Below are 216,598 nucleotides of genomic sequence, written 5' to 3'. Positions count from 1 at the left end.
TGTGATGTCATCAACTAATAACATAAAATTTGCCTCTAAAATCAATTTCTATCAACAAATATGTATAGGCAAATGCCAATCTCTAAATACGATATGTAACTGATTTAAGCTTACTTGCTCCTGTATTTAAAAAACCATTAACCTCAATTGAGTCTACGCTTTGAAACATTTTCAGCTTTTACAACCGTCTTCCTGCCTTTTTAAAAACGTCTACCATAGGTTCTGGTCGGTGTTTGGGACCTATTGATCCTACCAGCACCGTTTCCTACAATCACTCCAGGTGGAGTTTTGTGTAGTCTGTTCTTTAGTAGTAGCTTCTACTGCTACCAATCTTCAAGCAAAATTTTTGATCTACTACACAATCTAGCTTCTGTTATATCTCTTCCTGCTTTTCTTAATAATTTCGTCAATTGTGTTTGTTTTAATACATTCTTTGACGTATTTTGACGTATTTGATCGATGACAGGGGCAAGCCCATAATCTCTATCCATTGCTTCCCTTTTTCTTACTTAGCCAGTTCATCTGCCTCTATATTTTCTTTATATCACTGTTATTTGGGAACCACGGAACCATTGTAGACCGCTAGGTACTTTAAGAAGCCCTTTTCAAAAACTTATCACCTTCCTGACTTCTTTAAAGCAATGTATTTAATTGCAGTATAGGATATTAAGTTTATTATCTTGAGGGTTTATGTAAAATGGTACAGTTTTCGAGATAAATTTTACTGATCTTATAGTCCTCCAAATTCTTCTCCATGTTCTACACCCTTTGCTGTCAGTCCATTAACACACCGCACTCAAGTGCTAGTTCGTTTAGGATTTCTCCCAGTGCTGCTTCCGTTGAATTATCTAAAGCTACTAGCCTTGATACTATTAAAAAAAACTCGTGTTACTTAACTATGTCTTTTAAATAAATTAATATAAAATAAAAAGTAATTTTATGGAAAGTATTTTTCATTGTAAAGAAAATTAATAGTTACATTGATTTCATTACTACTCAAAATTTAATTAATTAATAATTATTATTATAATAAAAATACTTTATTAAATGGATAAAAGATTTCTGTTTTGATAAATTAACTTACATTTGTTAAACTTGACACTGAATCCCTTGATTTATAATATTCATTTTTTATTTTTTCAGTATTAAATTCTATTATATGCTAGATATAATTAGAGTTTGGTATTGTCCAGAAAAAATAATTTGATTCAACTTCATTGATTGAATCTGAACTAACTGAGCAGATAAATATCGGCTATCGATTCCAATTCATAATCGCAATAAAAATGCTATTCATCAAGTAGCAGACGCACGCTACTTTCAACAATAACATGAATTTCAGAAACAGATTTCAATTTATACCTACTATTTATTGCACTTGTTGTCTTGACATTCAAGTTTTTGCTCAAAGAAATAATATTTAAAAAAAAATTTAATATGTTTCCCAAAATGTTATTTTCATAAAATAGTGGCAAAAAATTAGTGAAAAAATTGAAATTGAAATTTTTCTATTAATATTAGGAAAGTGGAAATTTTGATTAATAGTAAAAAAAATCTATTAACCAACTATTTATCTTTTCCCTGATCAATTTTTCTGCAAAACAAATACTCGAAGAAATATCTACAATAAATGACTTTATGAGTTTGTATAACATTAAAAAAATATTTTCTCCAATGCGGGACATTGATTGAGTACCTCTTAGATAGAAAACGTTTATACGTTTATTTAACTTCTAGGCTGTTCTAATATAATTACTAATACTGAAGTGTTTTGGGTAAGTTTGGAAAGTTATTTTCATCATCTGGAGAGTTGAAACTGACGACTTACATATTCAATTTAGGTATCTCGAATTTTCTTCATAAATATTTTTGCGGAGCTTTACATTTTACTTAGTATTGAAAAATATGGCAATGGTTACTTACCTTAACTGCTCAATGCTCATTAAGCTCAAATGTATGTTATTCAATAAAAATTTGCATTAATGCGGTCTGCTGACTATGGATACCACATTGGTTCAATATATTTGAGCTAAATCGTACGTGTGTGTTAAAAATAACGCTAGGTAATTACCTTTTTATCCCATACATAAAATTATAATTAAATAAATAATAACGAAATATATCTTACGTACTTGAAATTTAAAAGTTCATGTATCGTATGATTGAAAGTGATTTTAATATAATTTTACTCACATTTGAAGAAAAAAATTCTTTCTATTCGTCTTCTCTTGTAATAATTAGAAAGTTTTTTTTAAAAATAACATAATTTTTTGAAAATTGAATGTTTGATGGTAAATTAAACGATTCATATGTACAATAATAACCACTATTTAATATTATTTTCTGCAATCAATGGTAATTTTTTTAATAGTTCAGGTGATTTCCGTTAGTGGCTGGTACTTTTACATAAATTCCATTTTCTTTTCTTTTTTGTATGCAGATTATAATCTCTAATCATTTAAGCAGATAATAATCTAAACAAATTATGATATGTAAAGGTAATAATTGTTTTCGAGTGAATACTCATCTTTTGATTAATCACTACTGCCAATCACTCATGGATATTGTATAACTGTAGTAAAAATGGATTTAGCCATTTAATAAGCCGGAGTTGCGTGGAATTTAATTGTCAGAGGCAAATATGAGTTCATGCGCGAAAAGTAAATTTAGCATACGCAATTGACAAATTATCTGTCACATGAAAACCACGCAGAATGGGAAATCTCTTCCACAGGATGGTATTCTAAATGTTATTTTTAAAGTTATGGCTTGGTACACATCACAAATAGCGGATCGGACTAATTTTATTTTATCACTTCAGATGAAGACACGAATAGAAAAGTGAAGTTGGTTTTTAAAATACTTTACAAGTTGCAAGATATGAACGTTTAAAATTCCTAATTAACACAAAGGAAGATACCCACTAGTGACGTCATACGTGGGTATCTCCATTGAGACTACAATCATATAAAACTTTGTTTTGCTAAAAGTTGATAAGCAACCTTTGAATGCAATTTTTTAATCAATTTTAATTTTACTTTTTTTAATCAATTTTAATTTTACTTTCAAATTTTGTCATGGTATCTAATTTTACATTTTTATGAGTAATATGGCCAATTCGGATTATCACCATATTATCACATCAGGATTATAACTTAATGTTTGGAAAAAAGTTTCATTGAGAAAATTTTCTTAAACAAAATATGCTCAAAATCAGAGATATTTGAATATCAGGTTGGATTTATAACTGATAAAAGACTGAACAACAGTATAAATAAAAAAATAAAAGTTTGGTAACTTTTATAGGAAACTTTTTTTTCAAAAATCCATGAGGTTATGTCTCATTGCGTTCGGATTTTTCAAAATTCGATGCGGTTATGTCACAATATGTTCAGTTTTTTTAAAAGTCGATGAGGTTATGATGTAATATGTTAGATATATGTGCTTTTTTTTAAATAAACATAATAAAGAGACCTTGATTTGATTAATCAATTTCTACGATTTATATATTTCACTAGCAATTTTCGTTTAATTATATTTATTTAGATTCTAATGATTTTTAGTTAATTTCAAAGATTTTTGGAGTTTTTTTTTCATATCGCTGCTGTTACCCGAAGAAAGTGAAAACAAAACTACTGCCTTCAAATGATTAGTAATAAAAGCTTTAACGAACTTAACATAAGAAATTTTTTAGAGAAAGCTACTAAGAAAAAGAAACGATAATTCAATTATTGAAAATAATATTTAAAAAAACAATATAAATATTAAAACCACAAAAAACAACAATAATCAAAAGAAATTATTAAAAAATAATTTCAGTTTGTAATATAAAATTAATAAAAGTTATTAAAAAAATAAAGAAATAAACAATTTAATACATAAATTGAGTGAAATAATTTCGATTTATTGTTGATAATAATTTTTTTGTATTTATTTATTAATTTATAAATTATATGAACGATGTATGCTTTATAGCTGTGTGGTTTTGCATTCACCTAATTCCTCTTATATTATTATAATTTCTTTCAATATTTCCACTTTCGACTAAAAAATATTACAATTTTACAATCACAAACAACGTATACTTAAGAGTACGTATACATACACTTAAGCATGAACGTATTTACCTTCAAAGAGTCATTATCAAGTTCATTGTTTTCACCATCAAAGTAAAGAGTTTTAATATCACTCTCTCCTTCATATCATGGTGTAGAGTGTAAGAATGCACTCCGAAAACTTTAAAACAGTCTTTAAATTGAAAATGAATTGATTCAATCACAGTGTTTAAAATCTTTAAAATGTATAATTTTAATTTTAATATTAAATTCAGCTTTAAATTTGTAAATTTAAATGTTTAAAACAGTTTAATTGTTGAATTTAAATTTTGTGAAATATATTTATTTTATATTGATAAGAATTAAAACTACTTTAAATTAAAGTAAATCAATGAAAAAGTAATTATTGTTAAATTAATTATTAAACATTTAATTCATGTTAAATTTTAATAATTTCAACAATTTAAAATTTGTTAAATTTTAGTGTATTCAATAATTCTAATTTTAATTTACTTTAATATTAAATTTCGAAATCATATTAATACTGATTTGAAATTAATGAAATTTAATTCAAGCTTTTGAATGATTGAACACTTGATGGATTTTGTGAAATATGTTTTGAATTAAATTATTCATTAACATGTAATCATAATAACATATAATTGGGTTAATATTAGAAAAACCAAACTCTTATTGACTAATTAGTATTTAAAATTTTTTTGTGTTCATTTATTTTAATTAATTAATTTCAATAAGATAATCAAATGATTTAAAAATTTCTAAATAATTAGTATAAAATCTTAGAAATGCAATGTTTTTGATTTAATTGTTATGGATTTTTTAAATATTTATTTTTAAAAATTGTGAAATATAAATTTAATATAATTTGATTTAAATGTGTTTTTTTCAAAAATATGTAGTGAATTAATTTGAAACAAGAATTAAATAGTGTTTATGAAAAAAAAATTTGTAATAATTTATTTGTGTTTAATTTTTTAAAACAAATATATGTTAATATAATTTAATAAATAAAATAATTTTATATAATTGTTGTTATTATATTTATTTATTAAATAATAAAATAAAATTATGTACAATGACGTTTACTTTTCAACAAGGAATGTATATGTATTTTATAATGTTTACATGCGTATCACTTACAACAATTTTCACGCAAGGTAAATAGATATTTATTTTATATTTCTTTATTTATTTATATAAATAATTTTAAATAAGTATTTAAGTATTTGTTTATAAATTTATTTTATTCTCTTTATTTACTTTTCCTTTAAAATTACGAATTATTATTTTTACAAAAACGGTTATTTTTAATGATATTTTATAAGTTAGCGGACACATGACACCTAAATCTCGATATTGATCAAACCTTCCAATTTTGCACTTTTCTTTTCTACCATTTTCATGTGTAGCTTTGCAGTAATGATTCCTTCCTATTTTATAGTTTTATCGCAGTATGAATGTTATCACTTCATTTGCAGGATTGTCGAAAAAAATTTCTAAGATATTTTTAATTTTTGGAGTATTTTTTGGATATATAAATGGGATTAAATTCAACGCTTTGTCCACATACTTACTTTATTGTTTTATATTATTACAAGCTAAAAACCTAAACAACTAACAAGTACAGGAGCTGCGTTAGCGAAATCCCTCAGAGATGGAAAAAACACATTTTTCTAAAAATCGATTATTGCATTTTTAATTTTTCAAATTTCTATTTCGAAAACTAAGTGTCTAGAAAAAATCACAATGATACTTTTTTTGCTTAAAACTGATAAAAAAAATACAAAAATATTTTTTCTTTTGAAAAAAATTAAAGTTTTGTACTTTGCGCAGCTAGGAGCTAGAAAGGGAAGGGTTTTTGAGGGTTTAGCCCAGGAGAACTTTTAACCAGTTTGGTCAAAACTACTTTTAATACATAGTTTTCAAAGTAGTCCTTTAAACATAAATTTATGACTCCAGAACGTATACTGCACTGTTTGACCTCATTGTCCGCACTCTCTCTACTAGTGTCCCATTCCCAAAAAGACTCTATTTAGATTCTGTTATCAAAAGCTGAAGACAGCAGATTTCGAGCAAGCCCAAAATCGCTATTAATATTTTCATGAGAAACAACTTAAATTAAATATTTCATATTACACTCTAAGTTTTGCTCTCAGTAACAAAAATTTTCACTTTATAATAAATATGTATCAAATATGATCTAAATATTAAATTTTTTTTATGGTAATCATTTTCACCGTCACTCAGTCATGCATTGTTCTAGTGACCTTCTGACAATGTCACCATATTAATAATAAATTGTTCCAATTCCGTTTATAGTATGTATATGATATTACTTATTGAATTAAATTGTTTATTTATGATATTTATACTCATATTTTGTATTGGGTGGACTACAAAAAACGGTTTGATAAATCCAAGGAGAACAAACAAAAATGGCATTTACATTTTTATTCTATTTCTTATTAATTTAAACTATTATATCACAGCCTTAATATATAGAGTTTTTCAATACGATGTTACGAGGAAAATGGGTGAAACATATATTTTAAGAACATAGTTAAAATATGCGTCTTACTTATTTAGGCGGTAACATTTTTTTGGGCAGTCCCATTTGAGTAATAAAATAGTTTTGGACAAAATGTCTCTCATTTACATAGTAACATCTTCTTGAACAATTTTCTATTTCGAAAACTATCATTCTATAATATATTTTAAATTTGAATTTTAAATATTAAGTTTTGAATTAACTTGATGAGTAATACTCTATAGGGGATGCCCGCTATTTTCATGTTTATCATTGCCCTTTAAGGTAATAAGCGTATTGACTTATTTTCGGATTCGTCTTATTTTTGTACATGGATCCTTTTAATTAACATGAAAAAATGTTTTTATTAAAAAAACCGTCTTTTTAGAAATTGAAAGCCGTTTTGACTGTGGATTTCATTGCTCGTCACAAAGCACAAATCATCTTTCACATTATTATTATTTAGTAAAAATTGATTGGACTTAAATATGGTTTTGAAAAACTTATAACTAAAAGAAAAAATGTCACTCAAAATTATGTGGAATATACACAAAGGGGGGAATATTCCAAATAACAATTCAACGTGGATGTTCACAAGCTAAATTTGATTAGAGCAAACACAACTAACAAAATAATATTCGATTTTAACGTTAAGATAACGTAAAAAAATGTTAACCATACTTAAACAACTCAGCTGATTTTTTCATTGAATTAAAAATCAAAAGATACCTACTTAATTATACATTTTATGTGCTGTACTTTTTATAGTATAGTAGTGCGTATGGATTACATTGTAGATCGTATACAAACATTTCTGTTAAATATTATGTATCTATGGCCGTTGCAAACTATAGTTATTTTTTCTATCGCTATATAGAGTCTTTCTTAGTATTAAAATAGGTATAAAAATTGTTGGACTTAATTTTATAGTTAACTGGATGCCCTGGTGAACTTCATTTCACCTACAGTTTATTTAATTATAACTATTAATCAACTTTACTTCCATCTCCTTGTTAACAGGATGCCCCTCGACTTGGCTGAGGCCTTCACCTGTGAATCTCGCTGCGCTTTCATATAGCTGTAATAATACCTCAATACTATTCCAATAGCTGTTTTCAATAGCACAATTTCATGAGTTTTAACTTTTATATGCGGAACCATAATTTTTTAGAAAACTGAACCGAATTGTGAATCTAAACCATTCTCAAATCCACTAGAACTCATAAAAAAATTTAATCAAAATCGGTCCAGTCGTTAATGGGGAGAAACAGTTCAGTGACATACATTACGCACAGAAGAATATATATTATATATTATTTTATACTCTAGCAAGTTTTTTTCTGTCCTATCCCTTTTCAAGCTTATTATGTCTAGCTTTGACAAAAATATACTCACAGCCTAAAAATGAACCGCTTAGGAAAAGACACGCTAGACAAATAATTAGACCGAAAAAATATCATAAATTTGAAATTAAGTTTATTAAGCAATCATGTAAGCTTTTACAGAGATGCTCTCCTAATACTCGAGACATATAATTCTCAAAATATCATTAGGCAAACATGTTAGTTTTTACAGGTACTCTCCTAATATTAATTTAAGAGCTTTTGATTTTTTTCACCACTTTTGTACAAAATTTGTCGTTTGTTCTTTTTAGCCACGGGTACAGGGTAACACCAATTACGGTAACTACGGGAGCGGAAGTCCGCATGAGTCGAGCTGGTATAAAGACTATTTTAATGATATATAACACCCAATCCGATAAAAAATGATAACTTTAATATGGCAGAAGTGGTTTTCAGTGCCCTGATTGGTCCTTGTAGTCCCGTGTAGTGCCAATATCCTCATTCACAATAAACTTGAAATTTTCTACTACGAATCCACATTTTCAACCCCAACTCTTATAAAATGCAAAATTTAAGAAATATCTTTATACATATGTATTTGGTCTACATGGCTTTTGGAGATCAGCGCCTATGTCGACATTTACTTGAAATCATGATAAAACATTTAACTTTTTGATTAGACCTTCAGACTGACCTCTAAAGCCGATATAAACTTTGGACGTAGATACGTTTAGTATTTTCTTAAACAAGCGGCAGCGACAAAAATTGAAAATTTCACTTTTTTTTATAAGAAAAACTTTTAAGAAGTTGGTAAAAAAAGAAATGAAGTCAAGGTAATTTCTTTTAAATTTAATTATCATTCTCACATAAATAAAAGAATCTGTCTTTAGTAAAACATTAAGACAAAAAAAAATGTATTTGATTTTTAAGATTTATTTATTACACATTCATTAAATTATCTGAAAATATCTATACATGTATATCTACATAAATAATAAATTGATGAAAGAAAGGTTATTTAGATCAAATCAAAGTAATAATATCTACCTAATACTAAAAAATGTAAGTTTATTTATTTTTTCTCAGTATGCTACAGAGTATTTACAAACGGAAAGTGAAATTCCACATTCCACAAAGTAATAATAAATTATTATACATTATTACTATATACGACTAATATTTTATTTAACTTTTTTTAAACATTTTTATTATATTTTTTCTATTTAATTTACTCGTGATTTAAAATTTTTTTATATAAAATGATAAAAGATTAAATAAAAAAAATTTATATTTACAAGAACTATGTATACCTATTGATTTGATTTGTGTAAATTGTAGGAAAATGTATTTAAAGTCATTAGAATCCTTTTCAATGAGTTTTATTTGAGTCACTTAAATTCACGTTACATCATCATATGGATCGAATAACCACAATCGCTGTTTAGGGAAGCAATAAAATATTAATGTTAAGCTCTTGCTTTAAATAACTGGTAAGCGTTAATTTATAATCGATAAATTTTTAATCGAAATTAAACTAATAAAAATAAAGTCAATCACCATGACTTTGAGTTCATTGGAAAGCTAATTTTATACCATTTTTGTTTAAATATTTCGACGTTTTGATCGAGCAGTTAAGGGTATATGACAGTTATAATACAGTTAATTTTGGGCTTCAATTTGTCTTTATTAGTGTGGTTTATCGTCCTAATCTTCCGGCTTAACACATTTCCCAATAGAAATTAATCCAAAGGTGTGAGATGCGTAGGTGTATTTACGGTGGGATAAAAAACTTATTATTTAAACTAATTTAAAAATTATTAAATACGTTAAATTTATTTTTCAAAATTCGCATCTTAAAGTAAGAGGGAGTGTTCAGTTTAAAACTGGTCCCCTCGATATCCATTTAGGCCACTATTTGTATAAATTCAAGTGTCCAATTGATATAAAAGATACTGTTTGAATCAATCTAACCATACAGGTATATAAATTTTAGAGACTTTTGGGATCCAAAATCTATTAATAATTTATACCTACTTATAAAAAAACGGTTTTTTTGTCATATGGTAAAAGAAAACTAACAAAAGCTTCCTTCGAGTAATAAATATTTGCTTTCAAAAAAATTGAAAACCGACATGTTGGTATAGCGATAAATGTAGAAAGCCTTCTTTATTTTCTATTATTATTCAAATTTTTAGAATTAAAAACTGGGAAATTTTTTAAAATTAACCTAGACCTTGGTTGGTTCAATACTTTCGAATACATTCAAAATCATTTATTTTGTATAAATATTAAAAACAAAAAAATGTTAAACGTGCAAAAATTCTGATTGACATTTGGGTGTACGAAACACATATCATAAAGACATTTTAATTATACATAAGTTTAGCACGTTTTTACAGTATGGTTTAAAAAAATTAACACCCAGATTAGTATTATTTTCAATCGTTTTGGTCATTGAGATACCAGAACAGTGCTTTTACAGCTTTTTAGTTCAAATTACGTATATAATCAATGATTATTATAGATTATTACTTCACAAAAGGTGACCTCTTAACAGGCCGAGCTACATAAAAATTGAAAGGAAATCGGGGTGTAAACGGAGGTCGATTAAAAACATTTTTGACAGTCGTTATTATATTTGCTACTGGCTTATTTTCAACTTAATTGAAAACAACACACATTACGAGTATGAGTGCTTTTGCAACCACTTAATTAAAAACAATAACATGTTCGATACTTGTCTAAAACTTATTAGCTTTAGGCCCAAAAATTTTTCGAAATACCCATCGACGTATATGTCAGAGTCAAACATTTTTCAGAAATTAATCTGATGAAAAATCTGGTAAAAATCGTTCACCTAAACTTTTAAGTAAAAAAAAAAATTAATTAGTTATTTTCATTTAATTTCAGCTCTCTTACTGAAGCCGTTAAACTTCGAACAAAGTTCTGGTCTGATCTTTTACTTTACTAGCATTTAGTAGACATCTGTATTCCATTTTAGGGTACTCCAGATGCCCTAGTTGTAACTCGGCAGCAAAAGCTCGACAAATATAATCAACTTGCTGCTGAGTTATCTTCGAAAGGTTATTGGGTCTCATTGGATGCTTTTGTCGTTGATTCGCTCGGGTCTTGACTACCTCAGATATCTCCAAAATATATATAACCAGGCAGAGACAGTACCATGATCAGCCTCTGTAACCCGCACACAGGTATTGGATGGCCCGAACATCTAAGCCTGTGTGTGTGCTGTGTGTTTTAATTTATTGTTTCTATAAATAATCCGATATTATATTTTTCTTTTACTATTTTAACGTTTTATATAATATTTTATATTTTGTCACTACACTTTGTTCGCTTAGCTTTGTAAAAACATTTATATTTTAAAATTTGTATGTTTTAAATATTACCAAAATAAACGCTTTTTATCTTTAATTTGATGATCACACTAGATAAGCCATCACGAGATTTATAAGAGTTTCGGATCGATTCCAAGAATAATCGATAATTTGCAATATCGTCTCGTTCTTGCAACGGTAGGTTTCGTGTCTTTTCGGTCCTGTTTCGATCTTTCTCAAAGAGCAAACTAATATAAAGATTAGCAAAATTTTAATTCGTATTATTGCAACGGAAGTTTGGTTTGGTTTCAACATCGCGTCGAAAACTTTTTGAACTCCTTTTTACTTATTACGTATTTACGTAGATTCTAAGGTGTTTCATCCAGATTTTGTATACACCACTTTGTAGCTTCAAACAAATATTTAAAAAAATTATGATCAGACTATACACATTATGAGATTATTTTTATTTATAAATTATTTCTACATAGAAAGTTATTACTTATACGAAAAAAAAAATTACTTCAGAGAATAATTTGTACTTCAACAACAAAAATTGAACATTTTTTGTATGAAAATATTTGGTTGTTAAAATTCATGTCTATAGGTCAAATTATAAGTTGGAATTCTCAAAACAGCGAGAGTACATTTTTTTAAGAAAACTAATCAATTTTGTATGCATTTTAAAACATTCTTTGTTAATTCTTCTAAAAAAATATTTCTATTTATAAAAATTTCAAGTATAGTATGGGTGCTAGATGCTAATAAAATATTACGTTATTACAATCAGCGGTATACGGAGGTTTTCGAAAGATTTTTTAGTATTATCGGTCAAACTTCGCACATAGTAAATTATTACCAGGTCGATATTGATTTAAGCCAGGAATAAGAGTTTTTAACACCCTGATCGTTATATAATGAGCAAAATTAGACTGGTCTTGCTGTCTTGGTCTTGAATTTGCAAATTTTTCAGACCAAGACCAATACTGTTATAATTTCAGAATTACTGTTGTAATTTCAGACCAAGATCCTATTTATACGAATTAAAATCAAGACCAAGACCTAACTCTACAAGATTAAGACTTATTTGCACGAGATCAAGACTTTTACCAAACTTTTTATTGATGTTACCAAACTTTTTGTCAATCAATGAATCCTCTAGCGAATTTTTCGATGTTATTTTTTATTATACCTGAGTAAATTTTTATTTCGCATTTTATGTCAAAACAGAGAAATAAAGAAAAAACGGATATCATTTACCCATTTTGATGGTATTCTGCTGTCCGCAGTATTATCCACACATTGTTATTTTTTACTATTGTTCTAAATATTTTTGTCGTTTACAAACCGAACAAACAAGACAATCTTGAAAAGGCGTTAAATTTTGTTCATAAAGGCAAAGTTAACAACCAGTTTTCAAACATAGGTCATTTAGACATTTCTTATAGAAATGTATAGTGTTTATCGGTTCCAGTCGACTTTCTACTTAATGCATATTATAAATTAAATATTCTTGTTTCCTTTATTAAAGTTTACACTGAAAATAGGTTTTAATAATTGAAAAGGACATAATGAAATCAGAAAAAAAGAAATTATTCAAAACACTGAATAAACAAATTATTTACACAAAGCAAGTAGGTCGTGTTCAAAAGTGTAGTCGACAGAAAAACCCATCTTTGCACCTCTGTGATTCAGCTTTTGCTTAAATTGTTTTTATGTAAGACCTGAAAATAATTTTAAAAATTTGCAACAAATAGATTTGGGTCCAAAACAAAAATTCATAAACAAGTTAAAATAGTCTTAAGTATATACCACAATAAAAAATTTTCTTCAGAGCAATTATGCATCGAAGTCGGCGATAGCCATATCCTTACGTAAAAATCGATTCATTGGCATTGACTTCAAAGCTTAATTGCTCACACGGTAGTTATTGAAAGGAGTATTTAATTTAAAATAATTTTTTATGTATTTTTTTGTAATCTTAGGTTCTCTTTTTGCAAAATATTTTTGTTTTGTACTATTTATTTTTAGTGAGTTTAGAATGTATCTTCGTACGTAATAAACAAAGTCATTTACACGAATTAGTCCATATCATATAATTATTCTGTCTATAATTAGAGCCTATAATTATTCTCTATTTTAATAAAAAATATGTTTTATTTTTCAGAATGTGGTCGATCAATGCGGAGATCAAGACAACCACGATGGTATGACAACTTTTATGATGATTCCGCAAATGCAGTTGGAAGTGGAAGAATTATTAGTGGGCGACAAAGTGTTAAAGGTGCATGGCCTTGGCAGGTTATTATTATCAAACTTAGTCGAAATGTTTTCAAATTTTTGTGGTGTTTATAAAAACTAGTACATGCAACATTACTTTTATTCAAAATAATGTTCATCCCTGGACATCCCCCTAACAGTTGAAAAATATTTTTGAAAAGTTTAACATCAAAATTTTGATTTTAATTTAAACCTTAAATTAGTTGTAGTCAGAGGACTCAACCTTCTTTCTCATATATTTTGAAGCGTCCGAGCCACAACTTTTAAGACTCAAAATCTTAATCATTTTTTCGCATTTCTGATTGATTCTGATGGTATTATTTGGAAATATCTTTCTGAGAAATATATCTAGTTCATAAAAAAAGCTATTTGTAAGTTATAATATTTTTAAATGAATATAGACACACTAAAATAATGTTATTCGCCAAGATGTTGGCTTTATTCCAAATGCAATTTTATACTAATTGTGACATAATTTTGGGATTATGGTACTATGTCTGACTGGAATGGAGTGTTATTTAATTTTCGATTTGTTATTGAGAAGCTGCGTAGCAATAACACGACAAATAACACTTCCAAATGGTCTTATACGTTTTGTTTATGGCATTAGTATAGCGACTTTACTTATTTATCAAGAAAATATACAAAAAAATGTGAGATAAATTGACAAATGTTGCAATTTTTCACAATTTTGAAGCTATAGCCTATTTATGGTGCATTGGCAAAACATAGCGAGTACTATGATCTATCATCTGGATATTCGACTCTTACTAGAAACAGTCTTGTGCTAGATCGTTTTCGTACTATTCACAATATTTGTTTTATCCGAACTCCTCGTGGCACCTATATGTCCCATATACCCGAATGCGCAGTACAACTAACGCTCTCGTTTAACTTTTACGCAGGGGTCTTTTGATTTTTTGAATTTACTTTTTTTATTTTACACTTTTTAGTTAGGGCCTTAAGTGACACTCCCATGATTAAGATAAATCGATTAACGTAAGAATTATGAAATTCGGCCCACGTGTTTAGGCTCTAGAACGCCAAAAAGGAGTAAGCATTTGTAGGCTGGCAAAGGCATTACTCTCCTATCCGTCGCGCAGCCTGGAAATAAAAACAATAAATTTAAAATAACACGTTAATTCAAGATTTAAAATACTTACCCACATCTCCAATAAAACCAAAAACTTGACGATTCACATTATTTCTAAGAAATTAATTTCTTTTGAAACAAATGAAATCTACAAAGTTTAAAAACCCCCGATAAATTTTTCGGTTACGGAACCCTAAACTCCCACTTCAAACATATATAAGAACACTTTCTATTAAATTACCTTTTTCCTTCAAGTATTTTGAAGATCGTTGCCACTTTTTTAAATTTTTTCAAGTACGGAAACCTAAACTCGTAGCTAAGAAGCTCCGATAAATTACCAAAAAAATTAAAATTAGTTCATCCGTTTAGGCGCTACGATGCCACAGACAGACACACGCACATAGCGGTCAAACTTATAACACCCTTTTTTTTAGTTCGGGGGTTAAAAAGATTCCTTAATTAATATGTACGATCGTTTCAAGTGCATGAACTGATTTTTTAAATACCACTTTGTATTACGTTACGTTGATTTGTTTCTTAATTATTTTTTAATTTCCAATTTTAGGTATCCTTAGAATTGTTGCATCCAAAATTTGGATATATTGGCCATTGGTGTGGTGGTGTATTAATTTCAAGTGAATGGATTTTAACGGCGGCACATTGCATCCATAAGTATGAATCCGTAAATCGTTTAAGAAAAAAGACTTATAACTACAATTTTCAAAACTGAAATTGATCATCTTTGTTTTAATATAGTGATGTTTTTAATTTACCAATACCCTATTTATGGACCGCTGTTTTGGGTGATTGGGATCGTGAAATTGAAGAGAATACTGAATTACGTGTACCAATTGATAATATAATTATCCATGATTTGTTTCATAATTATCAACATGATATTGGTAAGATCGAAAATTTATAAGCCAAATAAAATATGGTGAATGAAATTTTATTTTATAAATCAATGAATTGCATTGGACTGTGCTTGTTTTATGAAATTGAAATGAATTGTGGTAGTCGCATTTTGCGCCTAGTCCAAGGATTTACTTATAGTGTGCACTCAGTACGATTTTGTTTGCAGTTCTAGAGATTACACAAAAATCCAAGTTATGATATTTGTCGACCTAACTGGTGAATTAATATGTTTTTAATAGTTAGAAAATGATTCTTAACGTAACGAAATAAAGTAGCCAAAATTCCAAGAGTGATTTAACCTTATATAGCAAAGTAAAAAGTAAAAAAGAATGACGTTCGAACTCTCTTACCTTGAATACAGATTTTTATATTTATACAAGCAAATACCGACTCGGTAGCCGAGCGAGTTAAAACTCACTTGCTTTAACTACTGGCTGGGAGGTTGCGGGTTTCGTATCCAAACAGCGGCAGTGTGAACAAAAATAGTTAATAGGGTAGTAAATTGATCACACAGTCGTCTCCACATCATAAATTAATTGTATAATCGGATTTATATAGTAGTTTAAGAAATAAATAACGGTTAAAAATAATGATGCAAGTGGCCTCTGTTATAGACGTGGTCTGAGAAACGGAGGTTAAACCCCATTAATATTATAATTATATTTAGACAAGAAACAATACAAAAATTAGACGTAACTGCTTGCTTTCCAAAATGTTATGTTACCCCCGGTACTATTCATAGTTGATACTTGTCAATTTCTCGCTTTGTAATGCATCTGTTTTTACTTCACGGTCTTTTAAATTTGAATGCAGAAACAGATGCAGATGCAAGTGTAATTGTTTGCATCGACTAGTCACGATTTAAGACAGTGAAAGTATTTATTGTAAGGCAATAATTGTTTTTTCAAGTTCATTATTCGTCATCTGGTATCACAATTTTTGCATATTAATACCAAGAAATTGAAAGGTCCACGCCCTTTGATTGCTTGCAAAATTCAAAATAATTAATATCTACAGCATTTTACTTTATCTGTTTTAGCATACAAAAACAATTTTTCAATTTTATAGCTATATGTTTTAAAATTAACAAAAAATATGTTTGAAAATTTAAAATACAGAGAGTGTGGGAAAAAAATAGAAGAGAATATTCAGTCCACACTTACCTAAAGAAAAATTCGCTTCATGTACTATAATCACCATTCTATTCAAAACGAAAAATTTTTGTTGAAAGTGTCTCTATCCTCTTGTAGAGATTATAGTGCATACCAAAACAATTTGTCGATTATTAAAACAGGGACAGAACATTTGTAATTTTTAAATGAAATAATCCTTTTAATTTTTGCTAAATCTGGTCGGAGTGTTTTATTTTATTTTTTTAGCAATGATGCGGCTGTCACGTCCAGCTAATATAAGCGGAAAAAGTCGCATACGCAGTGTATGTTTACCACCTCGTCGACCAATTTTTGATGCATCTACAAAATGTGTTGCAACTGGATGGGGTCGCACTACACCCACAGGAGATTTAGTGCCACGTTTGCAAGAAGCTGTTATACCAATACATAGTAATAAATTGTGTCGAGAAAAATACGGAAATTCTGTTACAATTCGAAGTGGACATTTATGTGCTGGACAATTAGATGGCTCTACGGGTACTTGTATTGTATGTAATCCAAATTAATTTGGGTTTTCTTAATATTTTCTGGATGCAGAAATCTTGTAGCACTTTCTTCTTAACCATGTTTACTTAAGAAGCTTAAAACTAACTTGTTCTAGACTTTTTGCTATTTCTATTTTGCCTGCATTGAAAATTCACAGTAACATTGGTTTGTGACCGAATTTATCGCCTGTCCTGTATTACCCACTTTAAACCTAATAATACTGGCGCTTGTTATTTTTGGATCAGAAATGTAAAAGTGTTTTTTTAAAAAAAATGGCTGCTCCAGAAAGTTTACTGGAAAATATGTAGCATAAAATTTTTTCAATAATTTTTAGGGAGACTCTGGAGGACCTCTACAATGTAGCTTTGGTGATGGTCGATGGCAGTTAATGGGTATCACATCATTTGGATCTGGGTGTGCTCAGCCAGGATTTCCCGATATTTATACACGATTATCGCATTATTTACCATGGATAAGATCTAAAATGCGAGAGAAAAGTTAACTATTTATTTATAATTCTATCGACCAGAATTGTACCTACGTCATCGTGCATGTTGGTCTCACGCAAAGTCATTGTTAATTATGCTACTTTATGCTACAATGTATATATTATTAATTACATTATTAACTTAATTATTAAATATACAAATACGCCAATGTGTGAGACAAGGAATCTAGCACCAAATAAGGACAAACATATTTTATTTATGCTTTCTGTGATTTATGTAAATAACGTTCAAAAAACATGGTTACCATTTTTAGTATTTGTATTTTTTTTTTTTTAAATAATATTCTATCATATTAAGTATTGCCTGAATTTTTATTTAAAAGCCTTATTATTCTATGTCGGACTCTATGGGAATGAAGAAGAATTTCGCAATGAATTATTTTTATGGTTCAGCCAGAAAATTTGTTTGTATTTAATAGCTTCACTTTTTATTGAAAATGGCGATATGGACAGTAAAGTTTCTTCATTAAATCACTCATTTTAATTCAAAACCCAAATGTGAACAATTTGAAGAAAAAAAAATTCAAATCGATCATCGCATTTAATTAACAGCTCCAAAGATTATTTCAAACTTAGAATCAATTGTGCCACTCGTTCATCAAATGAAACTCGTTCCACGACTTTTCTAGGTCGACTTTTCACCAACATTATCAAAATTAATTTAAATGACATTTTTTCTTTTTGAATAGGGTTGTTGAACAGAGAAACTAAATAAGGTAGTCGAGAATCATTCTGGATATTATTGTTTATAATGATCAAAGCATGCGATTTTTTTTCTATTAAAGTTCTATTAAAGTCCAAAACTTTGAAAAATGTTAAAATTGACATCGCCATTTTGGGTCTAAATAGATTAAATCTTTTGATATGACCTTATTATCTTCACCCTTGTCCAATCTATCTAGAAATATGGCTACAGAGATATGAGGACGAATTTTGGAATATGTTATGAATAATATTTTTCTTACATATTTTAAAGTGCTTTGTTTCATTACATATTTCAAAAGCCAGAGATATGAATTTTATAGTCAGATCCAGAAATTATGGATTTTTGAATAAACTTGAGGAGGTTTCTTTTAAACAACAAAAATCAAGATTTATTTTTCTTATTGCTTTTATTTAAAAAAATAAATACATATTTCAATCAACCATTATCGATAAAATTGTTTAATTTTATAGAAGATATCCCCTCCCCACAAACAATTCACAAAAGTAAAAATCATTAAATCATAAAATATCATTTATAATTATTTCACTATTCAGTCTTAATATAATTCACTAACTAAATGATTTAACGTTCTTAATTATAATAAAAATTTAATTAACATGAAATTGTTGATTGATTTTAAGCAATATAGGCAACTTATAATACGTATCAATACAGAAGTTGCTTATAAAGATTCATGAATAGCCAACGAGACAAGTCAGAATAAATAAGACGCGATTCTAACGGTCTATCAAAAACACAATACAGTGGACCAGCAATAATTCGACAAACGTTTTGCTAGACGGATTATCGAATTTATCGGACTATAGAGCACTGCCACAGACCACATTTTGATCGGAATTTTTTGAAAAAGATTAACTTGTAATCCAGTAAATTACGTATCAAAGTAATTTAAAACTAATTTGTGTACAACTAACTCTACAAATCAAGCTAGCAAACTTGCAGCAAAATATTGTTAAACAAAAGTTGTACAATTACAGTAATTAGTTGTAGAAATGTATAATTACACCGAAGAAAAGATTTTATATAAAGATCTAGTCTAATCAATTTGCGTAGATATCTATACTTTTTTTTAAATATTTTTCAGCAATAACATAAAATTTTGTGACACAGTTTGCATTAGAGCTTTAGCAGTTTGTGCCCAAATGTATTTCAGTGTGACAAAAGTTTTGAAGAATTTTTGCTACACTTTGACTACAATTTTAATGACAAATCAAAATTTAAATCGCCAGACAGTTACAAATTCAGCACCATCACTTGTTTCACGTAATAAAAATAAGTTTATAAGTAATATTAAACTATTCATTCCTCCCTTAAATTTAAAATTTAAGGCATTCTGATGAGCGCTTGACAGTAGTCTCATACATTTTGTATTAGAGCCTAGACATTGCGAGTATCCAAACATAGCAATCGTCTGGCACCAAGCCTGTTGACTGGAACTAGAAAATTTTTGCCTTGTACTGTCATGGTCTGGCAACATTTATTGATCAAATTGCTGGTAGAGTGCTAGTAATAGTTTAAGTGGCAAGATTTAATTTGTTAAGCATCATATATATTACATCATATATATACTCCACCAGTGTCATGGGTTATATTTTACATAAAAAAAATTTTTAATTTAAAACTATCCACAGAGAATTTATAAAAAAAAAATTAATGGAATGTCATGGAATGGATTTATTTGAGCATTAAAAGTAATTGCAAATTTGTTTAAAAATCGAGCCTTAGGTATACTGTTATAAAACTTAATTGAAAATAAATGGGAATTTCATATTTGTGAAATTTCGATCACTATATTGCCTCCTGTTCATCCAAAACAACTGTCATTTTACATAATGGCTTTATTTTTTGTACTTTTGTCAAAATCATAACTGTCTACAGGATGTCCTCAAAATCGGTTTTGTAAATCAAACCAAAATTATAACAGCCTTTTTGGGAAAACTGACCTCCATTCAATTTACTTCTGGTGGAATAGCCTTCTTACAGGTTACAACTCCATTAAAATTATTATTCAGGATGGTAAGCTACATTTAAAATTAATTTCTTTTTCTGTGTTACCTCTAATCTTAAGGGCCTGTCAGTTATTTTAGTAATGCCTGAATATCTAATTTATACACCGTTACTTAAACAATATTCATTCAGTGTCATGAGAACTGAACTTACTTAAGTTCTTTAAAAAACTCTTGCTCTATTTTTTAAACAAATTTATTCTTAATCGCAGAATATACTAATCTGCTTTTGTACTAATAACGGAGGTATTCCGACTATTTTCGCATTTTAAATTAAACTTATATTTGGAAATACGTCAAAACTTCTCCGCCCTTTACTTATTTGTATTGAAAAAACAGTAGTGTTCCTAAATTCGAACTAAACAATATTCAGTTAAAACCTTACAAATTACGTAACTATAAGTTAAAAATATGGAACTAATCTTTTTAACTAACCATTTTATCATATCTTTAAGAAACACTTTCTAAATATATTATTTTAAATTATCACAGCGCTATTTTCATTTCTTTCACAATCACGCACTCACAATTTGAAAAAAAAGTATTTTTAAGTATTCATTACTCAACAGTTCGATTCACGATCAAAATATGCACATTTTGATTGTATTGGAATTATTTTCACTGGGGAATAATCAATATGCAACGTTGAATGCGTTGGTGATGAAATTTTTCTACCTGCAGGTTTCTCGGGATGTGTTGTAATTTCCGGAATCCAAATTGATCTAATTACTGCAGTAATGATGAACGATAATCCAATAATACCCAACAATATTGCGAATGTGAGCTCAATGTATGGTGAAATTTCGATGAATTTTATTACGAGTACCATCCAATGAGGAATTTCTTCAATTGACTGCAATTAAATGACATTTTTGTAGATTATATGTTTAAAAACTATTATTTTTATTCCTCCTTTTAAAAAACTAAATTTTCCAACAAAAAAAAAAGCTTTTTAGATGTGGTTGTGACTTTTTTATGACGCACTTGACAGTAGAAAAAAAAAAGGGAAACATAATTGTCTTGTACAAGGTAGCCCTAGTTATAACAGCAATACCTCATCAAATAGCAGATAATGTTAAAATAATGATACTTTCTCAATATACGTATAGTAGGGAAAGCATCCTTTTCTAGATACAAAACATTCAAATTTTTTACCCTCACAAAAAAGATTTTTTGAGAATATACCGTCTGCTCAGAAAAATTGGAAATTTGACGTATGAGGTAGGGTCCTTTATATTATAAAAATCATCGGTATAAAGATATAGGTATGCCATTACCTTGCTTAGAGAAAAAAAAAACTTGAGCCACTGTTTTATTAAAATTAAATTATGATATGCAATCAATGATCCATGCTTGGGACATTGTGTGTAAATTTCCAAGAATATCCGAAGCAAGAATAATTTCAGACTCAACTTTCACTATAATATCCTAATTTTTATAAATTTCAACAACTTGCATCTAAAAAATGACGCTTTCCTGATAATAAGTGTATTGAAAAATTATCATTATTTTAACGTTATCTACCATTTGATGAAGTCTTACGATTATGACTTGGATCATCCTGTATATGAAAAAAAAAAAGATTTATGTGCAGAAATTACACTCCCACGTTTATCATTTTATCACAAGATTCAACGAGGATTAGTCCGATCGATCTTAAAGATAGTGGGTAAAGTCTCATACAAAATTAGAGTATAGTGTTAGATCAATTAAAAAATCCGCAGGGTGTAAGGACTCTTGAGGAATTTTCAATCTTTTCATTAGTGAAAGTGGTAATATAAATTTAACTTACCAATTGCATCCAAAAAACAGGCAAGACAATATTATTATACGGCCTTGTTTTTGCATTATATTTAGTATCTCTGACAACCAAATTGGTTTGTACACGTGACTTGGCCCATAATGGTATTCCTAATTGCTAAAAAAAATTTTTGTAAGTTGTAGTGGCATAAGCAAATTTGTTAAATATGTTGAAAATTACCGGATGTAAAATGATAGAGATGTCATGATCTTCCTTGTTGGGATGTAGTCCTTCGATTCTTTCGAAAAGTTTTGGATCTGAGTTATAAAAATGTGGTTGACTATTTGCTGATGGTATTCCTAGAAAAAAGCAAATACAAACATGTAAATTAGTATTCCACATTGATTTCCTTGTTTAATCAAACTTACCATAATAACAGGGAGTAATATCACTTAAACCACGTGGCAAACATCGGCCATGTCTACAGTAGCATTCGTTATCATGATTATTTATTGGAGTATCAAATGCATCTTCACGCATTTTAAAGAAGTATGCTTGTAATCCATCTGGGGACTTGCCTTCGCGATCAAAAACAATTGGTAGTGTTCGACAAAATGCTTTACGATATACTCGAAATACTGTGTCATGTGTTATTGGTTTTGGAAATATAACACCATCATACACGCCTTCAATCATGTTACATCGAGTGTTTCTGCAAGAGAAAATTTGTTTGGTTCAGAATTTCATTGAGTCGTTTTAACTTCTGTTACAATTGGGGTGTTTGCTAACAGCTATGAAAGCTAGCTATTGAAGGATAGGCTATTGAAGGATCAGGTGTGCGCTGGCGAACATAACTTTATAAACATAGCTTCCAAATTAATCCAATTTTAATTGTAGAAAGTCTTACGGTTGGTTAATAAAATAGATATTTAAAAAATAAATACTTACGCTGGATGTTTTGTGATCTGTGAAGTGTCGTTAACTTCAACATAGCCCCAATGTGATAGTCCAGGAGATCCATTCCATAATTGTATGCCATAATTTCGATTACGCTCAACATCTGTTAATAATGGATTCTTCGATGGCTTTATCGACGCATCTAGGTTTATAGTAACAATATTTTTGCCATCGTCAAACATCTAAGAAAAAATGGAGTCTTTGTTAGTTTTGTTGTTGCAAGTATTTCATCTTAATTTAAGATACTGATTTTTTTGTTTTAACTTGTTATAAAAAGGTATGGACATTTATAGTCCCAAGTTCTAAAGAAATAAAAATTAAATTATGTATATTTCACAAAAAAAAAAGCCAACAAATTTAATAACTTCCCAGTCTCTGGGGAAGTTATTGTAAGGGAAGTTTTAAATAATTATAAAAATATATTACTTACACGATCGAGAATACCCAATTTTTCAAAGTTAATCCAACTTGGTAGAACATTACTTGCCAATTTAATTAAGGGATCATCATAGCCCCACAAATATTCATGCACTGTTAAATTTAACATTGGCTGGGAATTTAAAAACGTTGTTAATTGGTTCACGGCTAAGTTTAGAAACATTGATGAACGATCTAAAGCTGATAAAATCCCCTAAAAATATTAAAAGATTTTAATTAAAAAGGAATATCACTGAGTATAAATTAGCCTAAAACAATTTTTGTTTAAATATCCTTTATCATAAGGTACCGTTTACAAACAAATCAATCGATAACTTATTGGCCATAAAATGGATATATTTTTGTACAAATTTCATAAATCAGAGGATTTTTGTACAATTTAGTCAATAAAACTGGTTAAAAACGTTCCTACATATTCTTATATTTATAAAATAAATCTACATACCAATAACGGAAGATTTGGGACATTAATCACTATATCTTCTGGGTTACCAATTGACAAGTGTGGTAGAAATTCGAGTTTCCGTGATGGTTCATATGATAGTGTTCCATTTTCATAAAAATGTGGATCCATATTTGTTAAAAATTCTCTGTAATTTAAAAAAATAATTAATTATTTTCCGTTTAAAACTTAGAACCGGATATAATTATAACAAGTTTTTTTTATATTTCAGCTGGATTGAATTTTCTAATTGAGCCATCAAACGTTTTATGTATTTTTTAATTAGAAATCAGAAAATAAAATATATAAAAATGTTTCTTTCTTTTTGTACAATATTTTTCACACAAAAAGAATTATTTTTCTAGAATCGTTGCGATTGTAGTATCATAATAAATATGTATCAAATTATATTTGGAACAAAAAATTTTCTAGTGATTAAATATTTTATACATATACTGTGTCCAAAAAATAAGGGGACATTTTAATTTAAACTGCGCGTGTTTGTTGTGCATTATGAATTCCTCCCGGCCAAAGAGTCAACAAGGAATATTATTTGAACGTTATGCTATCCGCTAAAAAGGCTGGAATTGTGGAAAAACAATTCATGGTTTTTACACCACGATAATGCACCATCCCATACTGCACTCATAATTCGTGATCATTTCATCAAAAACTCAACCCATATCTTTCCGCAACCACCGTGTTCACATGATCGGACGACGTGCGTCTTCTGGTTGTTCAGCAAGCTCACCGTTTTGATACGATAGAGGAGATTCAAGCCGCAGCGAAGACGGAACTGAAGGCAATCATGGAAAGTGACTACAACCAGTGTTTCGAAGATTGGAAAATCCGTTGGCATAAGTGCATTGTATTGGGAGGGGATTACTTTGAAGGGGATGAAATTGATTTGGAAGAAAAAATAAAGAATAAATACAATGTCATCTTATAATTTGGGCACAGTAGTGAATTAAAATTTTATAACCGTGTAATGCTTGTAGTTTCAAAAACTCGTATTTAATAAATGTTTCATACTTGTTGAAATAAAAATTTCTAAAATTCAAAAATTTTATTGTTATTTGTAAAGTCAATAGTTTTGTTTTCAAGCCATGAAGTGTGTGATTTTATCAAAATCGATGATTACCGCGTTTTTCTCTATTTTAATGACAATCATCTTTGAAAATTGACTTTGGAACCTAAATATATGTAAGAGTTTTGATGTCTTTGATCTACATCGCATACGCCAAGTAACGTGGCGTCTAGACTATTTTCTATTTTCCATTGCATAAATTACAATCAAATAACAATAACAAAAAATAAATAAATATAATAATAATTTACTGTCTAATAAATATCATCCTCTTTGCAACTATTTATGGAATTTAATTATCATAATTGAATCAATAATATTTCATTCCTACATTATTTTAATATTATCTGATTAAACATAAATTTAATAATTTTTTATTGCATACTTGTTCAGTGTAAAAAAGTTAATTAAGTTACTTAAATTAATTAATTCAGATAAATAAAACATCCATATGTTTCATCGTTTTTTTCACTATGACAAACAATTATTCAGACAAAAAAATTGTTATCGCGTTGAAATATATTTGGTTTTGTAATAATAATATTTAATAAGGCATTTATATTAATTTACAAAGCCATTCTAAACGAAATCATGTGTTGGGAAATGATATCTCAGAATCGTAAAATATACCTACCATTGTTACCGAAACTTTTGTTTCGGTTATATCCAAGGGAAAAGTCGGCGTTTCAACGGAAATATACGTTTTGAGGGTCCCTGATTCCAAAAAAGTGGTTTATAAAAAATGTTGCGTCCGTCGATATGTCGGTATTTCGGTATTTCTGTAACCAAGCTGAAGCCTTCAATTTTCAACCGATTTTTCTCAAACTCGGTACATAGGTTCAGTTTGGTCATAATTCCAGACAATTTTTTCATTTTTTCCCTAGGCCTTTTTTCAAGGGTATTTCTCTCTAGACCAAAACAGGATTTTTTGGGTTTTCTCAAAAACGGCTCTAACGATTTCGATTAATTTCTAGGATTGGTATAAGCCACATATCCGGGAAAATTCGAGAAAGCCCACACCCTAGGGAAAACCTTTCCAAATATAGGAATATATGATTTTCTAGGGAGAGGCTGAGGGGACAGCAGTGAAACTTCGTATCAGGGTTTATATCAACAAGGTCCTAGGTTTGATATAACTCACCTCTGGGATCCCTTCCCCTGGAACCGTGGAACTGGAGGGGATGAAATCGTCAAAAGTGGTCAAATAAACCCTACCCAAAATTGATCAAATATTATTAAAAAAATCTTTTTAAGTAACTTTTGTAACTTGGTAATCTCTGCTTAACCTCACCCTTACCAAACTACATCCTTCTAAATATTATATTAAATAAAATAAATTCCCGTATGATTCCAAATATACCGCTATGCTTGTATCATTATTCAAATTGTTCACATAATCAAATAAATCATATTCTTTTCTTTTCTTGGTTTTTAAATAATTCTTACAATTGGCTGCTTTCAATAAAAATATTACAAGAATAATATATCAATTATATAATATAATAAAGTCTTGTCCGATGTTTCGGACCGTTTATTTTTTTTGCTTCCAAATACTTTATTTTTTTCTATTCAAACAAAAAAAAGTTGGCAAACTAAAAGCTGACAAAAAACTGTGTCAGTCAAAACTCTTATTATCAGACTTTTTGATAGTTTAACATTATTAATTTGAAAAAAAAAAAAACTAAATAAAATTATTTGTTATTTTTAAATGATTTTTTTGCTCAAACAATTTTCTTAAGTTTGTATTTTGTATTTGATTGAAACAATCACTTTCTATAATCGTTTAAAATGCCGGAATTAAAAGATGAGTTTTAATGTTAAAATATTTGTTTACAAATAAAAATTTTTCTGTTATCTACAATATAAATTAACATGAATGAAATAATAATATTCTTAAATGATTCATATAACATGTTTATGAATAAATTAAGTAATAATTATTGTAATGGATAAGAAATCATCATGTAATTCCTGGCAATGACTTTATGCATGTCAATCAATTTGATTTATAAAAGGATATTTAAAATTACATTTTATTTATGTACTTATTTATAACATAAATTTCATGCGAATGCGAAAAAAATAATATTTGTTGAGACGACCTTTCAATATTAAAAATAAGTGTTTTAGTATGTAATTTTAATTTTAGAAAAAAAATAAAGGTTTTTTTATTTAATTACAAATATAAGGTTAAATATTTTTATATCGGTTATGTGGAATAAAATTTGTCGCATGTGAAATATTCCCCAATGAAAAACGTGAAAGTTTTTTTAATAAATCTATTCGTTGTGTGCATAGTCATGGTAGGGACAATAAAATCGATTCCAGCGCTTCCAGTGAAAAATTTTGGCGATAAAGTAGGCTGTTATGACTAATTTGCAGTTCTTTACATGTTAATCTTATAGAAAATGTCAAATTAAAATTATTGAAAAACACTAATTAATTAAACTTAATGCATTTAAAATTCTGAAAATAAGAAATCAAATTGCACAAATATTATTTTTCAAAGGTAAATTATCATAATTATTTATTTAAATTTGTGAGACAATAAAATTAAATTTTCAATGTAAGTCATAAATGCAATCCATACAATTATATATGCATCCATACAATTATATAATTAAAGTAGTGTATCGTTACTATGGAAACGACTCCTATAAAGCTCACGCACGGTGCGAATACAGAGAAATAAAATACTTAATGTAATATAATTAATTAAAAAAGAGATCTATTAACGGGTAAAAATATAAATATTTTCAGACTAAAATAAGTTTTTTTTCAAAGCCGGCAATAAAAAATTATTTCACATACTTTTCGTAATTTCTCATTAAATAAAGAGATCAGTACACATAATAGTACAAGAATTATAGTCTGATATTTAAATTTTTCATAAAAAAATTTTTCGTTTGCCCTGAAAGTTTGTTCTGCTTTTTACCATTCTACTGAATACTTTGGTATATTTTTGCTATTGAATAATTTAGTATAAAAATAGTCTATTACAGTTTATTATGATTTGAAATATTTCTAAAATCATGACTATTAGAAATATTGTGAAATACGATATATTGAACTTAAGGTTGTTGGTTAAAGACATGATTATACAATTACCCTTAAAATTTGAATCTGAACCGTCTAGAATCCGAAATAAATTTAATTAAAAGTTCGATATTTAACATGTATGGTATACACTCTTTATACTTTTGCATCAATTATTAATTTATAAAAATCAAACTAACGGTCAGATATTTTCAAAAACTAACAGTCTATTAATTGATTTGTTTCGATTCTAAAAAAAATAAAAAAGAATTTTTGACTGTCAAGTTATTTTTTAAAAATGGTTTAAAGTTCAACAATTTATAAGCAAGTATACATAGTAGCGAGTCAGACAGAAGAGGGTTTGATTGGTGTTGTATACGTACACATGAATGTTATATGTGTAACGTCTCCACGAGTACAGTCTTGAAACATCGATCATTCTTAAACAGGAGCTTTCCAGTGCAAAGCAACCTACGGTTTCGTAGAAAGTGATAGGCGGTGGTGAAAAATTTTAATATCTGATCTGAAAGTACAAGCAAGTACAAAATTTCGTATGAGATGACTTAAACTCGATTATGGACATAATCGAATAAATTTCAGGAAATTTTGGTATGCTTCTGAATAAAATTATCTTTAAGGTTTTTAAGAGAAAAATGAATAGTTTACATCAAATTGAATTTTTCTAAAGTAATTCATAAGACGAATACGCACTAAAATATCGTCAATACAAATAGTATTAAGCATTTAGATAAAATAAAAAAGTTGTACTTAATGAGAAAAAGATTATTTTGAATTCATTAACTACGGAAAGACTTCAAAAATAAAATATACCAAATACTTAATACAAAATTTTTTAGAGTATGGAAAAAAATTAAGTTAAAAAAATCATAATAAAAATTATCACAATAAAAAAAATGAAATGATTCGTTGCTGCCTAATACGTATCGAACGTCTAATTTGATAAACTATGATGTACTTAACATTATTTTTATATGAACCCAAAACAAAAAGTATGGTTTATCAATGATAAATGACCTACTGCAGACAATGATAATGATTTAAGTACAATACTCATGTCAATGTACTTTTAGCTACGACATTATTTAAAAAAAATTTAATTATTATTATTCAGTTTTTATATATAAAAAAGTGTCCTATTTTTATTATTTTTAACTTGTCCTAATTAATAAAAATTTTATTAATTTTTTTTTTTAGACTTTTATCGTTGATCATAAATTCAAGAAAAAATAATAACATTTTCAAAATTTATTCAAAATTTTATTTTGGTAAGAAGCAATTTCCAAATATTCCATTGTGCAACTGATCTTTGAATCTTAATCAAATTAAAAATAGCTCAGACTGTGTGCGAAAAAATAACAATCAGTAATGAGTTCCACTATGAAAATCTCATAGTTGAAAAGAATAAGCATGTTTGAAGTCTCTTTGGTGTACCTTAAAGTTTATCTATAGAATAACAGCTTCTTATACCAAACGAAGTCTGGTTTAATAAAATCTTTATCTTTTTCATTGTTATGGAAAGGACGTTAATATAAGTGGAAGCGCAGGTCAGTGTATTGTAAATATCTATTTAAGAACTATTTGAATGTTTTCTGCGCTTCCACCATAATTATGCTATTAGAATTGCGTACGTATAATAATATACTTTTCCATTGTTATTGTAGGGACGTTGATTTAAGTGGAAGCGCAGTTCAGTGTATTATAAATATCTTTTTATGGCCTATTTGAATATTTTGTGATCTCCATGATTATGCTATTAGAATTGCGAATAATAATATATTATATAGCGGAACTACGTTCAATATTAGTTATGATGGCCGAATATACATTTATGTTAGGATAACATTGCCTGGCCATTTTTATGTTTTGTAAAATTTCCTACTGGGGTTATGATTAAGAATGGAATTTTGATTAACAAAAGGTGCAAAAAATTAATGTGTTATTATACTCAAGTTTTAGACAAACGAAAATTTTAACATTATCACTACGAAAGATAATTCCAACAACTTTTTTCTAAAAATTAGGCCCATTTTCATAACCCATCGAGGTTTTAGACTGCTTTAATGTTTTACCTACTTGTAAGTTTTGTGCTGCAATCAATTTTCTAATGGAAAGAAAGTTCTTGTAAACTACTTTTATTAACTAATACAAACATGTAACTTTTTTACTTTAAAAAAGATATTTTAGTTTATTCAAAAAGATTTATAGTTTTTTTCCTATAGTTGTCCGTTTCCGATATTAACGTGGTTAAATGTTTGAAAAAATGCTAAATCAGCACTACCTATAATTTTTAAAGTGAAGTGTTAGTCACAAACAAGTCAAATATTAAAAACAGTTTCTTCCCAGAAAATTCATAACTTAGTTACTAGGGAACCATCCCTAGTAAATTATTTACATGCTAGAATTTAAATCATCGGAAATAAATTGTTATAAAATAATAGAAACAGTTCAATTTGTATGACATCTACATAAATGTTATTTTGAAGAAATTTCATTATGATGTATAAATTTTTACTAGCTGGAAATTTTAATCTTTTAAGTAATTAATTTTGTTCATACTTTTGCTGTATAGTTTAAAGGTTTTAATGCTAATCATCATTAGACAGTCGTTAAGATGATTCGAGAGATTTGCTCATACAGATAATCTGGCACACGAAATTGAAAATTATAAACAACCTGAAAGAAAGCTTTTGCATTCACTCTAAAAATCGAAATCTTAAATTTTATGACATGCTATTCTTATCCATTTAAAAAAATATTTAAGTATGTTTAGTATGTTTATATAAATTACTCGGTCATTTATGATGGTGACATTACAGATTTCTGTAAAAATAGTCAATATAATATATTTCACGGCCATCTACTCTGATATACTCAATGAATAATTACTATTATACATTTAAAAAAAAATAGAAAACCATACATATATTTTACTTGTGTAAAACAATCCTTACCATTATTATATTTCGAGTGTTATAGAAAGCGGATAAGCGAGAGCAATCTTTATCAATCTTTACTTTTAAACCCAGCGAAGCGGGTGGGTATCACTCTAGTTGTATTATAAATTTAGAAACAAACAAATGTTTGAACATTAGTTATATTATTAACATAATATCTGGTCTTGTCATATTATTTTACCAGAAGAAGAGACTCTAATATCGAATGGAAGTTGTATTTTACACTTATAACGGATTTTCATTTGTCTCAATCAATACAAAAACAATGTGTACTAAAGCAGAAAGTTATGAGTCTGCACTCTACTCGTCGTAGCCATTGGTTTTAATTTATTAAATAGTTGCACTTTTAAAGGTTCACAAATTTTGATAAATATTCATTATAACCGAATGCGTTTTTGTTGAGATGAGAGTAATTTTTAATCATTAACAAAATAATCAATTATGTGTCATACCAAAATAAATATAATTGAAAGACAAAGCTATCAAATATTAGATAATAATAGTAGATTTAAAATGCAAAATAAAGGGTTTTGTTATTATTTTTAAGACAATTACAAAACTTTTATCGGTTTGACCCTAAACATATTCTATATTTATACAAAGCAGTCGTTTTGCAATTACACCAAAAAAAAAATTAATTACATAAAAGATAAAGATTTTCAATTAGTCAAAAACTTATCTATATATAGTAAATTTCTAGAAAATATCATTTTTTATAATATAGACTTAAAATTGGTGTCGTAATACCCAGATACAACTTTGTGATTTTTATAAATTTTATTACATTATTTTATTCATTAGAAATACGTAGTTACATAAAAAATCGAATACAAAGTATGCCATCAACAAATTTTATTTAAATTTATTTATTATTACTAGCCCATTTAATTAATTTTTTTCTTTTAACAGAAACTTTTTTAGAGCAACTTTTTGTGCACAAAATAATTATTTTGCTACTTTACCCTGATACGTTTTAAATTATAAAATAAAATTTTCTGAGCAGTCATTCTATAATCTAAATAAGTAACTGTCAAATAATAGATACATATACATGTATTCAAAAAAATTCACAAGTAGGGTTTTTTTGCAACCAAATAAATTAAATAAACTTAAATTTTGATAGAAAATCTACTGAACATGTTTTTTCTATTATTTTACCTAGAAATGAGAAAGTTATTTAGTGTTACAAATAAAATGTAAAATTAGATATTAGGTCTAGTAAATAAAAATATAAATAAAATCTCTAAATACCCGACTAAAGATTACCGAAGGGTTGGCGCGAGTGTTAACGGGTTAAATTATTTATTTTTTGAATTTTATTTTAGCTAGCTAAAAAAGTTAAGTAAAAAAGTTCTTTATTTTTTTAAATATATTATTTATATTATGGAATGTTATCTGCGCTTCCACCATCAACATTTTTTTTAAATTAATCGTTAATCCTGAAGATCTTGTTCTGTATAGTTAGACAAACTTATTAAATTATGGTATTCTCATCGGTCTTTGATAAGTGTACGAAGTTTCAATTCAATCTGACGTTTTGAAGTGGATGAAAATCACGTACAGAGATTTCGTTACATAGAAACACACCAAGCTAATAAAAGCATGTTAAAAAAATAGAAATACTTATCATAAACTAAGAACACAGCATTTCCCATACAGTTATTTATCAATGAACACAGTAATTTATTGAATCAAAAAGTTATTCTTCTCTTAAACAATCCAGCACCAAATTTTGTTTGATATTCGGAGCGTATATCTTATAGCGTAATAAGTAGTAGAATTTGGCGTATACCTTAAAATTCAACGAAATGAGAGAGAACCCGATATCTTAGCAAGAGAAAAATTGTTTTGTAGTTGAAATAATTTATTTAAAATTATTATTAATTCAATTATCTTTAGTTTATTATTTTAATTCTTATCAATAATTAATTACTTTTTTTGTTAATTTCCGAAATGTTTCTAATTATAATAAACAAAATTATGTTTATGTTTTTGAAGCTAGTTCACTAGGCTAAAGACATTTGTTTGACTGTTTAATCATTTTTTTAAAGCTTGATTAATAAATAATTATCTCAGTAGGAAAAACATTATTTGTTCAAAAAAAATAATAATAATAATTTATTATAAAAATTTTAAATATAATATATACCTGATTCATAAATTATTTTTTATAGCAATTTAATCAGTTGATAAGTTTTTTTCGAATTTTTAAATTCAATTTATTAATACAGATAATAACGTAGTTTTAAATATTAAAGAAATTAAGAAAAATTTGCTATTCGTTGTGTGCGTAGTCATGGTAGGGACAATAAAATCGATACTAGTGCTTCCAGTGAAAAATTTTGGCGATAAAGACGCTGTTATGACTAATTTGCAATTCTTTATATGTTATTGTTATAGAAAATGTCAAATTAAAATTTTTGAAAAACACTAATTAATTAAACTTTATGCATTAAAAATTGTGAAAATAAGAAATCAAATTGCACAAATATTATTTTTCAAATGTAAATTATCATAATTATTTATTTAATTTGTGAGACAATAATATTAAATTTTCAATGTAAGTCATAAATACAATCCATACAATTATATATGCATCCATACAATTCTATAATTAAAGTAGCGTATCGTTACCATGGAAACGCCTCCAATAAAACTCACGCACGGTGCGAATTAAAAGCTTTTGTTGTATTAAAAAAAAATAAAAAATCAGTATTATGTTGAAATTTTAATTTGAGCCCAAACTGTTTTAAACGTATACCGTCGTATAAAACTTAGGAGAAAAAGCATTTTTAAAATTTAATTTAATATTTCTTTTACTTTCTACGTCAAACTAATGTATTCTCTATCTCCTCGGAAAGCACTGAAAGTTTAAAATATAAAATTTATGCTAAAATAAAGATCAACTGGCAAGCAAGAAACCGAGTTACTATTAAGCAAAAACCAATTTTTTATTATACTCCCTTACTATGTTTACTTTTTTTGATACGAAATTTTTTTTTAAATTTTTATCGTTACCCCGAGTGTGCTTACAAAGTTTCAGCTCGATAGGATCAAGGAAAAAGTTCATCGATTCCGATCCTACCTAATAGATGTTCAAAATGAGCATTTGTGTGTCTGTACCGTCTCTAAAGTGGTCGCAATTTAATTTCGATTTAAATAAAATTTGGTCAAGAAGGGCTTAGGTATTTGAAAGGTCATTTTCGTTAATGATAAAGATGGGCAAATAACAAGGGGTGAAGCGTACAAAGTACAAAATTTTGCATTTTAAAAAAATATTTATTTTTATTTTTTTTAATCAGTTTTTAGCAAAAAAGTACTCTGTGATTGTAATCTTTCTTCCAGACGGTTTTCGAAAAAAAATTCTTTAAAAATTAAAAACGTTATATTCGATTTTACGAAAAATGTATTTTTTTTTTTATTACTGAGGGATTTTTTATTACTTTTTTCTTATTCGCTAAGCTAACGCAGGTTCTGATTTATGAATTTTTGTTCTTAATTTAATAATACATAGAATAAAAAAATTTTATTACTATTGTAAATTTCCTAAACACCTCCTTTCTGTCCAAAATAAACAGTAAACGTTTAAATTCTTTCAGGCAAATGTATTTATAAAATTCGTTTCCCGTTTGAATAAATAATTAAAATCTTAATCGACTACCTACTAGAATTAATATTTAATAACCGGTTGAAGATTATTAATGCGCGAAACAAATTTTATTTAAAATATTATTTATTCAAATTTTTTTATAATTGTTTTGAATTAGTTTTTAATTACAGAAAAAAATTATGCGTAAAGAAAAATTAAATTTTATTAATTATGGCCGATATATATTTAAATTGGTGGTGTTAACGCTACGTAACGTTGGCACCTCCATGAAAGAGTTCTGAGAATAGTTTTAAATTTGTTGTTTAAAAATGAATTGTACCTGTAAAGGTACCGAAAATTGGCTTTGGAAATTAGTGGGGTTAACTTAACATTACATTAGCACTACCATGACAAGGAAGGAGTTTTAATGAAAGTTCTGACTGCCAGAGGAGTTTTAGGTGCTAGTGTAACGTTTCGTTGGCACTCCCATAAAAGTTACAAGAGTACTGATGAGTTCAGAATTCCTAAGTAGTAAATGAAGAGTTCATGATAGTTTTTAATAATAGTTCCGGTCATTGAAACATCGAAAATTGACTTTGAAAATTTTCGATGTTAGTTATCAAGGCATTTATATTAAATTTGATTAATTATATGGAAGGGCAATTATATTAAATGGAATTGTGTAATGAAATTAAGGTAAGTTTTATTATTATTGTTCTGAGAAATTGCCAATACCGTCTATACAGAAATTTTATTGGGATGATTACAATAATCAAACATTGTAACAAACTCTTGAAACTTTTTGAAGATGGTGCCAACGTAACGTTACGTTAGCACCATTAATTAATATAGAAATACGTTTGCACCGTTAGCAGCATAATTAATATAGAAAAAAAAGTTATTTTTCGCAATCTCAAGACCGGAACTATTGTTACAAACTATTAAGAGCTCTTCATTTTCCGCTAGGAAATTCAGAGATCTCATCAGCATTGCTAGAACTTTTCATGGCAGTGCCAACGTAACGCACCACCAATTTTCAACGACTCTTTTTGGTGTCTTAATAGCGAGGATTTTTTTTTTAACTATCAAGAATTCTTTGTTTTCATAGATTTCTCCAAAACTATTGGTTGGTTTGGATTTCTTCAAAAAAAAAAACTATTTAACGTTAAAACCTTAATTAATTATTAAAAAGAAAACAAAAAACCTGTTTTGCCCGACAAATTAAGAATGTATGAGCACGGTAGTAGCGACACAATATTTAACAAAATATATTTTTTCAATTTTGATGGTGACTTATGTTAAAATTTGACAATATAAGACGCAAAGTAAGAATAAAATTGTTCGATATCTGGAGTAATTTTCAAAATATCAAACATTGAAAATTTTGTTTAATTATTTAGCTTTCGATATTTCGAAACCCAAGGCAGATATCGAAAAATTTTGTTATTATTTTTAGCATACATTCATGAAGTTCTAACAAAATTCACCATTAAAGTTAAAATTAGGGTAAAAATAAATTTACCCACAATTCTAAACTTGCCTTTGCGCTCGTACTACCTTAAAAGATCGAACCACTTAAAGTAAGCTGCGTGTTTTAAAAAAATACTCAAGGTTAGCATCTATAAGTTGAATTTGGTTTAGCTTAAAAAAAATATATCGTTTATAGATTTAAAAAAAATGGGAAAAACTGGCTTCGAGGTATTTTAAATTATATTTTAATCAACATGCTATCCATGTTTTTCATACAATGTTTCATACAAAAAAATAGGAGTTTTTTTATTTAAGTATATTAATTTGTTTATAAATAAATTTTATTTAAACACTAACTTTCCTCCGAAACTTCATATCCGACCTCAGTTGTCAAATTACCAAGTGAAAGAGTATCCAAAACTCTCCCATCAAAGTACTAAACTGAATTTCCATCGAAATTTCAAAGGAAAAAATGTCTATGTTATAAAACATGAATATTAATAACCAACAAACCAAAAAAATTACTTATATAATAATACATCCTTTTCCGTTTAAATAATAATTCATATTTGAATCGACTACATTTTTAGAATTCATATTTAATAACTGGTTAGAGATTATTAAACAACGAAACAAATTGAATCTTAAAAAAATTGTTTATAATTTTTTTTTTTATAATAGTTTTGATTAAAGTTTTTAATTACAATTAATTAATTATGGCCGATATAGAAGAGTTTAACCCAAATGTCAAAAGCTACTGATTTAAAAAAAAAAAAATTATTTTGAATAATATAAATTTAACTACAGATAATGATTTATAATAATTAAAAAAAATTTTATTTCTACTAAAGTTTTTTTTTTAATTTTAATATATAAGCATTTGTTTATAAGCAGAGTGGTCTAGAAACGTTTATAAATAAAAACGTAGAGGACTTTTAAAATATATTTTAATAAACAATCTATCTATCCAAATTTTTCATACAATATTTAACACACACAAAAATATGATCTTTTTTATTTATGTATATTAATTTGATTATTAATTAATTTTTGTTAATAACAGCTGTCCTCCAAGACCTCGTGCCCGAGCTCAGTTGTCAAGTTACCAAATTAAAAAGTATTCAAAACTATCTCATCAAAGTACTGCACTGAAATTCCATCGAATTTCAAATCGAAAAAGGCCTGTGTTATAAAACTTAAATTTTGCAAATTAATTACGTAAATAATATGATACGTGCTTTTTAGAATATGTATTTTTCAATTCATTTTGTTTATTGTTTATTTTGAGATAAGCAAAAGCACGAACGTAGATTGACTAACACAATAATGATATATAAATATTTGACCCATGAGCTTTTTATACTAATTTTTACTGACGTAAAGAAATAATATTCGACTTTTGCAAATACATTTTGGAGAAAGATGTTTTAGAGAAACAAGATTATCTAAAATATTCAAAACTGTGCTACAAGAGATCAAAACTTTTTTCTGTAAATCTGTATGTACCGAGAAAATAAGATAAACCTAATATTTCCTACACAATGCCTGATCGGCTTGTCGGGAATATCTTCGATCGTATTGGCCAACTAAGACTGATTGTAAACAACTAAGTATGCTGTGTACAAACATCGAGACGGATAATATATGTCAATTTTTGATCAGACTACAGGGTTTCAAAACAGAATTTCTCAAATATCGAATATCTTTGAGTCACGGTATGATTCAATAAGTATACTAGACTAGGAAATAATATTTTTAAAAGAGCAGGTCACATTGGTATAATTAATAAATAAAATTTGGCAGATTTAAAATTTAAAAATTTGGCCAAGACGCGTAGCTTATCGGTGAGTTGTAATATTTTTTACTCAGACATTAAGAGGTGTCTACATTCAAGGTGTCTACAATAATTTTGTAACATGGGTATACCGTAACATGTTTAACAGCTCTTGGAGTATTTATAGTATGACGTTAATACGCCAATAGCTGTAATCCACTCCAAATATTACCTTGCTACATTAAGGTCTGTAACATATACACTTTTACGTACTATTATTGAAATTACTCAAGAAAATTCTTGACCGTTATACTTTTATGTATATTTTACGAGCACGGCGATTACAATTAAATTGATAGGTCAAAAAATAAAAACTAAAACTATGTGGTATGCGGTATTTACAATTAAATTGGTAGGTCAAAAAATAAAAATTAAAATTAATACCTTTAATTACCAAAGGACGTATATGGATGTGTTATATAAACCTTGACCACGTTTTTATAAAATGACTAATTCAGAAATTTTCAAAGTTCAAGTAATAAAAAAGTGTTTAATTGTTTCAATTTTTTACATGCAAATCGATTGCAAAACTCCCAATATTTATGAATCAAAATAAAAAATAAATTTACGAAAATAATATATTATTAAAATGCAATAATTTTATTTTAGTTTTATGATTAAAACTATTGCAAAATTTAATCTTGCTCATTTAACCTTGATTCTTATTAATTAATAATCAATTTACTTACTGGTAAACAAATGGACCAATTTCTTCCACTTTTAGTTTATGTTCTTCACCGCGTTCAAACGCTTCGTGATTTGTAAAGTTGAATATATAAACAGTTAAATATACCGTATATGGTGGCTCTCTCCATAAATCGAAACTTAAGGATCCATTACGTAATTTCATTTTCTGAAATTAAGTAAAATATCGATTAAAGGTTTGATGATTATGTCAACAGCTAATGAAATACAGATTTTCAATTTATTAATAAAGTTGACGGTAATAGTGAAAATAACAAGATATACTTATTTGATAAAAATTTTGGGAACACTTACCGCATCTATAATTAATTTCAGTGGATGATAGTAGAAAGTTAAAAAAGATAGAGAAAGAATAATGCCACCAAAGAATCCATTTAATAATTTCCCTGGAAAAAAGAAAATATATATTTAAAGAATTTTATAAGAAGTAATGATACACTCAAAGGCAAAGAAGGTTGTGTTCTTTAATTGATAGTAAAATAGTAACTACTCAATTGAACTTATGAAGACGAACGAAAAAACTTTTTATTAAATTTCGACCTGATGCTTACTTTCCAGTGTTGGCAGCATGATTTGATCGAAAGTTATGTAAGTATGTCTGCAAAGCTACATTTTAACCCCCGAACTAAAAAAAGGGGTGTTATAATTTTGACCGCTATATGTGTGTGTCTGTGTGTTTGTATGTCTGTGGCATCGTAGCGCCTGAATGGATGAACCGATTTTAATTTTTTTAGTTTCATATGAACGATAATTTAAATGGGAGTCTTTTTAGCTACGTTTCAAGTGCAAGCTTCTGTACCCGAAAAAAACTAAGAAATTTGGCGATGATATTCAAAATTGATTTAGTTTGAAAAAGGCATGACATATAAATAATTACCATGGAAATGAATGGTCAAATAAGCCTGGTTCAATTCATTTCGAAAAGTGAAATGGTATAATAATTATAGTACAAGATCCGAATTAAGGTCGACCTTCACCCATCTGTTTACCGAATGAAAGTTATTTTTTATGAAATGTAAAATATTTACAAATATCCCTGTTGTGGGTTGCCCTAAAAAATATGGTCCAGACAACTTTTAATAAAATATCAAAACTTGGAAAGCTTGTAAATTTTATTTTTTGACTGATATTTTGTGGACAATCATATACCACCGTATTTGCAATAAAATTATCTTTATTTATATATGTGAGGAAATGAATTAACAGATGAACGTAATTACTATTCACAACTTGTATAAATGCGAAAATAGTGAACGAAAAGAGGCAGACAGCATAGCTGCTGCATATTCTTTATGGCTTTTACTTTCGAGTAGATCAAAATTCGTTAGATATGAAAGTCAGTGAAAAATTTCTAAAAATTTTACTCTTGATATTTTCACTAAAAGTAGTCTGGACCACTTTTTTTTAGGCAACCCATTGCAGGGATATTTGTTAACATTTTATATTTCATAAAAAATAACTTTCATCCGGTTAGCAGATCGGTGAAGGTCGATCCTAATTGGGATCTTAGACTATTAGGTAATTTAAAACAATAATTCAAAAGAACAAAGTCAACTCAAATATTTCAATTTCAATTAAAATATTTCAAAAAATTTTTGCCTATATGTATCCTCTTCTTCTCATCTGATGTCCTTGACCATCACTTTTATATTAATTTAAGAAGGAGTGTTATAAGTTTAAAGTGTTAATATGTGCGTCTGTGTGTTTCTCAGTGGCATCGTAGCGCCTAAACGGATGAATCGATTTTAATTTTTTTGGTTTCGTTGGAAAGGTAATTAAACGGAAGTGTTCTTAGCAATGTTGCAAGTGTAAGTTTTGGTTTCCATACTCCAGAAATTTGTTGGGACTTTTTAAATTTTGTAAATTTCACTTGCTAACTCAAAATTATATTGTTATTTTGTCATTGATCTACTATAAATTATTATTCTTGTATATATATTATAGTTTTAATGATTTTTAAGCTAGTTTTTATTTAATAAAGACATAATAATTAAAGTAAAAATATAATTGGAGTAAAAATAATATACATTTATTTTTTAAACCATTTGTATTTTTTGTTTTCAAATGTAATATTATTATATTTAATTATTATTATTCCTTTTTTGTTTAGCTCCAATACAAATTACTTTAGAAAAACTCTTAATAATTACATGAAAATAAGTTTTTTACGTGACTGAACGTAAGTAATTAAAGCAGGAGTTTTTAATCTAAAATTGGTATTTACCGAAATAAAAAACCTTCTCGAAACACTGTACAGGAAGTATATCAATACATACCTAGTAGAATATATTTATTTATAAAGCTCAGTATTTTTTAAACTTTAGGTAGTACGCGCACCAAAGAAATTTTAGATTTAGAGTTGTTATAGCTTCATAAATGTAACACGTGTATTTTCAACATACGCCTTATCACAGAGGCCATCCATATCATTATTTGTTATTAAATTGTCTTTATTTATTAAATTACATTCATATTTACAATTACATTAATGATGTGGGTGAAATCGGTTACTTCGTTCTTATCCAAGCGACGACAATGTGATTAATTCTACAGCTTCCATTAATTATAATTGTTCACATTGCCGCTGCCTGGATTCGAACCCAAAACCTAAGTCTAAGTGGGCAATAGGGTCTTGATTCTTTAATATAAATATTTTTTTTATCTATCTATGAAAACATCATCCATCTACCGTTTTATCAAAAAAACAATGTTAAATATGCCTATTTTTGAAGTCATTTGTTTATTTAAATAATCTGGCAACCCCTCCTAAAGAATTTATTTTAGCTTAGTACAAATTCACATAAAAAAAATCAGGCATTTTATTTAAAATTACCTTGGTGCTTGTACACCCTTAAATCTTTAAACTAATTAAAATCAGAATGCAAAATAAATATTCGCTCACTATTAACCATGAATGTAATAAAATCAATAACATCGATGAATAAATTATAAATTTGGATAATCATTTTTTTTTTTAAATCAATAATTATATATGCAGCAGTCAGTCCAATCACTCAAAAACATTACACAACATATTAATTTTTGTTAAATAATAAAATATTATATACTTAATCTTGTTTTCTTTATGTTGGTCAAGGTTACACAACATAAAACATTCTGATAGGTCTTTTTGATTATATGTTTATGTCCCGGTCAATAACCAGCCAAATATGATATCTTTAAAAAACAGATAAATATTAAAAATGCTTTGAAATATTCACATTACTTCCATATAACGCAGAATGAATGATATTAGACATGTTAAGAAATTTCGTTAAATAATTAATTAATTGATGACTTGCTATATTACCCATTTCAATAAGTACGAAAAGCTTAAATTACTATTAATATAGTCTTGGTTCCCGTTAGATTATGTTTAGAGGTAACATACAGCCGAGGCAACTAAAAGTTATAGTCATGTTTAAAAACTTTTTATAATATTACGGCACTTAATACATTACAGTCTGCTTCAAATCCAGTAGTTCTGATTTTTCGCAGACTTGTTGATGATGTTGGCTCAATAAATGATCTGGATATTGAGGCAAAATTCGAAATTTATTTCGAAATACTCTCGAGATATCATTGATAACTAACACTATCTTTGATAATATTTATATTTGTGGCTAGTGTTGAGTTTTATTTATCATCTAATAACAAAATTAGTTCTTAATTACACGATTATTGATGGTACAAGCAAAATTTCTTGGCACTACCTTGCAAAAGTTCAAGGCGATGTGTCTAAAGAAAGATACCTCTTAGTCTTGTTTTTAGTAATAATAACTTTTCTAAATCTGCTTAAGGCGTATTCAACGATATAAGAAAAATGTGACTTTAGTGGTCTTAGAAGAAAAATCGAGAAGATTTAAGATACTTGTTTAACTGATAAAAATCACATATTATTCATTACTCAAACATTTTGTTAAAATATGGTACCCCTGTGTGAAGTGAACCTAATTGCCTTTATAACAAGTGAAAACAAACAATTGACTGAGTTAATTGTTGAAATACTATATATAGACAGTGTTGATTACTCTGTCACATTACACATACATACATGTCACACATATATAACTGATATTCCCATATAATACATATAATACAATTTGGGCATAATTTGAGCTCTCAGGGGTAAACAGTGATGTTTAAGAAAAAATGTTTCAAGCAAAAGTTGTTTATTTTTTTAACATTTTTTACATTTAAACTTTTGTTCTATCTCTATCGGCTTACAAGATGGGTCATACGGACCCAAAACTCAATTGACCTATGTTGCTCATTTACGAACTCGACCTCACTTTTTACGTTCTTAGCACGCTATAAAAATTTCAGCTTGATATCTCGTTTCGTTTTTAAGTTATCGTGATGACAGACGACAGACAGACAGATAACCGGAAATGGACTTATTAGATGATTTTACGAACACCTATACCAAAATTTTATTGATAGCATCAATATTTTTAAGCGTTACAAACTCGGGACTAAACTAAGTATACCTTGAAATATTTCATATAATAACTACGCGTCATGATCTTTATAAATATATAGAGGTATCTAATAATATTTTATTAAAAAATAAAAATGCATTCCAATATTATGCATGTACATTCATTTCAATAAAAATTAACCGTTATTAGAACAACGTTATTTTTCTGTAAAAAAAAAACATGTCTATATTGCGTAATCCCTAATCTATCTCTTGATGTAACCACAATCATTTTGAAACCAAACATTGTTGAATATTTTTTATATCTACATAAGATATAATTTAAAATATTTATAATTTTATTTAAATTATCTACAATTTCGTTTAATTAATCAAAATTGTTTTGGTCTATAGCCTTCAAAATTGGGAAAAAATTGTTTTTTTAATATTAAATACTATCAGTTACCCGCCTGATTTACTGGGTTATTTTGGATAAAGTAAGATAATAAAGTGTAACTTTGCCTTATGTATTTTTTAATATTCTAATTCTATTTACAAGTCACAGTTTGCTAGTCTTATTTTCCTGTATTCAAGCCTTCGACCTCAAAGCTCAATCTCAATTTATAAAGCCTTTGGTAGCAAAGCTCAACCTCCTCGCAATAGATATATGCATTTAGTTTGTCGGCGTTTGATACTCCTTCTCTTCAAAAAGTTGAAAAAAGTTTTATATTTGCCTGTTTACTTAAGTTAGTACGAGCGCCAAGGTAAGTTTAGACTTGTGGTTGAAATTATTTGTATCTTATTTTCAATTTTTATCGAACCACAGTTCACATAGTCAGTATAAAAGTCATATGCAGGCTCAAATCTTAAAATAATACGTTAAAGTAGTATTATAGTAGGACTATACCATTACAAGAGTGGGCTTTTTATTATTAAAGTAAAATCAAATGAAAACAAACAATTGACTGATTAATTTTCGGTAAAAAAATGTTGCGTACCAACATTTATATTTATTTCACAAAAAAAAAAATACAGTTGATATATTGAAATAATTTTTTATTTCGACACATTTACAAAATATATCTATACTTTTAAAAATCAGTATATTTGAGATTTTACCAGAGAACCAGAATACATTTCCTCCCTGGTAAAAACCCAAATATAGTTTATATATGCGTTTTTATAAACATGTTTTTATCATTGCACAAAAATCATCCACCCTTGCACCAGTATACATAATAAATTAATGATGCACAATTTTTTAAATTATTTAATGCATAATTTATTGGGTTGGTTTTTTCTATACATACCAAAAACAAGATTATTTTGGGTTTTTACACTTCGTGTAAAATCTTACTTTTATCAAAAGAAGCATTTGAATGAAATTTCTGAAATATTTTAAAAAAATCAATATGCAAGAGATTTCTTGATATTTTCCGTAATACGTAGTTCTCAGTGCTTAGAAAATTGCCATTTGCATCACGTGTTATTGAAGATTGGCAAAATGATTTTTCATTTATTGTATGAACTATTTCTGTTAGAATAACAAAAAACGGATAGCTTGTGAAGCTATCAAAAATTCTCCGTGAAAAATTACGCACCGCTATAGCTACCAAAATTATTTTAAACAATACAAAGTTTAAACGATAATGCAATCAGTAAATTTTTTGGAAGTAAGCCGGCGAACTATTATTTTAAGATTTATTACTACAGTTTCCCGAGTAGTATCTTTTATTGTAGTATCTTAAATTGAAATTTATGTATGGCAAGTTTGATAAGCCGCAATAATACAGACATATCATTTTTTCTTTGTTTACTAAATTTCCCTTAGACCAATGCCTTCGACAGGCTAATATGATTTATCTGTGTAAAATAATTAAATTCACATTTTCCGAGAATTGAATTCATTTGACAATTCTACTCAACAACACTCATTCCAATTTAACCTAGGAACTGATTTTAGCTACTGTTTATGAAAAGGTCGGTCATATTCACTACAATGTCATCAGCTTATTGTCATATGATGTATTTTATCTTACTATTAATTAAAAATGACTTTTAATTTACAAAAAATATCTTGAAGCTAATTTCAATAACATAATTTTATATATAACTTCAACTGCAATAGCCTACATTTAATGTCATACATATTCTGTATTTGATGTCAATATTCTGAATTGTACATTAGACTCGGGAAAATCAATAACAAAAAAGTCAGAGTATTCAGACAGGTATAATTTAAAAAGAACATTTTTAGGAAATATATTAACCCAAGGGCTATTAGAATTAATAGCCATATTGCAATACTAGGAGAAGTCAAGAAATTTCAAGTCGCTACCTCAATTAGAAGTATAATTAAAATTCAAATGAAAGCGTAAAAGGTCTGGCTGGATTCATGCATCGAAGGGTTAAAAAACCGCCTTTTTAGAACGGCGTCACTATGAGGCTCTTTTATGTAAATTATGTCATTCTTTTAACGGACAACTTTTAGAAAGGTTGTCTAAAAATCGAAAAGCTAATATTTTGAGCAATTTAAATAGAGAATAGTATTAGTCTCCTTATAGTCTTCACTTAACTTCCCTTGTCACAATTTAATGAGTTTAAATTCTTTGGTTAATGTACCATTCTACAATTGAAAATTTTTTAAAATCGGTCAAGTAGTGCAATTTTGACCCCGTTTTTCACCCTTTTTGAGGTAAAATTTTGGGAATCTTATCCGATACCTATGTCATAGGTACATAGAACACACCTTCCAAGTTTCAGGTCTCTACGATCAGCGGTTTAGGATATGCACTGATCCGTCAGTCAATCAGTCATTCAGGACAAAGCATTTTATAAGTAAAGATGAAGTGACCATTTACATTCTTTGATAAAAGTTATATTTTTATTTACCTTCAAAATGTCATGAACTTTGCATATTAAAATTGTAAATTAGAGTTGATATTACAAATTTAGCAAAAATTTAATTGATTTTAATATTTCATAACTTATGGACTTTAAGTCTGATTAACATAACATGTCAAAGAAGGTTTTTACGAGATTGATTAATATTGTTTTAATGGGAATTATAAAACTTGACATTGAATTTTTTTTAAATATTAAGCCTAGCTTGGATAAATTGCTTATTGAATTAAGGTCAATTATTTTTTTTAATTAACCTTTAAATAAAAAAAATTAAATATCCGTAAACACCTAAAAACAATACTCCGAATAAAAGTCACGTGTAGTGGTTCGTAAATTTTTATACGGAATACTTTAGAGTACTTCCTCTTACAATTCTAATGGAAAATTATAATTATAATTTTCTTTTTAGTCCAAGAACCTATCGTTATGAGCTCGAATATCAATTTACTTTATACTTTTAATAAGCTTAAAATGATATACAACCTTTGCCATTGAAAAAATTCCAAAAGTATGAAAAGCAGAAGGTTTTAGAGTACAGAGCCGTCTTTAACCTATAAGAAGGCCTAAGAACTTTATTATGATACATGTTAATATAGTATTCAGATGTCGAATTTGAAATTAGGGGCCCTGGGCTAATGGAATGTAGTACGACAATGAACACAATGGGGTATTCTACTATATTTGAAAAAGTACTTCAAAATGTTGATTTTGCGAATAAAAAGCCACCAAAAATTTATTTCGGAAAAATACACACGCTTTCTTGCCAAAAACTTAAATTAAATTTTAAACCTTTTTTAAACTGTTAAAAACACGGGCATCCAATTTGGTGACGTAATATCGGTATCATCATACGAAATAATACAGATAAGTTTGACAGATATATTCACAGAAAACTAATCATAATAAATATAAATATTTATTATCTATTGATATATTATACCCAGCTGGCTACACTGAACTAACCGATGGTCTATGGTTTATACCGCCCGCGTTTTGGGTCACGTGATATACAGTTTAAAAATTACGATTTTTAATTTTAATATTATAAAAGAAAAATGTGCTTTTATGAGTCGAAATCAGAATATTTAAGTATATTTTACATAAATTTTAACTTTTTTCAAATTTCATAATTTATTTTTCACTACCGAAAGTACCCCATTGAAACGGAAGCTTTTCTAGCAGAATTAACAGGATTGCTACAGGGTTAACAGGTTTGCTTTTAAAGACACGCCAAAATGAAACATAATTTCTTTACCTTCTAAAGCTACCGTATACACCACTTCACATAAACGTATGCAATAAATATGTAAATTGAAGCTATTAAGCTATATTTTGTGTAAAAAAAAGTAAAAATATTAATTGTATTATTACAAAACATAGTTTAATTATATTTAATATTAGTTATAGGTATAATAAAACTGTGAAACATGGAGACATTATGTGTGAGATATAGATAGGTAATTAACATTAAAAAGAGTGGCTAATGTCCTAAGTAGATTGATACTATTAGAGAGTTCTTGTTGCAAAATATATAGAATTTGTTTTATGAATGATTAATAATAATTGACGACTGATTGCAACAGAAAATAAGTGCATATAAAAAAAAATTATATTTTACTGCTGCTTGCTTACATATCTGCCATACTCATACAAAACCATAAAGGTTGTTCAACTAGAATTACTATTTTTATGCCACACCATATTTATAACACGTGATTTTCACACAAGATCACACGTGAATTACATAGTTATTTAACCGTACTGTCAATTTTATAAACTATATCTATACAAATGTTCAATAGAATTTATCTTTTTAATGTTAAAAAGATGTTTGTGTTAGTCTTCTTTTACAAATGGGTTTTTGGTCGTTAGAACTAACCGCAATCCTTCGATGAAAAATATAAAATACCGAAAATAAACTAAAAGTACTTATGACACTAAAAATCTCCAAAGTCAAAATTCAAACAAACTGGAATTGTATCCACAATTTGAAGTATATCAAGGTAATTCATCCCATAATAGGTACTATTTAGTCAAATTTTGGAAAACATGTGGGACAATAACAGTTTGTACGCTCTTTAGCTATAAATTTTACTTTAAAAATTTTAATACCGTTTTTGAGCAATTTCGTATTGAATACAAGCTTAGATTTGTTTCAAAGTCGAAAAACCCAAACATGACAAAATCAATCCACATCAAGCTTATGGTAAATCAAGGTTTAATTAAAAATTTAAAAATTCTTAAAATTATTAAATCCACTTTTGGAAACAAATCATAAATTCTTAGTTGATGAAAGTTGAAACTATTTTTTTAAAAAGAAAAATTCCCATTCTATTATTCATATTATAACTGAAGAATTAAAATTGGTTTTAGTATTTATCTTAACCCAGGATCAATCAAAGACTTTCACCTTTGAAAACCGCTTTTAAAGCACACAACTAACAAATATCAGCAAATTCTATTTTTGTATTAATAGAATGAGTTGCACTTTAATATTATTAGGCTCAATAAAAACCAGAAGTGTTCCGTTTACAGGATTTGTTCCAATTATTGGGATTTTATCCACAAATTATTTAGAAATAAAATAAAGTATTTCAAAAACAGTATTTAAATGTATGTATTTAAGAGACTGTACAGACAACATTAAGCTCGTGTTATTATAATGATATTGTGTTTTTAGAATCATCACAATGAATTATTAAATGTATATACAAAAAAAAAATATCAGTTTTGAGTGCTTGGTGGAGAACAGTATGGAAAATGTTCCGATTACACTCTGATTATCGAGTGATATCGGAACGTCCGGTATTCCTGATTATAATAATAAAACGAATATTGTCTGAACACGTGACTAAAGTACAGTGATTACAAAAACGGCGGCGATTTATAACGGCATTAATTCTCTTAAGGTAGAGTACTGAACAGTGCCCACAGTACATATCGAAACATAATCTATATCGAATAATGGTGGAAGCGCTATTTTCGAACATATTACATTAGCATTAGCGTCAGTCTACTCTGCGTCTCTACCACTTTCGTATGTAACGTCAATTACAAAACAAATACTATAATATACGTCAATTACAAAGAAAATACTAAATAAAACGTCAATTACAAAAAACTACTTTTTATTTTGATGATCTTTAACCTTTCTAATTTTCTTTTCATATTAATTACAAGAAAATTATAGTAATAACGAGTTGATCAGATTATTCTCATTTCAAAATATATTTTATTTTTTTAGGAATTTTTGCCCGATTAAAGGTTCAAGAATTAAAAAAGAAAGAATTGTATATATTTTTTGTGAAAATCGTTCTGTTGAAATTGATAATAGCTAGAAAATACGAATCAAAGATTTAAACGATTTAAATAAGAAATTAACACATTGTATAAACTTCTTATTTTACATGTAAGGTTTTTGAACTTAAAACACGTTTAATAAAATAATTTTTACCTTTAATTTTCATTTTTTTTAGAAAAAATACTACCTAGTTATTATTTAACAGAGTAAAATTCATAATTAAAAATGAAAATAATTGGTGTCAACACAGCTATGACGACGTTTTTCCATTAAAAGTGCTTATGTACTGCGCCATACAAATTAATCAAAGGTTTCAAAGGTGTACTCACATCCGATCTAGTGTTTTTGTTAAAAGATTATAAAAAATTTAATTTCCTGATTTAACTTCCAATTCAATTTAAGGTTATTCAATTTCCATAGAGCATACGCACAATTAGTTAAAATATACATGACGAAATTATTCAAATTTTTATAAAAAAAAAAAGATCAAACATCTGAATTTTTTTTATTAATTATTAGTCTAGTCAATAAAGATTCTGAATTTCGAAATTTCTTACAATTATTTAGTATATTTAAACAAACATTTATTTTGAAACACGGGTTCCAATTATTTGCTTAGAATTATCTGGTTAATTTGCCAATAGATTTCATTTGCCGATTATCATAGTTCTACTGTAGGCTACTAGCTGTCGTATTGCAAAAAAAATTTTCCCAATAAATACAATTAAGGATTTTGAACTAATAGTATAAAAGCCTTAAAAAAGCTATTTGAAACTAAACTTTGGAATTTGAAATAAATCTTTTGTCCTTAAATATGTCTCGTTTTTCTTTTGACCGGGAAGATAAAATTTTGTAGACACCCACAAATAAAAGAAATCCGCCAAGCTATCAAGCATCATACATTATAATGTATGTTACTGTAGGACCTGTTGATTTTTTATACCTTCAAAAAAAGCTCTAATCAATATGCAATAATTTGAAAAATTTATGAAAGGTGGCATATTTAAATACTCAATTTACGCTGGATAGGGAATAGAAATGCTATATAAATTTGGAAATAACCCCAATAAATAGTGGAATTTTCCGTTTCTTATAATTCAAAACTAGAAATTTGAAGGTGAGGAAAGGGTTCTGTCTAAAATTATCTACAGCAAACTGAAAAAATAACGGATTCAAAAAAGTTGGTTTAACTATTACCTACTTTTGATTTAATAAGTATAAGAAATATTTTTCATTAGATTTCAAGCCCTCTCAAAGATTTATATAGCCTTCATTAATTATTAGACTTGACCGAGAAATTTTAACGATTATCTGACGTCAATAAAATCATAAATTTCACGGTAATTTCTAATATTTTTTTAAACTGTACTTTAATAATTTTTTATTAAATATAAGACCAATAAATAAATTAATGTTTAAATTTTTGATAAAAATTAGCATAAATTAAATAAAATACCCTACAGCAAACACGATCCATTTGCGTCATCAATTGCTACCAAATGCAAAATGTAAGTATGTCAGAATTTTGTATCACTAATATTTGTCCCCGAAATAAATAATGTAATTAAAATATACCTAATAATGTTTGTAGTGTTTTAAATGAATAATTATTTTTCCCGGAAATATAAAAAAAAAAAAAAAACAAATTATTGTTTACATTCGCACCTATCTATGATGTAGCAAGTGTCAACAATGCCTTGACATTTGACAGAGAATTTAGATGGAATATTTTATGCAAACTTATATGGGCAAAATTAAAAATTAAATATAATTTATGCGATCTAAAATATTATTTTTTACAGAAATATATCGCTGGTATGTTTAATTAATCAAAAATGTACAGTACATGAACTAACGAGAAGTACTCGACATCATTTCTTGTTACATTGGTTTTACACATCAACTATCTCAAGGAAAAATGTTAGTCAAGTAAAAATCTTCGCTCAATTAGCTCAGTTGGTTAAGGCGTAACCAATTCCGCCCGCGGTATGCTTAGGGTAGCGGGTTCGATTCCCGCCGTCGCAACAAAATTAATTTAATTAATAGTTGTGATGGGTTGGTGTAGTGCATGGTATATGCATGAAGGAGGTGCACTCAGCCTCTGAAATAGAGGAGCTGATAAATGAAATTATCAGCGGAAAGGTGGTAAAACACATATATGGTATGATAATGGGCTCTATAGCCTAAGTATGTCCTTCGTGGACAGCCACTATAACCTTACCTAACCTAACCTAAAAATCTTCAGCTATATTAAAGATTCTGTAAACTAACCGGTTTACTATTTTGTAAGAAAAAAATAAACATAAAAGAACGAGAGGTGTTGTGAGACACCCAGTAGGAACTATGGGCTTTACACTAGAAAGGTATATAGATTTCTCTAAAGATGGTTCAAACGTTCCAGGAATTATAAAAGTGGGTCCTAGCATCCTGTCGTCAAATTCTCTTCGATGAAACCGAAAAAATATATTATGTTTAGTCATTTATAAGAACCCCAGAACCTTTTTTAACTATATATAAGCAACAAGTAATTATGATACGTGGCAACAGGAATTGAGTTTAACGTATGCTATATGTATCGGATTATGAAAGTTTTCTCTCATTGAGTCTCGTCTTGTTTCTATAATTTTTCAAAGTAAAAAAAAAGCAAAAATGATAATTAAAAGTGACTGAAAATAAAATCGGAATAATGACTGGCCGATTGATCTCTCATAAATGTGATTTTTATTGAAACAATAAAGAAAAAGGAAAAATACCACCAAAAATGATCCACTGTTTTCAACCGGACCAAAAGAGAAGTGCTATAAATCTAGCCGCTATGTGTGTCTGCTTGTCTGTGTCATCGTAAAGAAAGCAACGATATTGATTTCTATGTTTGAAAGATAATTTAATGAAGAGTGTTCTAAGCTATTTTGCAAGTGCTATTTTAGGGTTCCGTAACCAAAACATTTGTCGCGGGTTAATTAAATTTTGTAAAATCACTTGTGTGATTGTATATATTACAGTCAAAAAATTTAAAAATTTAGCAATATTGACAAAAATAAAACTAACGCATGTCTCACTTAACTTATAGTCGAAAACTATAGCATCTATAATTGAAAGATTGAAAATGAACACATTGTACAATGTAGTGAGCCTATAAATTATTTCAATGTACGATGCTCTTTTCATATAATGTTTAATTTATTTCATTATTCCCGAATTTATTAATTAAAATCTGTTTTTTTAATGATACAACACCCTAACAAAATAATTTAATTACAGAAATAGATATTTTGTTTTGAAATGTATTTTTTATTGAAAATTGTATAACAATTTGCATTTAGGGTATAATTTACAATATTTAATACTTTAAATGAAAAATTATTAATTTTTTTACCTTGATCTGATTTGATTAATTAGATCAAGTATTTACAATGGTGACCAAAATCAATATAATGTCACATAGAAATAGATCCATACGTGATTCAAAAATTCGCAAGAAAAACAAGGTGAAATTGCAAATAATTTGAATTAATTATAATGTACACACTCGTAGGACTATAATTAAAATTTGTTCATTAAATCATGCAAAAAAATTACAGAATTGGTAAATATAATTTATTGGCGAATTATTTTAATAATAATTGAGACCAAAATTCTATCTTTATTCATAAATATTAACATAATAAATACAAAACACTTAGTTTGTAGTTTGTCAAAAAGTGAAATAATAAATAATTTATATAGTTTAATAAAAAAAATATATACTACTAAAATATACATAGTTTGATAAAAAAATTTGAAATATCAATTGAATTTTAAACATTTTTTTAAATAAACAAGAATTTTGTGTTTTATTTTTCCAAGCCAACAAAAAAGTTCGAGTTATTCTAGCTTGTAATTTGAGCAACATGCATTAATTTTTTCGGATAGGAGCAATTTGTAGTGACAAAGTCATCAAATTAGTTGGTAACGACAGTTCTCTTAGAGGATAATTATTCTAAACAGAAAACTTGTACCTACTGCTTATAACGACTCTCGAATACACCGAGAAGGTGCAACAGGTCCCTACAATGATCTAATACCCGGTTTTGACTGTGCCTACCTTATAAACAAAATGTAATCATTTTTAAAGTATTAAAAATTTAATTAAAAAATCCGATAATAGTTATACCATTTTACGTAATAGCTTTAAAAATAGGCTATACTTCTTTGGCTGTTATTTGGTGTGTGCAGTTTCAAACTTCGAAATATATATTATAATATAGGAATATTAAAATATTGAAATATTTTTGACTATTCAACTTAGGGTACTGTACTATTTTCTCACCTTATTTTCAGTTAAATTTGTAACACTAATGAAATGTCAAAAGTTAAGGAATACAAGAATATTCCCAAAATTCCTGAATTTTACACTAGGTACATGTATAGATACATACCTAATATGATAAAGAAATATTAATTTTATGTGATTTATCACATTTTAACTTTCTGACACGGGTAAGAAAAACTAACATTACGGTATTATTCTAAAACTTATTAAAATGATGGATTTATTATTAGCCGTTGGAATTTAGATCAAAAAGAATACTTTTAATAGAAATCAAATCAAAACTAAATTAAAAAGCACCTTTAATTCATTTCTTTCTTATAGTAATGAAAAATAATTATGTTTCTAAGATTTTTTGGTGCGATTATAAAAAATTAAATTTATTATCTAATATTTGTAAACTTACCGAAACAAGATTAAATTGCGATTTTTATTATATCAATTAATTTTGTTTCATTTTTTTTTTTTTACATACTAAAATATCTAAACTAATGCGAGTAAAATTGTGGAAAGAAAACTTAAAATAAAGGTACCTAATATGCACTATTTCTTAAAAATAAAAAAACCAATTTAAAATATGGTTCAAAAATTACTTACGTGGATTTTGTTGCTGATACAGAACCATGATAAATACTCTTATATTTCTTCTTTTATCTTGAAATTCAATGAAGCCGAAGTAATCAGAATTCAGTTCAATAACACAACAAACAAATTATTAAATGACCACTGTATTAATAATATAATAATAATGATAATAATAATAATAATTGTCAAAAGAAATAAAAATATTGGTTTCAAGAGATTTACAAAATAAATATTTTATATAAATGGTATCATATATGAAATGAATGGACGAAGAAAGATTAAAAGTGAATTATAATAAAGATGGAAAATAATTCCAAAAAGGTCGCGTAACCTTTTGTTCAAGTAAATATATTTTGTTTAAGTAAATATACATATTAACAATTATTTTAAGTATGATTTGATAAATATACAAATTAATTTCTTTTTCATCATTTTATAAAAAATTATTAATTAATTTCAATTGACTTTTATAACAACTTGAAACACGTAATTTTTAATATTTGTTTTTTTTTTTTTAATTTTTCTACATAATTCCAGAACCAATTTCTGTAAATAAAATAAATAATATTTTTAAAAAAATTTTGAAATGGCTAATGACTACAGAAACCCTGACAAAATATCACAGCAAAATTATTCTACTTAAAAATATTAACAAAAATTTTTTTTATTAAATAACTTGTCATAAATAGATTATTAAACCTTTTGTAATTTAACAAAAACAATGTATAAAAAACGAAAAAATTGAAATCATCCAATGCTTTTTAAATTAGTCCTAAAATTACTACTACGTCTTGGCCTTAAATTTTTAGCTAACAATTTACATGTTGTAAAATTATCACAGCGCAAGTAAATAGCATTTAAGAATATTTTTTTATTGTCAATTTATATCGAATTAAATTACAATTAATTTTTTAGAGCATATATATTTTTCCCGCCACTTCCATCAAATTGTAAGCTTTTTCAGTTTTACAAGTAAAATATTAGTGCAGTCGTAGTCCTTAGTTGGGTTTTTGGCAGGCAACAGAATACAGGTTTTTTTGATTGTTTTAACATAGTCAATTATTTTGTAATAAGAATAAGAATAAAAGCAGGTATACAATAATTTTAAGCTGGCGGAGCAACTAAAAATTTGCAGGATATTTTGAAAGGATTTTGTAATCATGGTAGGTACTACATATAGTTGAAAATTTCAAAAAAGGCAGCGACCAAGCCTACATATTAATTGTAAAAGTTTTGCTTCTTAAAATTTTATATATATTCTTAAGAAATAATAATCAAAAGTATAAAACATAAGTCACAAAACAAAGTCGACATAAAAAATTTTAAAATAAGATTTGATCATTTTAGTTTGTGAATCAATTCTTTTAGTTTTCAGTATATAACATATTTTTTTTTATGTTACACTTTCAGATTAAAAAAGTTCAATAATTAATTTTCGAGATATGTGTATATAAATAAATTTTTTTTTTTAATTAAAATTAATTCCTTACTAATTAATTATTTATCAACTTTTTTCTTCATATTTTATAAATAAATAAAAAAAAAATTATTGTGTGAATTTTAATGAACTAAAAACTTCAATCAATGTAAAATATTCTCTCTGGTTAAATATCCAAAGACGAAAATGTATTATCCAAAATCTCAAAACAAGTAGCAATTTCTTCTGGAAGTTTACTCTGATACCCTTCGTTCATGAGATATCGACTTATGAATTTATAGAGCCATTGGATTATTAATATTTTAAAAAATTTATTAAGTTGATTTAAACACTAAATATTAATATTCTTCACTTAATCAATTAATTTTCTTTACCTTAAAGTAAAGTAATAAGAAAAACCATATTACTTAGTAAGTATTATATCTAAGCTTTCTTTAATTTAACAATCCGATATGTTTGGAACGAAGCGTTTCAGAGAAAATTTTTCAATAAAAATTGTTGCTTGTTTAAGATTGATTTAACACACCTTGTATAAGTGATATAATATCTACATCTGAACAATAAAATTGTACAATCAACCTAGTTAATTATATGTCAGAACATTTCTTATATCAGGTTTCCTTATTTTATAACTATTCTAAAAATTTACAAAGTAAAAAATTGTTAAAAATTCATTTAAAAAATAAAATAGCTCAAAGTTTTTTTAAAATAATTATTGTCACTGTGGTCGTAAAAGAGGGACGAAGATTAATTATGGCAATAATGGTTTTACAGCCGTTTAAAAAACTTATTTGGGGAATCACTAAAAGCAGGTTCAAGTTCAGACAAATAAATATGATATATCCTGTCCTATTTTATAAACCAAAATTTATTAAGAATGACATTTTTCTTTTCATTTATTGTGATTTCACTAAGATAAATTGATAAGGATCTTTTTTGCAATCAAAGAATTTCCTAATAAAGAGCGAGTAACGCGTATAAATTTTTTCCATACCAAAATTAAAACTCTTTAAAATTGATTGATTGAAATTAATTCATTAGTCTCTGTGACTATGGAAGATTTTTTAAGAAAAAGCGGTACCAAAAACATAACAATCTCACGTGGAAATTAAAAAAAAAATCAAGGTAAAATTATCAATAAATCTTCCATACTTATGATAAAAATCTTTCAAATTTCATTAAAATTCATACAACAAGTCGAATAAATTTTAATCATTTATCAAGTATTCGCCAATAAAACAATAAAACTCACTTTATTTAAAAAAAAAATTGTATTCCAAAATTTGAACAATCGATAATAGTGTTTGTTTTTAAATATATCACTTCACTTTAAAATTTATTTACGTCCCGATTATAAAATTTTGAAAATGTCTTTAAATATTAAGTACATTTGTATTTTAAATAAAAGCAAATTTAATATCACATTTAGTGGGGATTCCTGTATTTTTAATAAATAACTAAACGTAGATATTATTTACATTGATTGAGGGGAAATATTTAAGTTTAGTGGGGAGAATTGTTGTGAATGACTTAAGTCTAATCATATATTTATTCTCTTAAAAACAATTTACCTTTTTTTTATCTGCTAATTAAATGAATAATTTTATTTATTTTCTTTTACATAGTGTTCGTAGAAAAAGTTCGTATCTGTTCGTTGATACGAAGCCGGTTATTAATTTAAAAATCATTTTTAAATTCATAACATTAAGGTTTAACCTTTTTATATAACAGTTAAAAGTATAATATCAACCTTAAATTTTTCTATGTCATGAAAAAATAATTTAATTTTAATTGAAATAAAAATAAATAAGACTTTAAAACATTATTTACGCGAGGGCTATCTGCGCTTCAGATAATATAAAAATTTTATTTTCTCTGTAAGGGAAACAATTTTATGTTTTTCTTTTAATAATTGTAAATCATAGAAATGATACAAATTTAAGCCTTTCTGAATTTCGATCCCTTTCTAGTGAAAAACGTAAAAAAACTTTTTTTGTAACGAAAGATTTTCTTACAATTAATATTATGAATACATCGTTTTAATAAAATATTATTTCATTTTATGTTTCGAAAATTTTTAATTTTTTTGTGGTATTTCTTTGTGTGCGTAGTCATGGTAGGGACAATAAAATCGATACCAGCGCTTCCAGTAAAAAATTTTAATAAATAAATAATCATAATTATTTATTTAAATTTGTGAGACAATAATATTAAATTTTCAATGTAAGTTATAAATGCAATCCATACAATTATATATGCATCCATATAAGTCTATAATTAAAGTAATGTATCATTACCATGGAAACGCCTCCTATGAAACTCACGCACGGTGCGAATACCTATGTAGAAAATTTACATTTTTATTTTATCAGAGCTAATGTATAGCTTGATTAACCCAATAGGGCATATCAAATAAATAAATAAATTATATTAAAATTTTCATTTATATCAGACATCTTTTATTGAGTTTTTAAAATCCAAAAAACACCCTTTTTTTGGAAAAGAAAGTCGAAAATCCACGTTCAAACATCAATTTCGAAGCAACGTTACACACCTCCATTTGATTAGCGAAATTACATGCACATAGAACATACGTAATTTATCATAATTTTAATTACACTAGACCTACTAGTTCGCCTGCTGTAATTTACTATTCCTGTTATTTCTTTCTAACATAGAAATTGTAGGTAAGGTGCATGGAAAATACCTCTTCAAGAGATACAAATAATGCTACTTTTATTTTTCTACTACAAAATATATGTACTGTAAATTTTTCTACATAAATAATTCTGCTTCACAAGAAATCTAAATTTTTTTTTCTGCTCCAAAATAATACTACATTTAATAATTTCGCCTTTAAAAAAATTCTAATATAAAAGATTTGAGCAAAACGAATATGATTTTTTTCTTCATTTTAGGGTTATCTCTTCAATTTCCTTAAATTTTCACGGGGCACATAAAGTGATGATAATTAGAATAAAAACAATCAAACAATTGAAATAGATAGAGGTAGAAATCTTGAAGAGTATAAATTCTTAGAGATCTTTTAAAGGCGAAATTACTAAAAGTAGAAATATTTTGGAGTAAAAAATATTAAAGTAGGTTTTTTGTTGATTAGAATTATTTAAAAGTATTTTTTTATTTAAATTATCTATAATTCTTAAGTAGAAATAAATCTATATTAAAGAAGAGATATGTTAAAATAGAAAAATATAAGTCATATTTACGTTAAAAAAAAAAAAAACTATTTTCCATACCGCGCCGGATTCAACTAAGTGACATAAACAATAGAATTTAGCATTATGTCGCTCGATATTGAGAGCACTTAAAGTAGGCTCCAAAACAAAAAAATTAGAAATTTAATAACTTTATAATTTGAATTTATTTGTAAGCAGATAAAAATATTCAAAAATAATCCTAAATAATTAGTTAAATTCCAGAAAGAATTATAAATTTTTACAGCTAATAAATTTTTATTTATAAAATTAAAATTTGTAAAATTTATGGTAGCTACCTTATGGTAAGCAAAAATTAAGAAAGATTTATGGACATTAATTTTAGCTACTCAGCTACACTTTTTAGAAATTAATAATAAATTTATGTGTAAAAGTTATAAAAATTAATAATAACTCTATTTATAATAAAAATAGGTATCGTACAACATTATAAACAAAAATTATGAGCTACTATAAAAAATATGTTATCAGTACTTTTGATCGAAAATGAATGAAGTTCAATCGTAACTTAAATGCTACAGTCAATACAATAATAATAGGTATTCGGCTTAAAGAAATCTTTTCAAGTTTAAAGAAAAAATTTTCTTTTGGCTTTTTTCACAAAAACTTATGAAATTTTTTTGTTTTTTTAATATTTAAGTATTAATTTAATTATTATTTAGTCTCCTTACGTATTTTGACAAAATACGACAAAGGTACAACTAATAATAATAATAGCAAGCGAAAACAAACAATTGACTGAGTTAATTGTTGAAATACCCTGCATAGAAAGTGTTGAATATTATTGCTTTCATTATTTTTTTATAAATTGGAAGATTTTAAAAAAACCCACTTAATTACGGCAGCATTTCAGATAACCTTTATTTGGTTTCGAAAATTTTTAAAAGTATTTTCTAGAATTTTTTTTGTTTTTCAAGAATGTTTCACAAGCCCACTACTTGAAGCTACCTACAAATTTTTAACTCTCTACCATTTATAGTTTTGGAGAAAATGCACACCAAAGTTTTGTCTTATTTTGCGCCCTCACAGATAAACAGTGACGTTTACGAAAAAATGTTTTGAGCAAAAGTATTTTTTTTATATGGAACGATTTTTCACATTTAAACTTTTTTTCTGCCTCTAACGGACCCAAGATCCAATTTACTGATCACGTTCTTAAAAATTAATTGATATCTCATTTCGATTTTGAGTTATCGTGTCCACAGACAGATGGACAGACGGACGGACAACCCAGAAATGGACTAATAAGGAGATTTTATGTACACTTATACCTTAATTTTGTTCGTATCATCAATATTTTTAAGTGTTACAAAGTTGGATCTAAACTTAGTATACCTTGCTATATGTATATGTATAACATATATACAGGGTATAATAATACAACTTGTATTTGACTAATAATAAAGACTTTATACTTATTTGAAACGATTTCTATTATATTTTGATTCGAAAATGCTATTTCATACTGGACTAATCTGATTACATAACAAGGGCATCCCGCATCAGAAGAAGTTCTTTCAAACTATTTTGTATAAACACTTTCAATTACATAACTGTAAGCAGTATTGAAAGTTATAAATGATAGTTTGTTAAAACTAACGGTTTTTTATCTAATCACGATTAATATAATGCAATAACATGTGTTTTAATAATCTTATTTCAATATCGAGTCTTTTGAAGTCACTGTTCAAATAATTATTTTTTAGTATAAGATACTTGCACAAAATACACATAAATTGGTCGGATTATGAGAATTTTTCTCACAATCCGCATTAAGAAGTTACAAGGTACAAATGTTCACGCCCTGCTTTACCGACAAAATTTTCAAAGAAATAGCAATTTTCTTTGTATCGAGTTTCCCAAAAAACGTCTTGTTATACCATATATATGAAATATACCAAGTTATACTAAATTTAGTCCTAAGTTTGGAACGCTATGAACTAAATTTGAGTATAGGTGCTCATAAAATCACCTAATTAGTCCATTTCCGGTTGTCTGCCTGTCTGTCGTCTGCCCGTCTGTCACCACGATAACTCAAAAACGAAAAAAGGTATCAAGCTGAAATAGCGTGCTTAGGACGATAAAAGTGAGGTCGAGCTCGTAAATGAGCAACGTAGGGCAATTGAGTCTTGGGTCCGTAGAACCCATCTTGTAAACCGTTACAGATAGAACAAAAGTTTAAATAAACAAAAGTTTAAATATAAAATGTTCTTTATAAAAAAGTAAACAACTTCTGTTTGAAACATTTTTTTGTAAAGATTACTGTTTGCCCGTGAGAGCGCAAATTATGCGTAAATTGTATAGTATGTATTATACGGGAATATAAAATATATATGTGAGGCATGTATGTATGTGTAATGTGACAGAGTAATCAACACTGTCTATACATGGTATTTCAACAGTTAACCTAGTCAATTGTTTGTTTTCACTTGTTTTATGTTAAGTTTGTGCATGACACATTTAATGATGTTTGAATAGTAAATGTATGTATGCAAATGCTAATATTAATGAATACCTTTGCCAATCGTCACCATGGCTCTCCACTTGTAATGATTTTATAGGAGAACAATAAAACTATTAATTTTACACTTTTCTTTAAATAAATATACAATACTGCCACCAAAGAAAAACAAAAATTTTAAGGTGACACATTTTAATTAAATGTTTGTTTTATTGTTCTCTTTTAAAATCACTGCAAATGGAAATATGTGGTTTACTTATTAAGGTGACGTTTGTAAACAAAAGCGATACGAGCATCTCTTTTGATGTAAATATTTTATAGTACGATTTGAGCTGCTAAGGTTAAAAACATATTTCATGTTACTTTATTAGTACAATAAACAAACCTGGAATTTTTTGTTTCTTATCCGTCCCCTTTCGGAGGTCTAAAAGATTCTCAAAATGAAAAAGACCATTTTATTGCAAATTAATACTTTTATGGACGCTCAACGGGGTTCTTGAGGTCACTGATCTCGAATTTTCAGTCAAAATGTATAATTTGTTACCCCCAGCCCCTCTTTTAATTACATAAATAGATCCCCGAAATAAAAAATAAAATTTTTTTTTAAATTGAAGCCTATTTAAGTTTGTAAGGGAGTTATTAAAGTTGCTGGTCTTGAATTTATGAGCCCTCTTTAAGCTTACATAAGTAAACCTCCAATAAAATTAAGATTTAATTAAATTTGTTTGCAAATTAAGACTTTTAAAGGTGTGTAAAGGGCTCAATTTGAGGAAGGCTATAAGGAAAAAAGTAATGTAAAGGAGAGTGTTCTCGGCTATTTTTCATGTGCAAGTTTAGGGTTCCTTACTCGAAACATTTGCATGTTTTTTTTTTAAATTTTGTTTTGATTTGTTATATCTATCTTTTTTAAAAACAGTTTTAACTTTAGTCAGTAAAGATCATTTTACATGTCTGAGTTAATGTTTGTGGAATAGGATAATATTTAGATGAAAACAACGTAATTCAGACAACCAAAGTGAATCAGTGTCTTTACGATTACTTTTGGTGTAGAGAAATTAAAATAAAGCATTTTCAAATCAGCCATACAAGTTTTAAAAGTTTAATTAATTCGAACAAATTTTCATAAATATTACAAAATTATTTATTATTTTTATGAATCAATTTTTGGAAATTATGAAATATGTATTCATTCATCTTTTAATATTTTAATTATTGATGTCATCAAATTAATTATTTTTTTTATATATATCTTACTATGATCAAATGACGTATTGTAACTTCATGTAGACACTGAAAGATAGAAAAAATGTGATATGTAAAAAAATAACTGTTTGCTAGTACCTAAAAAGTATATAAGATAGAACATAGAATGTACCTGCCTTGAATGATTTTATAATTTCTCAGCAAATATTGATTTTACTCTACAAAATTTGTAATGAAATGAGACAATTTTATTAGAATGCAGGTAGTCTGAAGATTGGTTGTCAATGTGGTTTAGTTTCCAAATAAAAGTTTCCCGCCAATCAAATAATGAAATTACGCCATTGAAAAATGTGTAAAGAACCGTCATAAATATAACGTTAAGAGAGCAAAAGTTTCATAAACGCAACGTGATGTACCTTGATTGTCCTTGAGTCTGACAACCATACCATTGATGCATTCGTACATTGATGTTACATGGAAATATGTGTCTACTAAATTTTACAATTACATTCTTGTTTTTTATGGGGTTCCAACTAACTATAGAAAACGAAGTACAACTGAAAAAAACAATCTTATTCACCTGAATCGTAAGAAATTCCAGATGAATCTATTATTAGTAGCCGAGAGTAGTGAATATCTGTAAGAAAAGCTTGTAGGATTTTCAATGCTTCGGATACAATTGGAGACAGTGATCCCAGATGTACTTAGGTGTGACCTATGATACATAATCATATTGAACCAGATATCCCACATCGTGTACCATGAGTAACACGTTTTTGGTGATAGTTATTTAATTTAAGTTAAAAAAATACATAACGTATAGGGATAATTGTTCTGTAATTCTATAAGGCGAGATTATTTTTTACAGTTATATATTTAAAAATTGCTTTTAAAAACATATAAATATACATATCCCTAGAATGAACTATTACTCACATTTAAAAAAAAACCATTTATCATTCATTATTGGGTAACTAGCTCATTTAAAGAAGCGTTTTTTACTCAATATTCCTAACGAGGAATAAACGGCAATTTATTGGAATATATTCCACTGTAACTATTTCTGTTGTTTTTCGAAATTTAAATTAAATTTTAATATTGTTATTATATAACTTTTAAGTTTAACATATTCATGCCTGCCAAGGGGTGGGGAGGGAGAACGGTTACAAGATCGAATTCAGGATACAGGGTTTGCACACCAGAGTCACCCGTTTCCTTGATAGAAATAAATCACAAGGTAACTACTTTAAAGAAGATTCACTGATTTGTGTTCGTGTAGTCAGTACGTCTGTCACTCTACGCAGAGTCCGTAGATCCACCTTTCTTCCGATTCGAGGATTTGTTTCTCTTTCAGAAATTATAGTAGAGCCGCGCTCCGTTCCTGCAACATAATGATGTAGATCCTGTTAACGAAAATATCATAAAATCGAACTTTAAAGGACCTCACTTGAAGACAGCCTAATCCGCTCTCCATATACGAAAGGTGTCTATGATGACAGCTTTCTGCATAAAAGAGCTAAGTTGTTGAAGATGTAACCTACAAACCGAAATTTGAGAAAGATTCACCTCGAGTGTTGGATGAATTCCTCCGATAATGAGGCAACCGATAATGAGAATAACCATTTTGGCCGAATTATTATTCTTATATTGTATAAAACGATATTGGCTCGCCGCGCTGGTATGCCGTTTTTTGCCAAAATATTTACACTTGCAATTGACAAATGCCTTAATTTTTAAATAAAAGATTTACTCAGGTAAGAATAATAAAAAGAGTGTAAGTTTTCTTAGTAATTTATTTGAATGAAGTTTTATAGCATCCAGTTAAAAATTCATAGTCTAGCGAAATATTATCAGAATTTAATACACATTTCCTCTTTCACTATACTTGCTCAAATTTTTTAAATTTATGTTAGTATTAATTTTGTTAAAATTTCCATGTGTTAAATTTCAGGCCATGGTACCTTTCTATTGTTAGTAGTTTGCTTTTGTTCACTCTAATTGCCGAGCCACATTCTCATAATTTTCTAGTCCGATCAGTGTACTTCTACTCTTATTATTTCTACATAATTTGATAGGTATGTAGATATAATTACTACTGTTTTGCAGGAAAGATTTTTAATAACAATTTAGCTACAGATAAGTTCAAGGTGATATATTAATAGATGTATAAATAATTTTTATGAAACATTATTGTCATTATAAAAGGAACAATTATCTATTTCCTAATCTTTACACGTGACGATAAATAAATATAGTTACATAAGTAAACTAATTTTAATTCCTTAATAAAATAATACCATTGACTTATGAAGTTTTAAATACAGCATCAAATGTCTAGTTTAAAAAAAAAAAAAACCAAACCTTAGGAGAAAATTTTCTTCCTTAGGTATGTAAATATACTGTTGTACCGCCTTATATAATTAAAAATTTTGACACCACTATTCTTATTTCTGGGATAGGTACAATGATATATTCCAGCTATTAACAAATATCCTTAAAATAACGAATGTGCCCAAAGAAGATTGCCTCTTTACATATATTATCGGATCGTCCTAGACCTTACGTTTACCCTGTGGCAGAATAAGAAATTTTGCACCCTTATAATGGTTTCAAAAATTATTGCTTTATTAGTTCTTAAGTTTTAAGTTCTCTATTTCTTAGAACCTGTAAAATCGCGTTAGTTCTTCGGAGCAGCTCTCCGGCGTGAGCTACCGTTGTTAAATAAGAAATTCTAAATCACCAGAATACAATGTTGCGAGCATACTTATATATTAAACTTCTTCAGTGTTCAAATTGATCAAATGCTTGAAAACGAAAATTTAACTGTAAAACTTGCTTTAAATTCAGGTCTCTTTCGAAGTTTAACCACAAGCATGCCTTCCTTATTCCTTATATTCGGCAGATTTTTCTTCTGTGAGCTTCGTCTTCCGTATTCTCTCTATACTATTTAAATATTGAGAGTTTCCAAGACAAAATCTGTTGTTAAATTTTAATTAAATTTGCCTTTTCTGCAGAAATTATATGAACTGACCTATCATACATTTGAATAACTATACAAATACATTATCAACGAACTGTAATTTTTTACATTCTTAGTTACAAAATTAATTTTATGATTGTTTAAAAACTTCCACGCACGTGTTTCTATTTGTACTCTGGTGCCTAAAGGCACGCTTTATAGATAATCTGCCTCGCAGTTCTTCTTTTGTAGTTATCATCCTCGTAGTTCTTTAAAAATTGCGTTATTAAAAAATAACGGAAAATGAGCTTTTAAAAATACTATTGTAAAATTTGTATGAATAATCAAAACAAATTGATTGATTTGATAGATTTCGCCTATTAAATATAGATATTTTAATGTTTAATTTATTTCGCCTCGGGCAATTAAATATAGATATTAAACGTTAAACAACAATAAAAAAAAAAGCTGATATCCGATGAAATAACATATATTATAATCTAGTGTTTGTCTCAAAAAATATTTGTCATTTATCTACTCTCGCAAGAACTGAATAGTGTTTCTATTTTGTCTCGTATAGTCCCAGGAAAAAACTAGAATTAATAATCATTTAATTTTAATTTATGTATTTATTTAAACGAAACATTTATCAAAATTCTTAAATTGTCTAGATACAGATAAAATTTTGTGGTAAAAGTCTTTTTACCATCGAAAAATTTTTACCTTTTATCATTTTTAGGTGCAAATTATATCTCTTGGCTATTATTATAATCGTAAAACAATTTAATTTCTTTGAAGGACTTTTGGTCGATGCCCTTTTACGAATGTTTAAAGAATTAAAATTTTATTTATTGTTTTATATTATTTTTAATGTCATTTTTACTGTTAAAATTCTTCACTTTTATTGTAAAATCATTTATGGTCGCCAATTGAATGGATGCCTTTAGCTGTATTCATCATTTTTATTAATTTTTGTAACGAGTGATTGTTTAAGTTACAATTTTACAGCTTTTGTTTTTAGATATCTTTTCGGGTATATAAGTAACGTGGCGATTATAGCGATTTAAGCTGGGCATCAATATATCAGTCGCGACAATTCCCCCTCTAGATTATTTCCCCCTTCTGAAATTTTTCTGATTTTAAATAATATATAAAAATAAACATTCTGAAAAAAAAATCGAAATTGGAGCTATTATTGAGGACTTCCTAAGGTGTATCTCCTCCACTGCACATGTGAATTAATAATCTGAAGTTGCTTTTTTCACTTGGTTGGCTTTATTTTCTTATAAAGGCGACTGTCTGATAAAAGACGTTTCTATTATTAATGATAGGTTTTGTGTTTACAAAGTAGATACCTAATGATTCGAAATAAAAGGTATAATTAATTATTTGGTAATTATAGGAAAAGTAATTCGTAATCATTGGGAAAATAATTTTCCTATATTTTAATATTTATTGGAAAAATAATCAGGTGATTTAAATGAAACTTACTTTTCGTATCAATAAAATAAATTTTATATATTATTGATTTTATCTGCTAATATTCTACGTAATACGTGTTTTTTAATTAAGTTTTTTAGAGCTAAAAGTGTAAAATTAATGGTATATGAATATTGTGTATGATTTAAAAAAAAATGAAGGCTACGTTTTCAAAGGCTTGTATTACTAGATTTGTTTAATTTTTGATTTTGAATTTCTTAGAAAAATTTATCGAATAGCACCTGTTCACAAGACACCTGTGTTGTTTATGATTTTTTGTTGAATAGGTGAACGATGTCATTAAAATTATATTGATAAATTAATTAATGTTAAATTCATAAAATTTGCGGAAATACAATGAAAGATTTAATTTTATTCGTAATTTTTTATGCAAATTTTTCTCAACAATAAAAGTAAAATGAAATATAACATTGTAACAATGGTACATGACAAGAACAATAAAAAAATTTATTTTAACATTCACGAAATAAAAAAAGTTATAGTAAAATAAAAACTGAAAAGAAAAAAACAAGTCCAGCAGTTTACATAGCGACTTAAACAGTTGGGACCCATTATTGCGAATATTTGAACCGAAGCAGGTTTTAATGTGTCCCGACTATCAAAGTCGCTATGTAAACTGCTAGACTAGTATTTTTCTTTTCAGTTTTTATTTAACTTTTTTTCAGTTTTTTTGATTTTTAAAATTTTATTTTTTTTATTTTCACTCTTTTTACGATTTTCAAATACCAATTCAAGTATACCCCACTTACCATACATAGTTTGTCGACTTTCATTTTCAGAATATATATGTATGTTTGGTCCTTTGGGACCAAACGCGTTAACCAATTTTAATGATCATTACGTTAATCAATTTGTCTATTTAAGTTATTCAATGATACCCCTTTGGCATAGTTGTCATAATTCAATATGGCGTCTGATGGTCGCTATATATCGATTAACGTCTGAATCATCAAAATCGGCCAACGCTTTTGGTCTCTACCACATTACCACTCCTTTGCGTTGCTCAGTCGGGTAAAAAAGTGCCTGTCTGAGCGAGGTCTGGTCCTCGATCGTTGCGTACTGCACAACTTTTGTTTTCATTTAATTGAAAGTGATTGTTAGACAACCTTATGAGCAGTACAAAATACACAACGACCGATGACTAGACCCCGTACAGATAGGCGCTGCAAATTCAGCTTCGGGAGCTTAGTTCGGCATTGGAGTTTCACGTACTTATGTCATGAATTATTTCACACAAAACCAATTTACAATCTTGATTGCCAAATATATTTACAACCAACATATTTAACAATAATTCAACAACTATTATCTGCATTGCGACTGTAATATCCACCGTTCACATTCACTGCCCGTAGAGAACTCTCCATCGACTGACTTGTTATTTTACAGTACCCGTAACCACACTTTTACATGTAAGCCATTTCCATAGAAACCATGTTTCTATTTTAGATATTTGCACAGTTATAATTTTAACATAACATCTTTTCGTTGTTTCATTTATTGTATTAATAATGTATTAGCAATATAGACGAACGAAAATAAAATTTTTAGTCGGAATGGTTCGTATAGATTTTTTGGTAAGTAGAAATATTTCCTTTTGTTATCCAAAACCGAAAATCTATCGATGAACCAGTACGAATTGCCACTTTTGTCCTTGATGATGACTTTGATGGTTTTGACCCTTTTTGACGGCTTTGGACTTATAACTCGCAACAATATTCACGGTAGCAAAATTTGTTGCAGGCAAAAATTATAGATTGTAATTTTTTCATAGCGTAAAACCTAGTCTTTCGTTATTAATTTTATATATTACTGACTTTATCTGCTAATATTCTGAGTTTTACTAATTTCGCTTTAAGATTTTTTACAGTTAAAAGTGTAAAATTAGTAGTCGGTATATATGGATATTCCGCAAGATTTTTAATTAATGAAGGCCAAGTTTTTAAAAGCTTGTATTACCAGATTTGTTAAATTTTTTATTTCTTAGAAAAATTATCCAAGTGAATAGCACACTGTTCAAGACAGATGTGCCGTTTATAACAAATATTAAGGTGTAAGTTATTTGTTTAATTCTAAAATGTTTGTTCCTAATAAAGTTGATCTGTTAAATTTGAGCGAAAACTAATCAGTTTTTCGTCTGATATACTCACCTATTAGCTTTATATTTTATCACTTAAATATTTAATTTTCATAAAATAGTCAATGGGAAAATTGAATTGTCTTCACTAGATTTTAACAGGTTGAGTTAGTATAAGTTTAAAAATCAAAACGGAGCTAAAATATTTTGTACAAATTGCCTGAATTGCATAGCATACCTGAGATATATATGCACATATGTACCACCGCGAGCATGCATGAGATTTGAAATGAACTTTTTAACTTTTTTTATTATATTTACAGAAAAGAAGAAAAATTTTACCATAATTTCAAAAAGCTGTATATCTGCGAAAAATTATCGAATTTCGTATCACAATAGCTCGCGTTTCCAAACTTTTACTATCTTGTTTTGGAATCTATTGCTCAAATTTTTATCATCACTTGCCACTTTACACGGACCGTTGAAAATATGAGAAATGTTGTCCCTATAAATTTTATATGAAATTTAGAAGCATAAAAGTGTCGCCCTATTAGCTCAGTTGGTTAAGGCGTAACCAAATCCGTCCGCGGTATGCATAGAGTAGCGGGTTCGATTCTCGCCGTCGCATCAAAATTAATTTAATAAATGGTTGTGATGGGCTGGTGTAGTGCATGGTATATGCATGAAGGAGGTGCACTCAGCCTCTGAAATAGAGGAGCTGATAAATGAAATTATCAGCGGAAAGGTGGTAAAACACATATATGGTATCACAATGGGCTCTATAGCCTAAGTGTGTCCTTCTTGGACAGCCAATATAACTTAACCTAACCTAACCTTAGAAGCGTACCAAAATTTGAAAATTTAATTTACAACAAATTTGACAAAACCATTCAAAAGCTTGTTTATTTATCTTTAAAATGAGATTTAAAAAATATCCTCTATCTTATGAAATAATCATCGCACTAAATTTTTTTTTAAATCATTCGAAAACTTAAAGTTCAGTTTTTTGATGTTTTAAAACCAAAATTTGGATAGTGATTTACAGGTTTTTACAAAATAATATGCCAGGGCTTAAAAGAAAGCAGTTTATAAAGTTTTCAAATGAAATTACAAAAATTTCAGTGCGATGATAATTTCAAAAGATACAGGATTTTAAATCTTGAAGCGCCAATTTTATTTGAAAAGCGAATATCTTGAAAAAGTTTTCGAGTGGTCGTAACAAGTTGTTGTATAATAATTTCTAAAATTTTTAAAATAATTCTAAACTTGTATAAAAATTAGAGATAACATTTCTCATACTTTCAACTCTCCGTGCAAAGTGGCAAGGGTAATAAAAATTTTCTAGCAATAGATTCCAAAACTAGAAAGTACAAGTTTGCGAACAAGCTATTGCGATTCGAAATTCGATGGTTTTTCGCAGATATCTGTTTGAAATTATGATAAAATTTTGCGTTAAAAAAATTTTCCTTTAATACTTTGGTTCTGTATATTTATATTTACAGATTTGGGAATAACCTAATTGTTTTATTTATTATATTTAAATTAGTTTTTATTCAAGTCATAAAACGCACTTATTCGTTGTGTGCGTAGTCATGGTAACGACAATAAAATCGATGCCAGCGCTTCCAGTGAAAAATTTTGGCGATAAAGGACGCTGTTATAACTAATTTGCAGTTCTTCACATGTTGATGTTATAGAAAATGTCAAATTAAAATGATTGAAAAACACTAGTTAATTAAACTTAATGCAATAAAAATTGTGAAAATAAGAAATCAAATTGCACAAATATTGTTTATCAAATGTAAATTATCATAATTATTTATTTAAATTGGTCATTACTGCAATCCATACAATTATATATGCATCCATACAATTCTATAATTAAAGTAGTGTATCGTTGTCATGGAAACGAAACTCGCGCAAGGTGCAAATAATATGCATACTTCTTGCATGTCAAACTGAAGAAAATACCAACACTGAAAAATGACTCACATATACAGAGTATTTCTCTTTCTTTTTTTTTTTTTGCAACTCTTCCTTCGCATAACATCCATGGAACAGTTTTCGCCAATCAATTTTTTTTCTTTGAAAACTTAAAATTATTTAAATATAGCACAATCCAGGAAAGAAAAATGTTCCCAAATATTGTACTTTGTTTCATAGATTTACGTAAATGTCGCCCCTTAAGTAAAAACATAAACATGCGATCATTATTTAAAATATTATTGCAAATAAAAAGGTTAAATGAGTTTTTTTTATATAAAATTAACGATTGCGTTTTCTTACAAGAAAAAAATTTGCAGATACTTACGGCAAAACACGTGATGGAAATCAATCCATGGTCATTATTTTCTGAAAAAAATAGTTAATAATGACATCAATACAAAATATCGCAAATGTACTATTTACTAAACCTGCAGTAAAGCGACTAATTACATCTTTTTTTCTACTCAGAAAACAATACAAATATATTAAAAAAATTATAATTTCTCACTACAAATTATTAAAATTTTTAAGGATACAGTTCCATAAAATCGTTTATGTATGAATTTTTATCATATCGGAATTATACTTAGCTCTTCATGTGCATGCGAGCCTTATGGTTCACATCATCAACTTAGAGGCTAAATACTCGTTTTGTATAAATTATACAACTTGATAAAATTTAATATTCGTAAATATTAAGCTTACAGCAAAAATGGTCAGAGGATAAATTATTGTTTAGTTGATTTTCCACAACTTTACTTATGATGAAAATTTTCAGTTTCCTAATAATTACAGAAAAATTTCACGTTTTATTTTTTCCTTTTTCGAAATTTCGCATATGAATCAATGCTATTTTGCGATAGGTACAAAATTGACTAGATGTGCCAGGGTTTTTCCTGCGTGAATATTTTTTATAAATTTATTATTATACTCGGTGTTCTGTTATTGACTGCAGATCGTGGGCCTACAGAATAAGCTCATAAAGACGATGGAAAAAGTTATTTACACATTTTGGATCTGAGCCCTAATTTGGGCGCTACAGGTATGACAAAAATTGATAAATTTGTTCATTCACTGAATATCATTCGATAACCAGCAGCCAATGATAATCAGTAGATATTAGTAAATTTCATTTAATAATATTCAACTTAAGAAGGGATATCAAGTGATTTCATTCGATTATATTATTTTGAAAAACATTTTAAAAAATTATTTAATTAGTTTTTGTCAAATCCCTACTTTTTGTATATTTATTATATTTTTATATTTGCAAGAAAACATTAAGATTTTTAGTAAAAAAACAAATTACGTCACAAAAGGCGTGTCTTTAATTTAACGTAAACAAACAAAATTATTGAAACTTAAAATGCAACTAGTAAAAAACAAATTTATTTTTAGTTTTAATAATTTTGTTTATTTACGTTATATTAAAGACATGCCTTTTGTGACGTAATTTGTTTTTTTGTATAAAGACAATAAAATTTTACGCTTATCGCGGAATTACTTTTATTTTTTTATAATTTGTTCGCTTTGAGTTCTACTTTCAAAATATCTCGGTGTCACGGCTCAAAACCTGACAAAAATATCTGACACACCAGAAAATCCTGGCAGAATTATTTTTTGCCAGGATTTGTAGTCATTTCGCATTTAGATCACTCCTTCACACTATGATAAAACACATCCTCTGTTTAAGTATTGTTTTAAATAACTTTTCTTCTTTTCTTTTCACAGCTTATTCAGAAAGCGAAAGTTCTACAGTCAATTATTGAACACCCTGTATGCGTATAAGAACAAATAATACTGATAAACAAAATTTTAAAAAATCTCACGTAACAACAAAAAACAACACATTTTCTAATTGTAGTCCATTTCCTGTCGACATAACTAATGATAATAATTTTGTTTTATAACTTAATATTAAAATTAATGTACGAAAAATAAGAAAACGAAGATGAACCTTGAGAAAATTACTTCAAAAAAATTAATTTGACAATTTTTGTTTATGCACATGGGCAGCCACGAGTTATAAATGGAAAGCATATGGGGAATTGATTTACCTCAATAAACATGAAAATATAGGTAGTCAGGCAAATGAAATAAGCTATACTTTAAAAAATTTAAATGCTGTTTTCGAGATATTAAAGGAAAAATTAAAAATTTTTGTAGTTAAACTCTCTTACAATTGAACATCAAAGGTGATACGCAGTGGACATATTAGGCCATAAGCTTACATATGAAATTTGAGTAAACTTGCTCGTATCGTAAGGCTGAAAATCATAGAAATCTGGAAGCACACATACCTACCAACGACTAAACATTATATTTTTGGATTCAGTAGATCTTGAAACGAAAATTCATCATCAAATTTTTGGGTGAAAAACGGGCCCTCTACATTACTACTTTGATGAATCAAAATCATCAGCCCATAATAAATCGAAATTTTCAAGAGTATTTTGATTTGCCTGATTTATGATTTATAAAGATAAGTTTGGTTATACAGAAAGAAGTGTTAACTGCGGAGCGAGTATCAAAATTATGAGTTTTTCGATTATTCTTTTTTGTCTGTCGTAAACATTAATAGATAGTTATTGTCAATATAAAGGGTGAATACAAATGACAGAAAGGTTGCAAAAGCCGAAAGGATTTAAAAATGAGAATATATTTTACTCTATTGAAAATTTCTCTTTAATGTATACGGCACATAAAAAACAATTAGTGAAAAACACGAAATTAGAAAACCTACATTTCAATGAATTCGACACAAGAATATAAATCATTAACAGATTATCAAAAAGTAAAAACTTAGCAGTAGGGGACTTTTTTGTAATCAGATAGACATGGTTGGAGATCGAAGACCATACTTGATTGAAGAACTTGAATCAGTATCTGACACCGATAATTGAAACTATGTTATCTTTCGATGCTCACACAGTTATTAGTTTCTAAACTTGGGTGCCTGTATCTTTGTTTCCAAACTTAAATCTGCCAGATTCGAACCAATAATCCTCCGATTGTTATTTCTTATGTGGGAAATCGTTTAACATTAAACCCAATTTTAATATAAATAAGAAACATAATTTTATCTCAACTCAATAATAATCATATAAATATGAAATTAATATAATTTATGTCACCATAATATTCTAAGCATATCTCAAAACTAATAAAAAACATTGCATATACACATAGTTCAAGATTAAAATAATTATTTTAATAGTTTATTTCGATATTGTACGTTGATCTTGAATGAAATACATTTACATTTTTAACCGACTTCAAACAAAAACGGAGGAGGTTATCAATTCGACTGTATTTTTTTTTTTTTTTTTTTTTTTTTTTATGTTTGTTACCGCAGAACTTTTGACTGGGTGAACCGATTTTGATGATTCTTTATCTGTTTGAAAGCTGGTGCTTTCCGTTTGGTCCCATTTCATTTTGGTCTAGTTCTGACAGCGGCATCTATGAGAAAATCATAAAAGTATTAAATTTGCATTCATTATGCACGACAAGAGGACGAATAACTCAATATCACTTCGGTGATTCTTTTTTTAGTGAAAAATTAGTTAGTGTACTTCAGATTCACTAAAAATCCAAAAATAAAAAAACTTTTAACAAAAAGAAAACCGACTTCAAAAGAAAAATTTTTCCAAAACAAATTAAAATGCACTAAAAAGTAAACAAATAATGATAATATAATGGAGTTAAAATTATTGTTATTTTTGGAGTCGGTGGCAGCCAAGGAAACAACAATGACAGAACAGTTTGCTACATTAGCTTGACTGCCATCGACTCCAAAAATAACAATAATTTTAACTCCATTATATTATCATTATTTGTTTACTTTTTAGTGCATTTTAATTTGTTTTGGAAAAATTTTTCTTTTGAAGTCGGTTTTCTTTTTGTTAAAAGTTTTTTTATGTTATTATTAATGCAAGTAATTTATAACAAAATAATAAAACATGATGATTATTAAACAATAATATTTTATATTTTACTAGCTGTTACCCGTTTGTTGCGCACATGATTCCAATTTTCTCAAAATAAATATAAAGAACTATAGATTCTATATCTAATTCTCAGTAAAAAAATAACCCTTTATCCCACTACCCCCTACTTAATTCCTAAGAAAGACTTGGGTTCGGTTTCAACCTTCGTCCTCAAATCTATCTTTCACTATAAAGTATACGGATTTAGATTTCTACGATCTTCCTCACAAAATTTAGAATCTTTTTTTTAATTTTCAATACTTCTTTTATCCCATTTCATTACTTTTGGGTTTGATTTTCAGAAAACAAAGTAGTCAGATGTTTTTTTTTAAGGATTCATCCAAATTTTATCAAAATTGATTCAGCCGTTTAGATGTGTAAGTCAAGCAGACAGACGAAATATGTTTCGCATTCAAATATTAGTAAGGATGTTTCAATGTTCAATATGTAATGTACAATGTATGGTATTCAATTTTTAAAATCCATAATGAGATTTTTGCATGCAATTTTACAAATAATGAAGTGAAACATAATTGTTTTTTAGGTTTGGTAATAAGATTGCTTATGTAATAACTGATTTTGATATCTCAATTTCTCCCTTCTGGAAAGAAAGGAAGGAAGCTGAAAAATATTCAAAGCCAAAAATTTCTGTCCCCCTATGAGCCAATATCTGGGTGAACCCATGAGCGGAGAGGATTAATAAATGAATTTTAAGAGTCGGCACCTACAACGAAGTTTGTTGAAACTTTATCTATACCACCTTGTACGAATCACCGCTGTTTTTTACCGACCTAATGTTGAAATTTTTAGGTAGTTTTTTATCGATGCATTTACTATTTCCATATTTCATATGAGTATTTCACTGAGTACTTGGGGTCAAGCCACTATGGGCCCTCTATGGTATGCAATGGCTTACTGCTTTATTTTACAAAAAGCTTCGATATTTGTTGTTTCCGCTTCATTTTATGAAAAATGACTAAACTCCATTAAAGATATTGTAAGGAGTAATAGTTGAAAACGGGAAATTGGAAAACTAATTGCATGTATAAGTTAGGTTAGCTGACGAAAGAGTTGTCTCACATCTCTTTCGTCTTCCAAAATTTTGGCAATTATGCAAAATGGAAAACAAGTAATTGTTTTCATGTTTTAGACATTCTTATACCTAATTTTTGGTCCAAAACTGATATATATACAATGTTAACCCCAGATATTTTTCTTCTAAGGTGTCCATTTTTGAAAAGGTATACACAAATTTACCGCTCTTTGGAGGGGGACATGCATTAGGATTCTGGATACCAGGGTTTTTATAAATGAAAAATTCAACTTAAATCAATTGGGTCAACTTAATTTTTTTTTATGGAAATATGGATTTTTTTAGCATACTCATTTTTCTTGAACAAAATAACAATTTCAAAATTTTCTTATATTTTTTTATAGTACTATCAAATTTTACTTTTAGGATACTAATACTAATGTCGGGAATGTAATTCCCCCTCCAAATGATAAAACTTTTATAGAAACATTTTTTAACACTCCTTGGAAGAAAGATACCTGTATTAAAATGTATCATCCTGTATATTTCTGCCCACCTCGAATTAGAAGCGACAAAATGGGACATGTGTATCAATGATTTTTACCTTACGGTCTATAAAGGTAAGTTTGATAATAAATTAGATTTTATCAAAAAACTGCAATTTTTAAAATGTAGGGCAATAGGTGATAATCTATTATTTGATTAACAGAAATACAAAGGAATCATCAATTGTATACTTCATCAATTGCCCAAAGAATGGCATTGCCCACCCATGCTAGAAAAATGAACTGTTAAACAAAAATTATAGTTTTCATGGGTACAATGCCAAGCTTCTTGCACATTGTATTGTTCGCAAGTTTTGTTTTGGTAAAACTATGAAAAACGCAGTAAATAAGAATCAAATTTTTTAAATAAATGTTTCAACTTTTATAGTCAATGTCTCGATTTATATTTATGTTAACAAATTGATATTTTCAGAAAATCAAGAAAATTAGAGATCAAAAGTTTTATCTCTCAAAAAATTGTTTTTCCAACCCCATTGAACGTATTATAGAGGGTGCAGATTGGCTGCTCACCCTTTAAAAAATCTGTACTTACGAAAATTTCAATAACTATCATTAAAAAGTAAATACCTACCTACCAAAATGTTAATATACATCCCTAGTGTTTTAAGTATTAAATACGAAATTAGTTTAAAACAAGGACTGATATTTTTAAGATTAATTTTCACATGCTAACAACGGTTAAAGTTTATTGGTCGAAAGTTTATTTGTAGGATTAAAAGGCTCCGTGTAGTTGAAAGCGAAAAGAACAGACTAATTTTCAAAAGTTCTATTTTTTAACAAATTTTGCATAAAATTTACGTAATAATTAAAGAAAATATTACTAGTATTCTATATTTTAAGAATTCTTCCTTAAAAATGATCACAATAATCAAAATTTTATACAGAATCCTATGTTTGTTTCTGCTGATTTTTCAACATGTTGCATTTAATACTCAATAATTTATTTATATAATCACAAGTCTATAATAAGTATATTATAATCATATTTATTGTAATATTAAAACACAATTATTATTTTTTAAATTATGTTTTATTTTTAAATTATAAATCGATAAATCGAAGTTTTTTTATTACTGTTACTTTATTACAGAATATTTTTTATAATTATTTCATTATTATTCAATTGGGTTATTCAACCAACTTATCCAGTAAGTACGTACATATCTCTTAGATAAATCTTGAAGTTATTCCGATACTAATGGCTGGTGAAAATAACACCATTGATGAAGAAATTGAAAAGATTTAGTGTTTCAGGCCCGTAACCAGAGACCTAGTGTTTTGTATTGTTTTGAATCTAAAATATTATAGGTACTTGGAAAATTGGCGGATACAATTAAAACAGGCTTATTTTAAAACATAATTTCTGTTGTAACTTAAGCTTAGAGTTCTTTTCAAATACCTCACAAGACATAATTTTTTGTTTCTGCAGATTCGAAATAGCAATTAAATAATCGGTTTTTACGAAAGCAAAGCGTAAAAATTTGTTGATAAAACATAATTGAGTTTTCTGTAAAAAAAAAAAAAACAAAACAAAACAAAACAAAATGTATTTCTATCTCCAAACCCTAAAAGTCGTTTAGATATACTTAGTAATTGTGTGGCCTCAGACGCTAGTTTTTTCTTAAAAACTAAAATTAAAAGGCTGATTGAATCATTTTTGTCTGTATACTCTAAGTTTCACGTTTTATTATGATATATTGTGATACATACAATGCATGGCCTTGAACTTTCTAAGCTAATGACCCCTGCCGATTAAATTTCCTTATTAGAAATTAATTAATAAATGGCAATAAATTATAGGTATGATTATTTATTTATTTATTCATTTCCATGTTAAAATTTTTTTATATCGAGAAAAAAGCTAATTCTTCATCTAAAATTTTAAATAATTTATTCATAATACAAAATTCGAAGAGGAACAATAAAAAAATATTTTTGTGTATGTAAGAAACTAGACATTACTTATTTATCTCACAAAAACCTATTCGACCTTAACCCAAAAGAATTGCGTTATTCTTGAAAAAAATTGACACCCAAAATTTTCATATAATCCTCCTTCATTCCTTAATAACCATATGATGTCTCAAATAATTTTCGTTGAGTCTTTAATGAATAGGTACTACCTACTATCGACAATTTTTTCAGATTTCCATATTACATGGCTTAAGAATTAGAAATGGATGCACAATTTTTGCGTCTTTTGAAGCTTCACTTCTAACAATATTCATTTGAATAGAAAAGTTATTTGAAACTTCTATAAATAACTATTCTAAAATAACTTTTCACGATATAAAAACGATATACTTCTTATCAAAATTGAATTACATACTTAAATGGCGAAATTATAAGGGTTCGTAAAGAAACTACTATTCATTTTAAAAGGGACCATGTTCTTGAGCTCTTATTTTGTATTTCTATAAAATATGATAATCCCAAAGATATTGTAATAGTACATAATCCATATCTTATTTATGCACAAATTTTCACGAAATTGAATATTCAGCTTTTGAAAACAGGTAGCTGTATATAGATAGCTATCGGATGATAGATATCCATCTGTTTTTGCTTGTAAATATTATAGACAAAGGATATATTTGAATGAATATCTAGCAACTCTTACAGCTTATGCCAAACCACCCAGTAGGTATACAAATCTGCGTCTAGATGTCAGCACATATGACTGGAAAAATAGTTTCAATTCAATAACATTTTTATGTATTTTATAATATATGCTACCGATATGTATTGCCTATTGCATATCCTTGAATAAAGTTACAATAAGTAGGATTCAGTTTCAAAAAATGTTTTAAAAATAGAGTTTAAAGCATGGTTGCGAGAAGGTAGTTTTTAGTACTTAGTATGTTTGCAGGAATTTTTGACAGAAGATTCTGTCATGCTCTTAGATTATAGCCTTATTTTATTAAACATAAAAAGCAAGTTCTTTTTAAAAAATCATTGTATACTTGAATTCGACTGAATACTTTGTATACTTGAAACTCAATAAATATGTGTATTCCTCTCAACTAGGTCAGGTTTCATTTCTAATCTAGCCAATGAACTCGAGCTAAATTTGTAGTCGTTTTTTGAATATGAGAGCTGCAATAAATAAATTACAACAAATAAAAACATCATAATCTGATTTGATTTGATTAATTTATTAGTTCTGGCTATAAATACTATGGTCAAAAAAATCTTAAAGTTTGCTTTCAGTCACTTCTAATTAGCGTATTGATTGGAAACTGAAATATGTGTAGTTCGGATGATAATATAAAATTATGGTAAGCGCATCCCCGACATCATAACAGAAATTAAAAAATAAAGTAGGTTTAATTAAAAATTATACTTTTAAACTAAAATAACTTGCTTTTATTGAAATATGATCTAAGAAGTAAGCATCACTTAACGTCTTGACAAAGGCCCACCAAACGGAAAGTACCCATGTACGTTTAGCAACTTTCGTTGCACAATACTGAAGGTATGTTATTGTGTGCAAACGGTTTATGTCATACAAATAACAGAACCGTTTAATATTCAACAAAATTAAACAGTAATGATGTGTAGTGAATCAAGAAAAACTAATTTTTCTATTTTTCTCAGAGGTTGCGTCAATGCTTTTTAGAGCAATATATTTGAAGAGTTTTTCAAGGCCTACGTTTGAATGCAGAAAATACAACTTTCTCTTTTTTCATTAATTTTTCGATTTTAAATTAAGCCAAAGATTGTTGGTTTTATAATAATATGTTTGTTGCTTTCGTTCTACCTATTACGACTTAACAGATAAAAAAATCACTAATTTTTAAATTTATATAATTCAATGTGGCTTTTTGAGCACTGTATAAAGCCTTAGTTTTGCTTCATGAAAATTGTAAAATTTGTACTATGGTACAAATTACTATTACCGACTATTTTTTTCATTTTCCGCTTGAAAAAAATTGATAAACCATTACCCCTAATGTTATCCATATATATTCCTAAGTTTTGATGCCCACATCGAATTTTTTTAAATCAACTGAACCCTCTATGTTCATAAAATGCAAACCATAATCCACCACAAAGACTAAACATTTTATTATCTAAAATAATTTTGTGTTATCTATTTTACAGGTATTTAAGATTAGAGAAATATTTTTTCGCATTGTGAAATGTAAATAATATTTAATTCTGCACTGAAAAATTTATTTTGAATTAAAATAAAACTAAAACATAAAAGATTTCAAAAACCATAACCTCACATTTACATACTCATCCTATGATTCTTCTTTAATAATTCTATAGAAGTACAATACACTTTGCATTTAATAAAGAATTAGTAATGATAAATACTCAGGATTATCAAGTACTGCTAATTAAAGCAATTTAAATATTATCAATAAAATTAATTTTAAATAGATTATTGAATAGTAGGAGGAAAAAAATTATCAAATATCCAGTTGGTATTTTGATATTAATTCTGTGTTTTGTTTTCATTCCACCACAAATTGCGTGACGTAGTCAGGAAACTTCACAGTGTTGACATTGAAATATGAATTAATTTACCGGGGTTTCATATTTTCATATTATAAGCTCACATTTTCCTAATAAAAAATAGTAAAAATGGAGAAAAATCATTTGCTATACGAAAATTTAAAAATTTTGATGAACTTGGGATCGGACGATGAAAGGTAAATATTACGCAATAATTTAATTTAATTACATTTTTTTTTCTAAGTATAATGTGTTTGATTCTTTTAAATATTTTTAAGAAAAATTTTTTGAATTTTTCTATTTAAATTTTGTGTGACGCGACCTTTGGCCTGTGTAAATTTTTATAAAATTTTTTATATCTGAGTGGAGTGGATAATTCTTTGTAATCTATATTTTCACACTAGTATTGAAAAAAGTTGTACCTATATTATAACACTTATTGTTGTTTGGTTTAACATGTGATAAAAGTGTGCTAAAAATTATGGAATATATTCTAGGAAAATATTGGAAAAGGTAATTTTTATTTTATTTTATTTGTACTAAAAACAAAGTGTTAAAAAATTTTTTCGTGCAGTTGAAGTGTTAAAAAAATACTAAAGCAAACTTAGTAACAATTAAGTGCGTTTTTTTTTAAAATGTAAATGAAGTGTTTTTAAACAAACTTATTTATAATATAATTAGTGATGAAAAGTGGAAAATTATGTTATAAAAATTAAAATTTTAAGGTCAATTTTCTCATAGAAACTAAATTATAAATTTTTTGTCTGTAGTGTATGTAGTTTTTTAATTTTTCATGAGTGATTATATAACGTCTTTAGGTTTAAAACCCGGATTAAAACAATGTGTCAAACTTTAGTTTATTTTTTAAATTTATTTTCTATAAAATTCTATTTGTGCGACTGACTTGCATATTTTTGTAATCATTTTTTTTAAAGTGATAAATTTTATATGTCATGTGCAAATTTTTTTAAATATAAGCATAAAAAAGAGGAAGTGTGATTATTTAGAGAAAGTTTTTTATGTTTTAAATTATTTTTATTATTTGGGAAATTTACAATTATTTAACTTAAATAATAATAAGCGTAGTAACATGATTAACCGAACTGTTGAGAGGTCAATGATATCTTTGTATACTTAGTTACGTACATGCATACCTACCATACCTACATGCCTTAAAATTATTTTATCAATGTCAGCCAGCAACCACTAAATGTAGTTAGTAATTATTTTCCAACATAACATCATAGTCATTATGTAATTCCGCAAACAATAATAATGCAGACCCTTCCAGAGTTATTAGGATTTCCATTTAATTCTTGCTTTAATTAATTGGAAATAGATAGTAAAGTGATACATCTGCTAGAATATCTAAGCTTTTCTTAAAACAATAATACCCAAATAAATTATTGCATCTTGAATGATGTTCAAACGGTAAACTTTGCTATGAAGCTAGGTCCCTTATAAAAAACTTTATTGCATTTTGCCTCTTTAGAAATCCGAAATAAGAAATAAATAGAGTCCTCATAGAAGTCTATAGGTTAAAGCTTTATATCATTTAGATTGCGCCCTTAGAATTTAAGTGGATTAAGAAGTATCAGTCAACTCTTGTAGCTCAGTTGGTTAAGGCGTAACCAATTCCTGCGGTATGCCTAGGATAGCGGGTTCGGTTCTCGCCATCACAACAAAAATTAATTTAATTAATAGTTGCTATGCGCTGGTGTAGTTCATGGAATATGCATGAAGAAGGTGCACTCAGGCTCTGAAAATAATTGAGGAGCTGATAAATGAAATTATAAAAAAAAGGTGGTAAAACACATATGGTATCACAATGGGCTCTATAGCTTAAGTGTGTCCTTCGTGGACAGCCAATATAACCTAACCTAAACTAACCTAAGAATTATCAGTTGCACCGCTTGAGAACAAGGAAGCCACTTAATGGGACTACATCCATGACTGAATGATACCAGAGAAGTACGAGATATTCTTGCCATTGAAATTAAGCAATAAAGATAAGTTGAATTGCATAAATATTTCTAAAATACCTGGTTAATTCGCAACAAGATTGGCCTAACTGATCACTGATCAGTAATTTCTTAATTCATGGAATACTTACCTCGATTTTAGATGACGTTCATAACCTTTGACAATTTTATTTGTAGCTAGTTACCTTTGTGTCAATGGTAAAGCGATAAGCCAATTTATTCGCTCGGATTTATTTATATAAGTTTTTGTATTTTATTTTATAATTTTGTATGCAGTTTTTTTGGTGAAGACTGTGAGAAGACTTTTGCTTAAAAATAATATTTTCCAGAAGCTTTCGTTACTAAACTGATTACGTAAATAAGAACGGCGGTGCATTAAAAAATCAAGTACCTATTTCTTTTGCCAGGTAGGGAATCCTAAACACTAACTGACGGATGCTGATAGCAATTTAATTAATATTAAACATATGAAATCGATTAACAACTATTTTTCTAGATGCGTGTAGTTAATTTTTTAAACACATTAAATGTATAGAGCTTTTATGTTTAAAGTTTGATGTTTATAAAAGCTTCACGTAAAATGCAATAAATAGATTGACCTTCATCTTACAGTTGATTGACTTCAATAAACATGTTGTTCTCAGTAATGCATGCGAACGGAATATGAGCTTTATCATATAAGAGAGAATGTAAAAAATTTATATAAATAAAAGCCAATACATTATTAGCTTTATTATTAGGTATAAAGCTACTGTAAATTTTTTAGAATTAGTTGCAACAAGTCAAAAATTTGTGTGGACGTATTCCTTCTGCATCCAGCAAATTTTATAATTGCCCCCTAACTTAAAATAGGTACTCTAGTACTCTATTAAAGAAATAATCGACTATCCATTACTGTCGATGTTTTTGTGACACTCTACAAGGTCCGAAAATTTCAAATTTCTGGGTGCCGAACTACGGATGCGTTACTTGTTTAGTAACGGACAGTAGTCAATAGAAAATGTAAAATAAAAACAAGTGAAAACAAACAATTGACTGAGTTAATTGTTGAAATATCATGTATAGACTGTGTTGATTACTCTGTCACATTACACATACATACATGTCACACATATATAACTGATATTTCCATACAATACATACTATATAATTTGCGCTCTCACGGGTAAACAGTGATGTTTACGAGAAAATGTTTCAAACGAAAGTTATTTATTTTTTTATAAGGACCATTTTTTATATTTAAACTTTTGTTCTATCTCTAACGGTTTACAAGATGGGTTATACGGATCTAAGACTCAATTGGCCTATGTTGCCCATTTACGAACTCGACCTCATTTTTATGTCCTGAGCACGCTGTAAAAATTTCAGCTTGACATCATTTTTCGTTTTTGAGTTATCGTGCTGACAGACACATGGATAGACAACCGAAAATGGACTAATTGGGTGATATTATAAACACATTTTGTTCATAGCATCAATATTTTTAAGCGTTACAAACTTGGGACTAAACTTAATATACTATGATATATTTCGTATGTACCTGGTATAACAATTCTGAATTTTTCATAAAAATTCTTCATTGCGATATATGTTTTGAGATTGCAGTCTCTTCTTCATGGCAAAATTATGAATACTGAAAATTATAATTTTTAATTATAAATTAGACCTATACGTATAACAAACATTTTGTTGCATTCAAAAATCAAATATTCGGTAAATAAATTAATTGCAAAGTCAAAAATAGTTACAGAAAATAAAAAATGTTACAAAAAGCTTACATAATTATACAAAAATAATTTTAATACAATAACTATAAAATTAAAATGATTAAAATATAACCAATATTATACAAATATGTGTATATAGACAAAACTAATCCCAACCACACATTATGCCGACAAATTAATTATTGAAAAAAAAAAATAAGAAACCGGGAACTTCGAAAATTCAGTTGGTCGGATTTAATTAAATTCGGAATTAATTTTAAACGACCAACTGGATTTTCAAAATTTTCCATTGTTTAATCTCTTTGCTAATCGATAATTTGAGACTGTAATCTCGAAAAAATTGTCGCAAATAAATAACTTGACCGAAAAATTCAAAAACATTTGTTATTTTATATTTAAAATGGATTTGTGTCAAGTATCGACCCAATAGTATTGGAGATTCTATTATGTATGCAAGAAATTAGACATTCATCAATATTAAGCTGGTGGGCAGCTCTCTCAATCTCCCTTTCCCAGTGCAGTTAGACTACCTAAGGACTATCACACAAATGTTAATAACAAATAAATGTACGCTATCTTTATGCCTATTATTCATTATTGATCCATATTGAATAAAGTTATTAGTGCTTTAATAGTAAAATTATGAAAGTTAAAAGTTTTTATACCCTTGAAAAAATCGATTTATTTATCAACAAAATTATTTTGATAAAATCTAACTTAAATAAAACTTAAAGGAATTAACGCTGAATGAGACCTTCGGTTAAAGCTTGAGTCTTAGATTTTGGACCAAGCCTTGGTATTTTGCTTTTGTCCAAGCTTGCTTTATTAATACGAGTAAAATAAATAAAGTTTCGTCCCAAGTTTGTAACGCTTAAAAATATTGATGCTACGAAAAAAATTTTGTATTAATTAGGTGTTCATAGAATCACCTAATTAATCCATTTCCGGTTGTCCGTCCGTCCATCTGTGGACACGATAACTCAAAAACGAAAAAATATATCGAGCTGATATTTTTACAGCGTACTCAGGACGTAAAAAGTGAGGTCAAGTTCGTAAATGAGCATCATAGGTCAATTGGGTCTTGGGTCCGTAGGACCCATCTTGTAAACCGTTAGAGATAGAACAAAAGTTTAAATGTAAAAAATGTCCCTTATAAAAAAATAAAAGCTTTTGTTTGAAACATTTTTTTGTAAACATCACTGTTTACCCACGAGGGCGTTAATTAGGTGCAAATTTTATAGTATGTATTAATATATAGGAATATCAGTTGTGTGTGTGTCTATTTAAAAGTGAATATCTTTTGTTATTTACGTGACGTCAAAAAAACAAACGATTGCGCATCAACAGTCTATACATGGTATTTCAACAATTAACTCAGTCAATTGTTTGTTTTCACTTGTTTGGTAATACAAATTTGTCATATTTAAGTGGTTCTAGAACTAAAAAGAAAATTAAAAGGAAAAAATAGTTTCAGTCATAATCCTATTTGATTGCTTGGAGGACAATCGAATAAATATTCATAATCTTACAAAGACCCGGGCGCAGTTCTTCCAAGGCATCATACAAACCTTACTCAATAGGGTATTAACGTTAGTCAAAAATAAATCATGAAATTTGAAAAAAGTTAAAATTTATGTAAAAATATACTTAAATATTCTGATTTCGAGTCATAAAAGCACATTTTTCTTTTAAAATATTAAAATTAAAAATCGTAATTTTTAAACTGTATATCACGTGACCTAAAACGCGGGTAAGCCCTGCTGTGATGTCATAGCGGTATGAGTCATAGACCATCAGTTAGTTCAGTGTAGACAGCTGGGTATAATATATCTATAGATAATAAGTATTTATATTTATTATAATCAGGTGTCTATGAATATATCTGTCAAACTTATTTGTGTTATTTCGTATAGTGATACCCATATTACGTCATCAAATTGGATGCCCGCGTTTTTGACTTTAAAAAAGGTTTAAAATTTAATTTAAGTTTTTGGCAAGAAAGCGTGTGTATTTTTCCAATATAAATTTTTGGTGGCTTTTTTTTAGCAAAATCAACATTTTGAAGTACTTTTTCAAAAATAGTGGAATTGTAATAAATTCCTGGTAAAAAAATAATTATCAAAAAAAAAAGAAAAAAACGAAAACTTTCCTGTCATTAAATGCCCAAATGTTTTGGTAAAAAAATTACTATTTTAGCTATTTAAAAAAAAATTATTTCACATTTACAAGTTTAAAAAAATGTACTCACTATGTTATGTCAATGAAAAGTAAAACCCAACGTTAAAATAGCGGCGTTTTTATATACGGGTGAGGCTGCCTCTTTGCCTGTGGTAGTTTTTACGCATACCCATGGAATATGAAATATCTTAGTCATTGAATACTTATTTTTTATACCATGTATATATGAAATATACATAGTATATTAAGTTTAGTCCCAAGCTTGTAACGCTTAAAAATATTGATGCTACGAAAAAATTTTTGGTATAGATGTTCATAGAATCACTTAATTAATCCATTTCCGGTTGTCTGCCCGTCTGTCTGTCAACACAATTACTCAAAAACAAAAAGAGATAATCAAGCTGAAATTTTTATAGCGTACTCAGGACGTAAAAAGTGAGGTCGAGTTCGTAAATGAGAAATATAGGTCAATTGGGTCTTAGGTCGGTAGGACCCATCTTGTAAACCGTTAGAGATAGAATAAAAGTTTAAATGTAAAAAATGTTCCTTATAAAAAATTAAACAACTTTTGTTCTAAACATTTTTTGTAAGCATCACTGTTTACCCACGAGGGCGCTAATTAGGTGCAAAATATATAGCATGTTTTAGCAAATGGGAATATCAGCTATGTGTGTGTGGCTATTTAAAAGTGGATATCTTTTTTTATTTATGTGACGTCAAAAAACAAACAATTGCGTCATCAACACTGTCTATACATGGTATTTCAACAATTAACTCAGTCAATTGTTTGTTTTCACTTGTTTTAAATGTGGGTTATCATAAGGATCCGAGTCAAAACCCGTGCTACTACCTAACGGAAAGTTTTAGAAGGTAGTATATTTAATAAATAGGTTTGTCTACTTAGATTTAGGTTGCGGGTTCGAATCCAGGCAATGGCAGTCTGATCAATTATAATTAAGGAGGCCGTAGATTGAAAACACCGTCGTCGCTTGGATAAGAACAAAGTAACCGACTCCACCCACATCTTAAATTTAATTGTATTCGGATGTAGTTTAAATAAATAAATATTAAAAATAATGAGGTGGGTGGCCTCTGTTATCGTATATGTCTGAAGAACGGAAATTAAACCCCATTATTATTATTACTATCTTTAGTATAATTTTGCATACATTCCGCATTCATTGCGCAATATAGAGTTCCAAAATGGCCTAAAGGTCTTTAACTATTAGCACAAAAATTGTGAGAAACATTGCAGCAAAAGTACATTTAATATGGATCTTATAGAAATGTTAATAATTTTTCCTAATCTAGGATAATATTTTTTTCTTTACAAATAATAACTTGAAATTCACGTGGTGTATCCACGTGTTTTCTGCAATATCTCTTATACATTAATGAACTAAAGATTATTCATGTATTCATTAATTCATAAAAGAGTATCATACAATTCATTCAAAGCATTTATGAGCGTAGTTTAATAATATGGGAAAGGTGCAGAACATAGACTCAAAATTTACATTTATATTACTCTAATAAAGAGGTAATCGATTATCCATTACTGTCAATTTTTTTGTGACGGTTCGAAATTTTAAAAATTTCATGTTTCTGGGTGCCGGATTGCGGATACGTTACTTTGTTTAGTAACGGACAATAGTCGATAGAAAATGTAAAATAAAAACAAGTGAAAACAAACAATTGACTGAATCAATTGTTGAAATACCGTGTATAGACAATGTTGATGACGCAATCGTTTGTTTTTTGACGTCATGTAAGTAAATAATAATATCCACCCTTAGATAGCCACACATTCATTACTGATATTCCCATATAATACATACTTTAAAATTTGCACCTAATTTGCGCCATGGTGGGTAAACAGTGATGTTTACAAAGAAAAAAGTTTCAAACAAAAGGTGTTTTTTTATAAGGGATCAAAGACTCAAAATTTACATTTATGTGTTTTTTAAAGAATTTTTTTTAAATATCAGAATAAAAATTGTTTCTCTTTATAGCAACTATCGATAAAACCGTGTGAACCATGACACAAGATATGTGTTCCATGGTACAATATCATAATATATATACCAAGAGCTACTCTTTAATGTACATGGAATCACCTCCCACCGATTGTGTTTGAGGGACAGTCATAATTGACATAACGGCAAATCTGGGGGTGCTACATTCAACATGTACACCCTATAGAACATTGAAAATTGCTAGTTTTTCTTACAGGCTTCCTCTGCTCTAAGCGACTAGTAACAGGTTTAATGGATATTTTTATTAATTTGGGGTAAATGATCCTTCCTCTTTCCCTTTTTTTATTTCGTTAAGCCAAACAAAGTAAACTCCATGAATCCATGAGACAATACGTTGCTTAACTCGGGGTATATCACGGTGCTTCTTTTCAAAATTTACCTTCTCTAGATTTTAAGTTATATTTAAAACTGTAATATGGCATAAAAAACTGCAAATAAGTGGTTAATTAGCTGGAATTTGATCTGGACCACAAAAACAACTTAAGTTGTTCACAGCGTTAACTTGTAAATAAATGAATAATTAAAAGATAAATTCTTAACTTTGAAACAATAAAAAAATTGATTTTTTCTGTATTTGAAAACAAACTCACATGGATAAAGATTCTATGCGTTGCTTGCCTTCTAGTAAGTAAACTTTGATTTCATATAACTGCTACCTAATAGGTAGCATTTGTTAAGAAATTATAGAATAAACCAAGGTCACTAAAAAACAATTTGTTCTTGGTACTACATCTTACCCTATCATCTGGCTGTTGTTAAGTGTGTTTTAGCCTAGTCCATACTCTCGGGCTTATATTACCTTGTAGACAAAATGATTGACAACAAATAGTTTAGAAATTAAAAATAACTTCAAAAATTTTAATATTGAATAATTAACATTCTTCAATAGAAATTTTATTACTTGTAAAATAAATGAAAAACAAAATATTAATTTATATTTTGTTTTCATCTCTTTTTTAACGTAATTATATTTTTATTGTTCCTCCTAAATGTATTTTTAAGGTACAGATGAGCAACAAAAGTTCAAAAAAGAAAAACACAGTATGACAAGGGACAATTTTTAACGAAATTACATTACCAAAATTAAATTCATTCAAATTATTAACCCGAAATTAAACACTTTTATACCATGTATATATGAAATATACATAGTATTATAAGTTTAGTCCCAAGTTTGTAACGCCTAAAAATATTGATGCTACAAAAAAAAAATTGGTATAGGTGTTCATAAAATCACCTAATTAATCCATTTCCGGTTGTCCGTCCGTCCGGCTGTCCGTCCGGCTGTCCGGCCGTCCGTCCGTCCGTCTGTGGTCACGATTACTCAAAAACGAAAAGAGATATCAAGCTGAAATTTTTACAGCGTGCTTAGGACGTAAAAAGTGAGGTCAAGTTCGTAAATGAGCAACATGGGTCAATTGGGTCATGGGTCCATAGTACCCATCTTGTAAACCGTTAGAGATAGAATAAAAGTTTAAATGTAAAAAATGTTCCTTACAAAAAAATAAACAACTTTTGTTTGAAACATTTTTTTGTAAACATCACTGTTTACCCACGAGGGCGTTAATTAGATACAAATTTTATAGTATGTATTAATATAGGAATATCAAAGTGAATATCTTTTGTTATTTACATGACGTCAAAAAAAACAAACGATTGCGCATCAACACTTGCGCATTATATGAGAATATCAGTTAAATATATCAGATATGTATGTATGTGAAATGTGACAGAGTTATCAACACTGCCTATACATGGTATTTCAACAATTAACTCAGTCAATTGTTTGTTTTCACTTGTTTATTATTCAAGTTTGAGCTGAACTATGTCACATTTTAAACCAACATCTTCCAAGTAGATTGAATACGGTAGTTGCCTATTGTTGATTTCGCCATATTACCCATAAAAATGAAAAACTAGACTTGATACCATAACAAAATTTGAAAATGAAATTAAAATTGAATAACAAACGAAGAAGTTATTTAAGCATTCAAAGATTGTTGCCCATCTCCTAGTAGCAAAACAAAGTTTTATATGTAATCTCTATTGTGATACCCTGCAATAACAACACTAAACTATACATCTTCCTCTTTGTTTAAATATAATTTTTAAACGTTCATATTTTGCATACAGATTTTTAAAAGTTAATTTCACGTTTATACCCCTTCAGTGTCAAATATAATAGAAATGGAATATTTTAGTTATCGGTTCATACAAATTACCCGTTCCTTGTAAGTTACAATAACGACAAGGCAATCAAAATATAGAATGAACAGATTCAGTTTTTTATCCTAAAACAAACGTGTGCAATAGTAAAAGTCCGGCCGATGAAAAATTTTTATAATTTATAATTTTTTATCAAATTTTGAGAAATAGTATTTTGTTGAATCTCAACATGAACATGTTATAACATTATGTATAAATTGAGATTCATAAATAAAATTCCAAAGGAAATAAAAGATACATTATATTTTTTTTGTCAAATCACAGTAATAATTAGTGTTTTATCATTAGTATAATTATTTGAAGGCTATGCGAGTTTGCTAAATAATATTGCAAACAATTATGTGAATAATTTTATATTAATAAAATTTATATTATTTACTTTTCACATAATTAATTTTTTATTGATTTAAGAAGAAAGAGTTGTGTTTATTTCGACATTCGTTACAGTATTAATTAATTAATTCTTGGAATTAATTCTAATTGATTAAGGAAAAACGGCGTCAGTAATAGAAGAAGTGCTTAGACATTAACAAAAATTCAGTTACAAATAAGATTATAAAAACAAATTACGTCTGAAATATCGTCTACGTTGATGATAATAATTATAAGTAATACCTACTAATACTTCTTTCAATCTTTTTGATAATACAAAATTTATATAGGACATGTCAAACGTATTTGTTAGTGACTAAGAAGTGAAATTTTCAGAATAAAACTCTACCTGCATTTAGATCTACACGGTAAGAATTGCATGGCGTTTACTACAATGCTGATATGGTATAGAGACAGAAACTATAGTATCTATGCTAGCATAAGTAATATTACAGTATTAAATAGGGTTATCCACCAAAAGTAGTACTAGGCTATATTGGTAGCTTAATGTTAAAAACCATAACTATATTATATTAGGCATATAACACTATTCAAAGTACTGAGGCTGCAACGGCAAAACACTTTTACAATACCGTCCCTAAGAAAACATCCAAAATTATTTTTAAATTTAACAGACTAATTGTAAACAGTTGGAGTTTGTGGTTTTGATTTTTCCACTCCCATCTCGATGGAACCTGATATTCTATACACCTGAGTTCCTATAAAAGGGGTTTGCACTATTTTAGAAAGTTGAAACGTTCAGCAAACCTTTTTATACCATGTATATATGTAATACATATCAAGGTATACTAAGTTTAGTCCCAAGTTTGTAACGCTTAAAAATATTGATGCTACGTACAAAATTTTGGTATAGGTGTTTATAAAATCACCTAATTAGCCCATTTTCGGTTGTCCGCCCGTCTGTGAACACGATAACTCAAAAACGAAAAAAATATCAAGCTCAAATTTTTACAGCGTACTCAGGACATAAAAAGCGAGGTCTGTAGGGACCCATTTTGTAAACCGTTAGAGATAGAACAAAAGTTTAAATGTAAAAAATGTTCTTTATAAAAAAATTAACAACTCTTATTTGAAACAACACTTTCTATACATGGTATTTCAACAATTAACTCAGTCAATTGTTTTTTTCCACTTGTTTAGTATATAATCAATTAATTTTAGTAAGAATTGTTAAGGAGGAAACTAAAAACTAATAAAACTTTTAAATAATTTTTAAAATTGTCTGCCTGCTTCAGTTTTAACTTAAAGAGTTCCGAAAAATGCTTAGCACCACTTTAAAATCTTGATATGCTCAGAAAACTTTAACCTCCACGCGAGTAACCTTAATTCCGAGATACAAAAAAAGTATTAGACAATACTTTGGCGTACTGGAAAACACTTTAAATACATAGTTTCGAATACAGAAATTTTATTACCATGAAAAAAACATTTATACAATTATTTTGAATACAAAAATATAAAAATTAGCTCCTGATGAGGTAACACATATTGACTGATTTGTACAAAATGCCTTTAAACAAAACGTAAAAAAAATACCGTAAAAAACATTCCCAAATATACATCTATATTTTACACAAAATTTTTGTTATCATGGATTAACGAATATGTTACAAGCCGTTTCGCAAATACCTACACAAACAATAATCTTCCCATACCTTCCACCAAAAAACAAAATCTAACATGTATACAGTAAATAGGTATTGGTTTAACACTTAAAAATACCGCATAATATTTCTATGGATTTTATGATTATGACAAGGTCTAGAGTAATATATATTTTTTAGAATTTTCACTCACGAATTATTTCAAAAAAAAGCAATTTTTTAATCAGAATATATACATATTACATATTTTGTTGGAATGGAAAATTCCCCCTATATGTATTATATAGTGTGTCCAAGTAAATCGTCACCATTTGAAAAATTTTTTTACTATTTGTTTCATGAAAAAAAGTTATTTCTGATAAAAAGTTTTGCATGGCCAAAAAGGCAAAACAAAATAATTAGATGTCAATTTCTTGCATTCGTATACGATTCGTATCTTGCTTGTCGAAAAATGATAATTTTTCTTAAGGATTAAAGTACCTTTATTTCTACAATCGACAATCTTGATTAAGAAAAGTTGATTTTGTTATTTTTAAAAACTCTTCTGTGTACTAGAAATTGATTATTTATGCGTCTATTTCCAATTTTAACACGTCAATCGGCATACATATATTGTTGTTATTTATTGTTATGGTAAATGGATAATATTGGATATCTGACTGAGGATCAACTGTTCTAAATAAATTCTGTCGAAAGTGTAAAAAATAAAGATACTTTACTCTTTACAAATTTTACATTTTTCGACAATGTAGAACTTTTTTTCATAAAAAAATAATAAACAAATTTTCCATATGGTACCGACTTAATTGAAAACACTATATATAGATTGCATTAGACACGCAACAAGATTTAATATTTTGTGACAAAACGGGCATGCATTGTGGATACCTATTGATAAATAAAGCTTTATTCGTTTAATCGTATTACTAGTGTTTGACGATTGTGACCAGTAACAAATAAATACAATTTTTTCATAAAAATGTAAGATTATAAAATATTTTTAATATTTAATGCACTACTCCTTTTTTAATTTTCAATTTTTGTATATTACACGATTTTTTTTCAAGAATGGATTATACGAAGGTCGTATAATCAATTCATACATTTTGTAATGGTTACATGTCTGCGTAATAGAGATTTTAAATATAGCTTTAAGTCTGATACAGCAAACAAAACAAAGTTTTAATTTTTTAGGTGTTAAAAACGGTCTTGCTTTATGAAGCAAGCCTATACAATGTTTTATCAAACAAAGGCTTTATTTTATTGAGATTTTTTAATATGACTAACTTTTTGAATTGAAATTTAAAACATAAAAAAAAGTTTTTATGTAGGTGTTTGTACAAAAAGTTCAATCAAATTGTATGAAAATTTTGTTTCGACTAACAAAACTTTTTTGTGTTTTACTAGATTGATGTAGGTATGGTCTTACAAAAATTAGAACAGTTTTCTCTAGAAATAATAGAATATTGTCATTATTTCGTAATTGAAAAGGTCGATTTTTCAAATAAATTGTTTTGAATAATTGTTCATTCGCGGAAGCTCTTTCCAAACCGTTCATTTTTCGAAAATCTCCTCTTCAAGGACATAGAGCTATTGTTTTATACCATTGATGGAATTTCGTAAAATTTCTTCAAATTTCTCTAGCACAATACAAAATTTCATATTTAAAAATATTATCTCAAATTGTTATTAAAAAATAAAGATATTTATTTAATTTACATTTACAATACAACTTTCAAAGAGGAACATACACACAACTAAAGGCGGCTCTTGAGCTACGGCTTAGGTACTTTTTATGAAAAATGGGCGTTTTTAAAAGCGAATATAGAAAAATTATGAATATTTCGACAAAAATTTCTTGTCTAGAATTTATTAATTTACCGATTTTTAAACATATCCTAAAATAGAAGGGTTTTAAAACAGACAAAAAGCATGCAATCCTGATCTTTGATCTGTGTTGCATACGTTCAACGCCGTAGAAAACTAATATTAAGGTATTAAGCTAATAAGTTAATGTACTTAGGTACAATGGTTCTTAAGAACAATGTACTTAGGTAATGTACTCTGGTACCTAAGTACACTAAATTATTAGTTAAATACCTTAATATTAGTTTTCTACGGCCTTGAAGGTATGCGCCACAGATCAAAGATCAGGATTACGTGCTAGTTTGTGTGTTTTAAAACTTTTTTAATATACCTGGGTACATTAAATTACGTATCAGACTCTCATGTGCTCGAATATACAATCAGATTTTTTTTTGTTCGAAATAATCAGCCAAGACATAATTGAGCATTAAAGAAAAAAACATGCTTTATTAAATTTATAAAATTATCATAACAATGCATTAAATCACATGAGCTGATACTTTGGTTTTCTTTCTAGATGTTGTAGGAGTAGATAAATCGAACAAATCTGAAGGTGTCTAGTTTTCATTTTCTATTTTTTGAGCATTAAAAACACTTTTGCTCAAACTAACAAAACAAAACAATACGAAAATGACGAAAAACTGGCAAGATAAACGTTAAGTTTTGTATGCATGCTTTCTGTGTTGCGCATGCGTGGCACTCATTTGACATTGGCAATTTCATTCTGAAATGTAGTTTGTATACGGATGTTTACATTTTACACAGACTTCATGTATGGCTCCGAATCCAGCGGACTTAAAAACAGTATTTTGTATATTTTTATTTACAGAACAGTAAAGAGTTTAACAAACGAAAAAAAGTATAATTCTGTTTTTAACAATATGGTTGAGAATCCTAGATGGCCACTTATAGGATTACAAATTGATAAAGCTATAAATATGTTTGCAAATGATATACATACAGACATGTATATAAACTTTAATATTTTGTACGTAAACCAATATTTTGTAGTAATTAACACATTCGAAATCACAAAAGTTTTTATTAAAATTAGATCGCTATAGCAAGGATTTTCTGTATTCTTATATTAAATTCTCTTTGTAATTTATTTATACTACCAGTTTAACAGGCATTTATTTTTCATACTATGGCATTACTTAAAGATGTAAAGCTGGACATTATTTGGAATTGTTTGAAATAACTTAAAATTTATGCTAACGTAGGCCTTTGGTAGTCCATTAACCCTGAGTAATGGTTATTGAGATAAGGACCCAACAAATTTTTCATTGCATAGCATAGTTTAAAATTGATGAATATACGTTCATTTTTTCCGTTTTCTTGTCAGAAAATAACTCAAGAATACGAAACCCAACAAAAGATATTCGCTTGATCGGAATCTGGAAAAAAAAACTTTTTCATTATCCAAAACCGTGAAAATATGAATTTTTAAGGTATCACACTACAGCTATTGGTTTTGTCATGTGCTTATGATTTTATTGCAATTGAAAAAAGCAAATAATCATAATTTTTGAGATACAGTTAAAAAATTCCAGACCTCGTACTTTTAAAAAAATAATGGGTTTTAACCTTCGTTTCTCAGGCATGCGTCTATAACAAAGGCCACCCACGTCATTATTTTTAAAATATTTATTTATTTAAACTACATTGGAATACATATAATTAAATTTTTATGATGTGGGTCGGCTACTTTGTTTTTATCCAAGCGGCAACAGTGGGCAACAGTGTGATCAATTTACCACCCCATTAGTTATTACATAATTGATCAGACTGTCGCTGCCTGAATTCGAATCTGCAACCTCCCGGTCTAAGTAATCGGTTAAAGGCCACTTAGCTGGTTAGTACTTAAAAAACGTGGTACCTTTTCTCAGTATTGTTGGGGTTAAGGTATTTATAACTCTAAAAATGTACGTTAACTTTATAACTATTACCTAAATTATTCGAAATCCTACCCATTTAATTTATATAGTAAATAAATAATTAGCTTGCCATCTAGGTTGAGTGTAAACATTTCTGGTCGTAATAAAATATATTTTATGCCATTTAGAGATGTAGACTAATTGTTTGTACTTTGAGTAATAGTACTAGCCATGAAGGTATTGTAATTGTTAAAAACGTTCACAATAATTAGAATTGATTTATACTATTTATTAATCGAATGAGTGATGTGAAATATTACGTGTTATTTGTTGATTAGTGTTATTAAATTGTGTTTTAGAAAAATTAAAAAAAGGTATAATCTATGTCAAAATTATTATGTTACAACATCGATCGAAATTTTTCATTAACAAAACAGGTGTTTCTTCCTTTCCTGTGCGAAGCAAACGTAATAAAAAAAGGTATTCATATTCATTTTGATTATTCTTGAATGTATTCTGACCTGTTTAGGTGACACGTATGTAGGTACACGTGAGTATCTCGCATAAGTAACTCAAAAACGATTAGTAGTTTCTTGAACTTTGCAATTTTGAATGTAGGTATGTATAAGATAACAAACGTTACAAAGTCTAAAATCGTTTCACAAATTTGTATACTTCCGGTTTTCATGTCAAAGATATCAAAATCGCAAAATTTGTAAGAAAAATACATTTCCGTTCTCCGTATTAATAAATATTATACAGTTTGAAGGTCAAATGAACGCCAACTTCCTTCTTTTTTTTTTTTTAAATAGGTACAAACCAATTTTTTTAAGCAACTTTTTTAACTTTGTTAAAAATATTTTAGTCCTTTTTAATGAAAAAACTTAAACAAATTCAGAATATTTGAAATAATTTTTTAAAGATTTTTACAAAGAACAAAATTATTAGTATTCTCTTAACAAATTCTAAAAAAAAAAAAAAAAAATCAAAAAAATGAACAATGACAAAGCGAATCTGCTAAAAAAATTCAGGTTTCCATTTAAAAATACCTAATAGAAGTTGACCTTCATTAGGCATATAATGCTGCTAAATAATGTGGCTTTTAAAAAGTGCTTTGCTCAATTATAGTGGATGCCTATGTGTTTAAAATATATATTTTTTAATAGGTTTCCCCGTAATTTACGGTGCGCCCAAGTAGGTATTTGTCAATTTTCACACAAGTCACAACACATAACAAACCTAAACAAAAGCGAGTAAATATATTATTTAAAAAATTTGCAAAAATTGTGTTATCATCTCCTAAAATAAATACTTAGAATCATTTTCATAGAAGACTTGCTTATATTCGTTGTGTATTTTGTAATTGTAATATTTCTGGCCGCACCTTTATATGAACGAAAAAAAACCTGAATAAGCACCAATAACTTAATTGTTACTAGCTGCAAACAGTTTATACAGATTTAACCATTCTGTGGAAAAATGCCGAAAAAGAAATATCACATATCAAACTTTAAAAAAATTACACTTTCATTGGGTATAAATATTTTTAGTAAAATGTTGTTCTTTTTTGTTTTAGCAAAACTTTTGATAATTTGTCAGTGAAGTCTTCGGAAGTAGGTGGCAGTGCAACCAGTTTAGATAGTTTTCCGTCACCATTAGCCGAAGATACAGTTGATTGTTTTGATAAATTTGGTTCAACACCACCACGTACAAGAATATCACGTCGCCAAAGAGAACGTAGACAAAAAGATAAAGAACATTTTCAGTAAGTGTATATTTGAGATTTTACAAATATTTTTTAAATTTCTTTTGTAAAATTTGATAAGCAAAGAAAATTGCATGAAGACATACATGATATCATCAGTTAAATCTAACTTAATCTGTTAAAAGGAAGAGATTTGGGAATTAACGAATAACCTTTAATGAAAAAAGTTTACCAGAAGCTTTTTTATTTTTTCAAAAGTTTCAACTCTAGAAGATTAAAAATATATTTATAAAAAAAATATTTTGTACTCTCAATAACGTACAAGTTTGTTATGAAATGGGTAGTTTTATAATATTTTATTGAAATTATTCACAACCGTATCAATTATAAGGGCTATGAATTAAAAGATTTTAATTAAAGTAATTAAAATTCTAATTTACTCAAAAATTGAGGAAAAATTTTCTAAAATCAGATAGAATTATTAGGCATTCTGGATAAGAAATGGAAATGATTAAAATCCAAACGACATAAATTTCCATGCTAAAAGCCATAATATTTGAATATACAATACAATAATGTAATTGGAGATATAATCCTGATATCAAATGGGCCATATTACCCATAAAAATGTGAAACTAAACTTGATGAAGTTCGAAGCAATCAAAGATTGCATTCAAAGATTTCCCATCTCCTTTTAGCAAAGTTTTATATGCAATCTCTATATATCATTACCAACGTATTGCATACTAGCAAAGATTTTTAAAAACCAACTTCACTTTTCTGTACGTCCATTGAAGAATTCTTCACTTGAAGTGCAAACAAAATTTAACCCGATCCCCAATTAGTAGCGCTTTGTAGGTATTTCAAGATACACATCTTCAAACCTAAAACCCTAGTTGACCTATTAAACTCGGTTTGAAAATAAAATTTGAAAATGAATAAATTCTGATTCTTAATACACTTTTGATACTCATAAGAGAATCATAACAAGTGAAAATAAACAATTGCCTGAGTTAATTGTTGAAATACCTTGTAAAGTGTTGATGACGCAATCATTTGTTTTTTGACGTCATGTAAGTAAAAAAACATATCCACTCTTAGATAGTCACACATTCATAAATGATATTTCCATAGAATACACACTCACTATAAAATTTGCACCTAATTTCCCTCGTGGGTAAACAGTGATGATTACAAAAAAATGTTTCAAACAAAAGTTGTTTATGTTTTTATAAGGAACATTATTTATATTTAAACTTTTACTCTATCTCTAATAGTTTACAAGATGGGTCCTACTGACCCAAGACGCAATTGACCTATGTTGCTCATTGACGAACTTGATCACATTTTTTATGTCCTGAATAAACTATAAAAATTTCAGCTTCATATTTTTTAACGTTTTTGAGTTATCGTGTGCACAGGTGGACAGACGGATACACAGACAACCGGAAATGGACTAAATAAGTGATTTTATGAACACCTATACCAAAATTTTGTTCGCAGCATCAATATTTTTAAGCGTTACAAACTTGGGACTAAACTTAATATACCTTGAAATATTTCATATGCTATAAAAACATTTTATACTATTGATTGGAACAGCACAAAAATTTTATTTTTAGTTTATCCAATTCATTTTCTGTAATCTCTTTTTTCAATTTCGAATGCGTTAGGCCCTTAAGTGCGATAATTACATTGAAAATAAATTAAATTTAACCTTGAGTGTGGAGCTTACATATCGCTAATTTTTTACACCCTTGAATATAATGTTGATACAACAACATGCCTATCAGTGTACGGCGCCTGACAAGTATCATTTATATTTCTGATAACGAAATCTACATGTTAAAATAACAATTCCACAAAAATGTATGAATCATCTCTACAAAATTTGATTACAGTTATACTATTAATTCCTATTATTTTATTTACACTGTCTAAAATAACAATTAAATAAATTTTTTGGCTAATTGCAAATTTAAATTTAGAAACTTTATATTTTTTCTACACTTTTAAATTTTGTATAGAAAAACCGGACAAGTGAGAAGCCGACTTACACAAAGAGAGTTCTACGTGCAAGCATTGCAATTACATAAGGGTAGTCATTCATTAATTACATAAGCATAATTTTGACGGTTTTTGACCCCTCCTCCCCCACATAAGCATACATATGATTTATCGAAACTTCCCCCTCCGCCATCGTTTGTAAGATTCAACCTCATTTTGCCGAATAATAAAACGTTGTTTGAAAAGGATCAGTTACACTAAAACTCTCAGTTTGACATAAATTAAAGATTTTTATTCTTTAGCACAGAGGCTATAGTTCGCGATGTACATACATTATTTCTAATATTTTTCAACTCATAAAATCTTATGTAAGAATGGGTTTAACGCCTTCGCCCTTCCCCACACAAAAGCAAGAGAATGGATTTTTAAACCCCCCCCCTCTCTCCTCCAAAATGCTTACGTAATTAATGAATGGCCCCTAACATGCCGTATACATATATAATTTATATAATACATACTATACAATTTACGCCTAATTTGCGCCCTCACGGGTAAACAGTGGTGTTTACGAAAAAATGTTTCAAACAAAAGTTGTTTATTTTTTGATAAGGAACATTTTTTACTTTTAAACTTTTGTTCTACCTCTAACGGTTTATAAGATGGGTCCTACGGACCCATAGGTCAAGACCCAATTGACCTATGTTGCTCATTTACGAACTCAGCCTCACTTTTTACGTCCTGAGTACGCTGTAAAACTTTCAGCTTGATATCTTTTTTCGTTTTTGAGTTATCGTGCCCACAGATGGACGGACGGATGGACAACCGAAAATGGACTAATTAGGTGATTTTATGAACACCTATACCAAAACTTAGAACTAAACTTAGTATACCTTGCATATTACATATATATGCATGGTATAAAAAGGCTTATTATTTCAAGTCTGTCCGAAATTATATGTCAAATATTTTATCAATTTTACTATTTCGGTTTTACTTAAAAGTTTTTCTTAAAAGTCCCCAGTTTATAAAAATACACAAAATGAAACTTGGCGTGGCCTAAAAACTTAAAGTTTTTTAAACCGAATTAGATCGAATACGGAATATTATTTCTGATCTTGAGGCTGCTATAGAAACCAATAAAAAATACACCAATAAGATGTTGAAATAAATAAGGGCAATTATTTAATTTAAAAAAATACGGTAATTTCATCACTAAATTGTTAGCCGTATTTTAGAGAAAATTTCTTTTTCTTTTAAGTTGCTGTCTGTGGGACACACATAAGCTAAAATTGCCCATAGGCACATTTTGATAAAAACTTTTTTTTAAATATTTCAACTCCTCAATTATTTTGAGCCACAAGTGGTCAATCAATTGATATAAAATTAAAAAATTTTAAATAACCACACTTTCTTAAGAGAAATATTCAATAAGATGAATTTTATAGCTTTCTTTTCAATTCGCAAATACGTCATTTTGAAAATTTATCGAAAAAAGATACTCTACACGTGGAGGTGTAAAATTCGCGAGCTATTTGTGAAGAAACATTCGCACTGAAATTATATTAAGAAAAGTAAATATTAAACGGATTACATACTCACATAAACATGAAATATTTTTGTAAGGATGTTGTGTATTTATTTACAAAATATTAAATATCCTCTCCTTTCTTCATATCAGAAAAATATTCGACAGATAATTATTATCTAAACAAAATATAGTTTTTCAAAGTCGAACCATTTCTTTAATGGTAAATTATAGTTCAAAGCACTATCCAAATCTTCTTTGAACCCTTTTTTCTATTACTTTAATTTATAGAACTCCTTGAACCTTATTTGAAGTAATTTCAAATAATAAATCAAAACAGTATTTTTGGTTACTATTCATATTCTGTAAAATTAAAATCATCCTATTATTATTTCTTACGTATCTTGATCCCTATAACAAGACGTGGTCGTAGACCAATAAGTTTCTGATTCAATAAGTCTTTGTATTCATTGACGAATTATACCTAGTAAAATTTACAGTAAGGGCTTCGTTTTTTGAATACAGTATCTTAGCAAATAAAGTAAATAATAAAAGATTATAAGACTTTTTTATTACTATTTATAACATCTAAACCTAAACAAATTGAGGCACCAATTAGTATATTATATATAAAATGTGTATGCTACACTGCAGGCATGGGCAAATGTGACTCAGAGAAGTCCCTCGGACTCCTCACTTAAAATACGAGTAAGACAGTGACAACCTAAAATACGAGTAAGACAGAGAGACAACATTTTTTTTCTACCTATCTCATTACTATTAGAGAAACAGAGATAGGTAGAAGATTCATATACCCGACTCGCTTCCTCCTCTATGAGCAATGCGAACTTGGATAAAGACACACAATAGAGTTTATGACATTCAATAAAGTTATAACAATGATGATTTCGACTTAAAACTCGCCCCTGCCTGTGCTACAACCTATACCTACACTCCTACAGTGATTACTGAACGTGTCTATAAATCGGAAGTTGTAAATACAAAAAAAATTGCAATCATGCATTTTTAATCTTGACTTATAATTAAAAAAATATTTGGGAAATAAAAGAATTGAAAATATGAAAGAAAAAAAAAGGCTTATACAAGTTAAGAAGGTATTTACAAAAAAAAAAATTGATTTTTTATTGAAGATTGCTATTTAATTATTGGTATTTTCATTTTTTCCCCGATAATTTTTCTTAATATGGCAATTACTACAACCATGAAAGTTTCTTGTCTTTATTAATACATAAATATTAAACAAGATTAACGAGATCTTTAATGATTAGTTATTTAATTTCTGCGATTTTCAATCCAGACTAATAACTAGGTATCTAGGTAAAATGTTAGAAAATCTTAAATTTTTATTTTATACATATTTAGGACTGAAAAGTTATCAAAATTAAATTTATTTTATAATCAGCTTTGTCATGTTCATCATAAATTTTGAATTTTAGTATTATTTATTTCAACTGATGTTAGAAAAAAAAATTTATATATAGATTAAGAAGAGTTAAACACTATGGAAAATTAAATGCAAAAAAGCTTAAGCACTCGTAATTTGACGTTGAGGATTCAAAACTCAATCAAAAGTTAGAGTTTTTTGTTTCACGATTATCTTTTAAGGCTGTTGTCTCTCTATGAGCATAGTGTCAGAAAATTCTATTTTTCTATTTAGGATATTATAAGACAATTACCATAAAAATTTTAAGCTGATTGACTGAAAATTGTCTCTAACTCGAGATAATTTTAATTAAAGTTCAGATAATTAACATGGAGAGCATAGGAGAGATTGTGTTTTCATCAAGTTTTTTAATTCTAGAAATAAAAACTAGATTTTAACATTCGTTTGAAACTTCCTTGTATCTATTACAGGTTTGCCGATTTTTATAATCCCCCGATTTCGAAAGCTATTGAAAAAGGACAATCATAAGACCCCATATATTTTTACATAACTTAATTATCGCGAAGCATGCGGTAAAAAAATCTAATTTTTTTTCTATGGATATATTTAAGTATAATCTTTCGAATAAAATATAAAAATGTATTAAGGTAGTCACGCAAACAAAATCTTAAGAAATCTTCATAACTTGGAATATAATTTAAAGCGGAATGAACACGCTGTTAAAATCATAGAATATTATATCTTGAGAACGCGAGAAATCTGCTAGCCTCTAAGTGGATGCGATATGATGAATGATAGAGAAGACTGTCAGTGAGTTACCCTGTGATTATAAATGTGAAAGTAAGGATGTTTGTCTGTTTGTTTGTAGCTCATACAATAATGTAGCTCATACATCAGAATAACACATAAGCTATAATTTAAAAGATATATTTTTAAAAAAAATTTTTTAATTTAATCTTAACATTTTACTACTCCATTTATGGTCATCATTTTGAACCATAAATTAAAGATTTCTGTAAGAATTTAAAATAGTAAATGTCCAACCATTCATGGCCATCTTTTCTGATATAAGTACTCAAAGATTTATTACTATTCTACACTTTAAAAAATTGAAAACTATATATTTTAGCTGTGTAAAGCAATCCCTTCGAGTGTTATGAAAGGGGGATAAGTGAGATTAAAAGAGATGGAGGCTATAATCCGGTTTTTTTTTACTTTTAAGTCCAGTGAAGCGGACTAGTATTAAGCTAGTATGTACATATATACTTGTAAGATGTATAAGTAAGTATAAGCATATGTATTAGACAAGGACACAGGAGAACTTACTGGAAGTCTTCTCTCTCGATTCGGTTATCGCCTCCACTTACAGGCTAGCGTTCTCTATCTTCACATCTCTATAATTAAAATTCGAAGACAACTTATTGTAAACATAACAAAATTTTTAATTTTTCCAATAAATATTTTAAGTCATTTAAAAAAAAAAACATATATTTAGAGAATATAATGGGTATTCATTCCAAGTATATATGTGAGGCAGTATATGTATACATACATTAACAGTAAAATAATTTTTTTTATAACCTGTGTGTGTATATAGCATGGGTAATAAGCCAATAATTTTTGGACTGCTGAGATAGAACTACCTTAAACTTGCGAGATTGTTAATTTGTAAGTATATGATGACATTTTCAGTCATTTAATAAATGTAACAAACAATGTTATTGGGAAGCCATTAGAAAACCATACTGCATTCTAATTAATTAAACCACATAGTATATTATATTTTATATACAATTAGTAAGGCATATTGTATTGACGTCAATAATAATTGTCAATACATATATTGTTTTTATGTAATGGATATAGAAATTAAATTATTTTATTTTCATCAAACTATATCAATTACATTATTGAGTACACACAACAACATTTAATTATTAAAATTATTTTATAAATCAATTACTTATTAAATGCTTTTAAATGGTAGATGGCGTGTACTATTTTGAAATACCAAATAATAATTACTACTAATTAGTTCATTATTAATAAGTATATCAAACGTATAGGCAATTGTTTCACATTACTGATCTAAATATTGCCTTATGAAATGTTTTTATACCATGCATATATATAATATGCAAGGTACCTATACTAAGTTTAGTCCCAAGCTTGTTGTTTGTAACACTTAAAAATATTAAAGCTATGAACAAAATTTTGGTATAGGTGTTTATAAAATAACCTAACTAATCCATTTTCGATTGTCTGTCCGTCTGTCTGTCAACACGATAACTCATAAACGAAAAAAGATATCAAGCTGAAATTTTTACAGCTTACTCAGGATGTAAAAAGTGAGATCGAGTTCATCTTGTAGACTGTAAAGATAGAACTAAAGATTAAATGCAAAAAATATTCCTTATAAAAAAATAACCAACTTTTGTTTGAAACACTTTTTCGTAAACCGATCTGTTTACTCGTGAGGGCACAAATTAGGCGTAAATTGTATAGTACGTATAATATGGGGATATCAGTTATGTATGTGTGACATGTATGTATGTGTAATGTGATAGAGTAATCAACACTGTCTATGCATGGTATTTCAACAATTAATTCAGTCAATTGTTTGTTTTAACTTGTTTATTTTCAATTTTTTTTAAACAAAACACTTAATAAGACCTTTTCATTTAAAAAAATGATTAATATTGTTTTGGGCAATATGTCAAAAGAGAAGAATCCCTGCAGAATTATTTGCCTAAATCTCCTTCTTTTTAATTCTATTTGGTGATTGGTTTTTTCCCCACATTATAATTATTTTGCTTTTAGTTTAAGAGTCACGAAAAAATTATTTTCAAGACGACTAGATTTATGGATATTTCCTTTTTATTGAAATCAGACAGTAATGAAGTGCGCCTGGCACCTGGAAACGGTTGCATTCACATTTTATACCTTCTTTTATTTTTTATATATTTTTAGAAAAATATAGATTATAATTGGCAGGTAGTTTTGCCATTGCTTAAATCCCGTCAGTTTTATTTGAAGGAATTAGGCTTTTACTGGTGCGCATCCGTCATAAGTTAACGCAACTGCGCTGAGGTTCAAGACGTACTTCATTCGGATCAAAGTTCAATAAAGAAAGAGATCCGAAAATTGGTAGTCTCAAAGTAAACTCTAGAAAACGTTCCCAGAATTTGTATTTTTTCATTGAAACTAAAAATACTAACTAAAAGATACATACATACGTTATCTATAATTAAATTATTTTTTTATCAACTGAGATTAGTGAAATTATCTTGAAAAAACTGAACTGAAGTTTGTCTTGGTTTATTATGACGACTTAATAATCAAGTCTCAAAATAGTGAAAACATCAACAATAAGTTAAACATATAGAAAAATCCTAGCAATAAGGTACATGAGTAAGCAGGAGGGAATATAGTTATTATTTTTTTCAAAAGTAGCATATCAATTGAAAAGTACGATCTTTATCGGTATAATGAAAGACTTTTTAGTGATTTGTAGTGTCAAAATATTAACTTGTCATTTTTGTTTTAAATGTTTATTGTGAACTCGTCTCAAAATTTACGAATTTAACCGAGTTTCAACGATATTTATTGTTTTGATATCAGTTTATTCGTCATTACAATTAAATTAAAACCTTTTTAATTTTGTTAAAAGAATTGTCAACAAAGAAAGCTACGATAATTTAATTAATTAAATATCGTAATTAAAATGAAATATTAGTGATAGTTTAAACAGTCGGTATATTACCCTGCCGGCATAGAGCTATAATTCTGGAAATAACAATCAGAAAGTTTTTTTCGTTTTAAAACTGAAAAAATTGATCTTTGATTTTTTTAAAGAGAAGAAATCATTGAATTCTTTAATATTATTAACCGTAAAATATATGCTTTTAGGATATACAAATTAACTTACAATTTTTATATCCTAATAACATAACAATGAACTTCCACAAATTAGAGCGCGCAACCATAAATCAAAAACTTCTTTAAAGTGTAGAAACCTTTGAAACCTCGTCATTTTATCACGAAAAGTGAATATTTGAAATTGAAAAAGTCGCAATTTTATTCCAATAAAAGTAAAAGTAAGCATACTATAATATTTTCCAAGAACTATTATCAAAAATATTTTTAACTTTCATTTATATTTATTGCTATTTATTGATAATTGGTAAAAAAAATTGATTAACCACTTCACATGGAACTAATAAAAAACTATTCGTTTGTTTTTAGATCAGAACGAAATAGTAAACGTTGCCGGTGTCCTTTTTCAAGACGTAGTACAATTGACGCCATGGTTGCAAACACAACAGAAACTTTGAGTGATGTTGAAAGCACGAAAAATTCCACAGGTATGCAAACAGATTTCATTTTTCAAACAATAACAATGTAAACAATTTATTTTTTCCGATTTCCTTATTCAGTTTCATATTTCATAAAATACATCTCATAATGGCCAAAGAAGGGTCAAAATTTACGCGTAAAACATTGTTATCTGTTCTCTCCAAACTTAAATACCACTATAATTTTTATTTTTAATAGAATCTACCTATCTATCAGTTTCACTTAGATATTTCGATTGAAAAATAAACTTTGCAACAATATAAAAAAAAAAAATTCTCAAATTAGTCAAAAAGAGAATTTGATGTTCATCATAAAAAATGAAATACTTATACCTACCGTTTTGAAATTCGGGAATCATTATAAATTCGTCTATGCAAGAAGTCATAGAAGAGATCATATTTGGAAATAATTTTCTAAACGAGCATAGCAACCAATTTTTCGGTATCGGAAGTTAATAAAAATTGTTGTTTTGACCCACCCTAACCAAAATATGTGCAATTTACGACAAAATGATTATTTCGAGTTTAATCCGGCATCAAATTGACTCCAATTTGTCAACGCATCGAATACTACTTTGGATACAAAGAATATTTGAGCACTGAATTCTAATTTTAATCACTGAATCGCTTTCTTTTTACCTACTAGTTGGAATACTTTTTAATTTAAATGTTTAGTTGTAGAAAACACGACACCAAAAAGAATGGATAAACGATCCATGAAATTGCTACGTGATTCAGAACGAGATTTTAAATTACATATGGGAACACCATCAGCGATTTCAACACGAACAGAAACAACAGCTGAGGATCGAGCCAACAGTATGCCAGCAGTTTTATCGCCACCAATAAAAATACCCACATTAGTAAGTATAAAAATAAAAAGAGAACAGTGTTTATAACCCAAATAAGAAAATTTTTCGGATTGGAAACACATCATATATTTACTTTATAATACTGAATATCTCGAACAAAAGAGAATCCCTAAAAATAGTCCGTTTGGAGATAAACGAATCATTTTTGATTGATTTATAATCCAAATAATACCTTGTGATGAATTACGCATCACAATGAAATTGGAAATTAAACGTAAGAAAGGTTTTAGAAATATGGAATATCAAATTTATTGTAGTGTTTTGTTTAAACAAAAAAACGTGGACATTGTAGCTACAAGTAATAAATTTTTAACAATTAAGCAATTAAAAATTGAGGCTTTAGAATCAAGCAAGTGTAATTATTCTTCAGAACTTTGTAAAAGATGTTCAAAGATGACTTTAAGATTTTGAAAAGCTCAAAAATTTAATTAATTTGCATTAATTTTCAACTTTGAAAATAACCTTTCTGAGTCCTTTTTATAAAATTACCCAAACAACCTCGGATAACTTTATTTGAAGGAGGGATACACAATAATTGGACCAATAGGGTTTCTGGGAACCTTCGGAATATTAATCTATTAGCTTGCCTGAACAAGAATCAATTGATCAAATGCAGTTCTCGAATTTTGCACACTCAATTCCATCTTTCGCCTGCCTCCATATCAAGTAAATTTGGGGTTAATACCCTATATTGTTTGACCAAAAAGAATCATTTTTTCATTGAAAATTTGACTCTAGAAAAATCATACAATTCTGTAATGAAATGAGTTTCCACTTTTTTTAAATCCAGAACTTTTTATTTTGCGAAACGAATCGAATGCAGTAGGTTTCATTCAAATTGATTCAAAGTACACGAGATAAAATGCTTCATTTACCTAACTAAAATTTTGAATGCAGTTTGAATTAAGTTATTATTTTTTTATCCATTTTCTATATTTTATTAACTGGTAGTAAAAAACAGATTACAGATTATAGAGTGTCGTTATGAGGTTAATGGGCAGCCTCAATCGCTTAAAGAATGAAGTATGCTACATTATGTGTTAGAACTTAATGGCGAGTATCCCATGTTTTCCCATTGGCACCGCCGTATTGTTTCTCACCAAAAATTTGCTCGACTAACAGAATGAATCGCGCATCTTTTGGTAAAACATAGCAAAAATATATAATAATAAAAGTTACAATAATAATAACTATAATACTTTCGCCCCTTTTATAGTACTAATCTGATATAGAATAAATTTTTTAAGAAAATAATTATTTTTAATACAATTAGCATTTTTATAGTATTTAAAATAAATAATAATTTTAAAGGCGGGTACAAGATTTCTGTTGAAGAGAAAATAAACCAAATTACTCAAAAAACCATTAGTGCCTTTTACCCAAATCTAAAAAAAAATAGAAAATAGATTGCCATCTTTTTATCATTGATGAATTATTTTTTCGCGTGAAATGATGGATTTAGATTGCTAGTATGCTCTTCAAACGTGAATGAATAAATAATAAAATTACTTTTTCTTTCAGATTGAAACATGCAATCGATTTATGTGTTTAACGTCACGACCAGTCAATTCACGTTTTAAGAAAAAAATTGAAGGTTTACGAACTGAATATAAAAAACCTGAAATTACATGTAAAGTTGATGATACAGAAGATATTCCCGAAGATCGTGTCGAATTTAACAAAAAAATTTCAAAAAGTGTTCGTTTAGGATGCACTGAACATAAATTACAAAGACAGGTAAGAATATAAAATTTAAATTTGTATCCTTCCTGATGAAATGACGCAGAACCTAGAAACAAAGGAAAACACATTTTTATTAACCGAATCACAAGCTATGAGCTACGTTCCGCCAAAGTTTCTATATTTCTTCAAATACCTACTTATGATAAACTTGTTCAGCCAAGTCAGGCATCAAATCGCAAAATATAAAATGAATATTACGCGTAAAATTACTATGAAAACAAAACAGGAATTAAACGGAGAATAGAGAACAGTTTTTTCAAATTTTTATGATTTATCTGGAATTTTCATTAATAACTTTTTTGGGTACCTAGGGCTTATGGTTGCGATGATATGAAGGCGAAAAGTAAATTTTATTATATTCGGAATGCTAAAATTAGTTTGCAATCTTGTCATATCATGTTGAATGTTAAATACATGGTATGTTAAACCATGCACTGGCCCAATAATTCAGTCAATAAAAATTGTGATCGTTTTTTTTTTATGTAGAGAAAATAAAACCAATCCTTTTCAAATGTCTACAACCATTATCCTTACCAAAAATAGTACTATTTTTAGTCAAAGTGAGATTTGGAATAAAAATTTGGTAAAATGCAATGATTGTAATAAATTCAGACCAACTAGATTTTTCTGCTTTTTAGTTTGTTTTACTGCGAGCGAAATTTTTTCAGGCTAATATATATATCTTATTGCACTGTTGGACATTTTGTTGTTATCACAACTTCTGACAATACCTTATTCGCACAAGCGAGTTGTAGCCAAATGAAAATAAGTTTTTTTTATTCGAAATAATTCTTACAGGCTTGGCTGTAGGTGGATATGGTACCGTTTGATATCGACAAACGAAAGCCGAACGGGACAGTTTCTTAGAATTGCCATACTTTTCTTTGGTGGGTACTCAAAAGGACCCTTTTGAAGTTTTTGGGCATAGCCTGCGGCTTCAAAAAGCTTCGTCATCCATTTACTACCCTTAAAAAATTCAGACCATAAAATTTTCTTTCGATCGGTTTTTGATCTGTCTCAATATCTCAATAATTGACCAAGGTATCTTTGTGTCACAAAAAACGCTCGATTTACGTAAAGCATATATGCAAATCTGTGCTTAAAATCACTTTTTTTCGTCAAAAAATAAGATTTCCTAGATTTCTTCATTTTCAGGGTCAAAAACTCATTTTAAACTCATATGCTGTCAGGAAGATATTTTATATTTAAGCACAGAAAATGAACTGTATAAGTCCATCCTCTTGTAAATTTTTTTAGCTTTGAATGTAAGTCTTTTTATAAAACACTGTTAATAAAATATCCATAAAATGATGATTTTTGCAATTAGTTTGATTTGATTTTGGACTATTATGACACCTAGTTTTGCATCTTCCCTTGAGAATTTTCTCATGCATTATGGTATCGAAAAATTTGGATATTTTGTATAAATCACATAAGTCTTACAGTATTGAAATTTTTGATTCAGCACTGTTATAACTTCAAATGCGCGCCTTCCTGCAATTTTTGCTCATAGAAAATTTTGATACAGAACATATTTTTTGATCTTTGGAGCTCAGAGATTACTCGATCGGTTTTCGTTTCTAATGACATCATTTTCATCTACAGACAAACCTGTATTAATTATTTCGACAAACACTTAAATATTTCTTTATTTTATTCGGCTACAGGTACTCGAACGAGTAGATACAGCGATTTCCTCGACCGAATGCACGTATCTTAACTCGATCGAGTGAGTACCTTCTTGCGGTATAGACAAGGCAGAAGTCTCCAGTACAAAAATTTTTCACAATTCGCCCTAAAGCTTACTCAGACTGACGTCAAACATCAATAATAAAATCTGAAATAGAAAACAAGAAATTGTATTGTCTTTCAAATTTAAACTATGAATATCTTGGTTATTAAGTTTGTTCTATTTGCATCATTCCGTTGGAATTCGTATCTTGTTGGAACAATAGATGCGTTCAGTGCAATAAAATTTGGCCGGTTATTGCATTGTGCAATGAATGAGTTTAATGGAACTCTAGTATGATTCGCTAGAATCATAATTCACGTTCAAACGTTAACTTTGACAAATAAAAATCTTATCTGTAATAAAGAATAAACTGAGTCGAAATTCATTGTAATTGACAAATTACTACTACCGAATTTTGATCCCACAACCTTTAATTGTAAATAGAACTCAAAAGAAATTGGGATAATTGATACTACAAAAATGAATCGAGCGTTTTAAATTAAATTTGAGTTATTATTATTATTAGGAAAGTATCAATCAAAATCAAATATGGCAAAATGAAGTACAAGATTTAATATGGTTGGAATTACAAGCATTCCATGCAGACAGGACCTTATGCGAGGAAGATTGTTATTTATGCACAGAACGAACCAAAGTTGGAAAGTTATTGGAAAGTATTATGAATTACAAGTAAGTGGAAAAAAATTACCTATTTAACTTTTATATATTTCTAATATTTTAAAAGCCAACATTTTTTTGTTGGATTTACATTATTATAGTAATAACCTTTTCTCTCTTATATCACCATTTTAGTACATAATTCGTAGAATATTATGCAAAATTATTTTTATGTAATATTTGTAGAGGTAATTTTAGTTTTTTCTTAGGTTATATTTTAGTAGAAGTAGGTTATGAATTATGACAAGAATATTCCTGCATAGTCGCATATTATTGTTCTTTTCTAATATGTTTGACGTATATGTTAACATCTTTGTTTACTGCATGTATCATTTAGACTACTTAAACGGTTGATAAAGACAACTGTATACGTTGAGTGAGATAAATTGTGATATAATAAAATATCAGTTATTCACGTAAGTTAAAAAGAAACAAATATATTACAGAAGCGTGTCTTTTTCTAGTAAAAACCAAATTTATTGTAAGTTCGCGCTAGTAAAATGTTGAATCTGTTAGTATAAAAGCTAAGAAAACAGCAAACAAATCATACTTACCTGGCGTAGGGGTTACCGTGATCAACAAGGCGGTTCCCCCAGGGCGAGGCTTTTCCATTGCACTACGGTTAGGCTGACCCTTGCGATTATCCCTAATGTGGATAACTCGGGCGCGTAATTTTTGGTAGTCGGGACTGCGTTCGCGCTATCCCGGTCCTTAATTGAATCACAAAGTTTTTTTCATTTAACATTTACTTCATGAGATATTTGAGTGGATTGAAAAGTGGATTGAAATGCAATTCTTATCAGATAATTGAAGCTTTGATCTTAATTCAATTTTTAATTATTATTAAATTATCACGTTAAATGATGATGCGCATCTTAAAACAATTACAATAGATTACTGTGTTCTACTATAATTGCTGCTTCTAGCTAGCTAAACCGGAGAAGTTTTTTCATTTTTTTGTTCTTTTTATACGCTTTTTGAAAGCTATGAGTTATCAATAGACCACGAAAATTAAGTTTTATCCGTGCCCAAAATATTGCGTTAATAAAAATAGAGTTTTTCGATTTTTTTCTTTTGAAAGCAAATAGTGGAATATCCGCTTATTTAGGGTATGGTTCAAAAATGTTTGTCCTTTTTATAAATTCATCCCATTTTTCATCACTTGAAACTTTCTGGCATTTTAAACGGCCCCCCAAAATTCAAGTAAAAAGAATAATTTAATCTTCGATCTATTTAAAAAGTTCATGTTATTTATAATTTTTGAACAAGAATTACGTATGATGAAAACCTATTGTATTTTTTCGAAATTTTAAACAAATAATGCTATTATTGAATCTTCGTTTTAATAATCTACAAAGTGGAAAATTTTCTGTGTTGTGCCGATGAAGATTTCGCAGAAACTTCACTTGTTTTTAACAATTCACAATTAAAATTTGACCGAAAAGTGGTATACGTTAATCAAAAATTGAGTATTAATGAATTTCAAAATGGTCGTGTTCTTATTGTAATGGAAATAATTTTAAAAAAGAAAACTTGTTTCTTCTTACCCAAACAGTAATGGCATTACTGTGTAAATCTTATAACGACGCTTTTTACGAAAAGTACCTCACTATGAGTTCTCCTTTACCTACAAATGTAGTACATTTATTTATACTCTATGCCATGAAAATCTCAACATTTAAATGTGTTATTATATGCCAGTCAAATCCTACTTTAAAATCGAAAAGTGCGATGTAAAGCTACATACCACATTTTGCAACCAAAAAAAAGTTATGCTTCCTGCTTAATAAGTGAAAAACCGCAAAATTTTAGAACTTTTTTCAGTTTTGCAGTGCAATTCAAAAACGGTGAGCTTTTTGACATTAATTGCCATTATCATTTTGAAAGTATACTAAATTTGGAACAATTTAAGACGATCAACAGTTCCGTATGTCTAATAGTTTTTGATATATGATGCTTGGAAAACTTCAGAAATACTAAAATTTTGATTTTTGCCTATGCTAAACCGTTAGAGATAGAACAAAAGTTTAAAGGTAAAAAATATTCCTTATATCAAAATAAACAACTTTTGTTCAAAAAAATTTTTCGTAAACATCATTGTTTTCTCGTGCAGGGGCAAATTAGGGCAAAACTTTGGTGTCCATTTTCTCCAAAAATATAAAACATGGAGGGATGAAAATTTGTAGGTAGCTTCACCTTGCGAGCCTTATGAAAAAAATCCAAAAAGTTTTCTTGCAAATATTTACAAAATTTTCGACACCTGGTACAAATGGAACCGATTAGCGTTATAAAGCTGCTTTTGACCCCCTGTAGACCATGGGCTCAGCTACATGACCATTATATGATTGAATTCGAAAGCTCTTCGAGGCAAATTAATGAATCCCCGTGCGATTTTTATTAGGTTATGAAAAGAAAAAGCAACTTAAAATCGATAATGAAAATTTATTTATCATTTAATTTGTCATTAGGATTATTTTATATCACTTCAAAATATCACAAATAACAAAATTTTTTATAAATTATAAATAATTAATATAATTACAAAATATTCTAATAAATTAGGAACTATTTTTATACGTTTAAAAATAAAATTACTATAGAATGGCGTCTTTTTCAATTAAAAGTAAATTAAAAATATTTATTATAATAATTTATCGAATTATTTCTTAAACGAAATATTCATGAATTCCAGAGAATTTAAATATAAAATTTTATATCTTTAAATAAATACGTTTCAATAACGAAACTAATAAAAGTTAAAATTATAAAAAAAATTTTTTATAGGTATATCACAATTGATGAGTTTTAAAAAGAAGCTTAATTTTCTATTGAAAATTGTACTCTGTTGTTTATGGCAATTTCATTAATTTTCTTCGATTGATTTTACCGGTTGGAGTATATGGCAATTTTTCCATGAAAACAATACCTCCGTGAAGTTGTTTAAATGGTGATAAATGTCCTGAAAATAAAAGGAAAAAATTAATATTTTGTCTAAAAAATATTGCTAAAATTTGAATGGAAAAATTATGCGTATACGAAAAAAAGATGTTTGTTTAATTTATCTTATCCTTCAATTAAAATATTTTTAGCTCATAACTTTTAATCTAACCTTTAAGAGTCTCGAGAGGTAAGTCAACCTCTCGAGACATTTGCTTCCGTTTAGAGTAGTCTTACGCCAAACTCTATGTAATAAACAAAGTGACTATGGCTATTAATTTTATATAACAAAAAATTAAAAATACATACCTTCTAAATATTTCTTAATGCGAGTTTCAGAAATAGTCGAATTGACATCACGTACGATAAAAGCTTTTGCGCGTGCTCCATCTAATTTATTGCGTACACCAATCACACATGCTTCTTTAATTTCAAAATGTCCCAATAACACATTTTCAATTTCAAAAGGCATTACTTCGCAATTTTTATATGAAAATTTATCTGATAATGATCCTTCGATAAATAAACATTGATCTGCATCAAAATATCCAATATCCCCAGTATGATACCATCCGTCTTTATCAAGGGCTTCACAGGTAGATAATTGATCTTCATAATATCCAGACATTATCCTCTTACCACGTATGTATAATTCGCCAGGTTGATTTGGTCCTAAAGCACGTCCAGTTTCGGGATCAATGATTTTCATTTCCGTGTCTGGATCCGGTACTCCAACTGAATATTTCTTTGTAGTCGGTGTAGTTATAATTCCTGTAGTTTCCACACTTCCGTAACCCACTAATAAAACCGCGGTGTTAAATAAACTTTCGGTTAATTTATAATGGACATCACTTAATTTACTTCCATAAGTGATAACAACTTTGCATCGTTCCAAGTTGTAATCATTAATTTTGGAATAATTAACAATTTTTGATAGTTGGATAGTGGATAATACCAATACTAAATCACCTTTCCAATCATTAATAATTTTTGCTATAACATTTGGATCAAATTCTGGTGCAAGTATTCCTATATTTCCATGATCAAAGCATGCGAGCATTGACTTAATTCCAGTTATCGAAAACATTGTTGATGTACTTAACATTGATAAATTACTCCAATCAGTATCCCAATGTGATTGTAAATGATGTAAAATATTTCCATGGGTGATCATCACACCTCGTGGTAAATCTTTGGTGCCATTTGTGGGTACAATAAATGCAACGTGATTACAAGGATCCATACAATCGAATGGTGTAATATCATCACCAGTTTCGCAATGTAAATTTAAGAATCCTTCTAAAGATTGATGAATTTTACTATCGCCAAAAATGATTAAATCAACTGATAATTTTAATTCGGCTAATGATTTCCGGATTATTTCAATTGATGGGTAGTCACAGAAAATGATTTTTGGTTTGGTGATTGCCAATAAATGTTTGAAATCAGCTGTAACAAATCAAAATAAACTAATTAGTTTTATTGCATACTTTAGGAACTTTATTAATAGCCTTCATATTCATACATAGAGCCTTTGTTTTTCCAATTACTAAAATATAGCACATTTTTTGGTACTCCGATTAAAAAATGGAATGGAAAACATATTTAAGCAAATAGAAAGTAATTTGTAACATTTTTTAAGGATGATGAATGATTTTTTTTGTGGGTGTTGTATGAAAAGGCGCACTAAATTCAAGGCCTTATTTTTCAAATACTTACGTCTACATAATGATGAATGTAAGGGAGAAACGACAGCACCAACATACATAGCCGCTAACATTGGTAAACAAACATCAAGGTTATTGTTGCTGCAAATAGATATAACATCTCCATGTCCAATGCCAATATTACGTAAACCTTTTGCCAATTTTAAACTGAGCAATTTGATATCTTGAAAAGTTGTAAAATCTCCGGTAATTGGGTCAATCTGTAACAACCAGAAACAAAAAATTAATAAAATTTAACAACAAAAGTCCACAAAATTAAAAAAAAAAAAAAAAAAAACTATTATTTTCCGATATACACAATAGATATACAACTTTATTAAGTTATGTTATATTAATTTTTAGGATGCAGTATAATTTTTCTGAAAGTTGTTTAAAAAAACTGTTATTTTTGATTAAAACAATTTTTGGAAATGTTGAATTATGCTGAAATAGTTGCAACATCGAAATCATTATATCAAATTTTCTTAAGCGATAATGATCTTTTAGAGAACAAGTTGTAAATTATAACACGAAACCCTTACTGTGCAAGTTAAAATCATACTTGATTGACTTTTTTTGTCATGTAATATTGAGTAAGGTCGCACGTAGACATTCAAATTAATAATTCAAAAATAATTTCCAGTTCCGTTTTTTTTATTATAGTTCGTGATTTATTAATTTTTTTTTTTTCACTTTATTATTTCTTTTTTTTTTTACTAAGAGACAAGTTGTTATTATTGTTATTATGTCTACGTGCTAAAATCTTAAAATACTTGTTGCTATGCATCATTTATCTGCTAATTATTTACAATAATTTATTACACTAGTGATTAATTAGCACGTCTCAGTCTGTTTTCTTTATGAATACATCAGTGGTAGGTCTTTCATCTCATTATTATTGAATTACTCGGTGTATTTTCATTTCAAAATCGAAGAGAATTGATAATATAAATTCTATTTCTTTATACTTTAGAAGCGTTGATTACTTTGTTTCAAACGAGTGGATATCAAATTCAACTAAAGAAGGTTTTAGGGAAACGAAATTATATGCATTATTAGTGAGCTTTATTAAGAAATATTTTTTTGGACTTAAAAATATATAACAATCAGTTTCAGAATTATTAAACCACTTATGTCTTTGATTTTTTGCTCTATGGTTTCATTAATACAATCTTCGATTGGTCTTATTTCTCTTTAAGTATTTAAAATGAATTTTGCACTCTTTGTTTTATAAAACCAATAATTGGGTCGACCAATGATCTTATGAACTTTGTGCTCACTTATGCTAATAAAAAAAAATTATATTTTTTAATTAAAATATCGCCTACTTCTCATGTGCAAAGACCGCGTGAAAACAAGATTAGAATAACAATTGGTTTCTACACGTGATGTAAATAGTACACCCAACTATTATTTATAATAAGATAAATGTTGACTATATTGTATTTTGTTTATATACAATGAATATCGAAAATTGTGAAGGTCGGAGGGAATCACATCATTAGTGGTGTATGCTTTAGTTATAGGATCAATTTTAAAATATTTAGCGGAAATTTATTTAAAAAACATTAAAAAGAGTACATTTTAACGTCAAACGTAAAATTAAAAATTAAAGGTATTTAACATTATAACATGAAAAAAATCTGAAAAAATTTTTTTTTTGAATGATATACAATACGATAAAATTCTATAAGAAGAGGATTAAAAAAATAATCTTTCAATTTATACGAAATTCTTTGCACCAGAATGTGACCTATAAACTCTTGCCAAGTTGGCATTTCAAACATGTTGTACAAAGACAAACACCTATTATTCATATATGTTTAAAAAAAACATTAATTTATATTCATATTTAATTTTTTTCTAAATGAAAAAATAACTTTACAATTAAATTTTATTAAGAAGTCACGTGGATTCTTCAGGGACATTATTCTATCTAAGAAGAATTCATATATTTATTTTGTATAACAGGTTGTAATTTACATCTTAATCAATTAATTATAATTTTATTGTTATAACACAATAATAGTGTTCTGTTCTCGCAGTGTCTGCCACGTGAATCTGAACTAAAAGTGCCTCAAATGTATGTACCTAATACAAAAAGTAATTGTTATTGCTTTTGTGAACAGTTGAAGAGAAGAGGAACAAATTTTTATTTTAATAGGCGTTTCGCCAACTGTATTTTAACATCTTCAGCAATTCAATAAAATATAAAATTCTTAATAGTCTTTTTCGTACAAGCATGATACCATAAAAGTGTGATTAATATTTTCACGAACTTTATTTGCGAGGACAATCTGTATACGTAAAATTTCGGTGATGTTCCCGTCAAACAAAATGCGATATTCTAAAAAAAACTCAACCTCAGAAACTCAATTTTGATGGTGTGAAAGTAAGTTTTATTGGAGCTAGTATAATAATTAACCAAAAATAATAACATTAAAACTACTAGTTAATTGTATAAACTTTTTCAAATTTTTAGATATGATAGTTTAAGTCATTCCAAAAAAAAGTTCTCATAGTCACAAGTCATGAAAATGACAGGATTTCATGTTATAGCTAAATTAAAGTTGGAAAATGTACTCATTTGTATAATATATGCATATGTGTGTATAGGCAAATACATATACAGATATGTATAACTGCATGCATACGTATGTTTTTTAATGTAAGGGTGTTGTTTTTTAATTCTTCTTTTTTTGAAGAATATGTTACGAAATTCATATAAAAAGCTGTGTTAAATGTTCAGTGGATCAATAATATGAAGTGTTAAGATCAATATTTTCAGCTACATATACGTATATGGTTTTTGACAATTAAATTACAACAATTTTTTAATACAAATTAGTACATTTTCCAACTTTAATTTAGCGATAACTTGAAATTTCATGACTTGTGACCATGGGAACTTTTATTTAGAATAACTCAAACTATCATTTTCCAAAATTTGACCGAAATGCAGATTACATCTAATTTGTGCGAGGTCCTTTATTCATTAACTATTGAAATTGAGTTTTTTACAGATGATTTCTTTTGAGATATGTGTACCTAAATTTTATAATCTTTAAAACTATTAATACCTACCGATTTAAATTAAATTTGTGCACAATGGGTATATTGGCTAGAGGACTAAATTCTCAATCTTGGTTCTTTTTGAGTTTCGAGGAACTTTTTGGGATATGATTTTTGAAATCTTTATGTTTTGAAACGAATGTTATATGCCGTAAATGAAAAAAAATTGTCACTAGTTATTTTCCAATTTAAAATACCATAATATTAATTGAGAATGACCTTGCTCAACTTCCAAAATAGTAAACAAAGTCGTTTAAAGGTTCACACCACAAAAATGATTTGTTTTTGTTGTTGTTAAATAATCATTCAAACACGAAACGCAGTTTTTTATTAATGAAAATATTACTATTATTATTTAATCATAACAAAAAAATAACCTTGTTTCAATTAATCCTGCTGTTTGTTTATTACATGAAAAATGTTATTTATCAAAATTCATAACTAGAAAAACAAATCAATCGCGTCCAATATATGTATAGTACATGTGTGTTATATGTTTTGATTGTAATAATAATGAAGGTCAAATCGCGTTTTAAAACTAGTAAACACGAGTTACAAAACAAACTTAGTTATCACAAAATATGTAAATATTTAATTGACTTGGCTCTCTAAACAAGTCATAGTAATTTATGAAGAAAATCGGAAATTCAATATTATAGGATGCGAATTTTAATCATACTTTTTTTAGTGAATTTGTTGGAAGAAAATGTATACCTACAGGTCTACATGTAATACAATGGTCTTGTTCAAAATATCAATGTTAACTGTTGAAAAATATACGCTTTTTGGGACGGTCGTAAAAAGTCGACGTGTATTTGTTATTTTGAACAAGCCTATTTGTAACACGCTTTTATTAGCTTCATACGTATGTTAGTATGTAACAGAAACTTTGAACATGATTTTGATCCCCCTTCAATTTCGGATTAACTCGAAAATTGATACTTTTATCAAGGATTGATGACAATACAATAATTTAATAAGTTTATTTGATTATCCTGACCAGGATTTTCAGATCTGAAAATATTTACATTTACTTGCGCTCCCACCATATTTATACTGAATTTTTGATAAATAAATAAGAGTTTAAATAACTAAAAAACGCAAAATAAATAATAGTTCAAAAAAAACCTAAAAAACACGCATTTGTAACTATCTGAACTTAAAGGTAGAAAATTTATTTAAATTCAAAAAAATCATTTTATCGTAAAGAAGCGTGGGGTGCTAAATTTCAATTATTGTAAATATTTTATATTCAGATATTGGTAAAAGTAAGGTCGTCATTATAAAATATCTTAAAATTTTTTTGAATTTAAAGAAATTATTTTCTACCTTTAAGTTCAGCTAGTTACAAAAACGTGTTTTTTAATTTTTTTGAACTATTATTTATTTTGTGTATTTTTTTAATTTAAAGAACTAATTTTTTACCTTTTATTGTAGCTAGTTTCAAAAGCGTTTTTCTAGTTTTTGAATCTATTTTTTTTTTAAATCGAATCTAGATAATCGAAAGATCAAGATGCTGGAAATTTTTGCTCTTATCTTATACTTCTTTGATGTGTTTTTTTTTTAAATGTCAAGTTTATTTACATGAAAAATTTGCCCGGAAAAAAGTGTAGGAATTACGCAAGATTAAATTATATACGTGAATGGAATTAATTTTTTTATTAAAAAAAATGTTTTATGAATAAATTCAAATAACAAATACTGATCTTTTTCAAATAAATAAAAGAATAAAAATTGATAACGATATTAAAAAATAAATAAATCGATAACAAAACATGTAAAACCAATAAAATTGTTTAAAAAAATAAACTTGGAATGTAACATAAATTATCCTAAAAATTTCGTTCCTCAAATCAACTGTGAAAATGGTTGGAATTGGAATTAACAAGATACTTTATCAAAGTTGACTGACGACTTTTTGACCTTCAAAAAGCGAGGCGCCATGCAAGGCAAAATATGTACGCAGAAGATACTGATATTTAGTTAACCGTCTTATCATTATTAAATGAAATTGAATCAAATCAATCGGAATCTACTGAGATGTATCTTGACCTTAGAGATATTATTTTCGAGATCAAGTCAAGACATACGGTTAGTATTGAATTCAAAGAGGAAATAAATCATATTCACTGACTCATCAAAATAGAGTTAAAACTATTGACGCAGAAAAGGAGAAATTTTAAAATACTATTTCAGTTTTTCATTGAAATTTCAAAAACCAGTTTATTTTGACTAATCTCACTCAGTATAAAAAATTTGTAGATAAATATATTCTTTAAAAATAGCCAACTATCAAGTTTGTTTTGCTTTTACAAAAACCGATAAACTTGGAGGTGTGTTTTGAATTAGCATAAATTAATATGTAATAAGATTATTGATTTTGTTTTTTTTTATTAATTTTTGAAATAAAAAAAAAAAAAAACAAAAAAAAAAAAAACAAAGATGAAACATTAATTTTCTAAAGCAATAAATAAAAAATAATTAAACATGACATATTAATGTTTCCGGTTCTAAAAATAAATTGTCGGAAATAAACAAGGTAATTTGAATATTCTCTTATATAGAAACCTGTCCCATAGATTTCATTTCCTAATATGTATTTTGGAAAATTTTTGTAATGATAATTGACTTTTACTTTATATTTTAAGTGATTTTCTTTGAGAGTTTAATAACCGAAAGGGCTAAGGGTTATAAAAATAATTCAAATTAATGATTTTAGAAAACAATACTTCATTCAAAAATATACTTATGCAAAATTATGTTAAATAAATGGTTTGACTAATTGTATACTGTCTCCTATTTTTCATTATTATTACAGGTATTAAAAATTTTTAATTAACTTGAATAATGAGCCGAAGTTTTAAAAAATAATTATGAATCATTCTCAAGGTTCTCTTTATGGAAAAATTGAAAAAAATTTAATTTTACACTTTTGCCGGTTCGTCGCTTTGTCCGTATTTAATAGGTATTTGTTTTCAATCGTATCAAATGTATTTGTATTTTAATGTGTCCGTGTCCAAAAGCTCAACTTTTCGATGAAAATTGTATTAACACTAGTGCATTAGTTTTACCACATAATAAGCCTAAGTCTGTTAGGCTTACAAAATTTCAAAGAAACGTTTTGAGACATAATAATAGGTACTTTGTGGATATAGTCCTAACTTCAACGCGACATTGACCTCAGAGTATATTCCTTAAGTGAAGATTACAATTGTCTTAAAAATATAAGCAGTTCCTATATTATTCCTTAGTCCATAAACTATTTGATGGTATAACGATAAATAAAAAAAAGGTCTGTACATTGTACCAACAAAGTTAGTTTAAGGTTCGAATTCCAGCTATGCGTTAATGTTTTTTATTTATTATTATTATTACACTCATTAAAAAAAAAAAAAAAAAAAAAAAAAAAAACTTTACAATCTGTTAAACATTCATTTAACCGTATAATGGACTCGTAAAATACTCAAACTAGAAAAAAAAAGAAATAAAACGATATATACCTGTGCAATTTGTTGTCCATGTGAGTTTAAACGTTCAAAAATATATGAACCAACACTACGATTTTGAACATATTGTAATTTTGGGCCACATACAATATTTTGTGTTACTGCAGAATTATTTTCAATATTGTTTTTATTTTCACTATTTAAACTGTTTATACTATTGTTATTATAATAAGCCGGTATTGTTGCCATGTTGGCTAAATATGCAGCTATGCGTTCTTACAATCAAATTTAAAACAAATAATTCATGTAAAATTTTAAAACACTAGTTGTATATCTTTATTTTCAAATGTTGCTATTAAAAAAAAACTTTTGTAAACTACTTAACTACTTTTCAAAAAAGTAGGTTTGAAATAAAAATATAAATTTTTATTAGCTAAATAAGTGTAGCTGTATATTATATGAACTCAACGAGTATATTTTAACATATGAATTGTTTTCTGTTTATTACATGTGTATTTATTATATGTGGATTCGCGCGCCACGATTGCTTATCGGTTTTTATTTCGTGTATGTTCGTATCATTTTGTTTTTTTCTTATTTTAATCGTTTATTGACTTAATTAGTATAGAAAATTGTTTGTGTTTTGTATTTGCTCGATTAAGTGCGTGGCGTTATTACTTAAGGCTCTGAATTATTTTACAAAAGTTTTTTCCCTAATCCTACACGATCTCTAAGCCGCATAAATAGATTTCAAAAAAAACAAATTACATAAATTACATTTTTGAAATTTTTAAAATCGTTTTAGTTATTTCCCCCTTAGCTAGTTAGCTCCTTACTTGTACAATTAGAAATCTATTTACCGAAGGAGCTTTAAATCTACTTGAAAGTTTCATATAAGTAGTATTTGTGAGGTTTCAATTATCCAAAAGACTGCATTTTCATCTCTCATTTTTCGACAACCAAAATCGTGAGAAATATTGCAAAAGAGAAACTACATAAATATCGCGTTATTAACAGGCTTCTACTTAGGGGTAATTTTTTGGGGCATGATTAAAAAGACAATACTATGTTACAGGAAAGTCTTAAAACTTTATTAAAGTAGACAGTTTTTCTTTTCTAAGGAAGTTATTGATAAAACTTTTTGATAGTTCTTTTTAATTCGGTTTATAACTACTAGTACACTTTCCTTGACTGTGAGGAAATAAAATGAAATCGCAGGGAATATTAAAGAAAACATATATAAGTTAATCTTAACATTTCTTCCTCGCGTTTCCACCATTTCAGGGTTCAGATTTTGTAAAATAATGAACTTATTTAAATAAGAATATAAAGAACTGAAGAAACCGAAGTTGATGTAATGTTTCAAACTATCTCTCCCTTACTAAATACAAGAAATAAAACACAATACTTTTCGTTTTCGTTTTTACAAATAACAACTATTTGTTAATATTATACTAGATTATGGATGATTCATTGAATTTATCCTCACTGACTGGTTACATATTTTCAAAAAAGTCAAGGGTTCAAACGCCTCTTAATTACATTCTGTGGATTAATGAACTTAAAACAATGTCAAAGTATATCAATATACTGCCAAAAATTTCGATGGCAATTTATTAAAGCTGATTTATGTAACTAAGTGCATATTGTTTGACTTTTGAACTATGTTAGGTTTTCCTCCTCTCAACCATTATAACTCAAAAATTACACAATTTTTTGTAAAAATTTATGAATGTGTTAGCGTGAAATACAGAAACAATAGACGAAATTTTTATTCGTCACAATTTTTTAATAATAAAATGATGACTAAACTATGCATAATTAAGTTTTTAAGACGTGTTGTTTTAATTAACCGGCAGAACAAAGTGTGTGACTTTTTATTACAAATGATTAAAATTTTTTAATTAATTTACGTAAATTTGCACCTACATAAAACTATGCGTTTTGCAAATGATATCAAATGATAAATTGCGAATTAATCATCGCTTTTTACGTCATTAATAATTATCTATTTAACTTTATCATATAGTCACTTTTTGTGACGTTTTTTAGCGAATTTCCGAAGAAAATGGAGCTATTTCTTTGTTCTAATGATGGAAATTTGAAAAAATCAATCCCACTTAATAGAGGTCAAAAATGTCCATAGTTTTTATACATATTTATATATAACTAGCTGTTACCCGCCCGCTTTGCGTGGCGTAAAATATATCCGCTTTGCTGGGCAACATCCCCACTTGCACCCCTCCCTCCACATTCCCTTGCGTTGGATAACAGTTTTGTAATGTACACGTCATGCTCTTTTATTTGATACCCCACTTAGGTATATTTGTAAATATTCGATATTTCCTTCCCACTTTCTCGCTACACCTTTCTACCCTCCGAAGGTTAAAAAAATTTCTAAATGTAATTTAAAACATTCTGACAAAGTTTTGAACTATTAAAAGCCATAATTGAAAAATATGAATTTTTTATTCATGAACACCCCCGCAACCCCCCTTGTGGGTAAAATCCGTTCTTAGCTGACCTCTACTTGGCAAAAGGAATATTCCTGCCAAATTTCAAGTCTCTAGGTCTTATAGTTCCAGAGATATCGTGATGAGTGACTATCTATCTATATATATCTATAGAAAGTCTCCTATGTATTTATAGATATGTATCTATACATTTATGTGTCTGTATCCTCCTCTAGCGATCGCAATTTAAGTCCTATTTGAATAACATTTGATATCAAGACGATTTTTGGTATTTGAAAGTTCAAGCTCGTTAATGAGAAAAATCGACATATAAGAGAGGTTGGGGGTGTGTAAGGTACAAATTTTTTTCAATAAAAATAATATTTTTTGTATGTTTTGATCAGTTTTAGGCAAAAAATTACTCTTCTAATTTTTTCTCTAGACGCTTAGTTTTCGCAAATGTATAGTAGAAAGAAATATGATTATAAAAACTTTATTAAATCTCATAATGCGCTAAATTTTCCTATCCATTGAATTCTTAATTAGGCTCCAATTTCAACTTTTTAGATTTTTCCACCCACCAGTCATCTAAACGTAATCATAACAAAACTTTAACTCTGAACAAATCAATGACTTAATTAAAGGTGTGAGCAAGTAGGTACGGTGAATGTTATTTTTTTTTTCGCGGTAAATGATAGTTCAGAATCCCTTGATCACAATAAACAAAATTTTGCGACCTCTTGCGGGTCAAAATTGTGAATTACTTCATTTTAATATTGTGATTTTTAACACAGTACTGGAAGAACTCAAAATAATATTCATTGTACAAAAATTAATCGGTGATTGAGCTTTAAAAAAGTTTTCATCATGAAGAAAATTTATCACAGATTCTGTTTATGCAAGAAAATTCCAAAAAAACATAAAAAACTAGTCAAATTGAGGTATAAATTTTCTACGATATCTACGAATCTTTTACGATATTTTTCAAGCATTAAAAAACATTTACGTGATACAAATATTATTTTTATTCATAACATTAATTTTATTCATAAGTTAGCTTTAAATTCAATGAATATAAATTAGTTGCTAACTTAACTAGTCATGTGACGGCCGGACTACTTAATTATGAAAGTCTTTTTTGCTATTGTAATCAGCGTTACTTAATAGCACGTTTTTGGTCAATTCTGCAAAGACCTTAAGAATTGACATACTGTATCCTATTATTTACTAATTCTAAAATAAATGACTGCATCTTTCAAGTAAATACTTTCCGTAATTGTTTAAATTACGATTATGCATTTATATAAAATTTATTTTCTTTAATTAAATGATTAGGTACTTGTTTATTTTTTCTGTATTTGTTTTTCTTAACAATTTTTCACGCATCTAAACTTACATAATATAAGTATTAATTACTAAGTGTAAATATTTTCTAGATACTTTGAAACTTTTAATACTTTTTTAAATATCTATTTTTAAAATAATAAATGTTAAAGTGTCTATATTTTTGAGTTTTACTATAGTACAATAGGCCATAACTTGCCTCTTTTTAAAATACCTTTACATAATTTATATTATATTGTAGTATATCATGGCTTTAAGAATAAAAGCTTTTGCTTGCTATAAAACTTGTGGGGGCGCTTCCAGTAACCCTGAAATTAAAATTGTGTATTTCACTAGCTTAGACAATAAAAGAAATACATTGCACACTAGTAGTAAAGCTACACGTTGTATCAGAATTTTTTCAGGTACCTATTGGCGGCAAATTCCTAAATTCGGCACTGCTTTCATGTATTCATTTATATTATTTGTTTTGTACTAAACCATATGGAATTTTGGGAAAACCTATAACTCGAGAACGAATTTCAATAAAAATAAAATTCAATGATAATTTTTGAAAACCTTATTTATCTTTATTCAAGCGAGATAAGTACTTTAGTATTTGGTATTTTCTGAAAGGTAATTATTGATTTTATACCGCAAATCCGAACTCAAACGTAAATATTTTATAGGTTTACGTTTAGGGATGTGTAATACAATGCTATAATACCAATAACAAAATGCTATTCCGCGAAGTTTTTTTTTAAATAATGAAATTGATTTTTTCCACAATTAAACCTAATTCTTATTGAAATTTCGATTAAAAATACTTAATAAACTATTTTTTTTTTTTTTTTTTTTTTTTTTTTTTTTTTGGTTTTTTTTATACTGTATGTTTAACTAATAATGTCATATATACAGTGTGAGAAGGTTAAATCACATGTTGGTTATATATAAACTATTTTTATTTTTGAATGACCATAAATTAGAATTTTTTTTAAATTATTGTTGTATTATGAAATTTTTGTTTTTAAATATTTATATTTCAGCCTATCAATAAAAAACCATATAGTTAACGACCATTTAATCTTAAAAATTGAAATGATTATAGATGGCATTGAAGCTTAAAATTGAAAAAAAATTTCCTATGTAGTATGCCAAATTTATGCAGCCTTGATGAGATTATTTTTTAGGATTGTATATAAAATAATTTTGATAGATAATAAAAATCTTGATTGGATTAATTTTTAAGGAAATTGTCTTCATCGAAAATATTAAAGTCTTAATTTTTTATCTCGTAGATACGATTTATATATAATCTTTTTAAACTCAATTACCAGGAAATAATTTCAACGGGCCGTAAAATAATATTTATTTAATATAAGGACTATGAAATGCAAAATATTATGGATTCCCTCCTAAAAATCCCAACTGTATATTTTAATTTTAGTTGAAGGAATATTTGAAGATTTTTGTAAAAATTTCTTTCGCGTTTGTACAATGGATGAATTAAACATTACATATGCAGGGTGTTTTTAAGTTGACATATGCTTGAAACTTGAAAAATATGTTTTATCGATAAAAATGCTTAAAGCAAAAAATGAGCCAAGCTTTTAGGCTCAATGAAAAGCTCACTCTATTCCATATTTGGTAATAGATAGATATCTAAACACTTTAAATTAGGAAGTTGTTATTTATTAAAAAGGTGACAATTTTTTGTTCGAAACATTTTTTCCGAAAACCGTACAGCTAAGGCACTGAAAACTTTTACCCAAAAAAAGTCATTTTCATATGTATTCTGCGGAATCTAGTCACTGTACGAAAAAAAATTTCCAGGAAAAGTGGTTTGTTTTTCTATAAAGACCATTTTTGCTTAAGGTAGTACTATCGGTAATAGACTTTGCATTCAGAATTTAATGAAACTTGGCATAGTTGTGGATTATTATATCATAATTAACCAGTTAAATTTTTAGGGACCTTCAGAGAACAGAAAAAAAAATATTTTAAAAATATTTTAACGTTGATCCTTATGGGAAATCACAGATTTTATTTTATTTCACAAAAATGGACGTTCAGATTTTCAGTTCTCTGAACGCCCCTAAAAATTTAACTGGTTAATTATGATATAATATTGGACAAGTATGCCAAGTTTCAATAAATTCTGAATGCAAAGTCTATTACCGATAGTACTACCTTAAATTGAATGAAGAAATGCGCAAAAAGCAATGATATGTAGTTTCTTCTAGGGTCTTAGTGAGTATTTTTGTTATCAATTATTGTCTTAACTATTTGGTTTACAAATCGATGTTACAAACAAAAAATGTTTGCGTTTTATAAAAGCAAGAGTTTTTATCAAAATCATTTAACTTTTGAATTTTAATTAAAATTATGACATATCTACTAATAAAATTACGGAACAAAAATTACATTAAAGTAAGAGATAGAAGAAATTTTAAGGTTAAAGAGATTTTCCTTTTTTAAATCGAAAGTTATACAATATTGAAATTATTATCGCTTTATTCACCAAACATAAAAAAAATTGTTATTTAACAAATTATAAGCAGGTTACCGGTAAAATTTTTACATTATCAGTGATTTATCCCAATTCGGTCATCACGGTACACCCTATAAAAGTCTAAATAATTAATAGAATGGCATTTTATTATTCAGAAGCGGAAATGACCTAGAAAATTAAATTTTCAGTGATTATACTAGATTAAGAACATTTTGGGTGATGAAATTTTTTGTTTAATACCTTTTTTAAATTTTTATTACAAATGTCCGTGATATTTGATGATAATTATAATCTCTTGTTCGGTAAAGAAGCATAAAATAATGCATAGAAGTCTTAACCCAACTTAGATAGTCAAAAAAGGAACATTGGGTTTTTAAATTTTCTTTATATTTTATCGATGTCAAATTACAAATATTACAAATTCAATTTTCAAATCGATAAAAAGATAAGAAGTAAATAAAACTCTACTTTGGAAGTTTAGTTTCATATGTATAGAAGCCAAATGAAACATGCAACGGTTTTGGAAATTTCTTTTGAATTCCGTCAAGTTTCTGAAACTATAAATTTTTGTAGTTCTCGAAGGATAGATCCAAACCACACGCAGGCTTAAGAATTTGTATTTTTTTAAATTTGGAAGTCCAAGTTCAACCTAATCACAATAATGCAACTTTCATTCAGCAATTCACATTTTCACTAATTTTATTGTTAAAATGTCTAAATAATAAGAATTTGGGGAAAGTCCTTTGCACCCCACCCTCCCTCTTGTGTTGTTTTATAGAATATTTTCGAATGGGTCTTTTAGAAAAAATATTTTTGAATAGGTTTATTAAAATAGAATAGAAGCTTGTCAGCGACTTGACTTATCAAGGATTACTAAGATATAAATTTCAACGAGGTTTACCTAAAACATATTTTTTATAGTGATCTGTATTCATCAACTTGATTCTTTGTTCATCTAAAATATAGGAAAATTTAATAGACTGAAGTTTTTGTATTTTTAATAATTTTTCCTTATTTGAATGATATTTAGGTATTATAATCCCGTAGAAAAAGTTTTCCAAAATCTTTATCGAAACTTTCGCAACATGAGCCAATATTAAATCCAAATATCCGGATTGATAATATTATGACCTCTGGTTTTTACATAATTATAATCAAAATTATTTTATCTCTTTTTTATAATTTATGTATTTTGGATTTAAATATAAATTAAAAATAAAAATTTTTCTTAGCAATACTTGAATATCAAATTTTGAAATCGGGTGTTATATACTTCACTTCAAGCATTACGTTGAATACCTCTAAGATCCCTCTGAGACCTACCTGAATTTTTAGATAAAATATTTTTAATTACTCATGCCTATAATTATTTATATTTTTTAAATTATCTCTAAAGGTAATTTAATTAATCCACACCAATAAACAAATTTTGTTTTTCAAAATAATTTTAAATTTTATAATATGTAATTTGTCAAATTATCAAAAATTCAAAGGTCTACAAGTCAGCTAGAATTTAGATTTTTATCAGTTTTGACAATAGCATTTGAAACGTAAGGAACCTTCTTAAAGTAGATGTTTTGTTTAAGACTTTAAGACTTAAAGCTGATTCTTTAAGGCTGATTCGGGCTTGAAAATGTTCCAAACACTTTAAATTTAAGGGAGAATGCCTGGAATAAGGCTGTTTAACTGGCAAGAAAAATTTAATGCCAACAGACACTAAAGGAAAAAGTCATCAAAGACTGACTTTTTTTTTAATCAAAGAATGATAGTCGTTGTTTACTGTCTTACATGTCCAGTACGTTTTGCTCTCATTCAAGAAATAACAAGTCTGCATGCAGATTCTACGGCATTGGGCCAAGCTCCGAAATCAAGACTGGCTCAGTCTCGTTTTAACATCGAATGATAACATCGTACCAAGCTTGGGTGTCAGATATTGATAAAAGCCTGGTTTTGGATTTCCTCCCAAGCCTGCGAGCAATAAAAAATTAAATTTCGCGTATTTTATGGTGTCATGTTCAATTTATATCTTAATTAAACCCTTTGATAATCTGATTCTAAGAATATCTGCGTTAATATAATAAAGGGGTTCAGTTAATAAACCTTTGCTCTCAGGTTATTTCTCTCTACTACCATTACAACAAAAAACATAATTATATGAGTTAACACCAAACTTGACCAATACGTGGGGAATTGATTAATTGCCCTTAATCGAGACTTAAGCTGGAACTGGCAAACCAATGTTAGACGATTCCATCGCCAAGGTGTCTTATACTTGGGTAGGAGCTAATTTAGCTCCTCTATCGTAGAAGATGGACTCTAAATGTCCTGCATGGCGGGCATCTTAAAGCAACCGCACTGATTTGATACCACTATATTCAAAAATAAGTTATATTAATGACTAGCTTTCTACATAGCAACAGCATTTTAATTATAAATATATAATAATTAAATAATTCCATTATCAAGAAGTATAATTTCTTCATTTTATGATAATAAAGTATAATGTCAGTTCTGGAACATTCTTGCATAGTAATGACAGTAATTTCTTATCAATTTTCTGTAAAACGCGCGGATATTGTTACAATACAGTAAATAGAAATAAATATGGGCGACAAAGTTTTATTATGAATAATATTACATATTTTTAATTCTAATTGTAAGTAAATAAATAATTATTTTAATAATTCATTTATATTTAGGATTCCGTTTCTCTAATTAGACCTCTTGCAAACAAAAGTAAAGACACCGTGTGGGCACTTCAGCTACATCTCCTTTAGTTAGCCGTGCCTGGGCTACTGAAAATCTAATCATACTCATTTTTAGGATTGCGTATCCGAAAAGTACACAATGGGACCTTGTAACTTAGACTTTCCTGCCAGTTCCTCCGCCTATCGGCCTGTCAGCAATCTGTATCTCTTAAACCGCAATAGTTAGACATCTGATATTTTGACATAGTGTGAAAAAAAAATTCGATCATGCTGGTTTTAAGCCCAATCGATCATGCTGGTATTATAGGGCCCAATCCGAAAATCAATGAATTAAACCGGTCAAGTGCGAGTTGAACACGCACATGATGCGTTCTGTACCATCGCACAAGATATAACACTATGTACTTTTTAAATATTTTGTAAAAGAAGCAGAAGAGACGCTATAGCAATATGTAAAAATTATATAGTACTAGCGGCCCCGACGGACGTTGTCCCGTAAAAACGTAACTCCAATTCATGAATACCTATACTACGTTTAGCCTGTCCGCTAAACCCATCCCGCTAAACCCCAATTTAACTCCTATTTATTGGAGTGGCCTGACCTTCGACCTTTGGCCTGACCTTTGATAGTAGAGCTCGCTGCGCTCGCATATGGCTCTAATAAATGCCTATTGACAATACCTGAATACTATTAAAAATACATAGTACACATAGTATACATAATGTGATATGATTTATATGCGCTCCCACCATTTAATGAAATTTCATTTTTTTGGTACGGAGCCCTCAAAAACAGTTGTACTGGACCAAATTGTAAATCTAAACCATTCTCCAATCCCCTTGAACTCACACAAAAAATTTCATCGAAATCGGTCCAGCCGTCTAGGAGGAGTTCAGTCACATACACACGCACACAAGAAATATATATATTAAGATTATATCTTGTACGATGGTACAGAACAGAGTCATACCTGCCAGAAGTGGATAATTATAGAGTTCGTCTTTTCGGCCTTTTAATTTTCGCGCATCAATAAGTTGAAAAATAATTTAATACCTAACGCAATTTGGCAACCCTATTAAAAATAAATTTAAATTGCAACTTTTTTCACACTTTTTTATTTTATTCTTCAAAAATGTACTCATACATGTACTCTCTAAATATCTGAAAATGACGTTTTATATTATTATCACGTGTAAAAAATTAGTTTATTCACATTAAAATTTGGTTGTTTTATTTATTTCTGAATCATATACAGGCTGTTTCAGGAAGAATAGTAAATATTTTAAATACGTATTCAGGGGCGCAAAATAAGCGTAGAAGTTTCTATCAACACGGGTCATATTTATAAGACCATGTTTATAGAAACGTTTGTGTTTACTGTGCGTCTCAGAATGCTTATAAGTACCATAAAGGTAAACATAGCTTCACATAAAAAACAACCCTGTATTTCTGTAACGCTTGAGAATAGAAAACGTATTTATAGGAACTTTAATATTTATGAGTGTTTATTTTCTTGGGAAGGAAGGGCACAAATAAAGTGAAAAAGATCCAATTGTGGTCGATACGTTGTCAAAAAAAAAAATTTTAAATTAAAATACACCTTGCCAAGTGCCTTTCCTTCCCAAGAAGACAAGCACTCATTAACTTTCAAGGACAGAGACAACGTTATACTTTAATATTTATTTTAAGACCCAGAATATGTAAGTAAAATATTAAACTATTCCTTCTGAAACACAATGTCTAATCTTTCTAACAATAAACGTTTTATTTTGATAAGACATTCAAAACAATTTCGTCTATTGTCAATTAAAGTGATTATGAAAAATTTTATATTTTGTAATAGCACAATAATTAATCTACTTAAAGTGTTTTTATCAGAGACGAAATTTTATTATTGCGTTTTTTTTTTAACTTTAAAATTTAAATTAATTTTTATTTGCTGTAGGTTTGTGGGTGTGTTTTTCATAAAATGAATAATATTTCTACTTTGATTAATTCATTTAATTAATTTATCGTATAAACTTTTTTTACACTAGGTACTTATTGATATTGCATAAACATTATGATAACTTTGTGTAAAGTTTTAGGTGCAAACTGTCAAATTAAAAAAAATTTCAGAAATTTTTCATAAATCTATGTTATCTGAATTAGGTACTTCAACTATATTAAATAAAAAACCTTTTATTAAAAGAAATAAATCTTCAAAATTATTTGCCGTCCCTTAATTTTATCCTGACACTTTTAAAAGCCATTTCAAGCGTCCATGCTCACAGTTTTTTAGCATTTCATTGACAAACGGTTAAGATTTTGCAACTTTAACCTATAGGTATGTAAAAAATGAAATACTTTCTCAAATTTGCATAAAAAAATTGTATATATTTTGATCTTAATTGAAAACCGAACTCTCCAAATTTCGTATGTTCGCCGGCATTCCTACTTATTAATTTTGAAAAAAGTTATCTCGTTGTAGGTTTTTAATTATTAAGGGTTTTTTTTTTAACTTTAGACAGCAAATTATAAAAAACGATATGCAACTCTTTTTTGTTGAACTTTAAGAAAATTATAAAAAAGTAAAAGTATATCTAACGTATATATCTACCTCTAGAACTGTTTGGTTCTTATAAAAATGGTGAATGCTATATAATATTGAAACTTCTGTTTTCATGTCACATCCTAATCCTGATTTAAACTACATATTTTTTAACATGATTAATTTTAGAAGAATAGAGTGTGGATTAAGAGCCAGGAAAAATATCGTTAAATTTACTAAAGCTGATAATTTGAGATTTGGTTATAGTAGTTGTGTACACACACATACTGCGGTCAGTCATCGAACGATAAAACAGGGGGTCAGATATATGCTATCGAAAAGTTTTACGTGGTACTAAAATGAATTTACTAAAGCTGAAAATTGTTATACATATTGTATATTGCATATAGATAACAGTTATGACAGTCAGTCAGTTAAACGTTAGAACAGGACTGGTCAGCCCTTATTTATGAGCAATAAATAATTATGATTGATTTATGATTTTCGTGATGTTTAAATGAATCAATCTACAAATTTTTGACGTTCTATCTTTTTTACTTTTGAAGAAAATGGTCAAGTTTTTCCCTCAGTTTGCACCCTTACGGGAAAACCATGATGTTTATATAAAAATGTAAACAAAATGATCAAACAAATGTTGTTTATTTTTACATAAGGAACATTTTTTACATTTAAACTTTTTTTAATTTGTTACGGTTTAAGAGATAGATCCTACGGATTCTTGGTCCAATTTACCTTTATTGATCGTTTACGAACTCAAAGTAACTTTTTATGTCCTAAACATGCTATAATAATTTCAGCCTCTTTTCGTTTTTAAGTTATAAATGGACTAATTAGATGATTTTATAAACACCTTCTAGTGGCTAAAAATTTTTGTTTGTAGCAACTTGTAGCAACTGTGTTATCATCTTGAGATTAAAATGTAATATTTATTAATTATTATAGGTCTATATATTTTTTGTTAAATTTATCGAGGGTGGAATGATTTTGCAAAAAAAAAAATTTCCAGAAGAGTGTCACAATTTATTTTGAATTTCATGTGAAATTTTAAGTCTTATATAATAATTATACAATTTTATTATTCATAGTTTTATTATGTTGACTGAAATTTATTAAAAAATTTTGAAAAGCACTGAACAAAATCACAATATGAATGAAAAATAAAATGATCGTCGATGGTCGTCTGAGGTAAATTATAGAATATGAGTTGTATATCTCTTAGAGACTTAGATTATTATCAAAAGTTCAATGGTTCAATTCTTGATGGTAAAAAAGTCTATGAGATAAAAGTCCAATTCTTTTCTATTTTAATTGAAAATTCTGAAAAATTTATTAAAATTTGTAATTATAAACACGGCAATTCACGTCATTCTAGTAATAAATTACTACAATTTTTATATTATTTATTATTTAATTAAAATAAAGCCAACGGACCATGATTTGACATATTTTTTGTGACTTAAAACTATAAATAGAATTGATACAAAATAATCTTCCGATCTTTAAAAAGGTATGAATATTAATTGCTTCATAAAAAAATTTAAATAAAAACTTCAAGGCTTTTGGTTTAATATGCCTTTAATTAAGTATAGCGTATCAAAATATTACATACTATTTAGTTGCGCTGAAAATAATTTTCTTAACGCAATGCTAAACATTCTCTTTAACATGGCAAGCAAGATTATAACGTGGAAATATCACTTTTGGGGACACTGACCACGAATCCAAGTATTTTGAATTTTCTCATTTTTTGAGATAATGCAGCGGTTAGTGCTGGTCTCTGCATGCGACTAAATTAATCCAGAAAAAGAAGACTTTTTAAAATCAGTGCTTTTCCACCACTTTTTCAGATTGTACAATATGTTCCAACTACAATATAACTAAATCTTTTATCTATGGTTCCAACTTATTTACTGGATTGTTTTACCATGTATATATATATGAAATATATATTGTACTAAGTTTAGTCTCAAGTTTGTAACGCTTAAAAATATTGATGCTACGAACAAAATTTTGGTACAGGTGTTCATGGAATCATCTAATTAGTCCATTTTCGGTTGTCCGTCCGTCTGTGAACTCGACAACTCAAAAACGAAAAAAGATATCAAGTTGAAATTTTTACAGCGCACTCAGGACGTAAAAATTGAGGTCGAGTTCGTAAATGAGCAGCATAGGTCAATTGGGTCTTAGTCCCGTAGGACCCGTCTTCTAAACTGTTAGAGATAGAACAAAAGTTTGAATGTAAAAAAATGTTCCTTATAAAAAAATAAACAACTTTTGTTTGGAATATTTTTTTTTAAGCATCGCAGTTTACTCACGATGACACACATTAGATGCAAATTTTATAGTAGGTATGTATTAATATGGGATTATCAGTTATGTATGTGTGACATGTATAGGTATATGTATAATGTGATGGAGTAATTAACACTGCCTATACATGGTATTTCAACAATTAACTCAGTCAATTATTTGTTTTCACTTGTTTTGTTATAAAATTACTAATAGATCTTGTAATTTTGAAATTTACGTAGTTCAGTTTGTAATCTAAAATGAAAATGTTATGAAAAACAATGACCTAGAATAATCAATGAAAATAATATTATTTTGGTTTAATTACAAAAGTTGTGTAATATTTTGTGGGTGAAGTTATAAAACTGTTTTGTAGAACTGATGTTTGTTATTATTTGATAAAAGAAAAATTTACCTTGAATTTAAAATATTCCATAAAATCATGTGCTTCGTAACGCTATAATGCAATTTTTTTTTTCAACTGAATTTAATTTAATATATTTCTGTAAAAAATAGAACATTGGTATTCAAACTATTAAAAAAATAATAATTTTGCTTCTTTTATGACTGACTATATTAAGGTCACCGATGTATGTAGGGATCAGCAGTGTCATAAAAAAGTTAAAGTTATACGTAGGGTTTGACAAAATTAGTTATTTATGCACACAATATATATTCATATACTAAAGAAGGGAAATTTAGAATTTATATATTAATCTGAACTACCGTAGGGTTGAGATAATTTTCTAATAGGTTAATTAGAATAGGGTAGAAATAAATTTTCGACGTTTTCTGTTTAGTGTAATAATAAAGAGGGGAACCGCAAGTGGATCCCTAGCACCAAGACCAAGAGTCCTCTGTGCCCTCCTTGAGAACGATCTGCCACCCGAAGACTAGGTGTCTTCGGTAGGAAGCGCTATTAAAATCAGATGAAGCTAAAGGATTCTGTCTAGACCAGACGCCACACAGAAAGCTCACAGCTTCTCCGTCGGGATCGCTCCCAGAATAGATGGATCCAAAGTTTCGGACCCGAACATTCTGAATCTAACGCCCTGCAGATTACTGCAGGTGCAAATAACATGTATGGAGGTTTCGTCATTCTCCATAAAGGCTCTACAAGTGGGATCATTAGAGATCCCCTTATTGTGACGATGATAGTTCAATCGTCAGTGTCCTGTCAAGAGGCCCACCACCCTTCTCAACTGTGCTCTAGTAAGTTTCAGGCAAGCACAGTCGAATGGCCCAGATGTGGTTATACACAGTTTTTCCTGTCGCATTCCCTGCGCAAAGTCTCAGTAATCAAAATGGGCTTTTCTGTATAGTGTATATGCGTGTATATGCGTGTCTATGGGCTGCCGAACTAATATAAATACCCACAATAGATTCTGGTTGTTCGATATTATATCACGTCTTTATAATAGCTTGAATATACGTTACTTTAATTTGTAAAAAATTGAAAAAAAGTTCAAAAAGTTTTTTGGACACTGCTCATATATCTATCACAAACAGAAAATTCAATGATGAAAGAAAAGCCATTTCTAGCTTTCCCCGATTTAATTAGCCTACAATCCTCTTATTGACATTTTATTTACTGGACTAAATGGTCAAATTTTTCATGAGGATTCCAATTATCGATACAGTGGCTTGCTTGTGAAAAAGAATTAAAAACATTACTAACCCATGAAAAGCCTAGTTCAGACTCAGTAAATAAAATAAAGACCAAAAACTAAAACCTCGACGACGAGAACATCTTACTTTAAAAAGTATAAAACAAGAAAATATTATCATTTTAAATTGTTATTATAAGTGAAATCATTATTAAGGTGGGGGCCTCTTAGACTTAAAAGTTTTCCAGAGAATGGTCCACCGAGTGTAATGATGATTTTACTTATAATAACAATTTCAGATGATAGTATTTTCTTCGGAGTCGTCGGGGTTTTAGCTTTTGAACTACATTTTCAAAGAATAACACACATTAAATTGGAAATAGGTTAGTTATTAACTTAAAAATATTTTAATTAAATGTATATATATATATATATATACTGGTCAAACACATAACCCTCGGGTTAAAAATGATCATTCATAAAAACTTTCCAAAATGAACTATTTTTTCGATTACTAGGAAAAAGGCTCGTTGTTATCTAAACAAAAGTTATATTATATTCCTACGTGACTTTCCCAATCAACATGATTATTTAAATGAGTTTATTTTTATAAATAGTCGTTTTTAAATTGTGATAATTTTTTTATAATGAATATTTTTCATTAATATTATTTTAATTCATTTTGAATAGTATTAATTAATTAAAATAAAATTATTAATAATGCTAAATATGGCACGTACAACCTCACACAAGCAAGCTGTATAACGAGTGAAGTCAATTTCTATGATAATTCATTGCATTCTCAGCTTGAATGAATGAATTATTTTACAATAATTTGTTGGTAATGATTAGTACAGTACCTACAGATAAAACTGATAGATAAGGTATGCGTGTAAATTTTTATGATTCATGTTTTAAGAGTTTTAATCTTTGATGTAATTAACCATGAAAAAAAAAATTATACTAGGAAATATTGTAAATTTTTTTTGGAAATGAATAAATTTAAACATTTTGATATCATGTTATTTTTTTGAAATAATTGTAGGGCGAATTTTGATTTTTCTGTGTTTTTTATACCATGTGTATGAAATATACCAAGGTATACTAAGTTTAGCCCCAAGTTTGTAACGCTTAAAAATATTGATACTATGAACAAAATTTTGATATATAGGTGTTCATAAAATCACCTAATTAGTCCATTTCCGGTTGTCTGTCTGTCTGTCGTCTGTCTGTTATTACGATTACTCAAAAACGAAAAGAGATATCAAGCTGTAATTTTTATAGCGTGCTTAGGGCGTAAAAAGTGTTAACCGTTAGATATAGAAAAAAATTTAAGTGTTTCTTAGAAAAAAATAAACAACTTTTGTTTGAAACATTTTTTCCTAAACATCACTGTGAAAGCGCAAATTATATAGCAAGTATTATATGGGAATATCAGTTATGTATGTGTGACATGTATGTATGTGTAATGTAACAGAGTAATCAACACTGTCTATACATGGTATTTCAACAATTAACTCAATCAATTGTTTGTTTTCACTTGTTTTTGTTTGTATTTCTAACGAATTTTATCAGGTTTTTGTAGGAATGTTAATTTTGTTTACAATAAGTATTGTGATTCGGAAAAATTTTCATAATCTCGTTACTAATACAATTTTTTTAATGGTTTAATAAACATTACTTTTCATACTGTATTACTTAGAACTCTAACATATTGGCAGACAAGCGCACCGCGAACTTGTCCGGCAATGTGTGGTAAGCCAAGATTTACCACACCTAACTGTAATGTTTTTTGCAGATATAAATAAAAATTTAATTACACTTTAAATGGCACTATCTGTCCAATATGTTTGTACGAAGCATTGTTGTTTACTATAGTGTTTATTATACCGTGTGTGTTTGAAGCATCTAGGGATAGAATTATGTCTGTAGTATGACTGAATACAGAATACATTCATTAAGTAATGCATCTAAAAGAGAGGTATTATATACATGCATTGGATTACTTGGAAGACAATAAACAGAATACAAACACGTATTTCCAAAAGCATTCACATACTAGTAATGATTGAACGTTATCAAAGCACTTAATAATATTTGTATGCAACAAATCTCCCACTCTCTGCAAGCATACAACAGCTTGTCCTATCGTATCTGTTTATCATATCTGTAGTCTTACTCTTTTAGATGCATTACTAAACGAATGTATTCTGTATTCAGTCATACTACAGACATAATTCTATCCCAAGATGCTTCAAACACACACGGTATACATTCATAGTGGTAGTATCTATTTTTAAACTGACTAGTAACGTATGATAGAGCATTGTTATATTATTTTATTATGCAATAAGTTAAACTGACGAGTTGGTCAGATGGGTTTGTAGACCGTTTAGCCAATGTGTGGGCAACTCTAACAATTTGGCGACTAGTTGGACTCGCGGTCCATCAAGTGAGTAGTATACTTTTCATATGATGTCTTGTTATGGCCGCCTTCGGAGCACAAAGATGATTAAAATTTAAATAGAATAATTTTTTTATACGAGCTACTACTTATGAAAACATTCTTAATGAATTCAAAATTTTATATAATTTATTTATCGAAACGCTAATACTTGTTCTTAAAAAACGAATTTGCACTTGCTTTGACCCCGAAACCTACTTACAAAACATCTAATATCGGGATTGCATTTCCCTCTTCAAATGGCGAAAAATGTCATACTCCAAAAATAAGTCACTCTGTATAAGTTATTTTATATAATAATATAATACTCTTATATTATGTTCTTAAAATACACGTCCCGTTGTAGAAAAGAAGTGGTAACATCTTTTTGGACAACGTGTCGTTCCCATTTAAGTAGTAATATCTTACTGAATAACCATGTATAATAAAAAACAAAAAATTGAAATCTGTTGAAATATTCAGAAAAGAAACAGAAAATATTGCGAAATTTACTTTCGTGTAACAGTTTAATGTCTATTATATATTTAACATACAATGTATGTTACACATGGAATTATTATATAATGCAAAAAAATAAGTAAAATATAATTGTTCGTTATTCATTATTCATTACCTGTAAGGTACTTTCTTAAATTGAAAAGTATCAAGAGCTGATTGAAATGAAAGTATATACAAACTAAGTTAATCATTTTATTTAATACAAATTTTTTTCAAAAACTGAATGTGTCCAATTACGTTCGATATTGTCGAATTAATATTTAGATTATTACTTATTTAGTTCTCTAATTGCCGTACAACCTTAAGGTTTTAGCTATACCGTGGTTGAAAACCTCCTACTTTTTTTAGTACATACGGGGTTTTGGCTTAGATCAGAAAGTTTTAATTGAAAACCTTCTTTTGAAATCCATTACCACATGAAAAGTATCAAAAAATTGAGTTCAACTAAGTAAATTCATGTAACAAATCTATGGGATTATAACACATACAAAAATAATCGAAACATATACCTACAGAGTAATATTTTTAAAGTTTCCACTTTTGTTTCGAATGTTCGATGGAAAAACGTGGAGGAATACATTATTTAATTCAAAAAGGGTTCATCGTTGTTTGAAGATTTTTTGTCCTGAAGAAGTTGTGTCCTCATTTTTCGATTTTAAAAGGCTTAAAACTGTAAAAAAATTGTATAGGAAAAAAGTTTTTAGACAAAAGTTGTTTTTCATTAAAAAATAATTATTTTGAGAATTTGCTGATTAAAAATTTTTTGGTGGAAACTTAACCTAAAAACACGTGATAAAACAAATTCGACACTGTTTGACGCCAGGTATAAAAAACTAAATATTATATCTTCAAGCCCCTTAAACATTACCTAATACGCGTTTTTCTATTTTTTTATTTTTCACCCTGTTCTCGCACTGTAAAGGTGAAAACTTTAAAAAAAATCACCTGTCTAATTGCTATAGAGTATAGACTTATGAGTATAATATAACTTACTTACTTATGGACCTATCGATCCTTTGATCTCTCGATGAATAATCAGAATCAAAGAATTTTTCTTTCTTTGATTCTGATTGTTCGTCGCTCATCTTCATAAGATATGTCTAGACATTTTATAAACTGTAAATTTTCCCACATTATTGTGCAGTAAGAGTTAAACTACAAAATAGCCAAACCTTCTGCAGGTGTTGTAGGCCTTGTATTCATGTTACAAGTGTTCAGTTCACAGAACTTACTGTAACGGAAAGATTTAATATTTAAAATGAAGGTTATTAAATAATTGTATATTGTACAGAAAAATTGATACAAAATATTAAACAACTTTTGTATTTAAATAAATAATTGTTTCTGTGGAATAAATCAAATATTTAATGTTTGTACTATACCATGGTAGTAAAATTTTTTCGATTAAATAATGAAGGTTAAACAAATTTTATGCATTTGGAAATTTTTATACAATTTATCTTTTATTTTGCTTAGGCATCTAATTGACTTTCCTGGTAATATTTTAATATACATAGAATTCTGAAAATTTTTATCTCATTTACAAAAAAAATCTTCGAATTAACTTTTCATAAACACGATCATAGATATATTTATTTGGTATTGACGGCAGAATTACCTTATATTTCTTTAATCTCATATTGTCAACTTCCGTTATACAGATATACACAGAAGCGTAACTTACAACATAATTACAATTGAAAAATGTGAAATTTGAGCTGTTAGATTTTTTTTCAATGTTTTTTCAATGTAAGTGGCAACTTAGTGATAAATGCTGAAGGCAATTCTAATATCTCATAAAATAGGCTTGAAGGGTACAAATATTGTGCCTTTAATTGGTAAGGAGCATTAATTGTTTGGCGTTTAGTAAAATTAAATTTACTCATCTAACTTTACTTATATAAGCTATAAAATTATATGTAATAAATAGATAATCCAAATTTTGATAAGACCATCGGTGTAAAGTAATTTTTGGCTCGTAACTTAATCGAGTACGTATCTAATTGTAGAATTTTCAAAGAGAGATTCGATTTTCGAATCAAAAAGATATTAAAACTACTTTGTTTATATTCTTTCCTTTTACCTTTGTACAACAAAGGTGATAGAAAACCCCACAATATTAGATAGGAAAATGGCTTTCTGTGAAACTCTTTCTAACCCACTCTAAAATGATCTCTGGATCATTCTGATCAAAAGCTCTCACGGCCACAAAACTTTTTTACGAATATTTTTCGAGATTCGAGCGAACAAAGCTACACACATATTATATTTTTTGTACCTATACCTACGACTAAAAAAAAGGGTTTAGGTGAAACTTATTCAAACCTCCCCAAAATGTTCTTCGGACCTTTCTGATCCAAAGCTCTCACGACTACAAAATTTTAAACGAGTAGTTTTCGAGCTGCGAACTATCAAAGCAACACATACATTATAGTTATATAGCCCGCCCGTGGGAGCTTTCATCTGAATGATGTGAAGAACATTTTGGGGGCTCGAAGAACATTTGGGAGGATGGGGGGTCCTTACTTTTGAAATATTCAAATTCATTTCATTTGATATGCACTATTCTTATTTGTCCAAGCCCAATACAATGTGGCAAGACACGATTATGAGACGCAAGTTAATATTTTGTAAAAGCGTGCTGTGTGTCGTATGAGTGACGTTATTTAATTATATCTCACAAACAACATAATATTTGTAGAACAACACATCACATTTATTTGCGATATGTTTTTTAAATTTTTAAAATTATTTACATTCTTTAAAAAGGATATGTGTCATAGATATATTTATTAAACAAAAAAGATAGAGAGGTGTCGTGGGCACCCGGTAGGAACTTTATTCCTTTCGTACTTTGGTACATTATAAATGTGGCGCTTACTTTTGTTATTTACAAGATATTTTTCTGAAAATTTAAGGTATCAATTTTAGAAGTGAAATACTTGTTTGATTCTTTAAAGAATTCAATTTTATAGCTACTTTTAGTTTTTAATGCATGAAATAATTGTAGCAATAGTTTAGAAAAGACATACTTCTGATTCAGTAGTCAACCCAATAAGTGAGTACATTACGTTTGGTTTTATTAGGATATTTATTATGACATAACATAAAAATTGCATTGTACTTACTTTAAATTATCTCTGTTTTCTTTAACTTCTGATAACTTTCTCAACTCAATTTTTTAAAGCATAAAATTTGATAAAAAATACAAATTGATAGTTATAAAAATTTTTTGGGCATTTTCTTAAATTTCATGGCAATCTGAATCGATAGAAAAAGTTTTAGTTTCCTAGGTAACTTAGATGTCGGTTTTTGGTGTCTGTTGCAGTTTTTTTGGTTCTAAATCCCAATCAGAAAACAAATATCGTGTGATAAGAAACATTGTACCAATAAGATATTTTCAAAACTACTCGTTTAGTCCGAAGAATTGAATCTTGCAAATTTTTCTATGTACACTCACTGTCAGAAAAAGTGCCACAGTTAAAACATTCTAAGCGTACGCATCATATGTTATGTTATATAATAGTAACACTTAGAATGTTTTAAAACGAGCATTTTTTGTGACATTGAGTATACTGTTTAATCTTAAATTTTTGAATTGCGATTAAGGTAGTTCTATCTCAACAGTCCAGTCAAAACTATACGTATATACGTAGGTTATAAAACAAGTTTTTTAATGTCACTCTATACATACTGTCTCACACATATACTAGAAATGAATACGTATATATACTTGGATGAATACACAATCCCCTCCATTTAAAATAATCCACTAAATGTAATATTTAATTTAATATTTTATGGAAACTAAATGGTGAATAATTTCTTCTTTTTGTTTTTTTTAAATATTCGAAATATAATATTCTTTCAAATAGTTTTTTGTCAAAAAAGGTAAGTTCTCTTCACTGGAAAAAAATTTAAAAGATTGCCATTTTCGCACGTTTCTCCCATCGTACGTGTGTTTTTCATTTTTAATTACCGTTGGCCTTGGTAAATTGTCTTCAAATTTTAACAGCGTGGGCATTAGGGTTTTAGGAATTTACTTGCATGACCCAACTACCTTAATTAAAAAATTCTTTTAATATTTGATTTTAAATTACCTACGCATACAAAATAAATATTTTCAAAGATAATAAATAATCTATAGCAAAGTGTTTGACAATTTTAAATACAATTTTTATTGCCATGCTGTATTTTAATATCTGATATCTGCAACAAATTAAAAATAAACTTATTTTTATAATCTTTAATCTAACATTGAATACTCTCGCTGCATATCGCTTGCTTATCTTAAGTATATATAAAATATATGTTCCAGTCATTAAATGTAGACTTCATTTTATTACGTCTAAGTTAAGGTGGTCATTGCCAAAATAGCAATTGTTTTCTGGCGCCATAAACTCAACATTCAATAAAATTTTTAATATAATAAATTTTGGCATAAGGGAATGTGTGCAGTAAGAAATTCGAACCTCGATTTAAAATAGATATGAAATGTTTTCACCTCACTATTTTTATACTTTATTTCAACTGCAATTATGCAAAAATTAAATAAATGTCAAGTTTTATAAAGCCCACAACTACGGCGAACAAATAAACGAACTGTTTCTTAAAAATATAGAATAATCTCATCAAGTTTTGTTTAAAAAAAAAATTACTACAATATATTATAATTACTAGATTTTAACGTAGGTCATTCTTAACTCCTATCAACGGTACAATACCTATAACCTCATTTATTTAAAGAACTCAATTTCACAACGCTAAGGCTCTGTGTCATTCAATTTTTTAAATAATGAAACTAAACCATCTTATATTTGATTGAATACTACTTTAATTGGGAAGAAAATAATGAAACCAAACCCTCTTATATTTTATTTATCACTACTTTATTTGAGAAGAAAGAACGTTCCCCGAATAGATGAAATCTATATTAATAGGAATGGCTTGTTAACCATTTTGATTTTAAAAAAAATTCCCACCCTTTACATGATATAAAGATTATTAACTGCATCTCGGTTTTTGTTGAGATATGCATAAAAGCCGATGTACAAAGCAGTACATTAAACATATTTATTTGCAACCAGTCAAGAGTATGAGAGAGACAGGGCACGCCTTTCCGTTTATTTACATAAAAATGATAAATTATGGGCTGTTATATTTAATTTAAATAATGAAGTGGGTGATCTCTGTTAGAATCGAATAACTGAAAAAAATATAAATTTCTTGCAAGTAAATGACATTAATTATATCGGAAAGATTCATAAAAATGAATAATTCCTATATATTATAAATGTGAAAGTAAGTATTTTTGTTTGTTTGCTTGTTTGTTACGCTTTCATGCAAAAATTATCCAATGGTCTTTAATAAAACTGTACAGCAATATAGCTCATACATCAGAATAACACATGAGCTATAATTTATAAAGGTATATTTAAAAAAATTAAAAATATTAAGCCCAGTGAAGCGGGCGGGTATCAAGCTAGTATGAAATAAAATCTAGTTACAGATTTGCTTATTTGGTCGAGGCTTATTATATTTTATAAATTTCGCTTATTAGTTAATATTAACTCCTTGAACACAACCTTAAGTTTCATTGATTTCATTAACAAATGCTTTAAAATTGATTGACATTTTCATTAAAAAAATTGATTTAGATATTTGTTTTTCTTAATCTAATTTGCGTCACTAGACGATTGATTTTAGTTTTTACAATCAATTGAACTTTGTTAACCTATTTTAATAATAAATTAACTATCAATTTACTATTAAATATAGTTTTTTTTTTTAAATTTAATTTAGGAATTTGTTTTTAAGTGCATTTTAATATCAATATGGATCCGTTTCGCTCTAGTGATAATTTTTTTTACTGTTTATTTTATCGTCATAATAAAAGTTCAAAAGGTGAAAGGAATGTTTAGAGAAATTTTGTACAAGTCATATTTTGTGCAATATTTTACGTCCTTAGATTGTATTTTGGAACTTAGATTTAGGAAAAATGTTGATTTATTATTAGTTTTTTTAGTAATTAAATAATTAAATTATCCCAGAAGCAGCAACAGGTATGAAAGTATGGTCATTGATCATGACTGACGGCCAGAATGTTATTGTTCTTGATTTATATCGTAAATCAGTCAATATATGATGTAATAAATTTTTCAAACTTTCTGTGTATGTGAGCCTGTTTAGAGCAATGCAGACCGATTTCTATGCGTTTTTTTTTGTTTAAAACTTTATTTTCAAATCAGCGAAAATGCATGGTAGTGCAAAGAACATATCTTATAATAATGAACATACATACCTATGTAAATTTTACATTAGAAGAAATATTTTCTCTTTTAAGCTAATCTTTTTTTCGAAAAGGTTCTCAGCTGTGTTGGATAAAATCTATCTAGAAAGTTTGCAAGACTTTTATGTTTTGCAAATTTCATTTCTTTCACATTATATATTTTTGGCGGACATAGTAATTTTAATTATGCGAACTTTTTTTTTAGATATTTCAAACATGTGACTTTCCAAAAATTTAAAGAATGCAATTCTATTTGAGTTCTAGTCATATTGAAATTTCAAAAAAAAATTTTAAACAAGCAAAATGTAAGAAGCTTTTAGTATTTCATACGTTTTAGTATTATCTTCGAGGTGACCTAAACAAAATATTTTCTTGCTTTAGTTTATTATTACTAAATGAATACAACAAATTTTAAATGATCCCTAGTCTTAAACATTTTGTTTTAGAAAATTAATTATGTGGATTTATATTAATCGATTTTATGAAAAATTAATTTCTCACAATTGTTTCCAAAAATATAATTTTTGTTGGGTTATCCAATCAAATCACTAAAATTTTACTATAAAAAATAGCATTTATTTAATTCATTTTTTATTGGAAAAAACTTTTGAAGCATTTATTTTTTCTCGTTATTTCCAAAGTAGTTTGACTTGAGAGGATTGTTTATCACCTTCTGAATTTTTATGAAAATTCTTTGAAATCTCATAAATATCATGTTTTTAGTTACACAAAATACAAGAAGAAAAAACATCAATGTATTTATTTTTGGACAAGGTTTATTACAGAATTAATCAGGTATTTTAGGATTCCGTTGTCTACACAGAATTGATTCTTCTACTATGTTAAGATTGAAAGTTTTTTTTACATACGATTTATGCCAAATACATTTTTACTCTGACACTCATCATCTACACAATTGCAGACTTATGGCCTATTGTGTTCCACTACCTAGCAACCTCTCTTAAATCTTCGCATTATTTCTAGCAAAGCTCATTATTTTTTCGATTACTATCTAACTGCGGTTAACTGCCTAACCCACTGTAGTTTTCTTTTGTGATCCATTTAAAATTGATCGTGACGGCACAGTTTTCTGTAACGATAATATATTGTCTTTTTCTGACTGATATCGCCCTTCAGCTACATAATTCTAGTTTTCTGTACTATCATTATAGTGTCTTTTTCTTACTGCTATCAGGTTTCAATCACATGTTTCTAACAATGACACTATCGTCTCGAGCCAGTCATATTTCTCCTTGTGTGCAAAACTGTAGCTAAGATAAAATTTTGAGACACTCTATTTATTATAAAAACTATTAACTGAATTTCAATCACTGTGTCGATACTTCAAACCTTTTAGTTTTACAACTACCTAACACGTAGATAAATATATTTTACGAAACCCTTAGCGTTTTATTCTTTATTCAATTCTTGTTTTAATCGTTTAATCTTTTTTTATAATTAAAAAATATGACAAATAAAAAATAAAAATAAAATTCTACTTTTGTTGTGTTTGATATGCGTGAAATTCTTAATATGAAAAGAAACAAGATGACCTTCTGAAAATGTCTGACTCTGACTACTTAAACAATAGTGGAGAGGATTAATTCCAGTTTATAAATTGTATGGATATATTTAGTAATATCCTCTGGTGTTCTATCAATTTTATTTATATAAATACTTTTACTTATTTAATGTTTATTCACACGACAGCACCCGTGAAAACTATTCCATTTTCTTAACGCAAATGTAGTAGACCGTGGGACAGAAAGGGTGCTTTGTTAAATGATTAGTACATACTTGAAACTTCGTGTGTGGCTTATTTTTGACAAGTCTACCAAACTTCTCTCTGCGATTTTTTTCGAAAGAGCAGCGTTTTAAAATGAGAATGATAACGGCATATTTAAGCAATCGGTCTGAAAAATGCGGCGTAGAATTTGTCGGACACTATGACCACTTGATAAAATGAATAATTGTTAAACAATTAAGTATGGCTTGTTCGAGGTGGTAGCCAAGCTTATCGGTGCAGTATTTTTGTCAACCAAAATATTTTATTGTATACTAATTATTAATATTATCAAGTGGTCTTAGTGTCCCACAAATTTTCTGCTGTGTTTTATCAGACCGATAGCTTAAATATGACGTTATAATATTCATTTGAAAACGCAGCACTTTCGAAAAAAATCGTAGAGTTTGGTAGCCACGCCAAAAGGAAGCTACTCACAAAGTTTCAAGTATGTATTAATCATTCAAAGCACGGTCTATAATATATAAATGATTTCCATCACATAAAGTACAAAAACTATGAAATTAGACAAGTAAATGTATATAGACATTTTTCTTCTATCCTAGTTGTCGTCTCTTTTGCGAACATTGGCAAGCTTATCCTTTTATAAGCTTAAGATCTATAGTCCTTTAATTTTCTAACAAAATCTAATTATGAGAAAACGTATTCTCTGCTTTCTTGCAACCCTTCAAACGGCTACAGTATCAAAGTTAGTGTTATTCCAATTTTAAAGTTTTTCCGTTGTAATTAACAGTTTGAGAATAAATAATTTGATCTACATTCAGCTTCAATTCTGAAATATATATATATATATATAATACTGTATATTACTTACGCTAACATGGATAATACAGTATCTGCCTCTATATATACCTTACCAGCAATGCAGTAAACCATGCATTTCTAACGTATATGAGTGTTTCATAACCTATTTTGAAAATAATTGTTATGCCATCTCTCTTACTTAATTCAAATATAATAATAAAGCTAAGTATTTTTTCATTTTCAATTAAGTCAGTGTCGTAAAACATATTTTTGAAACAGGGCCATACCGTGTTCCAAAACTTCCATGTTTCTAAGCAACCGATTTGGTTATACACCTAAAAATGTTCCAAAATTTTGTGCCCAGTATCTAGAAAAGTATGTTTTCCTGACTATAAGTGTATAAAGACATTATCATTATTTTACCATTAAAACCACCATTAGCTGAAGTTCTGCTGTTAACTTGAACTACTCTGTAAAGAAATTCTATGATATTTCAGATTGAATAAAGAATAGTGTAGAAAGCGAAGTTAGTTTTCTGCGTGGAACACACTTGATGCCCCCTTTGCGTACTCCATATATAGTCTCAAATTCAAATTTGAACATTTCTTTTATCATTTTCGATTTAAATTTCCATCATATACACATAAAAAAATTTTTAAGTATTTTACGATTAACTACTTAAAAAAAGTGTAGGATTCGGACTTTATAACTTATGACGTGTCTTTTTGTGAGAGTCTATATTTGCGTTTTTTTCCCATAATATGACTAACTTTATTGAATATAATAACTGTACACAAACAAATTATAATAAAATATAAAAAAATGAAATAATTAATTTTGTTATAACTTATTCAAAAAAATGAATCATTTACAAATATTTACAATAATATAGTAATAAAAATATGTTATGAAATATTAATTTCTTATCAATACAAAGTTTTATTATTGTATTCTACGTGTAAATTTCAATCAATATTGCGAAATACTTTTTAATTAAATTTTGAACAAATTAGCATATTTAATCTAAACCAGTGAATTTTTTTCATATGTTTAATCCCAATATGATAATTGACCCAAGAATAATCAAAAAGAGTCACCCACAAGAAAGCATTATTAAAATAACCTTGATGAATCTTACATTTTGTATTTTCTTGGCCCTTGACCACAGACATTTCCGCTAAATTTAGATATAAAACTGTAGGTAATGCATTACAATGGCGTTTAAATTGATCAAAAGAGGCTTATTGAATATTTTCCATTTTTCAAATAAGAAAATTTTTTACATTTAAACTTTTGTCCTATCTCTAACGGTTTACAAGATGGGTCCTACGGATCCAAGAAACAATTGACCTATGTTGCTCATTTACGAACTCAACCTCACTCGCCCAGATCACACTATAAAAATTTCAGCTTTATATCTTTTTTCGTTTGTGAGTTTTCGTGATCACAGACGGCAAGTGGGCAGATGAACAACCGAAAATGGACTAAGTCAGTGATTTTATGAACACCTTTACCAAAATTTTGTTAGTACCATCAATATTTATTTTTAAGCATTACAAACTACGGACTAAATCCTTGATATATATATTTCATATATACAGGATATAAAAATTGCTCAAAGCGGCGATAGAAGTTTTCCTTCAAAAATTTGAAAAAAAATAAATAAGTATATATTTTAAGCCGTTACGATTGTCACCAGAGCATCCTTATACAAAAAAAAAAAAAAGAAAAAAAAACTGAAAAATTTAAAACAAAGACAGAATGACCGATTGATTTTGTTTATATATAAATCATGACCTTAAAAGGATGCTTACTTATTCATGGCCAAGAAAATGTAAAATAATTGTTATTAACCCAAAAATAAAAACCTTGTACTTCACATTTTATTGACCTTAACTAATTTTATAAAATAAGTGTCTCTTTAACACAAGATGAAATAAGCAACATCATGCTATAATCATAATTATCTAATAATTTTTTTTTGTAAAATTTAAATTTTTCGTGACCACAAGTTCAATATCAAATGTTTTCAAACACATTATGAAAATTAAAATCATACCGCAAGAAAAAAAAATTGCGAAATAGCCTTGTATTTGAAAATTAACTTAAATTGATATTTACTTAAATTTTAAAGCACTTGAGGTTATTCATATATTCGCTCAGCAACACGTAACAAAAAATTCGACTTTATTTTTTCTTGGTGATAATATTAATGTATACATATTAACAGCAATAATAACTAATTAAATTTTTACTTTGATTGAATTTCTGAACACATTTTTGGATAAAATTTCAATTATATCCTTTGCCAATGTTGCTACACTTATGTAGTAATTTCCCCCATAATTTTGTCATTTTTCGCATAAGTGTATCCCCGTATATTTCTAGGAAAGATTGTGAAAGTTTTCAAAATACAAGATTTTTTATTTATAACAATTTTACCGATATTGTGACAAACTTCTGCCTTAAAAATTCAGAAAATCTACTATGTTGTGTCACTATTATGTAGAAAGATCACAAAAAGGCACTGCGTAGAGTAAAGCATACTTTGATATTTAGGATTTCGAGCAGTTATCAAAATACTTATCCTGTTTAAATCACAAAAGAAAAAATGGCAATGATTTTTGTTATTAAGAATTTTTCCGACATTCGAGCTGAGGAACTTCTACTCAAAAAATTCAGCAGGTCAAAATACATATTGAAAACCTTGAAAAGAAGAGTAGGAGGGATTCATCTATGCAATGAATATCAGCTCCAACGATTTTCCTGAAAATTAATATGCAGCGGGTTTTTAGGACGAAAAATTGATCCAGCTAGGTTTCATTTTAAGAAAACGTAGTTTTATCCGTGTTTTCAGGAAAAACTAAAACATTGACTGCAAAATATGACTCTTCCTGACATCTATTGGCGATGAAATAAAGTGCATTACCGAGACATTCAATTGGTATTTGTGTGGAGACAGTTTAAATAGTTCTTATATTAGTTATCAAATTTGTTCCTTTTTAACTCAAAAAATACCGAGTAAAGCTCAGTCAACCAGGTACTTGGTACTAAAAACCACAAAGAAAATAGCATTTGTATTTTCCTTCGTAAATACTTAAAAATTTTATTAACGCTTACAAGCTGATTGGTTAAGTAATCTGTAACAATTGGTCTATTGTATCGTTAACAAAATTAATATTTTATTGTGAATTGGAAACAGTGGTTTTGCGAAAGAAAATATAATTAATTATTGTTGCTATATCGTACTCATACAACTTCCATATGTAAAGATATTCATACTGTATTCCTGCTGATTTGAAACCTCAAAATATAATTGTATTTTTTTAAGTAACTAACACCTCGAAAGTAACACATTTAAAAATTAGAAATTTTAAAACTGATTTTCGAATTTAATATAAAATTAACTCTATTTGAAACAGATTAATTTTTTTAAATTTTTCAAAAATGATAATTCTCAATTTGAAAATTTTAAAGAACACAAAAATTGAATGTTTAATAATAATTCAACAATACAAACACCATTTACCGTAATATAATACCACGAATACTGAGGTAAAATCAGGTCAGCACCCCTTTTCACCCGACTGTCAAGGTATGGTTCAGTTTTTCGCGCGTATCTTATATGTATGTATGTATGTATGTTTGTTTGATTTGTAAATTTCTTTATTGTTTTGTTTGTAAATTTCTTTATTACCTCGTATCTTCCAAAAGGCTAAATTTTGACAATTGTTATATTCGTCATAAAAACCTTAGTATCCCTAGATCGGTGTTTGAAAAATAGACAAAATGGCGGATTTTTGCCGCAAAATAGTAAAACTTTCAAAAAAAAATTAACCAAATCTATCGAGTATCAAAATTGGATATTAAAAAAAATATATATCAGTTGTATGTTTAAATGTAATTAGGACTAATAAATTGATTTTAAATGTTTTAATATATATATATTAAAACTTTAATATATGTATATACAAAAAAATATAGTATAATAAGAGAGTTTTTTCAGTACTGAGCATTAAAAAGTTTGTAATAAAATAAATAATATAAAAAGTCACAAGAACGGATCAAATCTTCTCAATAATGGTCCTTGACTGTTAAAGTCGCTATGTAAACTACTGATATTTTTATTTTTTTTTTACTTTCAAGAAATCAAGGTATAAACGAAATTTCTTTTAATGGAAGTTAATTATTATCAAGTACCTAAAATTTTAATTAATCTAAAAAAAAAAGTTTTAATTTCATAATTTTATAAATACAATATTGTTGTTGAAGAGGTCATTTAATTCACAACAAATTTTTTTCAATTGTTTCGTATACCAACACATATTTGCTATAATTAATATACTTATTAATTAATTAATTATAAGTATGATATTACATAAATTTTTATTTGCAATGAATGAATCAGTTGTGAATATTTAAATTATTATATACGGCTATCCACCAAAGTTTTATTATCAAATTTCACATAAATTACAACAAGATGATGAAAATAGAAAACTGTAATGACCAGCAAAACTTTACTGGGTGGATTGAGATCGTACTCCTATGGCGTCAAAATATTAAAAATTATAATTTTTTCTATGACCAATTGAATTTTACTCAAAGATGAAAATTAACCTAAGCATCGGCAAATTTCGAGATACAAAAGTAATAAAATCAAAACTCCACACTGTGCAGATTTTTCATATCTTTCCAAAACATCATGAATCTTGATTCTTAGGTACTCCACAGAACTTCTTTTTACCCTTATTAAACTAATAAAAATGGATTCCGCGATAGTATAAATGGTTCTTTCTATTTAAATTTGCAAATCGTAAATTTTCGATATCGATACGATCACTTCATGTTATAGTCCTAAACTCAAAATTTTCAACATTCTTTGACTAATAGTTTTTGATATATGCGATCTCCATTATTTTCTATATTGATACGTGTCAGGAGGTATAAAATTAGAAGTACAAAAAGATGTTACATGAGTCCGAGCTCAAAAATTACAACATTTTACGGCTAATAATTTTCGAGTTATTCGAGCCATGCTCAAATACACACATGTACGAAGTGACATCTTATCGAAACTAATCAAAGTAAATATTTTCGTTTCTATTTGGAACGGAATCCCTCGGAAGTCCCCCTCCATATTTCGGTTTCTATTGGAACGGAATTTTCAGGCACCTACGCACATTTATGGTCAACTCGGACTATTCAGAGGAGCTGTGAAATGTTATAGAACCTTAAATACCATTAGTTTTTTCTTTTAAAATTTTATTTAAAAAAAAGTATTTTTTGCAAGTACAAATTCCCAGTGAAATCAGATCTAGAATTTCCAAAGTAGGTACATCAATCTATTTGGTAAGTACACACTTAATTATCTTTTCAACGAGTTTTAATCAGTTTATTTATTAATAACTTATAAGTTACATTGTTGGTAATTATTACTTGCGCAATAGTTTAGTAATAAATTTAAATTGTAACATCAAAATTTATTCATAAACAATGGAACCAATTACAATACTTAAGTGTTACGATGTGAATATTTTCAAAATATGTATTAATTATTTTAACATTTTATTTCCGGATATAGTCTCGAATATATAATTTAATTGTGTTTATTATATTCCACTTCGATTAGGACTTTGTCATTTTGTCACGTATATCTCACGAATCAAGAGCCTGTATGTTTATCTGTCTGATGAATACGTAAATCTGATGAATCAAGAGCCATTCCTAAAGGGCAATTCTGATAAAAATTTATTTATTGATTTACGTAATATCGAAAACGCTGCCTCAATTTGATACAGCTAAAGTTACTTATTCGATTTGCCTTTTAAATACTAACCTTTTTATATATACTAACCGTAAGGAAAATATCTTAAAGAAGGGGCAGGAGGTCTAAAGGGTATGAGAAACAAAAAAAGGACTTTTATATCCCTTCCTCGAAAATCCAGTATAAAAAAATTAAATTAACCACGATCAGGACTGCTTTCTGGTAATCGTGACTCAATTGTAGTACCATTATTGTAGTGCAGTGCTTGACCAGTGAAAAATTCATTTTTTCCTTTTGTGCTACTCGTTCAACGAGACAATTCCAACGAGTAGATATTTTCGATATTGTAATAACGTGCATAGAAATGTGCACGTCCTTATGACAGGACGTAAATAAACCTAAAATAAGAAGCGTAAAAGAAGTTTCAGCGATGATAACTACTCCAAATTGCTGTGAACGTTATTACAAGGTTCGAAATATCTACACTGGCAGATCAAAAGGAAATAATTTTCGTATTCTATTCGAACAGACCAACAGATAAAACCAAGTCAACATGGTGCACACGTTGCAGAAAATGTCACTGATCGGCGTAGTTTTGTGACAAATTTGCAAAAATTTTTGGATACAATCGGCCCTGGATTATCCAGAACTAGAAAATTTTAATCGAGAGAATTGTCGGATGCTATCATTTTTACCCAAAAAATAAAAATTGTTATAAGTGAAAATTCACGTCTTAAAGTCAACTAAATCTTACTCACCAAGCCATATTCTCTAATCAATATTCTAAACCTTTATAAGAGTTTGGCACAATTTGGTATCCATTTTTGTAAGATCAATTAGAAATTTATGTAAGATCAATTAATTAGTAATAAATAATAATTCATTAATTCAGACCCTTTTCAGTATAAATTTAGATTTTTGCCCCAATTTCCTAGATCAGTTTTTTTTTGCAGTCCGCCACCAAATTAGCAACGAGTACATACATAATAAGAGTAATTACGATTAGCTTATTCATACTGATAATGACTACTTGAAAGTCGAAATACGTATTTATAAAATACAGAATCTGATCTAGGAAATTGGGGCAAAAATATTATTTCGAAATATCCTAGAGTTCTCATTTATTATCTTCGATAATATTTACTCTTGTTTTCAAAAGTAAGAGTTAATTTTGCCACAAGGTTTTCTTTATTTAAAACAGATTATCGATGTATTTGAGGACACAGAAAATAAAAGTGCATTGTTTACTTTAATTATTTATTTGAATCATAATTATTCCAATGAAATTAATAATTAAAAATACAACTTTGTTACTTTTTATAATTTTTTTTAATATTATAAATTATTTAAAAGTGAATCAATGACTTATTTTAAATATAGAATCATTAATAATCAATTAAATATGATTCATGAACATTTCATATCGTTAAACGTTATTGCGCTTAACAAAAAAAAATGATGGAGATTGATGGAATACCTATCCTTGTAAAAAATTCAAAGAATTTTATCAAAAGAAAAACAATAATTGTTTATGGAAATTTTTTCATGGTTGTTTATGAAACTCATTTTAACTCCTACTAATACATCTTTTTACGAATAACTAATAACTATTTTTAATATTGTCCACTAAAAATAGCTGAAAATCAATTAAATCTTTTTTAGCCTTTTTATTTGCAAAGTGAAAATTTTCATATATGCGAAAAAAAAGAGTGATTTCAGGAAAATTGTTTCCCAAGCTTATTTTCCAATTTACTCAAAAACTGTAGAGAAAAAATGGTCATTTTATAGTTTTCAAGCGTATTAAAAATTTTTCTCATCCATACTTTTCTGTTTTCGAGGAAAATTCCATGAAAAAATAAACATTTTTTCGATTAAATGGTGTTTTCCATCACTAATTATCGACAAGAATAATTTTCCGCTTTGCATTTGCAATAAAACTAATGATTTATTTTTTATCATTATACGAGGTATAATATATACCTACTTATGTTTATTTAAACGCTTTAGTGTCAAAAATTATAAACAGGGAAAGACAATTTATATACGGATCGATAGGAAATTTTACGCTCTACTACTTTGAACCATAAAGTTTCTTCCCTAAAACGGATAGTCTTTGAATAAATAAATACATATTTTTTGGAAAATACGAAAGGTTGGAAAATATCCATTTTTCTCTAAAATACATACTTTTTAAGTAAATTTCCCAAAACTAAAAAATGACATGAAAAATTGTCGAAATCTTTTGGCGCATATGAAAGTAGCATAGTTGTGGAAAAAAATAAATTCGAGTCATTCTCAAAAACGAAAAATGATCTTGCAAATTTAAGAAGTTCGATTTTCGGAGTGGAATTCTAGTATGGTTTTCTTAATTTCCATCTTTTATCATCTTTAAAATTGAGCCATCAATATCAAATACAGAAAAAAATCTTCAACTTTATAATCAGAGAAATTAATATCTAATAAGCTAAAAAATTTTAAAACCCGACTGCATAATTTTAAGTGAAACTGCATTTGAAAGTGATTATAACATGCAGTCGAAGATATTTGTAAATTGAAAAGAAAGGATTAGAGTAAAATGAGCTTACTTCTAGCAACTTTCGCTGGTTTTCTTGACTATTTTAAATATTTTTTTAACTTTAAAACCTTTCATAAAATCGTTTTTTGAATTTTAGTAGAGTGAAATTACGCCTTGTGTATGGATTAAAAGTTCGAGCAGCCAAACTTTGGGGTTTTTCTTTTCACATCAAAAGAAGTATTTTTTGAAATTTTTCACTTTCCCGGAGTGGTGCAACATGTTTAAAAAACAAAATGGCGTCAAAAATGAAATTTTTTTTCAGAAATTTTATCATTTTTATTTTATATTCGCAAAAGGAGACATCGGTGCATGTCCAAATTTGGTAAGTTTGTAGTCAATGTTAAGAACTACTCCTCATATTTGGTGGGGTTTCGTCCCTTCCCCTCCCAGTTATATATATATGTATACATACATATGGTAAAACAGTTCATTTGACTTGAAAAATATTTGATTGATTTTAATGAAACTAATATCAATAGTAGGATTTATTACTTACAACTTTCGGTTCAAATTTTAGCGAAATCCATTAAATAGTTCGGCCAAAATTTCCAATTGAGGGAATTGTTTAAAATGGCTGCCATTTTATGCCATTTTGTTCTACGAGGTTAAATTTTTGCAAATTCAAAATTTTTATGACGTATAAAGGGGTTTTTGGGATCGCTGATCTCGAACTTTTGGCCCAAATTAGTACACCCCCTAAAAATATGAGGAGTAGTTCTTAACATTGACTACAAACTTACCAAATTTGGATATGCACCGATGTCTCCTTTTGCGAATATAAAATAAAAATGATAAAATTTTTGAAAAAAAATTTCATTTTTGACGCCATTTTGTTTTTTAAACATGTTGGTTGCACCACTCCGGGAAAGTAAAAAATTTCAAAAAATACTTATTTTGATGTGAAAAGAAAAACCCCAAAGTTTGGCTGCTCGAACTTTTAATCCATATAACAGCCTTTTTTTGCTTAGATTTACTCCAGTATTTTTTTATCTATTATTAGTACCAAGTAGTATTTTTTATCTATATTAATTTAATATTGATACCAAGAGGTAAAACTTATATTTTATTTTGTTCAAATTTAATAGAAAATGAATAAATAGTTGATTATCATTAATAATTAATTATATATTTATAAAATTCATAAACAATTAAATGGAATTATAAAATATATTAGAAAATTTTTATTTATATTTATCTATATGATTTCTGCATTCTAAATATTAACATATGAATAATTTAGCATTTAAAATTTTTGAACTCGTGCAAAAAAAGGAGGGAGGGGAACTAATATTTTTACTTAATTACTTTTTTCTTTACACCCTACGGCAAAAGTATACCCATACTTTTTTGTAAAACGTTAAATTTTCTACAAATTAAACTATTCAAACATCCCACCCTTTTTACGATAAAATGATTTTTTTAATTTTAAAGAAATTATTTTCTACCTTTTAGTTCTGATAGTTACAAAAGCGTGTTTTTTAGTTTTTTAGACTATATTTTATTTATTAAAAATTCAGTATAAATATGGTGGGAGCGCAAATAAATGCTTATTTTTCAGATATTGAAATCGTTATTCCTGAAAATGCTGATCAGGATAATCAAATAAACTTTAAACTTCAAATTATTGCCATCGGTCCCTGGCAAGTATGCCAAATTTCGAGTTAATCCTACGTTTTTAAATTGGTCTAAATCATGTTCAAAGGTCATACTAACATACTAACATCCCAACATACTAACATATGTATGAAGCTAATAAAAGCGTGTTAAAAAGCAATTCAATAAAGATTTGTTTGCGAATCGCTTTATTCGGTAACTCAATTATTTATTTTAGTTTCAAAATGTTTGGATAATTTAATATCCTTCGACTTAATATATTTAGGGTAACCTTTTTTTCTTTTTTTGACTCCACTGTTACTACTTCATTCTTAACGTTCGAACTAAACACTAATTATTTCTTTAATTTTTCTAAACTTGTGTAAAATTATAAAAGATTAATTATTATCATGTGGAAAATCTAAGGTCTATTAAAAAACTTCTTTTTTTTTAAATACTTAGATGACTTTGACATTGAATTATGATTTTTGGTATGACTTTTGAACTTGAAATTAGCTAAATATAAAATTGATTGAAAAATTGCGTTTTTTCCATTAATTAAAGAAAAATTATAGCTATTTATATGATGAAAATGATTTTTTTAATATTTATATAATAAGTAATAGTTGAGAGTCAAAAAACCCCATATCGTCACTTTAGCGTCCAAAACTGATTTTTGTCAAATCTTCCTTTGGCGAATAAAAACTTATCCTGAGTACGGAGTGTTGCAGTGGGTTTTAGTAACCGAGCCGATATGTACGAAACGAAACGATATGATTTTCCCTGATAAAATTAGAAAATTTCTAGATGATAAAAAAACGTCGAATAACCGGGTAGTTAAGTTAGGTAGGTAGTTAAGTAATTCTTTAGAATATTGTTTAAACTATAAATATTGACCGAATCGCTTCGGAAAAAATTTTTCCATACCATTGAGGTCAAAATTAACAAAAGCCTCCACTTTTCGAGTAAAAAATTCGTAAGATTTGAAAAAATTCAATTTTTACGATTTTAATCCCTGAAAAAGTGTATGAAAAAATCAGATTTTTAATAGGTATAATATTTTTAATAGGTATAATATTTTTCTTTGTAGTTTAAAGCTTACTTAACAACATCACACAAAAATTTTTCGCCTAATTGAATTTTAAGTGCTTGATTGTTAATTGTTAAGAAAGCGCAAAAAACCACCCAACAACAATGATTTTCTGTTCTATACATTCTAGAAAGAAGGGTTCACCCATGGACTCGAAATAAAGGCAAAAGAAAAGTTCGAAAAATTTTCCACAATGCAACACTCCCGGAAAATTGCATAGACCGTTTTTTCAAATTTTGGGGTAGGTTGGGTTTTGGAAGATGAAATTTTACGAAATTTTCTGTTAATTTGACTTTATTTCGAGTTCTTGGGTGAAAATCCCATCTTTCTATCTTGTATAGAACAGCAAATCATTATTGTTGGGTGGTTTTTCGGGCGCTCTCTTTATTTGCCGTATCTATCAGAAAGCATCATTCATTCCCCTATAAAAAAATAAGTACGTAAATACCTTCAATTTAGATACCTCTTAGAAACAAATTAAATTTTGTTTGGAATTTTTTGAGTGGCTTTTTAAATTATTCAGACATATAAAAAATTATATTCTAATTAAAAGTACAGTTAATTAATTATTAACTTTTTATTATTATGTAATTTTATTTTATTACTCTGAACGAAAATTAAAACCATTATAAACTGAAAATGAATTTCATTTGAAAATAATTATTTTAAGTACAATATAATTTTAGTTAGGTATTATTTAAGCTTTAGCTACATGATAACATCTTTTTCTTCAATTATAAATTCAATTGAAAAATACTACATTTAGTAAGATCCTGGATTAATTACACAATGATTGATATAATCGTCATTGATAAGTAAGTTATTTTAAAAATAGTGTTTGATATTATTTCAAAATAATATATTTTTAAAAACAATAAACACTAAACACTCTTCAGACTTTGAAGGTCACATAAATTTCTTTAATCATTTTGAAATAAACATCCTTTAATGAATGAAGATTTGTTCGGAGATTAATATTAAATAAGTTGTTTCAAACATTTTAAAATTATTTTTAACATTTTTCGCCTAAAATTAATAAAAGTAAATTTTGGCATTGCATGTGTAGTATATTCGTTTCACATGAAAAAAAATCTTCCATGTAAGTTTTATTGAGAACTAGCTGTACCTCGCTACACTTCACTGTGAGACATTATGGTCGCATGCAAATAGATGAGAAGTATCTAGTAAATTTTATGAAATTTGATAAACCCCATAAAAGTGTTCACAACTTTTAAACGACTGACAGAAAAAATTTAATAGATATTTTATAGAACCGTAACTATAGTAGTTCTGTATTAAATATTCATTCCATGATATTTGATTTTGTAAGAAAATCTTTTATACTGTATTTGCTTTAGTAATTTGTTAAAAAATTTAAGTTTCTATTTTCAATGGTTTGCCAATTTTTGTCGGTTCAAATTTTTCGTACAACGCATTGATTATAAGTTTATTACATAAATAGATAGGAAAGTCTACTGAACATAAAATGTTGTTCAAAAATCCCTCTGGATTAAGGCACTTATAGTGAACTTTTTTTTTTTTTAAATGGAGGGAATTAGGTTTTATTCAAATTATTTCTATGCAGTTTATCATTTTTTTTAATTTTTTTGTACTTATTTGTCTTCTAATAACATAAAGTGAAGTCTTACCATGTTTAACCATTTTAGTTCATTAATAGTCAATAATAATCACAAATAAGCACGACCTAAAGGTACTCAACATGATTTACAAGATATGGAATCGGTTTAGGCCTGAAACACTTCTTTGGGGATAGACCCTTTACCCTTCTTCTAATGAGAATTTAAAAAAAATGTCCACCATAATTTGTTCAATTTTTTGGTGTCTAAGTGTAATTTTTATCACGTTTTCATAAATATCTACCAATAGTTCTGGTATTCGCTTAATGTCGATCCAACATGATTATAATTACTAGGTCATTAATATTACAAGAGTTGGAGATTAAATAGATTTTTGATGAAAACCTGATTGTTTGGAAAAGCGTCACTAAGGGAAAGTAAGAGATAATCCTACTAAAAAGATTCAACAACCAAAATGCTTCTTATAATTTTATTTCGTAAGTTGAAGTACAACTGTGCAAGTAACAATTTAAGTGCTTCTTATTGGAAATATGTGGCTACAGTGACAATGGATCTATCAAATTATAAATACGACTGATAGATTTCGTTACAGTATAATAATAAAACTTTGTTTATGTACAATGTTTTAAAATCTTTTTTCTTTTACAATGAAATGACCCTATAATAGAACTAACTAATCTAGTTCTATCTACCCGTGTGGCCCCGCAATGACAAGTTATTTAAACAAAGATTTAAAATTAAAACAAACATATTATCTATTTTAAACACGGATTTATTTTAATAATAATCAATTGACAACTTAAAAGACTTCTACTATAAAAAAAAAGACTCCAAACTGATAAAGACCAACCATAATGACTGAACATAAAATTTCATCAATCTTAATTGTACACAATAAAAATAATATGTTTAATAATAAATAAATTATTATCAAGAATGCAAATAGATAATAATTAAATTACAGTGTGGTTTTTAAAAATGGATCTATTATTTATAATACAATTTATTTTAATCACATGTACATTTTTTTAATCACACGTCTATATTTTTAATTTTGAATACAATTAGGGTAGGTTGGGTGATAGTAGCTGTCCACGAAGGACACGCTTAGGCTATAGAGCTCATTGTGATACCATATATGTGTTTTACCACCTTTCCGCTGATAATTTCATTTATCAGCTCCTCAATTTCAGAAGCTGAGTGCACCTCCTTCAAGTATATACCATGCACTACACCAGCCCATCACAACTACTAATCAAATTAATTTTGTTGCGACGGCGGGAATCGAACCCGCTACCCTATGCATACCGCGGACTGAATTGGGTACGACTTAACCAACTGAGCTAATACAACGAATATAATTAGAATAGCAAATTTATTCAGTACATTTAAAAAACAAGTGAAAACAAACAATTAACTGAGTTAATTGTTGAAATACCATGTATAGACAGTGTTGATTAATCTGCCACATTACACATACATACATGGCACATACATATAACTGATATACGCATATAATACTACAATTTGCGCACAATATGCGCTCTCACGGGTAAACAGTGATGTTTAGGAAAAAATGTTTCAAACAAAAGTTGCTTATTTTTTTATAAGGAACATTTTTTTTTTAACTTTTGTTCTATCTCTAACGATTTACAAGATGGGTCCTACGTACCCAAGACTCAATTGATCTATGCTGCTCATTTACGAACTCGATCTCACTGTTTACGTCCTGAACACACTATGCCAATTTCAAGTTCGTTTTTGAGTAACCGTGATGACAGACGACAGACAGACAGACAACCGGAAATGGACTAATTAGGTGATTTTATGAACACCTATACCAAAATTTTGTTCATAGTATCAATATTTTTAATTGTTACAAACTTGGGACTAAACTTAGTATACCTTGGTATATTTCATATACATGGTATAAAAAGACCATATACTACAATTCATTTTTTTTACATTCAAATAAAAATTTAAAAAATAAATGACAAAAACATGTACATAGCTAGCAATTCATCCAGTTGTGGCTCTGCTAATTTTTAATGCTTACTAATTTATTCAAATCCATACATCAAAAGCATCGAAATTTTCTATAATTTCTCTTTTTCAATGTTTGTTTAACCTTTAATGCTCTATTTCACTGACAATTAGTATTTGTACCTTATAAAGAAGGTAGAAGGATAAAAGTATTTTCTGATTAGGTACATTGAATAATGCTTGTCTATCGATAATCAACCTGCAACTGACAAGAAGTTCTTGGCTTCGTAAAAAATACTCTGTTATGATATGTGTACATAGTCATATGCATTGAAGATAAAAGTCAATCTTGTGCTACTATTTGCTCTCACTTAGACTATAAATAAGACAAATTAACCTTAATAAGCCAAAAGCTATATTATGATTGGCCTCGCAGCTATCTTTAAATTCTTATCAAATTTATATTAAAGATTTTCTTTGAGAAATGTAGGCAGATATTGGGTTTGTACCGATGATGAAATCAAAATTTCATCAAATAGCAATAAAATCACTTAATATTTACAGCAATATATTGAGTACGTTTAATGTGCTAAAATCCAAAATTTGAATTTTTCTACTTTAATATTAGTTAAATGTATTAATTTACCAAAATACATTATTTATCTTAATTGTAGGAAAGTCAAGTTTCAACAATTTACCGCCTCTATCGAATCGATAACTATTTCTATAAGTTTAATATTTAATATCTTATTTTAAAAAAAACAACTAGAAAAGGGTATTTTGAAATATGAAAACTACGAAAAAAAACTTGCAAATATTAGAACTGTTCATCATAAGTCTACGATTGACTATAGCTCTTATACTACCATAAGAACCAAACCTAATTGGCTCAAAATGGCGGCGTTATCTTAGTTCTCCTTTGTTAACTCCAGTAAATATGTTTATTGCTAGGTTATGGCATCATAAATATTAGTACATAACAAGTGGAAACAAACAATTGACTGAGTTAATTGTTGAAATACCATGCATAGACAGTGTTGATTACTCTATCACATTACACATACATACATGTAACACATACATAACTGATATTTCACATATAATAGGTACATACTATACAATTTACGCGTAATTTGCGCCCTCACGGGTGAACAGTGATGTTTACGAAAAAATGTTTCAAACAAAAGTTGGTTATTTTTTATCAGAAATATTTTTAACATTTAAACTTTTGTTCTAAACATTTTCTTTATTTAACTAAGAAAATTTGCTAAGACTGCACAGCCCCTGCGTGTTGCATTTTTATTCTGTGTAATATTGGAAAGGGCGTATAAACTAGTAAGTAATGTCAAATTTATATTGATTATTTATTAATAACAAATAAAATTTTCATAAACAATGATTGACCCATTTCATATCTTATCATAAATGTATGTTTTATTATAAATTATTTATTTTATTTATAAATGTTAAATGATCTGAAACTATTCGTTCAGTTCTCTGTAATGTCTATTTTAAAATAGATAAAGTTTTTATTTATTTATATTAGTTTTACAAAAACATGATTACCATTTTAAAATATTGAATTTAGTATATTATGTTTTCTTTTATAAATTTTTTAACTTTGTCTTTTTTTAAGTTAAATACGAATATAGTAGATCATTAAAAAATTGATTTTCGTTTACTTAAAGAACAAGAAAATTGCATTTCGTTGATTTTATAATTGCAAAATTATCTGTAAAAGTTAACGCTGAGGTATATAATTTCTGGAATTTTATTGAATTCCTTCCTCTAAAAATGCAACTATTACATACTCTGTCTGGTTAATGTACACAATATCCAGGAAATCTCTAGAATATCAGCAAGAGATCAGCTAAAGTTTAAAACTAAAAGGAAATGAAATAATGAAAATCTTTTTGTATCAGCTTGTTATATCCAGTAATAGCAAAGTCAAATAGATAACTTAGTCTTACTAAATACGGTCATTGTAGAATAGATGCTGGGTTGAGTTAACACGAGTTGGCCTAATTTAAAATTACTGTATGCATGCCAAAAAATGCCATCCTACTCACTCTAAATTTACATAAAATCGCAACTTAATTTTTCTATCCAAATTTACTAGTCATTTAATGTACGAAATATTTACAGATTGGTCTTAGAACAATTCGAATCGCACAATACTCCCGACTGAGATCTGCATACCTATATATCCGTTTAGAAATTTCATAGAACCTAAATCTTAGAACCTAAAGTTCCTCTCATCTACATGCAATATACCATAATACCTGAAGAAAAAGTACTTACATCATCTCTAGCACCGAACCGTATAAATGGGCATTTGGAGACAGAACTACTGGCGCTAAATTTTGTTTAGCTTTTAGTCTCATTAAGTTTAATCGTTAAAATTAATGAAAATATTTTATTGTGCGACATGTGGAATAATTTTTCACACATGTTAGTTTCACGTTGTTTCAATTATAAGTACACATATACACACTATAAACTTCTTTTTTATGAATTAAAAACAAAAAAAGTACCATGATTGATTACAAATTCAACCTTGAACTTATGAGATCACGGTTCTTTCGTATAAAAGTTCTGGTTGGGGACGATATTTAAGATTTAATGGAAAAAATACATATGTCTGAATACTTTTTTTTTTATTAAAAAGAATAGGTAATTGAATAAATTTAATTGTAAGCATTACAATTTTTTGTGTTTGGATTTTATTACTGTATTGTGTTTAATAAAATTAATTATTTTCACAGCGTGTTCCAAAATACTAAAAGTTCGGGGACGGTCAAATATCTCAAGAAAAACGTATCAAAAACATAGGTAACGTGACTTGTTATTGAATAGTGCGAAAGTTCATGAAACTGTAGGCCAGAATATGAACGGGTTTGAAAATGGATTGTTTGCATTAACTATACAGGGTGGTCCAAGATGTAACAGCAGAACTTCATCAAATTGGTAGGTACTGTTAAAATAATTAGAATTTCTCAATACACTTATAGACTGAAAAGCATCCTTTTCTAGGTATAGACAATTTTAGACAAAAAGAGTATTATTAAGAATATGGCTGGTTAGAAAAATTTAGCCCACAATGCCCCTAGCATGGAGTATTGTGTAACATGATTATATTTGCAATAAAATCTGTGACGCTAGAGAATTTTTTCTCAAAACGGTGTGATGGCATATCCATATCTCTATCGTAAATTTTCACCATGAGCCTTAATTTATCACCATGAGTGAAATCATGAAGGAATCTTACCGTATACTGTGAATATTTACAAAAATATATTTTTTCTTCTAAAATTTTAACACTCTGTGTCTAGAAAAAAACACTTTCCCAGCAATAAATGTATTGAGAAATAAGCATTATTTTAACGTTATCAACCATTTGATGAAGTCTCGATGTTATAACTTAAGCCACTCGTTTAAGAAGAAATGTAAAAAACGCTTTTACATAAGATAAAACATTTCACGATCCATTTCTTTCTAATCTTGAGACAATTTTTAATCATAGTTATGATCCAAATTAACATCTGTAACTACATTATCTCTTCTTTCCAACCCCTTTTAACTAGTTTTATTCAATTTCTACTGGGTAAATTATTTGACTGATTCTATTACCATTTTTTCATCGAGTTTATATATAACTTGAAATAGTCTGTCTTATTCAATTACAAAATTTCCTACAAACCTTGACTAAATGGCCATAGAATATAATTATCAAAAAGTGTGGCAGTTATAACTACTTATTTATCAAATAATCCGACTTGAATCATTTTTATCTATCTCTATATAAAAGGATAAGTTTCAGAAAAAATTTTTAAATAAAAACGAAAGACAATGTACATCAGGTATATCCCGTTGGAATAAATCAAATTCACATTTACAACATGGGCTAGGGGTGGAAGCTAATTTGAGTGTCATTTAATTTATTAAACGATATTGTATTTATTAAATGATTTTTTTTAATGGAGATGTAATTTTCATATATTATCGATCATACTGTAGTAGTTTATTAATACTTATTTCTGAAATACACTTAAAGGTAGCATATGAAATAATTAACACTAAATAATTTAGGCATCACATTTCCATAGTTCAACGATCATTTATAGAATGGATTCGTCCAATATAAAATTAATTTACTGCTATAAGCAAACAATATTGAAAACAAAGTATAAACTATAAACACTCACGCGACCATCATATGAGACCTGTCATGAGGATATATTCTTGTCTACTTTTTCTTCGATGTACGTCCATTATAGTAGCAAATGCGTTAAACATTTTAGAATAGACGTTTAATTTGCTATGAAAAGCTATCTCGTTTATCTTAAAATCTCTGAATCTCTTCTTTTAATATTAGTTCAATAAAAAATTGAAAAGTCGGGTGGATTATTTAGTTTGAGTTAAAAATAACCCGGTAAAATTTTATATATCATAAATATTAAAACCAAAAAAAAAAACTGCGGTCTGATAAGGTTGAATAATATTTAAACTAAAACAAAAATATCTTTGAAAAAAACTTTCTAACTGTAGGGTTACCAGGGATATTTATTATACATGGGTATAAAAGCAAGTTGAAGTATACCATTACTCCAAATTTGTTTCGAACAATAACGCGCTGATATAAGTCATGCCGTGGTGTTACGAAAGAAAGCTAGTTGCATAGTTGGTTTTAAAGAAAGTTCATTCTATGAAGGTTAGGTTATGTTAGGTAAGGTTATATTGGCAGTCCACGAAGGACACACTTAGGCTATAGAGCCTATTGTGATACCATATGTGTTTTACCACCTTTCCGCTGATAATTTCATTTATCAGCTCCTCAATTTTAATATTTTCAGAGGCTGAGTGCACCTTCTTCATGCATATACCATGCACTACACCAGCCCATCACAACTATTAATTAAATTAATTTGTGTTGTGACGGCGGGAATCGATCCCGCTACCCTAGGCATACCGCGGACGGAATTGGTTACGCCTTAACCAACTGAGGTACAAGGGTTGACACAGGTAACTCAAAAATAAGTTTCTACAGGCGATTTCTATGGCAATTTTTACTAATTTTTTAGTATTTTACACACATAAATCAAGAAAAACTAACCATGCAAATACATTCAATTGTAATATAAATTGCTTCTTTTCTTTTGTTACAAAAATAAAATATTTAATAGATATAAAAATTGCCAACGTGTTTCTCCTGATAAATTTATTGAACAAAATAAACAATGAAAATTTAAAAAACCGGTACATTTGACCCATGTAAGGAAGTTGAAGTGTACTCCTCTACACTTAATAACACTACATGTTTATACTAAAACCAGTTTCATCTCTTTATCATAACTATTATTGAACAATTTATTTGTTTATAAAAATTGCAAAGTTGATAAAAATATTAATAATATCCAGGTTATTAACTTGAGGTAATGACTTCTCTTATTCAAATTAATAACCTCGATAAACATTTCATCTATGAAATACCTACAGAACGATCAAAACTTTGCATGTGTATAACCAAACAATTTTTTGGTTATAATTTTAAATTGCATTTTACTAGTATGCCACAGGCGTAGGCTTCCACCCATTGACCGACACACCGAAAATGGCAATTTTCTGAGTGTCGACCAAAGAAAAACCCGTTTTATCGATTATCGAACAAAATAATTTGTTCATTGTTCAATGATCTTCCTGTCAGAATAATAACAAACCGCAGTTTTTTAAAGTCATAAATTAAAATATCACAATGAAAATTACCTCTGTTTATAGCACTGTTATTTCTTACTACTATGTATTTTTTTGATAATTTAAAAATTTAAAAAAAATCGATAAAAATGTATGACGCATGTTACATGATGTATGATCATGGTACAACTTCCTAATGTAACATTGTTCACATTCTAATGTATCTAGAATCACCCCCATCGATTAAACCTGAAGACGTTCTTTTCTTCAACACGTAATCGTTAAATTTCACTCTAAGGGACAGCATCATTATGGATATGATTAAAACATAGAAAATCCTTCGTTTCTTTTACAAGCATCCTGCAGCAACCTCAAATGGTATTTTTAATAACTTGAGGTCGAAAAGACTTTTTTTAACTTCACAACTCTAACTTCTTTTTCAACTCAATTTTGAAGTAGATATTTTCATCCGATTGAGCTGAAATTTTGCATACACATTTAGTTTGGATGGCAATGCATGGTAAGGTTGCGCCGTCCTGATTTTCCCATTGCTTCCACCATATTTTATATAAATACATTTATTTAGTCTTAAATTAAAAATTTTAATAAAAAATACTTTTTAAGAGAAAAGCTTTTATAACTCATTCATACCCGACTGTATGTAAAAGCTTGAGGCGCTTAAAATCAAGGATGGATTGAAAAGTAATTAGGCATGTGGAGTAGATGCGGCGTTCCGATTCATTTTTGATATTTTAAATTAACCGCCTCAAGCTTTTACAAATTGTCGGATATGAGTGACAAGATAAAATTATTTTCTACTTTTTAGTACAATAAAAGCTTTTCCCTTAAAAAGTATTTTTTATTAAAATTTTTTTTCCACTTATACTTCGCGTACCTATACTTGGAAACCCATAAAACACAAAAATGTAAGTGTAAAATTAAATGTTTAAATGATACACATATTCAAGATACATTAGGATGACAGATTCAAGGTACATTTTTAACGTTATCTTAAAAACTGAAATATGATATAACAACTTACTTAGCAATAACGAAAGAGTTACATTGAATATGACGCATTTAGAAGAAATGAAATTTTCTACATTTTTCGCAAAAAATTCTATTTTTAATTTATCTGGAAACAAAACCACATTAATAACTAATCTTGAGCCTATCTACCTACATTCTGATAAAATACAAATATTGTCCAATAAATATCAATTTCAACCAAGAAATTACGAATGAGTCAAGGTAAGTACAATTGTTTAATAGATGTTCACATGAGGTAATAAAATTTATCCACTTATTTCATGCTATTCTCAAATTATATGTTCTATCCTTATTTTTTTAATATTTTAACCTTTAGTCTTTTCTAATTAGATTAATTAAATCTTAATATAGATTGTAGAGGTAAAAAAAAATTGTATATAATAATTATTCAAGAAAATTTATGTGTATTTTCACTAATAATTACGTAATGGCGTTTATCACGTGGAGTTATCCATTGTATAGTTGATACTTTACACGTTCCCAACAATGCATTATGCACCAGCACATTTCTAAAGATTTTTATCCAACGTGAGTATCAATAGTTTCCACATTTATCGAATTGCAATTGCAATTTTAAAGCAGCAAATACCAATGAACCGTGCAAGGCGAACTACATAATATATTCAATTTCCCAAATTTCAATGACAGTAGTATCTGTACTAAAGAATTGCGGAATCAAATATTTTAACGGAAGTTCTCATGGTTTTTTTACTCTTACTGTCGCTCTACCAATTTAAGAGTTTTCAAAAAAAGTTTTTATTAAAAACAATGTTTCTTTTTTAAATTTTCATTTTACATAATTCCAAATTTGAAACTTCCAATTTATATTTTGAAGAAAATTCTTCTAATTTATATTTTGAAGAAAAAGTCATATTCACTCTACACATTATATAATATGAAAAATGTTTATGCACCAAAGTCAAAACTTTTCGCATTTGGGAGGGCATATTTTGAATTCAATTATGATTTTAGCAATTTGTTAGTGTTTTTGTTACAAATCTTGAAAATTTATGTAAAAAGCCAAATTGAATTGAATATTTAATTTTACTAGCAATTACTCGCCGCGTCACTGTTCAATTTAAACTGTAGAAACAAACTGACTTATCCATCCTTTGGTTCAAAATTTCCTGCTGTAATTATTTAGTCCGGAACCCATTTTTTTTGAAAATAAAATAAAACCCATATTATTCGCTGATAATGTAGCTTTCTTGAAATAATTTTTAAAATTAGTTGATTCAAAAATGATTTTCATACAAACATTCTCCACCTTAAGAGTTAAATTTCTAAAAAGTTTTCCTTAGTGCTCACGTACTTTTTCTAAAAAATTCACATGAATATTTTGAGGCTTTAGCCCCAGAAGTCTGGGCTCTGCGCTGATATGTCAGTCAGTCAGTCAGTCATTTATTCTATTATGTATGTTACAGTCAAAACTCTTAACCGGTGAAAGTATTTTTAACTGACAAAACAGCCAAAAGTACTATTGCCCAATGAAGCTGGTCAAAACTAGTGATGACCTACTTTGATTTTTGTTTACTTCAATTAAAGTTAAATATACAAATAGTTTTATTTCCATTCCAAACAATTACAAGCAAATTTGACTGACTCTCTAGCAGGGTTACATACCAAAACAACTCGGTCATTACAACTACGGTAAAAACACCTCGGCACAAAACAACCCGACGTCAAAACAACGCCGTGGGTCAGTGAATGAACGCAATCACAGGGTTAATCAAAAAAGCCAAAAAATCCGCAGACCCATACTAACTCGTCTCTATTAAAAACATGACCAACTCGTGAATCAGTGAGTGAACGCAGTCGCATGGTTAACGCGAGTTGTTTTTGCACAGAGTTGATTTTACCGATATTGTTTTGGCACCAGGTTGTTTTGGTGTCAAGTTGACTTAACTGAGTTGTAATGACGGAGTCATTTTGATCAGAGTTATTAAATATCGAGTTATTCATGACGGTTCCCCTCTACTCTAAAGATTAACAGTCAAAGTCACAAATTTACTTTACTTTAATTATGCAAATTTACAGTCAAAAGCACTATTAACCAATTATTTTCAGGCAAAACTACTATAAACCTGTGCAGTCCACAAGATTTTTGACTGTGATATATATACTGGTTAATATGACAAGGAATGAATGCAAAATAGCAATCTATCGCTTTTTGAACAAAAGGATTTCACAACCTTTCTGTAATGTTGCAATTATAGTTCTGTATCGATTAAATGAAAATGCTACTATATAACGAAAATTTTGCCCGTGTAACACCATTTCATGCGATTTTCTTGGGGAGCAATTGATTATCTTGCAATACGTGAGAATTTGAACATAATTTAGTCTACAAATTTTGTCAGTTTATTTTTTGTTACCAAAATAAATATTTTTACATTGAAATTTTTTGGAATAATATTTGCATAATAAATACATGTCAAATTCAATATTGACTTTAAAAAAATTATTAAGCTTGTGTACATGACCACAAACGTCTTGTAAACAAGTAGAAAAAATGATTTAGTCGTTAAATTTTTTTAATATAAACCATAATTAGTATTTTTTTATAGAAACCATTTTGATAATAATAAACTCTCATCACCGGATTAATTATTGTATCATCGCCGCGTCGAGTGTAATATTCGATTTTCTAGCCTTTTTGATTTCTGTTTTGCTTTATTTTATGATCGATATGATTTTACACATCCTTATATACATAAATGATCTTTATTATATTGGGTCGTATAGTTGTAGCAATTAAAAACGTACCGGGAAAAAGTCGAATTGTATATAGAACTTTTTTTTCGGTAATATATCCATTCGACGGAATGGATTCTATTCTCGCTCAGATGTATATAACTTCATATTGATCCATGACCTTATAGATCAAAATGGTAAATTTTTTAATCAATTTGGATTTCAAATATATTGAAAATAATTAACTCACATAAATTCAATTGTCAACATTATTAAAAAATACAACGACTTCTTCGAAAAATAAAACTAATGGCGTACATAAAATTTTGTCAGTTTCTTAGAAAAAAATTGATTTCTCTTACGTAAACTTTAGTCAAAATTCAAAACAGACTATTTCGTCGAATAATAATAAACAAAGTATTATTAATATAATAATTTATGTATTACAAAAAAAAAATTGTTTTTATAAGAAAACAAGCTTACCTAACTAGTATTTTTATTTGAAATAATATTTGAGTTTTCCTCGGACAATAAATTAATTTTAATTATCTGCCTAATTAAAATTTTAGTTTGTTTACTTAAAATTTAGATTGCAATGGCTACCTGCCTGCCTTCATAGAATTTTGATTAAGAAACCGCAGAAAAATAAGCAAAAAAGTAAAAAATAATTTTAAAATATGTACCTCCTATATGATTTCTTTATCTGTAATTTCATTTTGACATCAACGCTAATCAAATCGTCAGTGAGAGATCGCTTTATTAACGTCGACTTCGAAAGATAATTGCATTTATCTGAAGTCAGTTTAATTTTTTTATTTTATGCTTACCTATATGTTTAATGTTTAAAAAAGGCAGAAATTAAATTCCAGCTAATTATAACTCTTTGAGTGATTTTATAAATTTATAAGACCTATATTCCTTTGGGGTAAAATTTTTCTTTAAAATACTATTGGAATTTTATATTCCAATTGAAGTCCAAAAGAATCTCTAAAATCAGTTCAAAATCAGTGAAGGTGGTAAGCAAAAATTACAATTTTTGCCAACGTTTGTTTTTAATTATTAGACGTAAACTGGCGCCCCGACGAACTTCGTACCGCGTAACAGTTAATGAATGTCGTGTTCGTTGGTCACTTTCAATTTTTGAAAACAAAGACTAACAAGCTATAACCTTCGCTTCCCCTTCCATATCTTGTCTCTCCTTTTGTGCACAATTTCATGCACTTTAATATGTGTTATTTGCTGACAATGTAACATTCTATTAGCGAAATTATTTTAAAATCGCTTTAGTAGTGGATTCAAAAATGACGGGTTTTCATACAAATTTTCATCCTCCTTTCTCCGAGGTTCTTTTTACTAGTTATTATTCTATTCTTGAAGGAATCCAACCAATCAGAATCATTAAAATCGGTCCAGCTATTCTTGGGTTATAAATGGAATAACTAACCCGACTTTCGTATATTTTAAAATCAGCATTAGTAAACGCAGTAAGCGTAACCAAAATTCGTTTTAAAATTCCAGATGTAGTCTCTGTGTCACAAAAAATGCACGGATAATACTTTTTTGACACAGAGATACTTCATCCCTACCTAATATCCCCAAATCCAGCCTTCTTGAAATCAACTTCTTCGTGACGTTATCAGCTCTTATACCGTTAAACCCATAATCCTACCAAAATCTTAAAATATAGTTTAAACAAGTGAAAACAAACAATTGACTAAGTTAATTATTGAAATACCATGTATAGACAGTGTTGATAACTCTGTCACATTACACATACATACATGCCTCACATATATAACTGATATACCCATAAAATATTAAGACTACTCAATTATTTAAAGAAATTTGAATGTTTTTTTTTTTTTTCAAAAGTAGGTGTGTGTTTGTATATTTGATTTTTTGCTAAAAATAATTATTAGCCATAATGATTATCATCAACCTTTAACAAATATAAAATTTAGTATTACATAATTATAAAAACTGGTTCTCTTTGGCTATGAAACTAGTTTTTCATAAAGTGGATTTTTTTTTAAATAATAACTAATAAACTTTAAAATATGTTTTATTTCAAGAAGCAGAATATATTTGCTTCCTTATTTCCTATCTACCTTACAAAAGAAGATATAAAATATCATTCTTTATGTCATATGAAATGTAAGTTTCAACAAGGCCATGAGAGAATTAAAATTGAAAAATTTATTCTAATTAATATTTCATTTCTTTTTTTCATCAAAAGCGATTTTCCCGAAACTACGAAATATGTGGTACAATGAAAAAATGTGGTAATAATAAACCATGTGAGCTACAGTTATTTTAACTTAATAATCGATCTCTTAAGAGATTATTTCATTTTCTTAAATTTATTGATGGACCATTTTCCTATGTTCATTATAGTTGCTATTTTCTAAGTTAGCTTATAGGGAATAACTTAATGTCGATCTACACATTTCAGTAACAGTACCAAAAAAATTAAGCACTTTTTCTTAGGCTTTTTGGTGATGAAAAGTTGCATTGCGTTTGCATAAGAGTGATTTTCACTTATTTGAAAAACGAAATTTGTCTCATGACTTTCTTTAAATTTTTAAGCATCCATAATTTCCAGAAATCTATGTTATCAGAAAATTGTCAAGTCTTATCATATACTTGTTAAGATATCTTTCCCATATTAAAGTCCTTTTATTTTATAACTTTGGCATTTGATTAAAGGGGGCGTCTCAAACGAAAGGTTGTAAAACTGCCCCAAACAGTCAAAAATTTTGTGCTGGGTATGTCTTGATATCCATACCCCACCGGACTGGAGAACCAGTGTGCTATGAAAGTAGCAAACACCCTTTTTATTATTTCATACATGTGTGTATGTATATATATCAATACATTCAACAAACCGTTAGTGAGAGGATGTATTAATGTATCAAACTTTATTAATCTTATTTTTTATGAAATCATTTTCAAAAAAATTTTTAAGCTAAATTGTGCAAATTGTTATATTCTTATCAAATAGTTAACAAAATTCAAAATTTTATTTTTATTTGTTTAATTAAAAATCAAAATTTGTTTTTACACTTACGTTTTTTTTTTTATATATGAGAAAATTAAATACTTCAAATATTTTCTTACGATATTTCTAAAACGATGAGAAACAGAAAGGTGTAATAAATTAAAACTGGTGAACAGTATAGAAATTCTACAAACGGAAAACGCGTAATGTATAGAGATTGTGTGGCATTTCAGATTTTTATTAAGATACATTTAAGTAACTTAATGAATTGTTTACATAATATATACCAATAAGATATATTTGGTTAAAAGTGAGATTAAATGCCAGGATCTTTTTTGGATGCAATTTTCAATTTTTAATTCAGAAACCAAGAATGTAAAGAATTTTTGGAATGAAATTCAAAATATAATATTTAATCTCAGAGTCAGACCACTTTGCTGGAATGAATCGAGATCCAAACCTGTGCCATAATTTTTAATAATTTTATTACACTCAAAAATTTCGTTTTGTCGTTGTTTATCAGCCTTGAAAAACAAACCTTTTTTTCCTGTCGAAAAGTCAATTTTCTTTACTTATGTATAAAACAAGCACCATTTATAACCAAGGATCTTTACGCAAGAAAAACTTTGACTGGAGTTTTAGACCTTAATCATCTCTCCGGAATCAGACTTCAAAAGACCACAGGCATAGATTACTTCATCAACACTGTCTATACATGGTATTTCAACAATTAACTCAGTCAATTGTTGGTTTTACTTGTTTATTTTTAATTATACTATTGCCTTACATCATTAAATGTTTCTCAAGGTCTCCTCTAAAAATATTATATATTTTTTAAATTTTACCAAAATAGTTAAACTATTTTATAATACTACAAAGTCAAGGCTAAGGAAGTCTATTAATTTACTTGTTTATTTTTTTAAATTAAAATAAAATTTTATTAATTCATTAATTATAATTCAAGGTGAAAAAAGATTACATTTATAAAATATAATTTCTACTTCCGATCACAAAAAACTGAATCTATGCGGAAAAATTTTCTAATTATTATTTACTCTGAAATGTGCATTGCTTTGAAAAACTTTGTTTTATAATAGACAGGTCGTTGAATCGTTGTGCATAAGATATTTATCTGTAAGATATAATTAATTATCGGAGCCACGTCGTATACAATCTATCAATTTTACGACAACAGAAGTGATAGTAGATTTTCTGACATTAAGCAATTATAGAAATGATGGGATTTGAATTAATCGCTATTCTATACTGATCACACTATTTATATTCTTAAAAAATCATAAGTACGCACATGATTTCGATTAGTGGTGCTCGTTGATATGAATAAAGCGATATACTTTGTATATTGATGAATTGACGAGATTGGTATGGCACGCCATTTTACTATTTAATGTCCGAAAAAAAATGATCGTAATAATAATACATTATTATTATGTTATCATCATAATAATAATCATTTTCATTATGTACATAATTTTAATTCAATCATTTTTATTATGTACATAATTTTAAATCAATCATTTTTATTATGTACATAATTTTAATTCATATTAAATAGTAAAACGGCGTGCGATATATTTCCATTATGTACATAATTTTAATTCAATCATTTTTATTATGTACATAATTTTAATTCTCTATTTCCATTATGTACATAATTTTAATTCAATCATTTTTATTATGTACATAATTTTAATTGTCTATTTCCATTATGTACATAATTTTAATTCAATAATTTTTTTTTAATCTAATTCAAATAAAATTAACTGATTTATTATTATGTATCATCATAATAATAATACATTTTTATTATGATGATAACATAATAAAAATGTATTATTATGTTATCATCATAATTTTAATTCTCATCTCTCTTTTCTCATCTTATCTTATATCAATCTCTCTTTTACTAAGATTTATTTTACGAAATATAAAATATAAAATATAAAATTTCTGATTGAAAAAAAATAAATAATTAATTTTTTTCTCGATAAAAATTTGCCTATTAAATAGTAAAATGGCGTGCCATAGATTGGCGTAAATTTAAATAACAGCTGCAGTCATAATAATAGTAACATGAGATACAATATTTTTATACCATTTGGAATCCATCTCGTTAGACATTTAAAATATAATAAGTAAGAAGAGTTTTTATGGACGTTCTTATGTATAAAACAAAGAGATGTGTACTGTGTGTGATGCGCACTGTATCGTATGTGTACAACTTCAAGTAATGAGACACTTATCCAACTACAGATCAAATGACATGCTTACACATGCATCACACACAGTACATTCCCTTTTTTTTTATAAATAAGAATGTCCATAAACACTCTTCTTACTTCATATATTATAAATGGCTAACGAGATGGTTGCCAAACTGTATATACATACATATGTTACAGGAAAAATGAAAATGGATGTTACAAGAAAATTGATCCTCCAGTAAGAGTTGACTCTCCCTAGGTATAGTTATTAATAGTTTATTAATACCGAAAAGACGAACACACTAATATAAATATAGACTGTCATTTGTTACAAAAAAGGAAACGATTTGTGACATTTTGAGTGGCAAAGTACCTACACCTTCCTTCTTACACATGCACCTCAATGATTCGCAATTAGTGTTGCAAGAACATTTTAAAAATCCTTGCTCACTTCCAAGGCTTATCCAAAGAGACTTCATTTTCTAGAATAATGGTGGGGCATTTATTGAATTGAGATCTGAAAAAATAAGCCTAACATTGCAGTTCTTCATAAAACAGTTCTGACATAATTATTACAGTTAAACTAAATTAATTTACCGCTATTGCACTACAACAAACAAACAATATAGTTATTTAAATGTAAATGAATAGTTTGTCACTATATCACTACAACAGACAAACAAGATATCGATCAAAATAAACGCAAAAGCACAACAAACAATATGTCGAATTAATCAACTGTTAATTAAGCTACCAGGGAATCAACTTTTGCCAAACCACAGCAGGCATAGTTAATTCTTCCTAGGAAAAGTATGCTAACTCATTTTCAATCATCTATTCCTGACGATTTTATTAAGAGTTTACTCTGCCTAGTAGAAGTCAATTCTTACAACTAATAATCGACTTTTCTTGTAACATGTACGTATAGACAGACATACTTACAGTTGCGGTAACCCTTACACAGTAAATATATCGTAATACCTTGTAATTCCTAATAATTTCAACGCTGCGTGAATGGTCCCTACATAAACTTATACTCGTTTTAAACCTATATTTTCTCTCTCTTTTGGAACAAAACAAAAGAGAGAATTAAACAGAATTATTCAATTATTCTTTTTTTAATTTTTAAATCATTTTATGAAATATACGTATCTAGTAACCCTAAATTATATGCACACTTAAATGGGTAGATCTCGTTCTACCCTAACGACCCACATTTCAGAATATAATAAAAAAGAAAATTAGTATATGAAAATCAGTGTGGTTCATAAAATAAAACTTGGCAGAGTAAAACTTTATGGACTAGTTCGTAATATGAATAATATCTTAGTCAAATTAAGAAATAGATTAATTTAAAAGAAAATATTGAAAGAATGGGTCTTGAAGAATCGAGGAATTTAGTAATTGATAAAAAAACATTTAAAATAAGATACATTCATTTCAAAATATTTAATCATATAAATGAATTTAAAATTACTATACTTGTTTATAATTAGTACAGATGATAAATGGGTAATTTTTTTGTTATTTTATTGATAAGGAAAACTATTTTCAGATTTGTTTAATGTTTTTTTTAATGGCATTTTTGTTTATTTGTTTTGAAAATAATACTTTTGTTTAAATAAAATCATAAATATTGCGTCTAAAATATTGATTAAATACGTTTTTTCTATTCTACCCACAACTACGCAGAAAGATTAAAACAAGAATAGTTTGTTGCGCTGATTTAAGGAAGGTTTCATTTTTTTTACAAGGGCTTTTTGCGAATTTCAATAAAAAAATTTTTTTTAATACAAAAACAAATTCTACTTAGACAGAAAATGGGTCGGAACCTATATCGCAACTCACACTAATTGTTGGAATTCCATTAAAACACATTTCCAGCCTACTCTGCTTATTCTCCTTCACATTTGCTTCGAAAAATAACGATTTAGCGTGTCTATTAACAATAAAGAATACAAAACTGACTCAAAATTGATAAATAGCATCTGGTTTTTCTATATATTTTACGAGAGACAATTTCAAAAGTAGTGTTTTAGTAATTAGTAAATAAGATTTCCAGCTCTTTGCAATTCCCAATTCAAAATAAAGTGGCTAACTCATACGCTCATTTATTTCAACAAAAATTTTTAATCGAGTAAATACTTTACTCGAAACACTTTACTGATTTTAAAAACATTAATAAGTAAGGTATGTAATTATTACATTGAGTAAGTGAAGAAACTAATAAAAAAAATTCGTAACAAAAATAATTTCTATAAAAATTTCTCAAGCAATTTCTGGTTTAATATAAAATTTGAAGGCATATACTTGAAACCCGACCTGAATGACCCAGAACAAATTAACCTGACTAACTCTTTGGTTTTTGGATGAGATAAACCAATTAGAACGGCGTATCGATTGTACGTTGGTATTAATGAAAGAGAGCGGAATCTATTTAGTTCGAGTCCCAAATGAATATTTCTTTTTTCACTCTGCATTAATTAATAAAAATAAAATCAAAGACTTGTTTGCCGAAAAAAGTTAACAAATAAATTAAAACAGAAGTAAGTAATGGTTCAGATTGTGTTCAGATTTTAATAAACATAGACTATTGAAATAACATGGGTATGAAATCAGTATTGAACACAAAAATGGTGACATGAAAACATGATAAATATTTACGCTCAATTCGTTTTAAGTGCCAATAGGTTCAAAACATTTTAACTTTAATTTTTCAGATTGTGTTCCAAAATTTTTAAATAGTTAATTTTTGTTTCAGATTTAAACGAGTACCTCACAATGAAATCAGACTGAAACGAAATTCAAATTTAACAACATACAGTAATGACAGTGGAGTAGGGGGATATGATTCAAAAATTAATAATATGATACAGTTTAATGAAGCATCCAAACAAGAATGTAAGAATTTCCATAAATTTTTCAATAATAACATTTGAATAAAATAAAAAATATGAACCCTGATTTTCGCCACTTTACGAACTATATCCAACAAAGTTTGATTTACAACCAATGATGGTTTTAAGACAAAAGACACAATGGGCAAAATCTCTAGAGAGTGTTTTTTGTTAGTAAATGCACTTTGGGCCCTCTTGTGGTTCCCGATTTCGAGGGCCTAATGGGCAACTGGTCCTTTCCCACCGGTTAAATCCACCACTTTCACAACCAAAAGCAAATATGTCAGCACTTTTTACAGAGAGAAAAACAACATAATAATAAATTTAAATAGATAGAACGAGACCGAATTGCAAATAAGTATTGGACGCTAGGGCACCATGTCATTAGACCACAGTCATGTTCTTTGTGTGGCGTCGAATTGACGAAATCGTCAATTTATTGTCAGACTTTGAGTTTATATATTGACAAATGTTCATTGCGTTCAATTTGGTCTGGATCTCAATTTCATCAATAGGGCACCACCCAAGGAAAACGACTCTTACTTACAATTTGACTGCAAACGACGAATGTCAACTACTTTTATTTAAGTGCGAAACTTCAATTAACACAAATTTCTTTCTTAAAGCAAACCGTAAACTACTTCCCAAGAGATAATGTAGAATATTCACTTTAGGTACAGCGACAACACCTTGGGGATGTGCATCCATCTTATGCACCGATTGTATGATAAATCAAAAGTTAGCATTACAAGAGGTTGAACAAATTTTATTAAAAATGGATGCAGCTACAGCTCTCTATCCATCCACAAAAGCATTAGCGGCACAGTATCCACTTTATAAATCGCCACAATTCACAGCGAAATTTAAGGTAACCGTTAAATATATATTTCATTTTTCAATTCGTATATGCAACCCATACAACATAACTAATGTAACTCTTGTTAAAGAGAAACTTATCTTCGGCTAAAATTGTAAACTTGCTACCTCACTTTATCTAAAATTTACAGGAGAATGAAAAAACTATATGAACAATTTTTAGGTTAAAACCAAAAATAGATTATAAACTTAAATTTTTTACTCCCCACACATTTTTATATATTTACCAATTGTGCCCTATCTTCCTCCTTTAGATGATACAATGTAGTCATTTTGGACCAAAAGTGAAGGAGGCAGGTTTACACTCTTAGACGGCGTTATACTATTTATAATAATCGAACAGGCGGAAATATCATTTATATATGTAGTAGTAAAACTGATCGTTAATCAAGCCATAGGCTTCTAATGTTCGACCAAATCATGGACTAAGCCACCGCAAGTGATATCAAATCAAGCTTAGAATTGGAAAAGTCTGAAAATTTAAAGATCAGATCAATATTACAATTAAATAATTTCAGTTTTTTCATTAATTTAGGCAATGTCTATATGGTATAATTTAACAAAAGAAAATCGAGGGCAATTATTTTCAATTGAAGATTTTATTTCATCACTGTATGGTAATGGAAAATATAACTGGCAATTATCAGGTACTGATAATGAATCTGGAATTGTCAATATAGATAACGGCAGTGAAGATTCTGGTCAAGTATCAATGTCTAGGTTTGTATTTAATTTTGTTTAATCATGTGGCTTCTCTGTGCAGTCTACGATCTACATAAAATTGTGTTTGATGACTTTTTCTTTTGCAGAAGTATATCGTCAGAAAAATCAAAACCTTGCCCTTTTCGCAACCCTACAGTCGTGAAGTTTGATCTAGATTCATCCTCAAGTCCCTCCGACAGCAATAATTCAACATCATCCGCAATAGATGAAGATAGGCCACCAATAAGCGAAGATGAAGATTATATTGTAAATACTCATATATACACCGAAGTTATACCAATTCTAGAAACGGGGAATGATTTCATTGAACCTACAAAAAGGCCTTCACCGTACAGGTAAATAAAAAAAATATATTAATAAGAATTAGCCTAAGTTCATGTCAGGCTATAAACGGATTATACCAACAGACTTATATTAAACATAGACGACCAGTGAATATAGAAAAAGAGAATAGAAGGTAGCAAACTGCATCTGAACTGAATAAGCCAAATAACGCCTATTTGAAGCTTTTTTGCTTTCCCCTGCCTTTCTAGCTAAATTAATGTGGCTCAATAAACAAAGTTAACCTCTGTTTGGTCATGAAGGCGTCCCAGTATAAATAAACTTAATACTAAATTTCCATTTCCTCTAAAAAATAAATCAATACATGCTTTTCCGTTTTTATGATTTCCCATTCCATTTTGAAAATATAAGGGTTCAAAATTTAAAAAAAAATCACTCTGTATATGGTCTTGTACATATTGCTAGGAAGCAATTTTTTTTAAAGTTATATAACTTCGAACTAATTCAATTTAATTTTAGATTGTTTATCCTAGACCATTTGAGAAGTAAGGGATTATCGAATGTCGTTAAAATTTTGGAAGATATGCACAAATCAGTTGTCAAAAAGACTTGTATATCTTTGGACAGACCTATAGACGGTACATCTTTTCAAGATTACTGCGAAAAATTTTGTGGAAGTTGTAACGTAAGTACTTAGATCATAATAAACTTGCATGAAATAATAATAGTAATGAAAAAGTACATGATTAAATTAATCCACAAGTGAAATTTACAAAATTGGAAAAATCCCCGGCAAATGTTTCGGGTACGGAACCCTAAACTCGCACTTGAAACATATATAAAAACAATCTCCATTAAATTACGTTTTTCTCTAAATAATTTTGAAGATCGTCGCCAATATTTTACTTTTTCGGGTACGGAACCGTAAACTCGAAATGTAGCTAAGAACACTCTCCGTTAAATTACCTTTCAAAAGAATCCAAAAAAATTAAAATCGGTTCATCCGTTTAGGCCCTACGATGTCAAACAGACAGACACACATACATAGCGATTAAACTTTAAATACTGCTTTTTTTAGTTCGGGGGTTAAAAAGGAAGTATAATATAAAATTGTTTTGCATAGGTCAAGTGCTCTGTTGATGATTGTGAGCTGCGAAGATATGGTTTTTGGAGTCCAGAAACGCAAGCCATGAATTTACCTAGTTATATAGCCCCATTTATGTTTCTAACATGTATCCCAATACGTGTAATTTTTGAATATTTAAAATTAAAAGTGGAAAAAAAATTAGTCAAACCATCACCATTGAGTATTGGACAGGTGAGTTTCGTAAATTTCGGGTAATTGTCTAGATATTTGTTTTTTTATAATTTAAAAAAAATTGTTTTAGTTAATGAGAGAACTTAAAGATGGTTTACGAATATTTGTACGCCATCGTGAAAGATTTTTGTATTTATTAAACCAATTGATGACAAAAGATGATCCAAATCGAATACGATATGAAAAATTTATTAATAATTTGGATACATTGGCTAAAAGTGTTTTTGAGGTAAGTTCGTTTCCAAAATATTTCTTAAGTTGATCCGACAACAAACAAACGTCTAATAATTATAAATATTTATTTTAGATTTATATCGATTATTTGGAACAATGCTCCCTAATGTATCAACATGAAACATTCCAAAAAAGTTTTTTGGAAGAAGAGTGGACTTTTGTAAAGAGTATATATCCACATATACCAGAAATTAAACCATTTGTTGCGATGAAAATCTGTTCAATTGTATGCTCAATGTTTCGATGTATTTATGATACAATTTCAACTCGTGTAGAAGAATTAGAATCTAGTATACATACGGGAATTTCGGCGGACGATAACTCAGAATCAAGGTTAGCGACTGTACATTTCAATTATGTATATTAACAAAAGGACAATTCTTTAAAACAACTCAAAATAGTGACTAGAAACTCATCTATTTGAAAAACCTTGTTATATAATATTGTTCTTTTTGTGACTTATTTGGCTTAAAAATATTTCTCAATCGCATATTACGTTTTCTTTAATTTTTTCAGGCACTGCATGTGGTTTTTCTGCCGTAAATTGTTACGTATAATAAATGAGGAAAAGGAACGCACCTTAAAAGCGTTATCGTTTGTAAAAACATTGCGGAAAGATCTACATGGCGATGATTTCCTTTCAGATTCATCCACGAGAAATGGAGTGGTTGAGGCATTGATAGAACTAAGGGTAATTATTTTTAATCTACAGTAATTTAGGTCGCGTCCACCACAATCATATTCTCCAATTTTAATATTTTATCTCAAATTAGTTATTAGTTCTCTCATTAGTTATTTTTTTCTCAAATCATCATCAATATTTTAACATTTAAGAATAAGTTAAATCAACTCAAGCTAAGGAAAATAACGCATTAGGCATTAAAAAATATATAAATGTTCTCTATTATAGCTGCAACTGCTCCTGAATGACGGAAGGCGAGCGTCTAATAAGTAATGAGTGGCAGAACTACCCACTGTACCGTATTTTCACGATGATATCTTGATTAATAATTGGAAAATCTATGGTCCAATCATAGTTTTATATAACAGATCCTCTTCTGTACGTAGAGACAATGCATTTTTATAGACTTAAATTTGAATTTCAAAGTACTTAATGAACCAACACATTTATTACTCTAATAACTACACATACAAAAATTCCGAAATTCCGAACATAAGCAAAGTATATTTACATAAAAGGATAGACATATATACAGTCTCCATTTTGAAATGCATTAACTCATAAATTTCTCAAGTCGCCTGTACTTAAGTAAAAATGTCAATTTGTTGGTGTTCATTAGAAAATCTGACGCTCGTTCCGCATCTCTGTGGTGTCAATTTTTCACTAGAATTAATTTTAATTTTAGTTTAGGTATTTTAAAAATTATTTGCTTTCAAAGATTAAAAATCATCTTTACTTGATGGTTTTAATTACTTCTAACAAATAAAGAAAGAAGACAGTTCTATCAAATAAAAAAAAAGAAAAGAGTTTAGAGTCATAGGAAGGAGTAATTTGCTTTAAAGTACGTCCCTTACTTGCTATCAAAACCCAATTAATTGGCATAGTCAAAATAATCGGAAATGGAAACGGTTTTACATTACATTTCATTTGGTTTTTAATTTTGTATGAATTTGATTAGAAATGAATAGGAAATTAATACTTTTTTCGATTGATTCCCATTTATTCTGATTTAGAAATAATTTAATTTAGAAATCAATCGGACTTTTTAAGATTCTCACCTAACATTATTTACTCTAATTCCGCATCCATCTGCACCAAATGAACATTAAATAGAATATTTTATTTTTCGTTTATTGATTTAATTGCCATTTTCAGAGTACAGTATTTGGAACACGTTCAATGTTAGATCAATTAATTGAACGTTTAGAACAAATCAATGATATACCGGGGACATACGAAGATTTGGATGAAGTGGAACGATCACATTTACAATCAAAATGTTGCAATATCCTACATCAAGCTTTTAAATTTGGTTTTGAACTGTACTTACAACATCATGCTGATTTATTAGAAGTAATAATTTTTTTAATTGTCTATGTATTTTAAAAAATTTATGCATAATTTTTTGTAATTTTAGCTAAGAGCCGCGTTAGATAATAGAAATGTATTGGTAAGTAGGAATCATTTTTTAATTTCGGAAATGTGTATATCTAGTCCATTAACAGGATGCCATATTGATTTTGATAAATTATAAAATATGTAATGTAACTATTTATATTACCCTCCAATTAGTATTTTATTTTACTGGACCTTTACACATTTTTGTCCATTTCCCTACCCTCTTGATTCAATAAAATGATAAAATTTTACACGCCAGTCTTCCGTATTTAGAATGCTTTCTGTTCGCTTTTTTCGTATCTCGACTGAAGTTCTCGTTTAGGATACTTGTCAGTCCTTTATCTTTATTAGCAACATTATAAAAAGCTATAATAAAAAATTACCTTATTTTTTTAAATGAAAATATTCTAAATGGCAGACATCGAAATCAGAACTGTACAGGGTGAACAGAATATAATTTTTTGATCTGTATTAATAAGCTTAAATTTTGTTTATAGAATTCTGCAAGAAAAAAAATGCATAATTATGTATCGACAGGAATGATAAGTTTTGCTCAAAATTGGATGCGTTTCGTAATAAAACGATGCGAACGTGGAAGAGGTAAAAAACCACGATGGGCATCTCATGGGTTGGAATTTTTGTGTGTTGCCACGGACCCACTTTACACGAAACATTTAACACCACAAGAATTTGAGGTAAAGTTTTTAGACTTTTCTATCATAGGAAAAAGTTTCTAATATTTCTTCTTCTGTTTTTAGGATTTTAAAAATGAAATCGAAAATTGTATACAGTATATAATTGGAACATCCACACCATCACCGGATGTGACGAATAATCGTTCACCATTTTCTAAATCGAGAGGTGTTTCACCACAACCCTCATTTTTAAATTCACCAAGTATGAAACAAAAGCTTTCATTTTCAAAAATTATTAAAGATAATCCTGATAAATATCTACATGCAAATGGTGATAGTTCACCAGAAATTAATTCGTAAGTAAACAAACATATTATCTTCACAGTTATGAATAGAAAAAGAAATCTATTTGGACTTTTTATTAGGATGATTTTATATTATTTTATTCGGAGATAAATTGAAACTTGCAATTATACTGCGCTCATGCGTTAGAACTTGGTTTTCGTTGGTAGGGTGCTAGCTTAATGGACTAATAATTCTTTCCCCTTACGTTTTTATTTCTGGTAAAATTTATGAAAAGACGTATTTTTTTAAAATTTACCAACGAAAATTTTACTCCAGATTAACATTTTCTTTTATACACAATTGTTTGAGAGCAAATTGGATTCACACTTAATTCATCCAAATTTTTTCACTAATTTTTTGCTTGTTTCAGGAAATATTCACCTCAATTTGATAAAAAAGTGTATCTTACTGTTCCTTCAGGAAATCGTAAGTAAAATTATTCTGAAGATTTTTTTTTAACTTAATTATAATGTCTTTTATTTTTAGGTCACATAAAATCATTAAGATCTGATAGAATACGTGATAGTGTTAACAAATTAGAAATGCAATTAGATCAGAAATTGAGATCCAATGATTTAATTGGCCAAGTAACCGCTACACATTCTGTCGATCGTATTTATATTAAATCAAGAGTGGTTACATTTAGTTGGCAACGTGGGACAAAAATTGGTATGTAAATTATAAAATTATATTGAATGTAATTTAATGAAATATTTCTTACAGGGCAAGGTAGATTTGGTAAAGTGTACACGGCTGTTAATAATGAAACTGGTGAATTATTAGCGATGAAGGAAATTACCTTACAACCAAATGATCATAAAATGATAAAACGAGTTGCAGAGGAGATTAAAACATTTGAAGGAATTAAACATGAGCATTTAGTTCGATATTTTGGTGTAGAAATTCATAGGGTAAGAATTCACGTTTTGCTATGCCATCATGCCACATGCCTTAAATCAATGATTTTTACAAACCAACTCGTTTAGAAACATAATCAAAAGCACTTTCAACTTTAAAGTTTTCGTGTTTGGAAGCCTTAAAATTATTTAAAAGCCTCTGTAAAATTGTCATTAAAATACTGCCCCCTAGTAAATGAAAACTCACAGAAAATTGTAGAGTTAAAATAAATTAAAAATACTCATTTTTTATAGGAAGAAATGTTAATATTTATGGAATTCTGTGATGAAGGAACTTTAGAAAACTTAGTAGCAGCTACAGAAGGAGGTCTACCTGAACCACTGATACGACAATACACGAGACAACTTTTATCAGCAGTTGAAACTTTACACAATCATTTTGTAGCACATAGAGATATTAAAAGTGCCAATATATTCTTGACTGATCAAGGAAATTGTTTGAAATTAGGTGATTTTGGATCAGCTGTGAAAATTAAAATGCATACAACAATGCCGGGTGAATTACAAGGGTTCGTTGGAACACAAGGTAAGTCCGATATGATCTCTTTCAATCTTTCTATTTCCAATTTTATAAGAACTTAAAAATTGTCATTTTCAATTAAAAAGGTATATCGGGTAAACGTTCTTAAATAACATATGTACTCCCAAGTTACTAGACATTCAAATTTTTAATATTTATATTTTTTTATTTTTTTATTTAGCGTATATGGCCCCCGAAGTCTTTATGAAAACAAATGCAGATGGACATGGTAGAGCTGCAGATATATGGTCAGTCGGCTGTGTAGTTGTAGAAATGAGTTCTGGAAAGGTAAAAATTTATTTTTTTTGCCGCTAGTTATTTTAGCTTAAGTTTCGTAAAATTTCAATTGAAAGACTTTCTAAAATTCTTTCCGTACATTAGAATATGTAAGAAACTCTCGTAATGGAAGTTTCGTTCCATTTACGTACTTACTAAAAGTGATATTTATTTTAAAAGCGAATTGCATCAACCTAAACTATTATGGTCACATCATATCGCATAATCAGTAAAATTTTCGAAAGACTGTATACCCTTTTAGCATTCTAATATACCTATTCTTCTCATAGATTTATTCTAACACCTTTATGAAATATAATTTCGCCCATAAGCTTATTTTACACAATTTATTGTAATTTTTCAGAGACCGTGGTCCCAATATGATTCCAACTATCAAATAATGTTTGTTGTGGGTATGGGAGAAACACCCGACATTCCAGATCGTTTAAGTGATGAAGGGAAAGAGTTTTTGGACAATTGTTTGCAACATGATCCAAAGAATCGCGATACAGCTACAGTTTTATTACAGCACAATTTTGTTAAAGTTGATATGTTTAATTAATAAAAATATTTATATTACAATAATCTATAAGATAACACGACAAAAATAACATCTAAAAAAACATCAGAATTCGAAAAAAGTAACGTAATTTCATTAATTTATTCGAATTCAAATACTTGCTGTTTTGAAAATTTTGTAAAATTTTTTTTATTTCGTCGTTGGCTATTTTGTCATGAAACCATATTTTTATGAGGTGTATGTTATATTTATTATAAACATATATTTTATTTATACAAAAATTTTATTAAATGTTATTTGATCGTACAACATGGAAGTTTTCATTTTGATGTGTTCATAAATCCCAAAATAACTTTTAAAAAATTTTACAATGCCCAATTTATTATAATTTTAAATATAAACGAAAATTTAAAATAAACAAAAATCTATGTATCGCAAATATTTGTTCGTATGGATTACATATTAATTTAAAATATCATTCCAATTTTTATAATCTGAATTTCACTATGAAAACTTCTTTCGTACATAATTATTTTTAAATGACTTATTATTTGTAATTTTAAAAATATTAAAACAATATACATGATTTTTGAATAAAACTACAGTTTTTTTTTTATTAAAATTTCATATTATAAATGCATTTTCCTTCGAAGGTATATATTTTTAGTAATACCTAAGTTTAACTGCATTAAAGAGTACAGTTCTTTGCCCAAATCATCAAATTAGCAGACGTTATCAAAATATAATGCCTCAAGAGAAAACATCAGTTTTACTTAGAAAATTTACTAGAAATAGTTGATCTACAACTAGTTTATGCATGAAATTTGAATGATGTTGATTCTATATCCCTTCGTTTTAGAGAGATCGTGTTCACCAATATATAATTCATATCTCTTAAATCATTAATATTTCACGCAGAATTTATTCACAAATACAGCTTAAAAAATCCCATACACTTACCTTAAAGCCTATATGCATCTAACCATAAGTGGGATTAAATCCGACTATAATCCGAGCAAAGTAAAATTACGCCGCCCTTTTTTCCAGTAAAAAATTAAAGAAAGATTTTTTAGATATTAACAATAAAATCAGGCTCCTTTTTTCTATTATGGACACGTACCCAGCACCCTGCGAGCAATTGCGTCCCCTAGTTACTGCCAAATTACTTCAAAATCAAATAAAAAATAGGTCTCTGCTGACTGAACATAAGCTTGACCAGAAAGAGCCCCCGAGGCATGAAAATTGGCTCTGCCGAAAACAAGTTATTATAAGGTTGATCTCTCTCAAAGGGTTTCTATAACGCAAAAATGACTAGGGTACCCAATAGATTAATAACGACCCTAAGTCAGATTTTGAGAAATTTTTGTTATATACAAAAATAGAAGGCTCTGAGTAAATACTCTCTATTCTTCATAGTAAGTATGTATTGCTAACAAATTTATTATAAGAATTTTGCATACGAAATTCTTATAAGAAAATTTGACACAGAAGAAGATTTGATCATCAGAAATTCTTATAAGAAATAATTGTGGAGACTCAAATACACTGCGTATCATAACATATAATGAAGAGCATGTGTCAGATTTTTTTTGTATATTAAGAATTTCGGGTGGTAGCTTCTTTTTCTTAGGTATTATAACCTATGATCCATCTGAACTGAACGTTCCGCGTTCACTAAGTACCGAGTACCGATAGACCAAGTGTCTTTAGATAAAATGGATTATCGGCGAATGGGGTGCTGATATTAACTTTGTACTAAGTACTGAGCGGTCAGTTCAGTCAATAATCTGAGTCATTTAGAAACCACAATATTTTGTACGCAGAAACAAGCTCGAATGCGATAAGTTTGTACATATACATGTCGTACAACCTCAATTCTTTTATACGAAAACCAATTTTGATTCCAAAATTGATATTTGTTTCCCAAAGAATCAAATGCAACTAGAAATCCTATTTCTTGTTTCTAACGGAATCGCCACTTGATTTTATCGAAGAAATGACCAGAAACGAAGCACTATCTTGTTTGGTATTACTTAATTTTTCGGATTTTATTTTATTTTTTATTATTATTTATCGATGCTTCCTTTCCTTTTTTTGATTGATTTAAATTAAATCAATCTAAAGAAATGTCATAATTAAATCATTTAATTATGACACTTTTGTTTAATTAAATTTGAATGTTTATTTAATGAATAAAAGATATTTAAAATACAATCATAATTAAAATAATGTAACAAAATTTGAACATTGTAGCGATTCGAAAGTTAACCAATAAATTTTTTCAAAGATTGCCTTTACCTTGCAGAAATAATAATATTTATAATGATTTTACAACAAAGTTAACAAAAACTTTTATATGAGAAAATAATTTTTTATTGCATTGGAAAATATTTAATTTAACGTACGTTATTGTGAGAATATGATGGGTCAGCATAAATTTTAAACCATGGGATTCTTCAGTTTTTAATTAAAATTCAGTTCACCACATCCGGATTCTGATTGTTCAGTGACAGTGACTCAGGTCGTAGATAAAATTTCAATAAGCTTCTATCTAAAATTTCTTAACTTCTGGACACACTCAACTACCTGCTTGAAGTAATAAAGAAATCCTCATGTTTATTTTTTTCCCAATTTTGGAAAGTGAATAAAATTTGTTTGCAGTTTCGTCTGTGGCGAATCTGAAACCTTATTGGTTAAAATTTACGGAAATGCAGCTTTCTTTCACGATACTAGAAAAATCAATTTAAGGAAAAGTTTAAAAAATGAATTTTTGTTGTTGTTAAATTAATAAAACAATTATGTAACAATGTTCTAAAGTGTGTCAATGATCTTTCTATTACAATAACCACAAGAATAACAAAAAACTGATATTAATCCTATCAGCTAACTATCATAAATACGAATGCGACTTCGTTTGTTTGTTTGTTACACTTTCGCACGTTTGTTATAAAAACTACGTGGTGGCTTTTGATGAAACTTCACATTATTATATATTATACCTTAGTATGGAATATGAGCTATAATTTATTTTAATATATACACATTGCAAGCCCCCCCCCTAAAATTTTCAGAATTGGTTTAGACTTATTCCATCTTCGAATAAAAAAAGCAAGTCATTTATCCAAAATTTCCCTGATGCCCGTAGATCCTTAACAAAAGAGTATTCATAATATGACAGTATTCAAATGTAGTGTCAGTCACATGAGGAATCACCTGCAGAAGATTTCGCAATTTGATCGGCTAGCATACATTGAAATACATTTCGTGTGCTTATGGTAAACAGATTTGAAAATAAAAGAATGTCACACAAAATGACGCATGCTTATTAGAAAGTAAATGTTAACTTTAGTATTGGATTATCTTTGTCTGTCAATTTCATTGATTGGTTATTTAATAGATATATGTTTATATTTTTGTGAATATTATTTTATATAAAAATACATTTTGATAATAAATTAAAAAACTTCCGAAGTAGTTGAAAAAATTACTATGTTACCAACATTCTAATGATAAAGTATATTAAAAGTTATTTAATATTATAAAACTTAGGACTAATATTATGGTTATTTTTTAGCCACCAGGCCACCACCAGAATTGATTGACAGCCGTTTTGCAAAAAGTTGAAATACAAATCATGGCTCATTAAAAATTGTGAATAAACAAAATAGTTATGCAAGAAACAAAGCGAAGAAAATCATCTACTAATCTTCAAATGATGAATTATCCACATCCGTGTTGTACAACAAGCCCTTTTTTTCCATCCCTACAACCGATTGGCTCGACTACCCCACATCAACTTCAACCCCCGCAAAACAATATCAAAGACTACCCAAAAGTGAAAGATGAAATAGTATTTAATAATTATACATGCGAATTTTGTTTACGTGTTTTTGTTGATATCACAGACTTTAGTAAACATCGTAAAACCCATGCACTATCGTATAAATATCGATGTGATAAATGTGAGAGTCATTTTCAAACGGAGATCGGTTTGAAGAATCATCTTAAAACACATCTTAATAATCGTCCTTTTACATGTCAAGTGTGTAACACAACATTTAAAACACAATCAGTGTTAAATGTACATTATAGACGTCATACAGGGGCACAGCCCTACGAATGTACAATATGCGATAAACGGTTCACACAAAAAAGTTCACTAAACACGCATATGCGTATACATAACGAGGATAAACGTTTTACGTGTGAATATTGTAATAAAACATGTACAACGCGTGGTAATTTAAAAATACATTTACGCACACATAATGGGGAAAAACCATATGAATGTCAACATTGTAGCAAACGATTTAATCAACGGAGTACTCTAACAACACATATGTATACACATGCGGAATGTAAACCGTTTGGATGTTCATTTTGTACACGTAATTTTACAACGCGTGCGAATTTAAAACATCATGTTAAAAAAGTTCATCCTGATGCTAATAAAGTAGGGTAATTATTTTGTTTTATATTATATTTTATTTATCATATGTCTCTCTTTAGTATATCTTACGAAAATATTATAAATGATATTTATTCAATCAGACTTAATTATTCCGATTTCTTTGACAAAAATTTTTCGGATTGTTATCGTAGAGTTCGGCTGAAATTAAGAATAAATTTTTCGTAATCATATTTAGTTTTCAGTATATCAAAGCCTAACAAAACAAATTTGGTGATTATTTACTGTTGGTGACGAGTTGAATATAGCGAACTAGGATTTATTTTTAATTTTTGAGATATGGAGGCCAACAAATAAAAATTTGTTAGTTATTTGCCATAATACGATTTCGACAGCCCGAAAAACTTGATTGCAATAGGCCTTTTAAGAAACATTCTATCTTTTTTATTACACCTTTTTTGCTGTGGTTATAAAAAGGGTATAGATAATAACAAAAATAGAAGCTATTTTTCCATGGAGGGCCTATTGCGGTCTTCTTTATTTAATAAAAAATCATTAAACCTTTTAGGTTGGGGATTCTTGCTAGCTAGTATTTCGCAGCTCAGAGTGCTAGCAGCTAAATAGTTTGCATCCATAATAGAAGCTAGTTACTTTTGTCCATAATGAACTAAATTACAGGAATTATTTTTTATTTAAATAGGTTCAGTATCACGCACTGAATGTAAATGCACAAAATTCATACTAATATAGGCGGGGGAAGTGCCTTTATTTTAAGGAAAACCTTTTTAGGCTATATCTCCATAACCGTGCACTTTAGACCAAAAATGGTAATAACCTTTATTGTACATAATTAAATTACTTTTTTTTTTTGTATAACAATTTTTTTTTTATCACTAACCGTTTATGACTTAAACAACTATGACGATTTACTTATTGGCTATTTTTAGTTTCTTCCTTCTCCATAGCATTTGATCATAACTTCAAAAATATAATGTATTTTTGTTAATGCATAATTTTTTATTTAGGTGGGAATTAAAGGCGTTATAATCAGTGTAGGAAAAAGTATTGGTATTGGATTCTAAAAACTGTGTGCCTGGCTGATTTTAATCTTGCAATATTTATTGTAATTTTAACAAATGTGTGTGTTTAGTTTCAGGTAATGTAAAAAAAAAACACAAGCAATTGAGAATCAGTTTTGTTTATTTAAGACTTTTAAGAAGTTAAAATAAAAAAATAAAACTTTAGTGAATTAAGTATTTTAATGTGTAATAACCAATCGGAACAGAAAATAGGACACAAAATTTGATTTGCCCTCATATAAAATGAATATACCATATAAAAATTGCCTTATTTTTTGAAAAATATATGTTGCTCGATCATAATTCTAAACAGTTCATTGTACATTTCATAACAAATGCCATGAGCTACAGTTGGTTGCTTTTACACAAGCTTCAGCCTAAGACTTAAAGTCTATATAAATTAAATGAAAATATTTCCACCATAAAACTACAGAATGCTTATGAGGCGCAATATTAATTAGTAGAGAACTTTACTCTTTGCCCTTATTCTTGTTACGTAAATTTCCGCCATCTTACAAGTTTTATTTGTTGAATTTTTTTAAATAAGTATGCTAAAAGAATTATAGAAAATTGAAAAAATTAGATAAAATTGTGTGCCACCAAATTTTATATTAGCGATTTTTCACATTTATTATTGTTCTATACTCTACTAATTTTGGAGGTGCTAATTTATTTATTTACTATTTATAGAACAAAAGGTGTGAAAGAATATTTTGAAAATTTATGCGGGTGGTGTCTACCGAATTTATTCGCTTTTGAAACAAACAAAAAATGTTACAAAAATTTTTATTGCATCTATAAAGGAAAGTAATTTTGTAAGATATGTTTCAAAAACCGACTGAATCCGATATAAATCGACTATATGTAAAATACATATCCAGCTGTTGGAGTAAATAGATTGCTCCGAAATAAACAAACGACATAAAATTTATATGTAACGCATTTTTGATATAATTTAATTTCTAATATCCCTACAACAAGTTCCATTTTCTGTACCGATTTGTGTAATCAAAAATATTTAAATTTTGTATTTTGTTTTATATTAAAGGAAATTAATAAAAATATATACTCATTATTGTATCTCTCAAAATAACACAATTATATATTTATCATAAATAAATGAAAACATAGACGTTTGATAAAATAACGCCATAGAAAAATAAAATATATTATTGCATTCATTCATCTTCTCAACTTTCCTTAGCGTATTTAAGCATTCGAGCTTTCCATGTTTCATAACTTTCTTGTATTTCTTCTTGTGCTGCTTCTTTTTCTTTACTATCAACTAGCAAATAAAAAAATACTAATAATTAATTATCTGTCTAATAATAGTAAGTATATTAGACAAATTTTGTCTAAATTTCTCGGGTCCTACACTGGCGTAAATATTTAATTTGGTACATATTTTTAATTTAAAATAATCCTATTAATTTTACGGTAATAAATTAGTATTATACTCATTTAGGGACCAAAAGTAAAGAATGTCTCACATCTCAAGTTAATGTTCTTAGACATTCTTTACTTGCTCCCGTGGTGTGTATAATATTTTTCTGCTCGGCAGAAGCGGAAAGCGGCTTTCCGCCCGAAAAAAAATATATACTTAAAATATATTAAAATGGTGAATTAAGACAATAATCCGAGATATAGTTATTCCGGAGTTCCTCGTTCCCGAGAGAGACAAAAGTCGTTATAACGAAAATCTGATATTAACAAAAATCTAGACATAGTTGAAATTGTGACGAATCTATTGAATTTTTATTTTAAAAAAATGTTTGAAGTAAAATTTCTTCTATGTTTTGCCCCGTAAATAACTTTGTGCAAGTTTTCGGTTTAGAAAACAATTGTTATTAAAACTTCGGGCAGCATCGATTGCTTTAGTAGGCTGAATATGCATTATAAGAATTTCTTGCAAGAAATTTTTATGAAGTTGCATATAAATTGTGCATTATAATTTTTTGTAAGAAATTCTTAAAATGTGTTCTCAGTCAGAATTATCGCTGTGCGCCTACATTTGCATAATTTGAACTCGTTATAATATGTCTTATTCCTGCTCACAAAGCTCATTCTTTTACATTCACTTAACACTTTTTATAATAAATATTTCTGTTGGAAATAATAACATAAATAATAGTTAGGACTTTAATTTAGTGACTAGTATAATATATATCCTCTAATGCCTCTATATCAATAAAAATATTACAAAAATATTATATTTTAAATAATTACACTCAAATCAAGCGTCAAATTTTGAGTAAAATTGATATTATTTTCTTATTCGAAAAAAATAGTTGTACAGACTAGTCAGATTTGACGCTAGATTAGAGAAGTTTAGGCTTAAGTTCCTTTATAAGAATGACACCCTGTATTTTGGTGAAAGTTGTCATTTGATTGGATAATTTTAATTTTTGACGCTTTACAGGCCAATTAAATGACAGCTTCATCAGGAAAACAACGTGCTGCTGTGTTTGTATTTTGTATCAAAACTTAATAACCAGTTTTGTAAAATATATCTTATTTAAATCATTTTGTTTGTAATTTGTAGACTTCGCTAAAACGTGGGACTGATATAAGCACTTTTAGAAAAAATACCCGATATAAAAAATTCAATATTTTGTATGAATTAACAATAAAGTAGGTTTGATACCGGTAGTAAATTATACCACAATAAATTATCCAGTCAAATTACACTTTGAAGGTTACAAAAATTCCCATAGAGCTAAAAATTGGTATGAATGTTCAGAATACTATTATAAATGAATTGTGAAAAGTCCCCATCAATCCCCCTTGTGCAAAAAATTTTATTGAGGGGGGAAGTTTGCAAAAATACGTTTTTCGCGCTTTTTAGCAAAACGGTAAGTTTAGGCAAAAATTGTAGATCATTCAATTTGCTACAAAATGTGTCTCTGCACCTTTTTTCATAAGTGCTGCCATTTTCGTGATATAGCGGTTCAAAGAATTGAAAAAATTATTTTATTCGTTGAACCGTTATAGGAGTAAAAGTATGAGTCCCTATATCTTATACATACAAATTTTAAAATTTTTAGAATATAAATCAACGTCAAGAACCCCGTCCCTATTTTTATTTAGTAGCATGGCCTGAGTAACATCTGTCTTCCATTCAATTGTGAGCGTGGTGATGCTCGTATACCTGTCTCGTTTCAAAGGTCTCATACCCCACAAAATACTGTTAGTCGTAAGTATTGAAAGAGGTGGTGAATTTTCGGAGTACCTGAAAGACCAGACATCTGTAAAAATTCATGTGCAGTGTCGAAAAAATTATACTCGAAAGAGTAGCATTGATGCTGTGAAAAAACAGCGCCAAGAAGAAGAAGCTGGTTCATCAAAAATAAGTCCTCGTTTACTCGTATAACGGTTCAAAAATGTATTACGAAAAAAATAATTTGTTCAATTCTTTGAACCGCTTTATCACAAAAAAGGCAATACTTATGAAACAAGGTGTAGAGACACATTGCTAGAGAATCGGATTATCTATAATTTTTGTCTGAACTATTTTTGCTGTGAAACTCATCGTTTTGCTGAAAAACGCGAAAAGTCTATGTTTGCAAAATTCCCCCCTCAATAAAATTTTTGGCATAAGGGGGATTGGTGGGGACTTTTCACAATTCAATTATAATAGTATTCTGAACATTCATACCAATTTTTAGCTCTATGGGAATTTTTGTAACCTTATATTTTATTGACTAATTTGACTGGATAAAAATAACCAATTTCAAATTTTTAATTGATCGTTTTGAAAGTGTTCAAAATAACATTGGCTCAGTTCACACATACTTTATTGTAAATTGACACTCTACTTGACTTTCTTGAACTAATTATTCTCTTCTTTAATCCAAAAATAATCAGCTGTTACTTCACGTCTAACATTAAGGCTTCACACGCTCTAATAAATTTATTTACAAATAATAAAATGGTTAAATGCACGGGGGCACTAAAAATTTAATAACGTGGGTATATATTTATAGTAACTAATAAAACAAAATAAAGACCCAAATATAATTGAAAATATTTTCAAATTATTGAATATTAATTTTCTTAAGTTTGTTCATAAAACAGTGACATTAAGTTTCAATATATTATTTAAAAGTTTACCTTCTTCCTTCAATATTTGTTCATTTTCCGCTTTAGTTTTTGTATCTGTCTTGGATTTATGTGCTTGTAATCCAATACCTTCAATAAATTTACCAAAATCGGATTCTAATGTCAACCATTGCGATTTTTTCAAATTGCACATTTCCATTAATTTAGATTTAGATACTTTAACATTGTATATTCTAAAAGGAATTCATCATTAATAACAATAGAATTTAAAACAAATCTTAAATAATAGGGAATATTGATGTATTTTTTTTTTTTAATATTTTTAACTCATTGTTTACACCGTTATAACAAAGTAAAAAATATAAATACTACTTAAAAATGCTGTATTTAAGTGTAAAAAAATATTTAAAATATGATAATGACGTATAAGTACGTGAGCTGTCAATTGGTGACAGTTCAATGTATAATTTACACTTTAAAAAAATGAATTTACAACACAGAATTTACATACGTTATTATTAAGTTTTCTAATAAAAAGCCGTAGAATAGTATAATTTAATGAAATACATGTAAAATGTAAGTAATTAATATCATACAGTATGTCAACAAATTTGACAAGCTCGTACAATGATGTCACGTCCGTATAAAAATTTGAATTTCCGTTTTAGAAATTTTTAAATGCCCTCACTGAATTTGTACTTTTATTAATTAATTTTAAGTAATTAAAAAGATATTAATTACTAAAATAATGGTTTAGTTTAAATGTCCAGTCATTAAAGTTACGGAAGAAAAATATTTGAACCAAATTTAAATTTCATGAATATTCCCTATTACGATTTCCAGGCAGAGTGAACTTTGATAGGTAAAAACATCCTTGATCAGATGATATAATTTATATTGAAAATTTAATTTTATTAAAATTTGTGTATTTTGCCCAACAATAGCCAGCTCACTGTAAAATCGTTTAAATTTAGCTTAGTAATCAGTACCTGCATATAATATAAACGCACATACAAGCATATTGAGGATGATCAAAATCTTTCGTTCCTAATTTATCACTTTTTTTGTATTTTTCAAAAAGTTTATCGCATTCGTTTTGTACAGAAGTACAATTGTTTTGTATACACACATTTTGAATCGTTAAACATGATTCTAAGCCTAAAATTTTTTTGAATAATTGGTAATAAGTGTTGTATAAACGTTTCCTCAATCCTGACAATTGTAACGCGAATTCCTGAAACACAAACTTGGTAAGTATCTACTGATCAACAAAAAGAAAACAAATATAATAGAATATCCGTAAAAACACTTACTTTATCAAAATTATATCCTAATTCTAAGGATGCAATATCTAAACTTAAAATCACTTGGGTATTATCATTTAAAGAATTAATACTTTTGTTTGTCGCCGATTTCAACTTTATTAAACGTAATATTTCGTGCGCTTTTCTATAAAATAGATTTTAATTATTACTTGCATTATATGTATATTATAAATATAATTACTTGATAACATCTTCATTTAAAAAGAATTTACTTGCGAAGTTTGCTATTAAATTATCACTTAAACTTGCCATTTTACTAATTTACTTGACAAATTTGTAAAAAGAGCGGGAAAATATTAATATTAGATTTTGAGGTTATAATATAAAATGTGTTACTATCCAAGGCCAATTTCAGTTAAATCATTAAATGATTATCATTTATTCGTCACTCCAAAATACTGATCTGATCTCTATTGATTTGAATATGAAATGAGGAGGAGGGTGTAAACATTACCTTAGGGCTTAGAACATATAATTAGATGAAATAAAAAGAGAATTTCTACTAATTGACTTACGAACAAGAATTTTGAATGATATACACGGATTATAATAATTATGTTCTATGGTTTTGTTTGTTTATACCATGAAGACTGATGTTTACGTTTACAACCTCTTCTACCGCCATTCATGGATTAAGAGCTAGACAAAAAAAAAAAAAAAAAAAAAAAAATACGTTGAAGTTACTAAAGCTGATAATTTGATGCATGGTTATAGTAATTGTGTACACACACATACTGCGGTCAGTCAAGCGAACGATAGAACAGGGGTCAGATATATGCTATCGAAACGGTACAGTTTTACGTGATACTAAAATGAATTTATTAAAGCTGAAAATTGTTTTACAGCTTATATATTATAAATAACAGTTATAATTGTCAGTTAGATGTTAGAACAGGGCTATTCAGCCCTTATTTATGAACAATTAATAGATAAGATTCATTTATTATTTCCGCGGAATTTAAATGAATTTATTAAAGCTGAAAATTGTTATACAGCTTGTATATTGCATAAAGATAACAGTTATGGAAGGAAATAGGGCTATTGCTTTTGTACTGATGATGGAATTTTGATCCTACCTAATAGTCGTCAAAAATAATCATCGTGAAAATTTATATACATGGCTTTATATAAAGACTTAAAATTCAGACTAGCATTCTCCATCTATAATATCGTTAAAAATAAATTGCGAAATTGATGACCTATTGAATTTTGCAAAGCAATTAAATCGAAATAATGGATCTTGTATAACCTTTAATCCATCCACTAAAACATGAAGGTTATAAAGAAGGAGAACGATCGCTATAGAAAATATTGTCCCCGAAATATGGATAAAATAAGTGAGGCGCTGCGATCGCTAAGTTGTATCAATAAAAGCGGGCTGTTGTGCGCTAATTTGAAATGATATATCAATTTGTACATTATGCAACTAACTTCATCTACTTGTACTCATAAACAGCTAACTTCGCAGATACTACTTAATGATGACATCGTGGCTGGTGGCTGAAAAATGAACTATAAATTCTACAAATTTTCAGGGACAGGCGCGCTAATGCTTTAACACGTAGCGATCGTTTTCCTTCTTTATAACCTTCATGCACTAAAATGTAAGTTTAAAATTCAAATATTTTTTAATGAATTATGTCAATTTAGGCCGGTAGTCAATAATTTCGTTGAACAAAATTATAAATAAAGAAAGTTTTAATTTATTGTAATTATATCATAATTTTTAGAAATAATGATTATATAAGAGAAAAAACTTAATATTCTTCTTCGGATTCGTCTCATTCATATGCAGAATTTGCTTCTTCATTATTATAGCTGTTTTCCTCGTTATCATGTAATTAGTAGTATTAATATTTCTAAAATATCATCCAATTGTAATTGTGTTAAGTTTCCATATCGAAGTTTCAAATATTTGTCCATAAACCAACCACACTCATCAGAGTTGAGCTTAATGCACGAATTCTCTTTGCGGCGAATTCTCGCAGTCACAATAAATTTTCCTTTATACTGTTTATTGCAGGCAGTATTAACTTTTTTTAGGTGGCATTTAAATAACTGTCCTGCATCTACTTACTGTAGGTGAGGTTCTCAACACATCACAATCTATATGCATCCATACAATATTAGTAACCTGTAAAAATGACATACAGTGAAGCTGGGTAAAATTTAGGAGTCTTTGGGAAAGGGAAATAATTTTTATACCGTGTAGTTCCTAATTTTCAGAAAAAGCAAATAGTGGGGACGTTAGTGACACCATATTTTAATCGCATCCTGATGGGCAAAGTTCTCTGGAGCTGAAACCACATAACTTAATGCTGGTAACCTCTACAAGAGGAAGCTAATCGATTGCCCACTTCCATTGGCGTAGCTAGACAGTTTTGCTAGCCGCTGCCAAACAATTTTAGTGCCCATGAAAAATATTGTTTGAAATGTGTGACTTGTTTGAAATTATTTGAAACTATAAATGAATCTATACAACATAAGTATAGTTATTGAGGATAATGTCTCTTAAATTTGAAGTTAAGATTTGTCTTTTGCCTTTCATCATCACTGGTCAAAATTTCAAAATGATTTAATTATTTTTCAGCTTTTTTGCTAACTAAATCAAGCAATAATTTCAATTATTAATATGTAATAATAATAAACAGATTATTTTAAGGGGATTTAAAAAAAAGTGTAATTGTTGAAAAGTGAAGCTCAACATTTTATCTACAGATACGACGTAGAGCTGAAAGTTTTTCTATTGTTTGTTTAGTTTTTTTGGGTCGTAAAGTTTTTGGTTCAAGGTTATATGGATATTTCTGATAATTATTACAATTCGTGGGATAAAAGAAATGAAAACTGTGAATTTTCTCAGTAGTATCGATTATTTAGGGAAAACAATGCATTTTTTTAATTGTTTGATGCCGCCCCTATCTAGGTGCGCCAATGTTTACCTCTGAGGCGCTGGCCACGATTCTCCTATTCGGAGCATTGAAAAGCTCGTAAAGATACAATAAAGGCATATAAGTAAAACTAATACCATGAAATAAGTGTCCTCATATCTCTGCAGTGGGGGCTTATCATGACATTATTTCTTAACTTTCTTAAATTTTTTTATTTATAACTTGCCCTAGGATGTAAATTACTCTTTAAGTATTGACTCTAAACGAACGAAACCAATAACATACCAATGTTATTTAATGAAATTTAATTTTTGTATCAACATGTTTTCTGATATAATGTGCAGTTTTCATTTTCTTCGCAAAAAATTGTGTTATACTTGCAGTTTCAAATGTTTAAAGAAGTCGCTTCGCTATAATATTCTCAAAACGTTTTGAATTATTTGCAGGGTAAGAGTATATGAGCTTGTAGTGAAATGAGGTATAATTTTTGTTTAATACTGCACCAGGCTTCACGGACACATTACTTACTGTGTGATCAGTTGTTTAGAACCACAATACTATAGTTGTTTCTGTTACAACCGCAAAACTCTATTATATAGTTGTCTTGTTCAAGCAATTCTTTTCGTATTCCCTCCTCTAAAAATTATCATCTAAATGTGTGATTATTTTTAATTTTTCATTGAAACTATGAGGTGAATAATTTTCAATTTTTTTACTTGTTTTAAACATGTAATTCTAGTGGATTTCAGTTTTTCATAAAGATATTTCTATTAAACAAAAAAATTATGACTTATTAGGCAACTTTAGTAGATTTTTAATATATTGCAATCTCGGAATACTTTACCTTAACAAAATAAAGAAAAATAGTACTCAATTTTTATGTTATAGAGTTGTATAAAAAATGAAATAAGCAGAATTATGCCGGCTATGATTTTTATTTGCCCCTCTGCAAAGAATGCCGTGGCAACATTTCTTAAAAGTAAAATTATGGTATGTATACGAAATTTAAATATTACGGTTGTCAACCCAATATTGTAATTTTCGTCAGATTGTAAATTGATAAAAAAATTGTAATTTTGACTGCCAAAAAAGATCCAAAAACCTACTCAACTCGTGCTAACTCAACCCAGACTAAATATAACAGAATGAGTTGATTTTCGTTTATGGGTGTGTTCATTTAGCGCTAGTTGGAGTGGTTTTTTGTAAGCAGTTTCAATTAAAGGTTAGCTCTAATTTTTGTGAATAACGTCCTCAATAAAATTATCCCAGGAGTATTTCAGTAGCAATCAATAAATTCAAAATATTTTTTTTTGTGCTTTGTAAGCATTATTAAAATATAATTTTCTGATTTTGATTTATGAACCACAGAAATAAATCTCATAAAGAATAAAACAGAATCAAATTGAATAAAATTTATTTTGTATAAATAAATTTATAAAAATAAATAAACTAACTGACCAAGAGTAAGAAACATTCTATAATAATAATGAAGAAATTTGTCAGTGTGAGACGAATTTCTGATTTGTTGATTGTTGGTGTAGTATGATGGTGACTGGTGCCATATCATGTGTGGATGATAAGAAATGAAAAATAATAATAAATGATTATATGTATATAAAATTCTGTGTCGTTTTCTTTGTTGATAAATATCTATAGGGATGTCGGCAAAATTTCCTTTTTATTTTATACAATATGCATAGTATCTTTATGTAAAGTGTAGTGATAATGGAAAATATAAAATTTTTCACGTTTTAAGGTCTTTTAAACATAATTTTACTATTATAGAGATAAGATAGATGTAGTCGTTCTGAAAAAATTGTCTACCAGATGCCGAATTTAAAAAAAAGCCACCACATACTAGCATATTTCACTTCACTTCGAAAGTTATATCGAAAAAAGGAGTGTCTATATGCGTTAGATCCTCCTCACAATATTACAATTAATTAGGTTGCAACAGGTTCCTTTTCGTGGTTATTTGCATTTATTTCATTCTGATTGGTTAATTAATATGCTGAACGCCTGGGCTTGATAGTGTATCACGACTATTGCAGGAGCTGTCACAGTGTGGAGGAGGAAGAGACGATGTCTGTGACTGTCCAGATCTTGCCATGAGGAGATCGACTTACTTGAGCCAGACTCTCTTTGACGACCTCTCTGACCTAAAGTCCGTTGATGTCAAAGCATTTCTGCTGTTCTTAAACAGCTCAAAATGGTTTATGGAGTAGTGGCCGGGGATGGGCTAACCCTGTTTCGGTATGACAACGGATCCTATGGTCTAAGTGTGTCCCACCCCAGGACAGCCACTCTAACCTAACCTAACCATATTATTTTAGTATTACCATATCCTGTCTTTTCTTCGGCACACTTGTGCTTACGAAAAACTGTTTTTCGCGACCGTTACCCTAAAGCTTTTATCGGAAGCTAGGCTAATGATTTTTATAACTTCATAAAACATAATTTATCGGAAGTTAGCAGTACTGGATAGTAAATCTTTGCTGTTTAGCCATAAAATGATGACTTTTGAACCATCTTCTATCTGTATATGTGTCTGTGTACAATACAAAGAGTTATTATAAATATGTATTTGTATTATTAAGTATATATTTCTATCCAAACATAAATACGATCAGATTGAATTTTAGTATCATTTGTATATACACTATACTTATACTTATACAGTACTATACTATATACAAAGTATTTACTGACTCTCTAGGTCTTCATCTTTTCTTTTCTCATGTGCACTTTATTAATTTGAAAAAGAGTCATTGTTAGTAGTAGCAACTAGCACCAGCATAGTAGCATAGTTAGTTTTGTATGAGACGTCGTGGTGGCGCGGACGTAAGGCGTCATCCTCAATGGCGACGGCGGCCACATCAAGCGCCACAGTTCTTCGCCAAGAATTTTCTCTACACCATCATCCATGCTTGTGGATTTTTATTTGTTCGTAATCTCTTTTACTTATTTAGAAAGAAGAACGTAAGAATTTACTTCCTTCACTAACTAGAAAAATATCATTGTAAATTTATTTTTATATCTGATAAAAATTATATAAAAAACAAGACATTTTATATATTAATATAATATAATATAATATATATGTATATTTATTAGTTTTATTTCATTCGAAAAGTTACATATATTAGATACCTTTTGTTTGGAATACAATACGTTTTCGTATTTAGGAAACCTTGTACCTTGGAACAGTTTTTTTGTGCATTATTTTAATTTCCGTTTCAACAACTAAAAAATTATGATAATAATGAAGCTCATTTATTATCAGGCGAGCGATGCAAGCCTCTACTATGTTAAAATGTAACTTTTTGGTGGTAAACTTTACAAAAAGAATACAAAAGATTTCGACATGAAATGAAATGTTGTAGTTCCATATTTATGTCTAGATGTGTTAACAATAATTATTTTTAGAAAAAATTATATGAATATTAAATAATAAAAAACAACAGTATTTTTTATTTATTACATGTATGTATAAAATCTATATATATCCAGAGACCGTGGCACCATCTATGAGCTACATATAATACTAATATATAATTGGCTACATTTAATATTAATTTTAATTGAGTGTACATCTGTAGATTCTTCCAAGTACTAAAAAACTTCATAATGAAAAATAAAAAAAACGTGATAACATAACATAAACAATTAATTTTTGCAGTTATACAGTAGAATAACTTAAAAAATTAAGTGATATTAATACAAGAAATGAAAAAATTTTAATTATAGTTATTATAATTTTAAAGTTATTTATTAATTAATTGTAATGTTAGCAATAAAATGCCACGACGTCGTACGGTGACGGGTCGTCAAGAGCGTGATCGTAATCGATCAATAATGCGTGATCATAGGAAACGACGAAAACGATAAGAATAAAAAAGAATTATATATTTATAGAGATGATATTAATTTTAAAATGTATGCAGAAAATTTTGAGATTGCTCAAAAGAATATGAATTTGGAAGTATGCAATGTATGTCATCGTCGTTGGTTTGATTTACAAATTAATAAAGATGGGTTTTGTTGTATTTGTCATAAATTTAAAATAAAAAATGAATTTAATATTTTCACAGCGGATAATAACATGGATCATGGTTTACAACCTGATGCTTTACAAAAATTAACGTTTAATGAGGAACAATTTAAAAAAAAAAATATTTGTCAATAATTGAAGTATAATTTTATTTTAGAAATATCTATTTTATATGATACCATTCGCGAGCCATTACAAAGTTATACTTTTAGCTAGTATTATGGAAGGAAAATTATAATGAAGTTATACTAAGTGCATGTGGTCTATATAGCTGATACAGTGATTTCGAGTATAATTATATCATGGTCTCACTAGCTATAAGTGATTGATTTGTTATTCTACCCAAGCGACACGCTCTAAAGTTAGGTAAACAAGATTTTACAACAACAACAAAAAACTACTCGTGTAAAACTGCAAACCTTCAAAGACCAAGAATTTAAAAATGATCTTTAACCATATACATACTATTTAGTCCTAGTCGCATTATTGAATATTTTTTCTGGGAAGTCCTCAATAGCAACTCCGAGTTTGATGATTTTTTAAAAAATTTTTCTTATTATATATTATATATATATTTTTCTTATTATTTAAAAATTAAAATCAGAAGCCTTTCAGAAGGTGGAAATAATCTGGAAGGTGAAAAAGCAATGCCTCACTTGGTAGATCGGCGTCCAGCTTAAATGGCTAAAGATAGAAGTTTGAAATTTATAGAAAATATTGCTTTTATACTTTAGGTGTAACTTAAGTAATGATTTTTCAAAATTAATTCTCTGAAGGGATGAAATAGGGGAAGAAAATTTGTATGATAATATATACAAACTGTCATTTTTCTACTGTTCACTACTTAACCGATTTTAAAAATTCTTTCACTTATAGAATGCTACACTATTAGCAAGTAATATGGGCTAAATTTTATTTAAAACAAATTAGTGTTCCACACCAAAACTAAAATTCCATTAAATAGTGAAACCACCATTTTTTTCACTATACGTTTTGAGTTCACTATACGTAACCGATTTAAAAAATTCTATAGAATGTTAAATCCTGAAAGGTTTCTGATTTTAAATAATATTTTAAAAAAAACATTCAAAAAAAATCATTAAAATCGGAGCTAGGACTTCCTAAGAATGGCTATTTTATATATTCCTTTATGCGACTATATGTGAAGTTGTCTAGCGAAGCGGGTAGTTCGAGGCTAGTATTATGCTAAAAGAGCGTAATTGACAACACAACGAGTAAAAAAATTTAGTTAGTCATTGGGGACTGCCGGCAGAAGTGAAAACATTCAACCATGAAGTTTAATCTATTGTACCTCATTCGTTTCAAAGTTGCTCTACGAGCCCACATGGTTTAATAAACTTTATGTTATTCCTAGGCGACCCTTCATTTATTTTACATGAGTGGAGATCAGTCTACTCTAAGTGAAGGTGTCGTTTGAGAGAGAGACTTTCGCATTCACACAGAATGTGTATTCCTGTTTCTATATGGCAAAATCTGCAGAGATCGTTCCCTATGAGATTGATTTTGTACATATGCTTATTGAGTTTGCAATTATCAGTAACCAGGCCATTAAGTATCCTTCACTTCGAATAACAAGCATATGGTTTTTATGATTCTCGGTGCAGCTAGTGAGACTTTTCAGTGATGCGAACCCATAAGATTTTACCCATCCAAAAATATTTAAAAAAAAAGACAGTGATCTTTTTGTGTATCAATTTTTAATCATTAAAATTTAGAAAACATCGTTATTATTTTGAAAATGGATAGTAAACCTCTATACGTGGCTAAATAGTTTCTAACACACATATCTAATAGGAACTTATAACATAATTATGACAGAAATGCTGGTTTTTATGCCTTCAGCTTTGTAAAATATAGATGCAATCAATACTAATCAAAACCATCAAAGAAAAATTTGTTAGCACAAAATTTATCAAAATTTTAAATAGATGTGTCTCTGCGAAAAATCATCGAATTTAGAACAGCAATAGCTCATTTGAAAACTTGTACACGGTAAGATATATGTGGCGTTTACTAGAATGCTAGTATGGTTTAGGGACGCCCATACTGTATTAACTCGTCCCACATTACTATTGCTAATGTTAATATTACCTCACTGGTCGAATCAGTATGGCGTTCACACCGATACTGACATAGTGACCACACAAAAAATTCTTAAAAATTCTTCAAATTTGGAAAATATTATTCTAATATTTTTATTTCCTTTTGCCGCTTTAATTTGTGGTGGCAGAAGTTTTGGTTCACGAGATGGATGGAAATAATTTTTAATTTAATATTACGTTAAAGTACGATTTAAGGGCGTTCATTTACCACCGTGATTTGCTATGTGCGTTTATAGACAAACAGTTTGTACATTTTAATTCACTGATTTGCGCTTCCACCATCATGAAGAACCATACGCAAACTAGATTTTGCAAATTCTCATCATCACTCAAACATCACTGACTTTTCATTAATAGGGAATCCAAAGAAAGTTATATTGGATTAATTTTAATAGCATCCAAGCTACTTTAAAAAAAGTATTAAGCATTATTATTATGTTTTTTAATTTTTTGAGTCAAAATACTCTTTCAACATCCTACGCCAATATACTCAGTGTAACAAAAATTGCACGGATTACATATAATACTATATGTAAACCGTGCATTGTTTGTGACACAGAGATATGTTCAAACAATTTCAATATGCTTTCGTTCTTAATTCAAATAAAAATACTAATTAATTGTAGATGTTGAATTAATCCAATATTTATTTCTCTCTTTCAAAAATGTAAATGTTTTAACAGTTAGGTATATTTCAAGAAGTTAGTATTCTTTAAAAATTTTGAAACTAAGTTTGTTTGAATTTATAAACTACAAGAAATCAAATATGTAAAAAATAAATAAAAAATACTTTAAAAATAATTGATAAAAGTCAATTATATTAATCATCACTATTTTCTTTTTGTTTAAAACCATTCATGTGTATTTATTGCAAGAAAGAAAGTTTCTTTAAAACTCGCACAGTATTATTAATTTTATATAGAGCGACATGGAAAATGAATCATTTTCGACGAATATTAGACCGGGAGATAAGGGCAGAAAACGTTCTCTCATTTTCTACTGCTTGCCTTCTTAAGAATTGATAATTAACCCTAAAATATGAAAGATTGAGGGGTTAGATTGAGCTGCACACTTGCACGTCATAAGGTCTTTTTGTAAAAAATTTTAGTATTTTTCCGTGATTTTATATTGCCTACTTTTGTAACATAAGGTAGTGCAAACAAAGTCAAGTTTTAATAGTTAATGGCATGCCATTCACTACGACCGAATGATCTCAAAGAGCTATGTAAAATGAGAAAAAAATAAAACATTTCCATGTTTTCAAAATGCATGTCGATGTAAAAAAATAAAGTTTCTATCACAAAAACACTCTGCAAAAATTGGCATCGACCCTCGTATGATCAAGGTGGAAAATTTTGAGATAATGTTGTGATAATTCATCATTTACCCAAAATTTTCCACCCTTCCTCATACGAAGAGTGCATGCCAAATTTCGCAGAGTGTTTTTATGATGGAAACTTTATTGTTTTACATCGGCATGCATTTTGAAAACACGGATTACCCTTTGAAAGATAATAGTCCAAACTCCATGAATATTACAAATGACGAATCCTTACCAGCTTTTTTTTCCATTTTGTCAGTCTGATTATGCTTTATCCTTCGCAGTTACTGTTATCTAGCTTAAACAGGTTCAAGAAGTATTCCCAACCAAAAAAAAAGTTTTTACTTTTGATCAACTGTGAATCAACGAGTTACCCAATTCGCACAGAGAAAAGTAGGAATTTGGGCACTCCAAAAGTTCAGTTCCATTTGTATCGGTTTGATCGTGTTTGAATTCAACAAATCATCTTTTCAAACCACTCTTGAATTTTTACACTATTTTGCCCCCATTAAATAACTAACAGTGATTTCAATTTATGAAACTCATTTTTTCATTTTTCAATCATTAATATAAAATATAAAAAACAGGTTAAAATTGTTTTGATATTCCATTAAAGTCACCGTCAACTTGCTGGCAGTCTCGAGGCTTAGCAAACCATCTGCTATTTTAAGTTTAAATAGGATTTTCATTGTTTTCGTTGTTTTACCTATTTTTCCAATCAGTGTATACAAATAATATTCGAGGCATATAATAATAACTAGTATCTGTATATAGAATAGAACAAACTAATGGGCCTTGAATGTCGCCGTTGATATTTTGATATCATTTACAACCGAAGAATATAATTTATAGGGTGATAAATTTTTTGTCCGTTCAAGTTTTTTGTTCTTTTTATATTATATCATATAAATAATATTATTCAATATAGACTCACATTATTATTATGTATTGTTATGTGTAAGACTGGAAGTAGTGAGTAATGTATAAATTTTCGTCTTATTTCTGTATGTTTTTTTATGACTTTTACGTCTCTTTCTTCATATTTATTTATCATTTATTGAATGATATTCCGTTTTTCTGTAAATTAGACTGTAGAATGTCGTATAATCAACTTTTTTTGGTTTTATTTGAATTTTTATACAAATCTAATTTATTTTTTATACTCATACTATTCAACATCATATGCTAATTGATTTGCTTAATTAAAATTTTCTATAAATTAAAATAGTATGCTTCCTGAGAGGGGTGACAAAAGATGAGGGGGGTGATTGAAATAGGAATGTCGATATGTTAAAAATAAAAATGGGTATTAGACGTCTAATAAACATCGATAAATCTGAAAATATCGATATTTTGTGAAATATTTATAATAATGACAATAATAACGGATTTTCATTTTTAAAATTTTCAATTTTCTTTCTGGCTGTACCCGAGAACTTTATCAATCTCAAATTAAAAGTCAATTCACGCAAAAAAAAGCTTACAAATGTAAAATATATACATAGAAAATGACTTTTGATGTTCCCTAGATCGTTTAAGTTTTCTTTGGTTCTAATCTTTTTCCTAGCCAGCAATGATTTTGGCAGGAGACGATGAAATTGTTGTTAAAATAATGTAGTTTGCGATCGGTAAACTAAGCAGCAGTGCAGACAGAGCTTCCATAACTGTACATTTTTGACATTAATTCATTAAAGTTACTCAACACCGAAATATCGTTATAACTCTCAGATATTAAAATAAAACACGTTTCGGGTGCACCATAATGAAGCCACCCACATATATGAAGTCTGAAATGTATGGTTTCCAATAAAAATTTCTACTTATACGTACTGAGTACCTACTAAAACATTTTCATGATTATTTTTATACTCCGTATATATGAAATTTGGTCTTTAGTCCGTAGGACCCATCTTGTAAATTGCTTAGTTTAGATATATAAAAAATGTTTCTTATAAAAAATAAACAACTTTTGTTTGAAATATTTTTTCGTAAACATCGCCGTTTACCCTTGAGGGACAAAACTTTAAATGTAAAAATGTTCCCTATAAAAAACAACTTTTGTTAGACACTTATTTTTGTAAACATCTTTGTTTAGCCATGAGTTTAGCCCGTAGTTCATCATTTTTTAAACTTATCTAATTTAAAAACAATAGAAGGTCTTGTATTCGACATTATCTATACAAGGTATTTCAACAATTTACTCAGGAAATTGTTTATTTTCGCTTGTTTACCTCAATTTATAAATGCTATAAATTTTGGATCTAATGCTGAACAAAAAATTTAGCCTAATGTGGATTTATTAACTTTTTCCCCACTTTCATTTTAACTGTAACTGTTAGGACATTTTTCGTTTTATGTACAAATATTACTTTCTGCTCTAATTTTTAACAATAAATATTAACACTTCTCTTGAATACATTCGTTAAAATCTCTTCTATTGATTTAGTCCAGAAAGAGTTTGTAACGCATAGAAAATCCCCAAGTATCCCTTAATTGTAGAATTATTGTTTTATGAATCACATAACCATAACTGTTTATATTTATTTTCTACCAATAGAGGGATCGTAGGTATATAATATTATTCCCCATTACCCATTACCCTTTACAAACATACAGGATAATATACACGCATTAATAATAAATTAACATGGTACCTTTGTATTTTTTTATGATGTTTGTAGCAACAAATATTTATTACGTAAATCATAACAGGAACATAGGTTTTTCCCGTATTTAATTTAAATTAAACTTACATGAGCTTAGATTCGATTAAACTATTAGATAAAAGGTTGTATAGTTCTCACCTAACAATAAAAGAGCCGGCAATATTAACGGGCATTTGGTCGTTCTAACACAGCAGAAATAGGCAACCTTTTTAGAATGGTGGGCAATAGGGAATAAAAATGTTTTTTTGCTTTTTATAAAAGCTCATTCGTTAAACAAACAGGAGAAAAAAAACTTTTATTTTCCTG

The 216,598-nt window shown here is 28.1% G+C and overlaps 6 protein-coding genes and 2 non-coding genes across 12 annotated transcripts; 4 read left to right on the top strand and 4 right to left on the bottom strand.

Moving 5' to 3' along the window:
* The first annotated feature begins 13,400 nt into the window (after positions 1–13,400).
* LOC123306019 (proproteinase E-like) lies at positions 13,401–17,729 on the top strand. Its single transcript, XM_044887885.1, has 5 exons — positions 13,401–13,582; positions 15,220–15,326; positions 15,411–15,556; positions 16,949–17,229; positions 17,562–17,729. Exons 1-5 carry the CDS (start codon positions 13,433–13,435, stop codon positions 17,727–17,729), a joined length of 852 nt encoding a protein of 283 aa, XP_044743820.1. The 5' UTR covers positions 13,401–13,432.
* Positions 17,730–19,053: 1,324 nt separating this feature from the next.
* On the bottom strand, positions 19,054–54,318 carry LOC123297591 (scavenger receptor class B member 1-like). The gene is made up of 10 exons (XM_044879323.1): positions 54,274–54,318; positions 39,037–39,128; positions 38,727–38,890; positions 24,050–24,194; positions 23,597–23,797; positions 23,158–23,348; positions 22,638–22,921; positions 22,450–22,568; positions 22,261–22,386; positions 19,054–21,321 (listed from the first exon to the last, which is right to left on the bottom strand). The coding sequence occupies exons 1-10, from the start codon at positions 54,299–54,301 to the stop codon at positions 21,031–21,033; spliced, it is 1,641 nt and encodes a 546-aa protein (XP_044735258.1). The 5' UTR covers positions 54,302–54,318; the 3' UTR covers positions 19,054–21,030.
* A 26,855-nt stretch (positions 54,319–81,173) lies between these two features.
* Positions 81,174–192,742, top strand: LOC123290584 (mitogen-activated protein kinase kinase kinase 4). Of its 3 annotated transcripts, none has more exons than XM_044870826.1 (25): positions 81,174–81,367; positions 98,636–98,824; positions 107,947–108,065; positions 108,732–108,919; positions 110,450–110,665; positions 112,930–113,093; positions 183,511–183,650; positions 184,321–184,514; positions 185,058–185,242; positions 185,332–185,580; positions 186,047–186,212; positions 186,651–186,845; positions 186,916–187,074; positions 187,153–187,412; positions 187,596–187,770; positions 188,917–189,114; positions 189,179–189,211; positions 189,657–189,854; positions 189,918–190,150; positions 190,510–190,565; positions 190,626–190,808; positions 190,863–191,050; positions 191,291–191,582; positions 191,758–191,864; positions 192,217–192,742. In XM_044870826.1, exons 1-25 carry the CDS (start codon positions 81,300–81,302, stop codon positions 192,412–192,414), a joined length of 4,353 nt encoding a protein of 1,450 aa, XP_044726761.1. In that variant the 5' UTR covers positions 81,174–81,299; the 3' UTR covers positions 192,415–192,742. The 3 variants fall into 3 exon arrangements, with proteins under 3 accessions (XP_044726761.1, XP_044726764.1, XP_044726765.1); XM_044870829.1 differs by lacking the exon at positions 81,174–81,367 and adding an exon at positions 81,544–81,683; XM_044870830.1 differs by lacking the exons at positions 81,174–81,367; positions 98,636–98,824 and adding an exon at positions 107,691–107,798.
* On the top strand, positions 113,628–113,789 carry LOC123291143. Its single transcript, XR_006534935.1, has one exon. It is a non-coding gene; the product is annotated as a U1 spliceosomal RNA (small nuclear RNA).
* Positions 115,852–124,716, bottom strand: LOC123290585 (luciferin 4-monooxygenase-like). The gene is made up of 4 exons (XM_044870831.1): positions 124,297–124,716; positions 117,738–117,945; positions 116,328–117,467; positions 115,852–116,040 (listed from the first exon to the last, which is right to left on the bottom strand). Exons 1-4 carry the CDS (start codon positions 124,489–124,491, stop codon positions 115,931–115,933), a joined length of 1,653 nt encoding a protein of 550 aa, XP_044726766.1. The 5' UTR covers positions 124,492–124,716; the 3' UTR covers positions 115,852–115,930.
* LOC123291164 lies at positions 178,232–178,362 on the bottom strand. Its single transcript, XR_006534948.1, has one exon. It is a non-coding gene; the product is annotated as a U11 spliceosomal RNA (small nuclear RNA).
* Positions 192,743–195,774: 3,032 nt separating the features above from the next.
* LOC123305573 (gastrula zinc finger protein XlCGF49.1-like) lies at positions 195,775–199,002 on the top strand. Of its 3 annotated transcripts, none has more exons than XM_044887344.1 (3): positions 195,775–195,886; positions 195,947–196,825; positions 197,931–199,002. In XM_044887344.1, the coding sequence occupies exons 2-3, from the start codon at positions 196,043–196,045 to the stop codon at positions 197,943–197,945; spliced, it is 798 nt and encodes a 265-aa protein (XP_044743279.1). In that variant the 5' UTR covers positions 195,775–195,886; positions 195,947–196,042; the 3' UTR covers positions 197,946–199,002. The 3 variants fall into 3 exon arrangements, with proteins under 3 accessions (XP_044743279.1, XP_044743277.1, XP_044743278.1); XM_044887342.1 differs by having other exon boundaries at positions 197,806–199,002; XM_044887343.1 differs by having other exon boundaries at positions 195,947–196,830; positions 197,806–199,002.
* A 3-nt stretch (positions 199,003–199,005) lies between these two features.
* Positions 199,006–203,660, bottom strand: LOC123305574 (origin recognition complex subunit 6). The gene is made up of 5 exons (XM_044887345.1): positions 203,425–203,660; positions 203,232–203,367; positions 202,908–203,152; positions 201,970–202,151; positions 199,006–199,144 (listed from the first exon to the last, which is right to left on the bottom strand). Exons 1-5 carry the CDS (start codon positions 203,493–203,495, stop codon positions 199,050–199,052), a joined length of 729 nt encoding a protein of 242 aa, XP_044743280.1. The 5' UTR covers positions 203,496–203,660; the 3' UTR covers positions 199,006–199,049.
* Between the last annotated feature and the right edge of the window lie 12,938 nt (positions 203,661–216,598).

The sequence above is a fragment of the Chrysoperla carnea genome, chromosome 1, assembly GCF_905475395.1.
Source record: "Chrysoperla carnea chromosome 1, inChrCarn1.1, whole genome shotgun sequence".
Classification (NCBI taxonomy): Eukaryota; Metazoa; Arthropoda; class Insecta; order Neuroptera; family Chrysopidae; genus Chrysoperla; species Chrysoperla carnea.
The sequence above is the reverse complement of the archived record's forward strand: the minus strand, read 5'-3'. Positions and strand labels throughout refer to the sequence as shown.

What these genes read in the sequence shown, in the direction of transcription:
- LOC123306019 (XM_044887885.1), top strand. Translation starts at nt 13,433, where the DNA reads ATGTTTTATTTTTCAGAATGTGGTCGATCAATGCGGAGATCAAGACAA. An exon ending in AAGGTGCATGGCCTTGGCAG is followed by an intron (nt 13,583 to 15,219) that starts GTTATTATTATC and finishes TTCCAATTTTAG; the next exon opens with GTATCCTTAGAATTGTTGCA. An exon ending in GCGGCACATTGCATCCATAA is followed by an intron (nt 15,327 to 15,410) that starts GTATGAATCCGT and finishes GTTTTAATATAG; the next exon opens with TGATGTTTTTAATTTACCAA.
- LOC123297591 (XM_044879323.1), bottom strand. Translation starts at nt 54,301, where the DNA reads ATGGTTCTGTATCAGCAACAAAATCCAC. An exon ending in TGAAATTAATTATAGATGCG is followed by an intron (nt 38,891 to 39,036) that starts GTAAGTGTTCCC and finishes ACTTAATTTCAG; the next exon opens with AAAATGAAATTACGTAATGG. An exon ending in CAGATCACAAAACATCCAGC is followed by an intron (nt 22,922 to 23,157) that starts GTAAGTATTTAT and finishes TTTCTCTTGCAG; the next exon opens with AAACACTCGATGTAACATGA.
- LOC123290584 (XM_044870826.1), top strand. Translation starts at nt 81,300, where the DNA reads ATGGAGAAAAATCATTTGCTATACGAAAATTTAAAAATTTTGATGAAC. An exon ending in AAAGATAAAGAACATTTTCA is followed by an intron (nt 98,825 to 107,946) that starts GTAAGTGTATAT and finishes GTTTGTTTTTAG; the next exon opens with ATCAGAACGAAATAGTAAAC. An exon ending in TACTGTTCCTTCAGGAAATC is followed by an intron (nt 190,566 to 190,625) that starts GTAAGTAAAATT and finishes TTTTATTTTTAG; the next exon opens with GTCACATAAAATCATTAAGA.
- LOC123290585 (XM_044870831.1), bottom strand. Translation starts at nt 124,491, where the DNA reads ATGGCAACAATACCGGCTTATTATAATAACAATAGTATAAACAGTTTA. An exon ending in ATGGACAACAAATTGCACAG is followed by an intron (nt 117,946 to 124,296) that starts GTATATATCGTT and finishes TGGTTGTTACAG; the next exon opens with ATTGACCCAATTACCGGAGA. An exon ending in CATTAAGAAATATTTAGAAG is followed by an intron (nt 116,041 to 116,327) that starts GTATGTATTTTT and finishes TTTTATTTTCAG; the next exon opens with GACATTTATCACCATTTAAA.
- LOC123305573 (XM_044887342.1), top strand. Translation starts at nt 196,043, where the DNA reads ATGCAAGAAACAAAGCGAAGAAAATCATCTACTAATCTTCAAATGATG. An exon ending in TTCATCCTGATGCTAATAAA is followed by an intron (nt 196,826 to 197,805) that starts GTAGGGTAATTA and finishes TTTTTTATTTAG; the next exon opens with GTGGGAATTAAAGGCGTTAT.
- LOC123305574 (XM_044887345.1), bottom strand. Translation starts at nt 203,495, where the DNA reads ATGGCAAGTTTAAGTGATAATTTAATAGCAAACTTCGCAAGTAAATTC. An exon ending in TAGGATATAATTTTGATAAA is followed by an intron (nt 203,153 to 203,231) that starts GTAAGTGTTTTT and finishes TTTGTGTTTCAG; the next exon opens with GAATTCGCGTTACAATTGTC. An exon ending in ACAAATATTGAAGGAAGAAG is followed by an intron (nt 199,145 to 201,969) that starts GTAAACTTTTAA and finishes TTTATTTGCTAG; the next exon opens with TTGATAGTAAAGAAAAAGAA.